The following is a 288358-nucleotide window of genomic DNA, read 5'->3' on the forward strand; positions in this document are numbered from 1 at the left end:
TAAAAATGAATTGCTGTTCGTTAGTCTCGCTAAAACTCGAGAACGGCTGGACCGATTTGGCTAATTTTGGTCTTGAATTATTTGTGGAAGTCCACAGAAGGTTTAAAAGGTAGATATATATGAAAATGCTCGGAATTGAATAAAAATAACAATTTTAGGTCTTATATATTTTATCGATTGAGGCACTACCAAGTTTGCCGGGTCAGCTAGTGTTAAATATTGTTATGAAACTAAAATTTTGGTAATTTGAACTGAATTTGGTAAAAGTCGCTTTTTACTGCTCACGTGGATTTTAAAAAGTTTTAAAAAAAAAAATCAAGCACCTGATTCTCAGTAAAACTAAAAACTAAAAAAAATCATATGTGTATCTAAAAACTTCGTTCTAAAAATTACGTTTGCTTAAAATAATGTAAGACCAGCACCTAACCAAATACCTCCAATTGTTAAAATTTTCTTCACTAATATTAATTGTTTAAATAAAGTCGTCTCGACACTTATATTAATTGACCCAAATCAATTGAAAGATACGTCTACGATAGCTTAGGGTCAATTTATTACATCAGTAGTCTAATACTTTCAATTGTTGACCTCGACCTACGCATCTAAAGGCCTTGTTAAACCGACTGGTATTTGCCAACTGAAAATTATTCGAATCTGAAACAGATAAATTAACAAATATATTTTAATGGTGAATTTCCCCGGTTGTATTAAATCAGTTTCGAATCTATTGCGTAAAAACGCAATGCTGAAAGTCTTATCAATTTTGCTCCGAAATAGACTATTTTCAAATTATATAGATAATACAGATTAGATCCGTTTGAGTGTAAAACCCAGGAACAGGAACTAATTTATATTCTAATCTAATGCAACGGAATTGACCATGGTTATAAAATTGGAAAGTATTTGAAATAATGTAATAAAAATTGGTTTTTTTTTTTTTTTTTTTATTGCCTTTGTAGCCAGACGGGCATACGGCCCACCTGATGGTGAGTGGTTACCGTCGCCCATGGACTTCAGCAATGCCAGGGGCAGAGCCAAGCCGCTGCCTACCGCTTAATACTCTCCATAAGCCTCGTTTGAAGAAGGACATGTCATAGCGCTCGGGAAACACCGTGGAGGGGAGCTCATTCCATAGCCGGATGGTACGTGGCAAAAAAGATCTCTGGAAACGCACTGTGGATGACCGCAGTGGCTCCAGGTAGTATGGATGAACTCTACTCCGGTGGCGGGCGGTGCGATGGTAAAAACGAGATGCTGGTATCATCTCGAACAATTCCTCAGAGCACTCCCCATGGAACATACGGTACAAAATACAGAGGGAACCGAAGTCCCTCCGCAGACCCAGAGGCTCCAAACGATCCGAGAGAATGGGATTATCGACAATCCGAACGGCGGACGGTAGCGGCTTAGTTCTGCCCCTGGCATTGCTGACGTGTATGAGCGACGGTAACCACTTACCATCAGGTGGGGAGTATGATCGTCTGCCTACAATGGTAATAAAAAAATAATAATAAAAAAATACATGAGATTTAATCGATGATTTGATAAAAAATATTAACATGACCGCAGAAGTAGTTTTATATCGCAACTCAAGAAAACCGAAGAAAATAATATGAATGACTATTCTGGTTAACATCACTAGGTTTTCAGACTTTATTCTAGATGGTTTGTCCGTATTAGAAGTTTCTCTAGTAGGTATTGTCTAATTCGATATTTTGCTGCCATATGTCAAGGTGAGCTATGACATTTAGGTATGTTCTTATTTGTAGAAAACACCAGCGGGCAGTAGAAATTCAAACAAAAAATAAGGAAATCACTTCTAGAAATACGCACGTCAACGCAAATCAAATATGTGAATTCGTTTTATTTTCATAACTTATATGTTTATAATAAAAAATAAATATAAATTGTACATAACTTAAATGTAGGTGTAATTCTACATAGAAGCGATTTTATAATAAGGCAAACTTTGTAATTCACGTGCTTATACTACGCAAATTTGTGTTTTTGTATCATTGTATTTTGGAATTTACGACATTATTTAACTTTGTGATTGAGTTATGAAGCATATCAAAATACCCGTATACAAAAAACATAAGTTGACGATAATATTGTGAAAAAATAAACTCTATAGGATAGAGTGACCATATTTTTATTAATAAAATATGGAAACTATATTTTAATAAAAATTTAGTAAATGATTGACGTTTGTGTTGAACTTGAACATAATTAGGTGTTACATGATACTCTTCACTCATCTATGCACTTTAATTACGGTTTGTCGATAGTGATCACGCAAGGTTGATGACCGAATCTCTCGTGCAACAGCGGCACTTATTACATCACCCGGCCTTGTCCAATACGGAACAATGACAGTTGGACGTAACGTAAAAGTACTTTTAAAGTGTTTTCTGGCACTCGTGTACTCATAGCAGCTGCTAAAATTTCTTCTTATCAATAAGTGTAAGAATAATCAATTTATTAAGTCCATAATATACGTTGTAAAAACCTACATAATCTTAATATCGGTAGAATATTAATAATGTTAGTTACTTTTTAAGCAAATGAAACGTAGATTTGTTTTACGTAAATGCAGTGAAGTTGTTCACCCCACAATATAGAAACATCTAAATGATTATAAAAAATTTGGATACCCTACTTAGGCACTTTCATTCTAACAAATCCACGCAATACTGCAAAATCAACAATTGAACAGCGCGTAGTTTTTGAAAACTGTATTTGGAATACACATTTTTCGTTACGTAATTTTTATTTTTAAATTGCGTTTACGAAGTGGAGTTTTTAATTTATACTAGGCATATTTATTTAAGCAGTTTTTCCTACAACATAACTACGTCGTAATATTTCGCTAACGTGACGTACATTTAATTAATATTTGCTTCCTTAAAATTCTGACACAAAAATGTCTTAAGTAGTACAAAAAAATGCTTCTAAATGAATATAAGCGATAAATGAACTAATAGTGTAACTAAATGTGACTAAAATGAGGGGTTCATTATTCAAATAATCTTGTCAGGTGTTATTAAAGATATTCATTCGATCTTCTGATGTTTAATTACCTAAATTAGACTTCATTTAAGTCACTGCGTTAGAAGGCTTTTCTGCAGAATAGAACGAATTTAGAGATGTGTTTGCAGGTGTGTGTGTGATATCGTGATGACAATAATTATGTGTGTTTTAGTATCATCAATATTATTTGTTTTAAAGGCGCAGATCGTACTTTTTGTGATTTACTTTAAAACTGCGCGTAATATTCTGATTAAGTTACACCAGCTTCCCTGTTTTTTCGACGAATTACAAAAAAGATTAATAGAACTGATTACTTGGCCTTCAGTTCCGCGGTACGGCACTTTGGTAACAAGCTTACATTTTTTAAACTTTAAATAAACAAATATACGGATACCCTATTTTCAATGTTCATCAATTGAAATCTTTTAACTGTAAAAGTTTGTTTTACCTTCTTACAAACTAATTTTCAGTAAAAAAAAAACACATTTCTTCCTAGCTTTTTGTAGGCAGACGAGCATACGTCTCACCTACCTACCTGATAGCGAGTGGCTATTGCGGCTCATGAACATTAGCAATGCTTCCGGCTGAGAATTCTCCGTAGAACTCAGTTGAAGAACATATCAAAGCGCTTAGGAAACACCAAAAAGGCTCCAAACCCGAATGGTATATATATGCCAATATAGAACTCTCGAAAAGCACTGTGAATGTACGCTGTGGTCCTAGATAGTATGGATGAATTTTGTTCCGGTTAGGAGCGTTGCGATGGTAAAACCAGATTAGAGAGGGAACCATTTCAAACGGTTCCTGAGAGCTATCCCCATGGATCATACGGTAAAACAAAGAGAGAACCGATCTTGAGTACGGGATTGTCAACTACATTTCTTTCACGTGACACAATATTTGATAAGCGTCCTTAAAGAATGAAGTCTTAGTGATTTATTTCTGAAGTTTATAACCGGTTTCCCGTAGAATCGATTGATCTGAAATACACATTAAATAACTTGTCGAAGGAATTCCAGAGTTATAAACATTGTAGGTAGCTTGAAGTCGCGTTATATGACGCCGAACCCGCTATGTTGCCGTCACAAAACTGAATGGCTTACAACGAAATTTTCAACAAGACACGTCTTTCATTGACGAGTTTCGTCCCATTTGCATAAAACATACGTTTAGATTAGCGGCAACGAAACAACAACCAAAAAAAAAAGTAGTACAAGCTCGTGACTCATGAAAAATGATGTAACATTCTGCAGACTTGCGCTAGACGAATTCCTGTAAAAATAAACATTTGATCGTTTTGTAATGTACTTTAAAAAAGCATCTATCGATCAGTACCGTAAGCCTTGAGAAGACGCTGGAAAAGTTTTTATGTGATCGCGTTGATAAATAAGTCAAGTTATGACGGAACAGGAAATGGTTGAGTGTAAATTGTAGCAAGTAAATGTACGTATGACATATCCTGCCGCAGTTGTATCTTTGATCTTTGATATATTACGATGATTATAATTGACTATATTAAAGAAAACTATTCGAGTATGCTGTTTGGATACCACAGTTTTATGAATAAGTACTGATACCGCTAACACACAAAAAAAGATATGCGAAAACACTCAACAATTTACTTTTCTTTAAATCCTTTGTTGAATAGATATTAGAATTACAAATTTACATAATAAATAGACAAGTAGATGATTAAACATTACGTATCTATTTCATTTCTTTTAAAATAAGATCGATCCTGCACGCAAAATTATAATCCATTGCTGTTGATAAATGATCGAAACATGCAATTTTTATATCGATTGCAGTGATCTAATTATTAAGATTTCCACAGAGTAGGTAATGCGGTCAAGGCACTTCTAAGGCTAGTTTAATTTAGTTATTAATAGGTAATTTACACTTTAAAGATAAAATAATATTACGCTGTAAGATACAAATTACAAGTCAGTAAAACTATAAGTCCAAAATTTATGATGGCTAATTAGCAAGCATTACAATAAAATTATCGAGCTAGTTCCGGTATTTTAAATGCCAGAATTTTAAAAACACTAACTAATGAGTTAAACTTGACCGCCATTCACCTTTTCAAGATATCTTATATTTCATCTTTTCAATACATACACCGTTTGTTTAAAGTTCATGGTCAGTGAGTCTCTCGATCGTTCTTATATTGAATCTTAATATTGAATCCTGGAGCCACCGAGACATAATTTTTTACCGTACCGTAATTTTTACCCATGCCTTTTGGTACGTTGAATTTAAAAATCGCTAATAAACTGTATATACATATGAAATTCACTATGTGTGCTTAGTGCGAGTTTTTTAACGTTCTCGATAGCGTAAAAGTTAACTCAAATTTGTATGGAGTTAGAACGCTTGTCTACGTTTGCCGCTACGGGTGCAGTTCCAACTGCATTTGTAGGTAGGAGCTGGTAGGAGCTGGATTCAAAAGGCAAGGGACCGAAAAGAATGGAGTGCATATGAAGAGAACTATGTATACTCAGGGGTTGAAGAAGAGAAAAGTGAGTAGCTTTTTTCGCATTTAAGATTTACAATGCTTTTTAAAATTAGTGATAAAACACGAGAGTTAACTTTTGTAATAAAAAAATTAAATGACATTAAAAATTTCCAATGAAAAAGTTTGACGCTTTTTCAAAATATTCTAATGTCACAATAAAGAAGAATATACAATGAATTAATGTTGGCAGTAAATGTGAATAAAATAACAACAAAACAATGTTATGCCACGAAATACGTTCGTTATCTGAAGCAGCTGTGAAAATTTCATCAGAAGTTTCGTAATTAAAAGCAAAACAATATTACGAAGTCGTGTAGCGCTCATTGTATTTTATATACGTTGTGAACGTCACAACGTTTTGTAAATTTTTTTTCATTTTTCCGCCTCTCAGCCGACAGACTCCCGCGGCTTTTAATGGGTCGTCGATCCACCTTATAAAATTTAAATAGATTGTGTAAATTTTAAATAATACTTTTTGTAAACTTCCATATATATTCTCGTGCAACAGATTAATTAAAAGCTTCTTGTTCTAAGCTTATTGATGTGATAATAAATTATGAACCTACGAGTTTTATTTAGTTTACCGAGCTACGAGTTTAGTTTTAATGATATTGAAATGATTTAGAAAGCCCTTAGGGTTCCTGTAATACCTGCTATAATAATGTGCAACAATCATGCAAAAGATATATTAAGTTGAGATTTCCCGCCCTTTTGAAAATAATTGAAGAGCAATCGAAAACTGCTTTTTTTATTCGATATTATTATTGATTTCATACATTTGTTTATTGTAAGTCAGCTGTTGTACTATACAATTGAGACTTAGAATTCATAACTTCAGGTCGGTGGCGGATTTCAAGTAGTAATAATTATGAGCTTCGGTAACCATAAATGGTTAAGATATGAGGTGGATTGTAATTTCATCCGTCTATGCAAAAAAAATATGTATTATTTTTGTATGAATTATGTTAAAATCTTGTAAAGCGCACAACGAACAACCAAATATAGATTCTTCCGCGGTCCTAGACGACGGCCTTGATTCTTCCCTGTACAGAAAGACAAGTACATGCATGCCGATCGCAAATGTCAAAAGTTTCAAAAGATGGTGACTCCGACCTCTAATCAAACCTACATCTCATATAACCACTTTTTTCCCTACCTATTTTAGTAACTTCGGGGTGTTATTCTAGATTCACCGAGCTAGTAGGTGGGCTCACGGGGCTTAAGCTGGGAGTGTTGTTAACACTGGCCCTAGCAAGAGCAGTGCTTCGCAGAATCTACCACCGGATCCGAAACGTGACCAACTGAGAAGATCCGGCGAGACACTCAGTGGACTGTGTCTGTGGGTTAATTTACTCGTCGAACCCTTCGTTGCAAGCGACGCGACAGGTTCGGCGAAGACGGTGACCGGGAAAATAATATAAGTAATATAACCACGAGACCAACGTGATGAATGAGTTAAGTTCCGCTATAGATAGAGAGATTAGCTGTAATTTGAAGTTACGTGCGCTTTGGTGCACTACCTTGATTATTAAAATAAAAATATAAAAATATGCGAAGTAATATTTTACATTTTATATAAGTCTTATTCCACTCCAAATTTATACTCCACTCCTAATAATAATCATACTATACAATTTACGATTGTTCTCCTTAAGTGAAATTGGCTACGTTTACATGTTTATCGTTGTAAAAACGTTTTTTCTTACTACTACACACCACTTAAGTTTTTTTTAACGATATTTGACGAACGAATGTTTTTTTGGTAAAACAATAGAAAATAATACATAATTAAAAAAAAAAGAGTGTTTTAGGATTATTTTATTTGTACAGTTACAAAATTTTTGTAGTCTACACAAATAACTACCAAATAAATTGAAAGAAAAACTTAATTCGGTTTCGGGCTCTATTGAATTTTTATTAAAATATTTTTTATTCCCAATCAACAAAAAGCGTAAAGGTACGGTGCTCTTGTTGTTTTTTCATACATATTTAACATATTTTCATTTCAGTTTCAGTTTGAAATTCACAATAAAATTAAAAATCATTTGTCTCAGCTTAAATATAACGTAATACACTTAATGAACGTCAAAGTAACTCTACCACCGTTTCCAAAAAGACAATCAAAGTTCTGAGAACGACCAGCGAAACAAACTCAACTAGCTATACTTGAAACCTTAGAACTTATATCTCAAGGTGGGTGGCGCATTTACGTCGTAGATGTCTATGGGCTCCAGTAGCCACTTAGCACCAGGTGGGCTGTGAGCTTCGTCCACCCATCTAAGCAATAAAAAAATAAAAACTCATAGGGCGTGTCTATTTTTTTTAAATAAGCATTTGGTTTTCCGCTACAATAACTATACAAGTACAACGTGTTAGTCGTCATTTTTATTTATTTACTAGCTGACCTGGCAGACTTTGTAGTGCCTCAATCGATAAATAAAAGACCTAAACTTTTGTATAAAACAAACTTAAAACAAACAAAAGAAATCGGTCCGACGGGAGACTCATCAAAGGAAAAACAAAATTGTTATTTTTATTTAATTCCGAGCATTTTCATATTTATCTACCTTTTAAACCTTCTCTGGACTTCCATAAATAATTCAAGACCAAAATTAGCCAAATCGGTTCAGCCGTTCTCGAGTTTTAGCGAGACTAACGAACAGCAATTCATTTTTATATGTAGATATTTCAATTACAATCTGCGTTAAATTAGTATGATTCTAAAATTCTAAGACGATGATTTTATCTTGCTGAGTTACGTCATTTATGAGTCTACGAATCAAATTGAAAAAATAAGAATTTTTCGAGACATAACAATGAACAGTTTATTAGGATGATTAGGATGACGCTGCATTAAAATTTAGAGCGGTTTATTTTAATTGTAATTTAAAAGAATTTGTGGTAGCTGCAAAACTACAGTAGGTATATTTGATTGGAAATTAACAATTTCATTATTCTAAATTAGTCCTACATAATTAAATCGCTGCTTTTTAAGTCGCCGTGTTAAAAAGTTTGTTTAGTTAAGAAGTCGTCGTGGCCTAAAGGATAAGACGTCTGGTGCATTTGTATCTAGCGATTCAACGGTGTTCGAATCCCGCAGGCGGGTACCAATTTTTCTAATGAAATGCGTACTTAACAAAATGCTTACGATTGACTTCCACGGTGAAGGAATATCATCGTGTAATAAAAATCAAACCCGCAAAATTATAATTGCGTAATTACTGGTGGTAGGACCTCTCGTGAGTCCGCTCGGGTAGATACCACCACCTTGCTTATTTCTGCCGTGAAGCAGTAATGCGTTTCAGTTTGATGGGTGGGGCAGCCGTTGTAACTATACTGAGACCTTAGAACTCTTATCTCAAGGTGGGTGACGGCATTTGCGTTGTAGATGTCTATGGGCTCCAGTAACCACTTAACATCAGGTGGGCTGTGTGCTCGTCCACGCATCTAAGTAATAAAAAAAATATTCGAAAGTTGCCTTTATGTAGTCACATTGAACTTTTATCGAAAGATATTCTTCTTCAAACTATTACTTCTATTTCAAACTATTACAATTTTCTAAGAAAAATCAAATTGATGCTCATATCTTGCGTTTCACTTGATGATGAAAGAAGTACTTTCACACATAAATTAGTTATCTACTTTCTAACTATTACGGTAATAACTATATTTTCACGTATCAAATTTTTCTGGTCATTGTGTAATCTACCTTGCAGAAATAAGATGTAAGAGAGAATTGATTTACCAGTATCAGACGTTTTTTACTAGTAACAGAGTCTACGTGATCGTAAATGACTAGCGTCGCTCATTAGCTATTATTACAAGTGTAGAGTGAAGAGCAAAGTTCGTAGTTATAGGCAAAATTGTTTGAAGAACTTCGCTTAGGTTACTAACTTTACTTTTTAAAGAAGACTTTAAGAAGAAGATTGCTAAGAAGCAATCTCGAATCATTTTTGAAGGAAGTTCATTCAAGAACATAACTATTTTTAATACGCTTTTATTAGCTTCAGACGAATGTATGTAAAAAAAGCGTGGGGTGCATGGTATCAATAGTTATAAATATTTCATGAACAGATATGAGTAGACGGACTATTTTGATAATATCCTAAGAAGCACTCCACGCTTTTTTTACAACAAAATCATTTTTCCTTACATAATTTTTAATTCAAATTTATTAAAATTTATTTTCTATTTTTTAGTTGGATTTTCTATAAAAGCGTACTTTGTTAGTTGTTTTAAACTATTATTGTTAATTTAAATAAATACGATTAACTATTGTGTTAAGATGGGCTTTTTACATTGAACTCTGAGATTGGTTAGTGGTAAGGAAACATCTAGACTGTGCAATTTCAAGAATATGAATTAACCTACTGCCTTGGCATTGTTTTCAAGTCAAACGTTTCGTGTTTCCGCATACAATTTAAGGTACAATTTATAAAAGAATTTTCCTTAATTGAAATTTGGCTAAATTATTTTTCCTCATCTACGTGACATTGAAATGCCTGCGTTGAACATTAAGGGGATGCCCACTGAATTTCTCGCCGGTTCTTCTCAGTGGGTCGCGATTCCTATCCGTTGGTAGATTCTACGAAGCACTGCTCTTGCTAGGGCTAGTGTTAGCAAATTCTCTCGGGCTGAGCCCATGATCTCACCTACCCGTCCAGGCGTAGCTGAAATAGCCTCTTAGGTTACCAGCGAATATGTAGGGAAAAAATTAAGGGGATGGATAAAATCAACATTTAAAATTCGATCATGACAATTTTATGGATTTTCTACAAACAGCGTGATATGAGATCATTTTAAATTTTATTTACAGTATTAGATGTATAGACGACGCATACGATCCGCCTGTTGTTAAGTGTTTACTGAACACATTGAATTCGTTGGTCCATCTACGGTAATGTCATCTCAAGTTCGTTTCGCATTAAATAAATATACTTTAAAGAATCCTTAAACAAGACGGGTCGTGCCTTTTTTAAACCTTTCGATCTACACAAGATACGGCTGGGCCGCCGGTAGGTAATTACGCGTATAGTGTGGCCTAAAGCAGCAACATTCTCAACAACTACGAGGATAATTAGAAATAAATACGTTAAATGGTACAGAAAAGCAATTGGAATTGAAATCAAAAATGTTTTTCATTCAAATATAGTACATATTTAAATTGTGACAATTATTATAGTGCATATCGTGATTCGTGTCAGTATATGTAACGCAACACCGGAAACTGCTTTATAGGAAGAAAAAAAAACTCCTTCAAAACATTTATGTATTATCATTATTTTGAATTTAAATAGCTCTCACTTACTAAATTCTACTTTTCATCTCTTTCAGAACAGATAGTAAAATAATTTTACAAATAGACAAATATTTTATTCGAATGTTGACTATAAACATTTTGAATTGTTTCCATGCATTCTAACAAACGTGAATCATTTCAATTCTGCATAGATCAAAATTAAGTCTGTCGGCTTCTTGTTTAAAATTTTAATATTGATGGCGATATTGGTGTTACTGGCACGCTGTACCTAGGTACCATAGTCATGGCTATCTGTGCCTTGCGTTAGGTTTCTAAGATTAAGAAAAGAGTTGCAGTAATAAATATTTAAATAAATATTTACTAACAATCACGCCACGTTAACTGGTCCCGTGATAAGTTCGTAAAGAACTTGTGTTACAGGTACAAGATAACGGAAATAAATCTAAGATTTTTACTTATACACATACATATATTTAATATACATCCATAACCCTGGAAAAGACATTTATATTTATCATACAAATATCTTCCCTTGGCGGGATTCGAACCCGCGACCCCCTTGTGTAGTGACCATGTCACTTACCACTACACCAGACGGCCGTTAAATTACATTTAAATTACATTTTAATCGAGACATCGACCTCATCACTATAGCATTACGGTCGGTGGATTCCCAAGCATAACCTAAACGATCTAATGATAGAAAAATCATCACACTTACACAATGCGATACAACGAAATGTTGCCGAATGTACCGATGTATTTCGTTGGAAAACATTTAAGAAAAACGCTTGGGCGTTTACGTTGATCTTTTTATAGTTTGAAGGTTTCCGATGCAGCCGGCCAGGCTAAACATTTGTGCTGCCGATAGATTCATTGCTGTTAGGAACGTTATTCGTAAGAATGGTTACATAATCACTGTTTCTATCTTCTATTTTTGTTTGACCTTATTTTTGCAGCTTTTGTACAATTCGTCCGTAGAATTCAGTTTTTTTAAGGCTTGCATTTAACCACCTAGAAATTGTCATTCCTTCTTGTTGATTTTTTGATCCGTCTTGATTGGGTTCTTGGGGATTGGATTTGAATTTGATTGGAAAATAAATTGTATCATGGAGGGTTAAGTGCAATAAGTGTAGTTGTAAATTTGGTTTTTTAAATTAAAATCAAGACCAATTTTTTGACATTTGCTTTAGTATCTTCATGGCTTTACATGGATTCGATATGCAGTTTTAGGGAAAAGAATCGGCAACCTGTTTGCTATTTTTAAAATAAAGTACCCTTATCACACATGACTTAAACTAGAAGAAACGAGTCTGCGTTGCCGAGTACTCATATTTATTGGATATATGAACGGGCTAATGATCCACCGGGTGTTAACTAATTAACGGGGCCAATAGACTTCATAATGTGGATGTCATCATGTACTGTATGAGAACAGTTGTGTCATCCTTTGGAACGTGTGAGTGCATTGCGGCTGAAATAGGCCGGATGATGGTATCCATTCGCGCTTACAGACCTAATTACAAACTATTCGATCATATCGAGGAAAGAAAACAGATACCGCTTTCATATTGCATATTGCATAAGTTAATTACTTTATGGAAACTTGCCCAGCAATAGAACGTTAACCCTGTGCCCCGATTGGCAGCAGTCCTGAAAATCTGCATGTGTCAATGTGTACACGAAAGAATGACGATCAGCTAGTATTAATAGGCGCAATCTATTTTTTGTTGGACTTCAATCCAATGTGACGAAAGATGAAGATCCACTTTGAATTATGCAATGCAACAAGTTCGCGGGCTTAGTCCTTAGATGTCACAATTGCAATTCCAGTTCATCTCTTGAAATATGAATGAAGCATCAATTTCATTGTAGACGCTAGTGGTTCTACCAAAAAAGAATGTTAATATGATAACGTAGAATCCTTAGAACAGATATATATATACACAAAATAATGAAATCTTTAAATATTAGAACATTTAAAGTCTGACTATATATAAGATATAAATATTTCAAAGCGCATCACCGATTTCAACATAAGTCAAACAATAGATAACACATCAACTAGCAGGTAGTTTAGCTAAACAATACTGAACACATATCAATGTGTAGATATACGCAACGTTTCGACGACGGTGTGGTCCCATGCGGTTCACAAATGCCCATAGAATAATGATGATAGAGTCACGAGCTCGGGGACCTTTAGCATTCGTGATGAGGACAAATCAACCATGGTCATAGTCGTAGCAATACTAAAACTAGATAAATACTAAAATGAGCATTGTTTGTTAACGATACCTTTTCGTGACTTAAACTTTTTCTGTTTAGGGGCCAAACCTCCTCTACGAGGTCCCCGCGCCTACGGGTATGTTTATGGGATTGGACGGTCCGACGATGTTGGGACCCAAGAATGTTATTTAGGGCCCTACCCACTAAACCACTACCCTGCACTCTCGCCCAAGCGTCCGATCCTGCCGAGGCTAGAACCAGGCGGGATAAAGGAGTAACCGCAGTTAACACTGCAACCAGACGAGCGGCTCATCCCACGTACGCCCGGCCGATGGAGCCTTCGACGCGAAACGAAGACTTTGGAACGTCGTCCGTCTCGAATTCTCGATACGGTGGCCCGTCAGGCTGTCCAGGCAGTGCCGCTGATGTCCCGGGATACCCGTTGGGTCAAAACCAGCTCGTGATTTATGCGATTTTTGCGTTTTCCGTTCGTTCTAGAGATGTTAGCGAACAAACAGACAGGCTTAAAAATAACTGTAGTAATCACGGACTTATGTTCTATCACTCTAGTTACCCTCTTTTCTTTTTTTACTATTTTGCTTTAATGTCATCACCTTCACACCAACTTTAAACGCTACAGAAGAGTCAAAATGTAGTAGCCTAAAGTTAGTTAAACCTTGTTGTTCCAGTGGCCAATACCATATCTGGATAAATAAATCCGGGTCCGGCTCCCGGTCGAAATCAGTACCTCTGCTTTTTTTTTTTAGATTTGATGGATTACTGGTGGCACGGAGGCCTTTCCAGTCTCATCTCCGGGCTATCACGCGAAACTGGAAAAGCCTCCCGAACACCAGTACTTGTACTAAAGATGTTTTGTATTATTAACTAATTATATTTCCAAGTATTATTATTATTATTAAGTATTTATTGAAATATCGTATACTTTGTGCTTGATTGACATAGGTCAGTGCCACATGTTTATATTACTAAACAGAACACTGATAACAACGCTTAGTTGCAGACGCCTCAGATTGTGTCACATCCGTTGAGTAATTTAATGTTTATGAAACGTTAGTGTTATTATTATATTATAAAAGATATTGAAACAATAGAAAATGTCTGTTACGAAAATCATTTTAATTCAATCACAACATTGAATACTAAGTTCCTTTTGTAATTTTACTATCTGAATCAATTTTCCAATTAAGCGTACAATATTACCTATAATTTTGAGGAACCATAATTCCTAAAAAAATTTACAATGTAATTTCAGTTTTGTGACTTTACTGGTGGTAGGACCTCTTGTGAGTCCGCGCGGGTAGGTACCACTGCCCTGCCTATTTCTGCCGTAAAGCAGTAATGCGTTTCGGTTTGAAGGGTGGGGCAGCCGTTATAACTATACTTGAGATGTTAGAACTTATATTTCAAGGTGGGTGGCGCATTTACGTTGTAGATGTCTATGGGCTCCAGTAACCACTTAACACCAGGTGTGAGCTCGTCCACCCATCTAAGCAATAAAAAAAACAAAAAAATCTTTTACAATTCTCAAAACATTGAATAAAAATAGAGATAAACCGTAAAAGTATTTTTAAACATATCTGCGAACAATTTTATCGGAAACAATTTATTTTTGATTTCCTAAAAACACGTCAACGTTTTATAAATGATACTCAGAAGACTTCTTGAAAGCTTTATTTAATTTAGAATTGAAAATCATACCAATGGCTTATCGTAAAACGTATATTCTATTCAGTGAGTGCAATGTAAAAAGTTTTTTTACTAACAAATCATGGTGAAGAGCGCGCGACAGTAACTGTTTTGGATGATTTGAAACGTTCCACGGTTGATTAAGACTTCGATTTTTGATTCGTTCCCCGTCATTGGTTGACATTTTTCTGAATTGCCAAATATTTTCATTTTTAACAATATAAGAAGTTTTAGATTCAAGGTTACAAAATGAATAAAACCATTGCTTTAATACCCGATTCTCAACAAATCAAATTTTAAAACAGAAAAACTCACCTATCTTACTTACTTACCTATCTAAAGGCAGTTCCAACCCTTCTAAGCGTAACATATGAATGCCTCATGTTAGCAACAGGTTGGTGGTTTACCTACCAACTATTCTCACAAAATACGTACTTCAGAAATCGTCTTAAATGACTTAAGGAATATAGGTTAAGCTTTCGGATATTATAAGCTGCGTAATTAATAATGGTAAGGCGTATTTAAAGCTTTTTTTCCCCTACCTATTCGCCGGTAGCCTAAGAGGCTATTCCAGCTACGTCCGGACGGGTAGGAGAGCTCACGGGCTCAACCTGAAAGAATTTGCTAACACTAGCCCTAGCAAGAGCAGTGCTTCGCAGAATCTACCACCGGATCGGAATCGCGACCCAAAAGATACGGCGAGAAGCTCAGTGGGCTGTGTCTATGGGTTAGTTAGCTCGTCGAACTGTTCGTCACAATCGACGAATTCGATGAGGACGGTGACCGGTGCTTGACGGTCCTAAATGCACCGAGAGTGGATCCGACAAGACATGTTTCGAACGAGATTGGATGACCTGGAGAGAGTTAATATATGTACCGGCCGCATGAGCGAACACTACACTTTTTTTTTTGCTGGACGGCTGGACGAGCTCACATCCCACCTGGTGTTAAGTGGTTACTGGAGCCCATAGACATCTACCACGTAAATGCGCCACCCATCTTGAGATATAAGTTCTAAGGTCTAAGATCTCAAGTATAGTTACAACGGCTGCCCCACCCATCAAACCGAAACGCATTACTGCTTCACGGCAGAAATAGGCAGGGCGGTGATACCTATCCGCGCGGACTCACAAGAGGTCCTACCACCAGTAAATACTTGCATAGGTCATGACAGAATAGATGACATGATAAAATATTACACTTAGGTACCACCGCCCTGCTATTTCTGCCGTGAAGCAGGAATGCGTTTAAAGGGTGGGGCAGGCATTAGACTATAAAACTGAGACAACTCGTGTCTCAAGCTGAGTGATGCCATTTACGTTGTTAATGTGTACGGAGTAGTCCGGTAATCACTTTGCAGCAGATGTCCCGCCAGTTCGCCCACCCATCTAAGCAATAAACATTAGGCTAAAATAAATTATTTACTCGTATCTGTAAGGTTACAAGAAAAAAAATCCTAATAATGTGAGTTCTGTCATCAACCAAACATTTATTTTAAAGTACTAATCGCACGTGTACCGTATCGTTATGAATTAAATATTAATTTATGAATTACAACTTGTTAGATTAGCCAGGCGTCCACCTTGATTCATGCTCCAAATAGCGCTATTCGTTATGTCAAATGATTATTGAGATTTTGATGTGTTCCTATTCGCACGAAAACTTTCTATTAATTTTAATATGCGCCACTTATTTTTGCTAAAATAAAATTTGTTTCAAAAATATGACTATATAGTTTGACTGCGGAAAATCTATGATAGAGACTGATTGGTCGGAGGTACTTAGCGTTAGCCATGAACTATTGGAACCATTAAGTATTAATAAAATTATTTATCTTGCGTAGATGTGTTTCAATAAAATATTTTGATTTTGCATGTATCTCAAAACTGACATTTAAAAGTTGCTTTGACGTCTTTACTTCGATAAGCTGCGGGAATACCACGAGCCCGAAGCCGTTTTTCCTTATCCGCAGAAGGAAACGAGTTTTAGATAATTGAAAAATTAAACATGCGTCATTACTAATTTGATGTCTTCAAAGCGAACGTTTCGCTGATATGAGAACGTTATTCGTTTTGTAGGTTACGTTTCGAAATACAAATTAGGTTTTATGGTTCCGTAAACCAATGAAATAAAATGAAGCCCTTGAATATTTCGTCTGTCTATCGGCTGTCATATTTTTTTTTTTTTTTTTTTTATTGCCTTTGTAGGCAGACGGGCATACGGCCCACCTGATGGTGAGTGGTTACCGTCGCCCATGGACTTCAGCAATGCCAGGGGCAGAGCCAAGCCGCTGCCTACCGCTTAATACTCTCCATAAGCCTCGTTTGAAGAAGGACATGTCATAGCGCTCGGGAAACACCGTGGAGGGGAGCTCATTCCATAGCCGGATGGTGCGTGGCAAAAAAGATCTCTGGAAACGCACTGTGGATGACCGCAGTGGCTCCAGGTAGTATGGATGAACTCTACTCCGGTGGCGGGCGGTGCGGTGGTAAAAACGAGATGCCGGTATCATCTCGAATAATTCCTCAGAGCACTCCCCATGGAAAATACGGTACAAAATACAGAGGGAACCGAAGTCCCTCCGCAGACCCAGAGGCTCCAAACGATCCGAGAGAATGGGATTATCGACAATCCGAACGGCCCTCTTCTGTAGGGAGTCAAATGGAAGAAGCTGGTATTTGGGAGCCCCGGCCCAGAGATGGGAGCAGTACTCCACGCGAGGCCGGACTTGTGCTTTATAAAGCAAAAGCCTTTGTCCAGGCGTGAAGTACCGCTTCGCTCTGTTGAGGACTCCCAGCATTTTGGACGCCAACTTGGCTTTGCCTTCCAAATGACTCCGAAACTGGACGTCGCTCGAAATGTCGACCCCAAGTATCCCAATACTCTTGGAAGGTTGCAGGGATACTCCTTGGAATTGCGGCGCCATGACAAAGGGGTCCTTCTTGGCAGTGAACGTGCAAACTTGTATCTTTAACGGGTTGAAGTATTTTATTTACGGTATTTATGATCAACTCAATTTAATGTGTATCTTATAAATACATTTTAACCGAAAACGTCATCTCAGCAACGAAACTCATTACCAAGAAGTTTGAACACGCAAATTTGTCATTTTTTTTCAATTTCATGGATTAGTTTTCTATTGTGAGGTGTTTTTTTACATGCTGTGTTTGCGTGAACGTATTTTTCTCTTTTTTTTTCGCTATTGTTTTTCAACCGGCAGTACGTAGTAAACGTACGTACGTTTTTTGGATAACGAGTTACAAATGTTTTGGTTAGTTACAAATGTAAAAGTTGAAACAATCCAAAATCTTTGAATCAACCCTCTTAATGCTGCTGACCTAATGAAATAAATATCATGGTTAAATCATTCATTAATGATATTACGTAAATATAATTTTAGAGGTTATGATAAAATAATATTTGATGCTGTTGTTCTACCTCGCAAAACCCAACCACTGTATCAAAACTGGTGGTTTTACTGGTGGTAGGACCTCTTGTGAGTCCGCGCGAGTAGGTACGACTACCCTGCCTATTTCTGCCGTGAAGCAGTAATGCGTTTCGGTTTGAAGGGTGGGGCAGCCGTTGTAACTATACTGAGATCTTAGAACTTAGATCTCAAGGTGGATGGCGCATTTACGTTGTAGATGTCATCTCCAGTAACCACTTAACAAAACCAGGTGGCCTTTGAACTCGTCCACCCATCTAAGCAATAAATAAATAAAAATATGTTTTTAGGTGAAACCATTCAACGAAGGTGATTGGTAATTCCACACTAGTTTCTCAAAAATCGTCATTGGATCGTCATTAATCGTTTGGGAGTTCAAAGTATCTGACTTTGACTCTCAAACGTTTTAAGAGTTCACTGATATACTAGTTTTAGCTTTAATCGACGATCTAGTGAACACACTGCCGTATTTATTGTAACAGATATATCCGGTGTTGTCAGAGGTCTTTCATTTACTAAAATTAAAAAAGTATCTATTTGTTCCGGTTATAAACTATCCTTTGGAAGGAATTTCATCGACATTAATTCGTTAATTTTATGTAACAATTACCCAAACATAAAAAATTTCATGTTACCAATGTCACTTAGATATATAATATGTATAGGTAATTGAAAAATTCGTTGAAATTTTTCATTTTTCTACTTTGCCCTAATCTGCATTAAACATTATTAATTTGACTTTTAAAACTATTTCGAATACTTTACTTATGAATTCACTTTAACATATATTTGCAATAAATTATATTTTAAGAATTACTATTAATTTAATATTTTAAATTTACATGAGTTAATCCTGCAGTCTTTCACATTTCATCTATACGTCAAATAGGAATAGTTTCAGAGTAAAATAGCTGTAAAATCACTATCAGTATTAACTAACAGTCAGAGGGATGTGACAATTTTTAAATATACAGAGTTCAGAATTTTGAAATTTGCCTACGGAACTCTAAAAGTTTGGTTTGGTTTAAAAGGTTTTAGGCGTTAGTATTAACTTAAATAAAGTTAAATTGTTGACGAAAATTCTATTACGTTAGCCACCCAGTACCACGTATCCACTGATAAGGCGGTCACAAAAAATATATATTTATTTTAAGTGTATTGACATTCCTATACTTATGATAAAAGGAATAGGAATGCATTTTTTATTTACACACTTAGGTATGTCTAGTTTAAATATGAAGTACATTTTTCTGAACATGGCATTTTAAATATGTAATGATGTAGGTAGTTGAAGTAGTTGAATTATTTAATTAACTTATGTTGTATTGCTTTTAGAGGTGAATCGAATGATATTAAAGATATTGTCGATTGGTTAATCAATCGTCGTCAAAAATGAACGTTGTAAAACCATTGACATTCGAAGATTGCTTTTACGAAATTAAACTGCTTAAAATTGATGAATGCAATTTTCTTCATTGAAGGGAGTTTCAAGCGTAGATGTCGTATCGTAATTTAAACTATCACCTCACCTGCCTCTGGACCTCTGCACAATGTTTTCTGAAAATGGATTTGGAACACAATTTTATTGAACTAACTGTTGTGCTTTAAACATGGCGGACAGTCGCGGGCGCCGTTCAGTTCACGCGCAACCGTTGACGGAGGCACGCGTCAACACTTTCGTTCAGAATAAATCGAATTAAAATAATTTATTAAGTCTTATCTTATAAATTAACTAAAGAATTCTATTTCTTGTTGGAAATTCTTTTAAGTGTAAAATTTTTCATTGAAAATAAGTCAGTGAGTGCTGAACGTCGCGTGGATGTTAACTAGCCGGCGTTACGAAGCATTCCAAATTAATTCGAATTGGTCAAGGTCCGTAAGAGAGAGATTGACGTATTGGTGCTGATTTGTGGGCATTCGTCTAAGGATCACGTGTGCATAGGGTGAGTGACATTTAGGCTGTCGGTCTAGCCGCGGCTTTATTTTTACTCTAACGTGAACGTGCGGGATGCTCAACCTCGCGCAACTATTTTTGGTCCACGAAACGTTCACACCTATAATCTAATACGCATTCTCATGTTACAAAATATTAGAAAGCTGATAAAACTAATTTATAATACAAGAAGTACGGTCGCGGCTCAAATTGTTATACAAACAGATGTTTATTCATTTTAAATATATAAAACTCCGTAATATAATGTCAATATGCCGTTACCGCTTTTCTGTTAAGCCGTGTACCAACATGTGTCGTAGTTGCCGTAGTGCGTACATAATTAAATAAGCATAATATACGATAAACTTTGTCGTTGGTTGGTTTCGGTAGTTATTGCGGTGGAAGTTTGATAAAGGCTTGTCCTATCTGGCCGGCCGATGTGCACGCGGTCGCCTCATATTATTCACAAACTGACAGAATTTTAATAGGTAATTCACTAACAGTTGGTATCCGTTCACTTACACATGTTAGTAATGTTGTATAATGGAATGGAATTACAATGTATGTACTCCACCACAAAAAAAACTTGTGAAAGATTGCTTGTCTTTTATTTTAGCGGGGATAACGCACTTGTGATCTAACGAGACGATGCGTGTCTTTATGTTTGTGGTCGCAGATTCGACAGCGTACGAGGAATGTTGCGCTTTATTTTTTTTCTAAATGTCACATGTAATTTAACGCAATGTGTGCTCATGAGTATGCTTTGAAGAATCCGCGCCACTGGCTAGTCTGCAGTTAGTTAACGAAAAATCTTTAACCACACTATAATTTAATAGCCTAACAAGTTGTTTTACATTTATTTTGTTATTTTATGTCATTAACATTGTGCTATTTACATTTTGTTTGTTACTTACATTTAAATATATTCGGACGAGGCTATTTTGTAAAAATACAGTAGTTTACTTTACTTGCACTAGGGCAGTTAATGACAGTACATAATATAAGTATACTATATTTTAAATTACTGTTGTGCAGACCACTGCAGTGTCAACGACCTCGGAAAAAGATTACACAGAGAAAGTAGGAACATCATTGTAAATTGTAATACATAGATGTTAAGTACAACAAAAGCTCAATTTTTAACGTCCAATTGTCTTTTGTATTCCCAACTACACATACCTAACTCGATAATTTACGAAATCGCTGTAAATGTAAAATTTTCCAAACAAACTTTTTAGAAAAATGGAACTAAAATGTCTATATTGATATGATTCGATATAATGTTTTAATATAATATGGTTCGACGTGATCTATTAATGCTTCCAGTAGTTGCCGTCAAATCGAATTTAAGATTTCAGTTTTTATGAGCATTTATGATTTTGAAGGTTCAGATTTTGAAGGTCATTATCATCAGAAGTTGTCACTATTCAATATTTTATATTTATATATGTATCGATAAAAGGTTTCGTTAAAAAATGCTTAACTTTTAGCTTAACCTTCCTTAGATTAAGTTTCAAAATAAAATAAATACCCCTATAATTCGTAGTAGATAAATCGATCAGACTGTTATATTGGTGACGACTGACAAAACTTAATTAATGTAAAAACAAAACACCTACCGAGTACACGTCAATTTAGTATGTAAAAAATAACCACACGAACGAAATAACAGACAAGACTACGCGTGAATTTATTGACCTTGCGACGAAGAATTGATAAATTATTTGAGAAATTTACGGACGAAATAAATTCGGTATTCAATTTAGTTTTATTAGAGAATAGTATAACCTGACCACGTTTCTACAGGCTAACTTTTGAATGTCTTTTTGCAGGAATTAAAATCCAGATTTTCGCCCGCCACGTGGCTCCTAGTGCCGCAAGCTTTATATGCACAAACGTATTGGTCAAACGTCGTAGACCTTGAAATAAAAAAGTAAACTAGTTTATAGAGAACGTAATACTAGTCGTGTAGCGCGCAAAACTTGAAGGAGCCACTGAATTGGGATCGTAAAAATTATATCCTTGCGCCTTTCTACTTTCGCTGCACAGATTAGAATATTTGTATGTTGTCAGTTCGGAATCCGATAGCAATAACAAAACAGTCTAAACAGTTGTCTAAAGATTTGCAGATAATGAACGAATGTTCAAACGTTTCATTTTTGAGAATCGTGAGTGATTTGTGATCGGTAAATAAAATTAAATAATTGGAAGTTTCTTAACGTCAATCACAGCGTCTATAGTGATATCGCAGTCTCAATGCGCGTATGTGGTTATCTCATTGTTTATTCAAAATGACGATGACAATAGATGTCATATGGGCTTACGGTCGAGTTACGTTAAGTATATAATATGTGCTTTAATTATGAAAAAAATGAGAGCTGTTCCGTGGATGTACACTGAACTATATTCAAAATTATTTTCTCGTTTTGGATCTCTGTGTTTTCAAATGTCTGTGTATTCTATTTGTACCAAACGACAATATAACATTATTTATGTAATATCCACCCAAACTTTAGCGTAGTTTAAGAATTTCGATTTCTACAGATATCAGAATCTTTAATAACCTAAGTCTTAAGCCGTTCGCGACTGTGTTGATGACAATCAGATTATACGCCAACAGTGACCAACGGGTGGGCCCTGAGCTCTCCTTTGATGGCAATTATAAAAAGAATAAAAACTCTTGCAATATGCGTATTTCAAATTTTTTTATTGTTTGTGATGATTTCAATTATTTCCTGTCTGTCTGTCACTTATTCTGAGACGACACAGAATGACTTTAGATAAGTGACCCAAATAGATATAGCGAATTCATGTTTGAATGCCCCTTTTAATTTTGATTTTTCCTCTTGATAAGAAACTTAAATATAAATCAATAGCATTCCTTATTTAATAAAAACTGTCAGCTATGTTTAAAAGTACGATACATATGTATGTACTTTATAATTGACTAGCTGAGTCCTGCGATGATACCCGCGGTTATTGTCGTACCGCGGGCGAAGCCGCAGGCCGAAGCTAGTCTAAAAAAAGTAGCCTAAGTTACTCCTTATATCATCAGCTACCTATCAGTGAAATTCCCGTCAAAATCGGTCCAGCCGTTCCAAAGATTAGTCGGAACAAACAGACAGATAATCAAAATAATAATAAAATGTTATTTTGGTATATAGGTAATATGTACTGTGTATACATACTTACGTATTTGGTAAAAAGTGGTTTATTTTATTATTAAAAACAGACACTCCAATTTTATTTATTTGTATAGATTGATAAACTACCGAAAATATCTAATACTCTCACAATATCTATGACTAAGACACACGGCCTTAAAAGATCTCAGACGTATAAAGCTGATAAAATTACCTGCTTAATTTTAAAGCCCTGTTTATAAACAGCTTTAATGGATATGCAATAAGTCTTTCGTTAGTTAGTACCAGATTTATTTTAATCTCATAAGATACGTCTCAGAAAATAATTCTTCTATTTGTACCCGCAAAACTATGTGCATATAAATGAAATTATATGCTTATATGAAAAGTATTTTTTATTTAACACATGAAAAAGTTGAATATGAATTTAGAATTATCGTTCAATTATTTAATGTAGTATCCTACGCGCCTTTATCTTTTGATGTAATTTTTTATTTAAGCAATATGATATGTTTATAAGTATTTAATAAAATGATCCAATTGTTATTGTAATAATGTCATATTCGTCTTATAAGTGAAAGACGATATTGTGCAATGTATATAACGAGTACGTTTCAATATCTATGGAAAATAACCGACACGTCTGCATTCCGATTGTGCAACTAAAGATATTATATGTAATTTTATATTTTTAATTTGTAATTCCAAGCTTATATTGAAATTTCTATATTTGATAAGTAATACACATTCATCATTTCGGAAGACGGAAAAATTACAACGGTGAACCAATCAGAAAGCTGCTCACGTCATTACGGATCCTCCCGATCCATTAACGGTGCTTTTAGGTACCTTTTTTTTTTTTTTTTTTCCTACCTATGCTGATAGCCTTGAGAGGCTATTTCAGCTTCACCCTAACGTGTGTAGGTGAGCTCACGGGGCTCAAACCGGAGAGTTGCTAACACTGACCCTAGCAAGAGCAGTGCTTCGCAGAATCTACCACCGGATCGGAAACGCGACCCACTGAGAAGATCCGGCGAGAAACTCAGTGGGCTTTTTAGGTACCACAAGCACCGGTCACCGTTCTCGCCAAACCCGTCGCTTGCGACGAAGGGCTCGATGAGCGAATTAACCCATAGACACAGCCCACTGAGTTTCTCGTCGGATCTTCTCAGTGGGTCGCGTTTTCGACACGGTGGTAGATTCTGCGAAGCACTGCTCTTGCTAGGGCCAGTGTTAGCAACGCTTCCAGTTTGAGTCCCGTGAGCTCACCTACATGTTAGGGTGAAGTTGAAATAGCCTCTCAAGGCTATCAGCATAGGTAGGGAAAAAAAAGAAAGAAAGTCGACCGTATTCAGGTGACTATTAGGTATGGTCGAAGTTCACTAGTAGACATTTCATAAATTAAAATAAAATACCAAAAACTAACATTCTATTTACACGATTAAGTATTGGTGGTTAATATTAAACGACACTATAATGTTGCTAATACCAAATTCAGATAACTCAAGACATAAGATCGAAGAGTTAATAACGTTGGAGTAATGGCGAGGGGGACGGTGAGAGTTCGGTGTGGAATCACATCTTCTACCAATTGAAAACTCTCCGTTATTCAGCCACCTTGGTAGAAATGTGCAGAAAGCCATACACGTACGTGTTGTTGTTATATGACATGTGTTCTTGTTGCGCTCTATTTTACACTTGAACATTGTCATATTATAAATTCACGTTAAAGAATTCTAGGTGGCGTAAACAGCCCGCATTGTGTAAATATATATGGAAATGTAATATTTATCACAAAGGGAAAGTCACGGTCTGTCGCTCCAATGCCATTAAATTAAAAAATTTATTTCTATTAACTCCACATATGTATATTTATAATCCTATAAACAGAGTATACATTAACTTATTGCGTTTTTTTACTTTAATAGCCAATCGTATCTCCTATATCATATTTTCAAATCAACCATTTTGCCTCGGAATTATTTTAGCGGCCTGGTAAAATTTCATTCATCAATAATACTCAAAATTTAAATATACAAAACCTAAATTGCTTCTGTCATTGAATGAATGACAGAAGCAGAAGCAGAATGTGAACCTGTGTCTCATGTAAAGTAACTTCTTCTACAAAGAACACAAACATTTGGATACTTTTAGGTAAATAGGAAAATACAATAAACTATTATAAACAAAAAAATCCAATTATTGCTAAATAGTGTTTTAATGGACGATCTGTGTATTGTGTGTCTAAATGAATGAGCGATGAAAAATTACTCATAGACAAACTGAATTAGTTTATATAATATAGATTTACCAGTGAGGAAGTAAATTATGACTAAAGACTAATTAATAATCTACTTACTAGCAGTAATAATACTTTATATAAGTCTCTAAAGAAGTTTAATCTTAAGCCTCTTTCTGTCTCTCTCAGGTTAACATTCGCTCCGAAAACCGTGATTGCATTTTAACGCACGTGTTGGTTCCGCATATTTTTCCGATCGGTGTGTTTTTTATGCACTTTTCAAAACCTCTGTAAACTGCTAAAAATTCGAGCGAATGTGCAAGAAATAATAAAAATTACTTTTGCCTATATAAGCAAAAAAAAAACTTCTAAAAATTATAAACAAATTTGATTTGTCCGAGAACACTGATAATTTAAAACACCTGTTAAATATATGGTATTCTTCGTGTAGGAAAGATATATACAACATATAATTTAGTATTAAATGAAGTGTCATGAAATATGCGTGAGGTTTTAAAAATGAAATTGACGGAAACGTATTATACTCAAGGAAAAAAAACACAGGCGACGCCGACTCGTTACTAGCTCATTCACAAGTTTAAGATATGAGGCAAAAAAAAAAACATTTAGAAAAAGCTAACACGTCCAGGGATAAGTTCTCGGAAACACCAAAGCGTGGGATTCTAAAAAAAATCGGTGTCTTATGCTACGAACCGTGTTGTTTGGCGCCATATCCTGAGTGTGAACGATCCATTCATTTCTGAGAAAGAAAAAAAACCTAGACATAGAAACCGCCGTAGTATCGAAAATGCGTCCAAGTATCAATGGAATTTTTATATTGGTTTTTGTGGGGTTCAATAATGAGAGAGCGAGAACGATATAGTATGTATATAAAAAAGAGATGCTCGAAATTTAGCCTAAACGCTGATATAGACTCTCAGGGCTCTCAGCTTAGATAGGACAAAAAATTTAGCCTAATTTCTAATTAACTTGATGGCAATTTGTATAGTGTAATTTTTACTTAACAAGTTATTCACATTAGAGGTCTTAACATTTGAAATATCAGTTTTGATAACTAGATATTAGATGAAATAGATCCTTGTGGTGCCAATCGTTGGGAATCCAATCCAAATTGAATGTATGTATTTAAGGTAAGAAAAAAGTGGGAAAAGAAGTCAAGTGTACGCCACGAATAATAATGAGAAGTTACTAATAATATAATATAAAACGTTAAATTAATAATCTAATTTTTGAAAATTCTAAATTCGGTTAATTTCTGTCTAAAACTTAATTTAACTGAAATTAATTTTAATACTTTGGAAGTTCTAAATTTCGCGTGCTTATCATAACGCGATATTCAAACAGGCCCACACGATGTGCAAACTGTAATAATGTTCATTTATTAGTTTTGTGTTAAAAATATAACTATGTTCTTAGGTTATTACGTACATAGAGGTGTTAAGTTAAATACAACGATTGTGTACAGATACAAAAAAAAAGTGAGAAACAGTGCTACGTATTGGTTGAATATATTTTTATTTATTTAAAAAACACATACTAAGCAATCACTGATCGTAATAAATAAACTAAATACTTCATATATAGCTCCATAGAATTTTTAGGCTTAAACAGTGGGTAAACCATTATAAAAGTCGATGTCGATATGAATCACTTTCACGATGACATGAAAATGTCAATGCAAAATGAAAACGCGGCATAGCCGTTATACAATAGGTACATTTATAAAATCAACTTTATGTATCAAAGATGGGTGGTGGCATTCAGTCTTTGGAGTTTACGAGCTGCAGTAACCAATTATAATTCGATAGCTCGTGTACCCATATATGCAATTATAGGTATATATTTTATATAAATATAAATAAAAGCTGCTGAAGTACATAGATAAGACGTACCCGCCCAATTAAATGCCAACAGGCGGGTCTATGTTACTTACTTACCGGTGTAGAAGAAATTTCATTTAAGTAGATAAAATTGACATTTGGAACATAATTTTACTTTAAGTGCAATTTATAGATAGTATTTATATTCATTACATAATACGTTCGGTATAAGAAAATCCAATGGGGACCCAGTCTAATTTGAAATGATCGTTTACAATTAGACTGGGTGATGTCCCCTTTCACCCTGTCCGTTCTATTTCGGTTGTGATTTCAGATCATTCACCGTCGACTGCATTGCTGAATGAATCTCTTTGAACGACTCAGTCTTGTAGTCTGATGTAACCAGTTTTAGGCAAATCATTGTTTGAGTCAAGAATCATAGAATGAGTTTTCATTTTTTCTTCATGTGTATGATGATGAAGTTGAATTCTTCCGATTTCATTAGAAAAGAGTTGATTTAAAAATGACTTTGTCTTTGGATCGCATTCTTCTATGAAATGGCTATCCTCGTTTTAGTCGACAAATGTACCCAAATCGAACTAAATTAAACCGCGAAATTGCTCTTGGAGCAGATTAAGTTTTTTCAATTTCTAAATTTCGATAAACACTCCCATCTCAAAAGAAAGTCTGTAAGTAATGCACTATATATTATGGTGATTTTATGCATATGCAGATAATATGCTAAGAAATGTATTAAATGTAACACAGTATGTCGTATGGAAAAAAACTTGGCAACTGTTTAAACAAAAAAAACGTATCATGTAACTGTTGAAAGTATTTAATAAATTTTTTAAAGTAAAATTATTGAAAGAACTACGCCACCAGTATGTTATCATGTTCAGTAAAATTGTAATGTACATAATTTTTTTTTATATATTTCTGCAAATAAAGGAATAATGCATTTCGTTCCAATATTTAATCTATACCCTTGATACGTCATTGATGTAAACAGACTTTTTGGCGGGAACGCGAGGAGTGAAGTTGTGTGATTTGTTTTATTTTGTCTATTTAGTGTTTCTTCAGGTTTAAATGTGTAATAATGGTGGTTTATTAACTGTTTAATATCTGTGAAAGTGCACAAATGTGGGAAAATGAAACAAAGCTGCTGGACGTAACTTCTCGGGTTCCTCCAAAAAGTCCACTGAAAAAATCTCAGTAAATGACCACCATTTTACTGCGATTATATTTCATCCCATATCATCTCATTTCATTAAATTTCATCCCAGTTGATTAATGTCTCAAATTAATCATCTTCATTTCATTTCACTCCATATTATCATTTTTCATAAAATTAAGAAAATAAAGTAAAATAAGACATGACTTAAAGGTCTTAGTTACCAGGTCATAAAATCTCTTAAAAAAAATATTGATGTAAACATTATTTTAACAGTGATGTGGTGTGTAAATAGTAGTCGTAGCTAGACCTTGTCTGTGGAAGGGGTTTTTTTGGAGGCGCGTTCGCATTAGAAAACAGCGTGAGTCAGAGAAGACAAACCTGAGAATCGCCTAAAGCTCTCAAAAGTCTTTTCAGCGACAGGATTCCTCAATGATCCTTGAGCGAACTGAACGCGAACACTTCACAATATTATTAACACAGCCCTGGTATGGTATGATAGTTATGAAAATAAGCGAATTTAATATCTTAACGTTTAATATACATACATTTAAAATTTTCTTCACGAGCGTTGCGTGTTGGGCGTATAGAAGCGGTAATTCGAATGTTGTTATATCAGTTCGAAATTTAAAATTGTTTTAATTAATCCAATTTTTGAAATGTGTGAGCCATCAAAGAGGATGCATTTGTTTCCAAAGAGGTGGTAACGCAAGCTTAAAAACTCTAAGATCAATAATACTCTTCTGAAAAAAAGAAAGTGCTCATCCAACTCGATTTATCTACTGCTCAGCATAACAAAGGTTTTTTGGTCTGTTCATCAATTCAAATAACAACACGATTATTTTTACATATTTTGAATCACTACAGATTTAAATTTACACGTAATAACGCTGAAAGCATTTTTTCCTTCCAAACTATGATAAAGCAAAGGGATTAAAATAGTTTAACACGTTCATGTTACTAGACACCGTAGATTTTGCACTTAAATACTAGTTTAGAAGATAAGGCCGTGGAAAGTCGCTTCGCCACATTCTTAGCGAATCTATTTGATTTATTTGTACGTGCGTATTATAAAGCAGGAAAACTTGTTTCCATAGTAATTACAGTGCGGCGCGGCGCTTCGCTATGGCGCCTTCAGATATGTTTACTAATTTTGTTATATGAAAAATTGTAACTTAATGATAGGTAATTCTAAACGCTGAGTAATGCTAATAAATGTTGAGATCTCGATCTTGTGTCTCAAGTTGGTATTTTCGTTGTGATGTCTATAGGCTCCAGTCACCCCTTAAAACTTTCTGTTTCTTTTGAGCAATTCAAAAAATTAGGTAAACACCTGGTGCTGGTGGTAGGACCTCTTGTAAGTCCGCGCGGGTAGGTACCACCGCCCCACCTATTTCTGCCGTGAAGCAGTAATGCGTTTCGGTCTGAAGGGTAAGGCAGCCATTGTATCAATACTGAGAACTTATATCTCAAGGTGGGTGGCGCATTTACGTTGTAGATGTCTATGGGCTCCAGTAACAACTTAACACCACTCGTCCACCGTGGGCTCGTCCACCCATCTAAGCAATAAATAAATAAATAAAACAAAATTAATCGGCGATTACGTACAGTTGTTTTAAAGTACATATTATTTATTCAAGCCAAAACTTTTATTCCATGCTAGAGTAGAGAGAGAACCTTGCTATGATTTACGAAATTAAATATATTAAATAAATTTTTGTCAGAAAATACGTATAGGAAGCTCTAGCTACTTACTTACTTTGATGAGTGATATATTATTTACGTAGGTACTCTAAATTCATCCATTTTCTAAATTCTGTTTCCTCCGAAATGAAGGCTCCGATTCGATACTATAAAAAACACCAATGGTCACAAGTTAATATTCAAAAATATTACAAAAATGCATACCGCAGTCGTAAAATTACGAAAACAAGCCTTTAATCTCATTTAAGTTTGATTCACACATCACAGGGCTGTGTGACAAGGTCACAATAACCTATTGTTACGAGATACAATTCGTGCTATACGCAATCGATTCAAACGTTACGCATTACCATAAAGATTGTTTGTATTAGTATACCGGACAAGCGACATCATTAAGCTCAAAGACTTTGAAAACACACAGACTGAACCGTCTCACAACGGATTGAATGTTTAAGTATACCAATAAGATGAAAAATAGACGTTTTAGGTAAAAATAAAAAAGTGCGTGCGTACAAAGTATACATGTCAGAAGTGAAACTTTTTTGGCGAACTAATTTATAAGTCTTGCTTATGTTTATACAAATCTAAAACTAGATTTCCGAGACTTAGAGGAAGGGAAAAAGGAAGATATGTTCCCGCCAAAAGTCTGTTAAATGTCAATCTCAAACCTCAGTGTTGACAGTCACATTATGTTTAGATTTCTAAATTGTAAATAACTAATATTTTGCCAATTGAATTGACTAATTTAATTTCATGCTATTTTATTAATGTTCCAAATTCTTTTCATTTCATTTCAATTCCTATTGACATTTTTCAAAAAAAAATTATAAAATATTAGGTTGTATGGCATGATACATTTGCCTTTCCAGTTGGAAAAATACAACACTACTACTACTGACATTAACAGCTAACAGCTGATTGTGACAGGAAAGGTAGATGGCAAACGTCCCAGAGGACGCAGTCCCACGAGATGGTCGGACCAAATACGATCTTCTCTGAGCATCAATTTCCATAATGCCCTTCATGAAGCAAAGGATCGCGGCAGATGGAGGGAAGTCGTATGGGAGAAATTGATGCAGCGGGGGAGTCTCGACCCTCAGTAATGAGGAAAACGACGCGAGGAGGACTACTGACATTTGACAAGTACTTAATTTCAATAGTAGTTTGATGTCACTTCCGATGCATACCTGCGTGACGTTCTGTAAAAATTTTACCCCCATGCGCCTAAAGAAATTTCACTTCAAAAATAACACACTGTAACAAGTTCGGAAAACTAAGAAAGAAAAATCGTATAATACAGAACCTTATCGCTCACGATAATAAAACATATTTACATTCAAATCGAATGCAGTTTTTGTGGTGTTATGTACAAATGTTTTTATTTATAACTTATGGAGCCTTGAACGGTTTTCAAGATCAGGGAAACTTACTTGTTTTCAACTATCTGCGTATAATACAGAAGATACGGGTATACTGATGAGAACACCTTGGACTATTGTTACAACAAATACTTTTCCAACATCCATCCATGTTATTTGTATAATATTTATATTTTGCTATCTGACTTCAATCTTCGTCCTGTAGATTCTATTTCGAGTACTGGTAGTAGGGGATATTTTATGAGGGCGCATGGTTTCGTACTATTTTTATCATGAAGCTACCACGTTTCGGCTTAGGGGTGAAGCGACCGTTTCTAATACAATTGAAACTTTGTTTTAAGACGCAGCATGTCCTCTTACCATGCTGCATAGGGTTATAACATGGATTTTACGACCTGCCGCCTGACTGACGTCAATCCTACGGTTATTCTCCTTCTACCTATAAGTTAAATTTCTAAATAGTATAAAGCAAAGTCGCTTTCAGCCTCGTTTGAGTATATTTTATTACGTCTTCTGGACTTTTCTGAAACATAAATTAAAAGGATAAGAAACAACAGTCATTGCTACAAATAGCTCGAATCGATTCCGAAGATCCTCTTTGTTAATGTCGTAGGTCGTCCAGTATATAATGAATACTTTTTCTGAAAACTTGAAGCGTATAGCGTTAGCATTTCTCGAATGTCATTCCAACGGTGACATTATCACGACATCGTATCATCGGGAGTACACCTGAATGTGAAACACAGCTTTTACGTCTTTATACAATATCAAATTAACAATGAACATTTTATATGATTGTATTTTTTTGGTTTCTGGTATTCAATAAGCCAATCCAAAATAAAGTCCAAATATACTAGCGTTGTCTCTGTCGCACGCTCTACGAAGCCGACATTAGACGATTGTCTCTTTCCAAAGGTCGATGTGCAATATTAACCGGCGGGTGCTGTATCTTAAGATATTTTTATTTTGTTGTCAAGTTTAAGTCAAGTTCAAATGCTAGCATGACAAAACGGAACATATTATATACTTCGTACATTACATTCGAACGAACACAAATCGATGTGCTGACGCACGTCACTTCACTTTTAAAATGTTGAATTTTTAGTAGATCTAAACTAAACGAACACGTGTGTAAATTTATAGTGAACAATACAAATTTGCTCATTGAATCGGATATATATGTAATATTTACATTGTGGTCATGACATTGTAGAAAACTATTGTATTTTACACGAAGCGTAACCACATCATTACGTGGGTGCTAGAAAGGTTTCAAATAAGCATTTTATAATCGAAGTTGTAAAAGTGTTTATCACTAGACTAAATATATAAGAGCTCTAAATATCTAATCTATGTTAAATCAAGTCAAATATTGTTGAATTCCACCTCTAAAAGAGAGTGCACTTAATGTTCATAAATATAAGAAACAGATTAGGTTATTTGTATTAGAAATAAGGTACATATTCCTAAGTTGTGTACGTATTTCTAATTCGTGTTTTTTAATCACTGGTTTTATATTTTTTTGAATTTTTGATAATTGTCGCTCTTAAATCCTATGTCCAAAATGTATTATATAATTGTGAAAAATAAAATAAATAATGTAATTAAAATATTTAAGCGAACTTACTATGAAAAAACATGTATTTTCAATGTTGATCAGTTCAAGAATAAAATCTGTCACAGACAGTTGTTTAGCCCTAAACTATGTACTAACACACTTTTAAACACAATATATGTGCGTAAATAAATATTGAGCATCTAGAAAAGGAGTGACCAAATTCACTCAACACACGAACGTTTGCCCGATCTGGGAATCGATTCCCATAGATTCGAACCTACAATTCTCGGCTCAGTAATTGGGGTTGCTAATTGCTGCGCCACCAAGTCAGACATTAGTTCTTATTCGATATTTTATATTATGAGCCATTAATTTTATAAAATATGGTTGCACCACTTTTGTTTATCATCATATCCCGTGGAATATTTGGTTGTAACAAGTTTAAATGTCAGATTTCATAACATGACGAAACAGGTATTCTATTTATTTGTTTCTGTGAAGATACACGAAGGTGAATGGAAAATAATATAATATGTATAGACTAAGAGATTGGCAGTTTAAACCACAAACGTATTCTAAGCACTCGATAATACTCGATAACTTGTATGTATTTTACAAAAACCTCCTTCGAGCATGCCATTGCCAACGGGCTACAACTATTAGCACTCGAACATACTGCGTGTTATATACTATATATGTCTATTTAGCATAGGTGTTCACAATTACGAAAATAATAAATGATTAGTTACCCGTTCCAACATAGAACGGTGCCAAGCTATTTCTTTTTTCTAGATTGAAGGATGAGCTCTGGCTTTACTTTATGTATCTGCAGTCCATAGACATCACAACATGAATACCGGCGCCAAATTTGAGACATGTCAGGCAAAAGTCTTCATTGTATTATCTGCCGGCTATACTATCCATGATACCGCCCGAACAAGTGTTTCGGGATAAACATGTGGATGTAGGTACCTCGCCGTGCTGCGTTGTACATTGCGCTCTAATATAATTTCCTATGTCGGAAAATCGCAAAACATATTCTATTAGAATATCTAAAGTGCTCTAAATTTATAGAAACTAAAAAACCATCACCGCTACATAATATTGTTCTCGAAATCGGTTTTCACGAAATACCTAACAATATCGGTTTGACAGAAATAGATACGTTCTTGCTATACAAAACAAGTCATAACAGGTATTTCGAATGACATAGAACTTGAAAATTAACATAGTTATATGCTATAAGCATAACATTCGCCATTATTCAATACAGTGGTCGATTTGCGTTCATTCTGTCGATCGCTTTTTCTGTGATGTGAAATTGTGTATTTTATTTTAAAATAGAGGTAGGTTTAATATATGGTAGTTAACCTTTATAATGTCAGTCTTTAAGTTTACTGTTAAAGTATATGTTATAAGCTTGGTTAATAATTAATTAATTTCAAATTAAATACTTTGAAGACAAAAAACTTATTAGTGTTTGTGATGTCGTCGCCCATCTTGAGACACGAAGTCAAAGCCTTAAAAGCATTAAAAACACAAAAGCTTCAAAACTTCCAAAAAACGCAGGACGGTGATAATAAATTCCCAAAAATAATTTGGTAAAATTAACAATAATTATTTGTCATATAGGATAATTACTAAAAACTATAAATAAAAACTATTTAAGGCTAAATCACTTTAGTACGAAGTAGTCAGTATTATTTTCAATAATCTTTTTGAAATTTTGACTTCTAAACTACAAATTTATGTCAGCTAATCAAAGAAACCTTCAACATTATGATGCATAAAAAATGTAAAGAAATGCAAAAAAATCTAAATGAAAAACAAATCCTAACTATTTGACATTGTGTCTCTTATAAGGAAAATTTTAAATCAAAACAGAGATTATATTACATTGTAATTTTCCAAGATTGTCTTATTATTTACTGGCTACATAAACTAGTATTAAATTGTTTGATGTAAAACGCTGTTTTGATATGAGCGAACATTAGCCGAAACTTGATTATTTAGCATTTTGATTTAATACATTCGTTCATTTTAAATTCCACAATTTATTCATATGAAAACGAATCAGATAGAATTAGATACAACTAGCCGTACTCGCCCGCTTCGCTGGGCTTTTAAAATTAGCATTATTATTTATTGTCATTATTATTAGGGAGTCCAACACTCATATAAACATTAGCCTATCCATTAAGTACGTGTATTTTCTACATGGATACCAAGTTTCAAGTCAATCGGATGCACGGTTCAGTAGTTATAACGGAACATCCGTAAATACCAATATAAATTTATATATTAGTATAGATTGATAATACCAATCAATGTTTCAATTGCATTGCAATACAATTGAGACATGCTATGCATTGGCTTTCGTCTATGGACTCCCTTAACCACTTAACATCAGGTGAATCCAAAGCTCAACTGCGCACTTGGTGGAAAGCCACGATCGTGTATTGAAATTATTTAAATTTTATGTACTCTGTGACTTAATATACGTCTATAATTCGTATCTATATGAAACTCCCACGCGATCAAAACACTGACCAAAATTTCATCACTCTGGCAATTCTTATCTTCCGTATGATTTAATGTAAACACACATAAAAAGGTCTCCAATGTGATAATTTTGTAAAAATATAAAATGATTGTATTGTATGTAAACTGTTGGATTACGGGTTTGTTTTTGTGTGTTTTTAAAACTTATAGGTCTCTTTATCCGACTGCCAAGGGAGGGTAATGTTTTCATAATAAATTTATTTAAGCACATAAATATATTTAGCAATTTTGTATGGTGAATACCAGAAGTCACTTAGATACGTGGGTATTTTTCTTAATCACATATTAACATTTTTTCGCCATAAATCTGCCTATCCAAAGTCGGTGGTTCAAGTCATGGTAATATGCTATGTAAAAATACACATGGGAAATAATTAATGAATTAATAATTAAATTTCAAATTACATAGTTCCTAGTAATTTTTATTATATTTATGTATCCGAAACTATAACACTATTATTTAATAATTGTAAAGTTCTAAATGATTAAATATCTATAATGTTTTCCTATATCGATTCAAAAAAAAAACATCTTCATCCTGTTGAATTTTTATGCAACTACTTTGATGAATGAATTTTGATACATCGTAAAAAAATTAATTTATGTTATGATACGCTTATCACGATAGAAAGTGTGAATGCTCACTTTACTTTGAGAACCAAAGGATCGATTAGGCAATAGAACAAGGATTATACCACAAAGCTAATTTCCAATACATGCCCCGCTACTAGTAATAATTAAGATAATTAACACTTAAATAATGAAGTCTTAAACGACAGTGCAATTGAAACTTATATTTTCAAAGGCAGGTTAAATTAAGTAATTTAGTTCCTTGAGAAGAATTTTGAATCTACTTATTTATATCCGTGAGATTGGAATGTCAGTAATGACTTCTGCAGTCGTGCATTGCAATTTATACCGGAAAAGTTCGTTAAATTGAAAACATTCACACAGCTGTACTCGACTTTGAGCAGGACATACGAATTTAAGTGACATGAGAATAATACTAACAATAAAACTACCTAAAATGTTATAGTATTTTTTTATTGTACACAATAATTTACATTCACACTTAAGGCATGAGAAGAAAGTGAGAAATGTAAATTGAAACACAATTATTTTATTGAATTTATACATGGCCAATGGTTTTATAAATATCATAGCTCGAAAACGTTAAATCGTTTTCACTTTATTACAATTTTAAAAGACATCGATATTAAATGAAGTAGTTATATTTTATTGTAATGGAATTTTCTTGCGTTTTGAAAATGTTTCATTTGGACATCTTTGTTTTGAGGAATCTTTTTTTTTAATTGCTTATATGGGTGGACGAGCTCAATGTCCATTTGGTGTAAGAGTGGCTACCGGAGCCCATTGACATCAACAACGCAAATGCCGTCACCCACCAGTTCTAAATCTCAGTTTTATAGGACGACGGTTGCCCCACACTCCATACGATAATTACTGTTTGATGGCAGAAATAGACAGCGTGTGGTGGACATCTACCCATGCGAGACCCAAGAGACCCTACTATCAGTAATCTCAATAATACATATAAAATATTTTTCAACAATATAAATATACCCACTTATTAGGATAGATAACGGATAATTTATCGGGAACGTATAAAATCTCTATCAACGAGCTTTTCCAGCACAAGCTATTATCAGAGCTTTTGCAAGTATAGATAACAAAATTTGATAACATTACATGAATAACGAAAATTGCGCGTATGTTTACGATAAGCGATGTATTTATTAACTTCGTGTAGGTATTCATTTTGTGCCTTCATAAAAATTCGTGTGCATATAGTTTTATTACTCTTAGTGTGCATAAGAGTAAATTTAAGTTATTAGACACCCGCTTGGCTGTGCTCCTGGCATTGCTGACGTCCAAGAGGGACAGCGATGGCAATATTTATAAAAATTAAAATATTCAACTATTCTAGAAAATGCTTAATGCCTTTACATAAGTACATGCATTATCGTCTAATTTATAGCACATAAAACTTATATCCACTATTTCTTTATAAAAATTCCTATTGAAGGAATATCTTTAGTGTTTTTATTTATTTTCAATCCATTACTTTCAAGTTACTATTTTTTAATTTTACTTGTTTTATTGACAATCTTTGGTATAAATGTTATCTTAACTACCCCTTCCTTCCAATTTTCGCTATTTCAAATCACGTCATACATAAATAATCAAATAATATATTTTATTTCGTAAACGCTAACAGCTGTACAGCTCTGTAATATTATAAAACTCTGCAATATTTCCAATGGAGTTTTATTACGTTAGAGATAATGAATATGAACGCAGTTAAAATTACAGTTAACGAGAGAGGTCGAATATGTTATCGCACTCTTATCAGTGTACACTGAATGTGATTTGTTCGAATGCAATGAGATGTAACAGTAAATACACTTACTTGAGAATATAAAAAAAAACAAGTATGTTTAATTTAAAACACAAATTATCAATCTTACTAACAAATTTCAATTAATAATTGATTTCAAGAAAAATTACAAATCGAAATTTGAAAAAATAGGCAGTAAAACAACTTCTATTTTCTAATATTATATCCTACGAATAAATAATAAGTCTACTAAGTACTACTACTAAGTAATAATAAGTACTTATTATTTATTCGTAGATTATATCTTATTATGCTTAAATATATGTACATATGATTCAGTAGCAGGATTGATTATTGACATAAAAAGTTTGTGAGACGTACAATGAACATAAGTCAAAATACTATTTTATCTTTCAGTCATCATCACATGAAATATTATGGACCCAGGTACAGTAAATTGACCAGGCTTTTTAAATTCTGCTTTTTTTAAGCTTAGACATTTTAAAAATAATCTTAAACAAACCAAAGTAAGAAAAGCTCCTTTTTTTAAGTACAATACATTCATGTGGTGGAAACATGGGACTTATTACATATATTATTTTGTTCGACATCTTCGATCAGCAATAGTACTATTGTAGTACTATGTAGTCATCACATGAATGTATTGTATTTAAAAATAGGAACTTCGACATCTTAAATTACGTTTTTAAATAATGAAGTAATGAGCTTTACGATACGTCGTTTAGGATGTTTTGTTTTGCTAGAATTGCTTATTCGTAGATATTTAGGTATTCCAAGTTCAAGTTCATTTGTGAATTGTTTTGAATAATTGTATAAATAAATACATTATTTAGCATTGTTATCCTGGTTCATTCATTTTTATATTAAAATATTGAGCGTTATTTGGTTGGTAAATATGAAATAAACTTCGATGATCATAAATATTTTATAATAAGTGTTATGAAAAAGTAGGTGCATTTTCACAGCTACAATTTCATAAAAAAAAACCATGACAATTCCAACAACTACGTGAATAAAATAGACATGCTTTAACAAAAACCGACTTCAAATAGAAAAAATATATATTCCGTAACAAATTAATATACAGTAAAACAATCATCATCGAAATCCGTTGGCGTGATATTGAGTGATTATTCATATATTTGTCGCGCACGTACTTAATCCTAATTTAAGACTTATATAGTTTTCTCATGAATACCATTATCAGAACTGGACTAAATTGAAACGGGACCACAAGGGAATCGTCAGCTTTCTATTAAAACAAATAATCATCAAAATCGATTCGCCCAGTCAAAAGTTATGAGGTAACGAACATCAAAAAAAACATACGGTCGAATTGAGAACCTCCTCCATTTTGAAGTCGGTTAAAAAAAAATCATGTGCTGCGTTTCACAATATTGCGCACAAAATTAAAATAAACTTAATATGACAGTTTGTCCGACCGACGAACTGTATAGTGAGCTATTTGAACCATAGGTCAACTCCGATAAATTCGGCTCACAGTGGAAAATAATGAAGGTCTTCAACGGTTATAATCTTGGCGCCACTTGTACATAAACATACGCTGTACATATAATTATATTGCAAATACGACGTATATAGTCGACCAAAACGCGAAGCATTTTGTTTATATAATATAAGGAAAGTCTCATTCTTACACCCATATTTGTAACAAATCGTTACGTTACTTATCATGTATTGTAAATGTATGTAATATTAATTGTAATTTTTGCATTATCTTCATTTCAAATATAAATTATGAAAAAAAAAATTCTTATTTCGCCCAGAAGAATTCCAGTTAATGCTATTATATAAAATTTAATGAAAATATTTACGAGCGAATTCGAACTCGATTTTTCTGGTTTAAAACTGATAATGTTATAGTGTTTGTATAAAGCGTCATTCTAATGAAATCGTTGTCGATTTTATTACTTAACCAGCTGATATTGGCACACGAACCAATTAATTCCCTTTGTGCTGGACATTCTAATTTAAAAGTTTTATTTTATTTTCTTTTGATCAGATCACAAGTCAAGATGGTGGTGAGGGTAGCAACAGATGAGCGGCCTTTTGAGAGTCCTTCTTCGGATGAGAGTGGGCTCGGGAGAAGCGACTCTCCAAGCGAAAACACTGAACCAGAAGCAGCATTGGTAAGTCTTTAACTTAGAACATTAAACTAGCTTCGCGTTTCTTAATAATAGTATGTTACTATATTTGAAATGAAAAGAATAGAGTATCTGTAATATGAATCTAGAGAACGAGAAGAACAACTATTAACATTATCTGATTTGGTTTTGCCCAACAATGGATGATTAATACTCTGATAGTATTTTCTACAATTTTGTTATAGAAGTTATCACCTCATACTATTTTATTCGTTTTTAATATAGGTCTGAAACTTTTCGAAAAAGACCAAACTGATGTACCTACATAAAAAAAACTTTATTGTCAAATGTCGCCATATTGACTTCAGTGTCAATAATAAACATGGCCTATAGATTTTGAGAAATACGTTTTATAATGGGACGAACCGAAATGCCTGTATTTTCTTTCATTTACTTGCTATGAAATACAGTTCATGTTTAAATACAATAACAGTTATTATAATTGGACTCCATGTATGTACTGTGATCTTCAATTTCGAAAGGATAAAATCTAATAACCTCAAAAATTCACGAAGGAAAAATGTCTGTATGCAAACAGACAACATTGAGACCAAATCAATATGCGTAGAAACTTGCAAATATAACTGTTATGAAAACTGAAGTTGTAATGAAGTTTTCGTAAATATGGACTAGAACAATATTACTGAAAATAAATAAAAAACGAAAAATTGTAACAATGACTGCAGAAGAGAAGAAACTCAATAGGAGAAAGACCATTCGTAGAATAGCCGAGAAAATAGTGAACGCTTGTTTACTTGCAACTATATCGTTAGCGTTCGCTGAGATATCTATGACGATTATGATATTACTGCTTTAAGAACTCATGATGGCTTTTAAGAAGATTTGGCAAAAGAGAACAAAGATATTGAGGAATGTTTCCGAGATACTAACAGATGCCGTAATTTGGGCATCCTTATTATTTGGGGCTTATATTCTACTAATGGTGTAAACATTGGAATAAAACAATAAATAGATTAAAAACGTAACAGAAAAGTAATAAATTAAAAATAAACCAATAACTACAACGAAAGCAGTCAGTGTTTTTATTGTTTTTTACTTAGAATTGATATGCTCTGTAGTATTTAGTCCTGGTTAGTTAGTACTGGCTGAGGCGCACGTTTACTGGTGGTAGGGCCTCTTGTGCGTCCGCGCGGATAGGTACCACCACCCTGCCTATTTCTGCCGTGAAGCAGTAATGCGTTTCGGTTTGAAGGGTGGGGCAGCCGTTGTAACTATACTGAGACCCTTAGAACTTATATCTCAAGGTGGGTGGCGCATTAACGTTGTAGATTTCTATGGGCTCCAGTAACCACTTAACACCAGGTGGGCTGTGAGCTCGTCCACCCATCTAAGCAATAAAAAAAAAACGCTGCCTAAACACACCTCTTCTCATTTCGTTAATACTAAAGATTATTGTTCCTGACAATATATTTTTTTCGATATGGCACTTGGCTTTTGCGATGCCATTGTTGAATTTATAAAAATCGTCAATTATTATATTAATGTGTTATATTATAATACATATAGGTAATGTTATGTAGGTAATAAATAAGATGGAGCGGAATATGGTGAAGTTGATTTACATAAGAATTCAAATAGGATGACATTAAATGAAATGAGATGAAGTAAAGCTTCAGTAAAGTTATTTAAAGGGATTTTAAGGAACATTTTGTAAGAACGCGAGAAGCCACATGCAGCGGTTTTATTTCATTTTTCATATTTGTGCACTTTCACAGATGCAAACTGTTAATAAACTACCGTTATTCACACAGCTAAGCTTCTCGCGGTCCCGCCAAAGTCTGTGTGAGAATCACAAAGGACAGTTGTAGAACACTCTTTGCAGTAGACAATTTTTCCATAAAAACTTCTTTTATAAACTTGTTTCTGTCAACTGTCAACAGATATATTAAGGTCTCTCTGCTGTTTGGCAACATACTCTGGGCATAAATTTGTAAAAATTTTTGATAAAATACAACCAAACTAGTACGTTAGAGTTTGCTTTAAAATATGATTTAAAATGAGATGAAAAATTCACATAAAGCATGGCTGACGTACTGAACCAATTTGATGGTGCAGGTGAAAGGAATATCAAATCGACTACCTACTTAGATGGGTGTGTGAAGTATCGGTCCACTAAATTACAATAAAATAGAACAACCCACGTTTGAAATTTAGATTAAGCAGCATATAATTTTGTGAAAAATGAGATGCAAATGGGAATGAAATTTATGGGTACGAAAAATCATGAGACTAGAAAAAGATTAGAAGACTATTAAAAAGTAATACAACAGGAAAATTTCTCGCCAAACGCTCCTAAAAACCAAAGTCATTAGGCGGTTTTTAATTTTAAAAATTATAAATCCGTTTTAGTTTCAGAAATGGTCAAAAATTACTTCTTTCTGTTTTGATTGCAGGTGGTTCCTCCAGATGGAGGCTGGGGCTGGGTAGTGGTGGGAGCGTCTTTCATGTGCAATGTATTAGTTGATGGCATCATATTCTCTGGAGGTCTGTTGTCCTCTGCCATCAAGGATGATTTTAAGGTAAGAAATTTTGATATCACTTAATTAAATAAATATGACCAAATAATGGTTTTCTACTCGCGTTTCATGTTTTATAAATGCATTCTGCTGTGCTCAAGGGTGAACAATCGTTACACATCTTATTGAAACTTCGACCTCATGTCTTAAGGTTGGTTTTGGCTTTCACGTTACTATATCTAAGGCTCAAAGCAGCTTAACACAACAACGTAACACCTGATTTACGCAAATAAGTCAACACAATACATACACATTACATAGTTAAGTGAAGTAAAACACAAAAAAAATCAAGTGAATATTTAAGAAAGAACCAGAATGTGTCTAGTGTGGTGCGCAGTCTATTTTAAGTCATCCAACATCTAACCGTACCACACCCTCATCGTTGGTTTGACATTGCGTCATAGCCGTGCCTCCATTTTAAAACACAGTTTAGGTATATATTAATAATTTTGTACACGTGTGTACATTTGCGAAACTGACTCGAGCGTATTAAATTTATTGGAAGTTCAAAAACAAATCTTCGCTTCTGTTTATGTATACATGTAGATATAGCTTTAAATAAATTCCGAAACACTTTTTTGGATTTAGATTTTCAATCACATTTTGTTCGTAAGCTCTACTTCGTACTGTCCATTGACTAACATTTAACTTTTATAAATGCGCAAATAAACTCGTTAATCGTGTTTTAATCAGAATAGAAATGTAGTTTCAAAACCAATCAACGGTGAGTGAATTGAATGATTTTATACTTTATCGAGTTCTGATTAGAATTGAAAATCAAATCACGATATTTCAAGTCAGTTACATCGTTGTAGGCGTCGAGACTATAAATGCAAACATTTTGCGAGTCATCGCCTAGCTATGCATCTATATATAATTTAAATGTTGATTAGATGATTAATTCCAAGTATTTTATACACTTGTATAGAGAAATAACTTAACAAATTAAATCCACGTTGATCTTGAATAAAACAGACATAACGAAGTAAGATTAGGTACGCATGTAGGTATTTATTTTCTTATTATTTATTTTAAATCGATTTGTTAGATGTCTTATCTCGGTTTCGATTGCAGATCTTTGTTAACATATCTATAATCGTTATAAAATTAGCTAAACTCTTCATTGAAATGTACATATTATATAGTATTTTTTTACGGATCCTTCCGATCCATTAACGGTACTTTTAGTTATCTCAAGCACCAGTCACCGTCCTCGCCAAGCCCGTCGCGTTTCCGATCGGGTGGTAGACTCTGCGAAGCACTGCTCTTGCTAGGGTCAGTGTTAGCAACACTCCGGCTTGAGCCCCGTGAGTTCACCTACATGTCAAGAAGATCAAGGCTGATAGCCTTGAGAGGCTATTTCAGCGTTTCCTTGGATAGCCTCTCAAGGTTATCAGCATAGGTAGGGGAAAAAAGTATTTGAATAAGCTGTATAGACGTAAAAAACTAATGATTTATTAGAGTTGGATGATGGACTTGACGTAGACTGATTTAACTAATGGGTTAACAAACTCACAGCTCCCCTGATACTAAGCAATCACAGGAGGCGATAGACACGCGATCTTCTGCCTAACCGATTAAATTGGTGCGCTATAACCCATAACAATGTGAACTTGTAGTATTAGGCACCAACAAACTCCCACTTGATTGATAATCAGCAGTACTCTCAAATGTTGTAAAACCCCAACCATACCATGACAAAATTCATTGCTAGAATGCCAAAACTAAAAAAAATATAGGTTTATAGCTACCCGGTGTAAAGTGGTCACGGAAAGCAACAGATATGGCAATATTATGAATACCACCGCTTATCTTGAGACGAAGTCGTCGCAGTATTAATAATTGTTATATTGGTTACCGTATCAAGTTAATTGAATATACATATATGTATGTAGGTATCATAGTCACTAGTTACCTTAATTTATTGATTCTAAATAATCTTACTGAAAGTCATGAATAACTAATTTAAATTATTATTTAAGTTATAGAAAATCGTGTACAGATTGCTTGCACATTGCGGGAAGTTGGTATTATCGTTTTCAATGATATTTTTATTGAAAAAGGTCGAACCCCCAAGTCTTTATCCTTATCCGAAAAATAAATTAAAACCGGATTTACTTTTTTTTTGTATTTGTACAGCAATCGTGGAAAAATTACATAAACGTGCGACCAAATAGCAAGAAACACGTTTTAGAATCAAACAGAACATCGACGTTGTCTGCTGTCTCTGGTCATTAACATAATGTTAAGGCCAAGGCTTTTCAGTATACGAACGAAACCATTGAATAGCACTGTTCATTCAATCATTCGACCAAAATTTTATTAAAAATATTATCTTGTCCAAATTCTTTTTTTTTTTGTTGACCATACTAGACTATTTCTATGTATATAATTATTAACTTGTATTTTTTATTGTTAATTTAATCTAAAATCACGCGTTTAGGTTTACAATGTACAAATTAATTCTGTAAGCAACATTTTTATTTTTATGACGCAGATGAAGCTACAAATCGATTCATTTTAATTGATTCAAAAGCAATTTTGAATATTCCTAAATCAACTGTTTCTCTCAGTCGATGTCAAACGTTTTGATTAACGATTCTCTCGATTGTCCGCTGGAAGTGTTTCAGTATTGACGTCACTGAAGCCTCCGGGATTCGAAAAGTAATTAATTGCACAATTTACAACAATTCGACAACGACTTGACGCCAGTCTCTGGAATTTGCCGTGACCATTCTCTCTCACAGGGCTGTCAACGCATGATGAATGCCGTATAATCATTTTACTCGGTTGTTTAATTTGAATTACTTTACGGTTTCCGTCATTTTAGAATCATATTTTTTTTTATTGCTTAGATGGTTGGACGAGCTCACAGTCCACCTGGTGTTAAGCGGTTACTGGAGCCCATAGACATCTACAACGTAAATGCGCCACCCACCTTGAGATATAAGTTCTAAGGTCTCAGTATAGTTACAACGGCTACCCGACCCTTTAAACCGAAACGCATTACTGCTTCACGGCAGAAAAAAAGGCAGGGCGGTGGTACCTACCCGCGCGGACTCACAAGAGGTCCTACCACCAGTAATATTTGGGATTCATTAAAATCTGAGAAAGTTTATGTATTTATAAACTATGCATAGATTTATCAGACCATAAAAAGTTATCATATCTTCACAATTGAGACTACGATTACATAAGGTAAGGTAAGGTGAGCGACTCCATCCGCGTTTGGACATATATGAGTTGCTGTGTATCATGAGGCAGTCTACGCCATTAGTTGACCCAAATAGGCCGTCTAGAACGAATTAAGTTGTTATAATAATTTACACCAATGCAAAATTTATTTAGGCTAATTGTCCCGCAATAGTCGAAATTCGATTATAATTAATTGAAATTATAAGTTTGAACATTGTCATGGTTCTATTGTCGAATACTATTATACTTATATAATATAATCACAGATTTCGCCAAAATTACACTATACATAAATAACAATAAAGGCAAACAATATTCATCTATTCTCAATTTGACCACAGAGTTAAACACTAACAAAAATTTGACAATTGACAATAAATAAAGAGTATACATATTTATATGTATGTGTTGTGTCAAATACTTGGTAGTGTGTGTAATGTTTTTTTATTAATTTAATGTATTTTTTATGCATAATAAAAAAAAAAACATTAACATTCTGCACTCCTTCTCTATATTCTCTATAAATGTGGGAAATTTCATACTCCTCCGTCTGCGCAATTTTCGTAAAAAGGGGTACAAAGTTTTCGCTTCACGTATAGATAAGTCCGGAATTTCTATATGATTTAATTGCCTAGACAGTCCGTTAGTCGACACTATTATTGTAGCTACCTTACCTGGCTTAAGATACTTGGTGTTGGAGGTCCGGGTTTGAATAGCACTAGTATAGACTTTATTCCTTTTACGTTATCTTTAAAATAAATTTGCCCAAGTCTTGTTTTATATGCGGCCGTGAATAAATTGCATTTGTATAGCTGTTTCACATTTCCAACAAACGACAAAACAGTGAATGCAAATATTCCCTTAGTTAGCGTGCCTTGAAAAAGGTTATCACGATTGACATTGTTTTGTTGTTGTCAGTTATGTAGGTTTATCTGTATCGACTTTTTTTGCGTTTACAACAAAGTACTTGTAACATATTCTACCACGTACCTATTTGTAAACATTGAGATCCAATTTTAACTTTCTACTTAAAAAATTAAAAATATTTTTTCATTAAATTTTTGTAGGTTTCAAGTTAAATAGATATTAATACGGTAACTTTTGTCTATCATATATAAAGCCTTGTTGAGTTTGGAAGTTTTCCACCGCAGTTGGGTGCAGTAGCTCTCATTATTTCAATGTACCTACCTACGAGTAGCGACCGTATGAGGGCAACGAACGCTTACACGTTCCACTGATGCGATTGCATTTTTAAATAAGATCACTAACAAAAATTTAAATCATTAATTTATCAGCGATTTCCATGTAAAAGATGATAATATAAAAATTAAATCGAAAAGTTTATTGTGCTTGTTTACCTAAAATTGATTTTAACACTCTTATTTGATTTTGGACCTTAATTTAAATCGTCCAGAAACTTCGTACAAAATAAGAAGAAGAAAAAACTCGATCGTTTTCCCTGTTTTCTAAAAATGTTACGTTCAATTTCTATCTGTGTTTAATTTATCGTAAAAATATCGTCGTGCAAGGGTCAAAAGATTGTTTCTTGACCTTAAAGAATGATTAAATACGCGACAAAAACAATAAAATATTCTAGATAGATTTTTATTACAATGCATTAATATTATTATAATTGTCCGCGAATTAAATTTTATAAAACTGAATGAGTTTCACATTGCTGTCACCTTTACCAGACAGCGTTCTTTAGGTTATATGTGTCTATTAATAAACATCTTCTTTTTTCAACTGCTTGAGATGAGTTCCAAGAAGCATATAGACATCACAGCATGAATGCCGCCCGCATCCGCATGAGACATCAGGTCGAAGTAGTAACTTTATTATATATATATAATGACTGACCAGCACCTGCTTAACCGGAATGCAAGACTGCTTCGCGGCAGATATAGATAAGATGGAGATACTACTTCACTACTCCAACCCATGCATCAGCTCGCTGAGTTTCTCGCCGGATCTTCTCAGCGGTCGCGATTCCGATCCGGTAGTAGATTCATTCGCGAAGCAGCTGCCCTTGAGTTATTAGGTCTCCTTCGGAGGCGCTTGGGCAGCTGTTAGCAAATCCCACCCCTCCTGACTGAGCCTTTGCTCGCCCACCTGTCCTGATGAAACTGGAAAGGCCTCAGGGCTACCAGTAATGATTCAATCATAAAAAAAACCACTACTCTATTCTGCCGTCAGTTTTTATGCAAATCTACAATTTTGCGGGTTTTAATATTAACGTAGAACTCAAGTCGAAGTAATTTAAACGTATTTATTTAGTAAAATAATTTTTTGGAACTACACAAAAAAGCTATCTTTGTCTTATCGCGACGGATGCAATCGTTACGGTACATAGCTCGTATAAAACGATGTGTCCTTGATAAATTATTTTTCACGTTTTTTATCCATTGTTTATTTTGGCTGTATTATATTACAAAGTAATGGATGTTAGCGATGGACGAACATAATATTGTAGTTTGTGAAATTTACAGTAAGCTATTCGAAGTACAAAATAATCTGCTTCGTATATGTAAAACATACCTAACATATGCGCTTATTTATTAATTCAATGACGTTGAATTTATGTAAATAATCTTTAAGTAAAGTTTCTATTCATTAAGTCTGAATTAAGTTCCATACCCACTGAACTCGACTACTAGATTAGATTTCTCTCAGCGTCTCTCAGTTCCCACGAAAAGTTTCACCATTATACCGTGGTTATTAATATTCTAAAATTAATCCCTTTCAAAATCCCACATAGGAAATCAAAGGCAATAAATGATTCCGTTATTCAAACACATCGATCGAAGCGCGGCACCGTCAATGCATCGCGGTTAAGTAAATAGGACCCACACATCACCATTAAATGCAGCGCCGCAGATGCGAAATCGCCGATCTAGACGGGGGTCAAAATATTTGTTATCAAATTCAAAATAACTGATAATGGGTTTCGGTTTGAAGGACGGGGCAGCCGTTGTAACTATACTTGAGACCTTGGAATTTATATCTCAAGATGGGTGGCGCATTTACGTTGTAGATGTCTATGGGCTCCTGTAACCACTTAACACCAGGTGGGCTCATCCACCCATGTAAGCAATAAAAAAATTGTCATCATAACATCTTAGGTAAATGTCAAAACACATCAAACAAATTCAACAACATGAAATTACAACGCACTTTATTCGTAAATAACACAAGTATATTTTTCTTGAATCTCTACCTACACGATGTGTATAAAATACTATAATGGTCAGGTTTTTTCTCTTGTGTTCGACAAACGAGTTCTCGGCCAGGATCTAGCTAAAGTTCAGTGGTTAGCAAAACTATAGTAAATCGTTTACATCTCCATGTCATTGGTATCCAAATTGGCTTCCGTTTAAACAGAAACGCATTACTGTAAATGCCTTATCTCTAGATCACCACAATTAACACTTTGTAACTAACACCCGTATCTTTAGTCGTTTACACGAGCTTAACTCGACTCGACTCAACCTCCAACGCGGGTTTTGGTATGATTAGTCGTAAAAATAAACTCCACTCAAACGTTCTTGGAAAAATTTCCTAACCGGAGTGGAGTAAGCGAACTGTCAAGTCAAGGTACGTCGCGACGTACCTTGAACGTTCCTCAAGGCTGGTTTTCTATCAATGTCCAAATAGTATGTGGACCGCAAATGGAAATATATGATATTGTTGTGCAATGGCCTGGATCTGTGCATGATTCCCGCATATTTTGATAATTTAATTTCCTTATTACCTCACTCGAGGACAGTTGAGGATTATTGTAATGGTCGACTAAAAATACCAAACTCGAGTAAGTTTGGAGGGAATTCTCAAGCATCATCGGATGAGTTAAGAGTGGAGGACTATTTTACGAAACGTCTAAAGATACGGGCATAAGTTTACATTCGAGTGTTATTGGAAGTCACGGTCATGAGCACAAACCTTAACAGCGTAAATTGTACAATGATTGGCACGCCAACGTTCCGGTACAATCATTGGCACTGAAGCATAATTATTAGCCCCGTAAATTGGCTATGATGATAAAGGCTTTAATGCACTGGACATTTTTTTCACTTTCCATTGTTTTAGTTTTCTTCTAAAATAAGCAAAAATAACCTGTTCCCTAGCTGTCATTTCACCAAGATCATATCATAATATTCATAAATAGCTGTTTTCCCGCTATACAATACACGAGAGCAATTGTCCACGGAAATTCCAACCGTGTCTCTCTTATCCTATAGATGAATTCACGTCTTTTATGAGGCCCTCTAGCGAATCAGAAATGAAGAAATTTTCAATGAACCAAAACTGAATCTCGTTTCATTGAAGTACATAGGTACATCACACACCAAAGGGTTATATTGCTCGGCATTCTCATAGTCCGAATGTTGTTGTTCAATTTCGAATAAATATGTCCAGACGTTATTCTTTGAAATTTATTTTAGTTGATTCTAATCAACTCATATCAATATTTTTATATTCGTAATAGATAATCACCGATATACAGCATTTCGATTTAAATTCAATTATTTAACGACCCCCCAATGGGTGCCCCTGAAAATCTTTCAATGCCTCCCAATACCAATGTAGGCGTTCGGTAATGGGACCCGTATAGCCAATGCGAGTTACGGTACATCTCTTTCACTGTACCTGGGGACTAGTGAAGCATTTCTCTTATCTATTAATAACACTATCTGAAGTTCTCACGTCGAAGTCGAAGACATTAAAACTTTTTGGCAGTCTGGGAAATGCATTTTTTGTATCGTAATACATTTTATTCGGTGATAAAATAAAATGTCCAGTCCACGATAGTTTAGAATAATAATTACTTGTCCAATAAAAATTAGATCGTAAATTTAATTTTATTGTTTAAATACCTACGTGTTACGTACGAAAATTTATTTCCTTTAACGTTTTATCGAAAAACATTGATTATACTTAATTAAAATCACAACTCTATAAAATAGTCCCACACCCGATATGTTCGAGGTCAGTGAATCATATCAGAACAAAAATCGTGTTGCGGAAATTTAATTCCACGTGTGTCTTTTGTAACGATGACTTGTTATGTTTTAGAGCAGTTAATCGTTAGAAAACAGTAAAAAAAATTAACACGAAGATCAGTTTTTCTTTAACACAATAGAAAATAGAATTACATAATATTTAAATTATTCTAAAGTTTCATTGAGATCTGATATCTAAGTTTGACATGTAAATTTATATTTTAGAAACTCATACTAGGAAAGTGAATTTTAAAGAGTTTATCTAAGAACAATTATTTTTCTTGTTACACAATTTCTATTGAATATGTTGAATCTCGATGAATAAATCGGTCATCATAAAGTGTATCTATCCTATTAGAAATATGTAGTGTAACCGGCTGACCTCGTTGTAAATATTTTAGCAAAGATATATTGCGTCTGTTATATCTGTTTCACATCCTACTTCCCCTTCCTGTTAGCTCGGTTTATTTAATTAAGAAATTAAGCAATGTATTTAAAAAAAAAGCATGCTTTCATTCAGTTTTGCACTTGTCTAATTGTGCCAAGTTTTCGGACCTACTTATTAGAGCCAATGAGTTCAAGGTCTTTCATATTTTCTGTATCTTTATTTTTCTGTTGTCGATATAAATTGCTTCCGAACATTTGATAAAAATATTTGATATGTATAATATATTATGATAATTAAATTATTTTCAAATTATTACATCAAAAACTTGACCCTCTTGTGCATGTACTCTTTTTACAATTATTATTGTAAACACTTCACTAAATATTCAACATTCAACCAAAGAATTAACACGACTTTTCTACAATGAAGGAAAAAATTCTTGATATTTGATTAATTGCTGGTGTTAAACCGCATTATATAATATGTCCGCACGTATAGGTTCCACTACAAAATCGATTTATAAATGATATAATATTCCCATCTGCCAAGAATTAATTATATTTTTCTTGTAATAATGAAATGTAATTAATTAATTGTTTCAGATTAGTGAAGGAAAAGTGGCTACTGTGAATTCTCTACTGGCTGGCTTCTACTTATTGGCTGGACCTTTCGTGTCGGCACTAGCTAACAAGTAAGATTTATTAAAGAATGGCATTGCTTATGTACTATTTATTCTCAGAAATTCCATTAAGAAAATGAAGTGAATCATTTCGCAGTATATCTCAATGAAGAATCACAGTAGCTATTCTATTGGAAAGGCTATATCAAGAAAAATATCAAATTTTCTCAGTCTCGCATTTAGTTACTCTATTCAATTTATGTTTACTGTTCTCAATGAAACCTTTGAATTAAAGCAATCACATTGTAATTCCAGGTATGGATTTCGCGTCGTAACAATAATCGGAAGTTTGATTTCGAGTTTTGCATTCGCTGTCTCCTACTACGCAACCAGCGTAGAATATCTTTATATCATCTACGGTATAATGGGAGGTTCGTGTTCGAAAATTAAAAGCTTTCCGTTAATTAAAAGTTAAAATGCATTAGTAAATGGCTGTTTATAAACTTTTACATAATTAAAATATCTCCATAATTAAATTTCAGGTATTGGACTATGTATGATATATATGCCTGCGGTGCTGACTGTTGGTTTCTACTTTGAAAAGTGGAGAGGTCTAGCCACTGGCTTAGCACTTTGTGGTTCCGGAGTAGGCACTTTCGTTATCGCCATCTTAACTAATAAACTAAATGAAAGCTTGCAAAATTGGAGACTTATTGTGCTCATACATGCAGGTAAATTATTTAAATTTTATACTTTTGAAATTCATAGTGACAAAAATTAAATGTCATTTCATATTCCTATCCATATTTCGAAAAGCTAAGCAATTATCTTCTTTTTTTTAGCCATGCTACTCCTATGCATCCTCTTTGGTTCTCTATTCCGGCCGATCAAACCAGTCCGCGTGACATTAGCCGACGAACAAGACGAAGAAGATACTGCAAGACGTCACGAGGAGGCCGTCGAAAAACTTAACTCCATGATCAAGTTACACAGCAAACTCGACTCTGGAATTTGCATGCCTCCAGAAATGAAGTTTACAAACAAAGTAAGCCCTCATACTTGGATGGGCGTGCCTAATAACACACGTTACCCGACTGCCGAAGAGGTATTCCGTGGCAGTAACTCGCACTTGAGTAATTCACACGTCGGCAGACGATCGTCAGCGAATGCTGGAGCTATAAAGAATACACTTGGAAACAAACCTATGTTCATCGAAATGCCAGTCGCTGAGAAAGATGAACAAGAGGATTCAAACGGTAACATCGACAACACTGAGCCTCTTATTGGAGCTGCTGTGAAAGTTGTCCCCACACAGAACCGCTTCCATCAACGTCGTTCTCATGCTGATTTAGTGGCCAGACCCTTGTACCGGGATGATATTTTCTTTGGAGCCAGTTTGACGCGATTGCCTCAATATACATCTAGGACTTCGCTTGGATACCATCTCGCAGTAACGCACGTTCCTACAAAAGAAGATGCTCAAGAGGAATCCTCAGGAAAATGTCGTTTCTGCCCTGAAGCCGTGAAAAGGACATTGGCTACCATGTTAGACGTCAGTCTATTCCGATCACCGACCTTTGTCATCCTTGCTCTAAGTGGATTTTTCACAATGTTAGGCTTCTTCGTTCCGTACATGTACATACAGAGACGAGGTGAAAGTAACGGTATGAATAAAGCAATCGCCGGTTGGCTTATATCCGCCATAGGAATATCGAACATAGTTGGTCGTGTGATGTGTGGATTTCTATCGTCGATGCCGAAGATATCCCCTTTGTGGTTGAACAACATCGCCATCTCCGCCGGGGGGATTGCAACTATGATGAGCGGACTGTACTACGACAGCGTTTTCCAATTTGCCTATTGCGCCATTTTCGGACTGGCTGCTGGTATGTTATTCAATCATGTATTTTGATGTGATAAGCATTCACGTATCCTTATGATATAATTAAATTGCGACTAATTTACAGCGTGCTTCGCCTCTCTCCGTTCAATTTTGGTAGTGGAGTATATTGGACTAGAACAGTTAACCAACTGTTTCGGGCTATTCCTCCTGTTCCAAGGGTTTGGTGCTGTGTTGGGAGTGCCTATTGCAGGTAAATTTTATTTGTACAATTTCACGTTATGATTATTTTGTTCTGAGAGCTATTTTAGTTTAATCAAAAAATATAAATACGTTATTGTGTGGGCGACATTCTGATGTAACTTTCACTGAACATTACCTAATCCTTTCGCTCTCCGCGTTGCATTGACCCGGTTGAAATAGTTTAATAGGCACAGTGCCAAATTCCTACCTTGAAAAACGCCCGCATATTTATTGAAAAAAAATATTACATACATACCTATTAAAAGAACAATGCTAAGTTTTTTCTTCTTAATTACTCTTTATTGTAACTAAAGTTCGCCCAGTGATCGAAGTTCATAATCATTGAAATTTCAACATTTATTAATTTTAAATATTACACTTTATCTTTTGTTTTTGGCATTTTTTCTTATGTAGTAATGGAGAATAAGCTTTTTCTTAATAAAACTACAACTCATCAATGACTAATAGCTAGCTAGCAAAAGTATTATTAGTTGACAAACACGATGAAATGCTATCAGTTATTTTGTCTTCTGCTATAAATTAGATATTATAATTTGAGGGTCAGATCAACATTTTAAATTCTTTAAATCGGCTTATTAGCCGAACCGTTTTAAATTTTGAATATTGGTTAGAACAAAGTTTAATTTTACGTATGTTTATTTTTTTCAGGCATGCTCTATGACCTGACCCTTAGTTACGATAAATCGTTCTACGTGTCCGGTGCATTCCTGTTGTTGTCTGCGGTTATGTGTTATCCTGTGGATGCGATCAGCAAATGGGAGAAGTCTCGCAAAGTACACAACTCTACACCGACAGCTTGAGCCTCAAGCAAGAACTCCATTATAAAAAGACTTTAGTGCCAAAACGTGAATGGCAATAATCGTGTAAACTACCCAAACATTAATGCAAGATTCAAAAATAATTAACATACGTTAAATTTTTAGCCAGAATGATGTGGTCAACGAAAGCGAGTAATAATAATGAAAATCATGTTGGTTCGTTTTCTCCGCAATTAAAACTTTTCCCAGATTTAGAATGCGAATAACGTTACGTGGATCGCAAATTAGAACGTTTTATGGGTCCGTCGTGTAAGCGAGCTTGTATATTCGTCGCGTGCGTTGAATGGTTAATGATCGACGGCGCTGTATGAATGCCTAGGTAGGTACCGATTACTCTTGTATTCATGAATGACCATTCGCAGCGTTTGGATTGGCTATTTTTAGATGTGGTTTTCGACGCGTTCGTTCATGAATATGAGTCGTATGAGTTGCTCTTGAAATATAATAATAGTACAAAAAAAAGATTTCGAATTTATCTACAAAACTATTCGATTAATTTGAAATTTTTTAATGAGATACATTCCCGACTGGACACTTCGACAAGACGAGCAATGATTCGGTTAAGTCATTTTTATGCATTTAAATATATATTTAGAGGTTTAAAAGTACAAAGAATCGAGTAGTAGAGTTTAGTTTAGCGGTTTTGTCGAAGGTAAGACCCGAGATGATCTGAAGCCAAAATGTACTTTAATTAAATTATATAATGTGTGTGCCTAATTTTATACTTAAAAATAGGGCATAATGCTCTTTGTAATTTAATAGTAAGTTATCTTACAAGTACCTAATGTACTCGCGTGTAATACGAATTTGCTTAACACGTTGTAATTATAATCAGTTGTGCCTTATGTTTGAAGTGATACCTAATTACTTATATAAAATAGAAATTAGTTTATAAATATTGTTAATGTTTTAATTTTTTAAATGGAATCTGTTGTTCCGAATGCCCTTTGTACTTTATTTGCATTAATGAAAACATGTAAATTAGTTTTAAATGTTTGTTTAGTTTTAATTCGACAACTGTGGCTGTGGTCATTAGATTACCTTTACATTTGTAAATAATAAATCATAGTCGTTTTCTTAATTAGCATCTCCAAAAAATATTGATCAATAAATTAAAAAATGAATTTCTTTAAAACTAAATAAACTTTCATCAATTATTCATCCAGTTTCAATAATCAAAGGTAAATTAATTAAAATGTTTTAGTGGTTTATTTCTCAGAAGAGATCAGTTAATAATGTTCGAAATTTTCATGTCATCTTAATGATATTTGTAAAGATGGGCAAATCAACGTTAGATTTAATATCATTGAATGTGTGTTTACATTATATGAAAAATAAATCTCCTATTTTAAAATTTATGGTCATTTGTATACCCACTTTTTTTTTTGAACATTATATTCTTTTTTATAGTGTAACCTTTACTAATACGTCACACCGTGAGAAGTGAACACATGTGAGAAGTTCGCATACGTGCATGACTACAGTACATCTGATAGACTTACATATAATACGGGGGCTTGACTTGAGGATGGAGGTTCGATGCGCGGTAGCAGCCCCCTCCGGATGTCGTGCTGTCGTCTTTTTCTTAATTATTTTTTCCTCTAACTTACTGCTAACTACAATCTATATACAATGTAACAGTGTCGCACCCCTACTACACCAGAGGAGTACTACCTATAATGGAACTACAACTAAACTACGAATCGGAAGAGTAGCAACGATACCGTTCTGGCACACGCCCGTCCTGGACTCTCTTTTCGGAGTAGGCGAGCACTCTGAGTGGAGTGGACTGCCCACAGGGCCGGAGAAAGGATGGTTCCCCGGAAGGGAAATCCCCAAGTGTGGAAAGATTGACGAGGGCGGTTAGTCAGTCCCGTAGGGAGGGTCCCATTATGAACGCTCCCACACTACTCCGGCTGCACCGACTATCGCAGTGGGTCCAGGAGTTCCCTCATCAACGCCTTACCATTAGGTGGTCTGGCGTGCAAGGGAGATAGGTTGTGGGGGCACTCGTAGGGTCCACCGTCAGGAGGCTAGCTCGTACATAGCACGAGCTAGCCTCCGGATGAACTCTCCGAGCGGCTTCGTTTCCAAATCCGACTGTTGCCTCAAGAATGACGATCGTGCGAAGTCACAGGTTCTGCTGGACCTGCAACCTCACCCGCGAAGTTCACGGGATGAGATGATACCAGGCTACAGTAGCGTAAGTGATAAGGGCACAAACATTATATGTCTTGTAGATAATAGATGGAGTGCTCGGAGGTATTGTTTAAGATGATTTTACCATCACACCGTTCATCCATACTACCTATAACCACTGCGATCATTCAGAGTGCGCTTCTAGAGATCTTTTTTGCCAGGTACCATCCGGCTTTGGATTGAACTCCCCTCTACGGTGTTTCCCGAGCGCTATGACATGTCCTTCTTCAAACGAGGCTTGTGGAGAGTATTAAACGTTAGGCAAAGGCTTGGCTTTGCCCCTGGCATAGCATCTACGCCGTAAATGCCGAAATGCACCTTGAGACCTGAGTGATAAGGTCTCCGTATCAAGAGTGTTACAGACCATAGCGGTTACTAGCTCATGGCGAACGATGCTCGACATAGGCGAGTGCATCGTGGTGCGCAGCAAAGATGACAAACTTAACGTATAAGATTGCGGAGGCACTGTGCTTAGTGCGAGTTTCTTAACGTTCTCGTTAGCGTAAAAGTTAACCCAATTTTGTATGCAGTTGGAACAGCGCTCCTAGCGGCAAACGTACACAAACGATCCCATTCCATACAAATGTGAACTAACTTTTACGCTATCGAGAACGTTAAAAAACTCGCACTAAGCACACAGATGGCGGGGCGAGGGTCGGGATAGTTGAGCCCTGGCCTCCACTCGCGTCTTCGAAACAGCAACCAGGTGACGGATGACCGCACTCTGGGTCCACAATAAGCCATGTTACAAGTAAATCTCGTCATGGTTAAATATAAATATAATATCAAAAATCAAGCCGTGATTTGACGCATTTAAAGGTTTTTAAAGTGACTCCGTTATGTCGTTTCTAATTTATAGTGTTTTCATTTTTTGTTAAGGATATTATTTCCAGTCTATATTACTAGTCTAGTATACTGTGTAGACAAAAGGCACTATCATTACTACCTACTGTATTGTATCGATATATAATATTAGTAAACGGTATTAGGTACCTACTGTTTCTTGGGTTTTATGTATTTGTCTATTCGTACCTTGACCTTCATAATACGTTTCGCACTATTTTCTATGTAACGAAAACGCGATTATGAAAATGTATTTAATGTAAACACGTAATTTCTGAAGTATTTTTTTTTTATCGTTAATATATGTTAGCGTACAGGTACTTCAAAACTAGGTACAGGATGGCACTATAATACAAAAAGTGCCTACTAAAAAGATGATGTTGGTTGATAGATACAAAGGAAATTTCGTGAGTATAATTAAGGAGCTGATACGATCTATATTAGACTAGTTCAATGCAGCATGCTTCACACGCATCCACTCGCACGCCATCTATATATTAATACGTGAAGCAAAAACTTTGTATCCCTTTTTACGAAAATTGCGTGGACGGAGGAGTATGAAATTTTCCACACATATACAGAATATAGAGAAGTGCACAACGATAATACTTTTTTAAAATAATGCGTAAAAGATACACTAAATCAATAAAGAAAACATTACACACACTACATAACATGTATTTGACGCACACACGCATGCATACTATTTATTGTCAAACTTTTGTTCTTGACATCTGTGGTCAAATTGAGAATACCTTTAATATTGTTTCTCTATTAATATTTTTTTATAGTGTAACCTTGGCGAAATTTGTTTTTATAGAAGTATAAAATACAATCATAGTAGTGTACAAACTTACAATTCCAATTAATTTTTATAGTCGAATTTCGACTACCGCGGGATCTCTAGAGTAAATCGTAAATTTTTGGTAGCGGAAGAAAAACCTCTGGATTGTAAATGGCTGTACTGAGTATTATGATGATATTGAATAATTAGTGCATAGATAACAAACATACTAAGATATATAATTTATAAATTTGCAACCCATAATTCAAGTGCACATTTATTTCTAACCTGAAGCAGTTATATGAAATTTGTCCTTCTTACTTTAAAAGTGACAGACTTCCATTCAACCGTTCACGACTAGGGTAATTTTCCAAGTATAAATACTACCATCAATACGATTATAAATAATATCCTTTGAAACGAAATGTGCCCGAACTAATGGAAACAAACTAAATGGTTTACGAAGGCATGTCACATAAACCTTTTAAAAAATATGAGTCAAGTATTTGCGAGAAACCAGTGATGCAGTTATTAAAAATCTGTCATCATGCCTATAGTATTCCTAAAAGAAGAAGATAATATTAATGAAGTTCTAGCATGGGTGGCTCTCAAATAAAAACCAATTTTTTTGCAAAATTGATGTTACTTTTGCATTTTATTTACTTAAATAAATCTATGAATTGGAGTTGGGTCCGCGACGACGTCCGAAGGTCTGCACAACGTTGACAAATCTGAAAAGGCAAGTCACATTATGTATAAATATTAACTTTGCAAACCAAACAATTTTAATTAATTTTCTTAGGTGCATAAAAATTTAAGAAAATTTGAATTATAATAATAAACTAATAAACTTATTTTCTAAATGTCGATCAGTAGTCTCATTGTTCATTGTGTTATGTGCAGTGTTAGGCTACTTTATTTAGAATGTAAAATAAATTATGCAGCTCAATGTATAAAATTGTTTAACCAGAAACAAAAAAAAAGTGAAAAAGAAATACAGCAGGAAATAAAGACAACTAAAGTAAACTAAACAACATTTTTCACAATAAAGTTTCTAACCTTCTGTTGTACTGAATTCTACGCTTAGCACGGCCAGTCTTCTTCTTCTTTTTTTGTTGTTTTTCCACTTTTGGGGTTTGTCCTTTGACTTTACCTATAAAATTTTTGAGAGAAGGTTACAAACTTTCACACAAAAGAAAACTTTTTTTTATTCTAATGGACGAGATGTTGGCTCTTCTCTTTGGTTACTGAAGTTAACACATCACAATATGAGATTCCTCCAACCTACCCTAAGATAAAGGTCTGAATCTGAGTTGAATGATTGCTTTTTTTTTAAACTGGATCCGTAGACTGCAGAGAGGCAAGACATTTGTACCTGCGTTCACAATTCACTTAACTACCATCAATTATGAGAATTCATATACTAATTTAAAGTCAAGTTGTCAATTTTTTTATTCATTTCAAGTCATTGTGGCCTAAAGGCACGTCCGGTGCATTAATATATCTAGAGATGCAATGGTGTTCAAATCCTGCAGGCAAGTACCAATTTTTCCAATGAAATATGTAATGTAAAAAAGTTCACATTAGACTTCCACATTAAAGGGATAACATCGTGTAATAAAAATCAAACCCGCAAAATAATAATCTGCCTAATTACTGGTGGTAGAACGGCTTGTCAGTCCGCCTAGGTAGGTATCATTACCCTGCCAATTTCTACCATGAAGCAGCAATGTGTTTCGGTTTGAAGGGTGGGACAGCTGTCATACTGTACAGAGACCTCAAACTCATCTCAATGTGGGTGTCAGCATTTACTTTGTAGATGTCCATGGGCTCCAGTACCACTTAACGCCAGGTGGGCCATTAATTCAGCCACCCAACTAAGCAATAAATAAATTAAAAATTTAAATATTACCAAAGGCAAACGGTGAACCTACTTTATAAGAACAATCCAGCCAGGACATGCAATGTACGTTTCATTTCTATGGAAAGTAGTCTACTATAGCCGAGATGAAAAGGCTTTTGAGCTAGTTTGGAGAAAGTAACCAGAAAAAGCACTGACAGTGTAACAATAATTCCCAATATAAGAATACAACTTTATGAGCCTTAAACGGAAGTTAACCTTTCACTCTATGAGAAAATAATGGAATTGATATAAATTGACCACACAAATTATAAATTATCTCATAACCAGATAGTTCAGTGAAAACTCACCTTCATCTCATCAAATCTGATTTAAATATATTCTGATATTAAACAACTATAGATGGACAACAAAGGCGTTTGGGCTGACTGGTCTTGTGGACTAGACTATTGGTGCCCAATACATGTCTTTGCATTTCATATTATTGCTTGCATTATTTAGGAAATATTCTTAGTACCAATTTAGTGTACCTAAATCACAGGATAGGCAAAAGAGTTGATTGTTTAAATCTTTTAATTATGAACATACCTGCACGAGCCAAAGATCCGTGCACTTTACCACCAAGCAATGGCACTGTGAGGTCTAGTTCAGATGATGAGAGCTCAGAGACAAGACATGAATCATCTAAAGGGGCTCCACATAATGATAGAGTAAGGTCTTCATCGCCAACTGCAGCAAGAGTACGAATGCGTTCCTGAAAAAAATTATATTTTTTTATTGAATCTATAAAGGTGGATCTGTGTTATCAAATATTCAACCAGTAATAAATTCAGATATTTAATCAATCAATGGTTAAGGTTTACAATACACCACCACCCCATCTCTTCTCGTGAATGTCGTAAAAACGCCTATGGGATATATCGGGGATATTCATTACCAGAATTTTCAGAGTATTGGACAGCATCTGGAGTTGACAACCGTCATTTACTTGTTAGGCAGAGCATATTATAAGCCTCCGCAGAGTATGATGCTGATGGCAATAATGAAACAGTCATACATTTATTTTTGCCGGGACAGTAATTGTGTAGTACAACTGAGTCTTCGACCTCATATCCCGGTATCTCGAGGTAGGTAACGGCATTCATGCTGTGATGCATATGTACTCCGGTCCCACATAAGATTGTGCGGACCGTGAAATCTTTCACTAAGGTACGAAATAAAATAAACAAAAAACAAAACAGAATGAACAACATTTATATGGTATTGTTGTTAAAAGGTGTATGTATGAACAATTACTTAATTTATTTTCTTTACTTAATATTTTTGTGTATATGAAGTTTCGAGAAAAAACGTATAATAATTGAAACACTTAATTATTTGTTTTTGTCGCATCTGACTCCTCTAAGACTGATGAAAATATATTTTCAATAATTATTAGTGTTCAGAAACATAAAGCTAGAAAGCCAAGAGAAAAATGAAAAAATAATATTATTACCTACAACTGAAAATTATAGGCACAATAATCTGGCTATTTTATAGGTTATTTATATATATAACCCGCAGTTAATCTAATTGCATGAACTCAATCACTATTTACCTTGATCTGACCAATGGACTCCTGGCCATTGACGTCCAGGACGTGTGTCGATTGCCCTCTGATATGCAACTGCATATTGTAAAATCTGAAAGAAAAACATGTTACCAGCGTGGTTGAATGTTGAAAATAACTTCTCACAAAACTCTAAAACGAATAAAGCAAAACACTTTGTGATATTAACGAATTTTATTAATAGCTTGAGAAATTTAACACGATAGCATTTAAGCATAATTTGCCTGTAAAATGCTATTTTACGATTTTACTGACCTTATCAACCAAGCCTGACAAGTAAAAGAAACTCTGACAGCAATGGCGGTAGGAAACGGAAATCACAGATTATTCCTAGTTAGTCGTAGACGTGACAGTCCCAGGATTATCTTTAACCGTTGAGGATACGTTGCATGTTTTCCGAACCCTGGAAATGAATTATGCAAATTTAAAAACATCTCGGCGAGTATTTTGATAAAAAGCTAAAGAGTGAAATATTTTAAGTGCTTTATTTGTGAAAAATAATTCGACGTATAGAATAGTTTTCTTTTGCCTATTGAATGGAAAAGCAAATAATTCTCTGCGCAAGCTAGTGATGGGGTGATGAGGGAGAACTATCGAGAATTTAAATGTTTGTAGTTTTAAGTTATACCTATTAATTATTCTAAAACATTTGAGAAATGTTTTACTTTGATGAATACATTAAATTTAAATAATCTAATGAAATAAGTATCTGAAAAAAAACCCACTTGAAACACCATAAACAAGAGTGTGTTAGCTTAGCAGTTTACTGTTTATTTAGGCAGCTTATTTAGGTTGTGTTTTTATTTCCGATGTTTGTGATTGTTTACCTTCTAGCTTGTTTTTATTTCTTTTTAGCTTTTGTTACTTAAATTTAAGTACAACTTTGTCAACGTTTTTCTATTTGACTCAGCCCCAAAGCTATCAAACTTCTAACTAACTATCAAATCAAGAAAAAAACTTTCAAACTAGTATTAAAACAAAACTTAAAAAAAATTAAATGCTAAAAACGAAAAAAAACGAATGTCGGTATCTGAAGTCCTCTGATCGAAAATGATTGGAGACTTTATGTAATACAGATCCTTAGTTCCTAACGACCGTCCGAAGGACAGATAGCCTACTAAATATAGGACGCTCATACAAATCGTGTTTACTCCCGTTTCAATATGATTTTTAAGTAACTCTCCGATAGGCGGCATTATCTCTAGTAAGGGCATTCGCTTATCTGTCAAAATCGGCCGATTACATGTTTACCTTTTGAAATTAAATAGCTATAATTTAATTAGTGTTTCTCTTCATAATGGCATCTTGTAGTATTGATGATAGTGATTTGGAATTATTTGGATGATAGATTGTGATGCAGATAGTGATAGTGAAGCCGATATCATATGGTTAAAAGAAAATAAAGAACGTCCGAATTGCCTTCCCTGACTGAAAAATATATCTTTCAAAACTTGAATACAAAAAAAAGTTATCAATGTAATTCATAGATACTGACAAAATTTATTTTATTTCACTGTAGCTCTTTAATAATTAAATTATTATTATACACACTATATACTTAAAATTATAAACGAAAATTTTAAAGCGTTTTGGAGGCAATTCACCATCGAGTAACAGAAAACCAACAGAAAAACAAACAAAAGAAACTGACCACTGCTCATTGGCAAACGGGCGGTCAAAACGTTTCGTTTCATAACTTCGACTAGTATAAAAATAACAATACGTCCAATTTAAAAAAATATACATATCGACGCTTGAAAGGCAAACGTGACTAAGCGACAATAACCGCTTTATACATAAATGATAGGCAATAATCATTATCGATGCGCAAAAAAAAAAAAAAATTCTAGGTCTATTAAAATAATTTCAATCCTACAGCTAGATTCGTTAAAATACATTTTTTTTCAGGTATTTCGACTTTAAATTAGTGTAACGGACGTGACGTCAGCTGTCATGCCCTGCCGCCAGCCAAGCTGCCAAGCCATGTTAACACGCCCCCTTCCGCCACCGCCACCGCCGCCGCCCGCCAGCCAAAGCCAACGAAGGGGGGATAGTGTTAATAAAACAAGCCATGCCAGCCATTTCTACCTGCTTTCTGCATTCTCGCACAAATAAAAGAACTTGTCGTTACGCTGCTGGTTTTTATTGTCACATCATTTGCAACATTAGTCTACTGTAAAGTTCACGCATTGTCGCTTAGTCACGTTTGCCTTTCAAGCGTCGATATGTTTTTATTAATTGTTATTAAAAACAAATGAATTTATGATGGTCTACGATATGATTGCTCACTTAACATCTGCCCACACCAATGATACTGGATGACGACCACGACCGCTCTGACAAAAGTGATACGACATACGATACGATATGATGGTTAAATTACAGTTATGATTTAGAATAAAATAAAATAAGTATTGAACCTGATGTTGTTTCATATTTGCAGTAGAACGAAACGTATGAAGAGGCTCGGATAGATCAGAAGGAAGAAGTTATCCTCTGTTGGTTAAAGATAGATAGCACTTATCCGTGATTGTGAAACGCAAGCTAAAGATAGATACGCTCTTACTGATAAGCGCAGATAGCTATCTATCCGTAGTCTCAGATAGGTTATTGAAAACGGGCGTAAAGAAATACGAACTAAAAGTTGGAACATATCCATAAAAGACTTCCACTACGAAGCAATAACAATAAAAAATAATAACAGTAATAGCATTATAAAAAGAACACACTACATTTATAAAATATATGCGGAGATTCTATTGATACCTTTTGCGAGTACGCTACCTAACGGGTTCTTGCGGGCAAAGGAGCGACGCGATATTCTGCTTAATTCTGTTGCAAGGTGGCTGGTGGAATTAACACTATGATGTTTATGGGCTTTGGTAACCACTTAATACTAGGGTTCACTTTTCTGAGTAAAAAACCTAACATTTATGTACTAATCATCGATAGACTTTCGCTATCGATAGCTGCTGACCACTAGCGCAAGCAAACTGTGACGCAAAACCGCGTGGAAATGTCATATAAAAAGTTCCTTTAATCTGTAAATTCATTTTTGAACGTTGGTAAACATTGCATACTGTCCACTCTTAAGCTCGTGATTGGCTGCTCTTGAAAAGCGGCTGACTAGGCCGTGTGATCATATAGTAAAGATATAAAGTTTTCAGTTCATATTATCTCGAAAATGTTGAAATAAAATAATACTATCGTTACATACATCGCGGATAATAATTTAATGTGAATTATGCTGTCACGATTGCTTCGACAGTTCTTGTTTGCTTTGCTACATTTGATTTTAAATTTTATTGTTGGTGCTCAGAATGTCTATTGCAGATATTGGCTTAAAAAGCACAGTTTACAAGACTATGAGGTGACAAAAACTGATTTAAAGCTAATAGTGAAGCATATACCGAAACTCAGTAAACAACCAAAGCATTTAGTTGTTTTATCTGATAGCGATTACCATTCAATAGATGATTTGGCTCGAATGGTGATATGGAGCTTAGTAGCCGGAATACCGTTTTTAAGTTTTTATGATGTATCAGGTGAGTTAAAATATGAATTTACTACAATATAAAAAATAAATTAAATATTATTGTTAACCACTTGGAAATTCATAAAACCCAACCCAGGATTTTGTCGATTTTGTGATAAGAAACTATTTTAGTATAGAAATTTAGACTTGTAAGAATAGCACTTCTTTTCTCAATAAAAATATTTATTTAATGCAACATAATAAAAAAATAAATTAACACTAAATTAATTCTCAGCTCTTAATTACAATATTTTCTAATTTAGAGTTATCTGCATAATTTGACTAATGTTTCAATACCCACTGTCAGATAATTGAATTTGTTGGATTATAGAGTACTGTCAGTCTCCAGTAGTCTGGAACTATTTTGAAAACAGTATCATGTAAGCTGATAAATGACATACACAGCTATAACCTCTGACACAAAATAACAGATTTTTTAAATAATTCTGTAATATGTTATAGTATATCGGATTACAGCAGGACCTAAATTAGACTGAGGCTGGTTTATCAGAGATCCTCTGTATTATTGAATAAACAAAATATAAGTTTGAAATCTTTATTAATAAAACTTTGCAGGTCAACTTTCATATCAAGAAGAAAAACTTTTTAATGCAATTGAGAAGAACAAGAAAGGTGTTCCGGGGTGTATAAAATGGTCAAAGAAACCTGATTTGAATGGGTATACAAATGGCATTCCTGCACATAAAATTGTTGTGAATATTTTTTCTTGTCAGAACGGACGTTCCACAATTACACAATGTATCAAAGAAATGTGTGAAGAAAAAATTCCATTTAATAGAAAAAGTGACCAAATCACCGCACAAGAATTTGACGATGTTATATCAGCAGTATACCCTTCCATTCCAGATCCCGATTTAGCATTATTTTCAGGTCCAGTTTGTTGTACACATGGTTTATTGCCATGGCAAATAAGACTTACAGAGTTCATAAGTTTATCAGTTGACTATAATTTAAGTGTTGAAAGCTTTGTAGGTGCTATGTATAAATATAGTAAATGCGATCAAAGATTTGGAACGTAACTTGGAAGTGATAGTAAATTTAATTCAGTACTAGGCCTAAGTAAATTTATTATTTTAATTTATTTTACAACAGTCAAATATTGAATGTATTTGTAAATAGGCGAAATTCATAAACACAAGAATGAGATTTTTAAAAATGAGTGCCAAGAACTTGTTTGATAATTTACCAAAGTAACATGGTCTACATATTATAGTATATTTCCTATATATCAAATTATATTAAAATTAGGTAGGTATGTGCCTGTATTTGACATGGTGTTATATTTTGGAGTAATTGAAAATTTAATTCTGTAGATGAAAATAATTTATGCAGCGCTGATAAAACATTTTAATTTCCTTTACATTTAAAACAGAATTATTAATTAGGTAACAGCACAACATGATTTTGGCATTTTTCTATCTTTTGTGTCATCAAATATTCAAGTGCATATTATTCAATATAGTTATGCTTGACTCACATGACTCAAGGAAATGCTGTAGCAGTTTATATTTGTGCTGTAATAGCTAATACTGTTTTTATTGTAAATACTAAATTTTAATAAAATCACCACTGATGTTAACCTCTAATTAATTTTTTGTAAGGATTTCCTTCAAATAGTTCAGGAAAAATGATATTTTGTTTTTAGATTGAAATGAAAATTTAAATTGAAATATAAGTGTAATTAATGATGAGATCAGTGATACTTTCATTTTATTTTATTCTTCAGTTTTGTAGTTATTTATCATTGGTATTTTTAATGTAATATTAGTAGGGCATTGCAAACATCAATAAACAGGTTACATTGGTAAAATTTGTTTTTTTTTTTTTGCTTTTATAACATTTTTATACTATCATGCACAGAAAGGACAAAGAAACGAAATTTATCAATATAGATTCAAAAAAACTTTATTGGAATAACGCGATGGATCATTGATTGTTGCACACTAAAATACTATACACAATATCACTAAGATACACTTCAACGCGTACACAACAGCTTCCATCTGTAAGAGATAAATTTTAAAATAGATCACAGCCTTTATTAACATAAGCTCAAATTTGGAATTCAATTGATGGAAAAATACGTGTTTAATATTAATAACATTATTACTTTTAAATTTTATCGAAAAATAGTATTCTATTTTTTTTGTATAGAAATACTAGAACACATCACTTCAATAGAATGATATTAAACTTTCTATTGACTTTTTTGCTTTCAATTATTATTTCAAATTAGATCTTGAATATAAATTAAATGATTGTGAATAAAGTAATTTTTTATACTGTAGTAAGATTGTTTACTGTTATTATAAATGAGAAAGTGTATGTTTTGCTTGTCTTCTGTCACAAAGATTTTTTGCAAAGATAAGTTTCTAGTTTGGAGTAACAAGAACATTTTATCTCAAAAGAAGTGTTAAATTATTTCTTTTAAATTATTGATTTAACATGAGGTCTGCCCATGGTTTATAATATTTTATTTGTATCATTCACATTAATGAATCTTTCATCAGCATACAGTCAAGGTCCAGTTGCTAAGAATATAAATGAAATAAATAAACGAAACATGAGATTTAGTAGAAACAAAAAAATTAGTACATTTTATAGATCTTGATGAACAATGAAACTTTCTTGTTAATATTTTTTTATTCAATTTCCTCTTTTTTTTTCAACTGAATGTTCCACATTCAGACGTCATTATTATAATAATGTATGCGAAAAGTTAAAAACTTCTGATCCTTGTTACAGAGGGAGTATTTACTGTGATGATAATTAGATAAAAATACAACCTGCAATGTTTGTAACCTGATGTTCACCGACGATGGCGGGAGTAGCTGGTACTGCGCGACCGTCGCGGATCCCTAGACCGCTCATACCTATCGTACTTGTCGTGGTCGCGGCGCCGCGGGCTCGGCGACCGCTTGGCTCGCTTCCTGCCCCTCTCCTCCTCCGACCCGTCTCTGTACCTTTGCCTGTCGTAATCCTTGCTGCTCCTAGACGACTTGTGTTTCTCTTGGTAAACGTCCTTCTTTTTCGAACTGTATCTGTCATATTCGTCGTTTTTGTAATGTCTATCGTGCGATTTGTATTTATCTTTTCTGGTTCTCTCCTTTTTGTACTTCTTTCGGGAATGGCTCGAGCTCGAGCTTCTGCGTTTCCGTTTTTTCGAGCGTTTCGGTTCGGGTTCGCTTTCTGACGAGTCGCTCGAGCTACTGCTGGAGTCATCATCAGAGTCGCTGGATGACGACGTGCTCTCCTTATCGTTTGATTTATCGTTATTTTTATGCTGTGGACTAGGGGTGTGTTCACGCTTACTGTTTCTTCTAGATCTTTCTTCTAAAATGGGATCCAATTTCTTGATCCCGTCGACTTTATCTGATGATTTGTGTACGCTCTTCTTATCTTTAGATAGTCGTCTGTCTAGTATTTTTTCGGGTGTTTCGCTATCTAAAGGCGGTGTTGCTGAGGAACCTATGAATGAACGTGATTTTAGATATATTTTATTATACATAACAAGCAATATTGAATAACTAAAATTCGTTACTTTAGTTTCGATTTTACTTTAAATTCATAATACAATAAACAAAACAAAAATAATATAGATTTTTTAAAACATAGACACATAAAGAATAACTTTTTTTTTTATGAATAAGGGATTACTGGTGGCCCAGATGCCTTTCCAGTTTCACCAAGACAGGTGGGCGAGTAAAGGCTCAGCCAAGAGAGTTGAGTTGAGTTTGCTAACAGGTGCCCAAGCGCCTCCAATGGAGACCTAACAATTCAAGGGCAGCTGCTTCGCGAACGATAAAGAACAGTCCTTGTCCAGGTGTGAAATACCCCTTCGCTCTGTTGAGGACTCCCAGCAATGTTTACGCCAACTTTGCCCTCCAAATGACTCCGAAATTGGATATCGTTTGAAATGTCGAATATTTTGTGAGGATTTAAATATGACTAACGTCGCTCCGATTTCGTAGGCCTCTCTGGTGTGTTGTGGATTGGTGTTGATACTCCGTCACCGTCACGTTCGGCTCGGCGAACCTCTGCTTCTATCTCTCTGGCTGTCCGCTCGAACTCGATTTTCTTACGCCTTATCATCTCCTAGAGAAATGATTTTCAATGAGAATAGATAGTGTGAATGGTTTAGAAAAAAACATATACTGTCGCAGAAGAAATTTCCAGCTCTCGTCTACTCGGCGTCGGACAATCAGACCGCGAATTATGAGGTCGCTTCTAGAATTCTGTCTAACGAATTGTTGTGGTTTTAACGAAAACTGTAATTTTTTTTTCTTCTTTGTAATACTAGTAAATGAACTGTTTACGTGGGATTTTCCGTGTCATACGTATTTCGAACTGGGGTATGTTTCTATATGACGAATTTTCCTTTAACGTAAATTGCAAAACCATTTCATTAATGTCTTTAAGTGTACGTATTTTAAAAATTGGCTTTTGATGCATCGAAATTTTACATAAAGCACGAGAACAATATTATACAAAAATCAAAACACAATGAATTAACATCTGGTTCTAGATGTGACTTTGTCATCGAATAATAATATAATTAGCAAGACAATTCTGTATGCCACAAATCGGGAACCGCGAGGTAGTCCACCACAATTCCCTTCTAGACTTGCAGAGAGTGTTGTCTGATCAAGACCCTATCACGTAACTTTGGCGTATAAGAAAGCATCAGATACGGATGCGCACGGGTGGAACGTAATATCTGCTGCAGTTTTGTTTTTTCTACCTGTTCTAGTGACCTTGAGGGATTATGTTAGATTTACCGAGCGAGTAGGTGAGCTCATGGGGCTACTAGTGGACGTTGCTAACACTAGCCCTACAAGAGCAGTGCTCGGCAGAATCTATCACCGGATCGGAAACGCGACCCACTGAGAAGATCCGGCGAGAAACTCAGTGGGCTGTCTGTGTGGGTTAATTTACTCGCCGAGCCTTTGACCAGCGCTGCAGAGTGCACGAAACTCGTACCTACGCAACATACCCTAAAGCATTAGTCGGCAACTTTATTAACAAAATAGCCAAATATAGATAACACATAATTGAAATTTATTCATAAGAGTAATTTTTGTTATAATTTATGGACATATTTTTATAGTATTGTGTTACAAAAAGTCTCTTACAGGGCAAGATAATAATATTCCGTGCCTGTACTAAACTTTTCGCGGAAGAGTCGTAGCCGAGGAGTCAAAGAAACGCATGGAACTCACTAGCCGTGGGTTGCCGACCACTGCCCCAAAGGGTTGCGACATCGACCCAACTTAATATTTATTGTAATTTTGTGGCCTTCGTTAAGTTCATTGAACATTTTCATCTCAATAATTTTGATAGATACCTCATAATAATAGTCAAGGCTGTATTTAAAAAAAAAACTTATTATAATAAACAGTTTGAATAATAGACAATTAAGAGAATGAATAACATTGTTATAATTTTGGCTATGCAAATATAATTATTCAACAAAGAAACAAACTTTCAAGCTAATCGAGATGGTTTAAATGATATGAAATCTTTTGTTATCAAGATATTAGAGTAATGAAGTCTAGGAGCGTGCCGCGGCTTTAACTCTGTTCGACGTCGAAGAGAAACTGAAACGGTGGGACAAAACTAGTCATAGAAAGTTTTTTTTCCGAATTAAGCATTTTATTATTATATTTATTTTATATTGATATAGGAATTAACCTAAACCTGAAGAATCTGAGTTGCAAAGTAAATTAAGTGCATTTATATATTTTTTTATCGTCCGTCGTAAAATCGTAAACGTCAAAGTTAATTTTGACGCGCCAACCTGACTCATGACGCTACAGAAAAAAGAAACCCTTTTTTCTTCTCGAATGGATTAATTATTTTTCGTTTTCATATCAAACCAAAGAAGCATTGGAATACGCAGGTAGCTTTATCAAACAAAGACCTATTTACATTTTGATATAATATTTCGGCTAAAACACAACTGAGGGTAGACCAATTTAATTGAATTAAACTTTTATTTATTTATTTTTATTGCTTATATGGGTGGACGAACTCAAAGCCCACCTGGTGTTAAGTGGTTACCGGAGCCGATAGACATCTACAAACGTAAATGCGCCCCCACCTTGAGATATCAGTTCTAAGGTCTCAGTATAGTTACAACGGCTGCCCCACCCTTCAAACCGAAACGCATTACTGCTTCACTGCAGAAATAGGCAGGGTGGTGGTACCTACCCGCGCAGACTCACAAGATGTCCTACCACGATAGACATCTACTAACGTAAATGCGCCACCCACATTGAGATATAAGTTCTAAGGTCTCAGTATAGTTAGTATATAGTATAGTTAGAATGGATGACGAAAACTAATTTATTTCACCTGTAGTTGTTGATCGCTAATATCATTTTGATTTTCGTCATCGCTCTCGCCGCTGCTGCTTTCGTAAGCTCCCAACCCTGTACGTGGAGAATCAAGAAAATAAATAACGTATAATTTTTTTTTTATACAAACATTTCGTATTTTGTTCTTGAGATTTGACGTACAATCTTTCTGGGATTATTTTGTCGATAAAATATTCATTTAACATAAAATTTAGTAACGTTTGACGAGTTTATTGTGAAGATTTTAATAGAACTAAAATTGAAAAAAAAAAGACGAAGGGTAGTGTTCAAAATTTAAAGGCAGGGAAGGAAAAATGGACAGACATAATTTTTGAATGCATACTCATTTTACATAATTATCGCGCTGTGTTCTCACGTTTCTTTTTGGGACACATTCGTGTGATTTTATTAATCTTGATTATTCAAGAGCATCAGACAATTGAAAAAGTTAATTTTTTAAAATAAATTCTAATTAAAATAATACCACAACTATGTGGAAGTTATTGAGGCCGTGGTTTTTTTTTACAAAAAGTTTGCACGTCATAGCTCCACTTGGCTAAGGTTGTAAGGAAATAATAATATTTCGTACAACATCAATAAGAAATTCTGTGCGGTCTTACCAAATGTTTCCAACTAAATCAGTGCTAAAACACTGCGTTATCGTATTGCCAATATTAAGGTCAATATTAAAAAAGTACGTTGAGGTAGGTATAGCTGAAAACAAACTTTTCACTGAACATCTATGGTGCCTTACGAATTAAACAATTATTGATTTAATTTGTTTTACTAGGCGCCATAGTGTTTCGAGCAGAATATCCCGCAAACTTATCCTTTGGTTGGTAAACCTTACGGTTAAATTTCCGCTGCGTTGTCTAGCTAGGGGTTGTGTATATTATAGTGTTTTTCTGTGTGCGAGATATTCCGGCGTGATCGGGAGTAGGAAGTGAACTCACCGAGGCCCGAAGCGATGGCGGCGAGTGCCTTCGACTTGCCCGCCTTCATGGCGTTGATGCGCGATGCTTTTACCATATAAATAAAACCAACATTAATCACAGACACCACATGTATTCAATGTACAGGCATACTGAATCTGAAATAAAACTTCGTTATCGGTCAATTAAAATTATTCACAGCACTTTTTTGGTCTTCTTGAATCATTGTTAATCACAGTTTTACAGTCAATAAACGAACGTTTCTCGCTGACGACAATGGCTCGGAGACCGTCCGGTCCCCGTAAAGCTTAGGGTGAGAGCAAATACCTTGAGTGGCGGTATATCGGGCCAATTCTTCCTGGCTCACCGTTTCAATTTCCTGGTCGGTCACTTCTAGCAGGATTTCTGTTAGCGATCTCCGGACCGCCAGCATCTGTTAATAGACCTTGTCGTAAGAAAAACGTACGAATTCTTCAACGAAAATATATTAATAATATGCAGATACAGAGACTTCGCTCTCGGTATTTTTAATTTATTAAACACTACTATAGTAGAATTATTTTGTCTGTGCAGTTTGGGTCATAAAACATAGCCCAGCTACGGCGGTGAGCATGTTGCGCGGGCGCAACACCATTATCGATAAAAACAAATGAGTCATCGAAGGCAGGTACACGGCGACGGGGTGGTATACGAAGGTGGTGAGACATTTTTATGTTATGTGTCATTTCTTGTACCTACCTGCAAATTATAGTACACATATTATGTCGAAGAGAAATGTGATTTTGTGCATTCGCTCTCTGAATTTATTTAGGGACACAATGGCTACTCTTTTGTTTTGTACCAAAACGGCAAAATTTATTCAAAAATTTTGCTTGTTAACGCTTATCGACAACAATAATGCGCATCACTATGCCCATCCCTGAGGCTCGTGAGTGGAAGAGAGAGCGAAACACTCGCTTCACCGCTCCGATTTTTTATGACCCAAACTGCAGGGACAAAATAATTCTACTATAGTGCCCCCCCGGTAGTCGAAATTCGACTATAGTTAATTGAAATTATAAGTTTACACTATTATGACTCTATTATACTTCTATAATCACAGATTTTGCCAATATTAATAAAGACAAACAATATTTAATCTATTCTCAATTTGACCACAGACTATAAGCAATAAGAAAAGTTTGACAATAAACAAATAGTATGCATGCGTGTGTGTGTGGAAATTCATGGTAGTGTGTAATTTTTTTATTTAATTTTTTAAGGTACATATTTTTTATGTATAATTAAAAAAAAATAGTAACATTCTGCGCTCCTCTATATTCTCTATAAGTGTGGGAAATTTTATAGTCCTTTGTCCGCGCAATTTTCGTAAACAGGGGTACAAAGTTTTTGCCTCTCGTATTAATATATAGATTCGTAATTTGTAACCTTAATTTTAATACTACTAGGATGGAACAGATTATCAACACATCATTTATGTTGCATTTGTTTTATGGGGTGGAGTATTCATTTTGTAAATGATACTTCAACGTATTGTTTTGAAGTAGGTAGGTGGACGCATTCGAATTCTATAGCGGCCATGTAGATCTTGAGGACCGATAAATCGGAAGCAGGTCGTTAACCTAGCTGAGCACTGAAAAAGTTGATTTTTATTTAATGTCAAACAGATTATATTGAAATATAAATGTATAAATGAATGTTTGTGTTTGTTCATTCGCGATATGTACGCTTGTGTTTAGTTGTTTAGGGTTGAATGGAAATTTACAATTATTATTTATATGTTGTCATAGTAAGATAAATGCATATCAGTGGAAACTTTAGTTCACTGTTAACTCTTATTTTAATTTTGAAATTACTTTTAAAATTGCATCTTATGCATTTCCTATTGCAAATGCCATAAAGATTGCATCTATTGCTTTTCAAGGTGAATCCGCCTTTTGCGATACCCACAACAGATGCGATAGGCATAACCAATTTAATTACATACTAAATCAGTGATTATCAAACTTATTTCTTTTACCGCCCCCTTTTAAAATCAATTATTTTTCAGCGCCCCCCATTTTTTATACACCCCTAAAACTTTAAAACCACAATTTCATTAATTTAATTAATAAATGTTGTATTAATTTTAGTATATGTAGTACCACGTAGTACATAATTATGTATTTGTAGATGCTATTATTGTTTCTTCATATTATTATATGTCCGTACATTGCTACAGAGCGTGTATTTACAAATTTGCAAAGTAAAAATGAATTTTCTCATCAATATGTTTGTTTAAATTCAGAATCACCAAAATAAATTGCTAGTTCACTGTACTATTAATATGCTAATTTATTAGAACGAAACTATTTTTGTTGAATATCTTTCTCATTAATATAAGATTCTCATCATAAGATAATAAAAAAATTATATTTCGACTAGCAAATAACACTATTAACAATAATAACTTATTAAACTACGAATAAGCTAAACCTGGAAGTCGTAGAGGATTTCATTTATCTGGCCTCCGTCATAGCTAGTAATGGATCCTCCAAAAAGGACCTCAGAAGGCGAATCGGTATGGCAAACAGAGCTATGTCCCAAATGGACCGTGTTTGGGCGAACAGAAACATCTCGAGGAATACCAAAAAGCAGCTCGTCACCTCCCTCGTCTTTTCCATTTTTCTCTACGGCGCAGAGACTTGGACCCTCAAGAAAGCCGATCGCCAACGCATCGACGCGTTTGAGATGTGGTGCTGGAGGAAAATGCTCGGGATTCGTTGGACAGAACACAGAACCAACGAATCCATTCTTACCGAGCTCAAGATTCCAATGCGCCTCAGCACTACATACGCGCGGAGAAGTTTCGAGATCTTTGGACATATCGCCAGAAAGAGAGGTGACAATCTGGAAAAGCTGCTGGTAACAGGCAAGGTATGCGGGAGAAGGCACAGAGACAGAAATCCAATGCGCTGGTCGGACCAAATACGCTCCACTCTCAATATCTCAGTCCACGTTGCTATCCACACAGCCGAGGACAGGCAGGAATGGCGCAAGATGATGCAGGAGAAAGTTATTAGAGGAGGCCACGACCCTCAGCACTGAGGATTATCGACGCAAGAAGGAAGGAAACTACGAAAAATAAATTAATATCATTTCGTATTATAGATAAATATGGGTAATTTTTCATAGAATTTTAGTTTATAATTTAGAACTGGTTCAAATAAAGACCGCCGCCTAAGTCAGCGTTTTTAGTATTTGTAATAATTAATATCTATACTAATATTATTAAGAGGAAAGATTTGTTTGTTTGTATTCAATAGGCTCCGAAACTACTAAACCGATTTAAAAAAATGCTTTCATTGTTTTGAAGCTTCACTATTCCCGAGTGATATAGGCTATAATCTTTTTTGAAAAAAATTAGGTATCCTTACTAAAACTCCAATAATTTAACCCAAGGTGTAAAAAAAAATTCCTAAAATATTCTTTACGTCGCGTACCTACGAAAACTATTGATGATAGAATAAAATAATGTACTACGACTTTGTAGAAAACATTACAAAAAGTGTCGCGACAGCATATGTCTAACTATTATAGTTAGGCCGCAATAAGTGTTCTTTTATTTAAAAAAATGATCCTGGTAAGACACGGAGTGCCCCCCTACCTTCGCCGACTGGTGGCTTTTTACTTGGAGGACAGATCTGTCACGTGTACTGGAAACGGTGGGATCGTGCACAGGCTCCCGGTCGTGCGCGATGTTCCACAGGGGTCGGTGCTCGGCTCCCTTTTGTGGAATATCGGGTATGACTGGGTACTGAGAGGTGCCCTCCTCCCGGGCCTAAGCGTAATCTGTTACGCAGACGACACGCTGGTCGTGTCCCGGGGGGGGGGGGTTTACTGAGTTCGCTCGTCTTGCCACCGTTGGAGTGGCGCATATCGTCGGCAAAATCAGGAGATTGGGCCTAGACGTGACACTCAGTAAATCCGAGGCCATGTGGTTCCACAGGCCCCGGAGAGTGCCACCTGTCGATGCCCATATCGTGGTTGAAGGCGTCCGTATCGGGTCGGGGTGCAGTTGAAGTACCTCGGCCTCATTTTGGACAGTCGTTGGACCTTCCGTGAACACTTTCAGAACCTGGTCCCTCATTTGTTGGGGGTGGCCGGCGCGTTAAGCCGGCTTCTTTCCAGCATCGGGGGGCCTGACCAGGTGACGCGCCGTATCTATACGGGGGTGGTGCGGTCAATGGCCTTATACGAGGCGCCCGCGTGGGGCCAGTCACTGGCCGTGGGCGTAGCGAAGTTGCTGCAACGGCCGCAACGCACCATCGCGGTCAGGATCATCCGTGTTTATCGCACCATCTCTTTCGAGGCGGCGTGTGTACTGGCTGGGACGCCACCTTGGGTCCTGGAGGCGGAGGCGCTCGCCGCTGACTATCAGTGGCGGGCTAACCTTCGTGTCCGGGGCGTGGCGCGTCCCAGCCCCAGTGTGGTCAGAGGGTCAGAGGGCCCAATCTCGGCGGTCCGTGCTGGAGTCATGGTTCAGGCGGCTGGCCGATCCTTCGGCTGGTTGTAGGACCGTCGAGGCGATTCGCCTGGTTCTTGTGAATTGGGTGAATCGTGACAGAGGACGCCTCATTTTCCGGCTCACGCAGGTACTCACTGGGCATGGTTGCTTAGGTGAGTTCCTACACCGGATCGGAGCCGAGCCGACGGCAGAGTGCCACCATTGTGGTTGCGACTTGGACACGGCAGAGCATACGCTTGTCGCCTGCCCCGCATGGGAGGGGTGGCGGCGTGTCCTCGTCGCAAAAATAGGAAACGACTTGTCGTTGCCGAGTGTTCTGGCATCGATGCTCGGTGACGACGAGTCGTGGAAGGCGATGCTTGACTTCTGCGAGTGCACCATCTCGCAAAAGGAAACGGCGGGGCGCGTGAGAGATGCACAGGCCCGCCCCGTCGATTGGGGTCCAGGGAGGCGGATCTCACCCAAGCCCTGGCCCTCTAAGTGTTTCGGGTCTCCCTCACATGTCGGCCTGGGGACCGGCGAAGGGGGGCTAAGAAGACGACGTGCAAGCTGCTCTGCATACGTTTTACCTATGAGTATCCGGGTGATGGAAGGCCGGCTATCCCCAACCCACCCTGGTTCTGATGCAGCGGGGTATTCCGTAGGATAGACCATTCTAACCGGCGCCATCTAGGCGGGCTTCGGACAGCCTGCCGACCGAGAGGGCTGGTGGTCGTGGCGCTAACGACCGCCAGTCCGGCATCCCGAGGGGGAGGGTGATGGGAGAGATGTGCTCCGCACTAAACACTTCACTTTCCCCCCTTTGCCTTTTCATGAGCTCTGTCTCATGCGAGGTTTGAATGCTGGTTGTTGAGCGACAGGAGGTTTTAGTCGGTTCGATTCCGACATGCCCCGCCCTCCATCCCCAGTAAAGGGCGGAAGTCCAGCGATTTCCACCTGACAAAAAAAAAACGCGTGGCACTCGGGAACTGCGGCGGTAAAGCTATTGCATAGCATTTTTTATCAACTTATGACATTATAATTAGACAATTATAATTTAATATTAAAACAATAATAAAACAAGACCACGCTATATTAAACCTTAATAAAGGCAAAACCTTAACTGTCCCCTTCACACTCATAAGCTAAACCGCGCGAGAAAGAGATGGGCAGACTTTTCATGATTCGCATGCAGTGTGACATCACGCCACGCGCTTATTCACAAACACTACACTAGCGCAACGTGTGAATGTGTTGAACGCGAGCTACATGGTACGCGGAGTGAGGGGTGTTAGGTTTCTTTCGTTACGGAATTTCATGATTCGGTCGCCGCGCTCAAGGCCCGCGATAAAAGCTATGCAATAGCTTAAAAATGTATGAACTTGTAATAAAATCTCTTTGGCTATACTATTTGTATCTGGCTGGTTTTGGTATCATTAAAAGTTTAAATTCCAAAGAAGATAATTCCAAATTAAAATTAGGAAGATGTGTGATTTTATTTATTTTTCGTACTGTCAAGATGAGTGAATCTAATGAAGATATTCGATACATTTTAAAATTTTACTACAAAAAAGGTAAAAAAGCAACGCAAGCCGTGAAAAAAATTTGCGATGTTTATGGACCTAGTGCAGTGTCTGTGAGAGTAGCACAAATTTGGTTTAAGCGTTTTCAATCCGGAAATTTTGATGTCAAAAATGCACGTTGCTCTGGTCGTCTTATTACGGATAAAATTGATGCCATTTTTTAAAAAGTGGGGCAAGATCGGCATATCAGTAGTTACAACGTAACTGAAGAACTGGGAATTGACCACAAAATAGTTATGGCGCATTTGAAAAAAACTGGGTACACAAAAAAGCTCACTGAAAGAAACCTAATGAACCGTGTACTCATTTGTGATTCTTTATTACGACGTAATGAAACCGAACCATTTTTGAAGAAGCTGATAACTGGTGATGAAAAGTGGATCACGTACGACAAGAACGCACGAGAAAGGTTTTGGTCAAAGGCCGGTCAGGCTTCACAGACTCTGGCGAAACCCGGGTTAACTCGCAACAAGGTGTGTGTGTGTGTGTGTGTGTGTGTGTGTGTGTGTGGTGGGATCGGAAGGGCATTATACATTATGAGCTGTTACCATCAGGCAGGACCATCGATTCTGAACTCTACTACGAACAACTGATGAGATTAAAGCAAGAAGTTGAGAGAAAGCGGCCGGAATTAATCAACAGAAGGGGTGTGGTTTTTCATCACGATAACGCTAGACCTCACACATCTTTAGCCACTCATCAAAAATTAAGAGAGCTTGGCTGGGAGATGTTAATGCATCCACCGTATAGTTCTGACCTTGCACATTCAGATTTCTACCTGTTTCGGTATCTTCAGAATTCTTTAGGCAGTGTCAGGTTAACATCACGAGAGGACTGCCAAAACCAATTGTCGCGGTATTTTGATCAGAAGCCCCAAAATTTCTATAGCAATGGGATCATGTCCCTACCTACAAGATGGCAAAAAGTTATCGAACAAAATGGTACCGACATACTTTAGTTAAATGTGAATAAACTATATTAAAAAATGTTGTGAATTTTCTTCAAAAATGCGAAGAAACTTTTCCCCAACCTATTATTATACAGAAATAAAATAGTAACCAATGTTTACAATAAGTGTTTAGGCTTACTATACTATACTATTTGACATTGGACGGTAATGAGTAAATTGTAAAAAATAATAATCTAAGACAAGTTTTTGAACAATAATTATATACGCATTTCCATTTTATATAAAAACTAGCGACCCGCCCTCGCTTCGCTTCGGAAACATTAAAACACACATGAAACCAAAAAAATAAAATAATTTTTTGTTTTAAAAAGTAGCCTATGTTCATTAGGGACAATGTCGGCTTCTAATGGAAAAAGCATTTTTCAAATCGGTCCAGTAGTTTCGGAGCCTATTCGAAACAAACAAACAAACAAATCTTTCCTCTTTATAATATTAGTATAGAAGTATAGATTATGATTCTTACATCAGTAATTTCCTATAAAATGCTAGGAAAATGCTTTAAAATGCCCTTATGCTAAAAACAAGAAAGAGTGTAAAGAAAACTTCCATTTATGTTAGTTTACGTATGTGTAATATTTTAAAACTCTGCATGGTAGTTTTTTTTCTAATGTTTATAATAATTTCTGGTACAATGTAATTAAGGTAAAATTGCTCTAATTTTTTAACTATCATCGATCATGTTCCGCAGAAACTTGTTACAACTTGATTGCGTACGGTGTGTGGGCTATCCTACGAAATCTATGTTAATTATTTTAAGTTTTTTTAACATCATACAGGGTAGAAATATAAACTAATTATTCGTTATTGTGTAGTAGGTGAGTTTTAATTTTAGTAAAATTTAAAATACTATAAAGTAAATGAAATTACAAATTTTACAGCGCCCCCCTAACCCACATCAACGCCCCCCATTTTTTCCTGGGCCCCTTAACGCCCCCCTCTAGGTTTCAAACGCCCCCAGGGGGCGTTATCGCCCACTTTGAGAAAGACTGTACTAAATGGTTAGCACATTACCGTAAATAAAATATAATTTTACATAAAATATTTTTCAACATAAGTCTAAAAGAGGAAATTAAACAGGTAATTTTATTAATATTAATTATTTTATATATAATTCATATCTGTAATAATATAATAATATAAAAATACAGCCACGAACAAAAGTATTACGCACAAACATGTATAGAAAAATTGTGTGTAGATAAGATTTTTATGGTATTATTATTGTTTTGAAGGTGCGTTTACATACCAATATTATTATTTCTTCGAATTAGCTATTTTAGAAAATGTCAAATTTTTGTGTGTTGTCAGAGTTTCAAGTAAATACATGTGTTGTATATACGCAAATATTTCTGCCATATTCTTAGAGAATAACATTTTTGGTGTGGACCATGCCAAAAAATCGGAACAAGCCTGAAAAATCAAGTATGAAAAATCACTTGGAATGGGCCCTAGAACATAAAGATTGGACAGTGGAAGATTGGTCGAAGCTAACTTTGAGGTTAGGTTATTCACTTTTTGTTTTACATCAAAATATCACGATATCTATGAAAACTAATTCTGTAATAAAAATAATGAAATCATAAATTTAACTAGCTTTTTGTTTTTGTACAGGTGTTTGGAACTGCCGACACAATCTGTTTCAGGCGCCGAATGGACAAATAATATAAACAAGAATGTGTAGTGTCCATTATTAAACACGGTGGAGGCTCAGTTCTGATTTAGGGTTGTATGGCTGTCGACGGAGTGGGTGAAATGGTGTTGTTTGAGGGGCAAATGAATAGTGAAAAATACATTATAGCCCTAGAAACAGCTCTAGCGTCGGCGACACAAACAGTGACGGAATCAAATTCCAGCAAGACAACGCCACTTGCCACAAATCTACTCATTCTATGGTGTGGATGGCTCAAAACCGTATAGAGCTTATAGACTGACCACCACAATCGCCGGACCTCAATCCGATAGAGCATATTTGGTCTATTTTAAAGAAAAAGATACGGAGAAACACCATAACTAATAAAAACACACTACTGGCTGCTTTAAAGAAGGAGTGGCAACAATTGTCCAAAGAAGAATGTTTAATGTTGGTAGAGTCGAAATGCCGAAAAAAGTGGCTTCTGTCATAAAATCAAAAGGTGGACCGACGAAATATTAATTCATTTATTATAATAAAGCAAAAATATAAGTTATAAAATATATTTTATTTGAATCTCCAATGCTAAACTATCCTAAAGCTGGCAGTTTAATTGTGATACCTAATACTTTTGCTCGTGGCTGTATAATTCATATCTGTAAAAATATATATAAATATATATATATATAGGTACTTGTAATTACAGAATACATTATATATACATATCTAAAACTGCAAATTATGTTTTTATATATGCCATAGACGAAGTCTGTTGCATTGATCGCTCCTAAGCGTGGAATCGAAAATGATAAAACTGAATCATGAATAGGAAGAAACAAATTATTGGCAGTATTTTTTTTTTACCAAATACGATAGTTGTTAAAGAAACCTCGCGCGTGTTTTTTCAAATTTAATTTATATTTAAACTAGAGTTTTCACCCTACTAAAATATCTTAAAATATGACGGACATTGTTGTTTTATAAATAATGGATCGCATAAATACGCTTTTTATAGAAATTATTTTGTCAAACAACGGAATTGGATAATTGTGCCTTTATTCATCATAATGAATTTATATGACAATGAAATAAATTAAAATACAATTGCCAACACAGACAAAGTACAGTACATCCTTGCTAACGGTACGTACGTATTTTATCGATTATTTTTCCCTTAGTCTATTGAAATGAATTTCCTTTACATAAATACCAAAATACTATTGTAACATCCTGTTGTCGAATTTGAATATAATGATAATGATAATTACTAGAATAGAGTCTTACAACTCTTTTAAAATCTTTTTTTAACCGATTATTTAAGTTCTATTTGAGACACGTCCTCAGATACTCATACACCAACAAACAAGTAAACGATACGCAATTACGTATCGTTTAGTTAAAAGTCAAGAACTAATTGGTTCTACTAATTAGTCAAGAACTAATTTGTTCTTGGCTTTAAAGTCTTTAAACATAACTTTAAAGTCAAGAACTAATTAGTACAGTTACTGTAGACTGTATTTATGCGTTTATTAGATTAAGCAAATATTTATATTTTACGGAACAGTTGCTTTTTTTTCCTTCATTCTTTATGTTGGATCAGTAAGTAGCATGATGATTTTAATGCAGTTTTTATTGTAGGTTGGTGGACGAGCTCACAGCCCACCTGGTGTTAAGTGGTTACCAGAGCCCATAGACATCTTCAACGTAAATGTCGCCATCCACCTTGAGATATGAGTTCTAAGGTTAGCATTGTTACATGCAAGCATTGTTACAACGGCTGCCCCACCCTTCAAACCAAAACGCATTACTGCTTCACGGCAGAAACAGGCAGGGCGGTGGTACCTACCCGTGCGGACTCACAAGACTTCCTACCACCAGTAATTACGTAAATTATAATTTTGCGGATTTGATTTTTAATACACGATTTTATTTGTTCAACAAGAAAGTCAATTGTGAACATATTTTGTTAAGTGCGTATTTAATTAGAAAAATTGGTACCCGCCTGCGAGATTCGAACACCGGTGCATCGCTAGATACGAATGCACCGGACGACTTATCCTTTAGGCCACTAACGAAACGTTTAAAACTTGTTTTAGTTTAATATTGATACTGTATACAGATTTAATTTTCGCTTATTATTATGTTTGGTTTCATCGCTATCTATACGCTTTAACTGTACCTACTGTAGTTTGCACCAATTTCTTTTACTTAATAATAATAGAACCGTGAAGGATTGAGAAAAAAAAAACCTGTCTTCTATGATAGGGGTCCTAATAAATTGATTAAATTTCCTAAGCATACAACAGGTAACATACTTGTTTTACTACTACTGCAAACAAAGTAGATTCTTTAATTTTATATAAATTTTCACGTGTCCAATAATAATTTATAATAAATAAAAAATTAAACTACTTATTACTGCTGGCATGTGATACGACTATTATTGTTAAATTATGTAACACTTCTATATTTAAAAAAAAGTAGTTCATCATAAAACGTCATTATAATAAATTATGGTCGGCTTAAACAAAGCATATTAAAATAAATCTTATTGATATAAAAATAATGATGAAATTATGATTAAAACTTATCTAAGAAAATCGTTTTAATTTCACTAATCTTAATATTCGTTTAGAGATAAGCAAAAATCCGTGTTCAGTTGATAGTGTTATCATAAAGATATGTCATGACGCTAAAAAAACTCGATCAAAAATACGGACGGAACCAAAATACGGAATTCACAATAAATATTCGCGTTTCGTTGACTTTATCGATTTCCTTTTGGAAAATTATTGACAGTATCGACAATACGAGGCTCATTTGTTGCTCTTATTGAAATTGAAACAGTTACAATTATTATGAAAATAATTTTATAGAAGTCACATTACATAATATTCTTCAAATCGAACCGAAGTAGAAATATGTACCTGACATAGAAGCTCTTATCCGGGTTCAATTCGAAAATATTAAATTATTTATGATTGACCTCTATAATATTTAAACTTGCTGGTGTTAATTTTATTAGGCCGAGGAATTAACAAACGATATTGTATTTGTATTTATTATCCCTAATCAATCAAATTGGGTACCGGTATTTATTTATACATTTGTATTAAATGAAAAGATAATTAGAATATAATTTTAAAAAAATACTATGGTTTCTCCTTTTTTTTATATAATTTTTTATAAGTCATCCCACTCTGACGTCTCGATAACAAAAACGATGTATTTACGTCCATGATTGATGACAAGTGAAGGTGACCATCATTAAGTTTCGATATCAAAGAAGCGTAAATTCTGTAATATATATATTTATATTTAGATCCTTTTTGAAAATATAAATTTGATACGAGCTGGTGTGTATTTTTCTTGTACCTACTAAAAACTACTAAATGTGGCCCCAAGGTTTCATAGAATAAAAGGTTCAGTGTGAAAACACGTATATGCGATCACTTATGCTTCTAAATTCGAATCTATTTCTTAGAAAATTAATTAAGGTTTTATTTTTGAATCAGTCAGCACAACAGTGGCCTAAGCTTACCTTAGTTAGTACGGAGATAATAAGGTTTTAATTTTTTTTACACTGCTTAATAGGCAAAAACAATACGAGCAAAAATAATGTTTATAAAGCCATCTGTTATCTATGGGTGAAACTAGGGATAGGCCGGTTTTGTATCAACATTTACTATGTGTTAAATAAATTGCAATATATAAGCACGAATATGAAAAGTCGTGGATTAGGTTACTTTTGCGCTGACTTACTCAAAAATAAAACCTTCAATAATTTTCTAAGAAAAAGATTCGAATTTAGAAGCATAAATGATAGCATATACTTATTTGAGGTCGATGGGTAGTCAAGGTCGCGGTCGGTATTAGATCAACCTGAGGCTAATTGACCGATACAGTGGTCAAGTGAAGGCTAATCTGCGATGACGCTCCCCCGAATGTCACAAGAGCTTACACCGGCATAAGCATCTACTAATGCTGCCTCATAGCGCGGAACGTATTACTACAAAAAGCGCAAACATAACGAGCGATACATTTTAAATTCAACTCTATTCTCTATTGTATAACGCAGAAAACTCATTAAAGCAACTAAAAAGAAATTTTATCCTGTTATCTATTTTCATTGCGATGTCAGGTGTATGTAGCAATAGGAAATAGATATAGCAAAAAAATGTTTTTTTTGTTCTATTTTTTTAAATTATCTATCTATATAAATATAAAAATTAATTGCTGTTCGTTAGTCTCACTAAAACTCGAGAACGGCTGGACCAAATTGGTTAATTTTGGTCTTGAATTATTTGTGTAAGTCCAGAGAAGGTTTAAAATATGAAAATGCTCGGAATTAAATAAAATTAACAATTTTGGTTTTCCTTTGATGTGTCCCCCGTCGGACGATTACTTTTGGTTGTTTTAAGATTATTTTATACAAAGGCACTACGAAGTCTGCCGGGTCAGCTAGTTTTGTATAAAGATAATTGCATACGATGGAAAAAAAACTTATACAAACAATTCTTGATCATTTCAAAATGAAGCATACAGTATAAAACCAGTCCATCCGTAGTAGACTTAAAAAGTTCCAAAACAAGCACCATCATGATAGTGAGTTACAAGGACTCAATTACCCTGATGGCTTAAAAAACGTGAGTGTTGCATCTTTGCTTTTTTTTTTTATTTATTTTTTTATTGCTTAGATGTGTGGACGAGCTCCTAGCCCACCTGGTGTTAAGTGGTTACTGGAGCCCATAGACATCTACAACGTAAATGCGCCACACACCTTGAGATATAGTTCTAAGGTCTCAGTATAGTCACAACGGCTGCCCCAGCCTTCAAACCGAAACGCATTACTGCTTCACGGCAGAAATAGGCGGGGCGGTGGTACCTACCCGTGCGGACTCACAAGAGGTCCTACCACCAGTAATTACGCAAATTATAATTTTGCGGGTTTGATTTTTATTGCACGATGTATTCCTTCACTGTGGAAGTCAATCGTGAACATTTGCTGAGTACATATTTCATTAGAAAAATTGGTACCCGCCAGCGGGATTCGAACACCGGTGCATCGCTCGATACGAATGCACCGGACGTCTTATCCTTTAGGCCACGATTTGTGGATTGGTGACGTCATTAAGGTCAAGCAACAGTTCGTTTATTTTAGTGGTCAATTGGAAAATTGCTCCTTTTAAAGCCATTTACATAAAACTATATCAAGTAGACATATAATGCCATCTATTTATTTGTCAGTAGAATATTTCACGAATTGCAGTAACGAATGTATTTTAGTTCTAAGGATGATCAAGAGATGTCGTATGTCGACACATTTTGGCTGGATTTTTTAGTAAATAGGTGCATATTTTGTGAATTCAATTGTACAGTATACATACTTGGCATATTTGCCTAGAAGTGTTTTTTGCTTAGATGGGTGGACGAGCTTATGGCCCACATTGTGTTAAGTGGTCAGTGGAAATTAAAGAAAAAGTACATACAACCGTCACCCACCTTTAGACATTAGTGCAAAAACTCAGTTTTACAGTACAAGGCTGCTCCATCTTTCAAATCGAAACGCATTAATGCTTCACGGTAGAAATAGGCAGGGTGGTGCCTAACCGTGCGGGCTTAGAGCACGTCCTACGGTTTTACAAAAAAAAAAGGAAACCAATTTATTTTACTCACTACTTCCTGCATAATCTCGTCTTTACTTTTCTTAATGAGAGGGGAAGGGACATCTCTAATCTTTTCATTTTCCTCACGACGAATCTCACCACGTTCTTCCTTAATTGGAGTCGACGCTGAAGGTTCCTCCTTGGTGTCTGGTTCCATTTCTTCCGTTTCCGAATCGGATTCCTATAATAAGTAGTATTAGTAAAATTATCAAATATGCGAACTTGGAACAGACTACCACCAGAATTCAGGATAGGAATTGAGAAGTTAGATAGGAAACCAAACTACAGGTATGGGAGCATAATAAAAAAATACTTCTAGTAATTTGAGAGGGTCAGACTTGCGTTATCATTTCCAACAATTTATTGAAGAAGCCGAATATACTATAGACAAAAATATCTTAAGGCTTAACACGACTTGAATACTTCGAATGAAAAAGATTGTTGTATAAATGCATCTGGCGAAAATTCGAATCCAAAGTAAATGGCAGACTTGTCTTTTCATTACTCATTTTATGTTATTTTGATTTATAGCAATAAATGCTCAGTAGACACTTTTTTATAAGCTAAAATGACCTGGAGTAAAAGCCCCAATACCAGAACATGCTATATGTTTATTCATGTATAGATAATATATACATAATTGAATGTTTTGTAGTATATTGTTGTAAAGGATACACAGCCTCCTGAAAGAGTTACTTATTTCACACAATTGATTAATTCTGTAATTGATATTAGCAAGATCTGTCATTTAGTCTGGAGCTCATGATGTGTCATGATACAACAAACCAGAGGTTGTAGGATTGCATCAAATCTAACTGTACTTTTTAAGTTTAAATAAATTGTTAGTTGTGTAGTTAATGCTAAAAGATATTTAAGAATATAAAATTACAATATTATATTGCAGACATGCACACACTCATTCTTTCTTCTTTATATCTACAAGTTATAGGTTTCGAAAAATAAATTAACTTACGAATTTGCTTTTAGGTGGAGGTACAGGTTGTCCACTAGCAGCTGCCTTCATTCGCTCCAACTCTTCTTCTTCTAACCGTTTTTTCTCTTTTTCTGCTTCTTCTCTTGCTTTCTTTTCCTGTTCTCGTTCTATTGCCCTCTGTTTTTCCCTTTCCATTTTTTCTAAACCTGTATTTAGAAGAAAAAAAAAATTATTTTATTACGTAGAATGGTGAACCAGCTCATGGCTCAACTAGTGAAAAATTGTTACTGGAGTCCCAGACATCACCACGTGAATGCTGCCACGCACCTAGGACAGGAAGTCTCAATTGTTTAGCATAATGCATTATACAATCATTTTGCAGCAGAAACTCAACATGTGTCATCTCACCTCTACCACTGGTATAATACCGTAGCGGTAGCTATCATAAAAAAGAAAATATTTGACAGAGATCTGAATCGTGGTAATAGAATTTACAATATATATTTGACTTTACTTCAAAACAATAACATGTTGAACACCCCTCTTTCCTGGTGATCCTAAAGTAATTCTTCACCTACAGAACTGTTGATCTGCTGAGCAATTTCGTGCCCCTAGGGGAATATCTTCACTTTGTCAATTCTGTCAACCTACATATATACACTACCTATTATCAAATTAAACTGAAGATAAAAGCTTTTCTTTACGAAAAAAATACAGGATAAAAAAAGGAAGAGTGCTTTAACTCAATCAATAACTTAATGACTTTTACCCTTACCTTCTAAAATGGGCAGTAATACATCACAGAATTACTAAACACAAACAATGGAAAATGTCCATAGCATTGCTGGAAGTTTGACTAAAATCTAAGTTTTGAATATATTTTTCTTTTAAAGTACTTCTAAAGTAAATAAATTTAACAAAAGAAAATCAAACAACAAATCTAAGGGACAGTTAATCTTAGTAACATCTCTAAATAGCATCTTATTTGAGGACTTACAAGGATGGCATGAAAACCATCAGGCTATAAGTACTTGAGGTTGTAGTCATAATTTCAGATTAATTGAATAAAAATTCAGGAATGGGGTAATAATTTTATTTGGTCTTTGGGATGGTGCAATGACTACATAATATCAGCCGGGCTATGAGTTCCGACTTCCCATATTTGGTTTTTTTTTCCTACCTAAGCTGATAACCTTCAGAGGCTATTTCAGCGGAACCTCAACTAGTAAGTGAGCTCACGGGGCTCAACCTGACAACGTTGCTAACACGAACCATAGCAAGAGCCGAGCTTTGCAGAATCTACCACCGGATCGGAAACGCGACCCACTGAGAAGATCCGGCGAGAAACTCAGTGGGCTGTGTCTGAGGGTTAATTTACTCGTCGAACCCGAAGGGCTGAACGGTGACCGGTGCTTGAGGTACCTAAGAGCACCGTTAGTGGATCGGGAGGATCCGAAATGCAATATTTGCAATATATCTCTGCATCTATAAAATCTATTTCTATTATTCACATTAGGTATTAGTATTTTGCTAGGTATTTTCTATGACTATTATTCAAGAATTACCAATTTACCTTCTCTTATCCAAGCTGGAAGTTGTCTTCTTTTTGCAGCATCAATCGTCGGCATGCCAATGCCAGGCATAGCTGGTGGAATAACTGGATTTATTCCTGGTTTATCTCTGAAAGTTATATTTTCAACTGAGATTTTAATATATACTTTACCCAATGTTTATAGAGGTAGCAAATAAATGGTTTGTATACATTTTCTAAATCATTCTTTCTACTCAAATGATTTTGTTTGCTAATAAGCCACCGGAATGTAACAAATTACTTTAACTGCCTTTGCTTGATACCATAATGGACACAAATCATTAACTTTGAGACATAAGGTATTGCCAGTTCTAGAAATGGTATATCTTAAATGATTTTCTTTTCATAAGAAAATAATTTAGCTGTAATACCACTGAGTCTTATCACCATTAAATAACAGTTCATATAAGTTTCAGTATTGGAATAAGAAAAAATAAGAAAAGAAGACTTTTATTTCTTTTTTTCTTTATATTTGAAATATGTATGTAAACTACTATTTGCATGGAATAAAAGGCTTATTTTTATTATTATTATTGGAATAAGAGTGTTCACCTTTGTGGCCTTGGAATTCTGGTTTTATTGTGTTCTTTATTCTTGCTTTTTGACCTTCTATCTCTATTTTGACTATTACTTCTATTTGATGTTTGTTGATCAGCTTGTGGAGCTGTCCAGTACCCATGTTGAAATGTAGGTCCACTCCCTGCTGCAGTTGTATAGCTGTGGAAGTATTAATGAAACTTATGAGTTTTGTATAACAATTTATTTCTTTGCTTTATTACTGTCTAAGACACAAGTAGGCAGTCCCACTAACAGGTGACCATCACCACTGGATATTAGCAAAGCCAGAATAACAGCCAGGCTGCTGTCTTCTATAAAATATGTACATACTCATTAAAAGTCACTTCAAATTCATGTATTGAACGAGAATTACCCCTAGAACTAGAATTTATTAAGTTGGATTTTCAATTACTTTTTTCAATTACTAGTTGAAAAGTTCTGAAAAGATTTGAGATTAAAGAGCTTTAAAGTTTTTTGCTTCTTTTTGTTGTTATAGTCCTATCGTATATGATATTCGAATTACTTTATTTTTATTTACACACATTAAAATTTATCAATAAAGCCTTAAGTTCACATTAAAATTAATCAATAAATTCTTACCCTGATATGGAAGGTCCAGTTGCATCAGGTTGCATGGGAAACCCGTCGATCAAAGGTAAAGTAGGTTCGGAAGGAACTTTTGGATCTCCATGACCTGGCCAACCCCATCCTGTTTATTTGATTTTAAAGTGATGTCATTAACTATCACTAAATTCTGTTGACTTCGAGTTTTAAAATGATTAGGAAAAAAGGAGTTCATAAATTAGTCAGAGAACGAAGACGTCTTCACCTAAAGCCAGAGCGTATATTCTATTCTATTGTTAATTCAATGTTCAAATCCAGCTGGAACTTTTTTTAAATAAAATACATACTTTACACATTTTTTAAATTTACATCTCTGAGGAAGAACAGTGTTAAATGAATGTATTTTATAATTGAAACAATAGACCTCCAGTTTCAATGTCAATGGTGGAAATGATGTTGTGATATCTGTGGGCTTTGGTAACCACTTAAGACCAGAGCTTGTTCTCTCATGACTTAATTACACAATACAACTCCATAGGATAACACACATATGACATGTTCTGATTTCTATGGGCTGCTGTAACTATTTCACACCAGGTGGGCTGTGACCTCCTCCATATGGAATAAAACAAACAGTTGCCTATGTCTATCATGAATTAAATTTATTGCAGTTTTACTACTACCCATCAATATTCTTTCGTATACCAATCATTAAGAATAAATCAAATGAGATATAATTAAAGATACTATTATTACAAACAGATGTTGCATGTGAATAATGTTTGCAATTTGCAAAACTATTGGCTTGTGACACTCCCACTTAGGTGTTAGGAAGTCGATATCGTTTGAATTAGGTATATCATGTGAACTATAGATGGGGATAGCATTTTGTTACTTGTATTTTAATTTTAAAACACTTGTTTTACATTCATAAATAATTTGTTACTCTGAAAATAAATATTAGTTCTATTAGTTGTTAAGTGTTTCAATTTTTAACAAGTCATTGACTGCAATTTCTTTATTAAAAATACCCCATTGATTCCATGAACCGCCCCAGGAATTCGTTGATGAGTTCCACTCTGCACCTGGAGGCAACTGTACATCGGTGTTGTTTTCGGTATTTTCCACCTCCATGGGGGCTTCTCCTTCCTCTACATCGAGTTTGGGTGGAGGTGGCGCCGGTGCCACTATGGCAGCAGCTTCTTTCATTGCTATCCATTGCTGAGCCAATGCCGCCCAGTCGACTTCACTGCAGTCCACATTTTGATAGGCCGTTGGATTCAAGGCCCACTGGGTGGGATATCCTGGATTTGCCGCATCCTTGTTGGAATACATTTTAGGTTGAATTATACTATGATTTAATAGTTTTTTGGGTGTTACATAGCTATTCAGTGTATTAAAATAGTAACAATAGCTTCATAGTTTGGTTAAATATGAAATTAACACAAAAACAGACGAACGAAAATGTAACATCTGAATTCACCAAGCACAGCACATTTTCATTTTCCACTACTTAATAGACAAAATAGCGTGTTTTTAACATATGGACATAGACACTCAATCTTGAATGCCGCTGATCTCTATGCTTTAATTGTCAATTCTTTTAGGCGAGTGACACTGACAACCTATGTCAATTGTACGGCCATTTCAAGGAACTGATTTCCTTAAAACTATTTATCTACTGTGTTTATGTACAACTTCCTTGGATCGTTGAGGATCTCGAATAAAATAAACTAGATGTGTCTGCTGTTAAGATGCGTTCAAACCATATCAGATTGGGTGATGAATTTATCTCTGTAAAATTCCAAACATGTCTCATCTCATTTGTCTTTTCGAGTCGATTTGCCAATTATTTTAATAAAATATAACGAGAAGAATACTGGCTATTTTCAGTTTTTGTATATTAGTGGAACATTTTAAATATAAAATCTAAATAAATATATTATAGGATTTTTTTTTCTTTTTCCACAGGAGAAAATCGCCGGATCCCCACCCGCGCGGCAGGTGGGGTATGTGGGAGTTGAACCTCACTAAAAACTCCTGCCGCTCACAACCGGCGCCCTACCTCGGACCGGGCCGGAGCCCAGTCGGGGCTATTGAAACGGCGGGACAGGGTTGACGCAGAGCACATTACATCCATCCCACCGTCCCACGGACGCCGGACCGGCGGCCGCCAGCGATACGACCACCGGTTCCCTCGTTCAGCGGGCCGAGAGCCCGCTTTGATGGCGCCGCGTTACACCCATAGACCTATATAGTAGGGACACGACATATTGTTCTATACGTACAATTGCTTATATAAATAGCACCCATTTTGAAGGCACACACATAAACATATATCTATCTCGTTCTTACTCAGCACTTTAACTCGCAGGAAAACAATATAACAGTATTTCAGTGCGTACATAAAATGAAACGTGAATATACGTAAATGTCTCCGTCTCTGTCTAATGAGGCCGAAAATCCGCCATGTTTAGAGCGCCAAATGTCATTATCACGTCAGTTCGGCCCATAGACCTATATAGTAGGGACACGACATATTGTTCTATACGTACAATTGCTTATATAAATAGCACCCATTTTGAAGGCACATACATAAACATATATCTATCTCGTTCTTACTCAGCACTTTAACTCGCAGGAAAACAATATAACAGTATTTCAGTGCGTACATAAAATGAAACATGAATATACGTAAATATCTCCGTCTCCGTCTAATGAGGCCGAAAATCCGCCATGTTTAGCGCGCCAAATGTCATTGTCACGTCAGTTCGGCCGTCTGTTTTGGGTTGTACATTATTTATTGACTTTGATATCGATTTAATATGATTGATTATATAAAATTTCATAATTTATCATGCTTAAAACATACAAAAATAATAATTAAAACGTATTTTAAAGGATCTCAAGAAAGTCGATGCCCTAAAACTATTATCTATATGTATTTAAATTCATTATGGAGCCCTCATCCGAAAAATCCATTTTTCGGTCGGAATCTATTGATCATGACACTAATCATAAATACCACTTTAAAATATGTCATCAAAACATATTTAGACATTCTGTTTAGATATTTCGGGGAAAAGGCTACCGACAAAATCTCTTCGGAACTATTTAAATAAAATAGTTTTATTCCGCAGTGAGTAAAACACTATTGTAAATTTGTTAAATATTTAATAATTAAGTGATTTTAGAGAGGAAGTCACAAGGAATGACGTTTGTAATTAATGAATAAATGTTCTGTAGGTGTTTTTTTTTTCACGCGGTCCCTTGATAAGTTTAAAATTTGAATCACTCTCAAGCGAAAGTGATTCAAATGGTGCGGCGCACCTTCCTTGGGGTGCGCTACGGTAGTATGTTACGGACTTTAGAGTCAGGAAAACAATTAAAATAGATTGTAATAGTCTAAGAAAAACACGTACTCAAAATACGATAACATTTAGCATGCTAGAAATGGGCTGATGGCTTTGAACTACGCCATATCTTTATGTTTTGCGACAAACGACAACTTTATAAAATCAGTGTAGCAACTTTTAAAAATCATCATATCGTTTACTTGGCAAATTCGAAGGACGAACTTGTCTTAGATTTCACCCATCTAAATCATATCATATTTGCACATAACAATATACCTACTTACTTCCCATTAAAGTATAAATTCTACAAATAAATAATACTCAACAATATTTAAAATAAAATGAGCCAAGAACGTTTATCGATAAAACCTGATAACATTGAAATCTTTTGTACAGCACTAAAGCCGCCATGTTTTGTGGCCAGATGACGTCACACTGGCACGAAATTTTGGTTGACGTTTCATTTCCATAGGTTTCCTACTTCATTGGTTCGGCCGTCTGTTTTGGGTTGTACATTATTTATTGACTTTGATATCGATTTAATATGATTGCTTAAATAAAATTTCTTATTTTGTCATGCTTAAAACATACAAAAATAATAATTAAAACATATTTTATAGGATCTCAAGAAAGTCGATGCCCCAAAACTATTATCTATATATATTTAAATTCATTATGGAGCCCTCATCCGAAAAATCGGACACCATTTTTCGGTCGGAATGACACTAATCATAAATTCCTCATTAAAATATGTCATCAAAACATATTTAGACATTCTGTTTAGATATTTCGGGAAAAAGGCTACCGACAAAATCTCTTCGGAACTATTTAAATAAAATAGTTTTATTCCGCAGTGAGTAAAGCACTATTGTAAATTCGTTAAAATATATTTAATAATTAAGTGATTTTAGAGAGGAAGTCACAAGGAATGAAGTTTTTAATAATGAATAAATGATCTGTAGGTGTTTTTTTTTATCACGCGGTCCCTTGATAAGTTTAAAATTTGAATCACTCTCAAGTGAAAGTGATTCAAATGGTGCGGCGCACCTTCCTTGGGGTGCGCTGCAGTAGTGTGTTACGGACTTTAGAGTCAGCAAAACAATTAAAATAGATTGTAATAGTCTAAGAAAAACACGTACTCAAAATACGATAACATTTAGCATGCTAGAAATGGGTAGATGGTTTTGAACTACGCCATATCTTTATGTTTTGCGACAAACAACAACTTTATAAAATCAGTGTAGCAACTTTTAAAAAACATCATATCATTTACTTGGCAAATTCGAAGGACGAACTTGTCTTAGATTTCACCCATCTAAATCATATCATATTTGCACATAACAATATACCTACTTACTTCCCATTAAAGTATAAATTCTACAAATAAATAATGCTCAACAATATTTAAAATAAAATGAGCCAAGAACGTTTATCGATAAAACCTGATAACATTGAAATCTTTTGTACAGCACTAAAACCGCCATGTTTTGTGGCCAGATGACGTCACAGTGGCACGAATTTTTGGTTGACGTTTCATTTCCATAAGTTTCCTACTTCAGTGGTTACACCTTCCCCCAGAGCGGTCGGGGGAACGCGGTCTACCATCACCAAATATAATAAAGGATGGATTAAATTTGAAATTAGAACACTACTTTGGAGATGAATTTTATATATTAAGGCTCCTTATATTTAATAAGGCATGGCATGGCATTTAAAATGAATTTATTGGTTTCATAACTGTTTTATAATTTATTTATGGTTTTCTAAGTGAAAACTTTGGCAGTGTTGTAATCTGAAATTTGGTGATACGGAAAAGACCTTGTGTCATGTTGTCAATAAAAAAAGGTAAATGTACATCTGTAGGATGTCTGTAAAATAATGAGTTGTTTTAGGGAGCCAGTACACCGTCAATCTCGATTGTTATCCGTGATCAAAATTAATGATCGTGATTAAGATTGAATCGAATTGAACGTGTAAATTTAAATGAGTGTACAATTCTCTTTTGAGTAACCACTTTTTAACTATTTTTTGGATCCTTTTCTTCAACTTTAAGGTAAAACAAGGGATACTACTGTTTTAACTTTATATAAATCCATCACAACAGGTGTTAACACGGGTCACGGCAGCTACCATACGCGGACCGATGAAATCAAGATGGATTGTAATGTTGTGACCAGATTTTGTGATTCGAGATCGCGATCAAAGCATAATGATCACGATCAATTGAGATGTGAATTCATGCATATTTAGATGTTATGGCCAATTGTACAGGCAAAGGCAACAAGACCGTTCCACCAACGTATTTCATTTTAAAAATGGGAAACCATACCTACCTATTATAAAAAAGAGATATGGAGTGTAAATAAATGTTTTATTGATAGGTATTGACTATTATTCAATTTGCTATTCGATTAAATTGAGTAAAATGATGTGGAATTAAATAAAATGAAACAAAATAACCTCTCAGATATATCTTAGAAATTTGTTGGCATGTTTAACACCTTTGGGAGGAATCTAGCAGTCATCACGTTCAGTTATTTTGTTTTTTTCTCCACTCTTGTGGACTAACATAAATACGAAACTGTTAGGTACTGAGTCATCTTTACCAAAAAAGTCCAGATACATTAACTGAGCTCTGAGTTCCTGTTCTGTGCAACTAGGGCAGTAAAATTACTAATGAAGTGTTAAATATTTTATCGCATAGTGTGATGCCTTTGGTTGCTTTAAATAGCAATGTTTGTCCAATGATCGAAATTCGACCATAATAACTGACGTTTCATTAAATCTAACTTTATGTCTAACTAGCGACCCGCCCTCGCTTCGCTTTGGAAACATTAAAACACACATGAAACCAAAAAAATAAAATAATTTTTTTTTTTTTAAAAGTAGCCTATGTTCATCAGGGACAATGTCGGCTTCTAATGGAAAAAGAATTTTTCAAATCGGTCCAGTAGTTTCGGAGCCTATTCGAAACAAACAAACAAACAAATCTTTCCTCTTTATAATATTAGTATAGATATTTTCTTTTTTGGTAGCTAATACATACATTTGAATAAAAAAATCATTTCTATTTTTAATGATAACATTAAACTTGGTGCATAGTTATTAAAGAAAGATTAGACAAACAGAGGAAACGTATCATTTGTACATATTTATTTTGATATATTAAATTTAAACAGATTAATTTTATTATAGAAATTTTTTGCTTGAATGCATGCTTGCTACTTTAAAAATACAGGCGTTCTTGTTTTGCCTGAATCGTCGCACAGGGCGTAATTAGAGTTAAAAGTAGGTAATTTTGTTATTTAATCATCTAAAGCCATTAAAGGAAAATTTTTCGTCTAATTTGTACAGTTGTAACGGTGTAAGGTTGATTTTTTCTTTTTTTTTTTTGTTGCTTGGATGGGTGAACGAGCTCACAGCCCATCTGGTGTTAAGTGGTTACTGGAGCCCATAGACATCCACAACGTAAATGCGCCACCCACCTTGAGATACAAGTTCTAAGGCCTCAAGTATACTTACAATGGCTGCTCCACCCTTCAAACCGAAACGCATTACTGCTTCACGGCAGAAATAGGCAGGGTGGTGGTACCCACCGGCGCGGACTCACAAGAGGTCCTACCACCAGTAATTACGCAAATTATAATTTTGCGGGTTTCATTTTTATTACACGATGTTATTCCTTCACCGTGGAAGTCAATCGTGAACATTAGTTGAGTGAACATTTGGCTTTAAAGTCCTTGGATTCCGGAGACCGCACATTCATGTATCTACTTGCAAGGTAAATGCTTATGAAATCGACGTTTACGAATGCTCCAATTGTTGAATTTGCAGTGTGGGTTAATTTTCATCTATATGTTTTATGAATGTCTTGTGTATATTATTGTGAGTATTATTTTTGAAGCTGCATTAGTAGCTTTCAGAGTGACTGCTACTCGATAGAACACACTTTACAACAAATAACTCTAATTCGGTTTATCGACCCATTGCCGAGCAAGTCCGAAGCAATAGATTTTCTGGCATAATTTAGGTACAATGAAAATTTTTAGCAGCATAATTTCAGGGTAAATGAAGAGGTCGTTGGGGCCAGAAATTTTTTGAGTGGCGACCGCGTACTGGAAGACGTAGCGTGGGTAGGCCTCCCACAAGGTGGGCCGACGATCTATTGAGGTTCGCGGGGATCCACTGGATGCAGGCAGCGCAGGACCGGACTTTGTGGCGAGGCTTGGGGGAGGCCTATGTCAAGCAGTGGACGTCCATGGGCTGACAAGAAGAAGAAGCAGAGATCAGACAGTTTTGAAGTAGGCATACATATCGGTACAGATAACGACGATCATCGTCTTCATGTCGAAGAATTTATCGAGAAACTTGTAAAACAGTATATTTCGTTCAATTGTGAGGGATAGGAAAGAGGAAAATTATGAAAATCCGCGATGTTACTTCTAGCTGCGTGTTGTGAGCCTGTATGTCCATCTTATCGTCTATTTTTCTTTCTAATTTCGTCAGGTATCTACCTCTTAGGTTTAAATTATCTAGCTCTCTGGCTTGAAGATCCTATGAACCATTGTTAATTCTATGCATATTACAGGATAATCTTCCATCTTATATGACGACAAACTGTCTGAACCGTTATTTCGTCTGCCTTTAATATTATTGAATAGCAACTCAAATTAAGCTGCTATGCGATCCCTCTCTTTTCTCTATCATCTACAATAACGTATTCTCCAAAATTCGTAGCCTTATGAGCTTTATGTTCTTACACATCTTCTATTACTGTATTTATATCCACCGAGCAGGGAGCCCTTTAAGGTACCACAGACCTTTCTATTTTTGCAACAGAGCAATTATGCATTTATGTTTTAACTCCGAGATAACTTTTATTCCTATGCAAATAATACTATATAATAATGTAATATTTCAAGGCAGACGGCGGCCTGCGTGTTTAATTGTAAATGAAAAATGCAAGTTATCTATCAATAGTAGTAACCGCTTAGATGCGGGTGAAGTCATATCGATTATACGTATATAAGCTACTCAAAAACTCGATTTATTTTGTAGCCCGCTTAGGCAGTCGAGCATACGGCCCACCTGATGGTTAGTGGTTACCGTCGCTCATGGACGTCAGCAATACCAGGGGCAGAGCCAAGCCGCTGCCTACCATTTAATACTCTTCACAGGCCTCGTTTGAAGAAGGACATGTCATAGCGCTCTGGAAACCCCGTGCAGGGGAGCTCACTCCAAAGCCGGATGGTACGTGGCAAAAAAGGGCGGGCCGTGCGATGGTAAAAACGAGCTGATGGTATCATCTCGAATAATTCTTCAGAGTACTCCCCATGGAGTATACGGCACAAAATAAAGAGGGAACCGAAGTCCCTTCACAGAACCAGAGGTTCAAAACGATCCGTGAGAATGGGATTGTTGACAATTGTGTCAAGGTATCACGACGATATTCGCATTTTGCAAAATATTAATAATAGATGGTGCGGTGTATTGTGAATTCGTACAGGTGGTGCCATCGTCTTATCTATTTCAAATACTACGTGTGAAATTCACTTATTGATGTCTCGACTCTCCTTGTCTATTCTATTCAAAAAATGCCTGGAAACTGTATTTTTTGTCTTATTTGGTGGACTAAATCTCTGGTAAGGTAACCAAAAAATAAAAGGTAAGTGATCATGATGGAAAATAATTATAATATTGCATGTTCTAATTTAATTCTAAATTGTTTCGTTATGAAGTAGGCTCTAAATTATCAAATTATAATCCACTAGGTGTAATGTGTGTTGTAAATGTAGATCACTTTTGAAACATTGCTTTCGACATATTTAATCATATAGTATTCCGTTAGTAAGTGTAACTATCTAGTGAACACACAAGTGTTTGACTATGATAAATAGAACGAGGTAAAATAAATAACTACTAGAATCTTTTAAAACTTTAAATTCATTTATTATTTTATTATTCACACACAATTCCAACGACTCTTTCATTCGTCATCTTTACTCTTCAGAACATTTGCTCAACAAACAACAACTTATCTACTTAAATTTACAATAAGACAGTGAACTACTTTCGTCATTTCCATGACGACGCATGTCACACCTCACTCTTAAACTGGAACTCATCAGTTACACAACACAAGTCTTTTATATGCTTACACTAACTTTAACTTAACGCAAGTAGAGGTTCTTCCGCATCCTGTTTTGGACTGAGTTTCGAGTTCTTCTTCCATTGCTCCTTTTTGTTGATCATCTTTCGTTTGGTCATTTCCAATTTTGTTTTTACTTTTGACATTTTCGGCATAATCGCCGGTTCGTCTAGTCGTTCTAACGTTTCAATAATGTTCTTTGGTTCAGACATAATTCTCCTGGTTTCCTCACTGATTTCATCCGCTGTTGAATTTTTATTAGCATAAACGACAACGTAGTGTGAGTAGGCAGAATTAGCTGGTGAATTGATGTCGGCAAAATCTCTGAAGTTAGCGAATTGGTCTTGATTGTAATTGGGTCTCGGATTGGCGATGTAATTGACGTCGAACGAAGGCCTTCCGTGACCATTGTTGTAGTAATTGAAACTGTCACTATAATCATCTTCATCGTTTTGAGCGAAAAATGTTCCGCCTCTGATGATACCGAAATTACCAGAGCCGAGCACACTGGATGTTGTATCAACAAGGGGTGCAGCAGGTGTGTTGATTGGCGAGCTCGCTTTACCAAAGTTTTCTAGATTCCTATAACCACCAAAAATGGGATAATTAAGTAGTGATTTATATGAATTCGGTCGTTGGCTGTAGGCCCCTTCTTGATTATTTCCAAAATCAAGTCTGTAATTGTTTTGTTGTCGTGGCTCAAACAAGTTTGCGAATGTCGGGAAGAAGGTTTGAGATCTCCCGACTAGTTCAACGGAATGGTCTGTATGGTCATCTGTTGCGGCTGCGTCGGGTTCTACGTGCATGCCAGGCGGCGGCGGCACAACTTCTGATGTGATTTCTGATGACTCTGCAGTGAGGTCTCTTGTGTCATCTGAAACGAACAAATAGTTCGAGTTAGTACAATAGGTATATCTTTTTAGTACAAATAAAAAAGGAAACATATGTTGTGCCTTATTTAAAAATATATTTTTGCGAGATATTGCGACATATTATATACTTAGTCTGGCCATAAATACTGTTACAATTAAAAATAAATAAAATATTACATTTGAATTTGGAATCTGTCATTTTTATATGATTGCTCATTGAGTTTTCTCATTTTGGCGCCAATACATTGTCTACGAATAAATATTTATTCGTAGTACATTGTACAATATTTTGCGATATTAAAATGGAGTGGGGTGATAAAGAGAACCGAATCGCTGTGATTGCATTACACAAAGTAGGTATGGAGCCAAATGCAATTTTTAAAATCTCCATACGCTTGGTATTAGTAAAATGTTTGTGCACCGGGCTATTAATAGGTGCAATGAGACCTCCTCTGTTTGTGACAGAAAAAGATCTGGTGTCCACGTAGTGTTCGTACGAAAAAGGTGGTCAAAGCAGTAAGGGAAAGAATTCGAAGAAATCCTGTCCGAAAGCAAAACATTTTATTTCGGGAGATGAAGATAGCACCTAGAACCATGTCGCGTATTTTAAAAGATGACTTGGGACTTGCAGCCTATAAGAGACGTACTGGTTATTTCTTAACTGATAATTTAAAAGAGAATAGGGTGGTAAAATCGAAACAACTACTGAAGCGGTACGCAAAGGGAGGTCATAGAAAATTTTTGTTTACGGATTTTTTTTTTTTTTTTTTTTTCCACAGGAGAAAATCGCCGGATCCCCACCCGCACGGCAGATGGGGTATGTGGGAGTCGAACCTCACTAAAAACTCCTGCCGCTCACAGCCGGCGCCCTACCCCGGACCGGGTGGGAACCCAGTCGGAGTTATTGAGACGGCGGGACAGGGTTTACGCAGAGCACATTACATCCATCCCGCCGTCCCCCAGACGCCGGACCGGCAGCCGCCAGCAACATGACCGCCGGTTCCCTCGGTCGACGGGCCAAGAGCCCGATTGATAGCGCCGCGCTACACCTTCCCCCGGAGCGGTCGGGGGAACGCGACCTACCACGCTGCCCCATGCCTAAGCTCCTCCCCGCACAAAGCGGGTGGAGCCCGAAGCTCTTAGGGGGCCGGGTTACGGACGGGACCCCGGTCCCGACCCCCTGCTCGGCGGCGGCGGGTTTCTGCGTAGTGAGGAGAGCTTTGCCTCACTCGCCCCGCCGCCTCCTTCTGCGAGATGGTGCACTCGCAGAAGTCGAGCATAGCCTTCCAAGACTCGTCGCCGCCAAGCATCGACGCCACGACGCCAGGCAGCGACAAGTCCGGTCCTATCTTTGCGACAAGGACACGGCGCTGCACCTCCCAAGCGGGGCAGACAGCGAGCGTATGCTCCGCCGTGTCCAGGTCGTGTCCACAATGGTGGCACCTCGTCGTCGGCTCAGCTCCTATCCGGTGCAGGTACTTTCCAAAGCATCCGTGCCCAGTCAGCACCTGCACCAGACGGAAGGTGAGGCGTCCTCGGCCACGATTCACCCAGTCATAAAAGACCGGGCAAACCGCCTCGACGGTCCGTAGACCCCACGTGGGGTTGGCCAACCGCCTCGACCACGATTCGAGCACGGACCGCCGAGAATGGGCCTTCCGCGCCCGCAGCTCACTTTTGGAGGGACGCGCCACGCCCAGAGCACGAAGTTCACTGCGCCACCGATAGTCGGCAGCGAGCGACTCCGCCTCCAGCTCCCATGGCGGCGTCCCCGCCAACACACACGCCGCCTCGAATGAGACGGTGCGATATCCACGGATGACCCTGATAGCAACGGTGCGCTGCGGCCGGCGCAGGAACCGAGCCATAGTAGCCCGATTGCGCGGCTCAGCCCATACAGGCGCACCGTACAGGGCCATCGATCGCACCACCCCAGCGTAGAGGCGGCGTACAACCTGATCCGGCCCCCCGATATTCGGGAGCAGTCGGTTCAAAGAACCGGCTGTCCTCATTAATCGAGGGACCAGCTCCGCAAAGTGAGCACGAAAAGCCCACCGGCCGTCCAACACGAGGCCGAGGTACCTTAACTGCACCCCGACCCCTATCCGGACGCCCCCAACCACGATGTGGGCGTCGACAGGTGGCGCTCTCCGCGGCCCGTGAAACCACAAGGCCTCGGATTTACTGAGCGCCACGTCGAGGCCCAGTCTCTTGATCCTCCCGACGACGAGGGCCACTCCCGCTGTGGCGAGACGGGCAGACCCTCTATAATCATCCCCCCGGGCCACGACCAACGTGTCGTCCGCGTAACAAATAACGCGGAGACCCGGGAGGAGGGCACCCCTCAGCACCCAGTCGTACCCGATGCTCCACAAGAGGGGTCCGAGAACCGACCCCTGCGGAACACCACGCACGACCGGAAAACGGTGAAGGGTCCCACCGTACCCGGTACATTCGACCGACCTGGCCTCCAAATAGGAGCCAACCAGCCGGCGGAGATAGAGGGGCACCCCATGCCTCTCCAGTGCCCCCCCTATCACAGACCAGGGCAGGGTGTTAAATGCGTTGGCGATGTCAAGAGACACCGCCAGTGCCACCCCACCCCGTGAGACAGCCTCGTCCGAGAGGGCCCGCACGCGAAGAATTGCATCTACGGTCGAACGGCCCTCCCGGATTTGTTTACGGATGAGAAAATTTTTACAATTGAGCACCATTTTAATAAACAAAATGACCGTATTTATGCTCAAAGCTCTAAGGAAGCTTCCCAATTAGTCGACAGAGTGCAACGTGGGCACTATCCGACTTCAGTGATGGTTTGGTGGGGTATTAGTTATGAAGGAGTGACTGAGCCATACTTTTGTGAAAAAGGTATCAAAACATCGGCACAAGTGTATCAAGATACCATTTTTGAGAAGGTAGTGAAGCCCCTTAACAACACCATGTTCAATAATCAAGAATGGTCCTTCCAGCAAGACTCAGCGCCAGGTCATAAAGCTCGGTCTACGTAGTCTTGGTTGGAAACGAACGTTTCGGACTTCATCAGAGCTGAAGACTGGCCGTCGTCTAGTCCCGATCTTAATCCGCTGGATTATGATTTATGGTCAGTTTCAGAGAGTACGGCTTGCTCTAAACCCCATGATAATTTGGAGAACAATCCGTACGATTGGCAGTGAAAATTTTTCCCATGGAAAGAGTGCGTGCTTCTGTTGATAACTGGCCTCAACATTTAAATAACTGTATTGCAGCCTATGGAGACCACTTCGAATAAGTTTTTTATACTTTAAATTGTTTTATATTTATGTATTAAACTAACACACTGTAAAAGTAATAAATGTTATTTGCAATAGAATTTTTTTTTCCTTTGTCTCAGTATTTATGGCAAGACTAGGTATTACTTTTCAGCTTCACTGTGAGCGAAGGGCTCAAGGAGGAGCAAAAGGTTTGGTAACAGCTGCTATAAGATACACTGACGAGGCCTAACAGCTCAAAGGCAGCTGCTTCTCCAGTGCATCTGCCACTTGGTCGGCTGAAAAGTCCGGCGAGAAACTCAGCGAGCTGATTCTATAGGTTAAGTTTCACATCCAACTCTTCAGCGAGTTCGAAGAATACGATGACCAGTGCTTTTATGCTGCTATCAAATACTGCTTTTTATGCTGCTATCAAGAGTGGATACTCTTACTGCTTTCAGACGCTACTGATACATACAATACAGGTGGATGCGTTAGAACGTGTCTAGTCATACAGGTATACTGATGTTGATGACTTTCTATTATCAAAAAAAAAAAAGTTACATTATGATTTGGCGACAAAATCTGTTTATGAATAAATCTCATTCAAATTAACAAAGTGTGTGTCGCAGAATGTTTAACATAGAAGGTAATGGTGCTACTACATTATATTTTTTATTAATGTCATTAAGTGACGTGTTCCTACATGTCATTTGTATTAAATTGACTACCGCATATACTCGTCTAATATTTTTCCTGCTCGAATAAATGAATATTTAATATTAAATAAGTTTATTGTAATAATACATTATGAGTTGCTGTCAACGTTCGTCCTTTGTTTCGTACTGTATAATAATATCTAAGATAATCTTAAAATTGTGCATCTATTTTCTGTACGGTAAGAAAATTGATTTTTACACGCTTTATATTAGCTTCACTTGTATGTTGTTGTCACGCGGTTTTGACCCACTTTAAACGGCCAGATTTTATTCAAACTTTGTAGATTTATCGAAGACCGCTGACAATACACTAATTTGATAAGATTATTCCATTATTCAAATTGCAAAAAAAAAAATTTACTAAAAAATGAAAAATAAATAATAGTTTAAAAAAACTAAAAAACACGCTTTATATAAAATCAACTAAAAAATAGAAAATAAATTCTAATAAATTTAAACTGAAAATAGTCTAAAAAATAATAATATTATTGTTGTAAAAAAAAGCGTGGGGTGCATGGTGTTATTAGTTATAAATATTTTTCTGACAGATATGAGTAGAAGATTATAATATTATTTCAGTAATATCTTAAAAAGCACCCCACGCTTTTTTTACAATAATATTTTATCCAAATTTTTTACACTATTTTCATTTATTTCAAAATTCTACAACCACGTTTAAATGTCGAAATTTCTGTAACTGGAGAATTTTATTTAAGTTAGTAAATAGTGATTTGATTGATTTATGACAACATCGGTCAAATGTTTTTTTTATAAAATTAATTAAATCATTGAAACGGCTCAGTAGAAGCGGTGTTAATTAATTTATTAAATTTTCCCTATTTATTCGTAGGTAGCTTAGGGTGCTATTCTAGCTACGCGCGGAAGGGTAGGTGAGCTCGCGGGCTTAATCTGTGAGAATTTGCTAACACCAGCCCTAGCAAGAGCAGTGCTTTGCAGAATATACCACCGAATCGGAATCGCGACCATCTGAGAAAATCCGGTGGTGTCTATGGTTTAGTTCGCTCCTCGAACTCTTTGTCGTAAGTAACGAGTTCGACGAGGACGGTGATCAGCGCTTGAAGAGCCTAAAAGCACCGGGAGTGGATCCAGGGCAAAAATGAAATACGCGAGAAGCAGTAGAAAATGCCTTTAATTATTTATTTTGTATTGCTTAGATGGGTGGACGAGCTCACAGCTGCCCCACCCTTCAAACCGAAACGCATTACTGCTTCAAGGCAGAAATAGGCAGGGTGGTGGTACCTACCCATGCGGACTCACAAGAGGTCCCCCGTACACCTGACTTCTTCAAGAAGGGCAGTGAAAAACTACGTCTGCGCTGGTAGAGATGCACCGATACCATGGATGCATATTTTGATTAATATAAATAAAAAAATATTTATAAAAAAATGACTTTAAGTTTCTGTATACCAAATGGAAATTTGGTAGGTAAAGACGTTATTATATAGGGCTCTAATTGTTGTTAAATGATATTTGTATTTTATTATCATACCATCACAACATCGTACTAAAAGATAATTGAAAGATTTCCGAGCGAGGAAAGTTATATACGAGAAAATTTTTAATATTCTTGAATTTAACTTTGTACTTAGCAAATAGGACGCTTAAGGAGGTTGATTGGTTCTTAATTTTAGATGAGTAGCATTCCGAGGTGTAAGTTACTGTAGCCTTTAAGAATCACATGGCGATGGTGTGCTTTTGCTGGTTCATAATACTTATTATTGCCGCCTGTACATTTTTCCATGTGTTCTGTATAACTTTAAGTGAGTAAGTGATAACTTTGCAAATTAGAAAATATGTTGTTTTGTTATTATTAATTGCAAAATTGGGTCAACACAATTTCAAAATATCCCGCACGTTACAAATTTCATTTAAATATCAATGAACATTATTAGTTTTCTGCTGACCCATGACCTGTTGCCGTGGCTGCTCTAAAATCGTTAAATTTTGGTGAAAACTATTAAGAAATACTTGCAAAACCAATGAAGAGGAAATTTGGGTTAACGTTCCATGTTAGCAATCTACAGTCTATTATTGTGTTCACAAAGGCTGATGCACAAAAGCAAAACATTTTCTTCGAATTATAATTCACTTATTGTAATAGCCAAAATCTTAGCTTTTAAAATATATGGAATAATACAGCTTGCTCTTGATACTATATCGTTTTGGATATTTCAAACGTATTAAGTTATATTTAATACATAAACTTTTACTAATTTCATAACACTGATTTCAGTTTGATTATAATTTTCAATCACGAATTAAATATATATTTTTATAATCTGATTTTTTCTCTCATAAAAACGTCATAGGTAATATTTCAATTTTTATTATCAAAAATTCAGTTGGCGACCTGTGATTATTACCACATTAACGACTTAATCTATTTTCATAACACCAAAAATATTATAACATAAGTATGACAAAGCGCTATTTGTCTTTACTTATTTAGCTGTTTAAACAAAGACCGTTTTTTAAACATAGCGAAAGCTAACGTTGAAATAAACTAGTGGTTTGACCTCGTTGTGATAAACCAAGCTTAGATACAATAAAGATGAACGATTAGTTTGTTACGCGATTGCTTAAATTTAAATCCTATATGTGAACTGCATAACTAATTTAAAAAGTGCTAGTTTTTTCTAAATGTTTTATTTCGACACACAATGCTAAAATAGTTCTAGGATCAAATTTATTATTACCGAATGAAGCTGGCAACATTTCCTTTATACTTGATTTATCTGTTTCTTGCTTTTGGTTCGTGGTCATGTTATTTTATTAGTATTGTGGTCAATTGTATAAAGTATGTACTGGCGGTAAAACTGTAACTAAAACAAATATATAAAAATAAAACAGCCTTAAAAAAAATTGTTAGGCGTTATGAGTATGAGTAGTACCATAATTTACGAGAATGTCCATCTCAATGGTCGTGTTGTGCGTAAACAATCACTGATTTCACAACATGAACTCAATAGCTCTGAGATAGTTGATGATTCGCCATCTTTCTGTCGTTACGCACTGGGACTATTACGGAGAATTAAATAACAGTTGCAACATTGATGATGGTCTGAATGAGGGTATATGTGATCTTGATTTTATATATCAGTTCTTTTTGTGAACCTCAATATAATGGTAATGTACTTTTACCAGAACGCATTGACATGAATCTTGATTCTATTAAAATTTGAATGGTAGGCAATTAATAAACGTCTTTTAAAATAGTATTATATTTGGTAAAAATAACCATGAAACTAATAATATCCAGCTTGGTCTGTTAATTTACGGTTATGTGAAGAGGTGGCATCTTAAAGGACTTGGATGGGCTGTTCTTTTTTAATTGCTCTTTTGGGCAGACGATCATACGACCCACATGACGCTTAGTGGTTATCGTCGCTTATGGACGTCAGCAATCCCAGGGTCAGAGACAAGTCGCTGTTTACCTGTGTGAAGGAGGAAATGCGAGAGAGAGGTGTCACTGTATAGATGACGTATGGAATATAGCTCTATGGTCTGAATGAAAGAAAACATGCTACACCGATCCTACATAGTAGGATACGGTCAAGATGAAGAGGATCCAAATTGACTGTTAATTGCTTTCTAAGCAGTCAGTTTTGTCATTTAAACTAAGCTGATGGTCTAGAGAGACAAAGTCAGTGTCACCGGTCTAGGTTTTGTCATGACGCATATTTTGAGGAGGTTTATAACTTTGGAGGCATAAGCTCTAGTGGTTTAGGCTGTTTAATGCTCTTTTCACATTTACGGAATGTAACTAATCATATTCATTCTCAAAGCGGAGATTTAAATAATTTATCCTATAATAGCGTCGTTTATTGTTAAAGCTGCTTTGTTTTCCTGACAACTTCAAGCGAAACACAGGTTCTATATCATTACAGTAATTTCCTGCATGCGTTTATTTATTTCCATATTGCTACACACATATTGCAAAATAATAAATGTAATTTGATTTTATTGTCATTTAAAGTTAAATTATTGTATTAATATTAACATTTATCTATAGGCATTCAATATTGTTGAATGTTTAGTAAGATTATTACTAAATTATTTCATTCAACGATATACATACTTTTATTTATTGTTTAAAGGGTTCATCTGGTGTTCAGTGGTTACTGGAGACAATGGTATCCGTAAATGCAGCGTAAATTCTAGAACGCGTCTTGAGACATGAATTCTAAGTCTCAGTTTTGTAGAAAAACGGCTGTCCCGCTTTTCAAAATCGAGACGCATTACTGATTCACGGCAGAAATGGGCGGGGTAGTGGTACCTACAAGTGCCGTCTCATAAGACGTCCCACCACCAATAAATGTATGCTTAACAATCTGTATGCTTATGCATAAGCGGTAGGCAGCGGCTTTGCTCTGCCCCTGGCATCGCTTACGTCTATGAGCGACGGTAACCACTTACCATCAGGTGGGCCGTATGCTCGTCTGTCTGCTCGGGCATTATAAAATAATAATAATAATAATAATGATAAATCAGACACAATTTTTGACACAAATTACGTATTTATAATTTAAAAATCATCATTGGAATATACGCAAGAACAACATTACTTTAAACATATTTTATGATATTCATTATCAGATATCGACCATTCAAAGGTTTAGCAACAGCAGAAGACAGAAACGGCACGCGTACATATATACATATATGTATGTTATTTTATGAACGTAATTATCTTTATGAACCGTGACTAATACGTACAAAATACCTTAAAAATGTCATTTGGGCGTGAAATTGTGCGTAATTGTTTTGCTTTCGAAATGCTCCGTAAGACGGTAGTAGAAATTACGAATAGTTTCAACAAGAGGCTTCTAACCTTTTAGATGTTTTGTCTGGTTTGTTTTACGGTGTTATTTATTACGACACACGGTCACGTTTTAAATTTACTTGGTAACAGAATAAAAATTAAATTCCGTGATAAAAAAAAAGAACGCGCAATTTCCTTGTGTAATTGTTCTTTGTGGAGCTTTCATGCAAGACCCTATTGGTTTCAACGTTGGTATTTTAGAACTGTAAAGAGTTATGGCTTTTAACTAAACGCAGACAGGAGTCTATGTTCCTTCTGATGACAAGCGGCTGCCTATGTTTATAAACGCAACGTTAATGTTTCTTTACATGGGTGGCATAAAAAAGGCAGCTATGTATATAGGGGAAATATCGGCAAATGTGCAACAGCATTCCTCGAGTATTATACCATTATACTGCGATCACCAATCGTTATTTACTGTTAGTAAGATGTATTGTAAGCACGTTTGGTACCTACTTATTTTTGCTATATGAAGGTGGGTGGCGCATTTTCGTTATGAGCGGATCTGTACTGAGCTTTACCCGTCTACGTAATAATAAAAAACAAATAAATAAAAATAACTGCTCGACATGGCTCAAAAGTTGCTTGAATATATCCGGATTAGCTGAGATCCATCACTGTGACCATGCGGTAGGTTCATCGGGCATCGAAAAAATTAAAAAAACTGGAAGTGGGTCGCGTTTTCGTCGTCTATGCCTAATATTTAATAATTCACTTCATATTTCCTAACTTTCACGCATTGTTGGTATTCAGGACACCATATAAGTACAGCACCGGTTAATCCGGGTTCTCTTGTAATAAGCTCATCAGAGAAATCGTTTTAAGGCCACGTCTTAATTATAAACCGGCGAAGTCCACTCAACAGTCACGACATATTTCAGAATGTTACGAAATATGCACATTAATGCAGGCAGGTCCTAAACTAGAAAGCAGTTGAGTCTTCACGCTTCCCTTTTACGTAAGCTGAATAATGAGGTCGTTTGTCAAATCATCAGGCGTTGCTTTTCTGAATGTCGAGTAATGATAGTCGATAAGTCGTCTCGTACTTGTTGTGAAATATTGTTTCATATCCACATAAGAGAGACAGAGAGAGAACAGAATCTATTTGTAGCATAGCTTTGAATATCTTGAACATAATAAAAAACGTAGCCAATGATAAAGTTTTATGAGAAAAGTGAAGATTTATTCTTTAAATGTTTTCTCTTCTTTTTCTCCCCCTTATCCCACTAGGTGGGGTCGGCACAGCTAATTTTTCTCTTCCATTCTCTTCTATCAGCCGTCATCTCAAGACTCACTCCTCTCTCTCTCACATCGTCATTCACACACTCCATCCATATCTTCTTCGGTCGACCTCTTCCCCCTCTACCTTGCACTACCATTTCCATACATCTCCTAGTCACTTGCATCTTCTCTCTACGCATATTCTTTAAATGTTTTATAGAAAAAAAACTTGGTAATCGATATTTGTTTTGTTAATTTTTATTTTATCTAGGTATTTATAATTTTACGAGGTAAGTGTTGGTTAACTCAAAGTGCACGCTAAACTAAAACAAGACATCTCAAATAAAACCCAAGAGAATCAATTGCAATAGTAGGTAGTTCATTGCGCAGTATAAGATAATAAAGTGATTACGTTCAATTGTATATTGTCACGATTTGAAGATATCGAATTGTATTTTGTTTTTACAATAAGTATAATACTCGTATATTTTTCTGATGACCGGAGTCCACAGATCTCATTGTTTCGAAGTTGAAAAACGGTAATGTACATGTCCATACGAATCCATCAGATCTAATAACCGTTGCATTAGACGCTTTTGGCTCTAGCACTAGGAACATGCTTATTTTTTTTTTTTTTTTTTTTTTATTGCTTAGATGGGTGGACGAGCTCACAGCCCACCTGATGTTAAGTGGTTACTGGAGCCCATAGACATCCACAACGTAAATGCGCCACCCACCTTGAGATACAAGTTCTAAGGTCTCAAGTATAGTAACGACGGCTGCCCCACCCTTCAAACCGAAACGCATTACTGCTTCACGGCAGAAATAGGCAGGGTGGTGGTACCCACCCGCGCGGACTCACAAGAGGTCCTACCACCAGTAATTACGCAAATTATAATTTTGCGGGTTTCATTTTTATTACACGATGTTATTCCTTCACCGTGGAAGTCAATCGTGAACATTTGTTGAGTACGTATTTCATTTGAAAAATTGGTACCCGCCGGCGGGATTCGAACACCGGTGCATCGCTCAACACGAATGCACCGGACGTCTTATCCGTTAGGCCACGACGACTACTTAGGGACTCTGGTAGCCGTACTCGTCCACGGAGGGACCAATCTCGGCGGTCCGTGCTGGAATCATGGTCCAGGCGGCTGGCCGATCCTTCGGCTGGTCGTAGGACCGTCGAGGCGATTCGCCCAGTCCTTGTGGATTGGGTGAATCGTGACAGAGGACGCCTCACTTTCCGGCTCACGCAGGTTCTCACTGGGCATGGTTGCTTCGGTGAGTTCCTGCACCGGATCAGAGCCGAGCCGACGGCAGAGTGCCACCGTTGTGATTGCGACTTGGACACGGCAGAGCATACGCTCGTCGCCTGCCCCGCATGGGAGGGGTGGCGCCGTGTCCTCGTCCAAAAATAGGAAACGACTTGTCGTTGCCGAGTGTTGTGGCATCGATGCTCGGCGACGACGAGTCGTGGAAGGCGATGCTCGACTTCTGTGAGTGCACCATCTCGCAGAAGGAGGCGGCGGGGCGCGTTAGAGACGCGCAAGCCCGCCGCCGTCGAGCGGGGGCCAGGGAGGCGGATCTCGCCCAAGCCCTCTAAGTGTTTCGGGTCCCCCTCATATGTCGGTCTGGGGACCGGCGAGGGGGACCTAAGAAGACGTCGTGCAAGCTGCTCTGCACGCGTTTTACGCAAGAGCATCCGGGTGATGGAAGGACGGCTATCCTCGACCCACGCTGGTTCTGACCCAGCGGGGTATTCCGTAGGATAGCTCACTCTAACCGGCGCCATCTAGGCGGGCTCCGGACAGCCTGCCGACCGAGAGGGCTGGTGGTCGTGGCGCCGACGACCGCCAGTCCGGCGTCCCGAGGGGGAGGGTGATGGGAGAGATGTGCTCCGCACTAAACACTTCGCTTTCCCCCCTTTGCCTTTTCATGAGTTCTGTCTCATGTGAGGTTTGGACGTTGGTTGTTGAGCGACAGGAGGTTTTAGTCGGTTCGACTCCGACATGCTCCGCCCGCCGTCCCCAGTGGAGGGCGGAAGTCCGGCGATTTCCTCCTGACCAAAAAAAAAAAAAGCCGTACTCGTCGAACTCGGCAAAGAATTCGACGTGCAACCTAACCTAAACATCAGCCCTCTGAGTTTCTCGCCGGATCTTCTCAGGGGGTCGCGATTCCGATTCGGTAGTACATTCATTCGCGAAGCAGTTGCTCTTGAGTTGTTAGGTCTCCTTTGGAGGTGCTCGGGTAGCTGTTAGCAAATCCCACCCCTCCTGTCTGAGCCCTTACTCGCCCACCTGTCCTGGTGAAACTGGAAAGGCCTCTGGGCCACAAAGAATCCCTCAATTACAAAAAAGGTACGCATGAATACAGCACATTTTGGTTTTGAGCTGATTTTCTTTGTTTTTCTAGTATTTTCGTTTAAGGACACATATTTGATATCAGCATAGCTTAGTTGGTTACCATCACGGGCTCAGAAGTTCAAATCTGAGAAGTAATTAATTGTTTCCAAAGAGACTTATGTAATACATGTGTGTGTGCAATACGCATTTCTGCTTTCGCAAATAAAGTTTCTTTAAAACAATTTAATTTCATTTCCAAACGCGTAAACAACTTTTATTTCGTAGAAAAAACTTTAACAGCTCAAAGGTTATGAAACAAATAATCCGTTTCGTTTGGACTGTGTTTGAATGAATCCAATACATCGTTTAATTAAATTATATAATATCTAAATATATGAACTTTGACAGCCCTTTTGTTTGGCGGCTGCTTTTGAAACGTTTCAAAAGTATCAAGTCTAAGCGTGTCAAACAAATTAATACGTTACGCTATGTGAATATAACCCAAACAATGGTTTTAAATGATTGTAATAATGTACCTACGGCACTGCATTACCACGTATATATTTCAGTAAAGTTGGTAGATGCCAGATGATTTAAACTTCGGTACAATCGCATCATTCAACACAAACACCTTGGGATCTATCTACCCTGGCCACGGGGGCCTCATCGATATTTTTCAACTTAATTTGAATTTGGTAATTCCTACATTGGTGTTTCAAAATATTGCTACAAGAGCAATCAGCTTGAAGTGTTCTCTGACGCTCTCACAACAGGTCAGAGGTGTAAAAGACAAAATGTTGAATTTATATCAAGACAATTTTTTAAATTTAATCATGAATATTTGATTTGTATTCCATTGTGACAGTTACAACATTATTCTAATGCAATGGCACGAGTACATATTTATTTTAGCGCTAGCTGACCCGGCAGACTTCGTAGTGCCTCAATCGATAAATAAAAGACCTAAATTAAAATTAAAATAAACAAAAGGAATCCGTCCGACGGCGGACACTTCAAAGGAAAAACAAAATTGTTGTTTTTATTTAATTCCGAGCATTTTCATATTTATCTACCTTTTAAACCTTCTCTGGACTTCCACAAATAATTCAAGACTAAAATTTGCCAAATCCGTCCAGCCGTTCTCGAGTTTTAGCGAGACTAACGAACAGCAATTCATTTTTATATATAGATTTTTGCTGTAGCGTAAAATAAATTTCAATTGATTATTTAGAATTCAAATGAGAGTAATATGAATTTAATAAAACGTTAATGCGCATATATTATATCCTTTTCTATATCTCTAAGTACTATATAGATTCAAGGTTCATTTTCATAACATAATTAAACTCGAATCGAACGGTAGACACATTTATCTACGTACTGATATTTAGCAACGCCTAATACCGGAGTAATAAATTCTTGTTGACTTGTTTTGTCTCATTTTAACATTCAGTAGTGTCAAGAATCAAGAACTTGCTATTGAAATAAACGTAAGGTCGTTTAAATTGGATTAAACCAGCAATTTATATAACACGTTAATGAAAATGTAGTCTGTAGTCTAGTAGTTACTAGTTATACTAATTAAACGGTGCTGAACATTGGCAATATTTTTGAAGTAACATTTTCATTAGAAATTGAAACGCGTTGAAACAAAAAAGAAGGAATGGGACTTCATACCCCTATCGTTCCTTTATTTTTATGATTGAGAGTTTACTGGTGGCCCTGAGGCCTTTCCAGTTTCACAAGGACAGGGTGGCGAGCAAGGGCTCAGCCAGAAGGGGCGGGATTTGCTAACAGCTACCCGAGCGTCTCCAAGGGAGACCTAACAACTCATGAGTAGCTGCTTCGCGAATGAATCTACTACCGGATCGGAATCGCGACCGGCTGAGAAGATCCGACGAGAAACTAAACGGGCTGATGCTTAGGTTAGTTTGCACGTCGAACTCTTTGCTGAGTTCGACGAGTACGGTTACCGGGGTCTCTACTCCTAGTGTTAGAGCGGAATGGCCTATCGTTCCTTGTAGCTGCCTCTCCATACAATATCTGATTGACTATCCACCACATTTTACTGCTGTTATATGACGTATTATGAGTCCGAATGGGCTACCACCCACCCTCCTGCCTATTTCTGTCGAGAATTAGTAATGCGTTCCAGTTCGAATAGTCTAGATTCGAATAGCCCAAGCATTACTATGTAATTGTCATATAAGCCTTATGTTTCATATCAGCCCCTAAGTACCTACCAAGAACGAAGAAATATAAACCGTTTATAAGAAAGCCCGCTCGTTCGAATTTACGTGCTTACTCTCCCTTAAACAGAATCCTTTGGGACTACAATAATGTCCACGGTAGCGCGGTCTCCGTCAATGTTCCTTCGGAGTTGTCCGATTGCGCTGAACTTATTTTAAGTGAAATAGATGTTTTTTCTAATTGTCTCACTAATTACAGGAAAAATCTGTCGCGGATCATCTCCCAATTAAATTAATCTTAAGCAATGAATGAAATGTATTCAAATCTTAGCTGTATATATTTTTTTTTTTTTGATGTTAATGCACTGTCGATTGCACCTATAATTGAGGTGACATCTGCAATGAACTTTTGTCAATTTGTCAATGTTTTGTATTGATGATCACTTTGTTGGTGCAACTTAATAAATAACTAATAAAAATAAATAAATATGATGCTGATGAGCTTGTTCACCCGTCTAGGGAATAAAAAAACGCCTTTTTGGCTATTGATTTGAAGATGCTATTGATCAACAACGATATACAATTAAAATATGCGAAACCGAATCAATATGTATGAACAACACAGGCAACGACTCTTGACATTGCGAAATTATGCTAATCGATACTATGATATAATGTCGTTTTCGGATGTGGGCTAATAAGGTCTTTGACTTAACACAGTGACCGCCTCACCACAGGTCAGAGGTGCATTAAAAGAAATTAACAAATCTATTTTTCCGTTTTTGGTCGTAAAATTAATGTTTAGTTATATTTCAATGTGACAGTTTCTAAGATAAACAGCTGATTGTGCAAGGTTAGGATTCTTATAATTTAAATTTATTAAAAGTCTATCGTAATCCGATAACTTTTGTGTCTAAACAGAAGTACTACGACTTTTTAATTTATTCTAAATGGCTCTTTAAATATTAATTGTAGTTTATAATTGTGGTCTATTCATTTTATTTTACTATATCTTTAAAAGTACTCACTCAAGCTGAGATATGAGCAATATGAGTTATTGCATAGGCCATAGATATTGTACTACTTTTCAACTCGGAATGGATAACCGAAACATGCCAAAAAAGGGAGATTGGTACTGTTACATATCCCTCACATTACAATACACCGCCCATAATACGTTTTCACTACCTACAATTTTAAGATTATAGTCATTTCTATGCTGTGGCGACATCTTCGTCTTACATTTTTGTTTTGTGTTTGTATAAAAACGTACATGCGACATGCGTATAAAATGCATATTCGTAAAAAATATTAATCATTACTCAATCATCGTGTGTGTTTCTCATAAATAATATAAAGTGAAATCCAAGTTTTCGATGTCCCCCACATGGAGCGATGTATGTCGAATTCCACTCGGGATTATATCATGGTATTGCACAATGTAAACTTTCACTTACAATGACTTAAAAACATACTATGCAAAAGCCTATTGTAATGGATATTATCGGAATTAACTTTCGTTTTGAGAAGATACTGTTCTTAGCATATATTTTTTCGTTAAAAAAAATAATTCAAATATAAAACTGATTGAAGTCAGCGAATGGCACTTGATAAAGTTGTATTGAATCAGGAACGAATTGTTGATTTAAAAAAAAAACAAATGTTTTACCAAAACCTATATATTATAGGTTTAGACTAAAACAATAACTAAAATTTAGGTTGGATATTAATATATATTACTATCAATATTAACAATTTATTGGCATAGTTTTGTGAATCCCGCCCACCTTTTTAGGTTACCGGTACCCATAGAAATTTCAATTTGATTGCCGCCACCCAATGACATGAGCTTGGAGCCTAAATTCTATTGTGAAACAGTTGTTCCACCTTTAAAACTAGACTGGATGATTTTAGTACCTATGTGGACTTAGTCATACTTTGTTGTTTCTTCATCATGGAAGTCATTCGTGAACAGAAGAAGTCATTCGTGTTAAGTACGAGTTTTATAAAAAAAAATGTACCGTGCGGGATTTCAACCGCGGCTAGTGCCGTCACTTGATATTCGTTCACTGGACGTGTTATCCTTCAGATAACAACGTTTGTGTGGATATTAATTCAGATATTAACAGATAATACCAGTTTCTGCCACTGTTATCCGTCTGTGGTAGTAGCATGGCATCGCAAAGCTCGTGAGTTACCGGGACGCGTGTTCCGGTTTCAGTGGTAAATAATGTAATAATATTTGAAATTTCCGGATAATATAGTGCGACAAGCATTTAAATTTTCTTGTAATTTATTATAATAAACTATATATAAGAAATAAATATAAATAAGAAATAACTTTATGGAATTTTAACAATCAACTGTAGTAATGTGTTACTACTTCCTTACAGGCGTAGGCGAACAAGCTTTTCATTTAACCACTTATTATATCTCATCATAAAAATATTTGAGTTACATTGCATAGTTAAAAGTATTTTAAGACTTAATTTGTTTCTTACTGTAGGTTATATAATTATATCATTGTACTTTTACTCGATGTTGTAACATTTGTTGTTTAGTATCTTTGAATACCATAACTCTTTCAAGATAACAAATATTTGTTAATATTTATAGTGGAACTTAAGCGACATAAACTTGAATGTTCAATTTGATGAAGATTTTTTATTGCTTAGATGGGTGGACGAGCTTACAGTTCCAGAAGAAATTGGCAGAAATAGGCAAGGTGGTGGTATCTCAGGAGGTTTTAGTCGGTTCGACTCCGACATGCCCCGCCCTCCATCCCCAGTGAAGGGCGGAAGTCCGGCGATTTCCTCCTGACAAAAAAAAAAAGGTGGTAGTACCTACCCGTGCGGACTCACAAGAGGTCCTACCACCAGTAAAAAATATGAATAATGATGAAGATATAGATAGTTAAGCTGTAATTGGGTATTTATTTCATAACTGTATACAAATAGCATATACACATAACGTATTGTGAGCACCATGGACAGATATTGTTTCCGTTCACATAAATCTTCATCAGGCATCGTAGGTATTTCGAGTTCATATACATATGTAACGTGATGAATGATCACATCATTTCGGTCCCTCCCGATCCACTAACGGTGCTTTTAGGTACCGAGCACCGGTCACCGTTGTCGTCAAACCCGTCGTGGCGTCGCTTGCGACGAAGGGCTCGGCGAGTAAATTAACCCACAGACACAGCCCATTGAGTTTCTCGTCGGATCTTCTTAGTGGGTCGCGTTTCCAATCCGGTGTTAGATTCTGCGAAGCACTACTTTTGTTAGGGCCAGTGTTAGCATCGCTCTCAGGTTAGAGCCCCGTGAGCTCACATACTCGCTCGGTGACGCTGGCATAGCTCTCTAAGTCTACCAGCTCAGGTAGAAAAAAAAAGTGATACGTGTTCGCAAGTGCTCGAATTTGTACCCTAGTAAATATATAACGAAAGACGAAGCCACGAAAATACGTTTATGAATAATAATATCTGTACTTGAATTTTAAAAAAAAAACTGCAAACTTACAGTTTGTTAGATTTTCAAACGTTATTAAGTCCGTAATAGAGGAAACGAGGAAGTTTAAAGCTGTGTACAGTTTGGTGGTGTCCTATTTGATGAGCAAAAGTCATTTAAATTGTCAGCTTTAGATATTTCCGTTCTCTGTACCTATTTGTTGAACAAATGTTGCTTAGCATTGTTTTATTGTTACGGCCGGTAATTATTTAATTGGTTAATTCTACCCCTTTGTTAAATATGTTTAGCGTAAAAACATTTTGTTTGAATGCGTTATAATTGCGATAGCGTATTTTACTTTGGGATTATTATATTAAATTCGATTTTATCCAAGTATAAGTGGAATGTTTAACGGCGATTTTTTCCATACTTGTGCAAGGTTTGATATGATTTGTGTTTCATAAATAAATACATTGATCTCACGAACTGTATAAAATAACAAACGACCCTTGACAGTTACAAAATGTAATTATTATTATCCAAGTAGGTACTAACGATTACTATAATAGCTGATGTTTATAATAATTGAAGCACTTAGTAGCGAAGAATGTAGTGTACGATAGTTCTTCCCAAGCTTATGCCATCAAGATATGTTAATGATTACATGTACAATTTTCACTAACTCAGTATTTACTAATTAAGCATCAAAAGGTAATTTGTACTTATTGCTCTAAGTGAGTCGCATACGCAAGTGAAAAAGTAATGTAATTGTTTAATGTAATTTAATAGGTTGAAATTGTGGACAAGTTTTTCCTCTAGGCGTTGTAGGATCATACTAAGAACTAGCTTTTGCCCACGACTTCGGCCGCGTGGAATAGTTAGTTTGGTATAACGCTAAATGTTACCCGCCTCTTCATTTACGTAGAATATCATCTTTATAAAAACACCTTCACAAATAATGCTTTATTTTAGAACAAATTTGGTTAGCATAAAAAACGTTATAGAGAGCCAACTTTTATAGACATTTGCTGTCGCGGACTTTTTTTAGATCTTTCAAAGGGGAATAATTCTCTCATACATTATTTTAGCGAAACTTTAACCGTTTCCGCAGCGCACGCAGTGGAAGCTCTCAAAAGAGAAAAAAACCCCGATTTTGAAACATTTTTTATTGGTGCTCCGCTTGCATTAGTCTTAGCGTGATGTTATATAGCCTTAGAACTTATATCTCAAGGTGGGTGGCGTATTTACGTTGTAGATATCTATGGGCTCAGGTAACCACTTAACACCAGGTGGGCTGTGAGCTCGTCCACCCATCTAAGAAATAAAAAAAAAAGGTCCATTCCTATGTTATGTAACTTTTGTCATTCATTCAATTCAATAGTATGATTGTGTAACAAACATACAAATACTAGTCTTCAGTTTAAAACTTTCATGTAGCTTTTTGACAGATCTATTGTGAAAGACTTAGATGATTCATTTTAGTTAGTACTAAATTTCAATAATTAACTTTTATCGTAAGTATTTACGCTTACGCTTTATACAGAAAACTCTTCGAATTTTCATATTGATTTCCATAAAACATGAAAACTTGGGATTTTTACCTTAGATTTTTTTATTTTATGGCTAAGGGATTACTCATCCTTTCCAGTTTCACCAGGACAGTTGGGCGAGCAAAGGCTCAACCAGGAGCGGTGGGATTTGCTAACAGCTGCCTAAGCGCCTCCAAAGGAGACCACAGCAAGTTCATATTCTTTGGGACTCGCACGGGGAGACATTCCCTCGCCCCGCCTATCTGTCCCAAGTAGTTCGATCGAATGGTTGAGGACTATTTCAGCAATACAATTGAGTTTTATACTTAATATCTGTTGGTTAATGGCGGCACCGGGGGAACAATAGTACCTCTTTGGGAGACTAGAGAGCACACGTTGTTGCTATTGTTTTTTTAAATTATTAATTTTTTTTAATGATTAAAATAATTTTTTTACAACGATTTTTTTTACAATAAAATCATTTCTTCTTACATTATTTTTTTATTAATATTTATAAAAAAAAATTCTATTTTTTAGCGGGATTTTCTATAAAAGCGTATTATTTAGTTTTTTTAAACTATTATTTATTCTAAATTTTTTAGTTGAATATAACTTTTTTAATTTTTTTTTAAATATTGAATTGTCGTCGGTCCTTAATTAGTATACCAAATTTCAAGTTAATCCGACGTTTTGTAAGGGGGTCAAAATCATGTTCAAAAATTCCGTGACATACTAACATACATATACGTCTGAAGCTAATAAAAGCGTACTAAAAATATCAACGTTCCTTCGTTTAAATTAACTATTAAAACTCAAAACAATAGTGACTGTCATAGTTGTGCGATCTCTGAAGCAGTATGTATCAATCAGAGGTTCGGTTTAGCTGCATTGTTAACGGAACGATGCTTTGGGAAATCATCAAGGTTGTTGTTTAGGTTTTTTTTATTGTAACAGTAGGTCACAGTTTACAACATTTCGATGTTCACGGCTCGTTTGCCCGACACGCGATGCACTGATAAATATTAAACTGTATCATTAATTCACAATAATTTCGTTTCTAGTCTGAATCGAATTACTTTATCGAGATATTTGCAAATCCATTGCAATACTTTTAATATTATGTAACATAGTGTATAGTATCAGATTAGTTGTTTCATCATTTGTTTTGCTGTCTTTTTTAATTTTTCATTCAAAGGCAGATTAGAGTATGGCCCATTTGATGGTGGGTGGTTGATAAGTGATAGAAATCCCGTTCGTATAACTTGGCCGCCGCGGAATGAATATTTGAATTTTGAACTTTAGGAAACTTTATAATAAGTATACTGCAGTGTTGTATTTTCATTATTTGAATTATACAGATGTCTAAATTACTTAAATAGTCAGAGATTATAATAATAATTAATAATTAAAATCAACAGGTGTGCGACCACCACGTGGTACCGCTGTCAACCAGTAAATGAATAAGTTGATGTTCTCCCGCCATGACAAATGCAATTTCATTCGGTTTTACCGGTCTTAATTATTGTAATTACAATTTCGAAAATAAAAATATTAATCGTTACCATAATAACAGAATAATTTAAATAGATTAACTGAAATTAATTGCTTAAAAAGTCACGCTCCTCCTATAATTTTATTTTAATTCATCTCTAATAATATGCTACAGCGACAACCGTGCGTCTCTAATAGTAAACTTATTGAGTTTGGGTTCATTAGATTTACCCATCTTAACCACTTAACCACTGCCCAAGTCTTTAATAATGTAACATTTTCTACACTGTTGAATTTTTTATATAAATTCTATGATATACAATCTACTACTATACTATACTATCTATACAAAATAACAATGATCTACATAATCGTGCAATCGCACAAGTAGTATGTATCAATCGATCTTAAATAGTATTTATTAAAAATTTATAAATTTAATAAAACATGTTAAAGTGTATGATTATTATATTAAATAGATATATATATATATATATATGCAACGTGCTGTTGAATACACAGTGTTCTTTTAAACTACAAGCTTCTTAATATTTGCTAGCTCATGGACAAGCACACATCACTGTGTATACAAGTATTCAAGTATTACTTCAACAATATATATAATATTATTTAATAATTCTAAAAAACCGTCAATCATGATCAATCGTGAACGTGCTACACGCTATTTATATATAATAAATGCGTATACTTAGCATTGCTTTCGGAAACCAGAGGGCTTTGAAATGCAAGACTATATTATATTCAATTCTATTTTTCGAGTTCCTTGATTTCGTGCATTTCCTAACGCATGAGAACTGTATTATTTTAAATCTTGCAAAAGTTCAAGCACTGTGAACGATTGTTGGATTTTATCTTAATTTATAAGGCTCTTGTAAACACAATGGCGTGCAGCTTGGGAATACTTTTAATCTATAAAGGTCTTAACAGTTTCTGTAGAGTACAATCATTTTAAGATTTGCTATTATGATGTCTAAATTATTATTTTTAATTTCAAAATTATTGCAATGCTATCTATGTTCGTGGTAGAATTCTTTTTTCTTTTTTTCCCTATCTAATCTTCGGTAGCGTAAGAGGCTATTCCAAATACGCGCGGATGGGTAGGTGAGCTCACGGGGCTCAATCTGGAAGCACTAACTAACACTAAGGCTAGCAAGAGCAGTGCTTCGTTGAATCTACCACTGGATCTAAATCGCCACCCACTGAGAAGATCCAGCGAAAAACTTAGTGGTTTGTGTCTATGGGAAGATATATCAGAGTTTTTCAGAACTTTGTTTTGTTATATTTGTTTTTAAATTGATAACAACGAGACTGTTCGTGCTGTATGACAATACATTTAAGGTCATTTACGAAGTTATGAACTTTTAGAAACGCGTGTGCCGGATAATTGCGAGCATCCTTCAACCTCGCAGCAATTGTTGTCCGTTCTTGACTTTTTTTCCTACCTAAGCTGAGAGTCTTGAGAGGCTATTTTAGTGTAACCTTAACTAGTAGGTGAGCTCACGGGGCTCAAACCTGACGACGTTGCTAACAAGAGCCCTCGCAAGAGCCGTGCTTCGCAGAATCTACCACCGGATCGGAAACGCGACTCACTGAGAAGATCCGGCGAGAAATTCAGTGGGCTATATCTGATGATAGTTCTTGACGATCATACTTCGAAAACGTTTGAACTTCGTATTAGTCTTTTTTGAGTAATTTGCATTTTAGTTTTTATTTTATTGTCATCAAAGTTTTTAAAGTTTCTATGTAAAGCACGGTGCGTTGTTCATTTCTAGTTTATTTTACTTTTTGTTTTCTATTTGATGCGTGGTGCAAAATCTATGTACCTTCGTTAGCTGTGTAGATATTAAATAAGTTGAAGTCTCACAAATTTGTTAAAACTAGATGTGTTATTTAAATAATTATTTTTTAAGATTTTTCTATCAAATTATTGTGAATTACAAAAAAAATGAGTTTTAAGAATTTTACATAGAGAAAGATTTCAGAATCTACATTATACCTAAAGTCGACCCAAATAGCGGATGCTGAACCAACCAAATTCTTGTCTCTTTTCTTTCTATTCGATTAATCTATTCGCTGGCTATTCGATTGTTAAGCTATATCAATTTTGTTCCGGACATTTTTTTCTTCGTTTACCGAAGGCGCGCAGTGGTGCGATTGCGAACAAGCGCGTGCTGAATTAGTCACGCAATTTTTTCCAACGTTTATGTTATCTATTAACCTTGCACTAATTACAAAGTTGCTTTCTAATTGACTATTTTTAATAGCAATGTTTTGTTATATTTGTTATTCAAGCTTTAATCTTCATTTTTTCAACTCAGTAAATTTTTACTAGTTCAACATGCAACAAGGAATTAAGAAGTTAGATATCTCCAAGTTAATTTATTCGTATTCATATTACAATTAAATTTTGACTTCTCTGCCATAAAATAATATGTAATTATTTATGCTCAGCTTTAAAACTTGTGTAATATATAAAATTATATTCTTAATTTTGTGTGTTAATATTTATTATGCCTTCAAGTCCTGAGTTAGGTTTTTCTTGTCAGCGGCGAACCTTATATGCGAATCGGAACTAAAGTAATGACTATTTAAATGTTACTAGAAATACATACTGAAATAATATTTAAAATAACCCTTGTTGTTTTTTTCATTCTTATGTATTCATGCATTTTATTTAAAAGAAACAAACTTGTTAATTATTTCATTTAGTGCTGTAATTTTTTTTTAATTAATTACAATTGCTGCGATGTAAATTAGCCGCGCTTCTAACCTTGCTAATACCGAAACAAATATGATTTCTAAATGGTTGCGTTACATCGGTTATAATTTAATGTAAACTCAAGGATTAACAAATTGTTCTGTCAGAACCAATTACGTTATGATTTATTGGCGGTATTTGAAACATTCATGGCTAGAGATGCCATCACTTTTAAATCTTCATATAAATTCTCAGCTCATTTGCAAAATCCAATTACTCTACAAATTGTGTTTCAATCAAATATCTTGTGCTCAACTAGTAGATACAATAGCCATGTGCTGTGTATAATATTTATGTAACAAATGTCTATGTAATTTTCCTTTTTTTTGTATGTGACAAGGAAATTCTGACGAAGGAGTTAGAATGAGAATTAAAATATCGACTAAGCGTGTTTAATTTTTACGTTATTTTCTAAAGCTATAAAATATATATTTACTAGCTATTTCGGAATAGAAAAATAAGTATGCATGTTATTTGAGTGCAATAACTTTAAAAAACGTGATGACTAATAGTGGTAAGTATATGATTAATAGTTGTGCTGTATATATCGGTAAAAGCACGCGTTCATTGCCCTTGACCGAAGTCAGAACAATAGGTGGCGTGCTTACTGATGCAGTCTTCTAGCTCGCTGTGGGAAAACGTGTCTTGGTATATGCTCATTTGGGACGGACAGTACAAGTTCAGTGCTTGACATTGACGAAAAAAGATAAGGAAAAGGTCATACTTAATTACAGATTGGTAGGATGAGGATGTTTGCGATTAAGTTGTATTAAAATAAATTTCGGTAAGAAATAATAGCGTACTCATCAAAAGCGCTTGGGAATTCTAAGATGAAGACAATTGATGCATTAATTTAGTATTAACGTTACTTAATTTAGGTAAGGCTCTCATTGCTCAATCTACAGAGAATTATCACAGTTTATTCATGTTTCCGCCTGCATGGGGTATTTGGCACGTAGTCGTCTCAAGACTTACATTTATTACCAGTTAGGTACAATAGTCGGTCTGCACGTTTTGATTAAGAAAACAGTTCAAATTATACTTTAATTACTGTAATACATTTATGCCAATAGTTTTGAAGAAGATCGGAGGTGTTTCCGTAGCTATCTATCGAATGGAACGTTCCTACAAAATTAAAATATTTAACAGGATATAAGTGCTATGCCACTGTACTCAGTTCACATCTTTCAAATCGCTCAAATCTAACCATCGAGAATTTCAATGTTGAATTCGAAAATGAGTACAAAAATGTAACATTAAAGAAACTCGAAATTAATTATAGGAACATTATGAAAATTAATGAGCCATATTTTGTAACTCGAGTCCCGTTACAAAAGGAAATATTAATCAAACGAACAGACGTGCTCGTGCACATCAATTAATGAATCTGTGTCAGGTAGATGTACAAAATCTATTAAGTTTGTTTGCTAAACAAATATTCAAATTCGATTATGTTTCATCCGCAAATAGTTGTATATTAGCCTATAACTGTATCCTGACATTTTGTTTGGACTATTCTTTAGCGTATTTACCGCAAGCACCGGTATTGTATATTTTCGTACGAAGAGCACTCGATTGAAGATGCTTAAGTTTTTTTTGATGTGTCTTCAATAAGATTACTTCTTCTAATAAGATTTGCGAATTTTTTTACGGGCTTTTATGTGGTGTACATAGGTAAAAAAAGCTCACGCTACGCCACGAGAATACGGGATGTCAGCACGAAACTTCAGCTGAATTAAATTATCGGCTGTTCCGCTTTGCTGCAGAAATGATAGGACGAGGACATATATATAATCACTATGAGTATTGGGGGTAAAATATTATAGGAGAATAGATTTAGAACATTGGTTGGGGATACAATGCCATGGATGGACAATTGGTAAATCCGAATCCGGGAGGGCCAGTGTTGTATGTTAGGCAGATAGTAATTCGAATTAGCTACTATACAATAACGAAACAGCCTAGCTCTATCATATGTGTTCTTCAATGCAGGAATGACAAATTTGAAATTAAGTATTAGAGATTATTAGGTATTTGAGATTAGGACTACTATTTTTATTTTTAAATCACGTACGAGTGTGATGTACCCGGCGATAATTATAGCACATCGAGCTTTGGAAAGAGACAAACTGCCTATTTCAGCCGTGAAGCAGTAATGCGTTTGGGTTTGAAGGGTGGGGCAGCCGTTGTAAACTATACTTTAGACCTTAGAACTCTTAGAAGTCACATCTCAAGGTGGGTGACGGCATTTACATTATATATGTCTATGGGATCCGGTAACCACTTTACACCAGGTGGGCTGTGAGCTCAACTAAGCTATAAATAAATAAATCTGCTGACATTGTCACATCGGTATTGCTTTTTTTTTCAAGTTCTTGTAATGTTTTTCAAGTGCAATATTGTGCGGTCCTAATAGATACCGGGCTGTTAACGTTCCGTGCGACCTCTGTCGTGTTACCTTTGTAACGCTCTACGAAGCTGAAATTAGCCTATTGTCTTTTTCTAAAGGTCGTTGTGCAATATTTATCGCTGAGTTCTGTAAATTTTAATGTTTGCGTTTAAGCTGTTCGCTCCACAGATAACACATGTTCACAAAAAATAGCGAAGGGGTCTTGTGGTTGGAACATTAGGTAGATATTTCCGACTTTTAATTGAAGTAAATGTTTTTTTTTTTTTTTTTTAATTACCTTTTCAGGTAGACGAGAGTACGGCTCACCTGATCAACAGTGGTCACCATCGCTCATGGACGTCAGCAATGCCAGGGGTAGAGCCAAGCGGCTACCTACTGCAACTTGCAACATTGCTAACTTTTGTTAGCAATTTTGTGAGTGAAGTTACAGCAGATGAAACATTCCCTCCGACCACGTGATAACCAGTTGCAAGAGTCAATAGACGCTACTGAACCTGAACACTGCTCTCAGTTTGGGGTCAAAGCTTTTTATTGGTACAACGGCTACCCTATCCTTCTGGTCAGAATGCACGATTGCCTCGCAAATGATTATTTTCGTATTCGGACGCGACTGTTAGTCACGGAAATTTTACTTTTATAGATTCCTTACTTTACTAATGTAAAAGCGCCGATCGTTGCAATTTACCTGAAAAAAAGGCAATCTTATTAATACATAATTTTTAACAGAATGGAACTGGAAAAAATAGTTTCGAATACACGAAAAGGATAAGTGAAAACTAAATATATGTAAGTAGTGGATGACTTGTGTTTGTTACATTAGCCACACTTTGTCTAGCTGTATTATTGGAATGATTTAATTCGATATACCCTGAGAAGTCTTCATTTAAACATAAAAATATAGTAAAAACAACGATAATATTATTATTGAAATAAATAAAGAGCAAACTACGATCTTGTAGAGCGTTCTGTGAGCTACGGGTAGGTACCACCACTCGGCCTGTTTTAATATTGAGCTCTTATATTGTAAAATTCAGAATTATTTCTCGTACTTTAAGGTGAGTGACGGAATTTATCCTCTTTATGGACTCTGGTAGCCGCTTAACATTAGGTAGGTCGAGAGTCCGTTCACTTAACTAAGAAAAAAAAAAGTGTTAGTTGATTTTATGCCAATCTACAGATTTTAGAATATAAATTTATACTACATATTTGAGATTTAGGTAATTCTTCTTAAATAGAACAGTAACACTGAATTAATGGTCAAAAATACTTTAAACATTTTAACACTTTCTTTCGTTTGGTATCTCAAATATAACAAGAACTATCTCTTCAATCGATTATGTGTAGCTTATTTAATCCTATCTCATTCTAAATAGAAATACGTTTTATTAATAAAAATAAAACACGTATTATTTAAACACTTTATTACCATTGAAAGTAATGTGTTACCTTCAATCTAGCTCATACAAACAGGACCACATCATTGCTTCCTCAAAAACAAAATCGTGATCGTTCTTTTCATATTAAGCATAATTAATAATTACCTATACGCAAGTAACGACATGTAATAAAGAACATTCATAAAAGAACTGCTCTAGATTTGTACAGATATATAAGCTACACGACTGGTTTTTTATATAGGAAGCGGAATCTCTCATACTGGTTGCGACAGACAGGAATTACAAGTCGGATTCTAAAGTCAGGGAGCACCTTTTACGTACACGACCGCAAGCTAATAAGTTACGTGTATTGGAAAGTTAGCTTACTGCAGCTCGTTATTCATCTATACATATAAATAAAATTGGCTTGTCTGTTTGTAAGATTGAAATAATCGCTTTTTACTACATGCATATGAATATATAATACGGTACATACACCAAAATAACACTTTTTACAATTTTTGTCTGTCTGTCTGTCTGTCTCTCTGTTCCGGCTAATCTCTGGAACGGCTGGACCGATTTTGATGGGACTTTCACTGACAGGTAGTTGATGATATAAGGAGTAACTTAAGCTACTTTTTTAGACTAGCTTCGCCCCGCGGCGTCATCCGCGGTACGACAATAACCGCGGGTGACGCGAAGCGAAGCGAGGGCGGGTCGCTAGTCTATACTAATATTATAAAGAGGAAAGATTTGTTTGTTTGTTTGTATTGAATGGGCTCCGAAGCTACTGAACCGATTTAAAAATTATTTCACTGTTTGGAAGCTACACTATTCCCGAGTGACATAGGCTATAATTTTTTTTTAAAATAATTAGGTATTCTTACTAAAACTCCAATAATGTAACCCAAGGTGTAAAAAATTACCTAAAATATTCTTTACATCGCGTGCCCTGCGAAAACTATTGATGATAGAATAAAATAATGTACTACGACTTTGTAGAGCACATTATTATTTCAAAAAGTGTCGATTATGTCTAACTATTATAGTTACGCCGCAATAAGTGTTCTTTTATTTAAAAAATAAAACAACGTCAAATATCGTTGAAATTTTCGTTTAAGACCCGAGCGGAGCCGGAGCGGGCCGCTAGTATTGTAATAAGGACGTTGACAGAAATTGAAATGATCAAAAACCGTTCTTAATCTTTTTAAGCAGAGGCACGTCGGCACTGGAATATATTTGTTATGGTTTTCATTCGTCGTTAATGTTCGAACCAATGATGAGTCAAATTAAAAGTAACTTACCGAACATTAACGCCTGTGTGAGTAAAATATTAGTATGTCATTAAAATACGACATTTTCAAATAGTGACTAAATTTCCAAAACAATGTCATTGGTACACCATCTAAAAGCCATTAAAGAAATCTGTGAATTAGTAGATTGCCTAAATTGTCAAAACCAGAATTTACGAGGTCGATGGTAGACTATTTTGATACAAATGCAATAGATTTGGAGCCACTTCGGTCGCCGTTCTTGTCGAGCTCAGCGATTACGACGAAGAGAGCGAACTGACTACTGAGTTTCTTGCCGGATCTTCTCAGTTGGTAGATTCTGTGAAGAATGGTTATTGCTAGGGATAGTGTTAGCCGATTCTCTCAGGTTGAGCTCTACCCGTCCCAAAGCTGGCATAGCCCCTCACGCTAGTATACTAATTATAATTGTATGTTATTATATATTTAAATATATAGTAATAAGGAATAGGCCGGGGAAAAAAGGAGTCACGGCTTGTACGTAATGCGGTGTGTGTTCAAAAGTGCTCACAGCCGGCAGCTTGTTGACAAAATATTTAATTTAGCGACGGCGTTTAGTAAGTTTAATTTGTTGCTAATTTTATTTATTTATTATCTTAATTTATCTGTGATATGATTCGAATGTCCACTTTAGCTATAATGTCGCTGTAAGTATGAACTAAGTTATGAACTAGTTCCTTCTGCTCAAGACTCAATACAAAGACTAGCAAAGAGATGTTGCTTCTGTTATTTGTACAGATATTTCATTCCTCTCTTTTTCTTCCTACCTAGCCTTGAGAGGCTATTTCAGCTTCACCATGACGTGTAGGTCTCGGGCTCAAACCGGAGTGTTCCTAACACTGGCCCTAGCAAGAGCAGTGCTTCGCATAATCTACCACCGAATCGGAAACGAGAGTCACTGAGAAGATCCGGCGAGAAACTCAGTGGGCTGAATTTCTATGGGAACCATCCCGTAATATCGTTCCGTTTCCCGTAATGTTCTTTCTACAATTCTTTTTATTATACTTCTCGTCATTCGAGGTGATTTAATCGGGAGTGTGGTTCCTGTTCCAGTTGAAAATAAAACTAGAATATTTTTTTAAATTCCTTTGTGATTAGTGAGATGATTAAAGAGATATATATACAGCAGTAAAACCGTCTAGTTTAACTACGATAGTCAAAACACTTTTACAAAATACATATGTATGCTTGAGGGTAGATATTATCTTGTTGAACACCGAGTAAAACGAAGTCACCTTTGGTTTCTGATTTAATCAACAATATGTTAACTTGACAATTCACTTTAACACTTGTCCAACTTTAACCAGTACGTACAACAGTCACTGAATCACACAACGTAACAACGATATAGTAAGTGCACCGGGCAAACGCAGTCGAACGAATGTTCATTTCAAGGCACGTTCCGCCTTTTTATACTAGCCGGCGCAGCTGGCTTATGAGTCACTTCTGTTGCAGCTGTTGTTTACGAGTGGAACGACACGGCCGGCGCGCCTGGCTTGTGTGAGTCACTCCTATTGCACGTGCTGCATAACATAAATATCGTTAACGCCGTCACGGCCATACTGACGTGCGCTCGTCCTCGTGCGCGCATTCTTATGGTATGTCCGTGAACAACAAACGTGTTCGTTCATCCTGACATTAACGGATGCAACTTAAAACGTGGTCTATGATATTAACAATCTAGTACGGTTCGGTTCGCATAATTCTTCAGAAAATCCTATACTGGCTATAAATAACCTTCAGACTGCTTACATACCTGGGCCAGTTCATTTAAAACTCTTCAGGTATGTAAGTATGTCCCTTTTAACTTAGACCGGAATTGTTATCCCTTCAGTTTTTCGAACTGGACCGGATAATGCTAGACCGAATCGCAATCCCTGTAGCTAATTGTTGTGGCTAATCTGGATGAAAATCCCTATAGCCAAGCCATTGGACCGGACAGACCCTTCAATGACTTCACACTTTTTTTTTTTTTTTTTCCCTCTTTTTTTTTTGCTAGTCCGGATTAACATCTCTCTAGCCACATACAATTCTCTTTTTTTTTTTTTCTTTTTTTAATCTGCGTGTACGGTAGCGTTTGTTAAAACATTTCTTAAACCAGAACATTTATACGGAATTTCTTCAGAAATAGTGCGAGACCGACCATCGTTTTCTACATTTCCAACACCTGCACCTGAGGTGCCTGAGCTTACAGACATTGTATCACTACCCACAGACTATGTTTGCTGTATCGCTATTTGCGGACAAAAATGTCGCTTCTATTGTCAGTGATAGAGTCGTCATCATTAAGATCAGTTTCACGAACAAGATTAATTAACCCATCTGTGTACGCCGTCACGTCATCGTCACTATAATTTTCAGAAATTTCTAGTAGGCCTGACGGGCCTCGAGGTACTTCGCGTAAGTTTTCATGGGGAACTTTGTACACTAGAACCATTTACATATCTCAACTTATACCTATCGTTTTCCAAAACTGCAGATGATTGAAAGATTACTGGTGGCCCGGAGGCCTTTCCCGCTTCACCAGGACGGGTGGGCGAGCAAAGGCTCAGCCAAGAGGGGTGGGATTTGCTAACAACTGCCCGAGCGCCTCCGCAGGAGACCTAACAACTCAAGAGCAATTGCTTCGCGAATGAATCTACTACCGGATCGGAATCGCGACCCACTGAGAAGATCCGGCGAGAAACTCAGTGGGCTGATGCATGGGTTAGGTTGCACGTCGACCTCTTTGTCGAGTTCGACGAGTACGATTACTGGGGTTCCTCAGCCTGCTCCTAGTGTTAGAGCTGAAGGTATCTAATGCAAGAGTTATTGGATCTGATGGATCCGTAAGGACGTGTCTAGGGTGACTACGGTGACTTGTTCATGAAACCGCTTACTATTGAATAAATTACTATGGCTTTGTTTTATAAGACTACAGTCTGACCCTGAATGGAACATAAAGGGGGAGCCAAAACCACTTATCTGTAACACACTGAAGCTCTGGAACACACGTTGACGTCTCTGGTTGGACCTGCCACAGCACCTGGAGCAGTGTCGTTTTTCTTGTTGTAGCGCATGGAACACCCAGAAGCTACATGGCTCGCATCACCGCACACGTAACAGCCGACTTGCAGGCGAGAGCCGGGCGCCCACGGATGAGGAGGTTGTTCAGGTTTTGCAGGCTCACAGTCTCCTACGAGGCGGGGCGCCCTAGCGCAAGTGCAGCCGGAGCGCGGGGGCTCCAATATCGGCAGTCCGTGCTGGAGGCGTGGTCTCGTCGTTTGGCGGACCCGTCGGCCGGCCTCCGTACCGTCGAGGCGATCTGCCCGGTTCTCGCGGACTGGGTGGGCCGCGACCGCGGAAGTCTCACCTCCAGCTACCTGTGCAGACTCACAAGACATTTTACCACCATGCAAACTTCTTACCGCAACAAATCTTACCAGCCACCACGCAAACTACAATTTTACGGGTTCCATCTCTCTTACACGATGTTACTCCCACACTGAGGAAGCCAACCGCGAACACATGTCAAGCACGCACAAGCACGCACTTCACCGGAAAAACCTGCATCCGCCAGCGGCCGCATCGCCAGACACGAACTCACCGGACGTCTTATCTTACAGGTCACGACGACTTCAGATGTGTCAATTTTTCTTCCCCACGGAAACTTGCTTGCTTTCTTGTTTGCTTGCTTGCTGGAGCCCGAAGTCATCGAACGTGTAGTGTTATTGGTATTGAATCGAGTAGATTCTAAAATTTCAGCGACAATTCACAGTCTCATGTCCTGGTTTACTGTACTAGTGCCATGTAACTCTAGCAGTAGTCATTGGCTTAAAAACGATTTGTGTCGGAACTACCCACTCGTCATGACAGATCCATTATTGCGATCGAAGTTTCACTTGAGATTTGCACTTGCCTTAATTTCTTGCAATAGCTTGTTACGTGTTGTATTTCCGTTAGTAAACGCCATGTGATGACGTCGACAGTCAAACTGGGCAACATGAGCCAGAACGTAAGATGTGACGATTTCTTCGTGGCTCAGATCTTCCATCGAGGTAACAGAGACGTTATTACACGACTTACGTATGCTGCATTCACGCTCTTGTGGCGTACCACTACTAGTATTCTGATCTGCATCATGTTTTTTTTGCTGTACTTCGAACATGTTCAAACACGTCACGCCAGTGAGAGTAGAGTCCTGATCTCACTTCTGATGTAGCTGTTGTTTACGAGTGGAACGACACGGCCGGCGCGCCTGGCTTGTGTGAGTCACTCCTATTGCACGTGCTGCATAACATAAATATCGTTAACGCCGTCACATATAATCGTTGCCCGTAATAAAAACGAGATGATTATTATTATAAGTATAAAACAAATTGTAGTTACGATAAAACATGCTGATCGCGCGACCGGAAGTGATGTACACGTTTAAACAATTACAGATGCGTAGTCATTGAAATTGATTACGTGTAACAGATCAAACGTTATCTTCTCACGAGAGTTAGGTAACGTGTGAATTGTTCTAGTTTATGGTTTTGTGTTTCCTTTTTGTCTTTCCGACTTTTTTCTAGTATATGTACTATTTAACTTTAACAAAGTAGCCGTTTGGGTTTAATTTTTTTGTGTTTTTAGGCTTGTGCAAACTTGTTAAGGTTCAATGGAATATGTATTAATAGTTGTTATTAGACCCATAAAAACTGCTGATGATGTTTTAAAGTAGCCCGTTTCGTTTGGTTGTCAGGCGTTGCCTTCAGAGCTCATAGATATCGGACCACAAATGTCATCACTTATCTCTTGACTACTAGTGGTTCCCCGGTAGTCGAAATTCGACTATAATTAATTAAAATCATAAGTTTGTACATTATTATGATTCTATTGTCGAAGATTAATATACTTTTATAATCACAGACTACATACTACAGACTACAGCCAAGACTACACTTTAGACAAATATTAATAAAGACAAACAATATCAGATCTATTCTCAATTTGACTACAGACTATATATAAGCAATAAAAAAAGTTTGACAATAAACAAATAGTATGCGTGCGTGTTGTGTCAAATACATGGTAGAGTGTGTAATATTTTTTTATTGATTTAATGTATTTATTATGCATATGAAAAAAAAATTACAATCTGCACTCCTTCTCTATATGTTCTATAAGTGTGGGATATTGCATACTCCTCCGATGGGGCAATTTTCGTAAAAAGGGGTACAAAGTTTTTGCTTAACGTATTAAAATATAGATTACCTATTCTTTTAATAAGCATAGTTAGTATTTATATTGTACAATATAAATAGTAGAGCGTCTATTTTCTTTAATTATTATTCAATCAATGCACCTATATAGTACGCTATTTTCTACATCACCAATGGTGGACTGGTAGGCAGTGTCTTAGGCATTAAGTCCGCCAATTTACGAGAATGTGCATGAGATGTAGTAATAAATAAATAAATAAAACTAAAATAAAAAATGTTTACTATTTTTTGTTAGATATTGTTATTCTAATTTCAACCTTATCAAATGTGTACTTTAATACGAAAATCGAGGATGAATGAACAAAACTAAATACGGTAACTGAATGCTAAAATCTTGGCAGATATCCTAGTATTATGTAATGCACGCCCTCATGTAATTTATTTTGTTACGTCTGTGATTGACGACATAAGGATTTAGTACAAGAGAATTACTTCACTGCTTTTATTAAATTGATACATTAATCATAGTTTTGTATTGTTATAAAATATATTACACATAAATGTACTACTGTCGTGCGAGTTGTATCTTAGATGATAACAATAAATCTAAGCCATTTAACTACTATTTATTTGTTCTTAATCGATATTATTTTGTTTATGAATTTATAATTGAAATTAAAACTATATGGGATGTCGCATAAGATTACAATAAGAAAAATACAATAGAATGCACGTATGGTATAAAAGGCCACATGACACAAGGTAGAAGATGGTATACTGTATAAGATGGTATATATATTTGCTGGAGTCATGGTCCAGACGGCTGGCTGATCCTTCGGCTGGTCGTAGGACCGTCGAGGCGATTCGCCCGGTCCTTGTGGATTGGGTGAATCGTGACAGAGGACGCCTCACTTTCCGGCTCACGCAGGTGCTCACTGGGCATGGTTGCTTCGGTGAGTTCCTGCACCGGATCACAGCCGAGCCGACGGCAGAGTGCCACCATTGTGGTTGCGACTTGGACACGGCAGAGCATACGCTCGTCGCCTGCCCCGCATGGGAGGGGTGGCGCCGTGTCCTCGTCGCAAAAATAGGAAACGACTTGTCGTTGCCGAGTGTTGTGGCATCGATGCTCGGCGACGACGAGTCGTGGAAGGCGATGCTCGACTTCTGCGAGTGCACCATCTCGCAGAAGGAGGCGGCGGGGCGCGTGAGAGACGCGCAAGCCCGCCGCCGTCGGGCGGGGGCCAGGGAGGCGGATCTCGCCCAAGCCCTGGCCCTCTAAGGGTTTCGGGTCCCCTTCACATGTCGGTCTGGGGACCGGCGAAGGGGGCCTAAGAAGACGACGTGCAAGCTGCTCTGCACGCGTTTTACGCAAGAGCATCCGGGTGATGGAAGGCCGACTATCCTCGACCCACGCTGGTTCTGACCCAGCGGGGTATTCCGTAGGATAACCCATTCTAACCGGCGCCATCTAGGCGGGCTCCGGATAGCCTGCCGACCGAGAGGGCTGGTGGTCGTGGCGCCGACGACCGCCAGTCCGGCGTCCCGAGGGGGAGGGTGATGGGAGAGATGTGCTCCGCACTAAACGCTTCACTTTCCCCCTTTGCCTTTTCATGGGTTCTGTCTCATGCGAGGTTCGGACGCGGGTTGTTGAGCGACAGGAGGTTTTAGTCAGTTCGACTCCGACATGCCCCGCCCTTCATCCCCAGGGGAGGGCGGAAGTCCGGCGATTTCCTCCTGACCAAAAAAAAAAAAAAAAGAAGATGGTATACACATTGTGATGTTTGTATAAAACTCACCGTCAACTGAAACTTAACATAACCTAAGCTTGTCAATCAGTTACTGTAATATTTAAAAACAAAAGGCTATCGATTTTTTTTTTATTACTTAGACGGGTGGACGAGCTCACAGCCCACCTGGTGTTAAGTGGTTACTGGAGCCCATAGGCATCTACAACGTAAATGCGCCACCCACCTTGAGATATAAGTTCTAAGGTCTCAGTATAGTTTCAACGGCTGCCCCACCCTTCAGAACCTAGCCAGAATATTTCATGGTGAGCTTTGATTGTAAGTTTTGTTAAAGTTTTATATGTACAATACTAGACAAACCCGACCTGATTTCCTGGTGAATCTTCGATTTAACTTCGATTCGATCGCTATCAAAATTTCATCCAAATCAATCTAGGCGTTTCGAAGTCTATTGGAAATATACACATCAGCTTTTATATATAGAAATATAATTGAAAATGAATAAATGTAGCTTTGTTTGTTTGTGTTCGGGACGTTCACGCTACAGTTAAAATTTACAGAATAAGTTAAAATTTGTAGGTACAATCGTTACGATCGTACTTCACGCGCACTGGGTTTACTTTTATACCTAATTATGATATATTCAGCAATATTAAATACAAAATTAATTTTTATTTTTATTTTTTTATTGCCTTTGTAGGCAGACGAGCATACGGCCCACCTGATGGTAAGTGGTCACCGTCGCTCATGGACGTCAGCCATGCCAGGGGCAGAGCCAAGCCGCTGCCTAATTTATACTAATATGAAAGATTGATACTATAATATAGACATTTAACTTTGTTATTATAAAGACACTGCGAAACATAAGAAAGTCTATGCGCAATTTATTCAATACAGGAAGAAAGTTGATACTTTTTGCAACAGTTGCTAAAAGTGTTTTATCCAATTACAAACCTTTATATTACGAAAGAACGAAATTAACACCAATTATCCGCATCAGATATAATATTATACGCCTGTTGGTAAAGTTTGTGGTTTTAATTAGGCGAATATTATGTTTCGAAACAATTGTCACGATGCACCGCATTGCATTTTGAGTCGAATTGTTGCCGTTTATGTATGGTTCTTTTTTTTTATGAGAGTGCGCATAAAACCTATCGCATGGCCAGTTATAAAAAAAAAGAAGAAAAAAAAGAAGACCATCGCCGACCGCATCGCGCGCATTTTACGTCCACGCACGCGACGCTTGTTTTCATATCAACAATATTTTGGACTTTTGTTACTTTTTTATTACGAACTCCTACTGACGATCATCCTTGTCGTTATGCGAGTGTTATACCCGTTTTGTGAACACAAATAATTTCAAGCCGTCAGGCTGACTGCCGCCACTACGCTTCGTCCACCAGTCACGTTCCTTGGATTCTACAGTCTGCAAGAAGCCAGCAACGGGTTGGCAGGTACTTACTCATTTTAAAATTCCTTAGCCTCGACCTGCTCCTGTTTTTATTTGGCCACCTTTTGGCGATATTCGCCTCCGCAGGAACCTCCGAAATATAGAACCAGCGCACCGCCGTGGTGAAAATTTCTAGATTTAGTTTTTTCCTACTAGTATATGAAATATGTACCATTACTCTAACTCACGAAGCCCCATATACGTCATTCTCGAATCTCAAAAAATTTCAGAAATTCTCTGCTACATATTTTTATTGCTTAAATAGATGTTTGTATTCAGTCGGTAACGGTTAATTATTGGATCCTCCGGGGTCTTACGTGGGTAAATATTCTATGGTCATTCTTATATTTTATTAAATTTTAATACTGTTAGTACCAATCTAAAATTCTCAGTTTGAATTGGATTGGGACAAACTCTTGTAACTGAATCTGCTAAGCTCATCAAAAATAACGATTCGTTGTTATTGCAAATAATAACCATTTCAATGTAAATGTACTATTTCATATTTCAAAAGTTTGAGTTCGTTGTGAATTATGCAAATTTTGAAATGACTGGCGATAATCGTTTCGCTTTGGGAAATTGATTGGAAACAAAACATTGAGCTAATTAAGTTTTGACTTCCGCGCATTGCGACTTAAGCGCATTACAACATTGGGTGCTGAGACTGAAGAACGCAAAGCAGAGACATTGTCTTCGTATCGATTTCAAATATTAGAACATGTTCAAATTAATCTTTGGCTTATTATTGCTGTCAAAGATAGACCGCAAATAATTATCCCGATCGTAAATGATTATCAACGCTCTTTCCAGTAAGTAAGCACAAATCCGTTACTTCTCTTACCTATATTTGTGCTAATATTAATAACATATTTGCCAAGTTGAGCTGCACTGAAACGTATAATATTTTCGTATCGTTGCTTAAGTAGCTTGCGTAGTAATATTTTTGATTGCCACACGAATATTAAGGTGATAACAATAAAATCGAAGTCCAGCTAAGTTTGGCCATAATTTTTTTTAAAAAACCTGCAAATGTTATCACAATCGTTAAAGACAAAAGTTTTTTGTTACGAAATCATAAATGTATCTCTACGAATCTTAAAGAGTAATAAATATTAAGATATTTAGAGAGTATATGGGTAAACATAAATAATATTATGAAATGAAGGCATACTTATGACTATTTCGTATTTTGTTGATTTAATTTCTTTATAATTGAGTTATATTTAATGTATTAAATATAATGTTTGATGTCACTTATCAACAGTTTTCATAAAAGAGTGTCTAGCAAAACAAACAAAAAATTGGTTAAGACTCATTAATGTAATTTAAAAAAAACAAAAAAAAAGGCAAGCAAAGGAGCGCGCGCTCGCCTAAAACGAAATGGCGCGAATAGTTTTGAGGTTAAATATTACACACGAGTATACGTACTCTTGAATATCGTAGTTCTTATTTAGCAGTCGTGAAATAAAACAATAAGCAAAGAAAGCGTTTTCTTCAACAAAGGCAGTTGAGATTGAGCACAATTTATGAAGTAATTTTAAGTATTTTGGGATAAAAGACAATGTTAGGTTTAGCGGGGTCGTGAACTGCAGTGGGTTGTAGCAGAAGTGATCAGGAAATGAGGATAGTAGTGTGGGACTAGAAAGCGGTTAGAGTCAGTTGCGACGGATTATACGCCTACGAATCCGGCTTGCTCTGGAATGCTGAATGCTGTTGATAGTTTACGTTAAGCTGCGGGTGTTGATGACATACTGCTGTTGTGTTATGAATGCTGCAGTTATTCTGTCTGAGGTATACAGGAAACATTCATCATTACTCGGCCATGAAAATACTGATGATTGAATTATTAGTTCACATTTAATAAGTAATTCATAAACTCATTAAACGAAAACACAAACAAATTACGGCTACTAAATTGTTACTAAATGAAATATGAATCAATTCAATTTTATTTTTTTGTAGTTATAGAAAAAAAAATGAGAGAACGGAACTTCGAACAAAAGACGCAAATTACGTGTCATAATCTAAGAAATAGAAAGAAATATCAGTTTTTAGTTATGCTATTATGTGAAAAGCAATTATAGATGTTACGTAAGCCGATAAAGGTGATAGTTGCATGCCTTGTGATTTTATCGCCTTGCACGGATTGTAAGCGCATACAAAGCAGTGCAGAGCGCATGCTAGATTGTAAGCTTATATGCGCGGATAAAAATAACAAATAAGTTTGCTTAATCACGGACGGTTTAAAAATATCACATAAATAAATATAGAAAAATACCAAAGGATATCAGCAAACGATATCAACATTCATACAAATTAACAGATTGAAATGCCGAGCTGCTTTTCAAAATGTTTATCTTAAAAAATTGTATAGAATAATCGAAATCGAAAATAATATCGAATAAACATATTTTAAATAGATTCGTATTTACACGGTTGTGTAATTAAAATTATTTTAAGTTACAAATTATTATAAATTAAAATTAAAATTTCTCCTTTCATAGTTTCACATGTAAATCATGCATATTAAAAAATCACACATATATGCTAATTTTATAAATATGATTTGTAAGTTTTTATCATCTGATAATTTCAAGTTGGCTGTTAGATATTGATCAATAAAAAGCTCTTTAAATAAATGATTTATTGACAACCAATAATATCAGACTTGGCGTCAATCAAATGCTAAAATTTAAAACGAATTATGAATAGGTATGTTTGAGATCTGTTCGGTAATTAAATATATTAAATTTTATTGGACTATTTTGCCTTTTTTTACAACTCAATACAATATGAAATGAGTTTGAAACTGTCATGTAAAATGTAGTTTTATGCGGGTGTGTCAGTGTACTCATGTGTATTCTACAATACTTTAACTTTCTTAGATTTTTTTTTTCGAAAGCAAATGCGTGAAATATATGCGCTATCTGTGGAAATAATGATCACAGATTATATGAAACCAATAATAGTGATGATAATCTATTATAATCAAATAATAATTGTAGCGGTCATTCAATTCTACACTAAATTCCCCCTAATGAGGATTTAAATCGTAATCGAGATAAATACGGGCATATGAAGTGATGTAATATGTGACAACTCGTTCGACATTCCAAGTTTCACTTTCACGTGAATTACAATTTTGTATGTGGTACACATGAGCGTATCAAATCGCAACGAAACGTCGGGACTGCATTGCTTAGTATTCACGAAAGGTAGCCTTCGTAATGTTAAAAGAATGCAAATGCTTTTTTCCAAACAAAACATAGAATTTATCCATAGCTTAGAAGTGTTTACGCACACCGTCGTTTGAAGCAATAATAGCTCTCTAACTATGAATAAATGGGAACAGTCGAACAACGATGTTCATAGTCTTAAATGTATTAACATGTCTTGTGCCTGATATTGATTATAGCTCAGATTAAAGATATAGAATCAAATAACAGAGTAACTCAAACTATAAATTTGGGTTTCATAGTTCACGTTGAGACCTAAGCTTTACATCTCCATGACTTGAAAAACCTGTTATCCTTCGTATTTAAATGTATCGCGTTACTTCTTTGCATAAAAATACATCGTGATATATAATGAATGATACACTTTAGATAGTGCCACGCTTTATTTGTAAATATTAATGTTGTGATGTCGAAATTACCGAATCAAGAGCACGTGGTACCGAATTCTATTTATAAGTTTAATAAAAACTTCATTTTCATCCGAACCCGTTTATGTGTTTAGCGTTTAGTCTTTAATTTAAATAGTAAAATTGTTTGAATGCTTTCAATATTGCAGTAGCAAACCGCTCAGTACAGGAATGGTAAATTTGCGTGTAGTGAAATTAGATAAGAGGCATGTAGATGTTAACGTAATTTATCAATCCGGTGGAAGATAGCGTCGCGTGCTTTGTGCACGACAAGGTCCGCACGGCACACTACACCGACCATCGGCTTTTTAAGCCAATCATGTATAAACTTGCGAAATGAACGCAATTATTTATGTAAATATTTGGGGTAAGCGTGTTCCTTACAATGTTTAGATTGCAGCGGATACATCCATAATTATTTTTAAAATGAAATGCACCTAATTATGAGATTAAATTGGCGAATTTTTAATTTACTAGTTGCTGTATTTATTAAGTACAATTTTCGTTAATATACTTGCGTTTTTGATACTTTACTAGTCCTGATAGGGCGCCTGGTGAGCTTAGCGCTACGGGTGCTTACCACCACCCCGTCTATTGCCGTGAAAAGTAATACGTTTTAGTTTGAAGGGTAGGGCAGCTGCTATACCTACTACAAAACTGAGAACTCATATCTCAGGGTTGTTGGTGGCATTTATGTTTTTGATATCCTTGGATTCCGATAACCACTTAACCCCAGTTGGGCCGTGAGTTTGTTCACCCATCTTAGTAGTAAACAAATACCATGACATGGGGTAAATTGGGATCCTGGGGTAAATTGGGACAAACCTGCGGAAGATTCTCAAAGTACTTGTAGCACGGAATCTACCTAATTTTCTTTAAGGTAATATTTATCAATGTATAGAAGAAAAACCAAGTTAATTATGGAAGTACTAAACATGAGTTAAGTTGGTCCCAAAAATTCGTCAAATTAAATTTAAAATAGTGGTTGAAAAGTGCGTTTTAAAACAGCTTAAAGAACTTTTAAAAAAAGTGATATTATCGTTGTTTTTTCAATAAGATCACAGTTTATATAAGTTTTTAATACACCTGGAAATACCACAACAAACGGTAAGTTGCAATATTCTTATTTTAAATACAATATTTCGACAAAATAAAAAATGTATATTTTTTCCTTTCTTTTTGGGGAAAATTGGGACGTATGTAGGGTAATTTGGAACGAGACTGGAAAAATTAGGGACGAGAAAACACAAAATTGGAACGCCAAAAGACAAAATAGGGATGGCTTGTTAGGGTTGTCACTGATATCTTATAATAGATTTTTTAGCCTATACTATCACTTAATTGCGTGATGTAAAGAAGGTTAATGTGTTTATCAGTTAGTTTATGTAAGTATTATAGGTAAAAGAAAAGTATATATATAATTACTTTTTTTTCGCGACATTTACCTTGTAATATCTGCCCGGTCGTATGTTCTTTATAGCAATAAAAAAAATTAAAAGTTAAAAGAACTCAAACGAATCAAAACTTTTGTTATTTCAGAATCTATTCACGCATCGAATCATGATTTTGTTAACATTCACAATGAACACACACAAATAAAAACAGGCCTCAGATTTTAAATGTACCATTAATTAAAAATCCGAGATATCCAATTATGAGTGAGTGAATTAATTGAGTTTAGTTATTTCGCTTAGAAAGAATTTCTTTTATTTTTGTTATTATTGGCAGTAATCAGATAAAGCTGTTTTTTTATCTTATTCACCTGATATCTTACTCTTGCTCAAAGATTATTTTGAAAATGTTGATTAAATAAAATTGTATTATTGCATTTCCAGTCCTTTTGTTTTCTATTTTTTATTCTATTTTATGATTTTGTTTCAGAGTTGTGATTTTTAAGGAAATTAAATAATAATTTTATAAAATATAACATGCACATACTTTTTTTGATCATTGTATTGTTGATTATCATTCACGTCACATCGCTTCGGAATAGAAACTAGCTTAATTTACACTATGTTGTGTATTGTGCTTAAATTATGGATTGTGTTCATCATTTCGGTCCATATAAATAATTATATGGCACCTACCTATATATCGCAGTACTGCGAGTTGACAACCCTTACAAATATTCCAATTTAACCCTTAACCGTGTCAATTTACCCCGGACGCTGGGTAAATTGGGACGGCCATTATTTTACCGATTATTTCTTTAAAATGAACAATTAAAATAATGTAACGGTTTTTATCACCTTGGTACGTTCAAGACTCAACTTATTTCTTTGGTTGAGCAGTGACTATTTAATTGGAACTATTTTAAAATTCAATCTGAAGGTCGATTTTGTCCCTATTTACCCCATTGTACGGTACTTACCCAATTATAATTAAGACGGGCTCAACCTCTTCAAGCAAATAAAATTATTCCTCATGTTGGTTTCAATTTACTGCACAACAAAACACTATTTTTATAAACGTCATTGTAAATAAATAAAAAGTAATTTAAGATAATCGCTAAAAACAATTCGATTAAATCGAATCGAATGTTGATCTTGACCCAGATCGGTCGTCTGAAATGTCGAGTGTTCGATCTGTATTGCGAACCAGTTAGAGATTTTGTGAAAGCATTATCGAGCGAACGGGTGATTGACACCCAGCACAGATAAATACCAATAGACCAAGGTTGTCTATTGTGCTCGTGTCAGCATTTATTGTGTTGTTGCGATTAAGAATAATCATAATAAGAAACTGATAATTTTTACGAAGGATTTACAGTACGATGTATACAATAGCAGAGACCACAGTCTTCCCTGTTTGACCACTGCTTCTGTAGACAGTACGATGATTTGTGTACGATGTGATGTAATTGTAAATTTAGTCATTAAAATAAATTCATCACAAAATTATAGTAATGTTTATTTTATTAACCACATGACGAATCCTTCATATGATGAAATTAATTCTGAAGATTTTTGTGTCTGTAATTGTGAATTTTAATTTCCTAAATGTGTCTCATAATGCTTTTGAATGAATACTCAAGATTGGAAGTACTGAACACATTTTTTGTTTGTTTCCCTTGTAGGCAGGCGAGCATACGGCCCACCTGATGGTGAGTGGTTACCGTCGCCCGTGGACTTCAGCAATGCCAGGGGCAGAGCCAAGCCGCTGGCTACCGTTACAATTTAGGGTTTGTCTCGTTAATTGATTGAAATATAAATATGTGTGAAATCTCGTATGAACTCGGAGGCAATAGTTTTTTACCTCCAATGAAATATAAATGGTATGAGCTGCTTTAAAATTTGTATATGAAAAAAGGGATGCTACTCCTTATCTATTATGATCCAGTCGTGATTGCAAGCAGAAGTCTGACGTTTAATTAAATATTTTATATCTTTTATATTTATATCTTTACATATTTATAAAATTAATATTAATTCTGATTACTTGCGGAAGTTGCGTTAAAATCGATTCCACCGATTTGTATTTGAGCCATGCAAATCAACACATAAACTGAAAGAAAAAAAGGCATTTTCTAAGTTTTTATTTAGAAATCACACATCACCTGTACTTGTATAGAACGAATATATAAAATGAGGTATTGTGTTTGAAGTTATGTTAATTAAATTTGTCCTATGATGACAACACGGTAAAGAGTCAAGAGTTGTTGTAATAAAATAAAACAGGATTTTTTATTGTATTGGAATAAAAATTTTCGTAGCGGAATAAAAAACATATTTTTTTTAATTAATTACTAATTAGCGTGATGTTAAGTGTCCCATAGCTTATATATACGTGAAAAATGTGACGTACCATGAGCTATTTCGTTAGAAGTCATATGACCAGATAGTGTGATTGCTTGCAATTTCCATGCATTGCCATGCAATTTCCGGCTTAGAATTCAATCGACTCATGTCTTGCCATTGGTGTCGTTTAAGGTGACTAAGGGGCTTTTTGGGCCTAATATCTTATACCACCCATAGATTTCAAAAGAAGAGCTGACATCAGGCAAGCTGATCAGTCGTAATGCCTTATGCAGCATGATATGATAGTTAAAAGAGGACACGCTGCGCCGATCTCACATAATGTGGGATAAGAGCATGAAGAAGAAGATGTTAAGAAGTTCCGGATAGGCATCGTTTAAAATATATTACGTCCATGTATTTTTTATTGAATCTTTCATAAAATATAGTTAACATTTTAATATTTAATTCCTTTTATGTTTGGTTCAAATCTTATAATGTCAACAACCTCTAGTTTTGTCTTAAAGGTAATGGTCATTGTATTTCATCTTATTTTTCCCTGTAAGTGGTAATTTATTGTCCTTTTTGCGTATTGTGGTTTCCTTTGTGAAGCATAATACAATACAAAAGAATTATAATTTTACAATATCACTTTTTTTTCTTTTATAAATAGCAGTTGAGCTTTGGTGCCATCTTGTTCAATACAAGTGTTTACTGCCCATGTGCTATTATGGAAATTGAAACATTCACTCGCGAAACAGCTACTCTTGAGTTGTTAAGTCTCCCTTGGAGGCGCTCGGGTAGCTGTTAGCAAATCCCGTCCCTTCTGGCTGAGCTCTTGCTCGCCCACCTGTCCTTGTGAAACTGGAAAGGCCTCGAGGCCACCAGTCAGCCCTTAATCATAAAACAAAAACAAAACCATTGAAACATATATGTCGCCACCCACCATAATATTTGAGTTTTAAGTCTCAATTGTGTTAGTACTATATATACCATCACTGCGTACCTAAGTTTCAATGTTTTATTTATTAGAGATGTTGTTCCTTCGTTATTCATGAAGTACATGTTAGTACGAATTCCTTTGGAAAGTAGGTGCTTTTTTTAAAATGGTTTTATTTGATTTAGCTGTTTTTATCTCTTTGTCTATGTAACGGAATCTTTCACCGTAACTTTGACCGATTTCAAGGCATCCACTTGAAATTTAGTACGAGTATCAATGAAAGATTACGAAAATACGAATCATTTTATTACTTTACTCTGATGTCCTGGTCAGGATGACAATAATAAAAATAAAGACTTGAATTTTTATTTTGGTTTCGTATTGTATTTTTTATTTCTTTTTCATTTTTAAGAATAATTACATTATTTATTTTATTATTTCTTAAGTCGGTTTATCACTTATATTGATGGGTGGATTATTTAGGTAAAATTTGTATATAAAATCTAAGAATTTTCCACGTGACGGGAATAAAACAACTCAAACATCAACTTCGCCCAGCCGTTTTCATTGAAGCTACTATAGATTAAAATCCTTCCGGATAAGCCTAACAGTTATTTTTTTGAATAGTTGTTTATGTAACTCAGCGTTGTATCCGAGTTATTGACATCGGACTGCATTCAAACATTACAAGGTTTCATTTATTATTCCGTGCTTCCTAAGGGTGACGACCTCAGCGCGAATATTTTTTGTTTTTATTTACATTCCTGCGTAAAGGGTATCTTAACATCCGAGCTACTTAAATTCGAAAAGGCAACGACTTTACCCGACCTTGTCTTTTTCGATTTAAAAAAATCCACTCCATATACAATCCACGAGGTGGGTACCTCAATTTGAACAGGCTGTTTAAAATCAACCGATTAAAAATTATAATTGTTGATATTCTACACGGTGTTGCTTTTCCCATTTTTTGTTGTATGACATAGATATGGAAACGCGCTCATGGCTCTTTTTTTACTAATTGGTTACCGAAGAACGAAAACGTCGCAACATATATGCTCTTATTTGAGCCTCGATTGTATTGTATAACGGGATTTTATGAACCAAAGGTCATGAGATGATGATTCGTCGCAGAACGTGATTGGATACTACTAATGATCGGTGTGGACTCTTAATCCGTCCTATTACTAGTATTAACTTCTTCTTCTTATCTGAACTGGACTTTATCTGGATTAGAACCATTGTATAGTGCACCATTCGTTGATAAAATATTATTTCGGCCATATTATTTATTTATCCTCCTATCACATTGATTTCTTTACTAAATATACACATAGCAAGGACAAAGGGCGTGACTATGAAAATGTTTTAGCAACAACTTGTTTTGACTGTGAAATATTAAATGCATGAACTATTGCAATAGAAGTCGTGGGCGAATCCTTTGTTACAGAGTGTCACAGAGCATCTATCACGATTAAAATAAAATTTGCATAATTAAATTTCGTAACATCATGATTTTATTAAGCCTTAAAAAATAAATACGGGCAAGATTTATATATTACGCGTAATTATTGGTGATATATCGTTTTGTGAGCGCGCACAGGTAGGTTCCTACTTGTTCCTACCACGGAGCAGTCCGTAATTATTGGTGTTATATCGTTTTGTGAGCGCGCACAGGTAGGTTCCTACTTGTTCCTACCACGGAGCAGTCAGGCGTTTTAGTTTGATACTAATATATAGTTAAATGTGTAATACATGTAGACTTGGTTTTCAGATAGGTGATGACATTCACGTCTGTTTGTCAGTGACGTGCCATCTATACACGCTGAGAAATAAAAGGTCAATAAGGGGTTCAATGATGCTCAGGTTAATAAAGCGTATTTTTACTATTTACAAAAATGAGTAACTAGAGATTTAAAAAATTGTTTGTTAACGTATCTATAGTATTGACGTCAAACATGTTTGCGTATTTTAATACATTTTTCTACTAACATGGATGTTTTGATGCGTTTGCTTGCGTACTGAACAACATAATTGAATGTAAACAATATTGTGTGTCTTAATAAAACGCAATATCTAAGAAAGAAATCAACATCTATGATCTCTAATACATATAAGATGATATAAGTATTTATAATAATTACGGCTCTCCTGATGTTAAGGCGCTACCCAAACTCACAGATATTGGATGAATGGAATTGGAAGCATGTATGATTGCTTCCCCGCAAAACTGAGAAAGATGGCATTACCGGCCTAATTGGACTAAAATAGATCACCTACTATTATAATATCAGGAAATACTTCCTATTGGAAATAAGCAACGGGGCACTAGTCAAAGATTAACAAGCATAGTAATGCTAGGAACTAGAACGTTAAGGATGCTATTTTTTCAGCTTAGGCTGTAGAGAGTAAAACATGTAGAGCCAGTACTTTAGGTGGACGACATTTATACGGTCGTCCGTCACAACAAAGTAAGATTCGCTCAAGGCCGCAGTCAGTTTATTCGAATAAAGGTTTATCATTCAGAAGGGTAGAAGAGACAGAAAGAGATAAGTTTGTAGACAAAACAATGTCAAGAGCTAGACAGTGGAGCGCCAAAGGGCCGGAGTCACTATATTTAAATAACGGTATATACGCAGCAGGATGATTACCTGCTGAAAATTATGATGGGCTAGAAGAGACAGAAAGGTATAAGCTTGCAGACAAAACAATGTCAAAAGCTAGACAGTGGAGCGCTAACTAAAAAGAAAAATAGGACATCGAACGAGGATTTCGTTAACTCTTGACACAATAGCAGAGTTTGGTGCAGACTACACTTAAATATTCATCATCACTAAAGTACATTTGTAACTGAATTACAAAGATTAAAACGACGCAATAATATCAGTCTGAATCATTGCTGTACATTCTACGTATAAGTCTTCTAAACTATTGTGTTAAATGTTTTGAAAACGCATGTCCATTCTCGTTACAGACACCGCATTTGACCTTGATGTTTGCTGTAACATAGGCCGCGTTGCAATGAACTTCTTTGTTAGCAAGCAAATTAACAACACACCTAAACTGAACTAGTTTAGAACGGGCTTGTTTCGTAACTATATTGTGACTGTCTTATTCTTGATAAACTAGTTATTCACTGATTCATGATTTTAACTTGGTATGAAAAAGGAAACATGAAGGTTTTGACTTATATCATTTCAATTTGGATGGTGAAAAGTAGATTTTCATCAGGTGGGCCGTTTGCTCGTCTGCCTATAAATAAAAAAAAAGGTACCATCGTCCTGCCTATTTCTGCTGTGAAGTAGTAATACGTTTCAGTTTGAAGTTGTGAAGTGCTGTGAGTTCGTTCACACACTTTAGCAACAGAAAAAATAAATTGAGATACGAAGTCATAAGCCTCATTTGCTTTGGAATAATAGCCACTTTACCGTTCAACTGAAGATCGCTTTGAGTAGATGGGTAGATAGATTAGTGGCTTACAATGTGCCTTATAGCTATCTAAGATATTGTAAAATATTACGTTCTACTTCGTAAACCTATATTATGCTCATAAATTTGGAATTCATCACGATTTGATATCTATGGACTACAATACAGGACAGGCGGTCTTGAGTTTCATTTACCGTTTCTAAAAATGTGAAATTTACACTACTTTATACCACGTGTTAAGAAAAACCCAGTAAAAAATATAATTAATTATCAAAGCCAAAAATTTTTTCAATCCTACTAAGCTGTAATGTCAGGGAACCAGATTATTTAACAGAAAGACCTAAATAGGGTTAGCACATCAGTGAAAATAGTAATATTTTTTTATTTTTTTGTGGCATGTTATAGAGCGTTACTACGGTTCTTAAATATAGTGAATGTACCTATTCGTTATAAGGCCCCATCTAATCTCCTTTCGTCTTTACGGGTAGTTTTGTAACACCATATATAAAACAAACAATTTTACTTTAAGATTAAGTGACGATTATTTCACAAACACTTTGGTTCAATAAGTTACCTTTGGCTGTCAACAATAACATGCACAAACGAAGGCCACACGTACACCCAAACCCAATGACCATTTATAACAATTGAATGCCATCGAATTAATTGTCTATTTTCGATTACGTTTCGAATCGTCGGTGTTAATGAGGATTTAGAAAATCACAGTAATTGTTCGCGTTTTGTGTTGCAGTCTTGCCCTAAAGTCACGATTTTTCGACGACCCCGACTAACGGTGTCGAAATAAAGTTATTGTAATACAGAGGCTCTGTAATTGTGGATTAAAATACGCGACAATGTAAATAAATTTAGAGGTCTGCTGAATGATTAATTGTTTGATTTTACTTTTTTGTTTTTAATAGGGGGATTAATCGTGTTTGTTTGGGAAATGTAGCAAAAGATCTGTTCAGAGTTTTAGAATAGTCGAGTGTTCTGTAAGCTTATTCTAATATAGAAATATTAATTACTAGCGACCCGCCCTCGCTTCGCTTCGGAAACATTAAAACACACATGAAACCAAAAAAATAAAATAAAATAAAATGAAAAAAAAGTAGCCTATGTTCATCAGGGACAATGTCGGCTTCTAATGGAAAAAGAACTTTTCAAATCGGTCCAGTAGTTTCGGAGCCTATTCGAAACAAACAAACAAACAAATCTTTCCTCTTTATAATATTAGTATAGACTACACTTTTTTGGATATTTGGTTTAGATATTCATCTAGATTATTTATAGATCATTACGAAGAAATGATACATTTTATTTCAGTCATTTTCATTAAGTTTTAACTTACAGTATTTTGCTTCTGGGAAAAATTCGATCATGTCGAAACAGACTTCATTTTGCAAAGAAGGACTATTTTTGCTATTTATAACATCAATTGAAGACAATTTTGACGTACAAAAGTACAAGGGAATCTGAATTGGAATTATAGTGTACCATTGCAAATTTTGCAAACTTATTAAAAATTGTGTTACATCCCTGAAATGTTTCGAATTCGATTTTTATGTGATTTGTATAACGAAGAAAATATTGAGTTTTTTGCGTTGCTGAAGTTTTGAATGAATCTTTCTATTAGCATCCCACAAAACATTTGTTAATTATCTGTTCATAGATTGTGAAGGGACTATGTGGGAATGAGACGACGAAATACATTATCGTAAAGTATCAAGTTTGCTGAGTTTCATTCACCGGTTTTTCTCAGGGCTTTTAAAACTGATAGCGAGTTCATTTTGATATTTAGTTAGTATGTCAAAATCACTTTAATTATGTTAAATTTGAATTTGACTTAATGAAGCTCTTGTATTAGTTTTTTTGATCATATGTTAGAATGCATTAATAATAGAAATTACATGCGTTTAGAGTATTTTAAAGAGACAAAATGTAAGGAAAAGTTTCAACAGATTATTTGAAAACTAAAAATATGACTGAACATTTCATCTTGCACTCTATAAAACCCTATTGCATTGTGATATTGCACAACCAACACAATGCTGTTCTCAGCTGCAAGAGAATGTCCTCGTTGACATTTGAAGATGATTGCGGCAACTGTAGTCCTCAAGACACCCCAGTAAACACATATATCTAGTTGAAATATACCTACAAAAACTGGGTCAATGTCAATATATCGTAAATTCACGTGTAAGATCATGTTAGGCAGCTTATTGAATTTGTGGTTTTGTTAATTGGATTTGACAAGATGCTATGTAAAATAATTGACCTTATCTTGAATCTCGATTTAGTAAATATAATAATATTAAAATTGAAGTATAGAAAAATTTATGATTGTAAACTAACAGTATTTTTTCCTGCCTAGTCGTTGGAAGCCAAAGAGGCTATTCCAACTATAGCGTCAATGACCGATGACAATACAATAATCCCGATCGTCTTGATGAACGTATCAAAATGATAAAAAAGATGTAATCAGTTGTTTAGTTATTTAGCTATATGTATGTTTAGCTATTTCATCGTGTTTTTTTTTTCAGATATGAAACTACGTAATATGCATATTATTTAATAAATTTTGTTGCGAGTAAACTAGTTTAAAAAAAATACAGTTCACAGTTTTATATAGGTACCGGTGTTCACAAAAAAGTATGTTAATAGGATAAAAATAATATAAAGATCACAATTATATATGTATGTAGTTGTTTGAATCAATTACTTATATCAATAAACTGTGAAGCTCATCTCTGTTTTAAATTGAGACTCGTCTTACAAACACGAAATACAATGTATTATAATAATTTGAGTAAAATATTTCAATTATTTCACTTTTTAATTAAGTAAGGTCATAATTTACTTCATGAATAGCATTTACATAATTATTTGGTCGAAATTCATTTCAACTTCGTTTAAAAAATAAAAATAAATCATTTGTTTTATAATATATTAAACTTTAAAAAAATCTTTAAAATTTATTTTGTTAATGATTATTATTATTATAATTTAAGTTGAAAGTCCCGTAGTTACACCTAATTGCGGTTTTTTTAAGTAAGAGTAACTTTTGTTTATTAAATGAAAAAAAAAAACAAATTAACTAACATGCGGTCTTTTGAGACATTATTGGTTTCAAAGTTCTATCGCTGTGGTAGGAGATTGGATAAACGTTATACCAACGCAGCTTCGGACAAGATTTCGATTGCACGCCTTTTGCGTGCTGAGATCCGCTCTGTGGTGTATGGGTTTTAGTTTTCTGCCTATTTATTCCAATGAATATTGTAAACTAAGAGCTATATACGTATTGGAATTTATATTCAGATGTCAGAATATGTGCCGAATTAAAAAATATATGCATTCAAATTATTATTATTTATTTTTTGTTTATTTAATATATAATATAATATATAAGAATCGATATCTATCATATTTAAAAAAATTAAATTCAAATTCGATTCCGATATTGTTTTTAAAATACACACACATTTTTATAATTGGAACGAAAAATAAAGCAGTCCTTATATGAAGCCATTTTTTTTTTCGCGCCCGGAACCTTCACTGGAATTAATCTATTCAATAATCTATATTCTATTTTTACTTTTTTAAATGATACATGAGGTTGTAGTCTCAAATGAATCTCAAATAAAAAACATATTGCAATGTAGGTATTGCCAAGAATCATTGGTTCTGTCGGATGTAACATAATATAGCTATTTATATCTGTGTTGACAACAATAGTGTTCCCAGATTCATACGTTGCTGATTGCGCAATACCTTACAGGTTAATGCCTTCACACTCAAGGTAGAGCGAAAGTAAAATCAATCGAAAGTGACACTCGGAAATGTTTTGTTACATTTCAGTAAAAGTTACTTAGTAAACACGGTAGTTGTTAATAAATTCTGAGATTTTTTATGCAAAAGTAAGCGACGAAATATGAAAAAATAATAATTAAAGAGTGATTTTTTATTTATGTAAATTATATAGTAGATTATCACATATCACATATTATGTTTATTGTTCTTTAAGTATTGTTGAAATAATTTAAGCTTTGAAATTTTTTAACCTATATAATAGCTTATTATTTTAATATCATTTAATAATTTTAATTATAATTTAATAAAGATAGGCTATATAAGCCATCTTCGAGCGCACGAGCGCCAAATCGATGGATAGGAGTCAAAGTGGTCGCCATGGCCGAAATCGGTCGGATGAATCATCATCATCATCATTTTAATATCATGTAGAGTTCTTTTGATTTCTAATATAATATATAAATAACATTTTAAGGATTGTAAGATTGGTAAAATTGCAACAAAAAAACAAAGGAAATTTAGTCTTCAAGCATAGAGTGGTTGGTTTACTTTTAAATCGTGTTAAAGTGAACAGCTGGCCTAAAATCTGGTTCATCTTGTCATGTTAATTACCTACACATCATTATTATATTATTATTCAATTGCTCTTTCATTTCAGGTTTCATATTCACAAGATTGTATTTATAATCTGTCACTAAATTTTAATTTTATATTAGTAACTTTTCTCAACTTTTTACTATTTGGATATTTTATATTTCCATCTTAAAACATTTCAAATCTGACATGACATTTATTGAAGAAAGTACTGTTTGAGAGCGGCAAATCACATATAATAAATTGCGAATTAAATCTTCAATGCAAGAAAATAATTGAGAATTTAGAATTCTTTCAAATACAACGTAATTGGTAAAAATCCAATCTCTTTAATAAAGGTGACAAAACATATCGAGATAAAACAATCTTTTTACGTAACGATTTATCGCCAAATAACTTTTCGATTAAAAATACAATTATTGTTATCCTTACATCATCGATTACTTAACATCGATAACATAACTCACGGGAGCTGTAATCGATATTGATTAATTCGAAATTACGTTTGATTGCATACGAAAAATAATTGCATATAAATAAATCGTAGATAACCAATTCGGTCATTGATCAACGACTTTAAAAACGATAAGATAACGTGTGATTCATGAAGTTCGTGCTTTATCTTGTGTTTGTAAATTTGATATCGATGCATAATCGATAGATGTTTACAACCACCTGTACTTTGTACTAATTCTGAGAAATGTGTTGTCATTTTGATGTTTAATATCGTCGATGAAATAATGCGTTTGTTTTTTGTTTTTTTTTTTTTTTGTTTAAATAACTAAAATTATTAAGAGCTACGAAAGTAGCTTTGCCTCTCTGTTACGTATATATAATACGTTGTATATATTATAGAAAAGGATTAACACTCGTTTTGATATTCTTGTGTAAGTTTCACGTTAGTAATAAGTAGGACGGTAGTACTAGTGCGAGGGTAGTGCTATGAGAGCTTACAGTATTCATTCACGTACCAGGCACCGCGTCAATAACATTTAGTGACCATTAAGATCCGGATGGGTCGTGAGCTAACAAAAAAATAGTACATAATAAATAATGCACTAAAAATACTTTATTTACGTCTTTATTTCTGCTTCTTGAAAAACACTTCGAATTAACCAAACCTAAATAAAGGTTTTGGCACTAAACATGCCGACAGTTTTTGCACTGACTTCTGAACAAATCCTAAACCAATAATAACAAAAGTTGATTATTATTTACTGCATGCAAAACGGATCTTAAGACGATTTCGTTATTTTACAACATAACATACGAAAACTGAAATTATTGCAAATCAGGTATTTAGATTTCGTATTCAGAAGGGTATCATTTAATAAAGTGTGTTTCAATTGTGGCGCCGGTCGTATTTTTTCGAACGGATCCATAGCGCCCGGCCCCGGTGAGTGGTCAGTTGGTTGAAGTCATAAAGGATGAGTGTATTGTCAACATGTCAGGGCCTGTCCCGGGGGTAATGAACTGACATCTCACATACCAACGCCCAGGTAGGGGATATTGATGATTTAAGTGACAGTTGGAAAGTTCGCGAATAGCGTAGGCCGCTTTTGTTACAAAACAATGAACAAATTGCGATTTACGTTGTCTATTATGATTTATTTTTTAGATTAAGTATAAGATTTAGTTAGGGTATTAAAAATTAGCATTTTTGAAGGGCAGGGCAGCTTTTGTAACTATACTTAAGGCTTTAGAACTAATATCTCAAGGTGGGTGGCTCATTTACGTCGTAGATGTCTATGGGCTCCAGTAACCATTTAATACCAGGTGGGCTGCGAGCTCGTACACCCATCTAAGCAATAAAAAAAACCAAATAAGTGTTCTTTTCATGATTGTAATTTTGCTGTTCATGTTTGTTATATTATATGGTTCGTAACATCCATAAGCGACGGTAACCACTTACCGGTTGGCTCATTCGGTTAGCATCAGTTTGTTGTATACTCGTGAGACTACAATAGCAATTAAAAATTTGTGTTTTAAACACGATGTACCAATGTGGCGGGAAATGAGTTTTACGAAAAAAAAAAAGACTTTTTGTTAATAAAAAGGAGGTCGCTAATACACTGGACTTTACAGATATTTAAAAATTAATGCAACATAAATAGAAGAAAATAAAAAGAATATTACCAAGACCGAGCGATCATAATCGATGTAATTCGCACAGAAAATTTTAGCCTACTTTATAATTACGACATCTACAAATGGTAATCAGTGAAGACATAAGCAAATCAAACAAAAGGTTATTCGGATCTCACGTTACACAAGAAAGTACCTCGGAAGTGTGGAGTTCCGTATTTGAGTACAATGGAGTAAGTCTGCGTTCAAATAAATAGCTAGCTGCTTAACTTAAAGGTCTGGGTCTAGTAAAAAAGTTAGTTAGCTACATACAGCAAAAGTCTAGCTATTTTACAAAGAAGTCTTTACAGCTTAGTTACAATTTACTCTATGTCTGTTTTCTTTTAAGCTCTGTTTTCCACTCGAAACTTAATGAGTGTAATGTCATGTTTTTACATTTATTTATAATATTTATACTAATATTCTAAATGTGAATATTTGAATGTTTGTTACTAAATCACGCAAAATGTTTTATGTATTTATCGACACAGGTAACAAAGTATTGCGTATTGCGAAAATAAATATGTACCTACGTGAATGTAGTGGTCTAGTTTGACTTGATATATTTGCGAAGCCTAAATTATGTTGAATTAAATTCTATACAGAAATTATGTATTGAAAAAATTAAAATTTAGTCACAGACAATAAACTTAATGCTGTGCAGGTATAAGATGTCCTATCCTGTGATTGATTCGCACAGTAAAAGGCATTTTGACGCCGAACGGCACTGGCTCATGGTACGCGATAAAATAAGTATTTCAAGTAAGAATGACGGACAGCGTTGGATAGGAGAAGTTTAATTGCTACTGTGAACGGATGTTAGGAAATAATGGCACAAGCCCAAAAAATGCTGCAACAGACGCATTCTCGTGTCTACTGATAAATAAACCGACAATATCAGAAACGAACTTTTTATTATTTATTTTAATCAATACACTAACGTAATATCAGATCTAGAAGAGACCGTATCCCCAGCCGGAATTTCTGGTGATTGGTCGTATTTTTATTCAACTAATTCAATGCAAAGCTAGACTTCTGGAGACAATTGCTCGGTACAACAAAAGGCTATAAGAAGTTATTAGATACAACGTAACATTGGCTATTCTTTTGTAAAATTTGTGCATTGTGTTGTTAAATGTCGTGCTTTGCTGTTCACTGGCGCAGTGGTGTTCTTAGACTTTTTAAACAATATTGAAACCACGAATTGTTCGGAGGCCTTGATATGAAAGTTTTTTGAAGTTTAACCTCGTTCGATGTGCTAATAATAAATCACATATTTTTTAATTTTGCTCTATTAGTTGGCTATGTAAATACAAATGATTTACATTGTAGATTTATATACAGTTTACTCAATACTTCGTACAGGAAACGAGGATGTTAGTGTTTGAAAAAGAAAGCGTTAAATCGAACCTCTAACACGCGTAAAACAATACACGATTTTTTTTTAGTTTTATTTTTTACTTGAAAAAATACAAAGTTTATAAATATTAGCAATAAGCCACCTTCGATAAAAATGGCCTTATTCTGCTACAAAAAATCGTGACATTCAAACGATGGGATCTTCGTTATTTAAACGCAATTGTAAAATGAACGTGACTTTTTTAATGAAATCGATAGGCAAAAGATTATTGTAACGGTATCCCATTTTGCTAACTTGAAGTAATTATTCGCGCTAGAAATATAAGCTCACAATAAGCTCTACTAACAGTAATCCTGCACTTTAAAAACTTTGTTTTGAATTTGAAGGCAACCTAATTTTTCCGGCCCCCTTGGAAATCATTAATGAATGTTCTACATATCTAGCAAAGGCTATTTCGTTTAAGCGACATTTCGCTTACTATGCAACATTTAACTTTGTAAGTAAAGCTGCCTTTTTATTTGGTATTAGCATTAACAGCTTACTCCATTGAAATAATTGGAAGAAAAATTGTTAAGAAAAGTTTCTATATTTTCAATTTCAAATGGTTTTCCTGTAAAGTTACAAAAATGTTGCTTAAACAAAATAGCTTTTCAGCCCTAGAATGTAATTTTGAAGTTTAAGTTTATATCGATATAGGAATTAAAGGATCTGATTTCGAAGCCGAAATAACATTCTAAATAATATTCCTTTACTTAGCTAGATATGCATAGTTACTTGGTATTTTTATTAAATTCTTATTTCAATAGATCTAAAGGGAAGGTTTTTGCTACTGTGGACGTACGCTGCAGACCATAAATCCCGCGTGTCAGCTAATTGTGAGCGATTGAAATAAGTGTGTGAAATAAATGCGTGCATTGTAAAAACATTAAAAAAATCGATAGCAGTTTTGTACTTGTATAGCAGAGCTCACGAAGATATTTTTCTATGATGTATTCCTTATTGGGAGAGTTTCTGCGGACCCTGTTTTTTATTTTATAGCTTAGATTGGATGGACGAGCTCACGACCCACCTGGTGTTAAGTGGTTACCGGAGCCCATAGACATCTACAACGTAAATGCTGCCACTCATCTTGAGGCAAGAGTTCTCAGTTGCAACAAATAGTACAACGGCTGCCCCATTTAAACCGAAACGCATTACTTCTTTACGGCAGAAACATGCAGGGTGGTGGTACCGTGCGGACTCACAAGACGTCCTACCATCAGTCAATTAATTAATGGATTATTAGTATTTATATATAATATACAGTCATATTTTGCTAATGACATAAAATTGCCGATAAATCAAAACAGTTATGATTTTGTTTTGTGCAGTCGTGAATTATCTCTCAGTGGGTCAGTGTCACTTGGAGCTCGCAGTCAATTTTATTTAGTGTGAAATTACCCGTAAATGTTCTTTATTATAAATCTTTTGCAACTAGTTTCCGAACGGTTTCTTTTGCTCGGTTGTGTAATTTTTTGTTCCTTTTGCAATGATGTCGCTTCGGTGGTGCTTTTACGCGTCAGATTCGATGCTACAAAGAGGTCAACCGTTGTGGTTTTGAAAAATCGTAACTACGAAGTAAGGGGTCGATGAACCCTACAATACAATCGAATAATAAATATATTTTATATAAATAAATAACTGGGAACAACTCGCGCGCGGTCATTCTGCCCCAAATTAGGGTTCCTTGTGTTATGGGTAATAGAGACTGACTTACATATGTAGGGACCACAAATGTCCCCATAGGAACTAATAATTATATAATATGTATGTGCTAGCGGTAATTATATGGCAATGATGCTACGTCAGTCTCGGGATTGTCGGGCTGTCGATAGCACGTTAGGTTGTAATCCCAATATACGCTAGTCACTTAACTGAACACGTGTCTTATTAATCCTTGCCCGAAAGAGACTCAACACATACTTATATACTTTTAAATATATAAATATATAGACAATAAACATTCAGACAAAGAGAAAACAAATCTGTTAATCACATGAATGTATACCGATGTGGGAATCGAACCCACGACCCTCGGCGCTGCAGTCAGGGGCGCTAACTGCTGCACCACCGTGTCAGTCAAATGAATGGGTTCATATTTATATTGAGTTCTTAGTTTATCGAAAATTTTGTACTAAAGTATAAAATACGTTTTAATATACATAGTAGATTAAATTCGACCTAAGTAGGTAAAATCAAAGGTACAATAATTAATCATTAGTGGTCATGATTTAAATTGCGATCGGCTTTAGAGGAAGAGGTAGACTTAAGAAGAAATATATGGATTGCCTGAAAGACGATATGTGTAATAGGGGAGTGAGCGAAGAAACGGTATATATTAGAAAAGTATGGAAGGAGAAAACATGTTGCGCCGATTTAGGTGACTGGTAGAAGGGCTGGAGAATGATGATTGCCATTGAGCGCAAGCCTTTGGCCCTCCTGATTATAAGTAGCTATCGGTGTTCATGTTTTTGATGAACACTATTAGCGCTAAGAGCCTTTTTAACTCATTGCAATCCAAAACAGTTCTATGAAAAAAAAAATTCATGAGCTATCACATGAAATTATAAAGAAAAATTACAAATTTAAATATTATCATTCTTACAGTCTGTTTTGAATTTTATATTAAAGTTTATTAAAATTATTTATTTTTTAAAGGTAAGATAAATGAATAAAAAAATTAATACATTTTTTTTATGTCTGAGGTGTTACTAAGGGCCCCTGGGCCCTTCCAGTTTCACCAGGATAGGTAAAATTAATAATATTAATAATAATAAAATTTATAACAATAATAAGATCTTGCTCTTCGTCTCTTTCAATAGAAATGCAAAAAAATATATATGTCAAATATTTATTGCAAATTAAAACTATTAAAACGTGATAACAAAAAAATAATAAATGTATAAAAAATTTAATTTAAAAAAATAATCAGATGTTAGTTAAATGAAAACCTAAATAATTTAGAACGAAAAATGGCGCGAAAATGTTTAGCAGTAGTTTCGCAACGCACGATTTTGTTCTACATTTCAAAATTCTAAAAATATTTTTTTATTTATTGTTTTTTTTTGTGAAAAAAAAAGTAATAAAGATCAACGTACCATTTTTATCAGTTCTCCTGCTGTCGCCCGCAGGAACGGCCGTGACGACAGAAATCAATAGAATAGTTGCTATGATCCTCGCACGCACATCCATGGTCTATATTTTATTTCACTATATTAAAAAAAAAAAAAAGTAATTGTTTTATTTATTCCACGAGCGACAGCGAAGTTAAGTTGCGTGCGTCCGCCCGATGCAGACTGCAGTTTACAACTAAAGCCCGATCAAATACACTTTCTACGTTCACAAGTTTCGTGTCCATCCGCACCGCATGTAATCGCTATTGCGTTCTGCGATTGTGAATTACAAACGAAATATCGACGATTCGTGTAGATAATATGTTTGAATTTACGTTTTTATTTTTATTTTTTATGTGTAATATTAATTGATTTCTCCGTATTGGTACAGGCTTGAATTGATTCGCTTAAGAAAGATGTAACCGCTTTCAAAGTTCGTGACCCGAGGTTGTTGCTACATTGTGCATTGTCTATTTCGATTCTCAGTTTATTTTTAGTTGTTTCATGAAATTATTCGTGAATAAACTATATTATTTCCAGTATTGTATTAAATGTTCTCAGATATGCGTGGCTCTCAGGAAAAAAAACATATTTCAGCTAAAGTATTCGAATGTGGTTCAATTGAGGCAGAGACTCAATCTCAATACACACACTTAAAGTCAAGACGTGTATGTAGGACGATTAATAAAAAATATATTTTACATCTTTTTTTTAAGTATAACTTCTTCCTGTGGCTTTTTGCAACGCCATTTTTATGTACTGATCTCGGGCTTATTAAATCTTGAACTATTGTTTGCATACACATTTTTTATACAAACATTAAAATGTATTGAATTAATTTGTTGTTTTTGTTTGTAATTGTAATAAATTACTTAACTTAGTAAATAGAGGAAAATGAAATAATGTTCTAGTAAAAGAGTGGAATTGACTGAGTTCTAGCTGGGCTTTTTCGAAGAACCTGAGAAGTTACGTCCAGCGACTTAGTTTCATTTTTTCACACAATCCATTATATAGCAGTTAATGACGCTGAACTATGTTCGTATTTCTTTTCTATGAGCTTAAACCGACAAACGAAAAGAGGCTGAAATGGAATTAAATTAACAATATCGAATTAAAAAATCCAAAAACGCAATTTCCGTTATCCAATTTCTGTATACTTTGGTTTATTTGTTTTTAATATAAACGATATAAAAAGTTCTTTTGTTTTTCTAGTCGATTGATTGAACGATATAGTTGATTCTCGAATGAAATGATATGAAATAATGTTCCAGTAAAATGGTGGGAATATGCTGAGACTTCATAGGACTTCTGTGGAATAGGCCCAAGTTATAAAATAGGGCCAAGAAGTTATATCCAAAGATTTTTATTGACTTGTGCCTAATGTGTGAGGTCGAAATTTAAAAAAATGAATTTTGGAGATCCCTACGGTTTCAAGGAGGATTCATTGAATTTCAAAGTTGCGGCGTCACAAGCGATTTATTTTCCCCTACCTAGCTTTGTTAGCCTTAGGGCTATTTCACTTACGCGCGGCTTGGAAGCGTATTACTCAGTAAGACTAATTTTTTCGTAAAGAGAGTTATAAAAAATATTAAAATTACTAAAAAAAGCTACGTGGTGGGGGGTAGGGAGACTAATAATCGACCTCAACGATGCCTGCTGGACTGGGCAGCAACTAAAGCACTAAATGAAAATAAGAGTTGCGCATCTATCTCAAATATTAAGTGTATAATCTATGACTAAGACTCAGTAAGTCCATGGACTGCCTTTCAAACCAATGTGTCAATACTAAAGGAGCTTAATGTTAAAACTCTCTGACATAAGACTCTCCACAATATGCATTCGTAGAGCATTGGAGTTCTGTGGACACATTGCTCGAAAGGAGGGTCACAATCTTGAGTAGCTGATAGTGGCGGGCAAGGTAGAGGGCAAACGTCCCAGAGGACGCAGTCCCACGAGATGGTCGGACCAAATTCGGTCTTTTCTAGACATGAAGCTCCACGATGCCCTCGAGACCAAGGATCGCAGCAGATGGAGATTAATCGTACCCCAATCTTGGAAAAAAAACTTTGCGGCCTCCCTTTGTGAAGGTCGTAAAATACAAATTAATGATGATCAATTAATGATGATTACATGAATTATGATCATGGAAAAAAATTGTTGCTCTTCGCCTTCGAAAATACAGTACGCTTGGTTCAGCGTGGATATAAAAATTATATTCTCACTTGTAGCATTCACTCAAGGTACTAAATCGGATAGTATGAAGGTGTTTTATCGAATAAACAGAGCGCGACCGAATATTCTATAAACAACGCCATTAACCCGATTTTCACGCACAAACTGAGCGATCATTTCATTAAAAAATAATAATTTAATAAAGCTTGCGTGCAGACAAATTTGTTGCTTCACATATTATGACGTTGTTACAAACCATAATAAACGAAGTTATGTTCTCTAGACCACGTAAAGGAAATACGTACGTAAAATGTATGCATGGCATCCACGATGAAGGAAAAAGTCCTGTAATACTTTTTTTTTTATGTGATGGGTTAGATGTATTGTGTGCTTAGATGGGTGGAGGTGCTCACAGCCCACCTGGTGTTAAGTGGCTACTGGAGCCCATAGACATCCACCTTGAGATATATGTTCTAAGGTCTCAAGTAAAGTTACAATGGCTGCCCCACCCTTCAAATCGAAACGCATTACTGCTTCACGGCAGAAATAGGCAGGGTTGTGGTACTTACCCGCGCGGGCTCACAAGAGGTCCTACCACCAGTCAAACCAGTTTCGTCCTACCACCAGTAATTACGCAAATTATAATTTTGCGGGTTTGGTTTTTATTACACGATGTTATTCCTTCACCATGAAAGTCAATCGTGAACATTTGTTAAGTAAGTATTTCATTAGAAAAATTGGTACCCGCCGGCGGGAAACGAACACCGGTGCATCGCTAGATACGAATGCACCGGACGACTTATCCTTTGCGCCACGACGACTTCAAGAACTGATCATCACAAAACTATCATCGTATTTCTGTTGTAATTAGTAGTAAGACGATAAATCTGCCATTTTTGTGGGATTAACTTTTCATCTGTAGGTTTTACTATGCTCTTAACATCTGAGAGGTTTTGTGCTAGTGCACCCACGTAAGTGCTAAATTAATTTTTGAAATCGCTAAAAACTTAGAACAAAACAGCGTAGTTGAAACAATTTTAAAATTACACTCATTCGTAGGGAATAAATATCTTAAGTTTAAAATAAAATGAAATTCAATCTTGATTTTTCCTTGTTTGGATATTGGATAATATTTGGATTTAAAACGTCTAAATATGTATCGAATTTTATGGTACCATTTTAAATTGATGTTCGTGATACAATCACGAACATCAATTAATAATAATTTTTAGCCCACTGAGTTTCTCGCCGGATCTTCTCAGTGGGTCGAGTTTCTGATCCTGTGGTAGATTCTGCGAAGCTAGGTAGCTGCTGCTAGGGCCAGTGTTAGGTTAGGTTAGGTTTGAGCCCCGTGAGCTCACCTACACGTTAAGGCGAAGCTGAAAGAGCCTCTCAAGGCATCAGGGCAGGTAGGAAAAAAAATATTTATTCTTTGTTTTGGTTTGTTAAAAAAATCGTCTATAATTAAACAAACAATAAATTTAATTGCACATTGGTACAACGTTTTCGTAAATTGATGTTTGCAACATCGCATAGTACAGGAAGCCGGCTGCCCAAGCGTGAATTTACAGGCACCTCACTTTTACTAATAAGGATCCGTGAGCCTAGTTAAATATTAGTTTTGTTAGCTACTAATCACTTGTACTTTTAGTAATTAGTGAAACTCGTTTGCCTTCCTATTTGACCATCGTTGATCTATCAATACATTAACACTTGAAGCAAAAACTTTGTACCCCTTTTTACGAAAATTCCGCGGACGGAGGAGTATAACATTTCCTACACTTATAGAGAATATAGAGAAGGAGTGCAGAATGCTAATATTTTTTAAAATTATGCATTAATAACACATTAAATTAATAAAAAAAACATTACACGCACTACCATGTATTTGACACACAGACATATGTACTAAGTATATACTCTTTGTTTATTGTCAGACTTTTGTTATTGCTTAGTCTGTGGTGAAATTGAGATTCAGTTAATATGGTTTATCTTTAATATTATTTGTCTATAGTGCAGTCTTGGCGAAATCTGTGATTATAGAAATATAATAGTCTTTGACAATAGAACCTTAATAATGTTCAAACTTATAATTTCAATTAATTATAGTCGAATTTCGACTTCTGCGGGACCACTAGTAATACGAAAAACATCAATGACAATAAACGCGCGCCATCTATTGTATGTTTATCGTACTATGTTATATGCTTAAACTATAGCCTACTATATAGGTACGAATATAGGTAGCCTATGTGCTTTTTTTCTTTTTTTCCTACCTATGCTGAGAGGCTTGCTTGAGAGGCTATTTCAGCTTCTCCTTGATGTGTAGGTGAGCTCACGAGGCTCAAACTGGGAGTATTACTAACACGAACCCTAGCAAGTCGTGCTTTGCAGAATCTACCACCGGATCGGAAACGCGACCCACTGAGAAGATCCGAAGAGAAACTCAGTGGGCTGTGTCTGTAGATTAATTTATTCGCCGAGCCCTTCGTCGCAAGCGACGGGTTGGACGAGAACGATGACCGGTAAAGCCATTCGCGTTTCATGCAGTACAACTTTGAAACTTTGATCCTATGGCTCATGGTGGCTTATACCTTAGGCTTACGGGCACTGGTTACTGCTTGGCCCCTGTCGAGAGGACCACAGAGGTAATATTATATTTGAAATCAGAAACACAAAGTCATATATCTACTCAGTTCAAAATACTGTTCGGGCGTAGCTGTAACATAACCCTTAGGCTATCAGTCAATAGTCAGGAAAAAAATTAGCTCCGTCGTTTTTGGGAACTCAAGCCTCTTTTTTATTGCCTTTGTAGATGAAGGAGCATACTGGTAAAGCCCACATAATGGTAAAGTTGTTATAGTCGCTTATGGAAGTCCTCGACGTCCTTGGGCCAAGTAGCAACCGCCGACTCTGAATGTGGCTTGTGCTCATAAAATAAAAAGAAGCAAATATAAATTGCTATTTTTTTGGTTGCTGTAGTTTTTGGAACGAAGCTCCTTACGGCAGGCTTGGAGGAGATAGGGATTTAGCTGCGCGACCGAATTGAAAAAAATGTGATAGTAAAACCGTAAGAAAAAGTCCGTGGAATAAAACGGTTAAATGAGACGTGCGCAGTCGCGACAGTCGTATACACAAGCGAGTAGTGTATAATACCTTTCTCTTTCTCCTCCTTTCTTTTCGTTCTCTCATCCCTTCTCTCTCTATTTTGTAATTACATATTTCTATTTCTATGTAATTTTATGCTGTCAAACAAAAATAAAGAGATATATTTTGTTATTTTAATTGATAATTTGAATTACGATTTTATTTTATTTTACGTAATTTATTATTTCCTAAAATACTGAATTTCCTAAATACTTTCCTGTACTTAAATAAAAACTAATCAGCAAAATTTAAGAGAAAAATCAAGAAAACCTACATAAAATTGAGCACGATTTTTTTTTGCAAATTGTGTCGATTCTACATTAGCCGAAGGAACTTCGTTCCTACCTGGTGTCCCACGACATCAAATCTTTTTTTTTTAAATAGCTATTTAGGCCAGTTTGGAAACGCTATCATGTTGTGTAGCGAAAAGGGCGACGAAAAACCTTTTTAAACTAATGTCTTGTATTAACGTAGTGACGGTAACGTACTCTATCGTTAGAAAAGTAAGTTCTGTTTAAAGAAAAATACAGCGCCATCTATGTAAAAGGTACTTAACTAAAACCAAAAGATTTTATCATCCCGAAAATGAAATTGTATATTAAGCGACATCTATTGTCCAATAGCAAAGCTGATTTCGATTTGAATGTTTCGGTTTACTACACAGATGGCGCTCCAATCACAGATTTGAAGCTTAAACCAACTGTTTTTATAATCCAATTCTAAGCTCTTGCGAGACCGTGAAACTAAAGTGATCATAATTCGATTTCGTTTGATGGATGACTGTAAAAATAGACAATTGTGTAAACAAAACCGATAAGTTCCATACGGCGTTTGTTTACATGACATTGTAGAAAAGTGGAGAAGTAACACAATTTTCGGCGGACCTGCCTACTGTTATTTTTCAATACATTGTTGTTTCAACCTTTACTGTTATTTCAGATGATTCGAAGATTGAACATTGTTTTAAGAGTATTGATCGCGCTTAGTGACTGAAATAAATTATTTAAATAACTGATTTCAATAAATTGGTTAAAGGTAGGTTTTTATTGAATGTTCATTTCTGAGAAGTTGAGTTTGTACAGAAAAAATGAATTTTAACCAATTATATAGTGTTCGTCAGCATACAGGATCGCTCTACCAATCATCAACGTGAATAAAGTGAATTTCAAAGATGTTCGCAACAAACAATAATTTATGTAACTTTTTGAAAATGATACATTCACATTCAGGCTAATTTTATTGTACCCACTTAGAAGATTAAATCTGGGAGTTTTATAATAGGGAAAGAAAAATACGCAAAATACCATCATTATTGAATCAATTTTATTCTTTCATTTTGATTAAATACAGTTCGGTTGTATCAAAAATTTTCATTACAAAAATTATGAATACTTTTTAATTTAAAAAAATAAACATATACATATATACGTATATATTTAATATTCACATTACGGTATCAGTTCATTCATTTAAATCTAGCGGCACATTATAAACACGCTTATAAATTAACAATAACATACATAAATAAGATTAACACGTAAGTACTAAAAGTCTTTCTTGGCTAAAATTGTGGCACCAACAGTGCCAACTAATAATACTATGAGATTAAAAACTAAAAAGTTAAAAGCGATTAATACGAAAGTTAATCGATCCGCATAGAAAATAAATCAGTTTCAAACACTGTCAAGAGTAGAAAGAATTCAAAAAAATAATAAAAATAATATATCCATAAATTAATAACGAAAGTCAAAGTCACGAATAAATTAAGATTAACAAAAAGCTACTATGTAGACAATATAGTCAAAAGAATAGTTAAGTACAAAGGAACTGAACAGGAAGGCTTAAAACTATAAAAAAAAAAACAATAAATTAATCAATCACTATCTACAGAATACTAAATATCACAGAGAAAGTACCCAATACTTAATCAACAAAACGTTGTTTCGTCAAGCACTTGAAACAATCACTCGCGCGTAGAGAGCATACGTATAACAGTAACAATAATAAATAAGTACAAAAGGGACAAATATCATTCAATAAATAATACCCTATGATCCGATCAACTGGCGGGCGTTTTCTTCGCTTTCGACATCCTCGATTCTTTCTTCTCCTTTAGTTTGGCCTCGTAGGCGGTGCATTGCATTTTGTCGTTTATCACCTTTTTGCCAAACGGACATCTGAATTCTAGATACCAGTTGTTAAGCAAGTTACCGTATGCCCTAAACGCTATGTAATCCTGTTTGAGACACTGCGGCGCGTCGACTTTTAAGCTCAGCAAGTCGATGTTCTTGTTTGGGCCCACATTCGGTACCGGCACGCGGGTCCTCATCATGTTCTCTCTGATCTCCAATATTGTGCTCTCGAGCCTGTTGAGGGTCTTCGTTAAGAGATCCTGACGTGTTTTGTTGTAGACGTAGAACGGGTCGTCCACGAAACTAACCTCGACCTGGCTCAGGTGTTTGAAGATGCTTTGGAACTCCACTAGAGACTTGTACAGCTTCGGCATCAGATATGTAAACTGAAACAATGAAAACGTCCGTTAGATATCTACGTATAATAAATGAAAAATTGCGAGTCTACCATTATTTTATTTATTTTTATTTTATTTATTGGGTACCAACATGTTATACATTAGCACAGAACATTACAGGTATCACATACATTGATTTCACACTAAATGCTAACACAATTACAGGTACCAACTGCATGCATTGATAAAAAATAATTATTAATGAAATAGATTGTTCGAGAAATACAACGCATGCTACAAATGTTTGGTTCGTAGGAACATTTAAGATTGCAGAAGAAGTTTTTAAAGTTAAGAAGTTTCGTTTCCAATTTCAAGATTCGATGAATAGTTTTAATGGCAGAAAACTTTTTTTTGTGTGATTCGCCGAGCAATTATTTCGAGAACACTTTTGTGATTGTTAAGTTAATGTAGGAGATTAAAGCTATGCGTCATTTTATTATAAATATAGTATGTGCAGTTTATTGGGACCGGATTCGTGTCGAGGTTATGCGTTTGTGATCGACGCAATTATATTGTTCACACTAGCGCTTCGAAATTTACATTCCGTTCATCAAAGCTATTGAATAAAAGCATTCGTCGCGGAGATTGAGACTAAGGCGTAAACATGATGATTTGCCACCACGAAAATTAGATTAATCGAAACATTTGAAGTTGTGGAAGACAAAAAATAAACGCAAGATTTACCCGTAAAAGAATCTTCAATCGCAATAAATATCTTTAAAAAAAAAAACTAAACAAAATGAAGCTATCTAAAACTAAAAGGAAAATTTGTTTATCTTTTTGTCCGTTGTTTAAATTGTGAAAGATTTTTGCATTCAATAAATCATCAGACAATGAACATTCGCTTTTTCGTTTTTGAATTCCGCAGCTGTCTTCGTGTAATATTAATTTTTATTTTTATTTTATTTGACATAGATTGATCATTTCATGTTTTGAGGCCAATGTTTTTTTTTTTTAATTTAATAGTACTGATGTTTCGTACACTTAATGTGTAAAAATAGGACGATTTCCTATGAAAACTATTTATATAGTTCAATAAATTTGTTTATAACACACAAAGTTTTATCTCGTAGGTATAAAGGTAGGCAGAATCAAGACGACTTGTTCACCTCGCAACTCGAGCGATAACTCGTATTATTGTCTGATAAATAATTATTTCTGTACTAAGCGTCGACGTTTCCTATGACTATGCGAGCTTCATAAAACAAATAAATGCAAATTAAATTTAATTCGCTCCAATTAATACGTGGATTTCTGTTCACTTTATGACGTGTCTAACAATGACTGTGAGTAACCAATATAACGGGCAGTTAATGAGCGATTATTAAAGTGGTTAATGAATGAATACGTCTCGTCCGCGAACCGTTCCCGGAATTATCCTCGAACTGGAATCGATCTCCGTCGAACTGTGTCATCGGTCACTTCCTTCCCATTAATGAATGTAAGTGATTCACCCCGCCAGCTGTTTGTTATTGAACTTGATACCGTTTAATTGTGTTTACGGGAAAATTTTGATAACACTCCGATATCGGGAATTTATGAAACGTTCTATATCCTAGGTTTTGTTAAAGTAAAATAGTATTTACATGGAAAAAAAAATCCAACTTTCATAGGCGTGTTTACGATAAACAAAATAATCGCTAAGTTTTCACGGTACTTAAAACAATATGGCACGTATAGTTTCCCGTTCATTGTCGTGGTATAGTCGCGTTGATAAAGCGCTGGCTAGCTGGCGAATGTGGTCGCGTATTCAAGTCTGAAGACCGGACAATAAGTCGTAGTTCCGAGCTAAAGAGGCGAGTCTAACCGACGGACGTGTCGCAGACAAACGCACTGCCGCGGAATCATAAATCCACATTCGTCTCACTTCAGCAAATACTGTGTTTTTAAACATTTGGTGTTGTTTTGTCAAATCGTAAATACTGAACAAACAAACGGTCGGAGCGACATACGCGTGTCGCCGTGAAAGCGTGCCGTCGTCGGACTTGTGGAATTTATGCCCTTTATTCAAAACTCACTGAAATGTGCACTGCATAATACATTTATTAAATCCAATCCATTGACTAACACCTATTGGCTAATAGCATCTGTGAAATTAACCAATTTAAACTTAAATGTGTAACTGTATATATAATTATTCTCGTAATAAAAACGTTAAGAAGTTTATCCACAATAAGCTTTCGTCAAGCCCTTTATTTTAACATCTCATTTGAACAGTATTTAATTTTTAAATCGTTCGTGTGTCAACTAAAGCCGGACCGAAGCCGAGATCACTTGAATTCTAACGCTTTCCTTTGCCCAATGTTTAAATATTTGAATTCGTTAAGTGGCCGTACATTGACGAACTGATGAGCCATACGCTAGATGTATTCAATATTCAGAGCTTCGAAGGCTGCGCTGTACGCGTTGCTCATGTTTAGAGATCGTGTTTTCTGTGGCCCGCGCTCACGAAGTGTCACCCTAGTGTGTAGGGATATTGACGTTTCGAATACTCACACTCTCATTGTCTCGTGGCGCATTAACTTTTGTGTACTAATTAGTGGGCGACCAATATGAATACATAATAGAAAGTCACGATGACCAGATGTGTGTTCGGTAAACAATAAAAAGAGCTTACACGCCGAACTTTAAATATCGGCTGTGTGTTTTCAATATTTTACTCGGTGAACTAGCTCAGCGCGCGGAGAACGAATACGATTATTAACATAATCGTTATGAGGCTTGCGAGTATTAATCTATAACATTAAATGGTACGTTTCAATATCGCGTGTGAGGCGAAATCGCGTGGTGTCAATCTATGCTAATTTCCTCGAAGCGTTTTACCGGCTCATTGGAGTTGCTCTGTTCCTATAAAGACTAACCATAATCCTCTGATTTAAACAGCACCAGCCATGAATGAACTCGTTACCTTAAAGCGATTCTTTATACTAAAATGCGAAAGGATTGTTGATAAGAGTTCATCTTGTGTCGGTCAATAAAGGTGGGCGGTTAACTTTTCTAAATTAACAAAAGAGAAGAAGCGCGATAATTTTATCTCGCCTCGGCGCTGTGATGATTTTCTAAACTAAACAATCGAAGTGTAATGAAAACAAAGTTAACAGAGCCCAGTTATTCTGCCCTTGCTTTCGTTTGTACATTTTATTTACTGTTTCATAATTCATTCCTCGTTAACCTTCAGATAAATGAAGCGATCGCGGTTATAGGGGCGTAATGGAGCTCATATTGAAACCGCATCCATTTTCAGACCTGTGCGGTGTTCAAATTAATGAAATAGCCATCTAAATAGCTCTTAAATGCAATGTGAAGTAAATAAAAGAGGTATCGGGTTGATGATATGCCGGCGACATATAATTTGGCCTTAGCGAAACTCATTTAAGCCGCGCTGTTGAAGTCTCAGGATCTCGCTAATATACCGCAACTAATATGAGCCAGTAAAGCGAAAATGAATAAATAATATTGTAAAAGTAGTGAACAGACAAAAGAAACATGGGATGGGTCTACCACACCCTCGAGACGTGGAGTGATCAACCGCAGTAATTACACTGTCAGTTGTTTTGAAATTCACATCAAAAGCTCAAACGACTTGCGTGATCATAAGACGAACTTATTACGCCACGTTTTTTGTTTGCTTGATAATACTAAAACTATTTAGATCAGTTTGGCTGGTTTAGACCTGCCGTGACTTGTTAGCCGTGAAATTCGAACGGACTATCTTATTTATCTAAGAACGGGAATGGCTGTTATTAGAATTTTGCGTAAAATTGATGCGCCTAAGCTAATTCATCCCAAAGCTATATCGACATATGAATTTGGAAACGAAACAAATTTCTTGTGAGATAATAAACAGTTTTTCTCTTTTTTGTCTCCACCTTATCCCACTAGGTGGGGTCGGCACAGTTAATTTTTCTATTCCATTCTTTTCTATCAGCTGTCATCTCAACACTCTCCTCTCTCTCTCTCTCTCTCTCTCATATCGTCATTCACACACTCCATGTCTTCTTCTTCGACTTCTTTTCCCCCTACTTTGCACTACCACTTCTATACGTCTCCTAGTCACACACATCTCTTCTCTACGCATCTCATGTCTATACCACGCTAGCCAACATATTAAATAGTTCTTATTGCGAAATAAAAGCTTACTCACTTTTCGTTCTGATATCGAAGCACTAGTCCTGCGTGGATTCCTGTAGTTGTGAAAATGTATGTCGACAAAGTTGATCGCCGGCAACCAGGGCGGCATCCCTTCCCTGTAGTCCCTGGTCTCGTTCAGCACCCTCCGTTCCTCGTTGAAGTAAGTCCTTGTGTTCTTTAATTTCTTCTTAATTTTAGTCATTGCGTTTTTGAAGCGGTCGGCTAATGCACTTCTCTGTCTAACAAACGCAGGCGAGTCTTTGGTCAGTGTCATTTTTCTGTGTGGCCGTCTTTTGTCCAGCCGAGGCTCGGCCGTTCTGGGCCTGGAGATCTCTTTGGTGGGCTGTGCTAGGCCTTCGTGCCGCCTCTCGTGGCGGATCTTGTGCTCCACTGTGCGTGCCTCGGCCGGCGTTAGACACATTGCTATCATCACCACTAAGGCTGTAGCTACCAAAAGCTTTTTAGGAAAACCTGAAAGAAGAAATTGTTATTTTATTAATACATGTGATCACAGTCACATTTCATACCTGACTGATTGCAATTTCGTATTATCGTTATTATCGTGTCGTATTATCATCAACGATTACGTTATCTTTATGGAAGAAAGTATATGATCACTTAACTAACCGAGAGATAAGAGGTAAAGTACAGATCGTTTAAACGATTTTCACAAACTATTCCTTGAAGCTCTGGCAAAATGCAAATTTTGTTTTCGATTGCAAAATAAAGTCTGATGCTGGTTAACTGGTCATAGTAAATGGGTCGCATCGAGTCTGGCACAGAAGCAACTGGCCCGTGTCTTTGTAGTTTCCGAAGAGGCATAAAAAATAATAAGGCCTTGGTTATCGTGAAACTACATCTCGGGCCACTTTCTCAGCCATTACTCAGTCCTAGGATGCACAACACAAGTACGTGATATTTTTAAAGTTAATTTCAACCGTACCCGTCTGTACGGAGCTGGGGGCTACGTATTCTAAAATATTTTGTAATAAATGTGACATAACTTTACGCAATCATCGAATTTGATGGATTTCAATTTCTTTAATATAAATTTATTATGATAATTTTAGAATATGCTATAAAATATTCATGTCATATAATACGGGTATTAGATTGATAAGGTTTTGTAATAGGACGCTAATAGTTCCCGAGTCGCGGTACAAAATACGAAAGCGTCACGCCCTTAGTTATTGTCATTGCGCAAAAAACTCATATTATGTCTCCCGTACGATTTAACCTTTGACAGTTATTGAAGGTTTCTGATGTTTTGCGCCGACGCCATAAAACATATTTTATGTCCCGACCCGGCCCTGCAATAGTGTTGTGCGAGTCGTTTTCGAACTTTTAAAAGCAGAGAAGCTCCGTCAACTGTTAAAGCTCCTTTTGTCCGGTTCAAGTGCTAAAACGTGGAAAGTTTCGCCATTGCACTTTTATTGTTATTTATTCATGTGTTTGTGTATAAGAACGATTTGCACTCCGAGAGCGGATGGTAGCAGAATCAATCTTCGATATATTTACTTGGTTATTAAGATACGATTTGTATGTTAAATTCTTACGAGGTTTGCGAGTTTTAGATAAGATTCTACGACTACTAGCTTAAGCACTAACTGATGTTTTTATTGATGATATAGAATATATTGACGATACTAGGTTATGATATGCATTTGTAATGGGCCCACCTTAAAAAGCCGATTTATAAATAGTTTTAGAATAATGGCTGTCTTTTAATAGGGCAGTCGACGGTAACTACCCGCGCGCACTTAGAACACGCCCTACCATTACAAGTGACGTATGGTAACGATTTCATAACTATTGTGTAATTAATAATTATGTATTGATTCGGATAAAAAACATTATATTTTATTGAAATTTCATAATAGAATTAAGAAAATATATATACAGTCTTGACCTATTTCAATGTTTTTTTTAAATACTTATATTCACGCTTTTGTATTACGTCATTATAGGGTAGATATTTTCGTTCAGACATTCACTTCACTTGCTTACTGTAGCTTAATTAAAGTTATTTCATTTCCTCAAAAGAAATTGCTCCGCTTCGTTAACAAACATTTTTTTTAATACAACAAAATGAAAAAAAAGTTGTAAGAAAAAAAACTGAAGTGCCGGTAGAGTGTGTTAGAAGTTCACACGGGTCATCAAGGTTTGAAGTGTTATGCTTTATTTATATTCAATAGAAACTACGTTGTGATGTTTTGTGCCTGAAATTTCTAGTATTTACGGCCATCGGTAATCTTTTAATACAACTCTTCATGTTTATGTTATAAGTTTGGATACAACGTGCAGAAATTTTTAAAAAACTTCGAAATTAGTGAAACGTTGCTAACGCTGAAATCGCGGAAGCAAAAGGAAGTGCACACAATATGTTCACTGTTTTGGGAAGGTTTTCCTTAAAATGATTTAGTCTGTTTCCATTATACGTGATGAGTTGCGTCAATGGACATTATACAGGTCGCGTTTTGCTGAAAGCAAACAATGCTCATAAATAATTGTTACCGCGAAATGCGGCTCGCGTTTGTGATTTTTCTATCATCGGGGTTTCCCCAAACACTTACATAATCGATATAATCGATTAATTGTTCGTTATCGAATAAAAACGTTTAATTTTAGAAATTTTGATTATTTCATTTTTTCATTTGTTCATTTTAATTTGCAAAAATGTTATTAAAATATAGTGCGAATTTTTTTATAAATGTAATGAATATACGGATAAATTTTTATAGTAAATGCGTTTTGTGCAATCAAAGTTAAGTATATGTCCTATGTTAATATATTTTATAAAAAAATAAAATAGAAATACAGTCTTTCGATGATTCAGTCATTGGTTGCCAATCAAATATGATATCAACAATCCACGTAACAATAAATTAAGTTGACCAAATAAGTAAAGCTGTCCTTTCTTCGGCTAACGAAACCATATCGCGTGACAAAGAGGAGTTACAGAGAAAATTCCTATTGATCGAGAGCCGACGGCAAAATGTTTTTCATTTTGACACGAACGTAACCCGGTGCAATACCAAAAAGGATCTAATATCGATTTCTTAACACACATCGATTCGTTTGTGTTCCGAATTTGAAATCGCTGGATCCGTAGTAATTTAATATGTCCTCTTAGAGTGCCGCAAAAATTCCAGTGAATCGTATGTTGCTGTTGATGGTTAGATTTATTATATGTTGACAGATAGACCGTTAATAGAAAATATACTTTAAAAAAAAACACAAAAAATTATCATATTGAATTTAGATAGATAATTACAGATTTCTTTAACAGAGTTTTATTTTCCGTATTCGACTAGTTGCATGTTTTTTTTTTCGAATTTAATTGACTACAACAGTAAGACCTGCAGTAATGTTGACACTATCATTTATTTTGTTCTAATAATGCGGATAATTTCCGTGAAGCATTCTTTCTTCTTGATAGATATCAATTTTATGTAATGTTCTTTTTATAACAGCGTGGTTTACTCGAACTATTTAATTGTGGACTTTTCGTAAAAGCGACTGTCATTAGTGACATTTTTGCAACGTCAATTTTCTTGACATAGCTCTCGTGCTTCTGATATTCTTAAAAAAACGTGGGTAAGATTGAATATCACTATATGACAGAATTTTTTTTTTTTAATAAATTTCCGAAGGAGAAACTCAGGTACCCGCACTAAAAACCAATATTGTTTACACAAGATCCATGAATGGGATCTTCGATGGGAACGATTATTTCATGAATTTACCTGGACGCTTTCATCACTATATTAAAAACAAAACACACACCAGTTAAAAAGACATCCATGAACAACGCATTGATGTAGCGCCTTCGTGCAAGTCCATGTTCATTCGAACAAAAATATCCCGACCGGCGAATTTTTAACGTTCAATGTAACGAAGCAGAGGGAACACTGACCGAAAGCACACGCGAACCGTTCTTTTTCACTGTTTTTTTACACAATTCGAAATCAAATATTGGAAGCACTAGTGATGTCGATTTGCACTCTCGATTTAATAAGTCGTGTTTGTTGTACGTGTGTCACCGTCGTGGCGAGGGGAACGAATGTGCGAGACCGGCGCGCGAGCAGCCTCCGCTCGTGGAATGGGCACATTTCGGTGCCCACCGTACATGAAATAGCCGGTCAAACATTACGCGAAAACCCTTACCCGCGCCGCCGGAAAACGAACTACGACCCTTATGGAGACTTCCTCGACACTAAATATTTTCATGTCGTGTTTTCTTGTATGACGTACTACCAAAATTTCATATTGCTTAAGCGGGTGGACGAGCTCACAGCCCACCTGGTGTTAAGTGGTTACTGGAGCCCATAGATATCTACAACATAAATGCGCCATCTACCTTGAGATGTAAGTTCTAAGGTCTCAAGTATAGTTTCAACGGCTGCCCCACCCTTCAAGCCGAAACGCATTACTGCTTCACGGAAGAAATAGGCGGGGTGGTGGTACTTACCCGTGCGGACTCACAAGAGGTCCTACCACCGGTAGATCTACCGGTGGTAGGTAGATCTACCGACTAACGGATACATTTGTAACTTAATATGTATGGAGGTGTGTTTTGGTCACAGAAGTGTACATAAATACGACATTACTGTAAAAACAATACATTCTTTTAGAATTTATATTATCAGGAATATAACTTACTATCAGCAATAGCAATTTATATCTGAATTTATTTTATAAAAAAGACGATACTTGATATGACGTAAAAAATATTCGTAAATTAATTAAATCAGTCTTCTCCACGGACGTCCGTTTCTTTGACTTGTGCAAGTGATTCGTTTAGACTTGAACGCTGAATCATCGATGTCGAGTCTATCCTAAAGTGAGTTTTATCGGGCGTGAGTCGCGCCCGCGCACTGATTACGTTTATACTTGTGACCACGTGTCTTGTCAGATCACTACTCACTCCTCGCGGAATTTAATGATCTACTCACTAGATTTCCATTGACAACTTTTTTTGTCGGGGCACATTCTGTGTCGTGTAAACGTGACGTGATTAATCAATCGTCAATATGAAAAATATTAGTTGATAGTGGGCGGCAATAAAGCATTGTTTTGAGATAAAGGATACGATTTATCTATTCCCTTTCTCTCGTTGACGGATATCAAGTAAAAGCTGTGCGTTAGTTTGCCCCGAATCTCAGATATAGATATATTTTTTTTACGAAATAACGACCCACGTGCGATGACGTGTCTCTGTATCAGTTTTAATTAAACAGAAAAATGAACAAGCAAAAATATTGGCTTATGCAAATGTCCCCTAGATTTATCGTTTGCTTAAATTATAAACAACTTTCATTTTCTTTTTGACACCGTGACATTTCGTTTGTTCACGAACTTTATTTTTTAATAACATAAAAAAATATTAAAGGACTAAATATAACAGCAAACTTTTAAAGTTGACTTAAAAGTACGAGTATGGGAAAGGAGGCTCGTGAAATGTGAAACAAAGTTAACAATGCAGCCAAAAAAAAGACCTGTTCAAACATTAATGTACAGATCGGACGCATTTCGAATGCAAAACTAAATTTGTATTCAGAATCTAAAGGATCCGATATGCTCCCACGTCACAGGATAATAAAGTTCTAATACGATATTTAGCGCACTGTAAACTTTTAGTTGATTTCGTATGGGATTCGTGTAGCATGTGGTCTGTGGTCGAACCGAGCGTCATGTTTACTTTGACACGTTTTTGTTCAACGACTAACAAGACAGAATATTGTACTCGCTTAGTGATAGTGTCAACATGCTATTATTATGTTTGCGATTAATAATATACTTCCCGGGTTGTTTCTAAGTGAACAAAGTTGCGGTCGACTTATGCTGTTGTTATTAATATTTTTATATCACCAGGCATATAGGGGAAGCTGTGGAGCCACCGAGTGTTACGTGGTTAAAATAATCCCATTGACGTCAGGGCGTGACAGTTGATTCCCACCCTGAGATAGGAAGTGAAATATCAATTTATATTCTAAATCAATTGTTTTAAGCTTCAAATCAGAATAACTGATTGATTCGCGTAGAAATAAACAGAAGTGTGGTCCTACCCGAGCTCACAATACACCCTACTACCAATTAAATGTCTCTTTTTATTCACTATTATATTTTAATATCTTAGCTGATTCATATACGAATGTAATCAAGATAATTAGACTGTTATGAATCTACATTTAATTTTCTCAATAAAGGTTTTGTTTTAGTTAATAATGTTTGGCGAACGTTTGTAATTATTAAGGTATGATTAAGACTCATTTTACGACTTAATCTCGCATTTATTATTGTCATTATGTTTTATTCGATGTTTAGAATGCTTTAAACTGTCTCGTGGACTCACTGGAGAATGCTATTGAGATAGTTAAAATTGACAGGGAGCTTCTAAATTTTTCATCACGTCATTAGTAATGTGTATATAAACATCGGTTAATACAATGCCAAGTGCAGTTACATCAGAGTATTATCAAGTCGTCAAAGCAATTAAAGTTTTTGCTCGCCTTGCACAGGAGTTTCCCAGCAGTCAAGCGACATAATGGCTTTCATTAATTAGCATTGTCTATTTGTATCATATGAAAATAGCCTGAAATTAGATGTAAGTGGAGGCTTTTCCGGCGGTGTATCATCGTGTGAGTCACGGATTTTCCGAATTTTTCGTTATAGGAAACGCGAGCCATTACTTTCGTGTAACGCCGGACAAAAAAATTGGATACATGTTTATGTCAAAATATAAATTGACGTATAGTGCTTTGTTTGATTTCTATTTTTGGTCCTGTTGTAACAAGTAACGGCTGATAAATTTTTGAGTAAATCTTGTTAGATAAAATAATACATAATTGTTAATGGTTTACTTGAAACTATTGCAGAAGCGTGCGAAAGTTTTGTTTGTTTACATTAACGAAATTAGAATATATTATGTATTCTTTTGAAAACAATGAACATGTCTGGCTGGTCCCTAAACATACGCTAAGTTTAATATTCAGAAATAATGGAACACTTTACATTTCCCGGGATAGATGCTTGTGTCGCTCTCTGATTCATCAACAACCAGTTCTGTAGTAACAGCTACAATATAAATTTTTTATTTGGGTAAATGCTGCTACTTTCGGTATTATGTACGTAGTGAGATAATATGTTTCAATGGAAATTAGGCAAAATCGTTTAAATTGCAAAATTGGCATCAAAGCCCAACTTAAAGCCTATCGGATGAATGGTTTTGGAGATCTCGGGATGGGTGAATGGTATTCCGCTTTGGTATTATATATGCGAATAGATAATGAACGTAGGCATAAATAAATAAAGCTAAATTTATAAAAACACACCCGACTATTTGAATATTCACGGGTCCGTAATTACATAATTTAAAATAATTTTACGATTTAATTCCGCGTTTTTTATTTTCTGGCTTAAAAACAGTTTTAAATATGTCCACAGCTCGCGAAAACTAAACAATAACCATATTTTAGTTTTAAATAAAACATTCCTAAGCGCCCACAAGAAAACCTGTCCTACAGTGTAACCCTGAAGACTTATAAAAGCTGCGTCATACGAATTTAGCCTATTACTCACACCGTAGAAAGTATTCGTGATAGTTCCGCAAAAGGATTCGTCATGCATTAGATATTGTATAATACCTCAACACTTCATTAGCAAAAATTCAACGTCAGCGTTGAAAGTGAACACAAAATTAGCGTTTTTATCTCGTTTTTAACACTTTTTATCGTAAAATTGCATTGGAGTTGCTTGTTCCGTGTGCTTATTCGACGGTTACAAAATGAATAATGACTTATGTAGTTTCGTCAAGTAATTTTAGTTTACCGTAAACTCGAAATGTTCAGCTTCCGCGAGTTGAACTGCGCTCGTCACACTTTACCAATACGCAAAATGCTATTGTGCGAGCCACAATATAAATCAAGTGGGCATTTCTCAAACCAAATGCGCGCTTACCCTTAGCCCCCTTTACGCCACAGCCTAATGCAATCTCATACTAAGCCTTCAAACGTTTTTCGTTTCGGATGTTTATGAATGAAACTATCGTAAGCTGTGGCCGCGAAAGTGAATAAGGTAATTTAAAGTTGGTATAATCTATGCGGTCCCTCGCGGGGTTGGCTTTAAGTGTAATTTAACCGTGACCCTATTGACCGCTGCGGTTTTAAGACGATTGCAATATATTTTCCGTGTTTCTATCGTTCATGGTTGCGGTTCGAATAGTTCGAACGTTTATTCAGTTTTAATATTGAGTATATTAATACGATACAGATTAACCTAGGGAATTGTTCTTTGCGTGATTTAAATTAAAGCCTAAAAACTTTTTTTACATGGGTCATTTTTAAGTTCGCGAAATGAAATTTTATCAGCGATATTATATTGATTACAAGTTATATAAAATACAATGAGGCTTCGACCTCAAGTCTCAAGATGGTGTCTCAAAATGGGTGTCGACATTTACATATTTTCGATGGGCTCTGTGAACCACTTCACATTAAATGGACTGAAGTTCATTCACCTGTTAAGGCAAAAAAAAATTTTGTCAGATTTAAATGTTTATCACTATGATTCAATTAAAATTAGATCATCGCTTTCAAAAGTTTGACGACTTCTTTTGTAATAGGTACGTTTACAGTTTTGAGGAAAAATCAACGTATTCGTACTATTACAACGTAAATTCTACAATTATTTCCGTGAATTTATGAGTTCACAATGATGTAATCCAGTTTCAGGTGACTGAATATTGTGTTCACGATTTCTCTATGAATCATTCACTTAGACAAGATAGTTTCATCTTACAAAATGATCTTTTTTTCATAAAATTTACAGGTAACAAAAAAAAAAAAAACTAGACAGAAAAACAAGCATATTTGAAAACTTACTACATATGGTAGAATATTTTTTTGAGAAATTTTCACTCCAGCTGCATGTACAAGCATCCATCTTCTTATTATTGTTTGTTTATCACAGATAAAAAAAAATCTTTGGTTTAAAACCTCATTAAATACCACAGTATATAAAAGAGCTAGTTACTTTCACCGCTACACTAATAATATTCAAAATTGGAACGTTCAAATTCACGTGTGTATTCTGTTAATGGAATGTCGAACGATTTCGCGATCGTGTCTCGTTCAGGACACGATGTCCGTAGGTCGATACGTTCGGTTCGCCGGTTTACGTGTAATGTGTGTCCTGAACGTATTTCCACGGCTTTTATGTAGCCGGCCGGCCCCCCGTGATAAGGGTGCAAAAAACCGATTGTTTAGTTTAGAGGGCCCGCCGTGCTTCTTTACGTCACTAATACGACGTCGCGCGCGATTAGGACGCAAACCAAACATATGCTCTTACGCAATGTCTTGTCCAAATAAATACACGTGTTTCAGTACCGGATCCTGAAGGTATGTGAAAATGCGTTGCTCCCGACGGTCTTCAGTTTTTATTGTAATATGATGTCGTGGTCGATCGTTTTCAACAATCGGGAACATACGTTGACAGCGACGGTTTGTGTTTTGTTTGCTGCTGTCAGGGGTGTCCCGAGGTTTTAAATATTATGTATAAACTTAATATTTTTTACCACTGAAATTGTTTAGCACTAAAATTGAAAGTGATGTTTACAAAATAAAGTTGTGCAACATAAGTGTTTTTTTAATTTTTGTTTAAGATTAAAATATTAGTTGATGTTGAAAACGATTACGGAAGTGGAATTTAATAATAACTCAAAAATTCTTAAAGGTTCTGATGTTGAGGATTTTCGGTTTCTATTTTTATTTAAATCATATTTGAAAATGGAATTTATAATAAATAGTACATTTGCCAATGAAACAGTTTTCAAAATCGTAAAATTAAATTTCTATTACATGTGTTCTATTGAACTGAAGCCGCGCTTATTCGACGCTTCTAATACATGTAGGTATAGAGATATTTTTAAGTTTCAAATCCGCCATATTTGGGAGTCGTTTTAATTTCAGTGATGGGAGTCTCCATTCCGTAAGAACGACCGCCTCTCGGCCTCAATCCCGATCGTCCCATTCGATTGGCCGACACAAATATCTTCACCTAATGAATTCACTTCTACGATATTATTACACATTTTTTGATTTTCGAATCTTACTGGTATCTACCGTTGGTAAGAGAGCCACAGTTTCTCTAATAAAAAAAAAAACTTGAAATATTAAACTGTTTGTTTCTTTTATTTTTATGTTTGTAGAACTTTTTGGAAATCTCAAATAGGCATTGTCAGATAATGTTTTTCGCGTAAGCTTTAATAAATTATATGAAATGTTTATTAACGTTTCAGTATTTCAGCGTAACAGCATACTGTTCGTTTGCTTTTTGAGGCTACGTAAAAACTTAATTATTTGTGCAGTAAATACATAGCCACTGAGTTTGTATATCACTTCTATAAGTTTTTTTTAAAGAAAAGGTGTTTTACTCAGATTTGATGTCGCTTGTTTCTTATTTAATTTATGGTATGCTTGAAAATTTTGCGGCTACCTACATACATACTATGAGTACGTATGTAGATAGATCGATAGATAACCGCTATAGAGGATCTACCCACAATCACAGCGCTTGGAACAGCCAAGAAATATAGTAAACTCACTAAAAAAAAAGATGGTAAGAAGACGTTAAGTTATTGTATGTATAATTCAATTTAATTTGTAACAAATAGTTGACATTTACTGTTAGTCAGTCGACTTACAGGTACAGATTAAACTGGCGAGGAACACGAAACATTGTAAAGGATTATTGAAAATTATTTTATTTATGAGAGTTTAGTTGATAGCGGATTCACAGTTAACTTGACTTTAAGCAGTTACCGGAGCCTAAAAATACTAGAACATGGTTGTCGTTGTCATTTAGAATAACAAGATTAAAGTTTCAGCTGAGTTGGAAGAGGGGTTACAGTGGTCAGTGGTCTCAATACAGTACAACGGCTGCTCCACCCTTCAAACCGAAATACATTACTGCCTCACGGCAGAAATAGGCAGGGTAGTGATACCTGCCCGTGCGGACTCACAAGACGTCCTACCAACAGTAGTGATGGAAATTATGATTTTGTGGGTTTGATTTTTATTTCACGATGCTATTCCTTTACCGTGGAAGTCAATCGTGAGCATTTGTTAAGTACGTATTTAATTTAAAAAATTGGTACTTGACTACGGGATTCGAACACCGTTGCATCGCCGATACGAATGCACCGGACGTCTTATTCTTTAGGCCACGATGACTTTTTGTCTTATCTATGGGTTTTTCATTGCACTTATAGCTCGAAATTTAGTTTTGAATAAATCATTTTCAGACATTAATGCATTACAGTTATTTTCCTTCTATAAACACGTCATTCAAACATTCCAGGATGACTTTGATGATTTTATTTTAATTAGGACATAATAATAAGAAATGACATACCTATATTAAATTACATGTAAATCATGCATTACGTCGAATTAATAATGCATTGTTTGATCTCATTGGGAAGTGGTTTCATTTAATCATCATCACAATAAACAAAAACATTCAGTAATGACTCGAACTATCTGATGAAGTAAAAACCTAAAATCATGCATTCCGGTATCCTCATACGTAATAAATATTACTCGCACACTCGTTTATGAGGAAACCCCGTTTTTATTGTTTACTTTAAATCCGCTATTCCCCGATGCGTGGCCGATTGTTGTCCGCATCCTCAGTGCGATTTAGTTCAGTCGTTTTGCGAAGTCACCCAAATCCGTATAGGATACGAGGATCAATGGATGTAATCAAATTTGGTACGGGTCGAAAGGTTTCGTCACCTCTCGTTACTGTGAGTAATCGGACATTAGTTTCTACGTTTTTTAGCGCATCGCGTAGACAAGGCTACGACAATTTAATCTGTGGGCTGATGGTGAATAGAGTCTAGTGTTCTCGGAGATGAGCCACTCCCAATGGATATCATCGTTCGGATCTAGCTATCTGGAATCCCGCAGGCGGAAACCAATTTTAGTAATGAAATACGTACTTAACAATTGACTTGACGGTGAAGGAATAACATCGTGTAATAAAAATGTAACCCGCAAAATTATAATTTAGGTAATTACTGATGGTAGGACCTCTTATGAGTCCGCAAGGGTAGGTACCACCGCCCTGCTTATTTCTGCCGTGAATCAGTAATGCGTTTCGGTTTGAAGGGCGGGGCAGCCGTTGTACTGATACTGATACTGAGATCTTAGAACTCATATCTCAAGGTGGGTGGCGGCATTTACGTTCTAGACGCCTTTCCTAATAAGGAAAAATAGTACTAAAAAAATGTGTATGGGCTCCGGTAACCACTTAAAACCAGGTGGGCTTGAGCTCATCCACCCATATATGCAATAAAAAAAAATAAAAAAATGTAGATCTGAAGTCGAAGTATTAATTGGATCGCTTTTATCTTTACCCTTCAAACTGGAACACATGAGTGTTAGAAAAGGACAATACGATGGCGTCAAAGTTACAATACTTCTTATTACCAGTACTCATGATAGAAATTTGGGGTGCAAAGAAATAACGTGAGGAAATTACCATTATTGACAGGTGGTGGGGAAGTAGTGACAGTAGCTTGAGAAAATTTTAATTCTGATAATCGTAATTTCTGTTGAATTTAGCCGGGTAGACATTTTTGCTATGCTGACCGAACGCGTTAGTCAAACACTGAAATTCAAGGAGCTTACGTTACAATATTATCATAATTATTTTTAAAATAATCATATGGAACAATAGCATTCTGGACCATAGTCATGGTTATGTAGTTTTTATATAAATTAATAATTGTACGATTTGGTGGTCAGGTAGTCGGGTAGTGGTAAAAAAATATTGAAAACTCCTAGCCTTTTTAGCCGTTAAGTACTGCGATGCTGCATTTATTTCTTGCCTAGTTTTATTGTGTTTGTAATATTACATTTTTCATTGAAAATACTTTCTGACTGAGAGAGTTTTCCTTTTTAAGTTACAATAACATTTTCCCGTAAGGTAGACTTAGCGGAAGTTGCTTCTCTACCTTATAATACAAAATCAAAAATAAATATACAACACTGCAATTAATTTGTTCAAATTTTAAACACACTTTTTTAACGAACCCTTTGTCGGAACTTCATAAAACATTTTAAGGTCCAACAAATAAAGGTTCTCACGCCAATCCATAGACTTAACGTCCAAATTATTATTGTTGTAGCAGACATCTGCATTCCGATCTTGCGAGTTTGGCTTATGATTGGCCTTCGATGACTAACTGCGTCTTGTTAGAAGGCTTTTTCTTAGAACGAATCCGATGGGTATAAAATTTTAGGAGGAAATGCCATTTCGTATGTCGGCGCATGAAAGGTTTGGTTATTTTGTGACGTAAGCGTATAGCTGAGTTAACCAGTAATTGCGTTAAAGGAATCCGAAATAGGATGTCTAGCTTCCTATATGGAGTAAAGTTTATTTTAATGCAGACCAAAATAGATAATAGGTTGCAGATACATTCAGAACACATGTATAAAAAAAAACCTTTTTTTTTCAAGACATCAGTCTCATATTGTGTTAGTATTACAAAGAACTTAAGAACTATGTTAGTATTTAAATAAATAAATCAACTCCGGCCCTAGCAGCCCCATCAAGCAGCATGTAGAACATGCAACTTGATGAACCTACCCAGGGTCGGGCCATCCAATCTTTCAGCTAGTACCCTCAAGACGTTGTTGGTGCTTCCTCCTACTCTACGAATAATGGATGCCACCTTTTTACGCATTATCGCGAAGTAGTCATCTGTATAGTAGTATAATCGCCAAAGAACCATTTAAAAGAAAACAGATACCATAGATACATATTGTTGATGTCGAATTATTTAATAAAGTACGATTAATTTACCGTTTGTTTAGTATTTTTGAAAATGACTAGTTTATTTTTTCCCGTTATTACATAGCGTTAGGGAAATTTGCAGAGATGCCGGAAAATACAAAGTTTAAAAAGAACTGAATAACACATGTCAAATACTGAATGAGTCTATGTTTACACGTGTAATTTGTGGGAAAATAATATTTTTTTGTTGGCGTCAATGAGCAGACTAAAATCGTCACCTATCGTTTTAAGCCGTGGCCTATAGACATCACGTGAATGACATCATGAGTCCGCAAGGGTAGGTACCAAGACCCAGCCTATTTCTGCCGTGAAGCAGTAATGCCTTTCGGTTTGAAGGGCGGGGTAGCCGTTGTACTGATACTGATACTGAGATCTCAGAACTCATATCTCAAGGTGGGTGGCAGCATTGACGTTGTAGATGTCTATGGGCTCCGGAAACCACTTAAAACCAGGTGGGCTGTGAGCTCATCCACCCATATATACAATAAATAAAAACTAGTTCTGAAGTCGAAGTATTAATTGGATCGCTTTTGCTCACTTTGATCATCCAGTCGAGTCTCAATTGTATTGATATGTATCTTAAAATTAGAATTAATCAGATATGCTGAAAAAGTAAATGTGAGAATATTTGTTGTTCTTGTATTTTAAAAGTCCTCAACAGATTACTTATTTATTTTAAAATAGTAATCAGGATAGAAACTCAGTATAGTCGCCTGACTAGGAGTTCCTACATTCGTTAGCTTAAATACCTTTTAGGCTATAGACGGTTTGGAATGATGAATTTATAACAGATTTTACTGATGCAATGTTAACGCCCTAAAACAATTGAATGACTTTGAATATTACGTGGATATGACATTAGTATGATATTAAGTTTTGTTTTTTAGTTAATTTACTAAATTTATATGCATAAATTTCTATCTATAAGTTTCGTAGACAAACGACATGAAATAGTCGTGTACAGAAGTAGCTTATGTCATTAGACAGTTTTTGCTTTGACACAAACATTTCGTTTTTTTTTTATAATATAACATAACATATAATATAAATTAATAAAAAAAAACACACAAAAAAACGCAACATTTAAGAATACGATCGTATTTATTGAGTTAGTTAGATCGTAGTTATTGAAAAGGTGGTTTCCTAGTGGTAGGACCTCTTGTGAGTTCTCGCGGGTAGGTACCACCGCCCTGCTTATTTCTGCCGTGAAGCAGTAATGCGTTTCGGTCTGAAGGGTAGGGCAGTCTTTGTTACTATATTGAGATCTTAGAACTTATATCTCAAGGTGGGTGGCGCATTTAAGTTGTAGATGTCTATGGGCTCCAGTAACCACTTAACACCAGGTGGGCTGTGAGCTCGTCGACCCATCTAAGCAATAAAAAAAAAACAAGTTGAGTGTACAAAATTTTGTTCTAGATTTTCAAATTTTTGTAAGTCAGTAAAAGTTTCATTTATTATGTACTCGGCCACTACCTTTAGTAAACTAAAAAAAAGTTTCATTTTTTATTAAAAACTATACCTAGTTTAAGCTGATAATTTTTATAATATTATTATAATGATAGTGATATTCAAGGCGAGTAAATTATTAAGACTATGTAATTGTTTTAATGAGAAACTAAATATATTAGGAATCTTTTTGTACTGAATTTAGAAAAACACACAAGAAACAAAAAAACTTTAGACATATGCCTATCTTTTGAGTTATGCCACGAAGCAATCGCGTGTTTGTGTTTGAAGATTAGTAACATTTGAAAGTTTGTAACAATACAATTCAAGCTTCGATCCTATGTCTCAATATTGATAGCAGTATTTTGTTATGCCTATCCAGTCACTACTCCGTACTGGGTAAGCAATAAACTGGTTCATTTTATTACGCAATAGAAAAAAAACCAGTACATAAGTAAATCTCTGCTTGGGGCCGCTAAGGGCGGAACTTTTAACATTTTTAAGTTTTAATTCGATCATAAAATCAACTATAATTATTACTATCTCCAAGTAACAAACTAGTTTCACTTTTACGTTTAATGAAGTTAGTCATTAAGCATACATAAACATTTTTTTGTTTATTTTTATACTTCATTCGTTACGGCTTACTTACGCTTCATTTGTTTTCGGTAAAGGAAAAGCTAATGAACGAAAACGAAATTTAATTATTCAGTGCTTAAAAATAACCATATTACTAGCTTTTTAATTTTATGTCAGAACGTGTGCTAACTAAGTTATGTAACTAATGCTGAAGTTCACGTGCATCTTCAGTTGTTATATTCAACATTAGTTTGCCCCGAAAGGGACACAGCGTCCTTTCTCAATATCATCAAAAAATTCTCCATAAAATTAATTCATTCAAAAAATTCTTAACAGATTTATGTTTAGTGATATTTATTTATTTGGCAGTTCAAATTCGTTCACATCAAAAATTCATTTATGACACGAAGTACTGAACAAGATTTTTCCTCTTTTTTCTCTTTGCTTAATATCTATACTCAGACATGTATATATTTAAACATATAAAAGTACATATATCAGGTTCTGGTCCGCACTATAGATGAATTCTAGTCTAGTGAGTTAAAATGAAGATGATTTTAAGAATTTAATACGAACTCAATCGAAATTTAATTTTAGTGATAAATTTTTCTCCTCTGGATGTCATCTCGCGGAAAATCTAGTTCATTGAGCTACTCTTTGTGAAAGCTGATAAGTAAATCACTTTCTTAATACAAGCTTGGCTCACTTTTGTTTTTGTATTAATGCACTCTGAACTGTTCTCAATTCGGGGTGAGTGTTTGCCTGTCCCATATCATAGCTACGTTTATGATAATTTGGTAATGAACCCTGTAGCTACTGCAACTCGTAGTGCAGCTAACTAGGTGATGCAAGTAGGAGATACGGGTAGGTATATCTGATTTTTCTGAAAAGGTTTTGTTTGCAGCATTGGTGTAGCAACTACTGGATAACCACTTACGTTTGATTATCAGTTGGAGTCAGTGTTTTTGTTAAGGGTATTCTAGAATCAGAGTCTAGAATCTTGTGTTTGTATCTTTTTGTAATCTGAAAATCTTAGCTTGCCGGCGTTGTGCCCTTAGCTAAATTGCCGACCAGATGAGCTCAACATTACTTTAAATATATTCACTCTCAAGGCAACCAGCTAAGGTAGGGCAAAAAAAAAACTAGTGTTGTAAATAATAAGATGAAGGATCAAACTTGATTGAAAACTAGCCAAAGAGTTTGTTTGTTTTTATTTACAAGAGTCATTCACAATACAGTTTTTCACATTAGTTTATCAATATCTTTATTTACTAAGTTTGACACAAAACAATAGCTGTTTATTTCGAGCGGAAAGTTTGAAAAGAACAGCTTAAACCTAATTTATGACTTAAACGTTCCTTCGTAGCCATTTAAGCTTCGTGATAATTTAAGCTCCGAAGGAAAGCTTAACTATGATTGAAATTACGAGTTGATCATCAGTTACAGGTTAAACTCCGATTTTAATTAAAAATACTATTGATATTACGGGCTTTAGTTGTATAACAATACCGATTGTCATACTTCAATCAAGACCAAAATAAACCGTATAATAAGTCTAAATAAAATTATTTTTATGATTTGATATACGTATACAGAGAGCATAAAGTGAAAAAATAAATTGTAATTGTTTATTTATATTAGGTAAGTAATTGTTTCGTAAGTATTTAAATACAGAAACATGAAGGATAACGTGTCATCATAATTTTCATTACCTTCTAGTATATATTATTATTTACAAAAAATGTATTTGGCCTACAAATAATAGTTTCTAAAACTTTATTTTTTGTAACATTATTTTAAACACCACATTTATTTGTAAATCTCAAACGTTTTTTTTTTAATTTAATTTTCATATTGAAGGGCATTATCATCGTCTGCATTCTTATCCGGTATATGATTGATTATTTATGGTACCAAATGTTAGAAAAAATACATTAAAATACCACTGCAACAGCAAGAAAATATTTTTGTACATAATCTGGTGGAAGTAGCGTGAAGATTTTTCAAATTTAAATAAGTGTAGAAGTAAACAGCATTCATTCAACGACTTCTGCAAGAGCGCTATATCTTACAAGAGCAGCAGGTGGGCTTGAGAGAGAACACTTTCTATATGCTATTTTGAGGAGCGGCGATGAAAGCCCAAGTTTCCCTCTGTATTCTTCGATTGCGCTCTGTTTCATTCGAGCTAAATAGCGACATATTAAAGAGGTATTTTAGCTGGTACAAATCCAAGTTGCCTGCCCAAAAAAGATCGTTTCAAATAGAAGATATTATTCATCAACAAATAGGTTCAGTTAATTTTATTGACAAGTAGTGTATTTGATACTCATATATCCGGTATTTCTGGTTTCCTTTGTGATATCAAATTGCTCCTTCAGCTCCAAACTGTACTAAACATGTCATCTGCTTATTATAATAGCAACCGCTAAATTGATTCTGAGATATTCATTTGCTTTGGCAGTGTTATGCAAATATATTTGCTTTTTTTCACTCCAAGACCGTTCTATTTGTTCACTTCAAGTCTCATTGTATGGCTCATGGTCTAATATCAGGTTTAGGGAAATTTTCTCAAAAACGAATATAGGTGTGGTAGTATTACCAACGTAAAAAATCTCGCACGTAGGTATATGTATTTTTCAATTTTTGAAGAGTGGGACAACAGATAATCAACATAATTGAAACTTCGAATCCAAGGTCACAGTGGTGGCACTTACGTCGTGATGATCATATGCGGGGATCTGCTGAATACAAGCAGCGCAGGACCGATCTTTATGACGAGGCTTGGAGAAGGCTTATGTCCAGCAGTAGACGTTTGTGGGCTGATAGAATAGACCATAGACTCAGGTCATTCACCCTTCTAAACAATAACTAGAAAAAAATTACAACAATTTCAATTCAATCGAGTGCAATACTCAATGTAACACAGTTAAAAGTTCAATCGTTTCGTTGTTTAAAACGAGTGTTCATAAATTATGCTCATTAAGAATTTTAAGTTTTTTAACGTCTGTGATCGTGGAGTGGAAGAGCCACTAGTTTACTGGATATAGTCTAATGAGTGATCATTTTTCTAGGTTTGTTTTATTGAAGTCAAATAATCTATCTATTACAGATGAGCTCTACCAGATTCCATAAAGATCATAAGAAAATGTATAACCAAAGTTTCAACTGTATTGTATTTAACACATGCTCACGAGCATTGAATAAAATAGTAGCCTCATGTGGACATTTTAAAATTCACGAAATCTACGTGATTGCGTACCAAACAAATTGCGTATTTCAGGTAAATAGTTTTTGATCGCGAAGCTGCTATTTGCTTAGATTTGAATTAATCGACTCTAACCTACTCTATTCTACAAACAACAGAATACATATATTAGTTAGTATATAAGGAATATATTAGTTAGTATAATTCACCTGTTCCCTTACAATAATAGAAAAGTAATAGTATTTATTCTAAGCCCATAAGTTAATTTTATATTCCATTTGTGCGGCGTAAGTGTAATCACAGTATCAAGTATAATCACACAACTTCAGAATGTTGCCTAAATATTTACACGATCTTGGTTTATCACTTTGCATCCTTCTGAAATAAATTACAACTTTGTAAATCCCCTATATACTATACGATAAACATTACAAAAAATATTATATGGACAGGGCCGTTTGCAGTATGCACACAATTAAAAATCATTATGACAAGTGAACCGAATGATTTAAATCATATACATACCGATGTGGTTATGGGTGTTAAACGGGCTCACAGTTCGTTAGTAATTACAGAACATTTACTGGTGGTAGGACGTAGTCCGCACGGGTAGATTGTAACTATAATTGAGACCTTAGAACTTATATCTCAAGGTGGGTGGCGCATTTACGTTGTAGATGTCTATGGGCTCCAGTAACCACTTAACACCTGGTGGGCTGTGAGTTCGTCCACTCATCTAAGCAATAAATAAAAAAAAGTACTTTCGGTTTGAAGGGTGGGGCAGCCGTTATACTGTAAAAAAACGGAGACCTCAGAATTTTTGTCTTAATGACGAAGGAATAATGAAATGATGAAGGATTAATATCGTGCAGTGAAAATGGTAGCCACAACATTTATAAAGCGGTATTACAGATGGTCATCGAGGTACGTGGTCATCGATGCAGATGGTAGGTTTTTATTTCTTTATTTTTGTTATTGCTTAGATGGGTGGACGAGCTTACAGCCCACCTGGTGTTTAGTGGTTATTGGAGCCCATAGACATCTACAACGTAAATGCGCCACCCACCTTGAGATATAACTTCTAAGTTCTCAATATAGTTACACCGGCTGCCCCACCCTTCAAACCGAAACGCATTACTGCTTCACGGCAGAAATAGGCAGGGTGGTGGTACCTACCCGTGCGGACTCACAAGAGGTCCTACCACCAGTAAGCTAGGTAGTAGGTAGGACTTATCAATTGTAAGTCCGCACGAGTGGATACCACCGCCTTGTTAATTGAGCCACCAAGCAGTCACTCGTTCCGATTTTAAGGGTAGAACAGCTGTTATACCTATAGAATACAATTGAGACTTCGACATCGTGTATCAAGGTGAGTGACAGCATCCAGTTAAGGTGTGTGGTATCACTCGTTTATAAAATAGAAATTAAATATCAAAATAAACTTCCTCATCAGTTTTGAATGTACGTAAACGTACGTAAAAAGTCATTGCGTGACATAAGGTACTGTCGGGCCCTTTATCGACGCGATCTGAGTACGGTCTCCTTAGAAGCGATTTCAACAAATATAATTGTACAAACATCCGTCAAACAAACATCACTCATTTTACACATTCAATTGAGTTGAAGTATTAAACAAACAAAGATTTGATCTCAAGATATATATAGTTACGAGACTCATTAGCTTTTTATGTAAGCGCGAAATGTATCATTAGCTAATGTTGAATAATTTTTTTTGTCAATTGAATTTTAAGTGTTCAAATGTTTTTATGGGATGATTTTTAAGCAGATCATAATTTTAACTTCCGCTTAAATACTAGTTGATACTACGATTTTAAGGCATTTAATTTAAACTATCAAATAAGTTGAAGTCTGAAGCCTGAAGTCTCACTTCTATTGTAGAACGGCTGTCCCACCCTGCGAATCCGAACGGTTTGTCGCACAAATAAGCTGGTAAAAAATACCATACGCGTAATCGGCCGAGTTATATCCGAGCAGCAGTGATCCAGAAAACTGTTATATGTATAATTTCTGAAACCAGTTTTGAAGGTTGACATGTCATTCTCAAACATACGTTATAAGGTACGCTGAACACAAGTGTAATGATAAGAATCTTTATATTAATACGTGAAGTAGAAACTTTGTATCCCTTTTTACGAAAATTGCGCGGACGGAGGAGTATGAAATTGCCCACACTTATAGAGAACATAGAGGAGGGAGTGCAGAATGTTAATATTTTTTTTAATTATGTCCCTCTCCCATGATTTGTAAGCGGAGTAAAATATCCCTTTGGAACAAGGTGACACACTTTACAAAACTTGCATAAGGCCCGTCATGACTTACGCAAGTGTGGTGTTCGCTGACGCGGCCGCACGCGCACACCCTCCAATCCCTATAATCCCCCTTTTGCAAAATAGCCGTCGGAGCTCCGTGGTTTGTGAGGAAAGTTGACCTACACGACGACCTGGGCCTCGAATCTATCCGGAAACACATGAAGTCAGCAGCGGAATTTTGCTTCGACAAGGTAATATGTCATGATAATCTCCTTATCGTTGCCGCCGCTGACTACTCCCCGAATCCTGATCAAACAGGAGCCAGTCACTGCCGTCGCTCTAGACACGTCCTTACGGATCCATCAGATCCCTGCCCTGCATTAGACACCTTAACACTAGGAGTAGGACCCCAGTAACCGTACTCGTCGAACTCGTCGAACCTAAACATCAACCCGCTGAGTTTCTCGCAGGATCTTCTCAGAGGTACGCGATTCCGATCCAGTAGTAGATTAATTCACGAAGCAGCTACCCTTGAGTTGTTAGATCTCCTTTGGAAGCACTCGGGTAGCTGTTAGCAAATTCCACCCTTCCTGGCTGAGCCCTTGCTCGCCCACTTACCCTGGTAAAACTGGAAAGGCCTCCGGGTCACCAGCAATCTCTCAAACATAAAAAAAAGGTATATGAACTTAGCGGCTAGCTGCGTATTCAAAGGTAGGATAGTTGCTATTCCAATGTCATTAAGACTTCAATTCAGTAGCATGAGGCTTATAACGGTCGATAAGCTTCAGCAACTGTTTCGTAGGTGTCGTGATGTCACTATTCCATTCCACTTAGTACTCATTGTTTGTAGCCGAAAGGAAAAAGGTAGTATTATGTACCAAACCAGCCTCAGCGCTTGTCTCCGTTATTTTACCAACGAGTATTGATTGGTCACATGTCTTTACTGCTAGACAATATGTCACCAAGTACATACATATGTTCCCAGTGGGTGCGAGGGCGGCCCGGCTGTCAATAATTACAATGACTCCGTTATTTGTATTGTATTCAATTGGCACTAATCAATAACAATTATTGTATTGTTTTTGTCTTGGCTGCTTAGACCGTGCAGGTTTTAAGTTCGTTGGCTTATTCAAGTGACTGATTAGAAATGAACGTTCCGGATAATTCAGTATTGTATTTTTTTTGTTTTATCTTCACTTCTTACACGTGCCCTAAATAACTAGATCTCTTTGATACATTGTGTCAGCTCTGCTTGCAAATGTCAAGCTAGATATTGCAAAATCGAGATATAAAATAGAGGTTTGAGAGGATTTAATTAGAATATTTGCGCGAATAATGGCTTTAAGGAGGAGTGATTAGATTGTGATATAGTGATTAGATAATGAGTGAGTGAGATTAGATCAATGCGTCCTGTCATCAATAAATTATAGTTAGCGATCGGAGTATGGTAGTACAATAGCCTGACTAATGTATTACCGGTATTAGTACTATAGTAGTATGTAGACAACAGTGTTCTCGAATAACATTCTCAAAAGTATTTTTTACTTTTACATCATTATACATGTCGGTAATATTTGTATAAAGCTAAATTTTGTCTCAAATGGGTATGCGTATGGTGATCGATAAAGCTGTTGTTCAAATATTGCCCAAGACAAGAATAAATTATTTTATACGATACCTTTCGAGGTTCGCTTAAGTATTTAGACGGCATATTAGTAATTCGATTGTGTTGTAAGATTTTATCTCAATGCCCTTATTATCATTGTAACCGTGTGGAAACTGGAGATTTAAATCAATTGGCCACGACATGTTGGTGTCCACCAGCTGCTTAGAATAATACCACTACAGTAATGGTCTAGCAGGCTTGTCCTTTTTAAGCGAGGTTTGAAACGAGTCCTTAGTGTTAAGTAGTGGTTTGATTGTTCTCAATAAGTCAATGAGCGACCATAACCCAACAAATCAGTGTTAATTACCATTTTTATTACTTATGTACGACCTCCTGATGTAAAGTAGTTATTGGACCCCGCTCACATCAAGAATTTAAATGCCATCACTCACCTTTAGACATGTCATTATGGTAAAATATCAATTGTATAAAGTCTGTTCGACTGGTGGTAGGTGGTAGGATTTTTACTGGTGGTAGGATCTCTTGTGAGTCCACACGGGTAGATACCATCACCCCGCCTATTTCTGCTGTGAAGCAGCAATGCGTTTCGGTTTGAAGGGGGGTAGCCGTTGTAAGAATACTGAGACCTTAGAACTTATATCTCAAGGTGGGGGCGCATTTACGTTGTAGATGTTTATGGGCTCCAGTGACCACTTAACAACAGGTGGGCTGTAAGGTCGTCCACCCAACTAAGCAATAAATTTAAAAAAAAACATCCTTTAGATGCATTACAACTTCGCGGCAGAAACAGGGTGGATTGTGGTACACACCCTAGCAGGCTTACAATATTATATAAAAAGTATAATTTATGAGAGTTTTATTTTTAATACACAAATTCCTTAATCGTGGAGGTAATACGTGAACACTTGTTCAGACAGTGTTTCATCTCATGCCTCATCCTTTTTACGATGACGACTTCTTACCATGAAATAACACTAATCTTTTTGTTGCAATCTATTTTACATTATTGTTTTCAGAAATGGCTAACAAGGATTTTCAAACTAATTAAAGTTTTTTCCATTTGGAACAATTTCTAACTACATATAATTGTGTTCCTTAATCGCCGTTACCTTTTAAGAGCAACGTAATAAAATTAATTACGAAAAATATTAGGTTCGTTTAAAATTTCTCCCAATTAGTACTGCGAATAGTCGACAATTAATAACGGTCGCTCAACACATATGGCGAAATATATTACAACGATTTGTATAGCAGAACATTTTGATGAAATCAATATGCTAAATCGGAAATTGTGAATAGAGGAGGTTGATGAATCGTCTGCATGTTGAATTATGTACTTTTAAATTGTGGCTCGGTTTGTTTGTGCCTTGTTTGCGGGAAACATTCACAGTTATGGCTGACACGTTGGAAGACTTTGTACCATCCAAAGACAAAGGGCGTGTGAGAGGTTTTAATAAATATCCATTTATTAAAACCTCTCACATATATATATATACTCTCACGTATAATTAACGAGTTACTAGCATAAAAAAAAATTGACGTATTTTACTTAGTCTAGAAATTTTGAAATAACTTCCTGAAATTTAGTGTGGTAACTGTTTAATATGAATTCATTACATTTTTAACGACTAATCGATTATAATCTGTAATTTTACAAAGGATCATTTCTGTTGTTAACTTGCTTTGCACCGACACAGAGAGAGCCACGAGTAAGCGTTAGTTTATCAAAATCTATATTACTAGTGAACAGAATTTCTCACCTACTTAGTCCTTTTTCAATCGACGTGTGGGACGAGAGTTATTTATGAATTTGTATTTAGTATATTTCTTATGATTTATTTCGAAAGGAGCGAACGATTGTTAAACTCGATGTATTTATTTGATACAATTGTTCTCCTGTAACGGTTTATAAGTTCTGTTATTTTGTGGGATATTTAATTTAAATAATCGCTAATTAAAACAAAAAATTAAGATGAAGTAAGATGACACATACATTCGATTCAATTTCTAATTGTTCCAAAAAGTTCTTGTTTTGAAATTCTACAATTTACTATTTTAGTTTGGATTAATATTATAATACTCTAGTAAGCGTGTTTTAGCAATTTTCTACTTTCACGATGAAGTAGCTTTTTTTTCAAAAAGGGCGTTATTTCATTTCATTATGTTTCATCCTAATGGATTACAATTTCAAATGAATAATTTCATTAAAATCGGTATTTCATTTATTTAAAAAAGTATTTATTTAATTAAACACCTGAAGGTTTTCAAAAACTTGACATTTGAGACCATGACATCAGAAGAACCCAATTGCCATACGGAATAAAGGAGTTTTTAAGACAATATAATGTTCTAGTAAGAATACATTTTTACCTATTGTTTCTTTTTTTTATATATGGCAACAATTTATTGTATGAAAAATAAATTAGTTTTAAACGGTATTGTATTGTTGGCAGAAAATATAGCCCGAACATCCAAGATTCAGATCTGCAATTGTAGAAACGTGGGCGTCAATGTAAATTAATACCAGCATTAATTTTAGTGTGTAATAAACATTAACTGCTTTTGTTGTCCATGTACTATTTAATACAATTATGAAATATTAATATTGAATCGAGCTGTATTTAGTAGGATGTGGAAAATTATTGAACACATTTTTTATGGCGTTCTTTTACGTTTTATGGACGTCCAAAATAGGATACTGTTATAAAAAAAAAAAAAAACTTGATGTTCAATCAATTAAACACGGGCCAATAGCATCGTTAAAAGGTTTTTGTTACAAATTGAATTTAGATTATTAATGTTTTGATATTTTTCGTTTTTGTATTTGGTATAAACTATATATTTGCTTATAGTTGAAAGTCTAAGCTTTTAAGCATTTTTCTGGTATTAGAAGTTGAGTTTACGGCCCTATTAATAGTAAGTGGTTACCGTCACGGTGTTTGTAGTATAGAGACACAGCCATGCGGCCTACCGCTGGAAAATATTTTCGAACGCCTTTAAAGGTAATGTTATATCGAGATGAGACGCACTGTGGACCAACGTTGCGGTTTCAGATAGAAGAAATTAAATTTGCTCCAATAACAGCTAATGCTATACGAAAAATAATGAGATAACTTCTAACAATTCCAAAAACCACTTCCTATGAAAATATAATTTTATCAAATTCTAAAATATCTAACATAGGCATCCTAGTTTTGAATATATGGTAAACCCAGCATTGACTATACATACATATGTGTCATGTATAGAAGACTACGAATGTACATTCTTATGGTTCCGTAGTTATTGTTTTAAACAATTTATTTTTATTGTTTAGGAATAACTGCGTCCAACTATTATCTGATTGTTTTTTCATAGGAAAAGAAAGTGAAACAAAATGCGCAAAACAAAGTAAAACTTATTCGACCTGTGATAAAAAAAAAACATATTCATTCTGTCATTCACGTATGGCTTGCAACGGTCTTGGAATTCAAGCTTCAGTATATTGTATAGAAGTATGTGGTTGTTGTATATATATCGAATTATTGGATGCTCTTAGTGTTTGTTGAGCCGTGGATATAATTTGATTTCCTTTTTTTTCTATTACTTAGTAGAGTGGACGAGGTCAAGACCTACATAGTGTTAAGTAGTTACCGGAGCCAATAGATATTATACACACAACGTAAATACCGCCACTCACCTTGAGACACTGTACCGTATGTTCCATGGGGAGTGCTCTGAGGAATTGTTTGAGATGATACCTTCATCTAGTTTTTATCATCGTACCGCCCGCCACCGGAGTAGAGTTCATCCATACTACCTGGAGCCACTGCGGTCATCCACAGTGCGTTTCCTGAGATCTTTTTTGCCACGTACCATCCGGTTTTGGAATGAGCTCCCCTCCACGGTGTTTCCCGAGCGCTATGACATATCCTTCGAGGCTTGTGGAGAGTACTTAACGGTAGGCAGCGGTTGGCTCTGCCCCCGGCATTGCTGAAGTCAATGGGCGACGGTAACCACTCATCATCAGGTGAACCGTATGCTTGTATGCCTACAAGGGCAATAAAAAAAAGACTTGAGTTCTAAGTCTCATTTTTACAGTACAAAGGCTTCTTATTATCAGCCAACAGACGTCCACTGCTGGACTGCTCCCCCAAGTCTCGCCACAAAGACCGGTCCTGCGCTGCCTGCATCCAGCGGATCCTCGCGAACCTCAATAGATCGTCGGTCCATCTTGTGGGAGGGCTACCCACGCTACGTCTTCCGGTACGCGATCGCTACTTAAGAACTCTCTGGCCCCAACGGCCAACCGTTCTACGAGCAATGTGGCCTGCTCATTGCCACTTCAACGTCACAATCCTTTGGGCTATGTTGGTTACCATAGTTACTCAATGGCTACTCCGTCCTAATTTTAAAACCGAAACGTATTATTGCTTCGCGGCAGAAATAACCAAGGTGGTGATAAATCCCCCTGCAGGCTTAAGAGACACAATACCTCTAGTACAAGATGTTATTCCGCCATCGTGGAAGCCGGAATTTGAACACCCTCACAGTTGCATCGTTCGATACGCGCCGGCGGTTTTATCTTATAGGTTATGGTGATTTAAGACGCGACTTCGGAAATTCCAATAAATTGCTGCTAATCAAGCTATCGTTGCTACTATGTGCAAATAAATGTAGTTCTATTCTTTGATCACCACGTAAGTTATCTTTCTAAGCTTTACAAATTTAAAATCGAAAGATTCTTATTACGTAAAATTAATAAACCTTTACGTGTGACGTCATTTGGGACCGAAATAAGCTACAAGGTAAGAATAGAGTAATAATGACTGAATGAATGAATGATTTATTTTATTTCAGACAACAACAACAAGTCCATATGTGTACATAGTATCATTGGAACATAATTAAAATTACCAAAAGCAATCAAAAAAGACACATTTGTTAAAAATAATTATCAGTTGAATACATTTAAAGTATTTCGTTCAACTGATACTTACTTCGAACCAATAATAATAGTGATCATGGTAGATTCTTCATGCTAATTTTGGCAACAGCGACCTGCTTCTGCTCATGGTGGTGAGTGTAATATAATTGAATCATAGACAAAAAACTAATACAAAGCATTCTTACAGGTGTCCTGTCGACATTACATGGGCTTAAGTTATATTGTAAAAAGGCTATTTTATCCTTCAAAGTGGAATGCATAACTGCTTAACGGAAGAAATAGGAAGGATAGTGGCACCTATTTTTTTTATTTATATTTTTTTATTTATATTTATATTTACCTATTCGTGGGGGCTCCCAATAGGTCCTACCCCTAATTACTAAATACTAATTAAAAATTAAAAAAATTACGGATTTTATTAATAAATAAATCTATAGGTACTCCTTTATCGTGGAAATCGTTCATGAACCTATGCTAAGTACGCATTATCTTAGGATAATTAGTACCTGTCTGCTTATCCTTTAGGCCACAGAGACTTCGCTGTTGTGCAATATTAGCTTTCATTGAAGCACGCGGTTTGATTCAACTTGTGCAACTGCAGCATGACGAAACTAACAAAATAATCAATCAAAGCGAAATTTCGAACGTTTTGCGTAAGTTCTTAGCGAGTGCGTATGTGAAAATTCGCATTGAAGTTGCAAATGGCCAAGTATGTGACTTATGACAAATCGTACATAACCTCAGGGTACTGAAGACAACTGAAACATATACGGGAAGTTTCATTTTTGATACGCCTAAGCATTTCTCACGCCTACCATCCCCAATAGGAAGGCGGAAGTTCAGCGTATACTCTGACCCGGAAAAAAATCTAAATGTTTGGAAGTTCCTATTCAACCCGCAGAGACGGCTAGCGGACGTAACCCCTTCTTTTTTTTTTTTCTGGCCGAGTGCCGAACCTCCTACGAGGTCCCCGCGCCTAGGGGGCGCGCGGGGTATGTGAGACTTAACGATCTGCAGGTGTTGAGAGCAGATCGCGGGCCCAAGGATTTTAGGGCCCACCCACTAAACGACTCCCCTGCACTCTTACACCCGACGTCCGATCTCCGTCCGGGGTTTGAACCTTGACAGAGTAGGGGGGTTCCCGCGGTCAACACTACAACCAGACACGCGGCGCCACCCCGAGGACGCCCGACCGACGGGTCGTCGAGGCGATAGTCGACGACCAACGACGTCGGTCTCCGCGGTACGGCGGCCCTACCAGGCCGCCCGGGCGGTGCCGCTGGTGTTCCGGGATACCCCGCTGGGCCAGAACCAGCCTGCCGGGTCGGAACGCGATACACCGCCGACTGGGTTGCTCTTCAACAGTATGTTCGGCGACGACAGCGATGACGAAAATGCGGATGGAATCGCAGTCCGCAGCCACCGACGCGCCGTCCCGTCCTCCTGGTGCCAGCGCGCTAGAGTGACGGTAGCGTGCGGCGCAGCCTCAACCCCCTTAGGTCGCCCCGTGACCATCACCGGGAGGAGACTGCCTCCTCATAGGGGCTGGAGCTGGACAAACGCCCTCCTCCGACCCTCGGCTCGACGACGGCGGCACGGCGCCGAGAGGGAAGAAGAGCTCTCCCTCTCCCGTTCCGCCGCCTCCTTCTGCGAGATGGTGGACTCACAGAAGTCGAACATTGCCTGCCAGGACTCGTCGCTGCCGAGCATCGTAGCCACGACAGTCGGAAGCGACAAGTCCGGTCCTATTTTTGCAACGAGTACGCGAGCATGTGCTCCGCCGTGTCCTCGTTGCAGCCACTGTAGTGGTGGCACTTCGGCGTCGGCTCCCTCCGGGCGACGAGGTGCAGGTAGGGACCGAAACAGCCGTGTCCCGTGAGCACCTGAGCGGACGTAACCCCTGCATTACGGAGATCGTAGGCCGTGCGCGTCCATTGATTTTGTAGTGTCTGACGTAGTAGAATATACCCGCAAAGAGTTTTAATTAAATATGTTTTTTTTATGGCTTAGATGGTTGGACGCGCTCACAGCCCACCTGGTGTAAAATGGTTACTGAAGCCCATAGACATCTACAACGTAAATGCGCCACCCACCTTGAGATATAAGTTCTAAAGTCTCAAGTATAATTACAACGACTGCCCCACCCTTCATACCGAAACGCATTACTGCTTCACGGCAGAAATAGGCAGGGTGGTGGTACCTACCCGCACGGACTCACAAGAGGTCCTACCGCCAGTAATTACGCAAGCTATAATTTGCGTTCACCGTGGAAGTCAATCGTGAACATTTGTTGAGTACGTATTTCATTAGAAAAATTGGTACCTGCCTGAGATTCGAACACCGGTGCATCGCTCAACACGTATGCACCGGACATCTTATCTTTTAGGCAACGACGACTTCAAAAATCGACATTATGTATGAAATTTTAGCGCAAAGCAGCATGATCGTGTTTTCACAATAGGTTTAATTATTAAGTGAAGAGTGATATGCTGATTTTAGGCCTTCTTCATTATGAAATTATTAATTCTAATATCATCATCATTGTTGATGTGATTCTTGCATACATCATTTAAATCTCCGAAACAATACCGCGGGATTGTCACGGCAATTATGCTAATCTCACAGAACATGAGTCGCAATGTTGAGCGCACAAACACTTTAAAGATGTAATTGTGTCGCAGTAAATTTGCTTATACTTCAACCGCGAAGGACTATTATTTGATTTCATTAAATAAACCTGTATACTAAATTTACCTTTACACGTTGTTTTCAACCACGCGATGGGGTATCTAAGCGGTAAAAAGCTGATTATAGAATATTTTGCAGTTGAGATGTGAAGGCTGCTTTACGCTTTGTGGGAAGCTTCAGCTGTCAGATTGACATTTGTCAATGACCCTCGTCATTTGTGCGTCCAAAGATAGGATCTGGATTGAACGCAAATCTAATTTGGTAATTATAATCCGAAACTAATCGGTTTGTTTGGCGTTTTTTTTTAAATTCTTAATCAGATTTGGTTTGTCAGACTGATGAACAACAGATATACTGTATACCAGTTTGAAGCACACGTTCTGTTTTATTTATTTATTTGAATGTTTTTATTGCATGCTTTAATTATTAATGTCATTTTTTACCAAAAAATGACTAAAAAGCTCTAGTACATATCATTAATTTGTTTCATATTAACGGATAATACTGTTTTGTTGAAACGGTACAAGTAGATGGATAAATCTAAGCCACTGACAACTACAATAGGTTTCGAGTACTTTACTCGTTAGCGAATACGTAAACGTCTTGGCAGCGTCAACGTTAAACGCCCACAAACACTATGGATATCAGTAGGTTACTGGGAGCTACTTTAAACTAAGATACGCTAGTTCGCGTTTTGATTCATACATCGTGGGCGACGCAAGGTCGATGTACTAAGACGGTACCATTATTTGCATATCGCCGGTCAGACACGCAAAAAAAATGACATAGTTAATTCGATGGTGCAAATTGGTATCAAGGTTACTCTCTCTGATTTACTGGGTAAGTGTAACGCGTAAAATCAACGTACGATAAATTGGTTATTGTGACTTAGATAAGTGGCATATGAGTGTGTGCTGGTGTAGGAGTGAAAGCTCGATGAAATCAGGATTTAAGATGCGATAGTTGGTGCATTACCGTTAAGATGAGTAAGATTTGTTTAATCTAAATTGTGCTGCACTGAAAATAGTTTTCAGTGATGTGGCACCTTTTTTTTAATTCTGAAAAATATAGGTACTTTGAAGGGTGCTTTAACCATTAATTCAGCTACAAAGAAACGGTCTTGAAATTAGTGCATTAATTTTGAAATTTTACTGATAGGTATCGATAAAAAGAAATTACAACAAATAAGCCATTTGATTTTGATGCATATGTTAGGCATTAATTCTGTAAAATCACAAAAAAAATTCAACAGTTTTAGTATGAACATACATCGATTTTCTGGACATAAACGAATAGCTACGATTTTAGTAGCAATGGAAAACTTTTATTCGGCTATCTTAAATTCATACCACATATATTTAAAGCTCCAAAAAGCTTAGTTCCAGACTAGTTAGATTGAAGAAGTTTTGGCTAAATAAAACGTATGCCACTTATCATTGATTCCATTCTTCATACATTTTAAATTCCAATATTATATTAAGTTCTCCGCAAATTACTTCGTGCAGAGTTAAGGTTACTTGGTGGTAAAGTATGTAATTCTTCATTGTCTGCTTTATTAATGACACAAATACGTAAATACTTACGTGAGCCTATGGTATAGATAATATCTTTGTAACGACGCACAGTACAATTAATAAATAACATAAAATTGTGGTCACGCTTTTCTGGATTATAATGCTTCGCTTGCTTTTGTTTTGTATTAACAACAAACAAGTTATTGCTTTAATTTAAGACTGTTTATAAAAATTTCGGTACATAACGATAAGTTCCATGTAGGACTTTAAATTTCTTAAGTTCAACAGAAAAATGCTAGTTCTCTACTTCTGCGCATTTATGTTGAAAATCACTTTAATTTTTTTATTGCCCATCCAATGATAACTCGTTACCGCCGCTCAAGGATATCAGTAACATTAGGGGAACAGCCAATCCATTGCCTGTCCCTAAGTACTCTCCACAAACCTCGTTTGAAGAGAGACGTGTGACAGCGCTCAGGAGACAACATGGAAGAGTTCATTCCAAAGATGGATGGTAAATGGCAAAAATATCTCTAGAAATGCTTCTGTGAATGAAGACGGGGATTCTAGGTAGTTTATATGAACTATATTCCGGTGGCGGGTAGTGCGATGGTAAAACTGTATCATCTCTTGTCTTACTGGTGGTAGGACAATACGTTTCGGTTTGAAGGGTAGGGCAGCCGTTGTAACTATACTGAGATCTTAGAACTTATATCTCTAGGTGGGTGGCGCATTTACATTGTAGATGTCTATGGGCTCCAGTAACCACTTAACACCAGGTGGGCTGTGAGCTCGTCCAATAATCTAGGCAATTAAAAAAAAACTAGAGGTCCCACAGCAGTCGAAATTCGACTATAATCAATTGGAATTGTAAGTTTGTACACTATTATGATTGTATTTTCAACGCCAAGACTACACTATAGAAAAATATTCATAAAGACAAACAATATTTAATCTATTCTCAATTTGACCACAGACGTCAAGAATTGGCCTAAAGGTCCATAGGTACCAGGCCATAAATTCAAAAAAAAAAACAACAGACGTCAAGAACAATAGTTTGACAATAAATAAATAGTATGCATGCGTGTGTGCGTCAAATACATGGTAGTGTGTGTAACGTTTTCTTTATTGATTTAATGTGTCTTTTGTGCATTATTTAAAAAAAATATTAGCATTGTGCACTTCTTCTCTATATTCTTTATAAGTGTGGAAAATTTCATACTCCTCCGTCCGCGCAATTTTCGTAAAAAGGGATACAAAGTTTTTGCTTCACGTATTAATATATAGATACTCAAAATATTCCTCAGCATATTCTGAGTTACTGCCAACCCAGGTTGAACCCTGCATACCTTTTTCGTGACAAGTCTGATTTGTCCTCCTTTAGTCCGAAAATTACGAAAATATATAATCGTTAAATAAAAAGATATTCATTGGCAAGTTCCATATAAGATGAAAACAAGCTAGAGATATTAGTTATAATGGATGCAGGAAATCGATAATTACTTTAACATACATGCCCTGCTGAGCATTTAATTTTAGGTTTCACCTAATAAGCACAAAATTAAATGACCTTTTATGGAATAATTAACTTGATAGTTCATTTTGTAAACACCTTATAATAATCAACTTAATATTTTCACTTAGGTTTTTCACTTCTACTGTACGATATTTTCTATAAAATTATGTTTCTAAATATTTGTTAGTTAGATTAGGACACTTTATGGCTAGATGTTTGATAATCAAGCAATTGCTCTCAAGTTATAAAAGTATCTTAATTCCCATTTCAATTATTCGATTATGGAATGTAGGGTTTTTTTAGTTTAGGCACATTCAAGATTTGGGAATGGATTTTGTTGTACTCTTAGGAAAAGCTTCGGTTATGTTAGATCCTCCTTTGAATCCTGATCCTTTAAATACATATGGTATTATATTATATGATGATTAATTCATCATTGATATTAAAGTAAAAATTGTCAAATTGCTACCCTTCATCTTTTTGCTAAAAATTAAGAAAAGATTCTTCTTATTTTTTATTTTTAGTGTAGCACTAATAATATTTACCGCGACTTGTAATCTTGTAATACTTAATATCTAACAAAGTTATTACTGAATCAATTCCACTCATTAAACTTATTATATAACTTATAGCTCGCTAGTTTACAAACAAGTATGCTCATGTTGAAAATTATTTTCTGAGAATCACTTTGGGTCAATAAATATTATTAAGGTGATTATTTTCAATTTAGCGGTCGCGTGACAAATAATTTTATCTTTTATTTGTAATTGGTCTAAAATGTTACTTAAATAGTGTTTTGTAATTATGAGGCAATGTTACAAATTATGTCACCCTTAACCTGTAAATATCTCAACTAGGATATTTTCAAGAGTATTTAGTTACTGGTATACTTTCAACAGGAAAATGGATATTGATTGTGTTCCTATAAAAAATCATATTGATTATGGTCTAGTGTTCATTAAGATAGGTAAATGGTGAACTTTTAAACAGGTTAAGAAAAAAAGAACAACCGAATTTAAAAAATAAATTCTCACACAATTTTTTTACATTTATCATCAAAATCGCAAATGTAAATAAATAGCTTTTTCTTCAATTTCGCACCTTTTGAGTGTCATCAAACGTTTTGTTTAATTTTATTGTTTCAATAAAACGTAGGCTTCGCTGGTGGGTGTCGCCGTGACCTTGCGTTGAAAGTGAGCTTAATTTATGAATGCGTAATAATAATGTTATTATTGTTTCTATGAGCCCTTCTTATTGCGTCATTCTTTTTTTATGTCAAACATATTAATAAGAAGCCCACAGATTTGGTAGGTAGAGTGTTATTTCTATATAAAGCTATAAAATTCCTACGTCCGTATAGATTGTGAATTTTCATTCGTGAAAATGTTGAGGATGATTTTCGTGATCTTCATCGGTAGGCTCGCGTTAGTTGATTTAATTTAAAACGTAAAATTGTCTTTTAGATTGTTTGTTCACCAAACTGGAAAGTCAAACTGTGGTGGTGATATCAAACTGAGCCACACACCACCAGTAATTACGCAAATTTCGTGGGTATTTTTGTAGGCATCGTGGAAGTCAAATGAACACATAAGTTTATATGTATTAATGAAATATAAAAGAGTAAAGATTCACAAAATTCTTATTTTTTCATAATCATAATGAACTTAGCGAGTTACAGTCTATAGTGTTAACAAAGTTCTTTCTATCAGTTGCTACGTATTAACTAATCTCAGTCTATAAGTATATTATTATAATTAAGCTACTAAAGTATAAACTGTAATTCTTTTGTTTTTGTAGTCATGAGCCTTTTCGAGGCTGGTTACGTCATCCTACGCCCTTCCTGTCATATGTTACTCAAGTTACTTACACAACGCTATATTACACTAAAATATAGACAAAAGCATATGGCTGTATAATGTTTAATATGTAGTTAGTATTTCAGAAAAAAAGAAAAAAGGTTTTTAGGTTTCAAATACAAATAACAAATTTGTTTTTTTTGTAATACATTTGGCTCGTAGTAGTATAATAGTAATATCATTAAATTTGGCATCATTTTCTATGATCCCTTTCTAAAATTTGGGTTGTGTAGGCTTTTCGGCTAGACGTTGTGGGTGGCGCGAAAGTGAGGCGTGTTGAATGAAACGATTGCAGTAACTTATCAATGATAATTTAAGAGTATACTTTTATTACACTTATTTGTGTATATCTGAAGGAGTAGACGATCACGGCCTAGTTGATGCTGAGCTGACATAGACACCATATCCTCAATGCTACTCTTATCAGTTTGCGTCTTTCTTTTTTAGGTCGCGAAGCAAACATCTTTTCTAATGTAAATGTCCCTACATCTGATGTCTATGGGCTCCAGCCAGCACTTAACACCGTGTGCAACGTGAGGTCGTTCACCCAACTGTGTAACAATTAATAAAGTTGATCTACTTTACCTTTAAAATCCAATTCTATTATGGTACGGAAGCGTAACGGTAGGCAGCAGTTTGGCTTCGCCCCTAGAATTGCTGAAGTCCATGGGCGACGTTAACACTCACCCGCAGGTGTGCCGTAAGCTCGTCTGTCTAATAAGGCAATAAAAAAATCATAAAATTTTTAGTAATGTAATATTTCGTGAAGTACAGCATTTATATTATAGGCATTTGATAGACTATAAAACTTGGTGTCTCCTCACAGTATCAAGTGCAACTTTAAAGTAGCATCGGAAAGTTCATTCGATGTAAAGCGAATAAACATCCGCAAAGAATACTTTTACTTATTTCCATATATCCTATTAGTCAGTGACAGGAATTATGTAAGTCATAGAGTATGCAAGGTCCGAGGTCACACGGTTGTGATCGCAACGTTTGTCAGTGAATCATCCACTAACGAAACTTGGTATGACGTCTATTTCTGTTTGTCAATTCATTCAATATACACATTCTGATTAACAACAGTTCTATTCTATTTATAAATATTATACTCAAATAGTTGTGTTGGCGTAAGCGCCAGTTAACCAATATTTTTTTGAAAGTGGCAAACAACACTTGGTGTTGGGTCCAAGCACAAAAAAAAACAATATTTAAATATATATAGTAGTACGTCGAGAGATGGGTGTGAAAAACAATAATGTAGCTTTGGACAATTCGTCGTTTTCAAATATATAAAAAAATGGTATTGGGACACCAAATGTACATTCATATTTTAGTTTTACCATTCTGTAAGCTTCGGATACAATTTTCATGTCAAAAAATATTTTAGATCATTTTTTAAATATAATACCATATTTTTATACAAGATAGAAGTCAAATAATAATGTGCTAACGATTGCGCTCTATAATTTGGAAATTTCACTGATGTGTCTAATTATATCTATGGATTTAGTGCTGAATTTAAATCTACATAATAAGTTATCACCTTATTCAGCTGTACTACAATAATTTTCATTAAACATGTTTAGACAACAACATTAACAAGCTTAAACAAAATTAAACAAACCAGCATGTTCAAGGGTGGGCTTATCTCATGTATGAGTTTTCTTCAAACAGATCATATAACAAGCTACATGATTAGTATACACACATCTTAACAATACTAAAACATCTACAATAGTGGTACAGACAGTAGAAGTTGCGACCACATTTACAATATTCAAAACTTTAGAAATAATATAAAAACAATAAAAAACCGGAGATTAAAACTTTAAAAAAAACTTTAAAAAAAGCGTCCTCAATTCGAGACAATTTTAGGAAATATTGTTTGTGAAGTATTTGTTACAACACATACATACACACAGTCATATCTGTCACATTTAAACTGTTTAAACATACTTAGGACAAAAAAAATCCTTTTTTATTAGTATAACTGTATTTGCATAATATTCGTATCCAACGGCACACAAATTCGTCTTCACAGTCATCATAATGATGATGTAAGCTTACGAAAGACTTTATGATGACGTGCGAAGTTCAGGTTCGCCTACAATGCGCACGCTTTGAATATGATTCAATGCACAGAATATTGTTCGTAGATGATTAAGGGTGGCTTGTAGTAAATGATATTTCTATTCTGTATATTTAAATCTAATTTAACCATTACTTAGGTCGAGTGATAAGTGTGAAAAAACCCTGTTCACGTTCAAGTCTAAAGTTATTATCATTTTCATCTGTAATATCTGACAACCAAAAAACTGAATAATATTAGGTCCTCACATATGAAATTAGCGTTTTGTCGTACTGACCACTTTGATTTGAAATATCTCCTCATTGAATTCCAAATTCAAATCTATAAATTCATTAAGCTGGTGTACATTTGAGTTTTGAAAACAGTCATTCATTTATTTTTTCTTCCGCCCAATGGAAAACACCCGTGGCACCAGTGCTGCAGAAACAGCTCGAGGGTTAATGTTGTGTACGGCACTGGTGTCGTAAAAGAAAGCACGGTACGTACGTTTTCGTTCTGGAAATTTCGACCTTCAGAATCAACCCCGTGGACGGCCGGAGACCAAAGTGGAAAATGAAGAATTAAAGGATACTGTGGAAGCGGATCCATCACAAAGCACTTCAGAGATAGTTGCAGGCTTCAGGGTAAGTGATAAAACTGTATTAATCCATTTGAAGAAAATCGGGAAAGTAAGAAAAACTTGAACGATGGGTAACTTGAACTCATGAGTTGAGTGAATCAAACTTGCAAACACGCGTCGACTGCTGTGTTACTTTTTAATCCACCGACGCAATATGCCGTGAAGCAGTAATGCGTTTCAGTTTGAAGGGTAGAGCAGCCGTTGTAACTATAGTGAGATCTTAGAACTTATATCTCAAGGTGGGTGGCGCATTTACGTTGTAGATGTCTATGGGCTCCAGTAACCACTTAACACTAGGTGGGCTATGAGCTCGTCCACCCATCTAAGCAATAAAAAAAAACAATAATGAAGGGATTTTAAATCGAATCATTACTTGTGATGAAAAGTGGATACTGTACGATAATCGGAAGTGGTCGTCGTCGCAATAGCTGAGCCCTGGAAATCCAACCAAATCCTGCCCTAAGCGAAAATTGACTCAGAAAAAGTTACTTGTGAGTGTTTGGTGGACTAGCGCCGGTGTCGTTCACTACAGCTTTCTAAAATTTGGCCAAACGGTTACGTCAGATATCTATTGTCAGCAACTACAAATCATGAAGGAAGAACTAGCTGCTAAACCACCGAGATTGGTCAATCGCTCTAGGTCACGGCTGCTACACGACAACGCAAGACCACACACTGCACAACAAACAACCACTAAGTTAGATGAGTTACAATTGAAATGTCTGCGACATCCATCGTACTCCCCGGACCTTGCTCCAATAGATTACCATTTTTCCGGGCTTTGGATAACTTCGTGACAGCAAAAAAATTTAACACCGATGCGGCAGTCCAAACCGCTTTTAAAGAGTTCATTGATTCTCGTCCTCATGGTGCTTTTAGTAAAAGGATCAATGAACTATCTATATTATGACAAAAGTGCATAGGTAACAATGGTGCGTACTTTGGTTATTCAATATATTTTACAAAAAAAATACTTTATTGTCCTCCCGTACAAAACGCCAATTTCATATGTAAGGACCTAATTTTAAAAAGTAAAATATTTTATTCGCGCGTATCGTGATAATTTCATTATTACATACACTGTGGTAGAAACAAAGATGCTGCTTGTAATCTAAAAACAACTATAATTAGAAGCGGAAGAGAAGAATAATTTAATACGAATCAGGGATTGATAGCGGAAACATGAATAAAATTAAATGACAACTGCAACAAACTAGTGAAATAGGTAGTTTTCCAATTACAGCACTAGAGCGCATTATGCGGCATAATGCTCAACGTTGAATGTTCCATCTACAGCAACGCTTCGCAAAATCGAGCACTCTCAAAAGTACTGCTCTCGCGTGATACTCGCAATCGACACCGACTCAGTGACAGAAAATTGGCAAGTGTTTTTTCTTTAAGTTGGCATTGATCGAAATTTTGTTTATATTATCGTTAGTAATATTATTTAATGTTGAAAAAAATTGTAAGGCTTTCGTTTCGTCGTAGTTTCTTAGAAATAATCAATGCTAATTAAAACTGTGCTAACTTAGCGCACTCTGCTGATGCATTTGAAAACTAATTCACGTTCCAATTAAGCTTCAGCATAATTCGGCATTGTGCGTCACTGAGTCGCATTATGCTCTGTAATTGGAAAAGTACCAATGCCGTAAATTGTACAATAACACTGTTGGCGTCTCCGTTCGTGTGACACGGTTAAATTGAGAGTGTTAATTGTTAAACTGTGTGTTGACTTTGTGTCTTTCTGAGTGTGCTGGATGAGATAAGGATGGATAAGACCTTGTGAAAGACGTTGACAACCGCTGCCGCGATTCGGCAATCCCCGCGACGAAGAGACTCTTTGAGATTTGGAGTCTACAAATAATTATCACTTCTTCTTCTTCTCTGTCGTTTCCTCATTACTGAGGGTCGTGACCACCTTGGTCCAGTTTTTGCACCAGCTTCCTCCAATGCTGCCTGCATTCGGCCTGCTTAATGGCGCCCGGGACGCTGGTGTTTGTGGCTTCCCTGATAATGTCCGTCCACCTGGTTGGCAATCTTCCTCGACTTCTCTTTCCTTCCACGTGACCTACAACTATTAATTTTTCCAAGTTCTCAGGATTTTGCCGGGCCACGTGTCCGAAGTACTTGAGGAGACGCTGCATACAAATTGCAGATAGACGGGTCTTGACGTTTAGCTCCTCGAGAATTGACACATTTGTTCGGCGCTCCGTCCATGATACGCCCAACATTTTGCGCCAACACCACATTTCAAATGCGTCAATTCTCGATCGGGTACGGCCCTTGAGGGTCCACGTCTCAGAAGCGTACAAGAATATGGAGAAGATAAGGGTTCTCATGAGCTTTATCTTAGTTTTTTTGCTTATGCTGCGATTTCTCCAAATCTTCTCCAATCGCTTCACGGCTGATTTTGACATCTGGGCCCTCCTGACCACCTCCCTGTCACAATCACCGTCACTGGATATTAATGACCCCAAGTACACAAATTCCTGCACCACGTCCAGGTCACGCAGTTCGTGAGTGCGTGTCATTGTGCCAGCTCTATCGACAAACATCAATTTCGTTTTGGATCGGTTGATGCGAAGTCCGTAATCTTTGCTAACGACTTCCACTCTCCTCAGAAGCTCATGCAGCTCTCGCTCCGAGGTACCGATTATAGTGGTATCATCAGCGAAACGAAGATGATTAATTCGGTGGCCTCCTACACGAATACCCCCCTCCCAGTTCTCCAGAACGAGCCTCATAATGTGTTCACCGATGAGGTTGAAGAGTTGTGGGGAGAGAATACACCCCTGTCTGACTCCACGCTCGGGCTTAAATGGATGGGAAAACTCATTGTTCATTCTGACTCTCGTAATTCCATCCATATATAGAGTCTGAACAAGGGAGACGAGGTGGTCCGGTATTCCCATCTCTTGCATCACGTCGAACATTTTCTTCCAGTTGATGCAGTCAAAAGCCTTGGCGTAGTCAATGAAGCAGAGAGCCATCGGGACGTTGAACTCCCTTGCCTTTTCGATCAACTGCCTTATGTTTAAGATCTGCTCTCTGGTTCCTCGACCCCTAACAAAACCTGCTTGCTCTTTTGCGATCTGCCTACTGATAAAACTCTCTAGTCTTTTATTGATAATATGGAGGAGAATTTTACTAGCATGCGAGATTATGGAGATAGTCCTGCAGTTCTCACATTTGCGTGTGGAGCCTTTTTTATGGAGAGGAATTAATATTGATTCCGTCCAGTCTTCAGGCCACTGGCCAGTACGCCATACTTTCTGGCAAATGGAGTGTAAAATCTTGGTACCATCCGAGCCTAGGCTCTTTAACATTAGAGCGGTTACGCTGTCCCTTCCGCATGCTTTTTGCTTCAGCCTATTGATTGCTGCCTCAACTTCTTGAAGAAGGATATCTGGCTCATGTTGGTTATAGTCCACCCTTTCTTCGATATCATTGCAGCCCTTTTCGCAATATAGCTGTTCGCTGTATCTCCTCCATCTGTCTAGCGCAGCCTGCCTGTCAATTATGAGGTTACCACGGTCGTCCTCAATAGTCCAGGTTTTCAGCTTGTACTCTTTGGCCAACAGCTTCACTCTGCGGAACATGTCCTTAGAATGCATGCGTTCAGAATCCCTTTGAATGTCATCGCAGACAGCATTTATATAGGCATCTCTGTCACGTCTGCAAAGTCTTTGGACTTCATGATGCAGCAGTCTGTACTCATGCTTATCTGCGTCAGTCGTAAGACCATCCTCCTTTCGGGCTTTTCTTCTGACGATAGCTGACCACGTTTCTTCGGACATCCAAGGTGATTTAGGTTGTTCTATTGCTTGTGTTCCGACGACTTCGCTCGCTGTCTGCAAGGTTACCTGTTTCAACTGTTCCCAGGTAACATTTGCAGAGTCGAAGGGATCTACGGCAAAATCACGCAACCGCTCCTTAATGGCATTGGCAAACAACTTCTGTGCTCGACCCGATATGTCCACCACCTTCCTAGGTTTCTGCTGTTTGATTGACTTAAGACGGATTTTAACTTTTGCAACAAGTAGTTGGTGGTCACTGCCACAATCTGCACCCGGTCTCGTCTTAACATTCAGGACAGATGATTTCCATCGTTTCCCTATCATGACATAGTCAATCTGATTTCTATGTTGACCGTTACGGGAGATCCATGTATACAACCTTCGAGGATGATGCTGGAACTGGGTGTTCATGATTGAAACATTGTTTTCTGCACAGAAGTCGAGGAGTAACTGCCCTCGCTCGTTACGAGTCCCTAGCCCGAATTTCACGACTATGCCACGAACATGGTCATCCATTAGCGTATTGCCTATCTTGGCATTGAGATCTCCCATGAGAATTGTGACTTCCTTCTTTGGGATATCTTGGTAGACTTTCCCCAAGCTGTTGTAGAAAGAGTCTATTTCATCCTGGTTTGAATTCGAGGTCGGTGCATATACTTGTACGATGTTGATGGGATAAGGGTGGGCAGATAGTTTTAGTGCAATGATTCTGTCATTGACTGCATTGTACCCGATCATCCTGCCACGCATTCTCTTTGATACTAGAAACCCAACGCCGCTGAAGCTGTTTTCTGGATTACCTGCACTGAGTCTCAGCTTACCCGATGCCATGACAAGATGACCGGACTCTCTGAGGTGAGTCTCACTTAAGCCCATCACATCCAGGTCACAACTTTCCATCTCTCTGCAAACTATTTCGATTTTCCCAGGTCTCAAGATTCCGCGAATATTCCAGGTGCCAACATTAAGGATTTGTTTATGGCCTAATCGCCCTGTGGTACTAGTATTTGAGTCAACAGTAACCCAATTTCTATAAGCAGCCTGATGACGCACTGGCTTATAGCCGGTAACCAACTTCACACCAGGAGACCCGGACTCGTCCTGGCGCCGAGAGTCAGTCGGAGCGCTCGACATACTAAACTTCTTTTTGACTTTTCTCATGGTGGTTTTCTTTGGAAAAATAGTAACGGTAGCTTCCCATTCCTTTCCGTCCCAGAACTTTTTAGAGGGGATTTAGCCCCCTAGGCCGCTGCAGCCTCATCCAGCTGATTGTCCAGCTGGGGATATGGTTATCCCGCCACTGTTCGGTCGCCATTGCCTCGTCCGTTGTCTAGCAGGGAGCACCACGACTACTAGTCGTCGCAGTCGCGCGTGCAGGTGAGGTTGACATTTGGGGCCGTATCGATGGTAATTACGTTCACCCCCTTACTCCCCTATAATTATCACAGTCCTTATTAATTCAAATTTAGTATTTATGATCGAGACTATTTTAGTATAATTGCAAGTTTTACTGTGAAATTCTAGACTATTATTTATAATATTTTCCGCAAGCACAAACGCTTATTTTACGCATTTAACTTCAGCAATAAAATACTGTTCATTAAACATGAATCGTATCAAATTTATAAGATTATCTTTAAAAAACATTCTTATTTTATGTTATGTTATATTATAATTTATAATATATAGAAATAAATTAATTGTAGCAAACCTAATCTAGTTATTTCCTTTCTAAAATTACTATTCAGAGTTACATTTTATAAGTTATGGCTCGAAATTACGGTATGTTTGGCTAATGAGAGATGAAATTATGCGAATGAGGTAACATATTCTTTTCCGCCCACGTACTCCATGATTCAGGATCATAGTGAGCCCTAAAATGGTAAAGTAGTGGGCTAGAAATAGCTGTTACGGTGTTTAGGCAATTATTCACGTGTGGGAAATAATTACTACATGAATCAATGGAATATGACGTATGAATGACTTTTGCTGGTAGGTATGAAATATTTTTTTATAAGTCGCGGAGATATTAAAAAGGAATTATCACGAAAATTGCAAAGTATTCAAAATATCTTCGAAAAACAATATAAAGGCGAGCTTCATATCAAAACTTAGAAATTACAAAATCGAATAATAACGTGATGTGGTGGACGAACATGGACGAATTACTTCCAGTGAGAATTTTGATACTATTTGTAGTCAAACCTATCTTAAAAAAAAACTATACTATCCAATGCTTTTTTTTTACTAGGTGATACTACATATTTTTATGGGCTATTCAGATTCATAGCCTACGTTTCAATGCTATCAACATTATGTTAAGGTAAAGTGGTATTATATGTAAAATACCTTATGGCTTATTCTGTCTTACAATTGACTCTAATTTAAAAAAAAGTATTATTGTTGATCTGAAAGAACACAGTCGATTTTTAGCAGTGCCTTTGCTTTGTTGATATTTCGGGAATACTTGACCCAAATCAGATGAGGTTTTTTTTTCTTTACGTCTTTACTTACCAAATAAAGTTTCAAATAAAGTAATTAAATGAAATTTTGTATAATATAAGCTGAAGATAAAACTGGTGCTCACTCTGGTCTTTTTCATTTTTCTATCCGGAATGGAGACCTGGACCCTTAAACCGGCTGATTTCAAACGCGTGGATGCTTTTGAGATGTGGTGCTGGAGAAGAATGCTCCGGATACCTTGGACAGCGAAGAGAAGCAATCTGTCTATCTTAGATCAACTGCAGATCAAGACAAGACTGTCCGCACTCTGCCTTCGCCGTGCACTCGAGAACTTCGGTCATATTGATCGGAAAACATCGAATAGCTTAGAGAGACTATTCGTACCAGGGAAGATCCAGGGAAAGAGACCGCGCGGGCGCAGTCCGACAAAGTGGTTCGACCGAATCCGCACCACACTAGAGATCCTATTTCACGAATCCCTTCATGCAGCCAATGATCGGAGGCGCTGGAGGGACATTAGAAGGAGTAAAATCCTGTCGAAATATGATGGTCACGACCCCTAAGCAAGGAAACGACGCGAGGAGGAGGATAATATAAGCTGTAAAATAAAACGGTCCAGTTGAAGTCGGGTATGTTACATCTTACTTTTAATATCTGATTTATATCTTTTTATATCTTACTTTTAATATCGAAATTAAACTACTTATAATCTCTACTTTTAATATCGTAACAAAATCCTTAAAATTATAATATATTTTAAAAGATAAAATTCCTGTAAACACTATTTAACAAACAAGACCATGTAATTTAATAGCCGTGACACTGGGGCCATCATTCGACTCATAGATTTACGGAGATCTTGTTTGCGTAAAATCGTTTGACTTTTACAGCACGCTGGCATTTGCCGCGTGTGGGGCGAGATCTTTTAATTTTTAAATATTTTACTGAGACTTACTTTAAGACAGAAGGTTAAATAAAGCATAAACAATTTATCTTATTAAGGTGAGTTTTGAGACATTTAAATCAAGATTTTTGAGACTCTTTTTTCAATTCACAAGTTTGATTCACTTACTGTAATTAAATAACTAATTTAATTACTTTAGTTTAAAACAGCTTAACTTTGCATTCCCACAGCTATCATGATGAAGTTTCATTAATTAAAATTTCACCACTAGCTTCAAGGTATTTTTAAATCTTTTATGTAATAGCAATAGTCGTGAGAAAATGCGTTTAGTTAATGCATTATTAAATGTTCAAGGCATAGGAACTCCAATATCGAGTAAAATGTACAGTCAGATATAAAATTGAGAATCCCATTTATTTTCATAGCTCTTCCTCGGGTAATCGTATTGTATTCACTTTGTCGCCTGAATGTACGCCATACGTTGAACGCTGTTATTATTGAATGAAGGGAAGCGTGCCTCGATTTGTCCGCTTCAATGGACTATAAATCGTGTTCGAATATTTCAGTATATTGTTTGTATGGGAATACGACGAGTTCTCCATGTTATTGACGTTTTAATATTCATAATCAATAACTGGCATTGACGATATTATGTTTAAAGTTTAATCATCAATGTTATGTTGACCGCAGAATTGGTTGATGTCTCACATAGTGCGAACTGTCTGTACATAAGTAATTCCTCATCTTTGTTCAGATAACTGTTTCTACGGGTATTGATGATTTCGTCGGCTTAATGATTAGTGATCCTGACTAGCGCATCACAGGTTCCTTGACCTGTTTTTAATTGACAATTCCCAACTAACTCCTGGCTGTGCCCGTGCTCACCTACATGTTTGGGGGAAACTGAAAAAGCTGCCGGGGTATATGTTATGTATATGTATTTATTGGTGGTAGGACCTTTTGTGAGTCACGGGTAGGTACCACCACCTCGCCTATTTCTGACGCGAAGCAGTAATGCGTTTCGGTTTGAAGGGTGGGGCAGTCGTTGTAACTATATTGAGACCTTAGAACTTATATCTCAGGGTGGGTGGTGCATTTACATTGTAGATGTCTATGGGCTCCGGTAACCACTTAACACCAGATGGGCTGTGAGCTCGTCCATCCACCTAAGCAATAAAAAAACCCTTCCTAACTAAAAATCACAACTTTTGCACATTGCGTTACATTCAAAACTCTAGTTTTTAAAGTAACGTAGAATTTCAGTGTTATTATATTTTCGGAATTATTTTGGAATATTCAGTGACTGTAATGTTATTTGTTTACCGGTATTTGATTTGTATTTGTCAATTGCATTGCATGAATGGCTTTTCGTCACGTACATAATCGTTCATACGTCAGTTATGATTGCATACTTTATTTATATAACTTAAACGTTTTCCTTCAGAGTTGTTTGAGTTCTAATTAGATACGATGGAAATGTAACAATATCAATGTTCTAAAATTCCCCTTTTCAATTATCTATTAAGACTACCATGTAGCGTTGACAAGCTTGGGAAAAATAATCGTGACTTGGGGAAAATTAATTAGAAGTGTTATGCAATCAGTACATAAATAGTAAAACAATATAAGTAAATTGATCCAACAAACGCCCATAGATATCGATGGTAATCATATGAAAAAAAAGGGTGCGTGTACTTATGTACGCGCGTAAGAAGTTATACTTTATTTTCTTGGTTGAAACACAAGATTTAGTTGAATGTCAGTTATTTATAAACAACTACTACAATAGGGACTGTTTGTGAATATTTTAAACCTCCTATAAAATGGAATATAAATATATATTTTTATTTAAATTTTAATCAATTTGAAAAAAAATCGATTAAACAACATCCTCAAACACGCATATTGGACATCCCTTTTCTTGACATCGTATAAATTCGTGCATATTTGGTAATTCTCGGTACGCGGTAATGTATCTCACTCACACGCTAGCACTAGTGTCGCGTTCGTGTCGCTATCTCTGTCTTGAGTACGGGCGGCTACAAAAGTTTTCATTGATTTGTTATTATTATACTGTTTTTGTTTAGTGCTCAGTTTTTTGTTTAGTTTTAGGATTATTTGTGTTTAAATTTGTTTTAGTATTAAGTGTCCCTTGGCATTTATACTATTCGTTAACAAAGATGCCACCAAAGCATAATAGTGTTTTAAATCGTCGGCCGACAAAAATAATTTTTGATATTAAAAAAAAAAAAAAGAAGAATGCGTAAAAGATGTTGACAGTTTTATTTAGAGTTGCTAACGCAACTGGTGTATCGCAATGCACAGTACAGCGGATCGCAACTGAAGGCAGTGTTCGGGCTTACTTTCGAATTAATTTAATTACGTTATTTTTACAGCTTTCTGTCTTAATTTATTATTCTTTTATTATCTCTCTTTAATTTATTACGTTATTTTTATAGCTTTCTGTCTCATAGTGTTTTGATATTCACTTTATTTGTACTTGGTCCCTGTATATGGAAATTTAAATTCGTATTTTGGTTTAAAAAATGAATCCTAATAACACTTTTTTTTACGAGTGTACATGCGCGAAAGTTTACCTGCGGCTATATTCAGACTCGCCAAGTTACGTTGGTCGTATTGTAATGAGCGATTTAGTGGGCAACTTCATTTCTGTTAATTTTGTGTCACGGTGCGCGCGCATCGTAAAATTTCACTCTCATAAATTTTTCATAACGCGCCTAAAGAAATATAACTTCAAAAATTCGAATGATGCCTGAATCGCGCTAAGTTTTTTTTTAAATCTGTTTATTAACAACAGATATTGTTTTTAGAAGTAATAGAGCAGTTCAATAATTTTTATCGTTATTGAGGCGTAGCTTTATAGTTTAATTTCCTCATTATTACCTTATGAGTACTTACTTATAAATACCAAGTTATATTTATTAGCTACAAGCTGCTATCTGTGGCTTCGCCGCGTGGTTAAGGGAAAGGGTCAGTGTATTTTCACGCGTGAACAAGATATTTTTTCGGGATGAAGGCTACACCTATATCACTATCCGAATCTAAAACGATCACTTTGAAATATCATGTTAATCCGTGGCTTCGTTTGGAAGTGATACAAGGGTAGTTAAATAAACAAACAAAACTTTCACATTTATAATATTAGAAAGAATAGAATGATTATTCGTTTGATTTATAATTAAATTTCAACCTAAAACTCTGTTCATCTAATACAATGAAGGTATAAATGACAATTCTAAGTCGGGAGACAAAGTGCAGTAGTGAGCCAGCCACCAATGTTTTCACATGAAGACACGCCCACGACCGATGATAATCGCAACTGTTGCGCAACTCTCGCGTACTGCGGGAGACTTCCTACTGCTACTTTGTAAAATAAATTATGGCGCTTTGCATTTAGTAAATCACGACGCGTGTCACCGGCTTTATTGTTCCTCTAGTCTGGGGCTTCTTAATTTATTTGCTTTGAATGCGATAGTCTGAATGAGGCTTAAATCTATATAACTATATATAAAAATGAATTGCTGTTCGTTAGTCTCGCTAAAACTCGAGAGCGGCTGGACCGATTTGGCTAATTTAGGTCTTGAATTATTCGTGGAAGTCCAGAGAAGGTTTAAAAGGTAGATAAATATGAAAAATGCTTGAAATTAAATAAAAATAAAAAATTTGTTTTTCCTTTGATGTGTCCCCCGTCGGACGGATTCTATTGTTTGTTTGAAGTTTATTTTATACAAAAGTTTAGGTCTTTTATTTATCGACTGAGGCACTACAAAGTCTGCCGGGTCAGCAAATATTAATATAAATCAGCCAGAGAACAATATATTATTTGTTTCGCAAAAAGATTCGTATGGATATTCTAATAAGAAGGAAACATGTTATATTTGAACATTTGTTGTTACAAAAAAGTTTTGACCCGAATAATTAATGATTGTGAAAAATATATGTGTTTATAAAAACCTCCTAGAATTATCAAAATAAACTGATATTTAGGAATAGATGCTCGCTTACATCCTCGTCTGTTTCTACGTCAGAGTTCATTCTATGACGCAATATGACGTTGGTCTAAGCACTCGAGTGTGCGAATTTACGCCATTTTATACCAAATGTTTGATAGATTAGAATTAAGTGTTGATATTCTTAATCTTTGAAATAAACACTTTCTTGAATATTATTTTAAATGAATCACAAATGTATGAGTCTCGGAGTGAGGGCATGAAGTCACCGTTGTGAAACGACGCTCTTAGAATTTCTAAAGTATAAGTGTGTACATTTTATATGTAGTTCCCTCTGTCTATGAAGTATACGAGCTCATGTTCATGGTTAATAAAAAAAGGCAGAGTTAACATTTTCGTTCTTCAACATATTCAATTATTAAGACAATTTTGTAAATTCCCTGATAATGTAACGGACTGTCTGACTCAAGATGGGTTTGATGAATGATGAATGAACATTAAAAAAAATCTAATAGTTAAAAAAAAAAAGACATGCCCGCTGAGTTTCTTGCCAGTTCTACTCAGGACGGAGGCTAGTTTTTGTGAATTGGCGGTAGTTCTTTTTGACGTTCAACAAGTATGTACTTTTATTTATGTTGAATAAAAATTTTTGATTTAATTTTGATTTGATATAAGCAGGTCCTTAGTTTTTTAAACATCATTGATTTGTATAATTTAGTATGATGTTGAAACCAATATAGCTTAAAATGATACTGTAAATTTACTATGGTCGTTAATGACCCTAAATGTTAAAAAGCGACCTTAAATAAAAAAATTAAAAAAATAGATATTTTTGCAAAAATTTGATATTTAATTAATTTTTTTTTATTGCTTTGACGCATTGCCTTTAAATCACATGGGCGTTATGAATAACATTATCAATGTTTCACGAAACACATACAATATGACGGGTGCTTAATCGTGCTCTCTCAGAATACACTTCACCACCACAAAATTAATTTGTTCGGTTCTTCATACGCAATTTTTCGTAAAGAATTCGTAAAGATTGTCTTATGACCTTTAATTCGCCGCCGCCGAGCAGGGGGTCGGGACCGGGGTCGTATCCGTGACCTGGCCCCCTAAGAGCTAGGGGTCCCACCCGTTTTGTGCGGGGAGGGACCCAGACGTGGGGTGGCGTGCTCTGCACGCTCACCCGCAATAGGAAGCCGGGTGATGGTAGACCGCGTTCCCCCGACCGCTCTGGGGGAAGGTGTAACGCGGCGCCATCAAAGCGGGCTCTCGGCCCGCTGAACGAGGGAACCGGTGGTCGTGTCGCTGGCGGCCACCGGTCCGGCGTCCGTGGGACGGTGGGATGGATGTAATGTGCTCTGCGTCAACCCTGTCCCGCCGTTTCAATAGCCCCGACTGGGCTCCGGCCCGGTCCGAGGTAGGGCGCCGGTTGTGAGCGGCAGGAGTTTTTAGTGAGGTTCAACTCCCACATACCCCACCTGCCGCGCGGGTGGGGATCCGGCGATTTTCTCCTGTGGAAAAAAAAATAAAATAAAAAAAAATGACCTTTAATTAATAAAATTTTTGTTATTGCTTTGATGCCTTTTGATTGCCTTTAAATCACATCGAAGTCGTCGTGGCCTAAAAGATAAGACGTCCGGAGCATTCGTGTTGAAGCGATGCACCGGTGTTCGAATCCCGCAGGCGGGTACCAATTTTTCTAATGAAATACGTACTCAACAAATGTTCACGATTGACTTCCACGGTGAAGGAATAACATCGTGTAATAAAAGTGAAACCCGCAAAATTATAATTTGCGTAATTACTGGTGGTAGGACCTCTTATGAGTCCGCGCGGGTAGGTACGACCGCCCTGCGTATTTCTGCCGTGAAGCAGTAATGCGTTTCGGTTTGAAGGGTGGGGCAGCCGTTGTAACTATACTGAGACCTTACAATTTATATCTCAAGGTGGGTGGCGCATTTACGTTGTAGATGTCTATGGGCTCCAGTAACCATTTAACACCAGGTGGGCTGTGAGCTCGTCCAACCATCTAAGCAATAAAAAAAAAAGACATGGGCGTTATGAATAACGTTATCAATGTTTCACTAAACACATACAATATGGCGGTGTTTAATCGTGCTCTCTCAGAATACACTTCACTACCAGAAAACTAATTTGTTCGGTTCTTCATACGCAATTTTTCGTAAAGAATTCGTAAAGATTGTCTTATGACCTCAAATTAGTGGGCCGCAGTCGAGCTGTTTGATGTGATATTCAATCCGTGTGACTCGCTAATTGTGAAGGTAAATAATAGGCTTTTACGGCGCTGTATTAAACAAAGGTAGTCGCTTTATTGCAAATGCATTTGAAAAAAATGTTTTTAAAATTCATTAGTGCATAACGTATTATTTAAAAATTAAAAATGAAATAACCCCAAACTGATTTCTATTGAAATATTTCTACAATGAAGCGATAATACGTTTCTGTTTAAAGGGTCGGAATCCAGTTATACTCTATTATTGAGACTTAGGCCTCTTGTCTCAAGGTGGGTTTGAAATTATGATGTTTAAGCTCGTTTAAGCTTGATAGCCACTCAACAGCAGGTTAGTTGTAAGTTACGAAAAGCATTATAGCAAGAATGACAATACCAGCATGGGTTTATTGTTTAAGGATTCAACATGTAATTTTTATCTCATTTCTTGATTTTAAAGTAATAATTTAGCAGTCACATGTCATTGGAATTAATCTAAAGGTCTCTTTACTTGTATATTATGAAACAGGCCCTTAAATAACCCACTAGTTTCGAAATAAGCATTTATATTATTATGATGAATAATAATTCAATTTGTATCGATCAAAAGCCCGAATACACGAGCCAAAATTAGCATAGACGCCGTTGTGTCACGTTTAGATTACGGACTTGGACAAATATCTGATCGAGCAGGAGAAACCCATGTCGTCAACGTTGCTCCTAAGCTATGACTAGGCATTTTTAACTAGATCTTATCTAGCAATTGTTATGCTTTAATGGCTAACATTATTTGTGGTCAAATAAGGATTCAAAGTTTTTATGATCTTGTTTTCGATATTTTCGATGACAATACTATTGTACTACTAAAATTGTTTTAATTGTCAATTAAATAAAACATTTCAAATTAAGGTCAACTTTTAATAAAGCGACGTTGAGGAGTATATAATTTAGTTTAGGAAATAGTATAGTTAAGTTTAGTATAGGAAGTTATTTTTATCGCAAATACATCAGGGATTTAAGTTTGAAAGACACAACAATCTTTGTTACAGTTCTATTGAACTAATCACAAGCATTTTTCGTTTCCAATACTTTACAGCTCTCGTAGCCATAGAACTCAGTCGTCCGTTTGAAAATAATTTAAAGAAATAACAAAAGCAAGCTTAAACCGTAAAAACCGGCCTTCTTCTGTATGGAGTCAAATGGAAGAAGCCGGTATTTGCAAGCCCCGGTCCAGATGCGGGAGCAGTACTCCACGCGAGGCCGGACTTGTGCTTTGTGAAGTATTTTGTAAGTAAAATATTTAACATCGCTCGAAACATCGACTTTAAGTATTCTAATGCTTGTAGAAGATACAGAGATACTCATTGGTATTACGCGCCGCGGCAAAAATGTCAGTGAAATCGTAGATTTGTAGCGTATTATATGATATAGATACTGTAATATTCAATACCGGTTTTTTCGTGTAAATGCATTTCAACGATATTCATAATATTAGTCATAATATTTTTTTGTGCTCGTCTATATTTAGTGTCTGATCCAAAACAAACAGAGAATCAATGAAAGGACTGTTACAAACACTTCACACGTAATCGCGATTATAAATAATTACATTAGTTATGACGTTAAAAGCTGTCAAACAGTATTTTATCAACACACGCCGAGCATTGTACATTTCTTGTAATCACAATATCTTATCTATGGGCCAGTAACATTAATAGTTTGCCTGCTATTGACGTTAGTGAAGCATGTTTTAACTTTGAATTTTTGTTCAAACATCGATTGGCAAGATTTTTAACTTTGTGTTTTTGATGTGTGCTTCGTGGAGTTTGATGTTTTGTGTAAATTCACGGAACGCGCATGAGAATTTCATTTTGACCTTTACTGACATGTAATAATCAAACTTCAGAAAATTAAAATATGTAACAGTAAATTTAGAGTGTCGAATTTGGCAGTCATGTGAACCTCACAAATCTTTAATTTTACAATGATTGTATTAATGACATTTGCTTACTCTACGTAACTGTAAAGTGGTTGTAGATTAATAAATAAGAAATTTAAGGCAGGCCGAATATTATTTTTTTAACTCTTGTGTCTTGTCAGGATGACTCTGCTGATACTTGACTTGAAAATGAGCTTCGTAAAAAAGTTCGCTTCTTATAATATTGTATTCCTATTATAAAAAAATCAATTCAATTTCAGTGTTAGAAGAAAAATGATAAACGTAAACTTCACCAAGGCCTCATTGAAACGATGTAAATGTAGATTAGATTTCTAGTACGATGCGTCACAACTGCTAAACTATAAAAACGTATGGAAACGTAGCCGCGAACGATAAATCACAATTAGTTCCACATATCAATCACACTACGATTCGATAACCACTCATTAAGCCTACGCATAGATCAATTATTAGCATGGTTTTTGCGGGTTGATTTACCCGAGATGATAAAGATTATCATCAATTAGATCAGATTTTATATATCATTATAAGTTGTTTTGCTCATAGATGTAAGAGATAGCTTTTGTTCGTGTCTTTAACATAATTGTTTTATGAAATAGTTTTGCGCTCTTTGGTGATATGACTAAAGCTACTTTTACGGTTTAGTCTAGCGTTTTTTTAAAATTATTTTTAGTATTTTGGTTAGACATCCGTAACTACGTAAACTGTCTAGTCATTGTCTAGTATTCGAAATGTCGGAAGCAATATAATAACAAAAAATAATAATTCGAGATTAAACCGTAAATATGGTTTTAGTTTTACACTTTATTTAATGTAAAGTTGGTTTTAAATTAAGTAGTAGTTTTGTTTGTTAGAAATCAATTTAGCAGAATATGTAAATCACGATTAAGATACTATTAAGGTTTAATATCATTATTGTTATGGTTATTTTACGATTTCCGACATTTGAATAGTCTAATACAGTTTTCGTGATCGTGGACGAATGAAATTAATTTTAATGTTATATATGTATAATATCATAGCATATTAGAATCATCGAGGAAGGTAAGTAAGTAATCAATTTAAAATATTAATACTATCACCGATCAAAAATAACAGTAGTTCATTGCTCGGTTATTGATCTTTTGAACGGGATACGATGTTTTACGATGACATCGTCCCTAATTATTTTGTTTAACAATCCAATTAGGATCTGTCACTGCCAATGAAAACATGCCGAAACGTTACAATGATTGTATCATAAAAAATATATTAGTGACTTATACTTAAGATTATTTTCAAGTACCGATTCATTGTGTGAAGGCATGTTCGATAACGGATCGTCCTGGATCATGATAGTGTTTTGTGAAAGTCCGACTACTGTTTAGAAAGTTTGTCGACTCGAAATATATATATAATTATGTGTTAAACCTTTTTTTGGTGTAACACGAATTCGTAGGATGAGAATTTTTTTCAAGAAACGAATTCTTTTTTTTTGTAGTAGCATTAGATAAATAAAACGCGTTTAAGTATTTTATGGACAGAAGAAAATTAATTGTTTATTTGTGATTCGAAATTTGTAGGTTTGAAAACTTCAAGTGAAACAAATTATCAAAAGAAGATGTCAACTTATTGTTATGTAATTAATCTAATGGATAAATCAATGAAAGTAGAGTTAGTAGTTATTAGATGTGAATTTAAAATAACCTTAACAAAAGTAACTGGCGGTAGGACCTCTTGTGAGTCCGCACGGGTAGGTACCACCGCCCCGCCTATTTCTGCCGTGAAGCAGTAATGCGTTTCGGTTGGAAGGATGGGGCAGCCGTTGTGACAATACTGAGACCATAGACCTATATCCCAAGGTGTGTGGCGCATTTACGTTGTAGATGTCTATGGGCTCTAGTAACCACTTAAAACCAGGTGGGCTGTGAGAAAAAAAAAAGTAGCTATATTATGTAGGGACTGGCCATGTACTAAATAATGAAAATAAGTACAAACTAAATAATATGATTCCTTAATTTGGTAGCAGCACAGGTGACGTTATCGTTGTTTGTTGCCATTCTCAGTGTAGATAGAGCCTATTAGATAGATTTACAAAGATCATTGGGCGTTTTTTACCCGCTTTTTTTAAAGTCGCGAACATAAACCAAAACACTTTTAAATCATAGTGCTTCCAATCATATTTAATATTATGTGGTTATTTTAATTCATAACAATGGGAAAATGGAAATAAAAGTAAAATGAAATTCATATTTTAAGTTGACTATTTGTCCTAATTACTAAATATGACCGCTCAGTAAGTTAAAATATCACTCCGTGGTATTTTCGTAAAGTCAACCTGACTGATATCCGATAAGTGGAGCTATTTTTATTTACCTTGGGAATATACCATTTGAAATTGGCCAAATCTTATTGCCATGAACACATGCGGCCAAACGGAGTGTATATAATGGAATTATACCATCGCAGAGAGTTGGTAGAAAATAAAATATTAATACGAGGCAGAATACAGTCTCGTCACATAAGAGCAAAACGCTATTATACATATATACTAATAAATCCGGCATTGCAAGGAAGACAAAGCCTCGAAGGGTATTACTGTTCCTGTATACACGGCCGCCGCACTGTAGGGAGTTGCGCGCACATCGCCAGTGTGGTATACTTTTTATCTTGGGCTATATATCAAGAAGAATTTCACGCACCTGCGGCGTTTTTAGACGAAACTCTTGTAGATTTGGATGCGGCAGAATAAAAGTAAAGAGAAAAACATGTTTTTTTTATTCCTTTTTTCCTCTTGAATTATTGCACAAAAAAGTAAAAAAAAATATATTTTTTTAATGTCCAGTTTCTCCTTATTCCCACGGCTCACAGATATGGGACCTATACCATTGTAAACTAGATTCAATTGCCTATCCACCAGACCTAATTTCATTTTTGTTCGCTGTAGGTAAGTGTCCCATACAAAGGTGCCCGATGTCCTTTGAATTAAGCACATAGATAATATCCACATATTACGTTACGATTGCTTCCGGTGTGAGAGGTTTGTTTTAAGCCTAGTTCTCATAGGTTGCGATTACATCATTACCCATTTAAGGTACGTTTGAATTATCAAATTGTGCTTGTCGAAATATTATAGTGCATTATACATTATTGCGGAGAGTACTTTATGGTAGGCAGCAGGCTGGCTCTGCTTCTGGTTGCTGACGGTAACCACTCACTTTCAGGTGGGCCGTATGCCCGTCTGCCTACAAGGGCAATAAAAATATAATAGTTATTTTAAAAATAAGTAAATTTAATAATATTTATATTAAAGCTAATATTTGATAATAAATAATACAGCGATGCTGCGTTGATTTTTACAAATAATAATTGGATTTTCGTAGGTAACCATTTAGGAGGAACTTTGTATTGATTTTTCGTTATGCCTTGATCGTGGAAAACAAGAATTTGGTGGGTGAAATCTCAATTTCTTCACAGATGAAGGCCAAAGAATTTAATTAGAATGATTGTTTTCGTATATTCAAGTACGAAAAGCGTCTTACGTGCTTTTCAAATAAAATACAACCGCGTAAATCACACGAAGGCTCCTATAAATTATTAGCGTTCATCATACTTTGTTGCCGTATCTATATTAAGTGACAATAAAAACTACTATGTAAACACATAAGCTCGATCGTTTTTATGGCCAGCGATCGCGTTTGGGAATGACATTTTATTACAATTTAAGAGGTGTATCGTGTTACATTATATTACTAAAATTCGCTGTTTTGACTCGTTTTTGTACATGTTAACAGCTTTCCGCTACACCTGGTACAAATGTTTTATGACATTTGGCGGCCTTTTTAAATCTCGTTCATGATATCGCAAACATTATATTAACTATAGCCATTAGCATATAAATGTGATTTCGTTCGGTCGCCATTCTGTGAGAATTAAATTCGAAAAGTAATTTTGTATTTAAGTTGATATTAGTATTGATAAATAAGTATCATCGAGGTAAATGTCGGCAAAAGAACGATGAAATGTTGCGTTTTAGGATTAAAGTTGAAACTTTTTTGGGACTTTCTAAATATCATTCTTTGGTCGCATTTCCAGAAAAGTGCACTCGATGGAGAGACTGGTAATCCAAGGCCGGGCAGAAGGCAGGAGATCACGTGTCGTCACCAAATCGCTCAACTGACTTAAAAAAGAAGGCAACCGAGTCCACTTTGGTCGAATGTACTTGAAACGCTTCGAACCGCCAGACCTGGAAGCGCATTGCCTGGATGACGATCATCGGGCGCATGGGCGACCTAACGGGTGCTTTTGCACAAACATCGTCAGCGTAACCACGACTTGCTAGTCTGATAAGAGTGCCCTCTCTCTCTTTTTCGTTCTCTCTCTCTCTCTCTCTCTCTCTCTCTCTCTCTCTCTCTCTCTCTCTTCCCGGCTATTTATGGTGGTGGGGTCAGCTTTCCTCACTTTACTCCTCCACTTCGCTTTGTCTTCGACATCCTCGTCAGCAACATTGCATTCTCTTTTGTCCTTCAGCACTAAGAGTGCCCGATTGAGAAGAAAAGAGAGACAATACAAAATTAAAATTCTTTACAGATATATTATTCAAAATACCATATCAACAAAACCGCCATTTTTTTAAAAGTTTGGGAATATTTCCCTCGCAAATCCATAGGAAATTTCTCCTATTACTGAGCTATATTTAATATCCTTGTATGGTATTATTATAAGCACCAATACAATCATGATTCACAGACCAAAAGATTTTAGCTATTTTATTAAGAATATCTCTCACGCAATTTGCGGTTTTGTGCTATTCGTAATACGTCATAGGTAACTAACTTATGGACAACGTGTTGAGTAGCTTTGTAAACATGCGCAAATCGTTTTCTTGTTATCCAAGTATTGTCGAAGTGTGTTTATATGTCAGTCTTATAGACTTTTATGGTTTACTTTCTGAATAGATTGTACATTATAAATATTGCGGTAATTGCTATTTTAAACAAAGTCGTAGGGAATGTATTTGGGTTGAGGTCTACAAATTTAGTCTTTGTCAAGACAATTTGAGTGATAGTATTAGTTTCCGATGTGATTGTTTTGAGTACGAGCCATGCTCTCTCATTTGCCGAATGGGTAATAAAATCTACCTTATTTCGTGAAGCAATGGTTTAGTTCGAAGGGCTGGACAAACGTAGTATCAATACACGGTGCATAAGCAATATTCCCGTTTCTTTTCCATAGGTTACGGCAATCGATTCGCTTTGGGTAGGTCATATACTACCTAGTCAGGTCATAAATTCTGTCACATGTTTAATGTAAAATAATTGAAACAAGTTTATTCATTATAGCGACCCACCCTCGCTTCGCTTCGGAATCATTAAAACACACAGGAAAACAAAAAAAACAAAAAAAAACAGTAGCCTATGTTCATCAGGGACAATGTCGGCTTCTAATGGAAAAAGAATTTTTCAAATCGGTCCAGTAGTTTCGGAGCCTATTCGAAACAAACAAACAAACAAATCTTTCCTCTTTATAATATTAGTATAGATTAGTATAGATGTAACTATTCAAATACCAAAATGAACTTAACAAAACATAGATTCTTATGACACTAAAGTTTATTCAAAATGACCTCCGTGATTTTGAATACAGGCCTTCAATCTGCGCGGCCAGTCGTCTATCGCAGCACGAACGAGGTCCATGTCAATATCGGCGGCTGCCTTAATCAAGGATGTCTTGAGTGACTCCAAATTGGGATGAGGCTTTGAGCACGCCTTTTCCTCCAAGTGTTGCCATATCTTGTAATCTAACGGATTCAAATCTGGACTGGAGGAGGGCCAGTCTTCGTGCCGGATGAAGTCGATTTCACGCGCCGCCAGCCAGTTTTGTGTGCTCTTTGCTCTATGAGCTGGAGCCGAATCTTGTTGGAATATCCAGTGCCTGTTATTGAACATGGTATGAGAAATAGGTTCCACAAGGTTCGTCAGGACTGTATTTTGATACACAACTGCATTCGTTTTTACACCTTTCTCACAAAAATGTACCTCTGTTAAGCCCCAATAAGAAACTCCCAACCATACCATGAGCGAGGATGGAAAATGACCTCGTTGGACACGCGGAATACGGTTGCTCGCTTCTTCACTACTGTGTGCGTACACCTTATCATTTTGTTTGTTGTAGCTCTCTTCTATGGTAAAAATTTTTTCATCCGAAAAAAGAATTTCCCGATATTTTTTTCCCGCGTACCGCTTCAACAAAGCGCGGCATCTCTTCAGTCTCAGGTCCATTACACGAGCATTCAAACGATGTCCTGTTGTTCTTCGATATGCCCGAAGCCCTAAGTCTTCATTTAACACCCTTTTCACCGTGGTTCTGCTTAACCCCATCTGAAGGGCCAACAGTTTCTGCTTACGTTTGGGATTTTTTTGAATTCGCGCCTTCACAGCTTTTATCACTGCTGGAGTCCTAACAGACCGAGGGCGACCACTTCTTGACTTTTCATCTACACTACAGTCTTCATTGTATCGTTTGATGGTACGATAAACGAATCTTTTGGTTATATTCAAATTTTTCAGTATGTTAAAAATTTGAATTGGCGCGTAACCGCAACAATGCAACGCAATAACTGCAACACGGTCTTCTTTAAGCGTCCACTCCATATTTAAAAATGAGTAAAATTCTAAAAGTATACATTTTTATTTTCATGAACAATTCGAAATTCGAATTCAATAAACTTTATTGTGGCCAGCATTCTAAAAGAAAAGTTTTTACTGTGTGACAATACTTATGACCTGACTAGTTATATACTGTACAATACTGCATTTAATGAAAATACAAATTTAATAAAATCTTCCAATTAAATCGGAAATGTATCAAATTAGGAGCCTTCCAAAGATTATCGGGTGTATAGCATCTGTGAGTCCTAATCAATTTTATTAGTCTATCTAAAATGTATCAATTTCGATTTATGAATTCGATAAAATCGAAATACACAAATTAGTCTTTAAAGTCACAAAAAAAATTCCAATTTTAAGACAAAAAAAATAATCTATCTCGATTGTAAATTACTTTACAAAGCTAATTACCAAACGATACGCAATGATTCAACAGTAAACACCTATTAAATAAGACTGCTAAAAATAACTTATTGGCCAGTTCAATAAATATAGTATTGTAAACAATGTTGGCCTTAGTGTGCCGGACATCCTTCAAAGACAAAAACAGAGTAGAATAAAACAATTATAATGTATTAAACCATGACAAATTGTGCCAATCGTGGGGAATACCTGGCGTCAACGTTCGCTATAGCTTGTACTTTAACTCGTGTTGTTTTTGTAACATAAGCGAACCACTTTTAGATAAGCGTAATAGATCTTATATCGTTTGAAGCGACCGTAACTGAACAGATAAAACGTCTCATGTAATTACGTTTCTGTATTAGCTGCTTAATTTCAGGGAGACCGTAAGGCAGTGATAGGGCGCACTATGAGTTCAGTTGGTTTGGACTACGATGGGAGTAAATGCCTATAGTAGAATTATTTTGTCCATGCAGTTTGGGTCGTAAAACATCAGAGTGGTGAAGCGAGTATTTCGCTCTCTCTTCCACTCACGAGCCTTATGGACGGGCTTAGTGATGCGCATTATTGTTGTCGACAAGCGTTATCGATAGTGTATTTAGTTTTGTCATTTTGTGGGTTATTGATAAAATTCAATGAAAAATCACTAATCGAACACTTACACCACATATCGCCGCAGCAAGTTAACGAGAACGGCACAAATTAACACTTTGTAACTTTTCGGGATCTATTCTTATTTCAGTGAAAATTTTAACACATTGTTGATAACAACACGTGTAAATATTATTTTGAATAAATTCTACCGTTTTGATGGAGTAGCCATTGTGTCACTAAAGAAATTCAGAGAACGAGTGCCTAAAATCACATTTCTCTTCGACATAATGTACTATAATTTGCAGGTAAGTACAAATGACTCATAACATAACAATATTTCACCACCCTTCGTATACCACCCCGTCGCCGTGTACCTGCCTTCGATGACACATTTGTTTTTATCGATAATGGCGTTGCGCCCGCGCAACATGCTCACCGCCCTAGCCGGGCTATGTTTTATGACCCAAACTGCACGGACAAAATAATTCTACTATAGTAGGAGCATATCATACAAAATACAACATTTTTACTAAAAAGAAAACAACTATATATTATTAAGGATAACTCAAACACTAATAGTTAGATTTTCATAAAATTTAAATGGTACCCGTTTGTACCAGTTCCCAGAATAATAGTAGTGGCAGAGCATATTTTGAGTGCGTAACGCGGATATTGTCTTCCTATTTCTGTTGCAAGTAATTCATGTGTTCAAGCTTGAAAAGTAGGTCCTAACAATTGAAACTTTTACCTTACGATCAAAGTCTAAGGTTGCATATTCTGTGGTTTAATATATGAGTATGAATTGGGGCTGGGAACCAGGCAGAATAAAATTAGCAATGTATTAACAAAGCCTAGAAATGTGAATGAAAACTGAATATAAAGCTGCGAGTCAGGCTACTCGTGTGCTATATCTGGCCTATCGTCATGTATGGTTGCGAAACGTGGACCCTGAAAGAGGACACTACAAGACGCCTACAGGCATTCGAGATTTGGTGCTACCGTCGCATGTTACGCATTAGTTGGACGCAGAGGGTCAGGAATGAAACCGTGCTTCAGCGCGTTCATATTATTATGTCCCGGAAAATGTTGCCTTCTATCAAAAAGCGCAAGATAGAATATCTCGGCCACGTGCTCAGGAACGATAGATACATGCTGCTGCAGTTGATAATGATGGGCAAAGTGGACGGAAAGAGACGTGCTGGGCGAAGAAAGAAGTCATGGCTCCGGAATATCCGGGAGTGGACTGGTATTGCCTCCGTCGAACAGCTGCTCCGGCTGGCTGCTGATATAAATTAATACAGGAAGCTAACGGCCAACCTTCAGGATTGAAGAGGCACTGGATGAAGAAGAAGAAGAAATGTGACTTTTTTCAATAGAAGCTATAACTATTAAGGGTGAGCTTTCAGAAATTTTATTCTACATTACAATATAAGCTTTGCAATATATTGTTTATTGTACCTAAGTACCACACTTTGAACGACATTGAATATAATAGATAAAACAAACTCTTACACTTAGTGTGGTATCTGTCATTATCGAAACAAGCTACAGCTTTAGTAGCTTAATAAAATAATGATTCAAATCGTAAATTACAAGAAACATGTAATAATGTCATAATATCTCCATATTATTACGCATTACCACATTTCCGCATATTGCTATTCAATTTATCAGCTTTAATACGACGAGAAAACATATGATTGCGAATTGATCACACGAAAATGCTTTATTAGTACATTATTTATAAGCCCATTCAATACATTATTATTTTTGCTCAATTAAATATAATAGGGAAAGGTTGATTATAATATTATTTTAATAAAAGTATCTACTATTTATAGGGTGTAACAACGGATTAATCTGGATAAAAATGTTAAAAAGTTGAATAGCGTCCCTAATACATAGTTGACGTCTCTTTTCCAAAAAGGCTTTAATTATATTCAAATTAAGAATATGATTAAAAGAGTTTTATTGCAAAAAATACGTCGTCTCCGCTATTATGTAGCGTCAGCTCCTTCATGACTCTTGTTGGATATAGTTTGCCTTTGTAACTAATGAAGTAAACGTTCAATAAATTATGTATTCTTTAGCGTTTCGTTAAATAATCCTTTGAATGCTTTTAGTGGTAGCATTATGTTAAATACATTACATAATTTATTGGACATGTTGGCTGCACTTAAAGGGCAAATGTCTTGACGTTAATTAAATGAGTGCTAACGAACTCAACTATGCAATTTCATATATAAAACGAAAGGATAATTAATCTGCGATTTTATATTGTAATTCATCTGGCCTCTATATTATAATTCATCAAACGGCCGTCTGGTGTAGTGGTAAGTGACATGGTCACTACACAAGGGGGTCGCGGGTTCGAATTCCGCCAAGGGAAGATATTTGTATGATAAATATAAATGTCTTTTCCAGGGTTATGGATGTATATTAAATATGTGTATGTGTATAATAAAAATCTTATATTTATTTCCGTTATCTGCTACCTGTAACACAAGTTCTTTACGAACTTATCACGGGACCAGTTAACGTGGCGTGACTGTTAGTAAATATTTATTTATTTATTTATTTATCTGAAGAGCATACACGGTAATACGACTTTTTTGTGAAATATTCTAGTTGTTAGTTATAGAGTGATTTCCGTTATCTATAGGAAGCGATGTCCGAGCCAGGGCCCCTGAAACTGCGATGCTTTAAGTCGAATATTTTTTTGTATGGAAACTATCGACATCTTGTAGCGGATGCCCCTAAACTTATATGTTGTTAAAGTTAAGGCATTCAATTATTGTAAAACTTAACAAAATATAAAAAAAATATATATATTATATACATACAAGGCTTAATTTGTTATAGATATTATTATTTTTTACAATTAATTTAATCTTATCAATTAGTGGGTTCTGAAAATTAAAAAAATCCTTTATTAGAAATAAAATATAGGATAATTAATATGTTACTGCCATCTACAGGAGCAATGAGAAACTAATCGAAGCGAAGCCATCTAGTGGCCGACGCCCGTAAACATTTTTGTTGAGTGCTTGAGTTACTTATCTATAACTAATTTATGTGTATATGGTATATGGTCCTATGGTGCGAGCCTCCGTCAAACTCGAGATACGAGATTGAAGATTAAGTTTTTTGAATGGTTGATTTATCAAATTGGTCTTCAGTTTTTTTTAACCTGATCTTTTTAGTTCATCGTGGTGGTTGTTCGTGTGTGTATACGTTGAAAAATAGGACTGCAAAATTTTGTATAATTGTATCGCTCGATACATATTCATCGGTCGTTCTATTTTTAGAATACTTAAATAGTGATATAATATACGTATGATTACAGCAGGCCGTTGTCAGTGACTGGGTGGCCGATATACGTCGAGGGGAAATTAAAAAGAAACGTACTCTAAAATTACACGTTCCTCTGAGTTACAGAAAGTCTCGTCATTTTAAATGTAATTTTCCAGGACCTTGCACACGCATTGGCAACTCGTGTTTGTGAGATGCCTTGACTGATGTAAGAAATTTTCAGAGTGGTTACTTAGTCGGAGTAATATGGTTTTGGTAAAGTGCCGTAATCCGATAAATCGAGGTTGGATTTGCGGCACTCAATTGAGCACAGAACATCTTTTGTATTCAGTAGCGTTATTTTTATTCAATAAGGCATTGATATTGTCATAGACTCGGCCCACATAAATAAGGAGGCGTGATTTGATTGTTTATTAAATATCATTATGTTTGACTTAATAAATATTTATGATTTTAAATATTCGATATTAGGTTGAAGAAGTTTGAATCAGGTTATGAAAAATGTTATGTATATGTTGATGTTTGCACATTAAACTGTAATAATACAATTTTCTAAGTCGTAATTTTTCTCCCAAAATTTTCTCATCCCTAGGAATTTGTTGTCATTTTTGTCAAACGGATAACGCGTCCATTATTTTCGTACTCTATATTACTTATTTTACCTTCTTAAGCTACTCAACATCAAGTGAAAATGAAAATTGTTTGCCACTGTGTCGAACTGTAGCTCACATAAGGTTTTCCCCCTACCTCTAGCCTAAGGAATTATTCCAACTACGCTCTGACGGATAGGTTAGTTCACAGGGCTCAACCTGAGAGAACTTTCTAGCACTAGCCCAATAGCTATGAAATTCAAGAGTAAACAAAAATTCATTTTTATTTTTAATAGACAAAATTGTATTGATTCATTAAGCCAATGTTTAAAATTATAGTTTGATTTAGTTGGAGTTTGTTGTAATTTCTCCCATTAAATCTCGAGTTCCGCTTGAGGCTGGCGAGGAACGTAAATTTAAAACGCAACCGACATCTGAGCGGGTACAGTCGCATACCGACATATAATTTGTCAGGCAATTTAAATAATATCCATGATTATATATCTATTAAAGGCACAAGACGTGTTGATACTGAGCTAATGAGGCGAGGTCCGTAACGACCGGTAACTTGTCAATCGTTTATTTTTCTGCAGAGAAAGTTTTAAAGAAAGGTCAAAAATTCACACAAATTGGAATGTCTCCCTTATTATGGCAATCTTAAGATTTATTTTTTTGTTTTTGTAATAGTAACTTTTTTTAGTTAACCTATCTACTTAAATCTTCTAAATCTACATAAATATTTAATATAGAAGCAATTACTATCATTCATTAATTATGACTGAGTGACTTTTAGCTACGAAATGAGATCTCTTAATTACTTCTAAACTTGTTCTAGGGCACACGTTTTTGGTACAAAGTCAGGGCAGCTCAGCGCTGCACCATGCACCAGACAAGTGGTGTTTAGAGTAATCAACAATTGAGTACATTATAAAAGACAAGGAAATGAAGTTATCAACGGAATTATTATATTATAATTTATTTTCTATTTAGCTTTTATTGCGTTATTCATTAGGTTAATCAGTCTATTTATTGAAAATTTATTCATTTCATCACTTCAGAGCTAATTCAACAGCTAAATCAGTGAAAATGTTACCTACGTCTGGAATTACGAGCGGAATTCCGTCGAAGTCGATACATGTTTATGTCGGTTCATAATTGACTTGTCGCGTTAAATTACCGTTTATTAGTGACGTTACGATATCGCTAAAAGTACCCTGTTATTTTGTTCGACACTGTATTTACTTCTTGTTATTGCAGTTGCAGGAATCAAACGTCTGATTGATCAACGACGTCTTGAAAAGCTTGTGAGTTCGTATTTGTGAATTGCATTGGAATAATTGCAGCTATCACACTACCTTATCAGCACTTTATTATTTTTTGCGTGACCATCAAATTGATATCTTTTTAGTGCAGGAGACCCTACTTAAGCCCGCGCGCCGTGACCCTAAAATCGCGAACTATAATATGGTCAGGAACGACAGGCTCTCTGCTCGTGGTGGTGGTACCGTCATTTACTATAGAAGAGCCCTGCATTCCGTCCCGCTCGATCCTCCCGCGCTCGCTAATATCGAAGCATCAGTGTGCCGAATCTCACTGACGGGATACGCGCCGATCGTTATCGCGTCCGTTTATCTTCCACCGGATAAGATCGTTCTAAGCAGTGATATCGAGGCGCTGCTCGGCATGGGGAGCTCTGTCATTCTGGCGGGCGACCTAAATTGTAAATACATCAGGTGGAACTCACACACTACAACCCCGAATGGCAGGCGGCTTGACGCGTTAGTCGATGATCTCGCCTTCGATATCGTCGCTCCGCTAACCCCGACTCACTACCCGCTAAATATCGCGCATCGCCCAGATATACTCGACATAGCGTTATTAAAAAACGTAACTCTGCGCTTACACTCGATCGAAGTAGTTTCAGAGTTAGATTCAGACCACCGTCCCGTCGTTATGAAGCTCGGTCGCGCTCCCGATTCCGTTCCCGTCACAAGGACTGTGGTGGATTGGCACACGCTGGGCATCAGCCTGGCTGAATCTGATCCACCATCGCTCCCGTTTAACCCAGACTCTACCCCGTCTCCTCAGGATACCGCTGAAGCCATAGACATCTTAACGTCACACATCACCTCGACATTAGATAGGTCATCGAAACAAGTTGTAGCGGAGGACTTCCTTCACCGCTTCAAATTGTCCGACGATATTAGGGAACTCCTTAGAACTAAGAACGCCTCGATACGCGCCTACGACAGGTATCCTACCGCGGAAAATCGTATTCGAATGCGTGCCCTACAACGCGACGTAAAGTCTCGCATCGCCGAAGTCCGAGATGCCAGATGGTCTGATTTCTTAGAAAGACTCGCGCCCTCTCAAAGGTCTTACTACCGCTTAGCTCGTACTCTCAAATCGGATACGGTAGTAACTATGCCCCTAATCGTAGGCCCCTCAGGCCGACTCGCGGCGTTCGATGATGATGAAAAAGCAGAGCTGCTGGCCGATACATTGCAAACCCAGTGCACGCCCAGCACTCAATCCGTAGATCCTGTTCATGAAGAATTTGTAGACAGTGAGGTAGAACGCAGAGTCTCCTTGCCACTCTCGGACGCGTTACCACCCGTCACCCCGATGGAAGTTAAAGACTTGATCAAAGACCTACGTCCTCGCAAGGCTCCCAGTTCCGACGGTATATCCAACCGCGTTATTAAACTTCTACCCGTCCAACTCATCGTGATGTTGGCATCTATTTTCAATGCCGCTATGGCGAACTGTATCTTTCCCGCGGTGTGGAAAGAAGCGGACGTTATCGGCATACATAAACCCGGTAAACCAAAAAATCATCCGACGAGCTACCGCCCGATTAGCCTCCTCATGTCTCTAGGCAAACTGTATGAGCGTCTGCTCTACAAACGCCTCAGAGACTTCGTCTCATCCAAGGGCATTCTCATCGATGAACAATTCGGATTCCGTACAAATCACTCATGCGTTCAACAGGTGCACCGCCTCACGGAGCACATTCTTGTGGGGCTTAATCGACCAAAACCGTTATACACGGGAGCTCTCTTCTTCGACGTCGCAAAAGCGTTCGACAAAGTCTGGCACAACGGTTTGATTTTCAAACTATTCAACATGGGCGTGCCGGATAGTCTCGTGCTCATCATACGGGACTTCTTGTCGAACCGCTCTTTTCGATATCGAGTCGAGGGAACCCGCTCCTCCCCACGACCTCTCACAGCTGGAGTCCCGCAAGGCTCTGTCCTCTCACCCCTCCTATTTAGCTTATTCGTTAACGATATTCCCCGGTCGCCGCCGACCCATTTAGCTTTATTCGCCGACGACACGACTGTTTACTATTCCAGTAGAAACAAGTCCCTAATCGCGAAGAAGCTTCAGAGCGCAGCCCTAGCCCTAGGACAGTGGTTCCGAAAATGGCGCATAGACATCAACCCAGCGAAAAGTACTGCGGTGCTATTTCAGAGGGGAAGCTCCACATGGATTTCCTCCCGTATTAGGAGGAGGAATCTCACACCCCCGATTACTCTCTTTAGTCAATCCATACCCTGGGCCAGGAAGGTCAAGTACCTGGGCGTTACCCTGGATGCATCGATGACATTCCGCCCGCATATAAAATCAGTCCGTGACCGTGCCGCGTTTATTCTCGGTAGACTCTACCCCATGATCTGTAAGCGGAGTAAAATGTCCCTTCGGAACAAGGTGACACTTTACAAAACTTGCATAAGGCCCGTCATGACTTACGCGAGTGTGGTGTTCGCTCACGCGGCCTGCACACACATACACACCCTTCAATCTCTACAATCCCGCTTTTGCAGGTTAGCCGTCGGAGCTCCGTGGTTCGTGAGGAACGTTGACCTACACGACGACCTGGGCCTCGAATCTATCCAGAAATACATGAAGTCAGCGTCGGAACGGTACTTCGATAAGGCTATGCGTCATGATAATCGCCTTATCGTAGCCGCCGCTGACTACTCCCCGAATCCTGATCATGCAGGAGCCAGTCACCGTCGACGCCCTAGACACGTCCTTACGGATCCCTCAGATCCAATAACCTTTGCACTAGACGCCTTCAGCTCTAGGAGCAGGCTTAGGGACCTCGGTAACCGTACTCGTCGAACTCGACAAAGAGTTCGCCGTGCAACCTAACCCATGAATCAGCTCGCTGAGTTTCTCGCCGGATCTTCTCAGCGGGTCGCGATTCCGATCCGGTAGTAGATTCATTCGCGAAGCAGCTGCTCTTGAGCTGTTAGGTCTCCTTCGGAGGCGCTCGGGTAGCTGTTAGCAAAACCCACCCCTCCTGGCTGAGCCTTTGCTCGCCCACCTGTCCTGGTGAAACTGGAAAGGCCTCCGGGCCACCAGTAATCGTTCAATCATAAAAAAAAAAAGCACTTTATTATTGTAGGTCTATCGTTTCCACACTCTCGCTGTTAAACACAATGGCATCATCATCCACAACATCCATAGCACTGACTTAGTTTCGACCCAGCTTACTTATACTAACTCTGGTTTCACAGAGCAGTGATGTAGTAGTAAGAAATAGTAAATCCTGAACGATACTTGCAAGATTAGTTTGCTTGTATACAAGTTCTGAACTCGGTCGGTCTACTGAGCAAAACACTTACTCCGTGGTGGATTTTTCATTTGTAGTTTTCCTCAAAAGCGATCATAATAATACCTATAAAAATTATTATTTATTTATGAAGCAAGTTATCATCCTATCAATGATATATCTTTTAGGAGGCTTAATAAGTGCGTGTAGCAGAATGACGAACAGACTACAGGTTAGATGCTGTAAGACTAACTACTTTAGCTCTTATAGTGTCAATGATACTGTGAAGTGGCTCTTAGCATTTCATACTTTTTTGTAATTACTGTATGCCTTAATCACGTGATCGACGTGATCTCACGATCTTAATGGAATGTTTTAGATGCAATTTTCCAATCAAACTTTACTTTTACCGTTTTACAACACAGTTTTGATCCACACGTAGGCGTGCTTCACTGTCATGCAAATCAAATGAATCATTGTCAAATTGTATTGGCAGTAAGTGTAAGGTATCTTGACCGCAAATGTACGGAGCCCATTGTCATGCCATTTTATATGGTAAAAATATCTGTATTTAACAGATCTTAACAAAGAGTAATACGACGAGACAACAGCGTTCGAAGTTATATTTAATAAAATTACTCGTAAACAGACTGTAATTAAAAATAACGATAAGAGTAAATCTGAAGTATAATTCAATTCACTATGACGGGCCAATAATTTCCACATAATTGTTAGTGTATAGTTTCTATATATATATATACTTAAGTCTGTATATCAATCTTGTGATTGCCACGGATGCAGTGTTGACGTATTCGAGTAATTGAGATTAAAACTAGTTATTGTAATAATACAACCCAAAGAATTAACTTTTTATTTTATAATTGCCAAAGTGAGCGGACGTGCTCGCGACCCACCTGATTAAGTCGTCACCGGAGCCTATAGATATTACCACGCTGCCCATCTTGAGTTCTGAGTCTCTGCTTTTACAGAACAACAATTGTCCCGATTTTCAAACCAAAACGCTTTACTGCTTCATGGCAGAAATAGTCAGGGTGGTCTACCCGTACGGGCTCATAAGACGCCATGCCGCTCGTAAATTGGGGTATTACAATCTGTTGATGAGTTGATCAGTGCGGATCGATACATCTCCCAACTATGTTATGGTTGGGAATGTGATAGTGTCTATGAGAGCATAGGTAAATTCTGAAATTCTAACGCATATCAAGTCAAATGGCACTAGTACAATTTGTTCGAAGCTCGAATCGTGTAAAGGTGTGTTGACTTATAAGCTACGAATGCATAAACACACAAATATCTCAGTGGGTCGCTATTCCGATCAGCTGGCTTTGCGAAGAACTAACTGCTCTCGCTAGGGCTAGTGTTAGCAAATCTCGAAGGTTGAACCCGTTAGTTCACTTAGCCATCCGTGCGTAGCTGCAACTGCAATAGCTCCCAAGACTACTAGAGAATAGTGAATATTTTTTTATGTCTATTAGATTACAACAGAACTAAAACTTACAAAATGTTTTACATTTTTTTTTTTTTGTCTCTTATTTGGATGTTTTTCCTCTGGAGCAATTATGAGCACATGCTAATTATTATTTAATTATGTTTAGTTGTAATATACTTAGGATAGATAAAACATTACTATGTTTATATGTACTTTATTTGAAACGTATACTTGTGATCAAAGAAAGTATTGCGTTCTCTTTTGTTTTCTAATTCTTTGTAGTGAAATTGCGTGATGAACGAATTCTGTTAGTGCTGTTAGTATTCTAGCACTGTAGAAATGCATTCGAATTTAAGATTTCAAGTTATCTCACTGTTCTTTATATTATGCTCGCAGTTGATGTGTTTATTTATCTAAAGCGAAATTTAGGCTACAATATTGACCAGCATTTATTTTTTTATTTGAGTACGTGTGTGTTTATAATTATACATATTTAATCATTTACATTTATTTATTTATTTATTTTATTATTTATATTATTTTAATAGATGCTATTTAAATGGTAATGGTAACTTTAATAATATTTCAAATACTCTATGTAAGCATTTGCATTGGTTTTTAAAATAAACGATTTTAATTTAATTTATTTTAACTGGCTCACTTCAGGATCGTAAAATATTAAATAATTAAATTATCAGTTAAATATTAGTACTGAAATACCATTAGCTCAAAACACATAAACGTTTTAAAAACTTTTCACTATACGTATACTAGTTTCAAGACGCTTTTTCTGGACGCCCAGATTTTTTTTATTGATTGGTGGACGAACTCACAGCTCACCTGGTGTTATGTGGTTACTGGAGCCCATAGACATCTACAACGTAAATGCGCCACCCACCTTGAGATATAAGTTCTCAGATCTCAGTATAATTACAGCGGCTGCCCTACCCTTTAAACCGAAGCGCATTATTGCTTCACGGCAGAAATAGGAAATTTGTGGTACCTACTCGCGCGGACTCACAAAAGGTCCTACCACCAACTATCTCGACCTGCGTGTGAATATTTTGTCACATGTTACATGTGATCTGAGGTTTACTTTTTAGGATTTTCTTATTTTTCTTCCCAAGGGGTGTAATATACTATTTAATATGCGTTTTAAAATACGTACAAGTGCAGATCACGTTTCACTACTCGAAAACCGTAAACTACGGTCAAGTTTGTTTCTTTCGGGTACCACCCGATTGTATCTATTATTGACACATTAGTCAGGTGTTATGTCGTGATTTGAATTCTTAATGTAAATGTCTTGTCAGTTATTTCACCATTATTTACAAAAGCAAATGTTCTAAAACATCATAAGTGTATTATCGATTTAAATAACATTGCTCTCTAAGTGTAACCCGTTTAGGTGGGTATTCGTATATGGCGTTTAAAGTTGCGCGAATGTAAATGAGAATTGGATCGGCACCTGCGAGTCTGGCAAGTCGGTGACGTCACAGCCGAGTAATGTATTGCAAGAAACAGGCTTCCACACACATAAAACTGATGGCTGATGTCAGTTGCAACTGAACTCAATAAGATACGTGTTTTAAATACGAAACAATATTATAATGTCGAAAGTCGAATATGTTTAAAAGTTTATTAGGTGATTTTGAACATGAAAAAGGAAGCGGTTAACCCCATAGAAATTTAAATGTTTTATGTGTCATTTTTAAATTATGTAGCTGGTTCTCATTTCGCCTAATAAATCTTTAATTTAGGTGGGAATGATATCGTTTCTAAGTATGAATTCTAACTTTTAACAGAAATATATTTTTCGAATATTAATTACAATGACGGTGCGAAGCAAACCTTAATCGCGAAATCAATTTTGTTTTTGCCACAACCATGTATAGATTTGTGATTGAACACGATTACCGGTTCCCAGGTGATATAGACATTTCTATGAATAATATTAGCATTTTTGTTAGAAAAAGTGAAATCATATACAAATAATTTTTTTTTTCTAGCTAGCAGCTTTGATGCTTCAAATGCCATCTAAGTTGATAATAAAATGAAGAATAATATATTTTTCGATCTCAAATAATAGAAAACACTATGTACGATTATATACAGTACAGAGTATAAATACACAAATTTTAAACGAGCACTTCTTATCCAACGGTTTCAGTCCTGGATTTGCTCTTGTGAATCAAAAAAACGGGAAATGCTTCACGTATTATAAATCATGATTCAAAAATGTTTCCATTTTTTGGAGATTCTTACAATGTATCCTTATTGGATAAAAAACATTTTTTTATGGAGTAAAATGTAGCGAAAGTGAAAATCAGCTGAGTGCCGGGGTCAACGGACTGACTCAGCACGCCTATCGGCAACCAGTCGTATATCTACCCGCGCAATATTATTGCGGATATTGACCTCGAGTCTTATGCTTTATACATTGCGGATTCACGATATTTACTACTAAATGCACAAAAAAATATAGATTAGGCAAATTAATGTCCATGTCCGTTTCTTTTGTATCATTACTTCGGAACCAGTATCCTTATATCTGGCATTAAAAATGGCAGCATGAGTAAACTGATAAGTGTTTTTAATCATCTAGATGGTCAGAAAACCTCATGCTCTGCATTTTATTAAGTGGTTAACGGAATTTATAGGTCTTAAAGCAAATTCCGCCCCACCTTTGAGGTCAAAGTTTTAATTGTGTTGTATAACCGCCCTTCATACATATTTCTTTAGAATTTTGCTATTATTAACTATTGAAACTTGTTTTGTGATTGAAGCATGTCAATTATTGCAAATTGGATATTTATTCAAATCGATGAAGGCTAGACACTTTGTCGGTAAACACGAAAACCAAAATGTCTTTACATACGAAACCTATTCATTTCTTTTAACGAGAGTCAAGTTTTTGCATCACCGATTTATAATCATTAATCATGGCAATTTCAGTTTTACTGTTTTATAAATTATACATCATAAAATCTTGTTAACAATATTGTGTTTTAGGCACACATGTAGGTTTAAATGACTCACTATTGAATTTCTCGTTTTATACTACTTAAGTTTTTGTAAGCCATTAATCGTCGAAATGATAAGGTCATGGTAAACATTGAACGGTTACCTAAATTATGTACGAAAAAAAATAAAACACTTGTAATATAATATTGAAAACGCGAGGCGATAACCAATCGAATTTGGTTTGTTTGTCTACACGCCCTTACCTTGCTTCCACACCCTTAGAACGGCATAATCTCACCATTTAGGCTTATCTCATTGTCGCCAGACACGCCATTCACGGAAATTGAACAGACTTTACATAAACCGACGTATTTCTAGAATTTAGAATTACTTATTTTAAAAGCATTTGAGGTCTGCGGCTCAGATATTATATTGTTTAAATAGCTTCGTTAGCAATAGCCTAGAATGCTTAGTGATGCCGTCCGTGTATTTCATTTTATTCACCATGCAATAACGAAACAAAAACGTTACGTAATTTGTTGGTTAGAAGCGCACGTAATGGATTTAAAACAACGTTTGGATGATGTCAATGAAAGCTGCTCAATGCTTTCGACATATGTAGGTACATACATATGTAGCCTTTAAAAACAAAATTGGTTTTATTTCACAGATTGTTGAACGAGTTTATGACCTATTCAGCGTTAAGTGCTTATAAATTTCACCTCTGTCGAATGTTTTCTATAACTACCGGATACCATAAAGATCAATTACGTAATTGCTTAATGAATTAAATAATAAATCATTAAAAAATCTTTAGTTATACAATTTAAAAGTCAGTTTTGATTCACGGACAAAATTAAAGTTTACTTTATTTAACTAAAATAAATAATAATTTTGTCCCGATCAATAAAAATATTGAAGACGCAAATGATCTTTAACAAAAAGTTTTTACATAAAAATATAACAAACAATTCGTGAACTAGCTATTCGGTTGAAATTGAGGAAATATTCATCTTCTTCTTCCCTTTATCCCACATTATGTGGGATCGGTGAGGTGTCCTTTAATCGTGTTTCATAGGAATTCGGCATAAGTTTTTACGATCGGCCCCCCGTCTGACGTCAATTCTCCTTGGATAATATCTCTAGTAGTATATCCATTGCAATGTGTCATAGGGAAAAGTACTTTTCATCATCTATCATGTTTGAAGTCGTCGGGGCCGAAAAGATAAAACGCCTGGTGCATTCGTATCAAGCTATGCAACTGTGCCGGTGTTCGTATCCCGCAAGTAGGTTCTAATTTTTCTAATGAAGTACGTAATTAACAAATATTCACGATCGACTTCCACGATGAAGGAATAATATCGTGTTATGTAAATTAAACCCGCAAAAATAATCATTTGCGTAATTACTGATGATAGGGCGTATTGTGAGTCATCATCAGGCTTTTAGAACTCATGTCTCAAGTTGGGTGGCAGTATTTATGTAATTAATGTCTATGGGCTCCGGTAACCACTTAACACTTGGTAGGCGGTGAGCTCGTCCATCCATCTAAGCAATAAAAAATAAAAATAAAAACAAATATAAATTGAATTAAGCAAGCTGGCTTTCAAGGCTGAGCTTTAGGCGATCAAATGTTGTTACACTAACATTCTATATAATTATAATTTTAAATACACATGCATGAATCTGTAACATTGATGTTCAGTGAAATATGTATTATACATATAAAAAATATATATAAAAATATATTATTTTTATTAATAAAGCAATATGTATGAAAGCAAAACCTCGATGCTTCTATTCATCTAAAATTTTCAAATAACATTTTGAAATTGACATTTGACTGCTAAAACCTTCACGTTTACTTTAAAGTTTTACGATTCGATTGTAAATCAAACGTCTATATAATTAACAAGTTGCTGATTAAAACCAGCCAGTAACAATTGATTACATTCATTTGACCTAATACAAGCTTGCAGCAAAGTTTACTTATTGAGTTTTGTGGGTTTTAAGGTATTTATTATAAGTTTACCTTTCTAGAAGCTTGTGAGCTATCATATTGTGAATACAAGGATGTTTTGGAAAAATCACTCACAACACAGTAAGACACGATTAGAGTATGGACAACATTTTTAAATTTTAGAAATATTTTAACGCACTCGAGAAGTTTTGTTTTTCTCTCTTGTTAGAAGCTGCTTCATGGACCACACCGCATACATATGTAAAATCTCTACGGTAACTATTTCGAAAATTTAGAACTGTAAAATATGATAATCGATAAAATTAATGGCAGTCTCAGATCGAACACAATTCGATACAATCAATGTGTACCGCATTACATCATTGATGACGACACAACCAAAGCATTCCGGCTGACTTGAGAATGCAAATGGGAAATTCAAATGTGCCCTTCGAAGCTTGAACTTGCCTCTAATGGCATGACAATTAATTTAATTCGATTAATATTATTACCATTGCCATATTTCTTTGTCCGATTGTTTGTTTTAACAAAAGATTTATTTACATTACTGGCGTTTGTTATGAGTTTTATTCGTTTTGCAAATATCTTAAATTATTATTACATTATGTTTTTTTTTTTATGCTTTGGAAATCGGAAATAGAAAAAAATACAAAAGTTTGCGTTCTTTTAAATATATTTAAACCAACTGAATTTAAATTTAAATTTAATTTTAGAACTGGGAAAGTTCTCTGTAATTAAAATAAATATTGATAAATATGAATCTGGTATCAAAGTTAAATAGCAAATAACGAGTCGTATTGTAAATAAAATTATTATAACCTATTAAGGTGGGAATTGAATTTTCATTAGTTAAATTGAAGATTATTTAATCAAATTGTTGAGCCACATCGAGTTTACTAAATTAAATAAACATTAACGCGCTTAACACGTCCATAAATTACTAGACTTGATATTATTCTTGCATTGTACAGGTACAAAATCGTTTACGCACGTTTACAGTTGAGCATAGATTTGCATTGTGGTCGGATTTATTAACCAATTGTCACTTAAATCATGATGTCACTATACCGAAATAGTCAAACAAGTGTTTATTTATTTATTTTAAAGCAGCTTTAGTTCGCCACTATTTACCCTTCTGATCCCCAGCTGAAGTACAAGCCAGTCAACGGCAGTGCCCTAGACACGCCCCCAAGCTATCCACTGATCCAACAAAAGCTTATGTCACCGTATTCGTCAAGGTCATCGAAGCGTTACACGTGTAGCCTAAATTGTAGCATCAGCCGCTTAGTTTCTGGCTCGACCTTCTCAGTGTGTTGCGATTCTGATCCGACAATAGATGTATTCGCGAAGCTGTTGCCCTTCGAAGGCGCCTGCTTCAGCAGGCATTAGCGAACCTTCTCTTCCTAAGAAGCTAGCTGAGCCTTTGTTTTCGCTCACCCATCTAGACAAGATACATTTCGTTCCAAAAAAAAATAATGTAGCTTCATTTCTTTCGTGAATTCATTATCATAGTATTCAATTGCTCCAAATATGTAATCGGAGTGATGGCCCCAAACTTTTTCGACTTCTTTATTTAGTATGAGAATTTATTTCTTATGGAAATAATTCCAGCCTGAAAATTTTATAAACTCAATAAAGTTGATTTATTTGAAATTGTAATTGATTGGGAAGAAACCGAATGAAACGAAATAAGATGTATTGAAGTTGCTTAAATTCCAGTTACATGATGGGAACTTACTAAAACTACAGTGCCCTATTTGAAAAAACCATAGAATCCACGTCTTTATTCCACTTTTTCACACAACACGGATGTTAGGCAATTCAGCGTTATTATATGCTTTAACCCAAAGAAACACTGAATTAACAAACAAAAAAATAATCACTAAATATTATCATGAATAGTATAAATGAGGTGTAAAATAAACTTCGAAAAATAGCAAGAGTGTTTCGTTGTGGCTATACGAGCGTTATTTCTCAGGCGATACGATCACAAGAATTATAGGCCGCACTTGAAACTGTGGATTACCCGCAACGTTTCCACTTTCGTGTGGGATGCTACATGGAAGTCAGAAAATGTGGACACGGACCGATTAGATTATTGTATATTGATATTTTTAGAAGTGAAGTGCGGTATACAAAAGGGGGCACCCCACCGTCTCTCCGGTTTGTTGCCCCGGACGGGGCTGGGATGATCGGGGAAGAGTGCACGGAAATCATTTAGTGGGTCTTTTAATTAAAAAGCTGCATATCTCACGTGCTTCCCCGGCGCGAGAATATCATAGGAGATTCGGGTTACGGCCTAAAAAAAAAAGATTTGATTATTAGAAATCATCAAGTGGTCAATAAAAATGCTTTTGTTTCGTTCATAATTTCTACAATATTCGTGTTCGTGCGTGTGTATATGTGTATGTTTGTACAAAACACAGAGAGAACTGAAGACCGTTCCTTCGTAGACTCCAACGGTTCCAACGATCTGTGAGAACGGGATTATCAACAATTCGAACGGCGTACTTCTGTTTGGAGTCATATGGAAGTTGCTTGCTTATATTAGGGAGCCGAGGCCAGAAGATAGAAGCAACACTCACCGGAACTGTGTTTTCCAAAACAACGCACAGCCCATTTAACGGAACCTTATATTTTGTATTTGAGGGAACCCACTATTTACATTTCTAACATGTTTTCACTTGTAACATCTGTAAATTGTATTAGTAAATTCTGCATTATAGTTCTAGCGTGGTAGGCCTGAATGAATGTTAACAGCACTATTGCTGTTCAACAGCTATGTAAGTGGTTCAACAGCTATAGATGTGTGTGTTTTAGAAAACTCTTGATACATTTGATATAATAAATAATTGAACATAAAATTACTTAATTGAATATTGACTTAGACATATTTCACTTATACTTAATTGAATATTGACTTAGACATATTAATGTCATTTAAAATAATCTCTAAATTATTTGCAGAATTAAGTAATTTCAAATGTCCTGACATTTGTGCATTTAAATTTATCAAAATATATGCGAGGATCAATTAAGCTGCAAATACAGATGTAAGCCAGCGTAACCAAATATGTCTAGATAACCAACCGGCCAATAAATTCAGTGTAATCTCCGCTTAGCAATCAAGAAAAACGAAAGCTTATGAACGCATGATCGTTATTTCAAAGGTTTTACTCGACAACTCTAACCCTAATTAGCGCTTAAAGCTGAAAGATTTATTGCGAGGTCGATTTTTTAATGAGTGACTAAATAAAGTTTCTGAGTCACTATCAAGTGAACAAATTTAGCGATTTTTATTTTTGTATAATCCTTTTTTCGCGTTTGGTAGCGAGGGTGCGATAACGGCGATAAAATTAAGTGAGAATTTGTGGATGACGTCACGCCGCTGCTGGGAGGTACGCTGAAGTTGTTCACGGATTTGTAGGGCTGTCGCATTTCAACATCATAGATGGTAACTTCGACAGTCGTGCTCTGTACCAGACCCTATAGAAGAGTTGTGGTACTTCCTTACTATTGGTACGGTGCATTGTAGGCCCGCATGGGTATTAAATAATAAAATTAAGACTTTGCCCTCATATCTCAAAGGGAGCTGCGAAATTTAATGCGTATTTTTAGTCTTAATATCTCGATCACCATATATTACTTAAGAAAAATCCAATGTAATGAATTATTAAACAGAATTTTTAATAAAGCAAAAGTATTAAATTTCTGTAATAAAGAAACAGTGATATTGAATCGCCTCGAATCGTATCGAATCAGAATTGATTTCATAGATGCGGTAAAACAATTTCAAAGGCATTATAGTAGACTGTTCTAAAAATCGTAGTGTTTTGTTATTCAAGTCAAATATTAAGCTTTATTATGTAATATTTAAACATAAATTATACTCGTATTGTAATCAATTAAACATATGGAACGTTGATTGATTAACAGCTCCTAGTTTAATAAAATGTCTGCTACGAATTCTTAATTTAACTTAATATTGAGTTGGAACAGATTTGGAAATTCGAATAGATGGCAGCAGATTTAAAATTTTACATGAACGATTAGTTTATTGTTTTAAAGTATTAAGCTTGAGTAATTTATTCTAGCTATTTTAGTGACTATTTTAACTAAAACTTTGTATTAATTATGTTAGCATTATCTAACCATATAGTTTAAAAATTAAATAGCTTTTAGTAACATATCCGAAAACAGATAACTGCACCTGTATTTTTTTGTAATTTTTTGCATGATTTAAGTATAATATGTATTTTATCGAGTCAATATAAATAAAAGTATAAATAAGTTACAGTACACTACATATACAGTATTATAAGAGAGGCGTTTAGTTTCACCATTTGCCTATTTTATAAATTTAATCATAATTATTAAATTAATTCTTAAAAAGTAAACTCCAGTTGTGCTTAGGAGCTGACACGCATATTTATTTATTTATCAATAAAAATCAAATTAATTTAATATTTTAGTTTATTAGTCTGTAACTCGATAAATGTATATTATATGATTTTCTCCGATAATATCCTTATCACTTTTTTGACTGCTCTACCAACAATCTCTACCACGAACGTATCCTGTGTTCCTATTTGAAATTTATGGACGATTAATATTACGCTGGTTTACGCTTGTAAGGGTGTCTTTAAATACGCGAACTTGTGCAATTATTCAATATATTCATTATTTTTTTGTTAAAAAATTGTTATTCAATCGACTTGATTTTCGTAGATCTGAGGGTCGAACTAGGCTTTTGTCTTAAGTTTACGCAAACAAATTAAAATGCAGCTAGTGTCCACTCAAAGCCACGGGACTGATGCTCCACGCACGATCGATTGACTTACAACGCTACGAAATATTATTATTATTATTATGAAGTGTAGAGTAGCCATATACGATACAATTCATAATTTGGCCTCTTGTCTCAGTATGGAAGGCGGTATTTGATTTAGCAATATTATCGGCTACTGAAACTACCTTGATGAATAATGTGTGTCGTAATCGTAAAGCAATGTAATTGTTAATAGTGTTGTATCATAGGGAGAAACATTATACTCACTGCTGAATTACAACTTTTAAATACGCGCCAACGACTCAAGATTTAGACTCTTTTGATACACTTGCTGACGGACTTTCAGGGGTAATCGCTCCGCGTAGGGACAATTGCTCAATACTACCATAAAAGTTACCACGGTAAAAAATGAAAAAAACGTTTCGAATTATCACCACTGGTCTAAAATGTTTACTATTTTTTGCTATTGCTATATATGTAGTAGTAGTATTTATTACATATTATTATTGGAATGAAGTTTCTTATGGGACAATGCGGAGGGGTACCTTGACCGGGAAAAAACGTCCGTAACGTAAGATTCTTAATAGAAATGCACACAGTGTACGACTTAACTTTGTGATAACGTACAAAAAATTTTTTTTTTTTTTTTTTACAGTAAGCTGTCGTAAGACATTCAACCGTAGTTTTGATAAAAATAATTTCGGCGGTGCATGCACAATGTCCATTGACATGTCCATATCAATTAATCTACAGTAGATCTAGTAGATCTTGAGGCACTCTTCTTGTAGTCATTAGGTTGTCCATTAACAACGTACAAAAAATAACATATTTTTATTATATATTTTTTATAAATCATTGTGAATAGAATAAAATAAAGTTATCAACTTTGTAAAATAGTTTTTTTTATCAATAAAAAAATCATAATAAAAAAAAGTGCGTGCGTACAAAGTACACATGTCAGAAGTGAAACTTTTTTGGCGAACTAATTTATAAGTTTTGCTTATATTTATACAAATCTTAAACTTTAGATTTCCGAGACTTAGAGGAAGGGAAAAAGGTAGATATGTTCCTGCCAAAAGTCTGTCAAATGTCAATCTCAAACCTCAGTGTTACAGTCATATTATGTTTAGATTTCTAAATTGTAAATGACTAATATTTTGCCAATTGAATTGACTAATTTAATTTAATGCTATTTGATTAATGTTCCAAATTTTTTTTAATTGCATTTCAATTCCTATTAACATTTTTAACAAAAAAATTATAAAATATTAGGCTGTATGGTATGATACATTTGCCTTTCCAGTTGGAAAAATACAGCAACTACTACTACTGACATTTGACAAGTACTTAATTTCAATAGTAGTTTGATGTCACTTCCGTTGCATACCTGCATGACGTTCTGTAAAAATTTTACCCCCATGCGCCTAAAGAAGTTTCACTTCAAAAATGTATACCCGAATAATTATTTTCTTTATACCTCGAATAGAACTTAAAATTAATATTTTTATAATAACGAACTTCGTTCTTATACGGTGTTCCACGACACTACACATCTTTTTTTTATAATAATATTCAGAAATTAAAGTCATATTCAGAAAATAAAATTGTAGTATTATATATGAATTTTCATCAGAAAAAGATTAGCAACAAGGAAAATAATGAAAACGTGAACTATATTACAACTAAAATCTGATGCAAAACAATATCGAACGCAATAAGTCAATCGGTAAATACGTTTGAGCCAATAGCCAATGTAACGGGACGGATAAAGCGCAATAAGCTCTTGTTTATACAAGCGGTCTAAACGCACTCGTATTTTCTTTGCTCATACTCGTGTCTTTGTTAACTGAGACGTGTTCAAATGCTCTTTCAATTAGGAATTCGAGGCGTTACCGAATACTTGTATCGGCCGCCTACCCAGTTCTCTAGTTATTTTCTCGTTGAAAATTTTTAAATACATACGTGTCTCATAACGTGTGTTGTAAGATATGGTAACATTACAATACTGTAACTGTCGTGCGTCATCAAGATTTAGAAATAATTTATTTTACTATTTATTCTTGCATTTGTAGTCTTATTTTAAAAATTTCGAAGCTTCGTTTTGTTTAGAGTTTGCGTAGTCGTGGACGACTAAGGTGTTATAATAATATGTCCATGTAACACATGCAGTTAAGCTAATAATAGATCTAACAATAAGTAGTAACGAAACAATTTTCTTTCATAGCTGCGTAAATGACGTTTTCCATTTTGAGATGAAATTGTAATATTTTGTAAAACTATATATGGAGCTCACGGTTTGTGTTTTTAATACCTTGAGACATGTAGAAGACACTCGACTTCTGCGAGTCCACCATCTCGCAGAAGGAGGCGGCGGAACGGGAGAGGGAGAGCTCTTCTTCCCTCTCGGCGCCGTGCCGCCGCCGTCGGGCCGGGGGCCGGAGGAGGGCGTTTGTCCAGCTCCAGCCCCTATGAGGAGGCAGTCTCCTCCCGGTGATGGTCACGGGGCGACCTAAGGGGGTTGAGGCTGCGCCGCACGCTACCGTCACTCTAGCGCGCTGGCACCAGGAGGACGGGACGGCGCGTCGGCGGCTGCGGACTGCGATGCGGTCCGCATTTTCGTCGTCGTTGTCGTCGCCGAACATACTGTTGAAGAGCAACCCGGTCGGCGGTGTATCGCGTTCCGACCCGGCAGGCTGGTTCTGGCCCAGCGGGGTATCCCGGAACACCAGCGGCACCGCCCGGGCGGCCTGGTAGGGCCGCCGTACCGCGGAGACTGACGTCGTTGGTCGTCGACTATCGCCTCGACGACCCGTCGGTCGGGCGTCATCGGGGTGGCGCCGCGTGTCTGGTTGTAGTGTTGACCGCGGGAACCCCCCTACTCTGAACGGGTTCTGACCCCTGACGGAGATCGGACGTCGGGTGTAAGAGTGCAGGGGAGTCGTTTAGTGGGTGGGCCCTAAAATCCTTGGGCCCGCGATCTGCTCTCAACACCTGCAGATCGTTGAGTCTCACATACCCCGCGCGCCCCCTAGGCGCGGGGACCTCGTAGGAGGTTCGGCCCCCGGCCCGAAAAAAAAAAAAAAAAAAATGTAGAAGACACAAAACTTATACTCCCTAATGTCAGTTGCTTCCGTATTACTGCACGGAACTTCTATACTTAAAGTTGTCGTGGCTTAAAGGTAAAGACGTCCGATTTTTCTAATGAAACACGTACTCAACAAGTGCTCACGATTGACTTCCACAGTGAAGGAATAACACCGTGTAGTAAAAATCAAACCCGCAAAATTATAATTTGCATAATTACTGGTGGTAGGACCTCACGTGAGTCCGCACGGGTAGGTACCACCACCCTGCATATATCTGCCATGAAGCAGTAAAGCGTTTCGGCTCGTAGGGTGGGGCAGCTGTTGTAAAACACTGAGACTTTAGAACTTATATATCAAGGTAGGTGGCGGCATTTACGTTGTAGATGTCTATAGGCTCCGATAATACCAGGTGGGGCCTGAGCTCGTCCCTCCACCTAAGCAATAAAAAAAACACAATGTAGACTGAATAAATGATGATCCTAATCTCACTAGGCTTAAGCTAAGGTAAGGTAAAGTTGACATTGCAAAAGACCGACGAGTCAATGATCTTCCTGATGATGATTGATCATCGTCACTCATGGTCATTAGCAATCCCAGGGGCACAACTACCAATTGCCAAGGCCGTCTTTCAAACGACTTACAATTCGCCCTGCCATCAGTAAAACCTTAATAGATAACACAACCGCTATTAAAATGCATATACTATACCATGACCCGAAGCATAAAATGCTGCTCAGTGAAAAAAAAAACAAAAATCTATCTATCAAATCTTCTAAAAATAATATACTATTACGACAAATTTTAAAACTCACACGAACACAATCACCGAATTATCGCATTTAGCAACATTTTCATCAAACGAGATCCACACAAAGCTCCAGTGGCGAACGTCAATAAACTTGTACAAACATTTAACATGATTAACGCTTACACCGCTACTAAATAAATAAGTAACAAGGGTACTACATCCGATTTCACGACACAATAGTCTAATAAACACAATATAAAGACCACCCGTACGATATCACAGCGGATCCGCTCTCGGCACTCGTTTATTTGAAGAAATAGACAATTTCATTATGGAACAAAGCTACTGGATCGCGTAGGCCGCTATCCTAAATCATGACCGAACATGTACAAACAAATCTTAACTTAAAACCATAAGGATTAGAGCATCATTTATGTATCATACAAAATTTGGAATATCAACTTTGAATAACGAATCATATTTTGTAATGAATAGAACATATTGTTGTATATTGTTTAGCTGATTTTAGACGAAGAAAATTATTAATAGTGCTATTGTGAAAATAGGAAGCGCTGTACGCTTTGTTTAATATTATTCAAAATAGAACATTGTGAAAGTGATTTCCTTTATAATAAATACTTGTGTTTTATTACGATGATGAAAATAATCGGAGTCGTGTTTTCCATATAAGGGTATGCTTGCTTTGATAGTTTGTTAAAATCCTTACTAAAATTTATTTCAGTGAATAGACATCAACGCGCGCGTATTGAAATTATTTTTTGAACTTAAATAAATTTTAAAGGTAAAAGTAATATTTATTGTTTTACCTATTTTATACTGAATGATTTATCGAACAGGTAGTCTTATTTATGACGTAGTTCACAGCCAGTAGGTGTCGGACACGACCCACGTTTTCCGCAACATCCGAGCTTCCGTTTGCTATTTCTGGATCCTACAGCGCTAAAGTTCATACGTATAAGATTAACTAATAAACAGTATTTTTAATTATCCCTTTGTAACCTAAATAGGAAATCGCATGGTCCACTTATATCGAGCGATACGATCATAATTAGGCTCAAATTTCGCAGGCAGATTTCTTAGTTAATAAATAAATACTTACTTAACACGTATTGGAGATTGAATGGCAAAGGATTCACTTTATGTGGTAAAATCAAACTAGTAAAATATATGGCGTTATTTCTAATGTTAGTAGTCTCGCACTAGTGTAAGTATTGCTATGCTGCGTATTTTGTCGTAAAGCTGTTATATTTGGAGGGTAGGGCTGTTGCTATATAAAGCAAATGAAACTTCAATCTCACGTTTTCACGTTGTGATATCTACGGTTTTCAATGGAAAGAAGTGTTCGTTCTTCAAAGTTTTTCTCGAGCTATGCCATGTCTCTTTATAAATGCGGGTTTAAATAAGTCCTAAGCTGTGAGGCAGCGTCTTGGCTCTGCTGACCTTTGCTGAAGTCAATAAGCAGCTTTAATCGCTCACCATCAAGTGATAAAGTCATCTGCGATAGTTTACGTAGGTCACATAGCATATTAATTTTATTTCAAAGTTCTTATAATTAGGACACATCTTAATCTATGTATGTCCTTGTTGAAAGGTTTTCGAATATTAATTGCTATTAATAATGAAAGCGTGAGCACTCCTGACTCAGGTCCAATTTACGTATAATAGATCTTTCAAATAAATTAAAAACATAGAAATGTCACAGTGGAGGGGGCTCGTGCATGAGAACTTGCGCAAGACTGACACACAACAGTATACCATATTCAATATAAAATTAATAAAAAATTAAATACTGAATACGGAAGAGATAAGTCATTAATGATGAAGATTTTATCGAAAATACAATCAAAGGTATAATATATTAAATGTATTAACTAAATTAAATTATATTTGTATGTTCGTGTCTGGTAGCCATTTATAATTGCAGTTAATGAAGTTTTTAATAGAATTTTGGGGCGCTATTCTAAGCTAAGATTGATGATTAAATAGTAATATTATAAAACATTGTAATAAATAATAATAAATTATGATGTTTTATTAATCAACTTTTAGGTAAGTATTGCAGACTAGGTTGCAATAAAATATAACACGAATATTGAATTTGATTGGAGATTTCAATACTTTGATTCATTTACTTTTGAATTAAGTCCTCTGGTTAAAATTTAAGGTTTTTATATTCTCACGGTTCAACTGGTAGGAAGTGGTCACTGTAACATAAACAGAAAGTCAGTCAAATCCAACAAAAATTTTTATTGTTTTTTTTTCACACGATGTGAAAATAAATTTATTTTAAATTTTTTTTTGGCAGCAACAGATAATGTCGTCAATAATTACTGAAGATAAATTAGGAAATATAATTAAAAAAACTAAAAACAGACCGAATTAAAAATGAGAATAATATTTTTTATACCGGTGATGGTATAAATATAAAATTATGCTGTTATATAAAACATATATAGGTATAATAAAATAGATGTAAAGTTTAATAATATTCATATATTAGAAACAGGGAATAAAAATATGACTTTTCCATATTTCCTAAAACAATGGACTCCGATGCATAATCTCAGGACCCGTCTCCTGCATATCAGCTCACGTGGATCTCTCGCTTGTTTTACCACGTATCTGAGGAAGACCATCGTGATACATTGTTCACTGAACATAAATGTTACAAATTCATGCATGTGTATTTAAAATTATGATTATATAGAATGTTAGTGTAACAAAATTTGATCGCCTTAAGCTCAACCTTGAAAAATAGCTTGTGTGATTCAATTTATATTTGAATATATTTGTAAATTAAAAAAAAAGTAGATTGTATTAAAGGAAGTGCCAGGAAGTGAAAGGAACAAAGTACAGCTGTTTTTTTTATTTTTTTTATTAATATATTATAACATCTGGACGGCCCATCTGAATTCGGGGACATTGCCAAAACGATGTCTCTCACAAATTGACGTTATTGTTTTTATTCTTATAGTTCATTCGGCTATTCATTGAAAAAAATTATAGTAATATAGTGTAATATTATTAATATTTATAGTAATATAAGAAGGGCCGCGGTACGCGAGGAATGGCGACGTCTGGTGAAGCGCACCACCAACCGAAGTGATGACCACGACCACTCTGCCAAGAGTGCATACGACTGAGAAGAAGTGTATCCATTTTTCTGCAGAGAGAATGCTATACGAGGTGGCTCACTGATCATTGTTAATAAAGATTATAAATGTAAGGAACGTAGAGACATTGTGAGCCTCTCTGTGGAACGGATTATTGAAATGGCCTGTGTAGAGCTTGAGCGATTCATTGTTGTAAGTGTGTACAGACCTCCTGATGCGTTATATGATTCTTTTGAAAATATTTTGGAAAATGTATTGCTAAAGCTTTCTGTCTCTAATAAACAAATTTTTGTATGTGGTGATTATAATATCAATCTTTTAGAAAACACAAATACCACTATTAGATTCAGAACATTGTTAAAGTCATATAACCTCCCAAACTTATTTCTAGAGCCTACTAGGACAACGACCACATCGGCAACATGTTTAGATAACATATTTACAAATGTAACACCGATTAACAAAAAAATTATTAATCAATTAACATCAGACCATAGTGGACAATTTGTGTCTTTTGAATCTATTATGAATTCTAAAGATAAAAATACTCTTGTGATTGTTCCTATTAATAAAAAACGAATTGAGAAGTTTAGAAATAATATTAAGCAAGAACATTCAGAAATTATTTATAACAAAAACCCAAATTTATCATACCAGAATATGTTTGAGAGAATTAATATGGTCTTTACTGATGTATTTATTCCTAAAACTGTAACATTAAAAAACAAAACGGTGTTCAGCGAGTGGGCCACCACCGGAGTGTACAAAAGTAGAAAAAAATTGTATGATCTGTACTCTGAAAAAGCTTATAATAATGATGAAACATTTCATCAATATGTCAGGAACTATTCCAAACTATTTAGAAAAGTTTGTTTAGCGGCAAAATCTTTACATTTAAGTGATTTAATCAAAAATGCCCCTGACAAGATAAAGATGACTTGGAACATCATTGGTAGAGAAAGTGGAAAAGTCAGAAATAGCCATCAAGAATTCTCGTTAAAAATAGACGATAAATTGGTAACTAGTCATGAAGATGTGGCTAATGCTTTTGAAAAGTTTTTCTCTGACATTCCAGTTTCAACTACCACATCTCTAAATTCATCCCCCACAGCAGCTGAAATATTATTGCATAACCATGTCAAGAAATGCAATGAAATTTTTAAATTTAAGAAAATTAATTCAAACAATATAATAAAAAGTTTTAATAGCCTTAATGTAAAAAATACAGCTGACTTGTGGGGAATATCAGTAAAGGTTTTGAAGTCTGTAATAGACATTATTGCTTCTCATCTTGTTAGTATTTTTAATGATTGTATTAAGTGTGGTGTATTTCCTGACTTAATGAAACATAGTAAAGTGATTCCTCTTTTTAAATCTGGTAGTACTGATGACCCCTCTAACTATAGACCTATTTCAGTACTCCCTACGTTGAGTAAAATCTTTGAAAAAATTATTTTGACACAACTTTTAGAACATTTCAATTCAAATAACCTGCTTCATAATAAACAATTCGGGTTTACAAGGGGTCGCTCTACAACTGATGCAGGTGCTTATCTAATCAAAAATATATTTCAATCTTGGGAGGAATCGCATGATTGTCTGGGAATTTTCTGTGACTTATCCAAAGCATTTGACTGTGTTGAACATGAAACATTGGTGAGGAAACTACATCACTATGGTATTAGGGATGGTGCATTGGAACTTATTACTTCCTATTTATCAGGAAGGATACAAACAGTAGATGTGAAAGGAAATAGATCTTCAGGCACCACGTTGAAAATGGGTGTACCTCAGGGTTCCATTTTGGGTCCTTTTTTATTTCTAATATATATAAACGATTTGCCTAGTTTTATTGAGTCCCGACACGAGGTCGTATTATTCGCAGATGATACATCTTTATTATTTAAAATTAAACGACAATTACAAGTCTATGACGAAGTGAATGATGCGATTTCGTGTGTGGTTCATTGGTTCCGTATCAATAACCTATTATTGAATAGTAAGAAAACGAAATGTATTAAATTTACTTTAAAATGTATTAAATCATCTTTAAATGTGAGACAAGTAGATAGTAATGTAATTGTTTCTGAGGAATCATTGGAGCTTGTTGAGTCAACCGTATTTCTTGGTATAACAGTGGACTCCAAACTGCAGTGGGGACCTCATATTCATAAATTGGCGAGTAAGCTTAGCTCTGCAGCATACGCAGTAAAAAAAATTAGAATGTTAACAAATGCGGACACGGCTCGTTTAGTTTACTTTAGTTACTTCCACAGTGTCATGTCCTATGGCATTTTGCTATGGGGCAATGCGGCCGATGTAGAAATGATATTTATTCTGCAGAAAAGAGCTATACGTGCTATTTATAACATGCACTCAAGGGAATCCCTGAGGGAAAAATTTAAAGAAATTAAAGTTCTCACTATGCCATCCCAGTACATCTTTGAAAATTTGATGTATGTTCGTAAACATATTGAGGAGTTTCCTAAGATGTCGGACATACATAATAAAAATACTAGGAACAAACACAAGCTTGTTGTGCCGATGAGTAGGTTACATAAGATACGAAATTCATTCGGGTGTTTGTCTGTGCGCCTGTACAACAAAATCCCACAAGATGTTCAGAACCTACATATACATAGGTTTAAGAAAACTATTAAAGAACATCTGTGCAATAAAGCTTACTATAAAGTCAATGATTATCTAGAAGATTGCACAAAGTGGGAATGAGTTGCTCGCTCCGGGAATTTCAATATTGTAAAATTGTTATGTTATAATTACTTATTGTAATATGAATATTTAAAAAAATAATAATATTTAAAATAAAAATAAAAATCTAATATTTAAAAAAAAAAAAAAAAAAAACATGCCCGCTGAGTTTCTTGCCAATTCTTCTCAGGACGGAGGCTAATTCTTGTGAATTGGCGGTAATTCTTTTGACGTTCAACAAGTATGTACTTTCATTTATGTTGAATAAAACTTTTTTGATTTGATTTGATTTGATTTGATTTGATTTGATTCCTGGCTTCTTCGAGTTTTAGCACTACTACGAAATTATGACTCGCCTGATTTTAAGTGGTTACCCGAACTCATAGATATCACAACACAAATACTGTCACCCGCTTTGAAGCATATACTCATAGTTGAAGCCTCAATCTTACTGTATAATGATTGTTCCACACTTTGAAACGGAACGCATAATTAATATATGGGCAAAATTGGACAGAATATGTAAGTTGTTTTTATGAGTTTTCTATACGCCTGACTAACAGTAATATATAATAAATTTCTTTCTAAATATTGTGGATTTAAATTTTATTAGGCGATGTTATTTTTCAAGAACGTTTTGCTTTAAAAAGACTGGTATGTGTCTGCGCGATTTGACCACCAGCAAAGCCGCATCGTTTGATAAGAGTACATTTGGCGTCTTATCCTTTGTGTCTACGACATAGTTTCTCGACTTCCTACTTGGCTTAACTCAAAATATGCCGTAAGCGTAACAACCTATCTACACCATATTAAAAAAAAAAAACCTTACGCTGTCAGACCGACAAGTAAACTGTAGCTCGCATTCAAGTTATTTTATTAAGCTTTTCGCATGAGGAACCATGTTTATATTCACATAGCCTCGATCGGTCATCCCTCGTTTTATAGCAGGAAGTGAAAGAATAATTTATTACAAAAACTAAAACGTAAATAATATCGTTTTTGCTTACTATAAATAACATTCGATTACTCACCTTTTTTATAGCATTCCGATTTTATCTTTATGATCAATAAAGAATGTATGTATATTGTCTTTGTTGTACTTGCTAGGCTATGTTTTGGTCTCTCTAGACTAGATAGAGCAAAAAGTAAATAGAGAAAAAAGTACATACTTAGATATCTATTTCTATATCAAAATACATACTAATATTACCTATATATACGTAATATTACCTCGACTCGAACTAAAGAAGAGTGCTTTATGAAGGCTAGTTTAGGAAGCTTATTTGTAATCCCTTAGTCTGGAGCGAGAATATCACTGGCGCCCCCTCGGTTAACGAGATTTATTGACTGCACTGACTGATTATAATTGCAATGTTACGTATTCTACAAAGATATAAGTTGAATTGTTTGTTCTTGTAAATGTTGTAGCAGCAATCTCTGTTTTTAAATTTTCATGTCATCCTCCAGTCCAGTTTGAATGAAGACACGTATTATGATAGAAGCAAAACTGTCGTGGCACCAAGTTCATGTAATGTTTCTGGTTTACACACGCATTCACGGACACAAACGCACACAAAAATAAACACATACAAACACAAACACACTCGGATACACACACATGCACACACACATATTTTTCATTCAAACCATCTTCATTAAGGAAGGAAACATGAACCTTAGAATCAATTATAAACAAAGAGTTTTTGTCAAATCATTGACGTAGGTTTTTTATGCGACAATATTTTCCTTCGTTCTACAATCTCCTTACACTGCATATTTTTTGTAAAAATGCTTACCTACCCTCACCTAATTCTTGTTAAATTAAATAAGGTGAATTCGGGAAGTAGCTTTGCCTGTAAAACCAAAACATCGGCTTTCGCTGTACGCTCTAAGCATGCACATATATGTGTTAATATATATAAGAAGTAAAAGTTGCCCTGAAATAACCGACAAATCACTCATGTTTGGCGAGATTAGAACAGTTATGTTTTTCGGAAATTAAAAGTTATTGTATTCGCCCACTTCGATACATCGCGACAAGTAGCGCGTGGGATTATCTGCTAATGAAAGGATATCATAATTGGCACCATTATTTTCTATTAAAGTCGATTTTTTATATCGATTTTTGTATTTTTATTTTAGTTCGATGAAATATATGATGTATTATGAATTTTAAGCTATTGCATAGCTTCTATCGCGGGCCTTGAATCAAGAAATTCTGTAACGAAAATAACCTGACACCTCTACTACGCCTACTATGTAGCTCGCGTTCAACACATTTACACGTTGCGCTTGTGTAGTGTTTGTGAATAAGCACGCGGCGTGACGTCGCACTGCCGCATGTACATCATGAAAAGTCTGCCCATCTCTCCCTCGCGCGGTCTAGGTTATGAGTGTGAAGGGGACAGTTAATCTTTTGCTTTTGTTAATGTTTATAAATATAGCGTGGTCTTATTTTATTGTTGTTTTAATATTAAATTATTATTGTCGATTTGTAATTGCATAAGTTGATAAAAAATGCTATGCAATAGCTTTACTGCGGAAGTCTCCGAGTGCCACACGTGTTTTTTTTTAGAACAAACTGATTCATGTCGAAATTTTTATGGATGTTTTAAATAGCGACTTATGTTTCATGAATCATTTGTTTCATTCATATCCGTAAATTGAACAAGTAAACATGTTCTTTAATATTCGATGTTTTATTGTATTTTTAGTGAAGAGAATAAGCAGTTTTTTGAATTGTCTTTGAATAGCACAAACGGTAATTTTATAAATCTTTCGAACCGCGTTTTTGTACTGACGGCTGGTAAGTCTGTCTGTAACAAATAAATGTAAATGAACTAAACTATAAATTTTATCGTATTTACTTTAATATCACCAGACATTACTGTACAGTAAGCGGATAACGTCAAAACCACCTACTTAAACAAGCTGACGGCTAGAACTCATGAATGGAGGCAGAAGCTGAATGAAACCAGTCTCGGTAATATTTCATAGCTGACACAACAACTAGGTGGTACGATTATAGACGGTACTCTAGACTAAAGTATTCCGTCTTGCTTACTATTTGTAATAGGTTGGGGAAAAAGTCTTTTTGCATTATAGCGTGTATGAACTTATAATAAAATCTCTTTGGCTATACTATTTGTATCTGGCTGGTTTTGGTATCATTAAAAGTTTAAATTTTAAAGAAGATAATTCCAAATTCAAATTAGGAAAATGTGTGATTTTTATTTATTTTTCGTCATGTCAAGATGAGTGAATCTAATGAAGAAATTCGAAACATTTTATAATTTTACTACAGAAAAGGTAAAAATGCAACGCAAGCCGCGAAAAAATCCTTATTATATCTACAATAAACGCGACGACGACGATAAACTAGTTAGACTAATAGGATTATACAGGATGCTCTAACTGAATGAGTTCGATTTAGGGTTTCACATTGAGTAAAAATACAAATTGATAATATTTAGCCTTTTTTTATATATTTGTGCAATAAATTAAACATATACAAATGTGGGTTTTGTTACATTCTATAGTCTTGCAGACGATGAATCAAAGTTTGCGAAATCAACGCTTTACAAACAAAGTACAGAGGTTGGTAACTAGCAGCACGATTATACAGTTGTCGGATTTTACATAGCTTTAAAGGTTATGCTTAAAGATGTGATAAACATTACTGTGTTTGAGATAAACTAAACATTTATAATACATCTGAACACCTTAAAAAAGTACAATTAAAATGTGAGAAATAGACAAAGGAAATCCTTTGTTAGCCTTCGGTTTGAAGGGTGGTACTATATAAATTAATTGAGACCAAGACTTCTTTTTATTGCTTTTGGGGGCAGACTAGCATTTGGCTCCTCTGATGGTGATTGGTCACCACAACAAGACAAGAGGGGTCGGCTTATCCCTTATGGGCGCACGGAGCGGGCCTCGGGGTGAAACCCACTGCCTGGATTGGTCACCATAGCTCATAGATGTCAGCATGCCACGGACATAGCCAAGTGGCTGCCAAGCGCTATTAGTGTGTTAAATCTATAAGTAGGTGGCGACTTTCACATAAGTAATCTACGGACTCCGATAAGTCCTTCATACTAGATGAGATATATAGCCATTCGTGCATTATGTGTTACAGGATCTATAATGAAAAAAATTTATTAAGGAAAAAGTAAGTTGAAACAAGCAAAACAATTGTCCGACCGGAATGGGCTCACAATGTACTACTACTAAAAATCAATTGCAATTTTATCCTTTACAAAAAAAAATTGTACAATTAAATTCCCGTCTTAACAAACGTGCTTACTGAATAACAAATCGTTTTACTTCAAACGAATTCAAAAGTGAAAATTTCTTTTGTTAATTTATATGCGTCTCCCTTCGCATGTACAAGAGAGCGAATATGTTTATTGAGCTGTTGTCTCGTTTTACGAGGCGAGGCTGCATTATTTTATTCTATTTGACATTTATATTTATCCATAATGCCTTGAATATTCCATTCAGGACCACTCCGATCTCAGTAGGCAAAGACCGTGAAAAGGCTTCTATTGTAGGTAGCTCGGCTCGAATACCATAAAATGTGACTTCAAGTTGAATACCAAAAACAACATCATTACGGTAACTGTGTGAATGTTTAATAGCTGTATAATTTGATCTTGCACAAAGGTACTTTCTCACAATGTTTTCCTCGTACGATTCGGCTGATTCTTAAGTTGTTACTGAATGAATCAATAAATTCTGAATTCGGTCCCCGAAAGATTATAATCGAATAACCATAATTTTACTGTGTCAATATTTATTGTAAATTCATTCACGAACGTCGGCACGATGATTTAATGCTATTCTGTATTCGAATATCTTAACATTTGAAAATAAAAAAAATGAAAAATCTGTGTGGCGCATCCTATGGTAGTGACGTCATAATTAAAGGGTCCAATCTTGAACGAGTTCGAGCTGTGAAGCGATCAAGTGAAATGAGTCAGGCTACCGCTTCGATCTGATGAGACCGCTCACAATAAAAGTAAAAGTGCTTTCTTTGTATAAGCCTCGTAAAAATTTGCGTTCAATTATTTTCGCCTTATTTCGAAGCATGATTCATTTTTGAGAGAGGCTTGAAATTTAAGATAACACGTTGAGAAATTTCGATTTGCGAGGACGTTGCGAGCCCCGCTAATGTAACGGGAAAAGGGAAGTGAACGACCCTTTTTCTTTTTCAAATTATACGGTTCATTAATTGCAGTAGAATGTATGGACGCATTAAATTTTTAAGGTCTTCCGCGACTGAATCCTTTGATGTGTTGACATTATAGTGGACCCTCAGCTTTTTTGAATCGGTTCGTAAATTAAATTAATTTGTTGATCGGTACTAATTGTATCGTCACAGTCAGGTGCGTGATTAAGGCGGCTATAAAAATTTGAGTGCACCTACTGTGCGATGCATTTTGTTTTTGGTTTGATTAGAATGAAATACAATAAATCAATATCATTTATAAAAATAAAGAATTCATAGTTAAGTTTAGTTTATTTTGTGTAATATCGGTTGGGTTTTTATTTTTTAAGTGATGTTCGGATTATTTTATCGATGATTCGAATAGAGAATTTGTCATTTGTCCTTTATAATCTAATAGACTTGTGGAACAAGATTTAATTTAGTAACTTAGTAACTTAGCCCTGGTTCTATGACTAACTGGAGTCAGTTCTTTTATGGAAGTTTTTTTTTTGTTTCATAGATGAGTGCACGAGCTCACGGCCCACCTGGTGTTAAGTGGTTACCGGAGCCCATAGACATCTACAATGTAAATGCCGCCACCCGCCTTGAGATATAAGTTCTAAGGTCTCAGTATAGTTACATCGGCTGCCCCAGCCTTCAAACCGAAACGCATTACTACTTCACGGCAGAAATAGGCAGGGTGGTGGTACCTACCCGTGGAGACTCACAAGAGGTCTTACCATCAGTAAAGTATGTGTGGTATTTTAGACCTCACACGTATGTATGAGCTATATCGTTGAATGTGATGCATTTATTTGCTTCTAAATCAAATTAAATCTTCAAATAAATATGGCGATTTTTGATGATAAATATGGAAATGAAAAAATCTTAATAGTCCGACTCGCAAATTTCATTCATTCGATTTAGAATTAATCCAGATAATTCTGTTTAAAATTGTCTGCATAATGTGATGAGTAGTGACTACTAATACTTATATTATTACCCCGGGATCAGCTTGACACAAAATTAAATATTCTTTTTTTAGAGCGACAACTAATAAGAATATTGTTTATCACATTTTGTATTTACTTTGGAAAATTCAACAAATCATTATTCTATCGAGACTGTGACACATGCATAATTAATACAGTTGGGTAATATAATATAAGAGGTATGATGACCCGAAATTGTGCAGCCGATAAGTCTTGAACAATGTTTTGTACCGCTGTGTTGGAATAAAGACGCATCACATTTTAATTGTCATACGAATAAGGTGATACCGTTATGGCGTTCGAAAAAAATAACAGTAAATTTAACGGAAAGGGTTGAAAGTGTTTGTATTTGGAATAATGATATTTTAGAATCAATCTTAAAATATTTGTGTTCTCTTCATGTGAGTATATGGTCAAGGTTCTTCTTTTTCTTTGTGGTTCTCCCACTAATGAGGACTGCGATTATAACGATTTCTCCATTTACTTATGTCCTTAAGATCGGCATAGTCGACCTTAAATTGAACAACCTGAAAACTAAACTTTGCTGAAACGCTTGCCGATATTTTTACATCTGAACAGACTGTAATTTTTTTTGAATAATTGATAAATCAAAAGCTGCAATGATTGATATTACTCAGTCCTTTAAAGATTTACACGCGATTCTGAACAAAATTTTTGAAAGTTTGGTTGTGTGTACTATATTTCTGTGCGTCATCTTTCCTATCTCTAAGCTTTACAGAGCTAATGTTGTCGTCAAAAATTGTTTGTGATGTAAAAAATTCCATGCACATTATTTTTGAGCTTTTTGTATCGATAAAGTGTCCGAGATTCAGCAGTTTTTTGTACTAGTTTATAAAAAAGGTAAAGTCGCCATGAAAATGTTTCGCGCAAACACAGACCCTTATGTGGGTAATAAACAGTGCTACGTGGGCGCACTCGCACGTTTCAAAGTGCTGCGAATAGTGTAATGTATGTTGTATGTAGGTATATTATCTTGAGAAAATATTTTAATCCAATATACGTATCTTTTTGGTTTGTAGTAACTTAGTAGTAGCTTTGTAGTAACTTTTATCTTAAAGCAGAAACAAAAATTTGTTTAAAGTAATTAGATTTAATTTGGACAAACTTCAGAACAGAACTTTATTAAAATAAATAAATACAATTTCAATCAAGTTTACCCGTTACATATTCTACATATGTTGACAATTTAGAAGTACATTACAGGTCACTTCCTATCAAAAAGGCCATTTTTTAAGCTCCGCTTAAAGAAGGCTACGTCGCAGCACGACCCCGATGATGCAATTCATATTATAGCAAGTGATCATCTCTAATGAACATCCACTAAGGGATGGTTGCGCACATTAAGCCCTGACACACCCAATTTGGCCTCGTTACGAGAATGTTTATTTCAGAGATTCAAGGTGCGCGGCGAAAGGACTATCGGAGAAAATATGTATTCTTATCATTCCTTTGATTTGTTCACGAAATGCCCGATCTAAAATAGTATTTAGTGTATTATTGATTTTATATATTTATTTAGCTTGACATTCAAGCTTAGCTTAGTTGCTCGTGGTAGAGCATATTTTAATAGTATTACAGCGTATCATAAGCCTGCAAACGTAGGAGCGGTTTTGTCTATATCTGATATGAAAAATAAATCTATTGTAAGTGGTGTGAGAGCTTTTATCCAATACAATTGAGACTTTGATGTCTTCTCTCAATTTGAGGCCTTAATTTAACTTAAAATTTAAATTTTGATGTAAATGGACTTCGCTTATAACTTAACGTTAGATGCGCTGTGAGGCTATTTTAGTGTGCCCATTAGTGGGAATTAAGTTTTTGTCAATGCATCACAGTCCCACTCAGGGCTACTTTTTATAAGTATTAATTTTCTAATCTGGAGACTTGCTCTTCTAGAGCTGAGATAGAAAAACATTAAAATGTTTTTTGTAAAAACATAAATATTTTTTATAAAAATAACTTTATTTAGATTACTGATTTTATATTTGTGACGGGTGGCCATCACACATTACAGATTATTTGCAGATTCCTGAATCTCGTAAGAATCTCGATCAATAATCTCGATTGCATACAAGATCCGAACAACTGTATTCTGACCGTCGGCTTACCGATTAATATTACCCGATCGGTGGAAGATCTATTTGTTGTTAAGCCTCCAAAAAATGTTATCTTGGGAAATAAAATAAATTGAAACTAGCTCCAGATATGCTATCCTATGCTATATCTTTACGTTACATATAGATTTGCTTTAACGAATGATTTACCTATTGGTGTCTGTCTGACAATTCTTACGCAGCTAAGTAATATAGACATGGCTTACATAATCGTAATCAAAAGTTATCTTTTGTTAAAAACTAAAGCAGTAGTAAATAAAACAATTTGTGTAGACACAATAAATAGCTCGGCCTACGCGGGAGCTGTTGCGTTGTAGGGAATATTATCGACCGCGATTGTATTACGTACAATTTAGTAAAATGAACGCCATTAAGTACTCTTTAGAAATTGTGCACGGTCCATTTTGAACTGTCACGTTTTTTTTTGTTCGTTGAAAAATATATTTTTTTTGATAAGGTATTTATTGTGTGGTCTGGAAAAATGAAATTATGTAGGCTGAATATCGTATACTATTTCAAATTGTTATTCCGTGTAGCAAAACATACATTGGAGTTATTTTAAAGAATAACCAGCTTGTTCTATCGGAAATGTATTACAGTTTTTTGAGTCTGCAGTGTGGATTGTTACACATCGCCTTTCCCACTACATCACTACTACTGTACCACGAGAAGGTCCAATTTTAGTCCGAGTCAGTAGCTTTGTAATATTTTTAGTATTTGAGGACTCCGTGTACTTGCTCTGTCTCGTACGTATTGGGTACATAGGATCGAATTATAGGTTGGGACTCTATAAAGTTTAAAGTTTATTTATTTATTTATTATTAATACATTATCAAAAATGTTAAGTAACTTTGAAAATGTAGTATTTTTTACGATTATCGTCGTAGACATAAAATAGCTTTCACGATTTAGTCTCGCTTTTTTGTTGTTATTGTGTTATTTCTGGCGTAAAATTAGTTTTAATTAGATTAGGAAATGTTTAGCGAACGAAAAGCTAAAAAAAAAAAAATAAGCGTGTTGTGGATGGAAAAAGATCCAAATATTAAATCATAGTAAATCTTAAATTAACCTCTAACCAACGACATAAGCAGATTTGATAAAAGGATTCGTTGAATCATAAAATAACATCTTAATAAACTCCTAGCACGAAAGACATCATGAATGCGATTTTATTTTTATACATTGACGTGCTTACTAACACAAGGATTAAGTTCGTCTATCGTAGTCGTTAAATAGCAATATTAATTAGCTTTCACTTAGTATAGTCCGGATGTTCTCATGCTACTGATGTCATTCACCGAATTAGCCTCCGTGTCATGCGATTTAATATGATTTAGTTTTTTCGTGAACGGCATTGATATAATCGTTTTATGGTCTGCAATAAAGTCATATCGATCATCAGCTTAACTGATCGATGTGTTAATTGCGATTTACGAATTTATTCTTTGAAATAAGTTTTAGGAGGTCCACTTAAAAGTTGATGTATTTATAATGTTGACCGGGATGCTACAAAAATTTATAAATATAATGAAATATGATGAAATTGTATTGGTTGGTATTGTTTTTTTTTTTTTAATTGGAAGTCGAGCATGTAACCCTTCTGATGATCATCGTCGCTGATGGAAGACAGCCAGGCTGCTGCCTACTGTTATTGACGTATTTTAATTTATCGTTTAGAACTACCGATAAATTGAAACAACTATACGAAGTTAGAGACAAAAGTATGGAGGCGAAGTTGTTATTTTTTTTTCACGATCTTAAAATCACAATAAGCCTAAACGATGATTTGTCTATAATTAGATGTCTATAATGTATTCATTTTATCATAACAATATTATAGACATGGTTTCAATGATCTTAGCTTCTTTTATTCACAAATTACAAAGTAATTCAAAACAACTTCGTAAAAGAATATTAAATTTTATTTAATATTTCAAATTATTGTTGTTTATCAATATTTTGTTACAGTCGAAATCAATCCACACAAAATGTACAAAAGAGAATTATCAATTTGAAGATTACATAAAAGCAACAAAAAAGGTACTCTTCTGAAACGGTTTGACCGACTTTTATCAAATTTTATATGCATGTTCAGTGGGTCTGAGAATCTACTATCTATTTTTCATACCCCTAAGTGATAAGGGTTGTCCACCCCTAACATTTCTTTTTTGGACAATTTTTATTTTTTGTTATAATGAGGCATTATGTAGTTGAATGAGGCTTTGTTATTTTTATATTCCCTCATCGTTCACAGCGCTACATGCCTATTTGACTCATTTACCACATCCTTACACACTTACACTAAGTTAGTAAATTTTTTTCTGCACTAGGAATTCCCTAGAAATCTTATATATGGCAAAACAACGTTTGCCGGGTCAGCTAGTATATGTATACATAGATGTATAATGCAGACGGACAGGCTGCGAACAGTCCCTCCCCCTCCCCATCTCACCCCTGCATCACTTCACCCCTGCCCTGTGTGGCAGGGAGCTTCAGCCCGGACATTGTGGTTCACCCCTACGAATAAATAGAGGTTCACCCCGAGGCCCTATCTGTGCCTCCGTAAGGGGGTACGACGACCCTCCTTCTTCTTATACCGCAATTATTTTTACTGATGGAATGGCGTCTATAAGCTCGCACAGGTAAGTACCATGACTAGGTTATTGTATTATATCGTTTCATAGGAAATAAATTTTGGAAGTAAACAATAAAGGGAAGATACTTTACCGAGCAAGTGGTATTGACGGTCAGAATGCTGTTCTTCGGAATTTGTATATGTACAGGCTTAACTTAAAAATGTCGTAAGCGAGATTCAGGCATCTGTCAAATATATTGTGTTCCATGATGGTTAATTACCGTCACAAAAATTTTTGTGTCTCCGACTTGCTAAAATCGAAGAAAGTACTCAAAATATACGTTCAATACAGACGTATTGTAACACGGTGATTGCTTGAATGTAGGCAGCCATAATCGCTCCTAAAAGGTATCTCATTATGTCTTGACATATAAGTACGTACTCGGTTGATTTACGTCGATTTTCGTTGAAACGCTGTAAAAGTCAACGTTTTCGCTACTTAATCCGAAACCAATATTTAAGTGTAATATTTCGGTTTTTAAGTAATGTGTAACAACGTCCTTCGTGGAAATTATGTTAGTGATTTATCTTAACGAATAATATATAATATAAGAAGCTAAAAGTTCAGTTCCAAAGTTTTTGTTTAAAAATCAAGAATTGATTTCGTTTATTTCAATAAAATTCTTGTTAATGACTAATGTTGTATTAACGTATATAAGGATGTGATCATATGAGGTAACTCATAATTAAATATTCACGAAGCCCTAAATTATTTGCGAAACCCGGTGGGTCCATCACAAAGATCGTAATTCAAACACAAACGGACCGAGGCTAAATCAGCCAAGAACGAAATAAATTTTCGCATTGACATCCATCGGACCGACCATAAATATGTTATATCTTTTTGTTTCCTAACATTTTATGTTGCCAACATAAAAAAAAAATGCTTCCCAAATAACATTGGATGCTTATAAATAAAGCGGTGGCTGTAAATGTCAACAATATGTAAAATAATGGATGGTAATCTTGGATGTGTGATTTGCGAGGTTGGCTTCAAAGGAACCCGCCGTCGCATGCCAGTGGGGAATGAATACCTAGATATTTCTGTTCAGTTATTAGTCGAATGTATTGTCTTTCTATATACATATACATAGATCGACACAATGCCTTTGTTTAAATAGTGGAGCATGAATAGCACTGTTAAATAATATTACTTATAATTAGTCATTTAATTTGTTATTTTTTCGAATTTACAATTTTTGTCTATCTTTCAGCCTACAGCCGTCCACAGTTGAACACAGGCCTGCCCTCAAACCTTGCCACAATGACCAATTGGGCGCAGTATTCAGCAGATACCCGCGACCTTCAACATTTAATTATTTTTTTTTGTTAGCTGTTTATATTGTATAATTTTTATGTTACTTTATAGAAATTATAAGAATTTACAATTATATAATAGGATTATTTCGTTAGAAGCTTGTGTAATATTTTAGTGTAAAATAATTAAACTTGAAAGTAGTGTAGAAAATAGGAGATAATATATATTATATTTAGTGAAAAATGTATTTATAATCTTTTTTTTTTATTGCTTTGATGTGTGGACGAGCCCACAGCCCACCTGGTGTTAAGTGGTTACTGGAGCCCATAGACATCTACAACGTAAATGCCCCACACACCTTGAGATATCAGCTCTAAGGTCTCAAGTATAGTTACAGCGGCTGCCCCACCCTTCAAACCGAAACGCAATACTGCTTCACGGCAGAAATAGGCGGGGCGGTGGTACCTACCCGTGCGGACTCACAAGAGGTCCTACCACCAGTAATTACGCAAATTATAATTTTGCGGGTTTGATTTTTATTACACGATGTTATTCATTCACCGTGGAAGTCAATCGTAAACATTTGTTAAGTACGTATTTAATTAGAAAAATTGGTACCCGCCTGCGGGATTCGAACACCGGTGCATCGCTCGATATGAATGCACCGGACGTCTTATCCTTTAGGCCACGACGACTTCAGAATCCCCGAACTTTTTCCGAAGCAATTTACGAGTATAAAAAAAGAAAGTGATGACCCATAAAAAAAGTAATCATTGACATCATACATTGAGATCTCATGACATCAGATAGTGGGCAGTAGCAATTTTGATTTACAAGTATAAGGTCATCTCTCTATTTGGATGATGTACCCTAAACGAATGAGTGTATATTGCTAACAATGACATAAGGCAAAAAATACCGTATATGGATAGGCGAGCCAATATTTAATTGCTTAATGCTTACAGGATCCCATAGACAAAAAGAAGTGAATGTCCAGAAACCTTGAGAAATTTGGTCGATGTCTCTGTTGTATTGTTTAAATGTTACCCTACCTACAAATCGGAATACATGTCTGCTTTGGGATAGAAATAGGCATGATGATTATTTAGTAGTGGTGAGTCCGCGCGGGGAGGTACCACCACCCTGCCTGTTTCTGCCGTGAAGCAGTAATGCGTTTCGATTTGAAGAGTGGGGCAGCCGTTGTAACTATACTTGAGACCTTAGAACTTATATCTCAAGCTGGGTGGCACATTTACGTTGTAGATGTCTATGGGCTCCAGTAATCTAAGCAATAAAAGAAAAACATTTCGCTTAATACGCGACATCTATATTTGTAATTAAAGGTGCGTTTTATTTGGTACTAGCTGACCCGGCAGACTTCGTAGTGCCTCAATCGATAAATAAAAAAACACATCAAGGGGACACAGTAAAGGAAAAACGAAATTGTTTGTTTTTATATAACTCCAAGCTTTTTTATATTTTTTCACCTTTTAAACCTTCCTTTGGACTTCCACGAATAATTCAAGACCAAAATTAGCCAAATCGGTCCAGCCGCTCTCGAGCAATTAATTTTTATATATATAGATTACCATCAACAGCTCGATGTTTGAATGAATTGAACTTAAATTAAATTAAATTATATTCAAATAGCTGAAAAAGTTTTTTTGTTATAATATTTTTTCCAAATATTTTAAACTTTAAATGGCTGTCCTGTATGTAAGGTTTCAAAAATGTCGTTTAAACCAAATAGCCTTTCACCGGTTGATTTTAAGAATGTTAATAATGCGAGATTAAACCCTAAAATAAGTTAAAGAAAATTGAATTTGGAAGAATTCGATACCTATAGAGAATTTGAAAATCTTTATATATTTTTCGGTATTGTAGCACATGTCTCAAACAGATAGCGAATGCTTCGCCCACGACCGACCCGGTGACATTGTTTATTATTTTTGTTATTGCCGGTTGTGAATTGTGCAAGCAGTAATTAATTTCTAAGCGCTTTCACGTCTGTGATACGTACAAAAACGGACATTGACCCGTCTACCCAGTTCTGCTGAAGGACGAAGATCGACTGGGTCATGATGATATCTTATTATTTATATCTTACTCGACTAAGAGAGTTTTATCGCCCACGTATTTATGAAGTGAAGGCAGCACTCCAAACTTGTTTGTTATTAAGTGCAGAGCATTCGAAAATTATCTTCAATGAGAAATTAATTGTGAATTATTCCTTTCAAAACTATGCTTCTCTTCACAGAGATTTTGTTGCTGGTTTTTATTTTAGTTATTTCTGTTGAGTATTTTTTTTCGGTTTTCGGGAGCCGTACACGTAATTAAAGTTGCGGTAGGCAGCAGCTTGGCTCTGCCCCTGGCATTGCTGAAGTCCATGGGCGACGGTAACCACTCACCATCTGGTGGGCCGTATGCTCGTCTGCCTACAAGGGCACTAAAAAAAAAACTTACCGTTTAATTTCACATTTATTATTTTTATCACATTATTTTCAATGTTGCCAACGAATACTTTTCAGTATTCTTAGTCAGGGACGACTAAGGTATTATTCTATCTCGTTTTTGCAGAATAGCCATCGAAGCACCATGGTTCCTAAGGAATGTGGAACTCTATGATGACCTGGAGCTTGACTCAGTCAGTAAGTATTTACAGTCGGTATCATTGCGCCAACTTGAGAAGGCGGCACAACATGAAAACTCTCTTGTCGTGGCAGCCGGTAATTACATACCCTATCCTGTAGACCGAATGGTAAACAGTCGACGTCGCCGTAAACACGTCATTACGGACGGATCCTCCCGATCCATTAACGGTGCTTTAGGTACCTCAAGCACCGGTCATCGTCCTCGCCGAATCCATCGCTTGCGACAAAGGGCTCGACGAGTAAATTAACCCACAGATACAGCACACTGAGTTTCTCGCAGGATCTTCTCAGTGGGTCACGTTTCCGATCTGGTGGTAGATTCTGTGAAACACTGCTCTTGATAGGACCTGTGTTAGCAATACTCCCGGGTTGAGCCCCATGAGCTCCCCTACTCGCCCGATTATGCTGACATAGCCTCTCAAGGCTATCAGCATAAGTAGGAAAAAAAAAGTATAATTTGTCGACATCTGAATATTGTGCTAACTGTTACGAGTATAGACATTCAATCGGTTATCCCATTATTCTATTCTAATGTCAAGTTTCTTTCCGTTTATTCAAGATGTATTTAATTCCAGAGATTGAAGTCAACCTAGATGCCGGCATAACACATCCGCCTCTTCCTATTAATAGAAACAGAATAGGATATATGTACTGTTAATAATATTGTTACGACGAAGTGATCGACGTGCGAAGTAACCCATAGATACAGCCCACTGAGTTTCTCGCCGGATCTTCTCAGTGGGTCGCAATTCCGGTCTGGTGGAAGAGGTGGTAAGGTTGAGCTGGTGAACTCCTCACCTACCCGTCCAGGCGTAGTTGGAATAGCCTCTTATGCTACCAGCGAATGGTTAGGGAATATTTTTTTTGTAATCACTTAGACAGGCCGATAGAAAGGTTCAAGCGTAACGAAGTTATAATTAAAACAAGTTATATTATTCGTACGAAAGACGTCAAAACAAATCTAACAATAACACTAATTGGCATGGTATAATATGGCATGTTTCTGTGTTTTTAAAGAATAACAGCAAAAACTAGAAATATAATTAAGAAGCATTATATTGTTTCGGTGCTGGTATCGAGTCTCGCCCACTTAGTCCTGCAGACAGGATGTTCAGATGTCTGTAATTGCCCTAATTGCGCTGTTCGTTATAATTTGGCACGCACCCCGCTCTCACGTAAGTGTCGACGCCTTCATATTACCATCTCATTTACCATCGATTCTTTTGTCGTTGATGGAAGTGATTTTGATACTTTTATTTTTGTTCTTGATTATTTAATTGAGGTACATTACGATCACTGTGTTTTATTCATGATTTTTAGGATAGAACAATTTTGTTTTTACTGAAACTTATTATCGCTGTGAGATTTTATTAACCCTGTACTAAAAACAGTAGTAGCTGCTTTTTTATGTGATTTACGGTTGATTGGAGATAAAATCTTTTTTTTTATTAGTATTAGTACTAGTATTGGACTAATAGTTTATTTTTCAACTATAAAAAAAGAGTTTGTTTGATATTCTAAAATAAATAATGAATATATGAAAATATAATAGTAAATTGTCCATAATTTAAAATGAAAAGTTAAAAGAAGCCATAAAAAGCTATAATACATGTCCCAATCTATTGTTATGTTCTTGCGAAATTCATCTCTACATTGTTACTATATTTAGAGTTCATGGCTCGTTTATAAATTTAATAATTAATTAACGTTTAGCAAGAGAGACAGGGAATTAGCATTTTTAAATTAACAACTCGTAACTTTGAATACGAGACAAGCGAATGAATTCTCTAAATTATACAATCGAATTATCTGCGCCATTATACGGGCACAGAGGCCCAAAATATTTGTTTCAGTATACACGTGCTTGATCAAAGTAACGATATAAATAATAATTTACATTTCAATGGCACCGAAATTATATTATTTACTCGTATTCCATGTTAAAATTTGATACCATTTGAGTTTTTTTTAGTAGGAGTCTTAAATAATATATTTCTCCGTTTGCCAATGATTGCCAAAGTTTCTTTGGAATTAATTCAGTTGTTTTAGACAAAAAGCATATTAAACATCATAAGTCACAATCAGAAACTATTAATTTATTTGACTGAATATTTATGTACGTAAGAAGTTAGACTAAGCTTGTGATAACATTGTTACCTGTTATCACATTACTATTTCCAATACTTTTAAGCTCGTCACTGTTTTTCTCAAACGAAGAAAATACTTTTGAAACATATAGTAAGCAAAGAAATGATCACACGATGATCTTTTCTTTGTTCTTTGTTATTTATATTTGTGCACGCCACACATTTGGAAAGACTACTGATAAAGAATCGTTTCAAAGCAATTTGTGTGAGCATTTTAAAACACAAAGCAATCAAATTCGTGTAAATTACTTGCATCCAGTTCTTCTGCAGCGTAGATGGACAAATAATTGTATGAAATGATTGTTGACTTGTTGCTACTCTTTCTTTTATTATTTGTGAGGTAAAAAATAAAACTAAGTCCGTAACAAATAAGCATTGTGTTCGAAATTAATATTCCATTCATTACTTAAAAAAGTATTATACTAGTATTTTATCATAAGTGTGAATTCGTTTTTCTTAATAAATTGATTTAAGGCTTTGTTAACTAACGTAGATTTTAAAGAATGAAAAGAGCATCATAGTCTGTGTACCTGTAAATTTGATGTTGATCCAAAACTATCAAGAAAGGTGTTTGTTTGTATTTAATATATTTCCAAATTTATTTTTTTATCGTCTTTATGTTTTTGTACGGACTCATGTTATGAATTGCCTAGTCCAGTATCTAGTCATCACAACATGAATGCCGTCATGCACTTGAGCTATGAGATCGAAGTATCAATTGTATTTAACCGATTTCTCACTCATCAAACTGGAATGTATGAGTACTTTGCGACAGAAGTAAGCAGGATGATTGTACTTATTTCTTACTTACTACGTGCTTGAATTAAAGCATCAAATAAGAATCAATGGTCGCAATTGGACCAGTCACTGACACATAAATTATTCCACCTTATTAGACCCATGTATTTTATTTTTGAAAAAAACGGCTGTTAAAGATTTTTATCGATTGTCACATTAATAGTTAAAAAAATAGTAAACGGCTTAAAATAATCTGGAAACAGGGGAGAAAAAGCTACTAATCTGATTTGTTTTTATCTAGTAATACACAGTTGCATATTTGTATAAATATTGAAATCGAAAAAAAAATTAATTAAACTGATAAAATTATTTTAACGTGAAGTATCAATACATTCTGATTTGAAGCGGGAATAGCGCGTCGTGTTTAAACAAACGAGTATAAATTAGTGAGTCGGTGCTGGCCTCGCAACAAAACTACACACCGGCGAATATCTGTCCAAACATCTAAATGGAACATTTCTATTTTACGATACGATTTAGAATGGAGAATGGAAAGTCGTGTCACATACACTCCGTGTCGAATTTTTGAGTAATGATTGACAGTATTAGTTTTTATTACGCTGATTTTTATTTTGTTTGAAATCTCTTGGAATTGGAATTAGACAATCAATAGTTTTCTTGATTTTTGTCAGATTGATTATACTAAACTCCTTGACCTTATATCACATCATTTGTGGTCGGTGCAGCATATCCTCTTGTCATGTGTCTGTATACGGATTTAGCAAAAGTTTTACCACCCCGGCCTTTTACAGCCACCTGCCTTACATTATCTGACTTTGGATTATATACTAGTATATCCATTGCAACGTACATTAGAGGGTTTTTGGTTTCTTCACTTCATTAGTTTTTGGCTCTGTGATTAATCTCTAAGCTATAACTTTTATATTTTATTTTTACAACGATATAGTTTTACTTTATACAGTTGGCATATTTACAATACCGCTTAAAAACAAACATGCAGTATGGTTTTGAATGCTTATAGAGTCAAGTTTATTCAAATTTCAACACTTATACGACCTAATCGGCTATTATAAAACGGATGAAATTCACAGACGCCGCCGTAGCACCCGCTAGGCGCCGCTCGGTAACCGAATGTAGTCGTTTTTTCCCAAACTCCTTGTCTTTTTTCAGTCTTTTGGGGGTCTACAGGCTTATTTTTTTTAATGAATCGGTGTTAACCTTCACAAGGAACGACTAACAGGGTGCCGATTTAAGATAAACGATTTCGATTTGTATTTTTAATATTTTTTTTATATTACAATGGTGAAAATGACAGGATATTCGCCGCGCTTCTTCGGTTCAGTCGTCGGATAACGATCAGTGGACTTGATCCTTTCATTTAAATTCGTTTTATGTTTGGACAGCGTAAAATTAGACTGGTGATTATGAATAAGGAGATCAACATATGGTGATTATGAATAAGGAATTGAGGAATATGGGATTGTGAGTAATATTAGCTTGTTTAGTTTGTTGATTACGTCTATTATGTGACTTTTATTTGACTATCGGTTTACGTGTAGAAATAATTGCTCAGAATTCGTTCTTCTTCTACATGCCCTCTTCCCACTGTGTGGGGTCCGCATGGCATGTCTTTATTTTTCCATTCGGGTCTATCGCACGGCACTTCTGCACTCACATTCTTCGCTCGAATATCCTCTTTCATACAGTCCATCCAAATATTTTTAGGACATCTCATTCTCACATTAATACCTTCTTTCATAACCAGCTTCAGACTTTTCCCCTACCTATTCGCTGGTAGCCTAAGAGGCTATTTCAGCTACGCCCGGACGGAAGGTGAGCTCACGGGCTCATCATCATCGTCATCATCATCAACAGCCCACAGTCGTCCACTGCTGGACATAGGCCTCTCCCAATCCACACCACTGAGCCCGGTCTGCGGCTCTCCTCATCCACTTCTTGCCGGCCACCGTGCGGAGGTCATCGCCCCACCTAGCCACGAGCTCAACCTGAGAGAATTTGCTAACAAGAGCCCTAGCCCTAACAAGAGCAGTGCTTCATAGAATCTACCACCGGATCGGAATCCCGACCCACTGAGCCTTCGGACCATTGATCAAAATTCGTTCTATTTTCAATCTATGCACTATCGGCAAATACTTTAAGCTCTATGAGTATTATTAGTAACCGTATTGTTATTTCAAATGTAAATTTACGGTAGGTATCGTATCGTTTAAAAGTTATCAAATGTATGTATGAGCTTGTTTTGTAAGAAATTCGTGCAATTGTCGTTTTTAATTGCAATAAAGTATTTTGTTATAACCAAAACTAATAGCCGTATACTTGTAGCGCCATCTGTGGTTTATATACCAAAGCTAGCCACAAATACTCGATAATTTAGAAAAATATTCAATGACATTGAATGGGGAACAAACATAAAATATTTTTTAATGATCATGATTACAATAAAAAACTATCATCGTTTTTCGATTTAGATCACTAGTATTAGCTACTCGACAACAGATGGCAGTTAAAACATTTACGAATTGAAATTACACAATATATGATCGTAGTAATAAATACACTACAGACTGACAAACGTATCCAATGAATATTATAGGCAATCACAAAAAGATGCAATCTTTATATTTGTAACTATATTAGCATTCGATTATAATGAGTTTCAGTTCCAATTCTAAGGCTTTTGACGTCAATCTAGATCACTGGATGTGATTTTAAGTCGCTACTTGACAGCAATTATCGATGTTACTAAAGTGATGGCTATCCAGCGCTTTTTTTCAACCTACAGACAGCATTTTAACGAAATTAAATTTTTCAAAAAATAACATTACGAAGTAAATTGAGTAGTGATATTGTGGTGAAACGAGAATTTGTTTTTGTTTTGTTTTTTTTGTTTCATTTAATTTAATTAATTTAATTTTTTTATTTTTAAATTAATTTAATTTAATTTTGTTTTATTTATTTATTTGAATCAATTGAATCGAAAAAAGAATATGTGAGAAAATAATAATAATATAGGCACTAACGAAATCTTCAATAAAAAATTATATCTTGCATTTAAATCTTCGACCAAATTATTAGCATCGAGATTTGTTATTATAAAACAGTTACATTAAACTATTCAAATATTTTATGATAGCCCTCCTAGGTCGAATAACGGATGAGCCATTAAAAGAGCGACTTTACGTGCTCGAGGACAAACTTCGGTAACAGTCATTGATCTAATAACTTAAACTTAATACAAACATTCTGTTCGGCATGTGTCTACATTATAATAACATACAATATGTTAAAACCATTAGGAAATGTGTAGATAAGTTTTTTGGCAATTATATTGATACTTAAAAGTAGAGAGTGTGTACTCGAATATCTTAAACCATCAAGAAAGACCTGAAGTCGGCATCGGAACGGTACTTCGACAAGATCATGCCTTATTATAATCGCCTCATTGTTGCTGCCGCTGATGACTTCCCGACCCCGGTCAAGCTAGCCTACCTAGGTACTTTCGATGCCTTACACATATCTTTACGGAACCATCCGATATATGGTCCGACCCTTAACTCTATTATTAGGCCCCTGTACCTATAGCACTAGGAGCAGGCATAGGTACTTGTAATTATACTCTTAACCTTCACCTGTAACCTGTAACTTTATCCATAGATCAGCTCACTGAGTTTCTCGCCAGACCTTCTCGGTAGCTTGCGATTCCGATCCAGTAGTAGTTGCATTTGCAAACAGCCTCCCTTAAGCTTTTTGGTCTACTTCGGAGAAGTTTGAGCAGCTGTTAGCAAGCCCCACATTCCTCTCCTGGCTGAGCCCACGCTCACCCACCTATCCTGGTGAAACTGGAAAGGTCTTTGGGCCCCCAGCAATACCTTCCTAAAAAAAGAAAAAAAAAAACATTTTAAATAAATGAATAGCCCTGAGACATGATTTATGTCTCAGTTTTACAGTATGACGGCTGCCCCACCCTTCGAACAGGTATTTTTCAAAAAGGAACTAGTGTTTCATGGCAGAATTAGACAAAGTCGCGGAATTAACTCGTGCATGAAATCACACGACATTCTACCACCAGTAGTTACGCATTTTTTTTTTGGTTTGATTTGATTACGCAATTTTATTCCTTCACCGTATAAGTAATTTGCGTATATTTCTTTTTAAAGTACGTATTTCATTAGAAAAAATATTACCTGCGTGCGGGATCGGAACATCGGCATCGTCGTATCGCTCGATACGAATGCACCGGCGTCCTATCCTTTAAGCCACGGCGACTTCAAAAACTCCTCTCACTTGCAAGAATCTTCTTCGGTCTGATGTAGAGTATGAAGTATTGACATTTTGGGCTCTTCGGTCGCACCACGATAATAATAAACTTTAAAAGTAGTTAAAATAATAGTTATTTAAAATAGATAAATAGTTAAAATAAATAGATATAAATATATGTTTATGATTTAGATAATTAGATAGATAAACTAAATAGTTATTTAAAATACTTATACATTTAATTAATTTTATCTCGTTTATTTCATGGCCCCACTGTGTTGAGTCAGCTTCAAAACGGATATCGGTGTTTTATTTGAAGCGAGCTCTGCGGTTTTCATTTAGTTAGTAGACGTCATGAACAATATAAAACTATTAATTTTCTTATTTCGTTAAAACACGTATAAGCGTTGTAATGGTTTTCTTTTAAACTATTTAAGTCAGTGTATCGAAAAAAAAACCTTTCAAAATACGAGACAAAAAAAAAGTAATGAAAATGGTTTTTCCAAACGGAATAGGCTGTTACTGCTGTTGTGGTTTTTGCTGGCGTGTTTTTACTAGTTTTGTTTATTAGGATCTATTACTATAAACCGGACATGCGACATTGTAATCACATCTAATCTTGATTAAGCCCTATAAAGTAGTACACTTATAATTGATACTTTAATAGATTACATAATCTATTAAGATTGAAAATATTACAACTTTTATTATGCATTTATTTTCCGTACCAATTACGTGATTTTAATACGCATTTATTAGTTTGACCTATATCCGTCGTCATCGTCTAAAGTCGTCGTGGCCCAAAGGATAAGACGTCCGGTGCATTAGTGTTGATCGCTGCACCGGTGTTCGAATACCAGACGGGTACCAATTTCTGTAATGAAATACGTACTCGAGAAATGTTCACGATTGACTTCCACGATGATAACATCGTGTAATGAAAATCAAACCCGCAAAATTATAATTTGCGTAATTACTGATGGTATGACCTCTTGTGAGTCCGCGCGTGTAGGTACCACCACCCCACCTATTTCTGCCGTGAAGCAGTAATGCGTTTCGGTTTGAAGGGTGGGGCAGCCGTTGTAACTATACTTGAGACCTTAGAACTTAAATCTCAAGGTGGGTGGCGCGTTTACGTTGTAGATGTCTATAGGCTCCAGTAACCACTTCATCATGATCATACCACCAATAAAGCACTTAACACCAAATTGGTCTTGTAGGTATACACCTACGTACAACAATATAATGCGAAGTTTAAATTTTTCTTTTATAGACAGATGAACACACGGCTCATCTGATGGTGAGTGGTCGACTGACATAGATTTCATTCATAGGTCATCACATTCATAGCTCGAACGACATTCATAGATCTCATCAATGTCCAGGGACCAGCCAAGTTAAGCCTAGCAGTGTGTAATGTTGCTCATTAAATACTATCGAAATAAGTCTTACATTTAAATAAAAATTAGGATTATTCCGGTTAATTTAGTAAAGTTCATAAAATTTTAAAGTTTTCAAATAACAAACGATAAATCTCCCGTTTATTTAGTGAACAAGAATAAATAGTTCCGAATGCAATGAAACCACAATTTTAACACCTTTGTAGATTAAGTAAACAGATAAGTTCATTCAAAACGACAATCCACAAAGGACATGGCAAAGAATTCTGCAACATTTAACGCGTCAAAGTGCCGATGGAGACCGGACTATAATCTCGGAGATAATATTCTGTCCCAACAAATAGGTGTAACAAGACTAGAGTGACTGTTATTTGACTGCCAATTTATTAAATTTCCATTTCAATATCCATGTTATTCGTCGCCATCATGAATTCCATATCTTTAAAATAAAATTCATTTGTATTTAGAGCTTATTGACCACCGTACATAAATTACGTTGCAAATGGCCAATACATATTGTAAAACGGCATCTTCATAAGCAATGATACCTATAATAAATTATATATTAAAATTTTCTAAAAGTTATGAATTAGCAGCTAATTCATTGGATACACAAGTTTTGATAGCGATGCTATTGGGATAATGTTACACATTATGATGTAATACTTGTTTTTAAGCTATTGCATAGTTTCTATCGCGGGCCTTGAGCGCGGCGACCGAATCATGAAATTCCGTAACGAAAAAAACCTAACACCCCTCACTCCGCCTATCATGTTGCTCGCGTTCAACACTTTCACACGTTGCGCTTGTGTAGTGTTTGTGAATAAGCGCGTGGCGTGACATCACACTGCATGCGCATCATGAAAAGTCTGCCCATCTCTCTCTCGCGCGGTCTAGCTTATGAGTGTGAAGGGGACCGTTAATGTTTTGCTT

The 288358-nt window shown here is 35.8% G+C and overlaps 7 protein-coding genes across 12 annotated transcripts; 2 read left to right on the forward strand and 5 right to left on the reverse strand.

Moving 5' to 3' along the window:
- Positions 1–19768: 19768 nt before the first annotated feature.
- Positions 19769–56282, forward strand: LOC114250471 (monocarboxylate transporter 14). 2 transcript variants are annotated; one of them, XM_028184357.2, is made up of 9 exons: positions 19769–20132; positions 40126–40252; positions 42682–42807; positions 51990–52078; positions 52322–52437; positions 52549–52737; positions 52849–53892; positions 53974–54099; positions 54759–56282. In XM_028184357.2, the coding sequence occupies exons 2-9, from the start codon at positions 40139–40141 to the stop codon at positions 54908–54910; spliced, it is 1956 nt and encodes a 651-aa protein (XP_028040158.2). In that variant the 5' UTR covers positions 19769–20132; positions 40126–40138; the 3' UTR covers positions 54911–56282. The 2 variants fall into 2 exon arrangements, with proteins under 2 accessions (XP_028040158.2, XP_089593488.1); XM_089737362.1 differs by lacking the exon at positions 19769–20132 and adding an exon at positions 34408–34506.
- Positions 56283–59328: 3046 nt separating this feature from the next.
- On the reverse strand, positions 59329–62551 carry RpS30 (ribosomal protein S30). Its single transcript, XM_028186569.2, has 5 exons — positions 62480–62551; positions 62213–62297; positions 61204–61369; positions 59814–59907; positions 59329–59485 (listed from the first exon to the last, which is right to left on the reverse strand). The coding sequence occupies exons 2-5, from the start codon at positions 62285–62287 to the stop codon at positions 59428–59430; spliced, it is 393 nt and encodes a 130-aa protein (XP_028042370.1). The 5' UTR covers positions 62288–62297; positions 62480–62551; the 3' UTR covers positions 59329–59427.
- A 2521-nt stretch (positions 62552–65072) lies between these two features.
- Positions 65073–67590, forward strand: Tango14 (transport and golgi organization 14). The gene is made up of 2 exons (XM_028186926.2): positions 65073–65769; positions 66336–67590. The coding sequence occupies exons 1-2, from the start codon at positions 65469–65471 to the stop codon at positions 66797–66799; spliced, it is 765 nt and encodes a 254-aa protein (XP_028042727.2). The 5' UTR covers positions 65073–65468; the 3' UTR covers positions 66800–67590.
- A 69-nt stretch (positions 67591–67659) lies between these two features.
- Positions 67660–92625, reverse strand: LOC114252425 (uncharacterized). 3 transcript variants are annotated; one of them, XM_089737363.1, is made up of 12 exons: positions 92082–92625; positions 91087–91195; positions 90481–90645; positions 89911–90017; positions 88377–88543; positions 87414–87584; positions 73396–73501; positions 73090–73155; positions 72135–72211; positions 69734–69875; positions 68567–69248; positions 67660–67783 (listed from the first exon to the last, which is right to left on the reverse strand). In XM_089737363.1, exons 1-11 carry the CDS (start codon positions 92383–92385, stop codon positions 68590–68592), a joined length of 2073 nt encoding a protein of 690 aa, XP_089593489.1. In that variant the 5' UTR covers positions 92386–92625; the 3' UTR covers positions 67660–67783; positions 68567–68589. The 3 variants fall into 3 exon arrangements, with proteins under 3 accessions (XP_089593489.1, XP_028042703.2, XP_028042713.2); XM_028186902.2 differs by having other exon boundaries at positions 67660–69248; positions 92082–92622; XM_028186912.2 differs by having other exon boundaries at positions 67660–69248; positions 92136–92619.
- Positions 92626–100332: 7707 nt separating this feature from the next.
- LOC114250951 (uncharacterized) lies at positions 100333–161689 on the reverse strand. Its single transcript, XM_028185071.2, has 2 exons — positions 161467–161689; positions 100333–101428 (listed from the first exon to the last, which is right to left on the reverse strand). Exons 1-2 carry the CDS (start codon positions 161558–161560, stop codon positions 100572–100574), a joined length of 951 nt encoding a protein of 316 aa, XP_028040872.1. The 5' UTR covers positions 161561–161689; the 3' UTR covers positions 100333–100571.
- On the reverse strand, positions 131554–134595 carry LOC149500180 (uncharacterized). 2 transcript variants are annotated; one of them, XM_089737444.1, is made up of 2 exons: positions 133282–134595; positions 131554–131837 (listed from the first exon to the last, which is right to left on the reverse strand). In XM_089737444.1, the coding sequence occupies exons 1-2, from the start codon at positions 133698–133700 to the stop codon at positions 131780–131782; spliced, it is 477 nt and encodes a 158-aa protein (XP_089593570.1). In that variant the 5' UTR covers positions 133701–134595; the 3' UTR covers positions 131554–131779. The 2 variants fall into 2 exon arrangements, with proteins under 2 accessions (XP_089593570.1, XP_089593571.1); XM_089737445.1 differs by having other exon boundaries at positions 131554–131840; positions 133278–134595.
- Positions 161690–168101: 6412 nt separating the features above from the next.
- LOC114251710 (uncharacterized) lies at positions 168102–177575 on the reverse strand. Of its 2 annotated transcripts, none has more exons than XM_089737316.1 (3): positions 177248–177575; positions 173475–173932; positions 168102–169318 (listed from the first exon to the last, which is right to left on the reverse strand). In XM_089737316.1, exons 1-3 carry the CDS (start codon positions 177264–177266, stop codon positions 168860–168862), a joined length of 936 nt encoding a protein of 311 aa, XP_089593442.1. In that variant the 5' UTR covers positions 177267–177575; the 3' UTR covers positions 168102–168859. The 2 variants fall into 2 exon arrangements, with proteins under 2 accessions (XP_089593442.1, XP_089593443.1); XM_089737317.1 differs by having other exon boundaries at positions 177208–177575.
- Between the last annotated feature and the right edge of the window lie 110783 nt (positions 177576–288358).

The sequence above is a fragment of the Bombyx mandarina genome, chromosome 23 (genome assembly GCF_030267445.1).
Source record: "Bombyx mandarina strain Sakado chromosome 23, ASM3026744v2".
Lineage (NCBI taxonomy): Eukaryota > Metazoa > Arthropoda > Insecta > Lepidoptera > Bombycidae > Bombyx > Bombyx mandarina.

Excerpts from the sequence above, each read along its gene's own strand:
- LOC114251710 (XM_089737316.1), bottom strand. Across the intron at positions 169,319-173,474 it reads CTTCGATATCAGAACGAAAA|TTTACATATCTGATGCCGAA; the intron begins GTGAGTAAGCTT and ends TCATTGTTTCAG.
- LOC114250471 (XM_028184357.2), top strand. The coding sequence starts at position 40,139 with ATGGTGGTGAGGGTAGCAACAGATGAGCGGCCTTTTGAGAGTCCTTCT. Across the intron at positions 52,079-52,321 it reads GTGTCGGCACTAGCTAACAA|GTATGGATTTCGCGTCGTAA; the intron begins GTAAGATTTATT and ends TTGTAATTCCAG. Across the intron at positions 52,438-52,548 it reads CATCTACGGTATAATGGGAG|GTATTGGACTATGTATGATA; the intron begins GTTCGTGTTCGA and ends ATTAAATTTCAG.
- Tango14 (XM_028186926.2), top strand. The coding sequence starts at position 65,469 with ATGCTGTCACGATTGCTTCGACAGTTCTTGTTTGCTTTGCTACATTTG. Across the intron at positions 65,770-66,335 it reads AAGTTTTTATGATGTATCAG|GTCAACTTTCATATCAAGAA; the intron begins GTGAGTTAAAAT and ends AAAACTTTGCAG.
- LOC114252425 (XM_089737363.1), bottom strand. The coding sequence starts at position 92,385 with ATGTATTCCAACAAGGATGCGGCAAATCCAGGATATCCCACCCAGTGG. Across the intron at positions 73,156-73,395 it reads CCGATATACCGCCACTCAAG|CATCGCGCATCAACGCCATG; the intron begins GTATTTGCTCTC and ends ATATGGTAAAAG. Across the intron at positions 72,212-73,089 it reads CGCCATCGCTTCGGGCCTCG|GGTTGGGAGCTTACGAAAGC; the intron begins GTGAGTTCACTT and ends CTCCACGTACAG.
- RpS30 (XM_028186569.2), bottom strand. The coding sequence starts at position 62,287 with ATGCAGTTGCATATCAGAGGGCAATCGACACACGTCCTGGACGTCAAT. Across the intron at positions 61,370-62,212 it reads AGTCCATTGGTCAGATCAAG|GAACGCATTCGTACTCTTGC; the intron begins GTAAATAGTGAT and ends AATTTTTTTCAG. Across the intron at positions 59,486-59,813 it reads AGAATTCAGTACAACAGAAG|ATTTGTCAACGTTGTGCAGA; the intron begins GTTAGAAACTTT and ends TTGCCTTTTCAG.
- LOC114250951 (XM_028185071.2), bottom strand. The coding sequence starts at position 161,560 with ATGGATGTGCGTGCGAGGATCATAGCAACTATTCTATTGATTTCTGTC. Across the intron at positions 101,429-161,466 it reads CAGGAGAACTGATAAAAATG|ATGACACAAGAGACCTCACT; the intron begins GTACGTTGATCT and ends TGTTCGTTTCAG.
- LOC149500180 (XM_089737444.1), bottom strand. The coding sequence starts at position 133,700 with ATGTCTTGTGAGTCTGCACAGGTAGCTGGAGGTGAGACTTCCGCGGTC. Across the intron at positions 131,838-133,281 it reads AGAGCTTCAGTGTGTTACAG|GTGCAATAGGAGTGACTCAC; the intron begins ATAAGTGGTTTT and ends GTTATGCAGCAC.